This window comes from Ochotona curzoniae, unplaced genomic scaffold (genome assembly GCF_017591425.1).
Source record: "Ochotona curzoniae isolate NIBS_2020 unplaced genomic scaffold, NIBS_Ocur_1.0 scaffold_2476, whole genome shotgun sequence".
NCBI classification, from domain to species: domain Eukaryota; kingdom Metazoa; phylum Chordata; class Mammalia; order Lagomorpha; family Ochotonidae; genus Ochotona; species Ochotona curzoniae.
In genome coordinates this window covers 21,062,307-21,350,664 of record NW_024467095.1, presented here as the reverse complement: position 1 = coordinate 21,350,664, position 288,358 = coordinate 21,062,307, and the positions used below count along the sequence as shown (strand labels likewise).

The following is a 288,358-nucleotide window of genomic DNA, read 5'->3' as shown; positions in this document are numbered from 1 at the left end:
TGGCAGTGCAGCCCAGTACCAACAGTGTCCCAAAGGCCCGGGGAACAGATCCCGTGACTGCAGCAGCAGCGGCGGCAACACATCCAACTTGCCAAGCAGACTGGCATCCAAATGGGCCCATGGGCCTCCTGCCCCCGCGGCTCCTCACTGCAGCTTGGTCAACACTGACACCCTGAAAACCTTGGGAAGGCACGTGTCCCAGCAGGCTTCCGGGACTGTGGCTTTGCTCAACCACACCACATGGAAGCCAGGATCCGTCTCTGGATGCCTTGAAGCATGGCGAGCAATGTCGCATCACCAGCTCTCTCTCCCCAGCACTGAAACCCTTTGCTGTAAAGTCAGATGGCGCTCAGGTGCTCCAAAGCGCTTTGCGACCCCAGACCCCCAGGCTCCGTGCTCTTCCAGAGCCCTTCCCCCACCGTGGCAGGAGACCCGTCCACACAAGGGAAATGGAGACCACCAAACATCTCCAAGGTGGATGTCAGATCCAAAATCAAGTGCAGTTTCCCATCCGTGTTTATCTGAGCGCAGCTCATCCACATCAGAGTGGAAGCTGCTGGAACATTTGTGGGTCCCTCAATCCCATACTGGACATGACACGCTTGTTAGTGAACCCAGCACAATTGGCCAATGGGCCGAAGCAACGTGGCTGCCGGTGGTGTGGGAAGACCTTTCCATCATTGCATTTCCAGATGCAAATGAACACTGGGAGGGGCCTGCTGTGTGCACCACCCATAGCCCAAAGGCAGCCTGAAGCTCCAGCCGCACAGGATGTCCCAGGCAGGCAGCCACTGAGCCAGACTGCTGAGGAAGCGGGCTGGCCCTCCGGAACACCAGAGCTCAGGTGAGGAAAGAGGCTCAGTCCCATCCGCCTTGTTCCTCAAGGCCTCCTCCATGGTGAATAACACTCCTGTCTCCAAGACAGACTGTTCATCAGACATCAGCATCCCTGTGGACAAACCCAGCGCCACGGACACGCCTCCCAAACACCAGTTCCCTGGAAGAAAACAGGACTGCAGGCAGCTAAGACAGAACTTGCGTGAAAGACGACACACAGATCAGGGAACTCTCTAGAATCTGTATGTCCTTTTGGCTTTTGTACTCTTTTTAAAAAATATAAATAAATGTATTTATTCATTTAAAGATGATACTCTGCTCAACAATGCATAAGTTTCACACAATTTTTTATTCGAAGCTTTTGTTTTCTTAAAGAGCCAACACCTCCTCCTGTAATTTTTTGGTTGCTATTTGCTATTGATGTCTACAATTGTGATCACAGCCTCAGGCTGGCCTGCAATCACTATTTGCTGAGCTGCCTTGGAGAGAGGAGAGAGGAAAGAGGAGGGGAAGGCAGGGGAGGGGAGAGGAGTGGAGGGGAGAGGAGTGGAGAGGAGAGAAGAGGAGGGACAGGAGGGGAGAAGGAAGGAGAGGGGACTCCCAAAAAAGTTTCACCAAGTTGTGTCTTTCCTTCTGGGATTGTAGGCAAACACAATTGTCTATGGGAAAACTCCTGTACTTGTAAGCAGCTGATGACTCTGTGTTAGAAAACACATTTTTAATATCTCCCTCTTCCCCAAAAGAAAGAAAAAGAAATGGAGAGGGCAGGAGGGAGGGAGGGAAAGAGAAAAGCGAGTGAAGAAACAAAGCCATGGGCAAGTGCAAGGGCCTCCGTGATCATGCTGAAGGTGTCAGATTTTGTGTAAATGTTTGCTGAAAACGACTGGAGAATTCTGAGCAAAGGAAACAAAATATATTTACACATGATCACATATTTTTACAAACAAAGCATAGTTACAAGTGGAACAGAAGCAGATGAAATGACACTCACTAGAGGACTATTCGAGAAGGTGAAGGGGAAGATGATGGTGGCTTTTACTAAAACGCTAGTATCCGTAGAAGCGGCCAGATCTAAGAACTACTTTGTAGCTAAAGACAACTGGTTGGCTGTGGTGATATAGGTGTGAAGACAAGGGGACGAACCTGAGTTAATGCTGGATTTTGTATTCGCTGTCATTGATTAAGATGGGAACCTAAGGCCTGGTAGGATGCCAGTCATCCCAGTAGAGGAGGTATCCAGTGGGCAACTGGGATGCCAGTTAGTGAAACTTAGGAAAAAAAATCTTACAAACAAACAAAGGTATGCTTGGTTGCAAGAAACATATAATTCACGGAAAAGGTGAAGCCAATTCAAATTGCAGGCCAAGTTTTCTCTTCCCCTAAGGCCCGTCTCCAGCGTGGCGAAGGTGGAGCAGCCACCTCACACTGGCCCAGCTGACTTTTCCACACGTCTGAGGCTCATTCTGCCCTTCAGACACCTGCCCGTTAGGATGCTCAGTGCTGCTTGTGGCTCTTCCCAGGGCTGTCCCTGCAGGCGACTGGGCCCACCCCCTTCCTATACCCAAGTGGTTAACAGGAGCCTTACTCTAAAAGGACAGAATCTCCAGGAACTCAGAAATCTATGCTTCCAGGAACCAGGCTGAAACTCTCTTGGAACGGAACCAAGTCCCATTCAAAGTCTCTCAGAGCCACACAGGACACACGGGCAGACCCGTGGCAGAGCCCCAAGTCTCCGCAACTCCACCCAGAGCCTGACGCTCAAGACTGCCATTCCTCTAAACATTTGGTGCAATTAAAACAAAGCTTCAATTTCTCCTTCCCTGAAGATTTATTTTACTTATTTGAAAGTCAGGTGACAAAGGGGGGGGGGGGGAGGGGGAGGGGGAGAGGGAGAGAGAGAGAGAGAGAGAGATCTTCCATTTACCAGTTCACTGGAATGCCACCCTGGGTCTCTCACATTGGATACAGGGGCTCAAGCACTTGGGCCCTCTTCCGCCACCTTCCCAGGCACATTAGCAGGGAGCTAGATGTGAAATGGAGCAGCTGAGATTTGAACCAGGGTTCAAACCGGATGCGGACTGTGTCAGTCCTCAGCCATGACTTTGTCACCGTCTTTCTAAGAAGGGTTCTTTCGTCCTTCCAAAGCATGACCCTGGAGCTGGCTCTCCCGAGCAGATCTCTCCTAAGATGCTTGGAGAGGCTTTCTCCTGCAAAGTGACAGGTCCAGGGCATGCATCGAAGCCGCCATCAGAACAGGAGTTCACAAAGAGCTGTTGTTTGAGATTTTGACCTTCAAAAACCTTTATTATTTAAGCTCACCTTGCCCTGGACCCATATCTTCTTTGTCAAGATCCATATTCCTACTCAACATTCTGTAGACATATATCACCCAGTACAATTTTCTTTTAGTTAAAAATTCTGGGCCCAGTGTGTTAGCTCATTGGCTGAAGTCCTTGCCTTGTTACAGAGCACCAGGATTCCATATGGGCATCGGTTCTTATCCAGCCTGCTCCACTTCCCTTCCAGCTTGTTGCCTGTGGCCTGGGAAAGCAGTCGAGGATGGCCCAAGGCCCTGGGACCCTGCACCTGCATGGGAGACCCAGAAGAGGCCCCTGGCTCCTGGCTTCTGATCGGCTCAGCTCCAGCCATTGCAGCCAGTTATGGAATGAACCAGCAGAAGGAAGATTTTTCTCTTTGTGTCTCCTCTCTGTAAATCTGCCTTTCCAAAAAATAATAATTAAAAAAAAAAATCTTAAAAAAAAAACTTAAAAATTCTTTCTAAAATGCATATGGTTACAAATTTTAGTCACCTCCTGTTTAAATGGCTATTGGTCCCAGAATTTTCTTTGAAACTTATTTGCAGTCCTACTTTTCTTCTTTTGCACAAACCCTTTTCCATTAGAAGCCGCAGAGCACTGACAGTTAAACCACTGTTCAGTAGATGAGCGTGCTGGTATTTTCTGAGCCTCCAATCCTAGTGAATTTTGTATAGAAACAGCTGCCAGCCTCTTTCCAGCTTTGCCACCCAACAGAAGAGGCTCTGCGTTCAGAGACCCTCTGTCCAGGCAGCTTCAGTGACACCCACATTTCTAGTTCCCGGCGTGTGCAACGCTGCTACAAAGTCAGAGCAAGCAGGTCAGCATGGTGGGAACACATCATCCCGGGGGCTGAAACTCAAAAAGGCCCCCATCTGGGACTCCAGACACTGACTCAGAGATCACGTCCACCTGCCAACAACTTCTCTCACTCAATTAGAGAACCAGCATTCCAGCACTCGGCAAGTTTCCCACAGAAGGGATTCCTGAACAGCAGGGGGCTCAGTATTTATGGCATCCGGATACTGTCTGAGGTGCAGAGCTGCCTTCCAGCTGCCCTCCAGGGCCATAAAACCTGGCTTCCCAGAGTTGCAGCTAAAGGAAAGAGGTCTCCTGTGAAAAGGGGGAAGACAGAACATCAGAGGCCACAGCACAGGGTGACCAGTTGTCTTCATCCCTGTTGATGGAAAGGCACAGAGATGTAGCAGCCAGGGCTGTCTGCTTGGGGGATAAATCATTAGAACATTCACCCAAATGCTGAGTGCCTGCTGGGTTAAGATGGGGCTATGAGTCACAAGTGAATGGGCACCTCCAGGACCTCTACATGCTGGGTACCCTTGGTCAGTTGCATGGCCTGGGATTCTCACTCAACCTCCCGGGTCTATTTTAAACTCATCAATATATGCAAAGTGAATTTCAAAAGCAGCGACAATCCAGTAAGTATCAGTATTCACATTAAAAATAAATATCTCGAGTCTCGTAAGAGAGGTACAGGAGTTCAAAGACAAGATTCTCTTTAGAGTATTCCATAATAGTTTCATAGAAAAGGGTTGTTTTTGATTTTTACAAAAAGAAGGATTTGCAGAAGTTCACCAGGAAAATATGAGGAAGGGGAGTTAGTGATGACCCAAGGTTAGGGAACAGGGCTGGACAGGCAAGGCAGGAAACTGCCCAGCCAACGTGGATCAATTCTCAGAATGATCGTTGAATGCGTGACGCTCGTTGCAGCAGCTGTTAACTGCATGGTACCAGGTTTCAGGCTGTGTGCTGTGGCCTTGGCCCTCACTGCTGCCCGTTCACAGATGAGGACAGGGAAGCTGAATTTCCCAAGGTCACCCTTCTACCCAGAGCACACACATCTAAGTCAAGTCCACAAGAAGGCTACTCACAGTGTTACAGGCTGACCCGCTCACACACACTGCCAACTGTCCATGTAGTTAAGCCCTAACCTCCACGCTTCCGGTATGACTGTATTTGGAAATAATTTGGGTAAAATGAGGCCATATGATTGGATTTCCGCCCAATAGAACTGATGTCCTTATTAGAGAAAATCAGAGCATGACATGTGCAGGTGAGCGCACGCCAGCAGCCAGCAGCATGCCACATGAAACCAGCTGTGCTGAAAGTCAAGTTCTCTTACTCACACCAGCCAGTCTGCATGGCTGGTTAGGGCAGCCCGAGAAAACCGAGAACCAGCCATGGATCAATCACACCTAACCTACACAGAGGAGGGTGAGCCCCAGAGCGCTCCAACCCTGACTCCTGCACAGCACGGAGCCCTGCAAGGTCAAGCGCACGTCAGGAAGAGCGGCAGGAAGAAGTGTTGCAGGAGAGAAGCAGCCACACGGGGGAAGACACTGGGCTCTCGTTAGCTGCAGCCCCCCACTCCGGAAGACACAGTGTACACCTTCTGCACATTTGGGGCTCGTAGGGGACAGGAGGGGCAGGTAGACTCTCTCGTAGAGGTTCTGTTAGCGGCAGGTATTCATCCTGGTGTTTCAAACACTCCCACCCCACTTTGAAGTACCTGAGTTCACTACTTGGCTCAAGCTCCTGATTATTCTACTAGGAATTAGATCAAACTATTGGCCTCCAGGGTTCTGACAACCATCTGGACAGTGGTCTGTCCCCGAAGGGTATGTGGCATCAACAAAGAGGATGAACTGATACGGTAGCACTCGGAATGCCAAATCACCCTGAGGTTGTCTTCCCGGAAAAGGTCAACACCCGTCATGCTGAGTACCCCACTTTATACATCCTATGTAAGCATTGTTGCCGCTCCCATCCTCAGCACCTAAGATGCACAAAAACCCAGGACTTTAGACCCTGGAGGCCATTGTCTTCCTGCAGTCACCCACTCCCCCACCACCAAGGACCAGCTCCTTGAGGCAGCCGTCTGCCAGACTCTCTGCCCTGATGATGACTAAAGCCCTTCGCTAGGGGCACAAGCACATCTGAGCATCCCCAGAGCCAACACTGTGAAGCCCTCCCTGGAAGAGGGGATCCCCCAACTGCAGTCGGTGGCACCTGGGACACAAAGTTGAGATGCTTTCACCTTCCTATCAAGAAGCCGGGGCACAGATGAGCCCAGAGAGGCACTCCTGTCTTCGTGGCAACCAGATTAAACCAGGCAGTTCAACTCCGGCTTTCCAGATACGGCAGCCGATCAGAGATTTTTCCAGCCACACGACATGACAAAGGCCCCATTTCCAGCTCTTCCTACCAAGCACATCATTCCATTTTTCTGTGGCTTTTGTCTGTCTAAAACCAAGCTGGGATGGCGGATGGGGTCTGGCACCGGAGAGACGCAGGGCTGTCTGTCCTATCCACATCCCGCAGGCACGCCTGTATTGCAGACACTTGTAATTCCTCGGCCTCCTCCCACCCAGCCCTAGGGCTTGCTCCAACCTGTAACAAACACAGAACCATCTGGAAAGTAGAAGCCCTCCTTCCTACAGCCAAAGAAGATGCCTTGCAGCCCAGTCACTGTGAGCTGTGTGAGCAGATGACACCACTGGCGCTCAGGGTCTGATGGGATTCAAGATGACAGATGGAGTCCCCATGACCTGTGACAGATACAGCCTTGGAAAAATGTCAGTGTTAATATTTAATAGTATCAGAATAACTGTCCTGTTGTCTCACTTAGCATGGCAGGCGCCAGTGGGATGGCAGCATGTCTCCCTGGGTGCTCAGTGGGAACGGAGCTCGCAGGAAGCACTCAGTCAGCTAGATGCTCAATAATTTAGACATGAGATGCAGATTTGCTGAGACAAATTTTATGAAACCTGTTCAACATGACTTAGAGAGACCCCCAAATTGCTGGGTACATAGGATGTACTCCGTGTGTGAGAGAAGTTGCAAGTGCTACAAAATGTAGCTGGGGGCCCAGAAGACTCAGTGGCTGCTAACAGCTAAGGTACAGCACTTACAGATAGCATAAACAAGGCTTGGGTTCATCTGTCTTTCACTACTGCACAGAACAATCAGAGGCAAGCAACCTTCCGGAGGAAGAGAAGGTTTATTTTCGCAGCTAGTTTTTCACGCTCTGGAGGCTTCTCTAAGTAGTGGCCTTTCTAGCAGACTCCTGAAGGAACAGAGAGCACGCCACGGCAAGAGCCAGGAGCACGCATGTCTGTGCACCCCACCCTGCCTCTCTCCTCTTCTCAGTGAGCAGCGAAGGGGAAACCTTCTTTTGTCAAGGGCTATATCTGCATGTTTGCAGCATCATTCATGCTCCATGCAGGATGACCAAATTTAATAGTAGTCTGCTCTAGATTTCTTGAAGTTCAAGTCCCACCTGCAAATACCGTGGCAGCACAAAAGCAAACTTACTTTCTGTTCCCAGCCCTGTAAAAGGCTCCAGGAGCCAATCATGAAGTTCTGCCCTAGTGCTCTAAGCTAACCTCATCACTTCACAAAGGCCCCAGCTCTAAGCATCAAAGTCGGATAAAGTTTCCACCCTCTGACTACCTCAGACAGGGATTACATTTCAATACATGAAGCCTTGGAGGTCGCTCAAATCCAATCCAAATCATAGGAACATCTTCAATGAAAATGTGGCAATCTGGATTTAGCCTAGTGGCTAAATTCTCACTTTGTGTGCACCAGGACCCCATGTGGGCGCCTGTTCATGTCCCAGCTGCTCCACTTCCCACCCAGCTCCCTGCTTGCAGCCTGGGAAAGCAGTGGAGGGTGGCCCAAAGCCTCAAGACCCTGCACCCATGTGGGAGATCCAGAAGAAGCTCATGGCTTCAGATGGACTCAGCTCTGGCTTTTCGGCCACTTGGGGAATGAACCAGTGGATGGAAGGGGTCCCTCTCTCCATCTCTCTGTATATCTGGCCTTTCCAATATAAATAAATAAATCTTTGTTCTCAGCCAGGTGTCAAGGGCAGGAGTGGGAAGCATCTTTCCACTCCTTATTCCACACCGATCCTCTTCTCTCCTTCTCTTATCGCCTCCTCCGTGGGGAACCCAAGGCTGAGATAGAAGTTCAAAAAATATTTTGAATGCTGCTCAACACTTCAGTCCTGTAGTACACACATTCTTCTTCAGATCCTTTCCAACAGTCACTGGCAGCTACACTCCAAGGGTTCAGCATTTAATTGTTCTTTAAAAACATTGGAACTAATTGTAACAGCCCCAAAACCACGTGCCAGGACCGTGCTTGGCCCTGTGATGGGGAAATAGGACACATGGAGGGAACATGGAGCCAGGTCCTCACCCCTGCTGGGGGCTGCAGTGGGGCTGCCCTGAACACCACCCAGAGACACAAGATCAGGGAGAAGCTGTGGCAAGAGCATCTGTAGAAGTGAGCCCCAGGCCTTCAAAAGGAGACTTTGCTATGCTTCTCCATTTTCCTCAGCCCATCCCTGTGCCACTCTAGGGACGGCCAGAACTGGGCCTAGGATGTGGACATGGGAGGGGCCCAACCCAAGGCAGCCCTGGTGCTGAGGAGTGTGTGAGTGGAGAAGCAACACCTCCCTGGGTTCCTTGCTTTCCACATCCTGGTGTTGGCTCTGGTCCTGGCTCTGGCATAGCCATCCTCTTCCTCCATTCCTCTTTATTCACTAGGATAATGTTATTTTAGGATCTTCTACCAGGCAAAGCTCTAAGAAAATCCAGAACAGGCCCTAGGACAAACTGTAATATCTTGACTATACACAGACTGCAAGTTGAGTTACTTCAACTCTATTCAAGCATAATTTTTTTTTAATATTTCCTCATTTTAATGCTTGTTTCCACCCTGCTGGAGGATTCTCCTTGGTGGAGACTCCTGCTCCCCCTGGGGCATGGAGGTGGCCAGAGGTGAGTGAGGCTTGGTCAGAATGTATAAGAGGAACTCCATGCATCACCCAGTATCCATCACCTGGGCCTCCTGCTCTCTGCCCAGTGCAGCTGTGAGCATGCCAGGCACAATCAAGCACCACTCCCTCGTGGATAAAGCAAAAAGGACGCTGCCTTAATGACTGTGTGTTATTTAGTTTAAGTTCTCCACAGAAACAGAATCAATGATATCTACATATAACATATATAGATATATATAGATGTACCAGGAGATTTCTTTTTTTTTTAGGAAGGCCAGGAAGTTCCACAACTTGCCATGTGCAGGCTGGAAGTCCTAGGAAAGCTGATGGTGAGGGCCTGGGAACCAAGCAAGCCAATGGGCTCAGTCCTAGTCCAAGGCCAAAGGCCCAAGGACTAGGCCCATCAATGGCAGAGGGGATGGGTGGCCCAGCTCCAGACACACTGCTTTCCCTCTCTCTGTCTCTGGACTCCATTCAGACCCTTGGCCCTAGGATGATGCCCACCTGTCTTGGCAAGCATGGACCTACCTTTGTCCTTTCATTGATCCATCCACCATGAATACCTTATAGTCATGCTTTCAACATTGTTATCATCTATCCAAGCTGACAGTTAACCATTGTCTTTTCTTAACTGTAGGACAAGACATACTCACTGAAGCTCAGATTTAGCTATTGAATCTTGTTGTTTTTAATCCATTAGTATGGTGATGTTTTCCCAAACATCGCATAACTTCCAAGGTGTTCTGTCACTGAGGGAAGCATGAACATTGCCAGAAAGGGGGCACTTTCCTTCACGGGTTATGACCAACCTCAGCAGAGGAGTGGGCTGGGCTCTGGCAGGCTCTCACCCATCCTGTCTCAAGGAGACACAGCACAGTACACCAGTGCTCAAAGCCACTGACCACACTGGTTGCCATCAAAGCCAGGGTCGCATTCACCCCTGGAGGCTGCAGCTAAAACATCCTGAGTTCTACCAGATTCAACACCAGATGAGCGAGTCTCTGGGTGGCTTTGCAAGTCCTTAGATGTAGTCTTTTTAGTCTTTTGGGGAAAGGACACCTGCTTTTCCTGAGCAGAGCTTACAAGGCCACTCAGGCTGAATTGATTCTTCAGCTCATATTCTGAAAACAATCAATGTGCAATAAAAACTCATGGTTAAATCAACTCTGATGAAGACTTGGCCTAAGTGAGGTGATAGACAAGAGAATTGAAAAGTTTAGCAAAATGAATTTGCTTAAATTCTTTTCTGATCTCTTTTTTAAACTTCAGTTTATTAAAGATGGAACACCTTAAAGGTAAGAACCACTGAGCCATCACCAGTCCGCTTTTGGAACGTCTTAGAATAAATTACACACCTTCATGATGGACATTTCTGTGACTGCGGAGTGTCCCTGCTAGGTATTTTTCACTTTAACGAATCTAGGGACACACATCTTTTCTGTATGTGATGAAGTGCCTCTGTGAATAGAAATAAAATTACAGTGCCATCTTCAGGAAACTACAAGTCTTTAGAAAGCACCAAATCCATAGCTCGGAGTCACCTAAAAATGTTCCTGGGTTTGAAGACAAATCTCCTCTTTCTGCTGTAAAAAGAGGAGGTGAGCCAAAGGAGAAGCCAGGAGCAGTTCTTGTAGTGGAAAGTAATAAAATCCGTCAGATAACCACACCGCCACTAAGGATTTAGTGCTCCTGGAAGCCCGCGGGTGTGACTCCCTTGTCTCAGAGAGATATTTTAGCACAGATGGCTAGGGGAGAGGAAATAACATAAAAGGGGGAACTGAAGCTGCCTGTGTTACAAGTGAGCTGCCTCCCTTTTCTTTGGCTCTTCTGAGACTGTGGGAGCAGCCGCCACACCTGCACAGCGCAGGGTGCTGCTACTGGTGTGCAAGGGGTTATCCAACTTAGCCTCGGTCGGCGTGAGGACAGGAGTATCTTTGGATAAAGCACTATTATAGGCCCAGGGAGGTTTACACATTTTAGCCACGAATGGTTAAGATCCAAGGCCTGATTTCAAGAATGATAGAAGGCCAGAGCTTGAAAGTTCACTTTATAGATGACAGTGCCAAGCCCTGGAGAACACATTGACTTTGCTCAAGGTCACACAGCCAGCAGGGTCTCCTGAAGCCTGGTCTTGCATCCTTCAATAAATGGGCATACACACTAGCACCATCCTTCCAAAAGGCACCTTGGAAGTTGATCAAGAGTTATGATCTGGGCAATAAATATATCTGTTTCCTTTAATCCAGGTTTTGCCTCCCACAAAGACATTCTAAGCAGTGGCTTGGATCATGACCATGACAGAAGGAAACCAAGTTTATATGGTTTATATGTAAACCAAGTTTATATGGAGAAATAAAAAATGCACTCACGTGCAAGTGTGGGCCACCCCACACACAGAAATACCTAACATGAGGGGGCCAAAGAGTTGCCCCTGAACTAGAAAGGAAAGAAAAACCAATAGTGGTACGTATATTTGAGCAGTTCTATTCATCAAAGAGTGGGCAAGTTGGGAGAGCGGGAGAGTGGGGGGGACCTCTTTGAGTTCCACAGCAAAACACATGTAAGAGTGGCAGCTCTGAGAGCATACCTCAAAGATGGAAGAGCTCTGTCCCACCTCCCACCACATTTTATAAAGAAGGAAGCGGTACCTCATTGACTACGCAAATGGAACAGAGTCTTAGCCTGTGATCCAGGCCCAAATGCAACAGATGTATCGGGAAGGGTACATTGCAAGTCCACAGTTACAGACACAGGGTTACATTGCCGGTGTAGAGAATCCCAGCTGGCCTGAACCGACTTCTGGCCTTCTTACCACACGTGACTAGGACCAGGCCTTCCTGTCCATCTGTCCTGAGCACCGCCAGAGCAAAGCCTGAGCCGAAGCCTCTGCCTGTCCCCTCTTCAGTCCTTGCCTCTCCCCACTAGGCATCCAGAGCATTAAGGGCCATGTTCAAGGCCCACGACTCCCATCTAGATCTCAAATTTCTTTCCCCCAAAGTCCTAAGCCGGCTTCTAGCCCCTGGGCAGGCCACAAAGGAGTAGCTGTGAGGTGCATGTCTGCTGGCAGGGAGGATGACTGATGCTAGACGTGTGTGTGTGTGTAGGTTGGGGTGTCAAATACCCGCGCCACAAGCCTGTCCCAGCAGGAATTAGTTAGGCGTGGGAAGAGAACGCGGTTGGGCCAGGGGTCAGTCCCTGGGGGAGTATTTCCCCAATAAGTGTATTCCAGAAAACCAAGAAAATTAAGAACTCTAAATCTGAACTAACATTTCAGATCATTATGAAAGTAAACAAGAGGAACTTCTAATAATTCACGAAAATGCAAATTATGAAAAAGCTATACACGTTTTTCAGAATGTTTTTCACCAACTTTTCATTTTGTCATAAAACTTGAAGCTGTCTCATATTCGCCAATGTGGAAAGCCTCAACATAGCACAACCAGGCTTCTATTCGCTTGCTTGGGTCCGCAAAAGCAGGAGGTCTGAGTCTTCTGGGTATTTATTCAGAAGAATCAGAAATGAAAAATAAAACCTTATGTACAGGATGATATCTAAAGTATTTTTATAAAAGCAAAAAAAGAAAGAAAAAAAATCCTCAGGGTTCCAATAAAGACATCAGAACCCTTTTGAAAGGCACATCTTCAGTGGACCTAAAGCTCTCCTGCTAGGCCCCACTTCCCAATGATCCACTCCATCACGCAGCAGCGCCAGTCTGGGAACCAAGCCTCCCACACCTCCAGGGGATGCTCGGGCGACACGCAAACCACACCAGTTCCATTTGCCCATACGGTGTCTGAGAACACAGGCTGCAGATACAATTTGGGATCCACATAAGTAGAGTTCTAATCAAACTGATGCGATGCTGTATAAAATCATTGCCATCCTATGCGATCACATGGATGGTAGTTCATATCCAGGTGACGAAGTCTAGGGTGTGGCTGTGACTGTGGCAGAGAAGGGGGGTCAGAAACGGACCTGAACCTCGAGACAAAGTAAAGGCGCTATGCGGTAAGCGAGAAAGAAAACTCTGAGTCTGAAAATCCACCAAAGCCAAGAGACAAGGCAGTTTATGAAAGAAGCGCAGCTGACCGTGTCACATGACATTGTAGAGGCAGGGAGAAAGTCCTCACCTGTTGAACATGTCAGGATCCCATATGGGTGCCGGTTCTAATCCCAGCAGCCCCACTTCCCATCCAGCTCCCTGCTTGTGGCCCGGGAAAGCACTCGAGGACGGCCCAAAGCCTTGGGACCCTGCACCCACGAGGGAGACCAGGAAGAGGCTCCTGGTTTCAGATCGGCATAGCACCGGCCATTGTGGCTGCTTGGAAAGTGAATCATCGGATGCAGGATTTCCTTTCTGTCTTGCCTCCTCTCTGTATACCTGCCTCTCCAATGAAAACAAATAAATCTTAAAACAACAACAACAAAAAGCAGAGGCCTTCCATCCGCTGGTTCACTCCCCCACTCCCCGCCACACTCAGACCTAAGTCAGGCTGAAGCCAGGAACCTCGAACTCAATCTAAGATGCCCACGAAAATGCCAGGGATTCAACACCTGAGCCGCCCCCGGCCGCTCCCTAAGGTGTGTGTTCTCAGGGAGCTACGCCCACGTTGAGTTAGGGTCTCTGAAAGTCCATTTCTACATCCCAAGCAACAACTTGACCACTTCTTTCCATCTCTGTCTTGAACTAGGAACGCCTATTTAACAAGTCTGATGAACGAACCATCTTTCCTTTTGAAAAGAAAAAAAAAACCTTATATTTCCATGATGAAACATGCCTTCGATTCAAATGAAATTAGAAGCTATCCATAAAGAGAAGTCTGACCTAACTAATTCAAAGAAACAACAGAAAACAAGGCGCTGAGTGCCATGGAAACCACCGCGTCCTTTGTAGTTAATCCTTCATGAACCCAGGCAGGTTGTGGGGGAGAGGAGACAGCTTATAAAGCTCTCCTTGTTTCTGAAGGAGCTTTTCAAGTTCCCTGGTTTTTCATTTTGAGTTCCACAGGTTTTGTGTGTGTGTGTGTGTGTGTGGTATATTTCATTTGTGCAGAAATTGGCCATCCCATGCAGGCTTGCACAAGCACAAGGCTTTAACAACATTTCAAGCCCAAAGGACTTGGCATTGGCCAGCTCCCAGCTTGCCTGGCAGAAGTTTGGCCTTTCCAAGCAGCTAGTCAGAGGGCTTGAATTCATTTCCATATGCCTGAAGCTATTCCTTCAAAAGTGCCAGCCCCGACCCACCCTCATCAAAATTTAGATCCCCTTCCCCACGGGGTTGCTGGTTGCAGCTTTACATACCCCAACAGCCAAGCACCTGCTGGTTAGGACAGCTCTAATGGGCAAGTGCCAGGGCCAAGGGCCTGGCGGGCAGACGGGGGTGGGGGTGGGAGGAGGTCTCTTTTGAACACTTGCTGCCTTTTGAACACATCCGGCCTTGTTCCATTAAGGTACCTTCTTCTGTCTCCTTCCCTCTTACTGTAGGCTTGAGTGTGTGGGGTCTATTGATCCACCACAGCATTCAGTGCGGGCTTTGGAAAGGAGCCAGTAATGGATTAACCCTTTTCACAGCTGCAACTCAAAGTGCTCCTTTGAGACAGACACCCTGAAGAGGGAAACGGGCATGGCTCAGCAGCCCTGTCTCCCCAGGCATTCACTGAGCTCCCGAGAGAGAGCGTGCGTGTGGCAGGCAGGGGTGCATTGCAGCTGGAGATCCTGCCCCTTTGTCCTTGGATCCTCCGGGCAGACAAAGCAGCACACGGAGCATTGTCCTGCCATGGTCCATTTTACCCTGTGCAAATCCACAGCGATACTACAACCAGCAGCAAATACCGGCCGGTGGAGTAGGGGAAGGGAGCTTCAGAAAGCTTGTGAAAACCCCATGTCCTGAAAATTGTGTTCCAAAATTTGGGGCACCACAGGAAATGTACCTTTTTATTCCATTATTCCACAATCATTTTTTTCCTAGCACCTTGGACCGGGCTATGGCTGAAGAATTCAGTTTTACATCAGAAGAGAGTTCAGAAAGATATTTTGCTCATGACATTGTTTCTCTTTTCTTGAAACGTGATCCTAACAATTATGTGACAGTGCGGTGAATGAATTTGCAGCTCCCCTTTTCCTAGAGGGAAATTCAGGTACAGAGAAAGTCAGGTGGAACATGCGCTTTAGAGTTTTGTTTGTTTTTTTCTCTTGTGTCCAGGGGAAGGAGTAGAGCAGTTTGCTTCTTGCTGTCAAACTACATCAGCACCCAGGTATGGGGGGACAGTCATTTGATGACATCTTAGAGACCCCAATGTGAAGATGTTACTTTAGTAATTTTGAGAGTTCTAAGAAGTTGTTGGTTTCTTTGCTCCAGGGTTGAGAAAAATCTTTCCACGGTCCATTGGGTGACAAAGTCCACCTTAGTGCATCCACAGAACCAGGAACATGCTGCAAAGCGTGGCCAGGAGAGTGGTCCAACCTGCTCTGCTCTCCATCCTCTGACAAGGCAGTTAACCTAGACGAGCGGGCTGTCATGTCCCCTGTGTGCTTCTGGACAGGCTGTCCACTGCACAGGCACCAGCAACTGAGGAGGCCCTGTCCTGATACATGCACTCCAAGGTCAGATCACATATCCTGTATTTTTTTCCCTGTGTTCAGAGTCGGAGTCCAGTGGTCAATCAGGGAGTCCCCCAAGAAACCTTGCCTGGATTGGCCTCAAACTTGACTCCTGTGTGTGCCCACCAGCACAGGGTCAGGTTCAATGTGTCACCTGCACCAGCCATGCACATACCAGTGGATGCAGCTGCCAGGTCAGTTCCACCTCAGATCCGTATCTCAGCACCAAGGCGTGCTACTACCCAGACCAACAGCCCAACACAGACCCAGCCTTCGCACATACCTGCAGGCACCGTGGCTTAGTGGGGCAATCCCCAATAACTCCCACCAGACCAGGTGCCAGACCTGGTTTTTGCACATACCAAGCTCTGCTTAGGCCTGGAAGGTGACAAATCGTTAGCCCAGAGAAGGTAGAGACAGAGAAACAAACTTTAGGTGGAAAGTTAAAGTCTTTATCTACCCTCTTCTCATGACATCTCACAGTCCCCCAGGGACACTGTCCTTTGCCACTGAGCCATCTTCCATCCGCCTTAGGCGGTCACTACCTGTGACCCACCTCCATCCTGTGCAGTCCGCTCCATCGCCCACCTTCTCCGCTGGATGCCAAACGCCCCCTGTTCCTCATCTTGTTCCTGCCAGCCATTCCCTCTGAAATTTAGAATATCACTATTTCTTCATCCAGTACATTGCATAATACACCGAATCTGTACATCCGTTTTGCCATCTGGAAAATGGAATTATTATCTCCGACCTTAGCTCTCCCTTTGATAGTGCCAGTACTTGGTAATTTTGTAATAAATGCTGTTGAGACTTTTATGATGGATCTCCAGGCTGATTTTTAAATTGAATACCAACAAATGCCTTTTATCTTAGTGCAGCTATGCAAGTATTATCACTCCAAAATCAAATAAGGTGCTGTGGCCATTTACTTAGTCCTACACCACACCAAGAAAGAGGCACCCACTCCAAGTCCAAATGTGTTCTGCTTTAGGGTTTTCTGGGGCTCGATTCTGGTTTTTTTTTTTTTTGCACCAGAAACATCTGAGCCAAGAGTGCCAACAGCTTTGAGACACATTAACAGAAATCATTAGAATCTAAGGGTGGCGTCTCCCTCCAGGGCAGAGCACAGATGTGCTTGTAAAACCAGTGACTCCCACCTTTGGATTTAAAGCGATCTCTCCCCAGGGAAACCTCAAGGGAATGAAGCTCCTCTCCCCGCCCTGCTCGAGAAACCCGGGGAAAATCAAGCGAACATCTCTACCTGAAAAAAAGAAAGGGCATGACCCCCAAATCTGCTGTTTCTTCACTGTGCACACGCCCATTGTGCATGGCATGCAGCTGCCCCCTGAGCCTGCTCCTTGTTATCCCCATGGCCCTCAGGGGCAAAGGGAACCACGCCAACATGGAGCTCTGGCGGCTGGCACTGCCCTAACAAACTGCCCACCTCCCCTTGAGTTTACCGCCTGTTACAGCTCGGTGGTGGTCGCAGCAACTGCCGCTGCTTCCGCTGTGCTTAGCGGCAGGTCGGCAGTTTACTCAACTGAGCAAAAGTCTCAGGTTACAATTTGGTTTTTCCTTCTATTTGATGCATGCATCTCTCACATAATTTCTTTGTCGTTGCCTTTTTTCTTCATTCTGACCTATTCTTGGACTTTTCCGAGCTACTGATCATACACAGATTTTTTTTTTTTAGCAAATTGTCTGATCTTTTTTTTCTTTAAGACTGTCCCCGGGTGGTCTCTATGCTTCCCTTCTGATCTCATTACATTTTGGTCCTATATTATGAGTCTATTTCCTATGAATGCAAGCATCTCAAAATGCCACACTCACCAAAGCTACTGGAGAAAAATTAATCAAGAAACCATTTGCAGACGTACAATCAGCGTTAAGGATCCAACAGGAAGGGGTGGCTGTTTAGCTTAGTGGTTAGGATGCCTGTGTCCAAGGGCCCAGCATGATGGCTCAATTGAGTAAATCTTCACTTGGCAAGCACCAGGATTCCCTACAAGTGCTAGTTTGTGTCCAGGTTGCTCCACTTCCCATCCAGTTCCCTGCTTATGGCCTAAGAAGGCAGTCAAGGATGGCCCAAAGCCTTGAGACCCTGCACTTGCATGGGAGACCGGAATGGGTCAGCTCTGGACATTGTGGTCATTGAGGGGAATGAACCAACAGATGGAAGAACTTTCTCTCTGTCTCTCCTCTCCATAAACTTGACCTGTCTTTCCAATAATAATAAATAGACCTTAAGAAAAAAACAGAAAGGAAAAAATTCCCATCAATATCAAAGTGCCCGTGTTTGATACCTACCCGAGGCTCCAGATTCCTGCTAACGCAAACCCCAGGCAAGCAGCAGAGATGTTCCATATCCCTGGGTCCCCAACACCCATAGGGGTGACCTGGCTTCAGTTCCCAGCTCCTGCACAGCGCAGTCCCAGCCATCAAGGGTATTTGGAGAGTGGATTAGCAGAAAAAAAAGCTTGCACTCTCTCTCAAGACAAGAAAAAAGAGGAGGAATAAACCAGTAAGGATGGATGGAAGCTCCTGGAAGCCAGCAGCAGAGCCACTCTGAAAGTGTCAGAGGAGGAGGTCAAGGTCCCGGAATCTGATGAGTGAAAGCCACAGAGAAGGACCTCGAACGCGCAAGCAAAATGCAACCAGTACCCAAAGCGTAGCTCTGTGGCATAAGGCGATGCTCGCTATTCACAGTGATTGTGGTCAGGAAATTCACAACCCTGAAGGGTGAATACTGAACCACTGTTCACATTTTTACCCAGGTACAGACACATAAGCTTGTTGTTTCTGTCCAAAGATACGCAACTGAATAAGTGGTATCGACTCATCAACATCGAATCCACAGGCAACAGCCAATCCAAAGCCAGGAGCCAGGAGCTTCTTTCAGGTCTCCCACATGGACATAGGGTCCCAAGGCTTTGGGCTGTCTTCAACTGCTTCCCCAGGCCACAAGCAGGGAACTGGATGCGAAGTGGAGCAGCCAGAATACGAACCAGAGCCCATAAGAGATTCCAGTACATGTAAGGCAAGGATTTTAGCCCCTTGGCTATTGCACTGGGCCCCTTTCCCATAATATTTTTAAGTTATCTTTCTTGTACATATGTGTATGTTCTTTTCTATAATAAACATTAATCTTTTTAGTCCATCACTTTCTCATACCTATTAGAAGAAAAAATAAGATACATTTTATTCTTTGGTCACTATCATAAACACTGTTGTTAGTAGGAATTAGTCTCTCTGTGATGCTCTACATTAAGACAGGTCCACTTCTCTCACTGTATCACTTTTCATTAAAATCTTTCACATGCAGAAAAAAAAACTCCAAACCTGCTATCAGGCGAAGTAGCAGAGAGGGCAAAGAGCTCCTTTTGGCATCTGCTGTTTATCATTTATCTTTAGCTCAAAAGAATTCTTACGCCAACATGGCATATGTTGGGCTGGCCTGTCCCGATGTCCTGCAGTATGACTGTCCCAGCTCTGTCCCCTCCAGCTGAGCTTCCCAGCCTAAGGAAACAGCGCACACACTGCAGCCCGACCCCTTCACACGGCCGCAGGACGGAGAGACGGGGGAGGAGAGAGCGCACGAAAATCTTTCCAGTTAATTTCCCTTTTCGATCCAACAGGGACAGCCATATCTGTTCATCCAGGGACCGCGAACGTCAGAGGTAACGTTTATTAGCAGACCACTTTGCACGGCTTGGAGAAAATCATAGCTATTTTAGCACCTCATTGCTTCAACCCTTCAATACTTTTCTTAAAATACAGTGGCCGAGTGTCTGCCGGGGGGATGCCGAATGTGGGATCTGGGCTCCCCACTTCTATTTCTGCTGGTTCCAGGCAGGGCTGCGGCAGGGCCGTCCCAGCTGCTGAATCGGAGCCCATGCCAGGCCAGCCACAAGTCAACTTGCTTTTTCCCTCTGTTTAGTAACATTAACACAATGAAGTGTGAAGCTATCTCTGCTGAATCCCAGGCTGTGGGTTTCAGTTCAGCATTAAACATGAACATGAGGCCCCTTTCATTGCTAAGAGCGTGCAGTCGCGCAGACTGTCCGCTGGCCGTCAGCTCATTCCTTCTATATGAGTTGACCCAGTCACCAGAAGGAATGTTAAGACAAAGGCAGAACTATATAACGCTCACTGAAAACGTGCCAGTTGGTAAAAGGCAGCCCCTTTTTTTTTTTAATTCACAGCGTTGCAACATTCCAACTGTCAGATGCAAAGAAGGTAGAAAAATTACAGGCTTATCATTAGAAAGAAAAAATTGCCTGAAAAGGAATATCTGATTTTGCTTTTTTTTTTCAATATCAGTAGATCATTACAATATCTTCTAGCTGGGGAATACTTAAGGGTCAACATCATCAGTAATCTACATGAATTCAAAGTAAAAATAATAACATTATTTTAAAAAAAATACAATACATAGGAATGCTGAAATGAGTCTTGCCCTAGATGGTTCTCCTCAGCTTACTTGCTAATGAGCTTTTTCGAAATGGTATGGATAGTTTTCTTGGTTTTGTTTGGTTTGGTTGGTTGGTTGGTTTTTTTGCTTCTGCTATATTTGTGCCCCAAGCATGGGACTAGTTGGCGTCATTGTCCAATAACCATTCCTGAATACAATTATTAAGAAAGACAAGGACAGTGGAAATGGCTATAATTTGAGAATTTATACAAATACTGAGCTGGGGCAGAGCTGGTGAGGACACAGCTTGGGACAGGAGCATCCTATACTGGAGTGTCAGCCCAAGTGCCCAGCTTCTCATCCAACTTCCTGCCAGCATGTCCCCGGAAGCAGCAGATTAAGGGACAAGTGCTTGAACTGCGGTCCTCCAAAGAGGAGACCTGGCAGCTGGGGAATGCACAGCGACTGCAAGATCTCTCTCCCACTGTGCTTTCAGGTAATTAAAAGAAACATAAAACACACAGGAAAGAACAACACTTAGCTAATCCTATCCTTGCATCTTCGCATTCACGGAAAAGATATGACCATGACTTCTGTCCACCAGCCAGCGCCCCATCACTTCGCCCTCCGCCCACTCAAAGTCTACACCGCGGACAGTGTCCACGGTCTCTGCGTCCCAAGGGCTGAGTGTGCATCGGTAAATCCCTTCTGGAAAATTTCCTCCAGCCTGAGACAAGCACACGCACAGGAGAACAATGGAGAAGGCCGCGGCAGGATGTCAAGCGACTCCCAGAAGGAATCTCTCTTACGGGAAATGCCTCAGTTCTTGCTGAGCAGTTAGGGTCACTTAACAAGAACCAATCATAACCCATCTAGGTGGGCCTTGGGGTTTCCTTAACCATCCCTTCACAGGCTCAGCTGGCCTGCCCGAGGGCGTCGTCTCAAGGCCACAGCTTTGTAGTCTTCTCTCAAATACGCAGGCAGATGCTTAGCAGGTTGTCTGCCGTGTGGACTCGGGGAAGGATGCCCTTCAGGACCCCGAGCGTCCTGGCTCATGAAGCCTGTTGCTCCTCCGCCCAGGGCGGTCGGTTCCTCCCGGGAGTCCACCCCCAGGGAGCCGCTGACTGGTTAAAGCCAGGAGACAGGTCACTCCTAGAACTTGGACTGCGACTCAGTTCCTCTGCTGTGGAAAGGGCAACCATGCAGGTAATTCATGAGCTCTTGTGCTTTGCCACCTCCTGGGTCTGAACTGAGACGCTCCCAGGATTCAACCCAGCCCGGAGCTCCGTGACCTTCTCATGGTGCAGAACATCCCGGGAGAGGGCAGCCGTGGGCACGTGTGGTCCCCCCAGCCAGGGGATGGACGCTCCCATGTCAGGTGTGTGCAGAGCGCCTGCTTCCCCGTGTCCCGTCATCCTGGGGGACAGCCTGGATCATTTATTTAAAACTAAAAAATAAATAAATAAATAAACAGAAAGACCTTCCCTAACGGCAGAAATTCCTACCAAGACACAGAGTCAGGAATTGACAGCAGCCCCTTTCATCCTCCCAGTGACTCTGCCACGACGAGGACATCGAGGCATCAAGCTCTCCAGGGTTCCGCCCAGACAGCGGAGCTCTGCGCGTACTGCCATGCCACACGAGGGCCTGTGACCACAACGACAGGTGAGACCACCTCTTACCGACCCCCGCCCTAGGTGGGGTGAGGCAGGGACTCTTGGCGGAGCTGAAGTTTCACCAAGAAGGATGGGAGATGAGTGAAACAAAAAATGCCTTTTCAAAAGAAAATGTATCAGTGAGGGGGGTCAGTATTGTGGCGTAACAGGCTAAACCTCCAGAGGCAATGCCAACATCCCAGCTTCACACCCGTTCAAGCCCCAGTCGCTCCGCTGCGAATCCAGATTCCTGTCGAGCACCCGGGAAAGGAATGGAAGGTGAGCCCAAAGGACCTGGACCCTGCAACCCCCGGGGCAGACTGGGACCGACACGGACCAATCCTACTGCTGCCTGGAGAGTGAACCAGCAGGTGGAAGCAGGCTTTCTCGCTCTTACTCTCACTCCTGCTCTCTCCATAGCTTCATCTTTCAAAATAAACAAGCAAATCTTTTAAAAAATGAAATAAATAAAACATGCACGAAGACCGATTTTACCCTGTACTACCTGAGAAACACCATCCATGCTTTAAAGGAATGCAAAACTAAGAGTTGCATAAGTAGGTCTGCCAGTGGTTGGAGCAAATCACACATTCTGTGCCTCTGCATTCAATCCTATAGTTATTTAAAGGTTTTGAGAAAAGCATGAACCATTTCATCATTGGAGGCTCAAATGATACCTGGGAATCTGCTCTTAAATTGTTAATTCATCTAGAACCTAATTATATGCACATAGAATTTCTGCTCAAAATTGCGTTTCAATAGAAAACATTGCTTTTTCAAATGACAGATCATTTTCTGTTCCTGAATAGGTAACATTCTGAAATTCACTAACAAACGTGGAATTACAAGGAAAAATCATTTCAGCATGCCACCACTAGATGGCAGGCTCCCACAGTTTGAGGCACACGCACCAACCCAACAAAATCAAAAGCTAGCATTGTATGTAATCGACACGGTATTTGTCATGAGGACTGATTACTTAGGGGAGAAGGTGATGAGATATAAACGGAGGCCCCACCTACTCCCAAACTTTACCCAGCAGTTTACATAGAAAAGCAAACTCATGATGGCAAGCTTCCTGCTGAGCTCGGCATTGGGGAGCCAGTTCCAAATGACATTTCCCAACAGAATTCCACAGCGTGGGCACCTGTGGCTTCCAGGAGCTCGTCCTGGGGTCAGCCGCTCCTGGCTGGCATTGACTCCTGATAGTAGAAAGGTCAGGTGCCCAACACCTGCATTTTACCCTGACCCCACCCTAATCAGGTGCCTGGCCTGGGGAGATCACTTCCCCATTTTCTAAGTGGATTGCATGTTTGTTGTGAAGTTCTGAGAGTTCTTCGTACATTTGAAATATATTCTAGACATTTACGTTTGGCTTCAACGTGTTGCCTAAAAATATCTTGACTCCCACCTTGCTTTTTAAATTTTTTTTTCTAAAAATCTATTTATTTTTTATCAGAAACAAAGAGAAATATCTTTCGTCTGCTGGTTCACTCCCCAGGTGGCTGCAACAGTGAGAACTGAGCTGTTCCGAAGCCAGGAGCCAGGGGTTTATTCCAGATGTCCCACAAGGGTGCAGGGTCCCAAGGCTTTGGCTATCCTTTACTGCTTTCCTGGGCCACAAGCAGGAAGCTGGAAGGGAAGTGGAGCAACCAGAATGTCTGCTGGCTGTGCTGGCCCCTTCCTACCTTCTTCTTCTTTTTTAAGTTTTATTTATTCTTATTGGAAAGTCAGATACACAGAGAGGAGGAGAGACAGAGAGGAAGATCTTCTATGTTTATTCACCCCCAAGTGGCCACAATGGCTGGAGCTGTGCTGATCTGAAGCCAGGAGCCAGGAGCCTCTTCCTGGTCTCCCACATGAGTGCAGGGTCCCAAGGCTTTGGGCCATCCTCCACTGCTTTCCCAGGCCACAAGCAGGGAGCTAGATGGGAAGTGAGGCTCCTGAGATTAGAACCAGTGCCCATATGGATCCCAGCACATGCAAGGCAAGGACTTTAGCCACTAGGCCACCATGCCGGACCCACAGGGTCTTTTGCACAACAAAGTTCTAAATTTTATCAGATGCAATATTTTCATTTTTTCCTTTCCTAAACTAAATTTTCAGTAACAAGTTTAAGAATTCTTTGCCTAGCTTTGCTTTCCAAAGATTTTAAGCTAGGTTTTTTTTTCCTAACAATTGAAATCTTGCATTTAAATAATGCATTTAAATAAATTTGCATAAAACAAGACCTCTTCAGCTCTGAGGGTCCCACTTCCCATCCAGCTCCCTGCCTGTAGCCTGGGAAAGCAGTTGAGGACCACCCAAAGCCTTGGGACCCTGCACTCATGTGGGAGCCCAGGTCAGCTAGCATCACCGCCCCCTCCAGTCTCCATTTTCAACCTTGGACACAATGTTGCCGTTCCATGATACAAAAATCCTGGTATTTTGAGAGAAACTGCATTAAATCTACAGATTAATTTGGGGAGAATTTAACAGCTATTTATATAAACATTTACTTATGCCAAATAAATGCTGAGTTTTATCAAATATTTAAAATATTGTTGATACGATTATGCCATCTTTTTTTAATATACACATGAGATGTTTCTGTGGCCAAAGAGTCAATCAATCACACATTAGTGGGAAATGTTTTTTCATGTGCGTTGTGTGTTTGTGTACACACAGATCTACATGTAATGGTGACTGTGTTAGATTCGGTGTGCGAAAAGTCTTCTTTAAAGTCCTAACTCGGCGCCTGATTTTCCTCTCCCGTGCAGTCTCCTGCCTGTGTGGGAATCAAAGTGAAATTGTCCTTGCTGATAAGGGCTGCTCGGGTTTGCTTCTTTCATTTTCTAACAGAGTTGCCATCAAAGTAAAACAATCTTTTTCATTGAGTGTTTGTAAAATTCCTCTGTCGAACAGTCTTGGTTTGGCGTCTCCTTTGTGAGAACACTGGTAAACACGGACTGAAGTTCTTTCTTCTCAGGCTCATCGGGTACAGGGTTTTCTAAAGGTTTGTCCATCCGTTTGAGTGTTCTAGTGTATTGTCAAAAGTTCTTCAGGAAACTCATTGATCTTTGCCACCAGCTGCACCTGCAGTCATCTTAATTGATCATACAGCTGCTCTTCCTGTCTTCTCTGATCTTCCCTCAATTAACACTGATAGAAGTTTGTCAATTTTATTAATCTTAAAAAGTTGTCAACTTGTGGCTTTACACCACTTTTATTATATGCCATGTATGTCTTCAATTTCTGCTCTTTTATCTCTATTTTTAATTCTTCTTTCATCATTTGTGAACACACTGGAGTGTTGGCATGCCTACCCCCAGAGGTGGAGCCCTAGATTACTGCCTTCTAAGCTTTCTGCTGCCTGTTTTGAAGAGAACTAATGATCGGTTATAGAAAATTCGGGTGCTCGTGTTGTGGCAGAGCAGGTTAAGAAGTCATTTGTTAATGTCAGAATCCCGTATCAAGATCCCAAAACACCAGTTTGAGTTTTGGCTGCTCCAATGTTGCTCCAGCTTCCTGCTAATGCTGCTTGGGGGGATAGTAGAGGATGGCCATGGACTTGGGTCATCCCACCCATGCGGGCACCCCAGGATGCGGGCTTTGTCCTAGTCCATCCCTGCAGCTATTTGGGATATAGGCAAGCAGAGGGAAGATGTGTGTGTGTGTGTGTGTGTGTGTGTGTGTGTGTGTGTGTGTGTGTGTGTGTGCACTCATGCGCACACACACGTGTGACACTGTCATTCTACTTTTCATATAAATAATCTCTAAGTAAAAACGAGAAGGTTATTACATAAGCAAACAATCAAAATATAGTGTTATTTATGCTCTAATACAGCTAAACTGAGGCTCTCATTTATTAACTCACTGCTTGTTACGTGAAATCTTGAACCTATATAAAAGCAAAATGCCATGGCAAACTAGAGCACCTGCTGGCCCAGCGGCAGCAATGATGACGATCGCACATCACACGGAAGTGCTCACCGCACTCCCGGCCCTCAGGACCGTGAGCAGAAGCTCAGCTCATCTACAACCAGATCCACACTGATCTATAACAGATACGGACTTTTAAAAAAATGGAATCTTTCTCTCCATCTCTCTGTATATCTGACTTTGACATAAAAATAAATAAATCTTGAAAAAATTCTTTTTTCATCTACAGATCACATTGAATCTGTTAAAAGCTAATTAATAATGAAATATTAAACAAAAAACATTAACCAGATCCAATGTGGTATTGGTCTTGTTTGGAGTTTGATTGAAGCAAAAGCAAAAAATAAAACTTTCCCTAAGACAATTGAGGAAGTTTGAACACGGTATTTGATGTTAAGTAGTTATTACTTTTTTTTTTTTTTTAAAGATTTATTTTTATTATTTTTCATTGGAAAGGCGGATATACAGAGAGGAGGAGAGACAGAGAAGAAGATCTTCCGTCCGATGATTCACTCCCCAAGTGAGCGCAACAGGCCGATACTATGCCGATCCGAAGCCAGGAGCCTCTTCCGGGTCTCCCACGCGGGTGCAGGGTCCCAAAGCTTTGGGCCGTCCTCGACTGCCTTCCCAGGCCACAGGCAGGGAGCTGGAAGGGAAGCAGGGCTGCCGGGATTAGAACCGGCGCCCATATGGGATCCCGGGCGTGCAAGGCGAGGACCTTTAACCACTTGCGCCACCGCGCCGGGCCCAGTTATTACTTTTTAAAGGTATAATACTGCATTTCATTTTTTTTAATATTTACTTATTTTTACTGCCAAGTCAGATATACAGAAAGGAGGAGAGAGAAAGGAAGATCTTCCATCCAATGATTCACTCCCCAAGCAACCGTAACGGCCAGTGCTGCGCCGGCCTGAAGCCAGGAGCCCAGATCCTCTTCTGGGTCTCCAGAAGGAATATTTGCTAAATCTAGAACCACACAAAGATATCCAATTTCACTGCTCTTATTCGATATGCAATTGGAAGAGGAAATAAGAGGCATATAAAGCGGAAAGGACGGGTCAAATTACCCCTGCTGCGGGTGACATGATCCTGTTAGAAAGAGTCCCAAAGGCTCCAGCTAGAGCCCATTAGAACGAACAAGCATTTCAGAAAGGTAACATCAACACAAAGGCGCAGTGGCATTTATATACCCCAGTAATGACCTCACTGAGAAATAAATCATACAAGCAATTCCATGAACAATAGCAGTGAAAAACAACCTTGGAACCAATTGAGCCAAGGCAGAGAAACACCTCTAAGATGAAAATGACAAAACACTCATCAAAGATACTGAAGAATTCAAACACAAAACACAATGATCACCCGCACGCGTGTATTGGAAGGATGCCGTTAAAATACTTGTATCACCCAAAGCACTTAGAGGCTCAGTGCAATCCCCATCATAAAACCAATGGCATTTTTCACAGAACTAGAAAAAAAAAAATAATTCAAAAATTCATGTTGAAACACAAAAGGCCCCAGATCACCAAGGCAATCGTGAGCAAAAGGAACAACGCTGGAGGCACTGCAGTACCTCCGAGAGTCCAAGACGCACCGCCTGGCCACTGCAATCAAAACAGAAGCTTCCCAAGATGGACATGGATTGATGGCAACTGCAACACTGGTTCATGTTAAAACAGACTATTACAAAGCTAAACAAACAAACAAAAACAGCCCCAAGGGCCTGGTGCCATGGCCTAGCGGCTAAAGTCCTTGCCTTGAACGCCTCGGGATCCCATATGGGCGCCGGTTCTAATCCCGGCAGCCCCATTTCCCATTCAGCTCCCTGCTTGTGGCCTGGGAAAGCAGTGGAGGACGACCCAAAGCCTTGGGATCCTGGACCCACGTGGGTGACCTGGAGGAAATTCCTGGCTCCTGGCTCCTGGCGTTGGATTGGTGTAGCACCGGCCATTGCCGTGACTTGGGGAGTGAATCATCGGATGGAAGATTTTCCTCTCTCTATCTCCTCCTCTCTATATATCTGACTTGGACAGAAGTAAATCAGTCTTAAAAAAAAAAAAACAGCAAGAAGCTGGCATCAAACAGACAATGTAGGTCAATGGAACATAATAGAGATGTCAGAAATTAATTTATACATACAGCCGATCACTTCCTGGCCAAAATGCTAAAATCATAAGCTGGACAAGAAAGCCTATTTCTTCTGTAGATGGTGTTGGGAACACTGGATTTTCACATGTTAAAGTTTTGGACCTTGATGAAACCTCTCAAAGGTCAAGTCAAAATGAATGAAAACGCAGATGTAAGATCCGAAACTGTCATATTACTGGAAGCAAATGGGGAAAGCGCTTGAGAGCATCGGCATGGATGTCAAGTGCTTCGCCGAAGACCCAGGGGCAAAGGCAGCAAGACCAAGACACCTGTGTGCAGCCCAAGGGGTGATCAGCTGATACAGAGACGACTGACAACAGCAGAAAAGGCCTGCGAGCTAGTCCTCCAACAAAGGGTCAACACTGGTCGAAAAGGAACTCAAAGAAACACCACCTCCACAAAGGCCCACCCGGTGACGTAACGGGCCAGGGCTCCGAGCACACGTTTCTCAGAAGACAGTAACTTAACACAGGCAGAACAATGCAGCACTGCTCACCACCAGGGGACAGCAAATCAAGACCCATAAGGAGGTGCTCGCGTCACTCTAGCTAGACCGGCGGTGAGCAGAATGATAAGCCCCACAAATGTTGGCAACACTGCGCAGAAAAAGGGACCTCTGCACACTACGAATGGGAATAAAAATTAGTATACCCTGAATAATCGTAAAGAGATTTCTCCCCCCAAAAAAATGAAAAGTGGCTCTCCCATATGGCCCTGTTATTGGACTTGAGGATATATGTTCAGAGGAGATTAGATCATTATATGAAGGTCAAACCTGCATTCCCACATTCACGTGGAATCAACTTAGACGTCCATTGTTGGATGAATAGATAAAGGAATACCCCCCCTCTCTCTCTCTCTCTCTCACACACACACACAACATCTTACCATAAGAAAAAGTCAAATTCTGATGTTTGCAGCAAAAATGGATGCATCTGGAGATCATGACGTTACAGTGAAATAAACCAGACGCAGACAAATGTTTGCATGTTCTCATTCACATGTGGAAGCCATAAATTATGGCGGATATGAAGTTATAACAGTGACTACAGAGGTCCAGAAGGGGAGAGGGGGAGGGGTGGAGGATCCTGGTCAAACACAAGGAGTTGAACACAGCAAGTCCGAGTGTTCTAGAACACAGCCGAGGCAGCAAGAGTTCAGCGCCTTCTCTCCTGTGTGAAGAACCAGAGGAGCCAGTCAGCTCTAAAATCAAGCGAAAGAGAAGGAAATGGCAAAGCCAGCTGCTTGATTTGATGTCCAAAATATCATCTTGTCTCCTATTAAAATGTGCCGGCGTTACGTGTTGATAAAACATGCTAAACACAAAATAATTTAAGGAAGGAATGGGTTAACAAGTCCAAGAACTAAAATAGAAACTTGAATATAATTAAGAATAACTGTGCGTGTCTCAGTAGCGAGCGTGTGGAAGGTCTCCAAGGCCCAGGGAAAATGAACGTGTGAGATGCTTCTCAAATTAGCCCAGATAGAGAATCACGGCTAGGGACTACACTGAGAAATCTCCCATCGTATTATCCCATTGGTGACCTGTCTGCCATTTTTCTTTCAAAGAGCTTCTCAAGCAGTGATGCAGCTATTAATTGGTTCATACTACTTTCCTTTTTTAAAAATCAATTTATTTTTTTAATGCGAAGTCAGATATACAAAGAGGAGAAGAGACAGAGAGGAAGATCTTCCGTCCGATGATCCACTCCGCAAGTGAGCGCAACAGCTGGTGTTGTGCCGATCCAAAGCCAGGAGCCTGGAACTTCTTCCAGGTCACCCATGCAGGTGCAGGGTCCCAAGGCTTTGGGCCATCCTCAACTGCTTTTCCAGGCCACAAGAAGGGAGCTGGATGGAAAGTGGGGCTGTCAGGATTAGAACCAGCACCCATATGGGATCCTGGAACATGCCCAAAATGAACAAATTTTTACTCCCTTGATATAATGTGTCTTCTTCCAAAATCGGAATTTGCCTACTTCCATGTTGTTGTGACTTATCTGGCTTTTAACAAGGTAATTTTGACATTATTATTGTGACCAGAAAGCAGTGACGGAACACCTCTAATCTGAATCCTTAAAATCTTAGACATTCTCAAACTTTGAACAGTTCAGATTTTGAATTTTTGAATTAGGGATGCTCAATTGTAATCTCAATGTAAATATCCCCAAATGTTACAAACTCCAAAATCTGAAACGCTTGAGGTCCCAGGCTCCTTGGATAAAGGATTCTCAACTTTTACAATAGCCAGTACCATGTCATCTCTCCGGACTCGCACCCTCCAGAGTAAAATATTCTTTATACCTTACTGTCACCCCATAGACAGAACAGAGTTCAGCTGTTCTGCTCTAGCCCTAGGCCTGTTTGTATAAGCCACAGCATCAGTGTGGCTCCAACAGGACCGAGGAAGCGTGCACCTGCATCATACAGTCCTAGCATCCCAGCAGTTGGTGCCATTCACCCCTGCATCACTCAGGCTTGCCCGCAGGACAAGGGAAACAACCACTCTGGTCCCTTACAACACGAGAACAAGGCCACGGCTGTTACATGTACCCAGGCGACTGACACTCAACTCTCTGCGAACCAAAGTTACACGCCCAAGGAAGCCCTTACTCATCTCAAAGCCGTACTTCTATCCCTATAAAATGTAGCCAGCGAGAGCGCTGTAGCACAGACACAGGTGATGCTCATCAAGACAAAAGAAGTCACTCAGACTACACTGCTGGACTCTCCTAGAGTCAAAGTCAAGGCGACAAGCCCAGTAATACCCTGCATTCCAGCTAAACCATTAGTCCTTGTACAGTACAAGCTGCTCCATCAAGAAGGGGCAGGTCCACTGATGGGCAGGTGTCACTATAGGAACACGGGACTCATAAAGAAGAAAGGCAGCATGACACCTCCAAAAGAACACAATAATCCTTCAGAATCAGAACCTACACTGAAGGGAATCTATGACGTGACAGATGAAGAAGTCAAAATACGGCTGTAGAAAACTTACGATGCAAGAAAATAAGGACTGATGAAAGAAACGGAGAAGTCAATGAAGACATGAATAAAAACATTACCAGAGGCACAGAGCTCATTAAAAAGTGCTAAACAGAACACCCAGGACAATGGCTCAATGGCTAAATCCTCGCCTTGCACATGATGGCATCCCATATGGACGCTGGTTCATGTCCCAGTTGCTCCACTTTCCATCCAGCTCCCTGCTTGTGGCCTGAGAAAGCAGTCGAGGACGGCCCAAGGCCTTAGGACCCTGCACCCACATGGGGCACATGGAATAAGCTCCCGGCTCCTGGCTCTGGATTGGTTCAGCTCAGGCCGTTGTGGCCACTTGGGGAGTGAACCAGTAGATGGAAGATCTTTCTATCTTTCCTCTCCATAAATCTGATCTGCTTTTCCAATAAAAATAAATACATCTTTTCCTAAAAATGATTTAAAGAAATTATTATGAATAACTGCATTCTACTAAGTTGGAAAACCTTGAAGAAATGGATAAATTCCCAAATCCACATAACCCAGCAAAATTACACAAGAAGATGCAACCTTAGTAGACCCATAACAAGCAATGAGACTGAAGCAATTATCAAAAGTCTTTCATCTAGGAAAAGCTTGGAACAAGATGACTTTGCTACTGAATTCTACTAAATATTCAAAAAGTGAGTAACTCCAACATTCTTCAAATTATTCCAAAATATTAAACAGGATAGAATTCCTCCAAACTCCTTCTGAGAGGTCAGTGTGATCTGGATACCAAAACCAAAGATATGACAAAAAAAAAAAAGAAAACCACAGACCTATATACTTAATGAACACAGACACAAAAGATGCCCAACAAAATCCTAGCACGTTAAACTCACACCCACATCACAATGGTGACCAAGTGGCATTTATCCCAGAAGTGAAAGCTTGGTTATACATCCCCAAGTCAGCACACATCATTAGTCAAACCAACAGAACCAACAATAAAAACCATATGGTCATCTCAGCAGACCCAGAGAAACTGATGAGATTAAATACCCCTTCATGATTTAAAAAAAATTTCCATAAATTACATACAGAAGGAGTATTTCTGTAAAAGCAGGTATGACAAACTAACATCAATACTATACGGAATGGGGAAAAACTGTAAATATTTTTGTTTAGATCTGGAACAATACAAGGATGTCCACTTTCATTTTGCCACTATCATTTAATATAGTACTAGAAATTTTAGCAAGAGCAGTCAGGGAGGAGAAAAAAAGGGGGGGGGCATCAAAATTAGAAAACAATGAGGTTGAATTATCCAGTTTTGCAGATGTCATGATGTTTTACACGGAAAAGCTGACACGCTACCAAAAAGCTGTGAAACTGATAAACCAGTTCAGTAAAGTTCCAGGTTACAAAATATGCCCAAAAAATGAGGGTTTTTTTTTTGCAGTATAATGCTAAACTCATATAAATAGAAACCCAGAAATCCAATTCACAATAGCCACAAAAGAAAAATCAAATATTTAAGAACAAATTTAACCAATAAATGCAATATCTCTATAATGAAAATGATCAAATATTAATTAAACAAATGACCAAGGACAAAAAAATAGAAATATGGCGGTTGATGTCTTTCTTTTGCCTCTAAATGTAGGACTGACTTCCTTAAGCAGTGTTTGGAAGGACTATGTGGTAGTAATAAAATCCCTCTGCTTTTCCTTATCTTCCCAAGTTTTCGTTTCTCCTTCAATTATGAAAGATAACTTTTCTGTGTAGCATATGCTTGGCCTATTTTCTTTCAGAACATCTATCACTCCGTATTCTCCTGCCCCATAACATTTCTTTGGAAAAGCCTGCTTTTTGTTTCCTGAGGCTGCTTCAAAGAAGACCTGGTACTTTTCTCTTGCCAGTTTCAGAATTCCATCTTTGTGTCCAACTTACGAGGATTTGACCACAACGTGTCATGATGAGGCAGGCTCTTTTCTGGTCATGTCTATGTGGGGTCCTATAGACTTTCTATATTTAGATGTCCCTATTTTTCTTCAGATTGGAAAATTTTTCCAGCTATTATTTCATACAGTACATTTTTCTAAGTCTTGTACTCCTCTCTTTGCTCTTGGCAATCCCCCAAATTCAAAAATTTATTCATTTAATGGTGCCCCAAAGGTTTCAGAGGCTGTCTTCATTTTCGAAAGAATGTTTATGTGAAAGGGAGAGACAGACGGAGCTTCTGCTGGGTGATTCACTCTCCTAATGCCTGCAGGAGCCAGACCTGGGGAGGGAACCAGGAACTGAATAGGATCCTGGCTAGCAGGATCCCAAGCACTGGAGCCATCGTCTTCTGCTTCCCAGCTCGAGCAATGGAGAAAAGCTGGACCACAGAGTAGAACGGCACACAAACATACTCCAAAACAGTATGCAACTGTCCCAAGTGCAAGTCCAACAAACACACCAAACGCCTGCCCGTTTTCATTCTCGTTTTATCTATTTTGGTATTTTGTCTAAGGGAGACGTATTTTTAAAAACCTGTGTAAATTTAGGTATTATTTCTTCTACCTGAGCTGATCTTTTGTAAGGACTTTCTATATTTTTCTATCTATATTATATATTTTCTATATTTTTATTTGATGCATTAGATCCTTCGTTTCCAAGATTTCTTTTTGATTCTTTATCAAGATCTTGACCCCCTTTGCTGAATTTCTCATTCTTAGCATGTGTTGTTTCCCTGCTTTCATGTAACTGTCCGTCTTCTATTCTAACTCTTGGAGCATCTTTCTAATCATTCTTTAAAATTCCTTATCAGGCAATTGTCTTTTCCCAAACAGACAACTGCTCTCCATCGTATGCTGCCTGATTCTGGGGGAGCAGGCTTGAGGTCGTGTGCACCACCATGGGAGAGCCCACCCAGAACCCACCGACTGTCAAGACCAGCACAGCATGAACGAGCCAAGGTTCATTTTGCTATGGACTGCCTACTGCTGAGGCTTCTGTAACCAACCGTGGGTGATGCTGCCAGGGACACGCAACAGATCTCTTCCTGGAACTGGGGAAGATGCAGCATCTCTGTCCACAGCAATTTTTGTGTATGAAGAATATGACATAGCAATTTCAAGAATGCAAATTTCATAAGCGTTGAAGTGTAAGTTGCAGGAATACATCAGACACCAGCTGCCACTGTTGAGTAACACTGAGCAGCAGGAGCCATCAACAGACCACGTGCTCCACAGGCTGGCTGTCAGAGTAGCTTCTCTCTGATGAGACATGGGTGTTGTGAGGGTTACAGGAGCTGTGTCACAGCAGGTAAAACTGCCACCTGTCTCATCAGCATCCCACGTGGGTACCAGTTTAAGTCCCAGCTGCTCCACTTCCAATCCAGCTCTCTGCTAAATGGCCTGGGGAAAGAAAGTAGAAGACAGCCAAGTATTTTGGACCTTGCCACCCACAAGGGAGACTCAGATGAAGCTCCTGGCTCCTGGCCCTCACTGGCTACTGCAGCCACCTGGACAGTGAACCAGTGTATGGAAGATCTCACTATCTGTCCCCCTGTGTGTGTATGCGTCCATCCCTCTCTATTTTGTTAATCTGACATTCAAATAAATAAATAAATCTTTAAGAACGATAGGAGAGGAGGGGAGAGAAGAGGAGGGGACAGGAGGAAGAGGAGCAGGGGAGGGAAAAGGAAGAGAGAGGAGGGGAGGAGAAGAGAGGAGAAAAATGGCCCTTAGGAACTAAAATAGCCAGATGTTCCTTATTGAATTCTCAGACATCAGGAACGGTGAGAACATGTGAGCAAAGCCCTTGTTCCCACGGCAAAGAGCCCTTGCGGGCCTCGGGCAGAATCCTCAGACGCTGCTGAGTGTCCTTCACTGTAAGTGACCACTGCAATCAAACAGAAAGTGCTCATAAATTCCTGGGAAAGAGGCCAGCACGTGTTGCAGTAGTCCTCTCTAAGCCACAAGGTGTATGTTGCAGTACTGAACCCTACATGTATTCTGTGTGTTCCTATACAATCCTAACTTACATTTGTAAATTAGGGGTCCAGCACCATAGTCTAGCGGCTAATGTCCTCGCCTTGCATGCACTGGCATCTCACATGGGTGCCAGTTCATGTCCCGGTTGCTCTACTTTCCTTCCAGCTCCCTGCTTGTGACCTGGGAGCTGCACCCACATGGGAGAGGAAGCTCCTGGCTCCTGGCTTTGGATCGGCTCAGCTCTGGCCGTTGCAGCCACTTGGGGAGTGAACCAACGGACAGAAGATCTTCCTCTCCACCTCTCCTTCTCTCTGTAAATCTGACATTCCAATAAAAATAATTAATTTCTTAAAAATCTATAAATTAGGCACAGTAGGATATTAACAACTAGCAATAAAATTAGAACAATCATAATACACGGTAGCAAATGTTAATTGAAATTTATGAATTATCTGTTTCTAGGATATTCCATTTAATATTTTCGGACATGGCTGACCATGCATAGCTAAAACCACGATAAACTACTGCATAGGGAATTCAACCCAATGAAGCGAATTCACAGTATATACACAAAAAATAACTCCGAGAAGCTTCCAAGGGGAAAGAGGGATCAGAAATTCCAGGAACTTGATTGGATAAGGTACAATTTCTTACAACGTACTATCGTTACACTTCTTTGCGCCTGAGCCACAGCTAGAGGGGATTTTTAACTACCACCTCTGACAACCTTTAGTCATTGTGACTTCCCCAAACTAACAAACAGTCTGGAAACTCCCACTTAGGAACAATTGTTCGTGAGCTTTTCCAACAGTCCAGGCCAGCCAATTATATCATAATGCATTGCTATAATTAAGCATTGTGACAGCCAAAAGACTTGTTTATGCTCCTACCCAACCTGCTCCACTAGCTCGCACACCCAGCGCTGAGAAAGAAACGGAATTGACAAGCATGACAAAAGCAGAACAGAACAGTTGATGGAAATATTGAGTTAAAATACACTTCATTTGGTGCAAAATAACTTAAAAGCCATGCGTGCTTTTTGACATTAGATTTTCTATGAACTTGTCAGACACTCGTATTTTAAAATGTTCGCAGTGAAATAAACTCATCTTTTGTCTAAAAAATATTTATTTGAAAGGAAGTTACAGAAAGAATGAGAGAGAAAGAAGACAACAGATTGAGCATCCACTGGTTCACTCCCCAGACAGCCACAGTAGCCAAGCCAGGCCAATGCCAAGAGCGTGGAAGGCCACCTGGCTCTCCCATGAGCGTGGCAGGTGACAAGCACTTGGGCCAGTTCTGATGCTTTCCCAGATGCATTCCCGGAGTGCTGGATCGGAAGAGGAGCAGCAAGGATTCAAAGCAACACTCCAACGGGGTACTGACATCACAGGCAAACCTTACCCACTTGTGCAACGATGACGGCCTCTGAAATGAACTTATTTTTTTAATGCATTTCCCACAAGCTCTGACAACACCCTGGTATAAGCCTTAAGTCTCGGTTCCAAATGCAGAGCCTAGAGTTCCAGTGTTTTCCTGGCTTACACTCATTGTGATGTCAGCTCCGTGGACCCAGGAAGCAACGGGACAAACGCTGTTATTTCCCATTTTAAAAGGCATCTGTGTCCGGAAGCACGTTGCAGCACCACAATGGAGTTCTTAATTCCTACCTCGCTCATGGTTCAGCTCTGCCTGTTGCAGCCATTTGGGGAGTAAACCAGCTGATGGAAAACTGATTCTCTCTCACCCTCTTTTTTCCCCTCTCTCTTCCCCCCCCCCTCCCTCTCTCTCTCTTTCTCTTCCCTTGCACTCTCTCCCACTCAATCTCTTCTCTCCCTGTCTCTCTCCCTCTTTTTCCCCCCTCCTTCTTCTCTGTAATTCTTGTTGTTGAACTAAATAAGTAAATCATTTTTTAAGATGCTGGGGGCCTTCATTTTACCTGGGCTTTTTTTCCTTTATTTAATTTAGATCACTCTGCTTTGCCTGAATCTAATTCCCTTGGAATAACCCTTTAATCTTCTGCCTGAGTTAATTTTCTAAATCCCAGATTATCCAATGATCCTACGTTTTCTAAAATATCCCCTTGATTCTAATTGCTGGCACCATTATTTTCCAAAATGAGATCTGGGGAACATTCCAACTACAGAATTTCAGTAAATATTACTTGAAGTAAGAATTTTGTATGGTCAATTCATTTGGAGAATGCCACATTTAAAAAAAAATGTGTTTACTACTCTGTATGGTAAAACTTCTCAGAGACTTTAAAGCTCAATTGGGCATGATGTGGCTCTAAGAAGTAGGGCAGAACACATGGAATTTCCCAAACATCAATTCTAGAACTTTCTAAATAAAGGATGTTGTAGCAGCAGGGATCAGTGGAACCTACTTCAGAAGACAATAACTCAACGGATCAAGATCTCCAAGATCTGGCCCCAAACTCCCTGCTCAGTCATAAAGACATGGAACTGGATAGAATACAACCAGTGACACTTTACACTCCCCAGCCCATCTCAGACATAGCCTTGGGAGGAATCCTTTCTCCTAAAGTGACAGATTAGCTTGAGTGGCCCCCATACATGGCTGTGCATGCCACTGCTGCTTTGTGAATGACACCCCCCTTACACCAGCAATCCTGTCAGAGTGGTCAGGGGACGTCCCCAGCTCTGGCACTGGGGGACCGATTTATCACATCTCACTTGGTAACACAGGAAGAGCCAGCGCCTGTCAGCCAGTGGGGCTGATAACGTGACAGCACAGAGTACCTCTGACTCCGCTTAGGAAAACAACAGTGGCCAGGTATCAATCCCCTGCTGTTTGATAGGACTCCCCCAGCCTTGATGTTACCCCCCCAAGTTCTTAGTTCCCAATTGTTCCTTCCCATGTGCAACTAGGATTTTCAACTTTAACATCTATCCCTCGCCTCTGCTCAGGATCAAGAGAGCTGGTGGTCAGAACATGCTCTTGGCTGCCGGCAAATAAAGCACTCACCCCAGATGCTCGGCGTACGGTGCTGCTCAGTGACACTGAGTACAACACTCCTAGGCTCCTATTTTGTCTGTGGCAGAGCAAGTGACTGTCCCCTGCTGAAGCAAAAAGCGGTGCCAGCCTTCCTCGAAGAAGTGTTTGGGAATTCTTACAAGATGGAATTGCCATATGATTCAGCAATGGGAAACAGACGGGGATGGCTCCAGGACTAGGGCTCCGGCCTCTCAGGAAGCAGACATGCTAGAGATCCAGGCTCCTGGCTTCAGCCTGACTCAGCCTCAGTGCTGCAGGCCTTCGAGCAAACAAAACAGGAAGATACATATCCACTCGCCCATCGCTGTTTTCCTGTCACTGAATAACAATAAACAATTTTTTCAAAATGAATAGAGGCAGATTCAGATTCAAGCCCTGATCCATTGCCAATCCAGCTCCCTGTGAGCATGCCTTGGAAAGCAACAGAGCATGGCCCAAGTGCTTGGGCCCCTGCAACCATGCGGGAGACCCAAAACATGCTCCTGGCTCCAGACCTACCAATTTCTGGCCGGTGCAGTCACTGGGCAGTGAGTCAGCATATGGAACAACTCCCTCCTTTTCACCTTGTCTCTCCTTTTAACTCTGCCTTTCAAATAATTTTTTAAAATCCCTCATTTTGATACATAGAACCTAACTTTTTTCATTTCCATACCATACAGTATCCTGCTATATACTAAAATGTTTTTGTTCAATCTCTATTGATTCATATACTGGGTCGCTTGGAATGTACGCTATTATAAATAATGATGCTATACATATGCAGCAATTAGACTTTTTGTGGCATAATAGCTGAGTTGCAGAATCAACTTTGTTAATTAATGCAGAATTGTTTTGGATGCAATTATGCTGATTCAATGTCCTCCTAACAGCCTTGTAGGGGGATTTGTTCTGCCTCAGAGCCTCAGCAGTATCTTCCACAGGTTCACTTTAGTTTCTGAAAATTCACAGAGCTGCTTGCTAACGAGAACAAACATTTTTGTCATAAGATGATTGGCCACCTACGTTTTCTCCTTGGTGAAGTGTTCATTCACAACTTCTGTGCGTGTTCTCAATGACTGGTTTTCTTTTGTGGACTTTTCAGTATCTGTTTCTTACAGATGAACAGATTCCGGGCCCTATTCTTCTGTCTGTGATATATGACAAGGATGACTTCTCTGGAACTCTTACAGAGTCCCTGTTTGGGGAGCCCATTCCAGAGATTCCTGCCCCAAGAACCCTGGCTGATGGCTCTTGTTAGAGCATTCGAATCCTGGGAAGCAAAGGTCTACCAATGAAGGCCAACCCACTTTCCTGCTGTGCCATCATCCACGCGTGGAAGGTCTGTGACAGTTCCATCCATGACACTGGCCATCAGCCACCCCCAGAGTCCAGAACATGCTGGCTTAACTGGGGCATCTTCATTGTTTGGTGTGTCCCTCCTTAGGCAATAGTTCCTAGCAGGATTCCAGCAGCCCTCAACTCCCACAAGCTGCCTTTTCCTAGCTCTGTGCCAAGAGGCTAGCCCGGGGTAGGGGAGGAGCCCGATGGCCAGTGGCAGGCAGAGCTCTCTCAGGCAAATAGCCTTTGGCCACTCATGTGTGGTCTGTCCCCGGCAAGGCTGCTGCTGCTGAGCCTGTTAGCAGCTGGCCAGCCTCTAGCAAGACCCAGCCTGTTGTGAAACAGCTGGGAATCCGCTTGCTTCAACAAAGCCAGCCTGCGCCCCACCATCCACACTGCATCCCTGCAGCTCCCCTGAGCTCTCGTGGCGTGGACAGCAAAGCAGGACTCCACCAGCTCCCTGGAGACACCTCGTTGGAATGCAGCACAGCAGAGCCCCCCAACAGGCCCGTGCAGAGGGTGGAGACAGAGACCCTGGGAACAGCCCCTTTGTCAAGCTGCTGCTGCAAAGAGAAAAACATGCAAATGCAATCCCAAACTGTATCATCCAGAATGTAAATCTACAGAATATGTACATTTCAATCGCTGACACTTTGACTTTCTGTTTTGCCAGATTTGACAAATTTCCCCGAGTTAAAAGTTCACAATCGATTCTGCTATCATGTTGGGAAATCATGCTTTCAGCCCAGGGGAGGACAACAACGCGGTCCTGCATCTCCTAGTAGCAGCTTCAGAGGGAACTTCATTGTGGAGTCGCACTGGCTGCCTTTCTCTCCTACAACTCACTCCAGTTATCTGTGTTAACTCACGCAGGACAGACTAAAGCACATTTTAGCTATTCATTTAGACTTCCTTAACTGGGAAAAGAAAAAAAAATCACAACTAAAGCCTTTGCTTAAACTACCTAAACAGAAGTGTATTTTTTTGCCAATACAACAACACAGTGTTTAATCGTGAAGACAGTGCCTGGAAATGTACCTAACTCCTCCGGAGTGGCTGAAACAAGACTTTCTCAATTACAAAAAAAAAAAATGTTCTTTTGATCATGCTAACACAGAAGAGTACAGGAACAAATAAACCCTGCGAAATAGGCATAAGAACTTTTGCATCATTCTCATTTCCTACTTATTTGTACCAAACACTCAACGCTTTTGACATCTTAGAAAAGTCATCCAAGTTTCAAGTTCTAAAGCAACAAACAGGAGGCTCTCAGCGGATGCCAGCCAGGTTACCTTGAGGTTTCATTAGATCACACAGGAGTTGAAATGGGTCTAAATCAACTGGAGTTTGAAAGGCTACACACAACGAAGCATGGCAGGTGTGGTGGCCAGGTACGGAATTCCGGCTTACCTAACTATTGGTAGCAGGGTAACTGAAGAAAGGAAAGAAAGAAAGGAGAGGAAAAGGAAGTAAGAGAGGGAGGGAAGAATGGAAACAAGGGAATAAGAAAAGAGGGCAGGAAGCCGGGAGGGAGAGGGCAGGGAACAGGTGTCAGCTGGATTACAGAGCAATGTGCAAACGACCTGTCTCCAAACCCTTTTGACTCTGCCTGGTCTTAAACACCTTTGGTTTGCCTCTTTTCTCTGCCATCCAAATCTTGTCCCCTGTCATCTTTGTCCTTGAAGTTACAAAAACCTCTCCAACATACTGGCTGCCTCCATCTCTCCCACATCAATCAATCCCCCATAGCTCCACCAAGCCCTAAACAACCAGGACTGCTCCTCCATGCCGACCGCAGCAAATCCAGAGTGCCTAGCCTGCATCCAAGGCCCTTTCTGGTCTGACCTTGACTTTCTCCCAGCCCTGCATTTCCGGAAGGCAATCTACAAAATACCAATGCTATAGGATGCCAAGAGCGCAGCCCCACAAAACAGTTCCTTAGTTAAATAGATGGAGAAAATGCTGGATCAGACAAAGTTAAATACAGAATTTCTCAGTGCCTTTTAAATGCTAATGAACACTGTGATTTTCCAGGGGGCCTTAATAAATACAGTGAGACTGCTGTCAAAACCTCTTTCAGCAGTGGCTGAAGCTATTTGCTTCTGGGAATAACGGCCCCAGCCACACACAGCTATGCTCAGAGCTCTGCCTCGCCCTGGCCACTACCTTCAGTCCATTGCACTGCCTTGCCCCCCCCCCCCAGGTCTCTTCCCCAGGGACAGACCACAGCTAATGGACAGGCGACACAAGGGCCCGGCTTCATGTCTCGGTTTGAGACAACCCTGAGAGGCCATCACGGCCTTTATGTGGTACTTACACCAAATAGTTACCATAGGCCTCGGTGAGCTCAAAAGCTCAGAATACATCCAAATGCAGTAAAATGCTTAGAAACTCGTGAGTTTTAATGTAATTTAGTCAACTGCGAGTTTATTTGTTTTTTTTTTTTTAATAATGCCTATGTTTAGCAACTGGTTTACAAAATTCTAAAAAAATTTAGCAACCAGCTTCTATGAGCTAACACAGCCAGCTCCAACACGCTGGTGATTTTTCTCAGTGCTAGCCTTGCGTTGCAATCCAACAGTGTTCCCATCATCTTTGCCCATCAACATCTCCACTGACAAAATCAAGGCATGTTTATGACCCATCTTGGATCTTGCGTCCCAGAGCCTCTGGTTAACACAAGTATGACCAGTAGGGGTCCAAAACAGTTCAGATGGAACCTGGAGCTGGCTTACCTTCGTTAGCAGGTGAAGGAAACAGAAAGCAGATTCCTTTCCCTATAAAGCAGCAAGGCATCCCCTCCTCCACAAGAACACTCTCAACTTTCTAGGCTGCCAAGCTGATAGATAATTGGTGTTAAGCCCTCTGGGGGTGTGCTGGACACGATAAGGGAGGAAAGAAATCAACTTCTAAAGAATCAGAAGCGCCAGCTGGCAAGGACACCAGCCCTGCCTACCATGGCTAGGCAGCTGGAGGGGATGCAAGGAGCGAGCAGGCTGCTGCCCGTGCCACTGGTGAAACTGCCCACCGGACAATCTTGCAGACCCCACTGTGAGTACAGCCTGAAGCCCCTAGCTGGAGGCGAGCGAAGACAAGCACATTTCTTTTCCCCCTTCCCCCAAAAGGACACCCAGTAACCAGCAGGAAGAACGCTCACCCTCAGCCCTCCAGCAGACTGCAGCTCACACTACTGCACCGCCAAGCGATTTCATCAGCGGAATAAACCTGCATTTCCCACTGACTTTGAGTGTGGCCTCAAGGGTTGGCAGGAGGGGACTGGGGACCCACTGGGACTGTGAGGCGCTCTCCTCCCCTTACCCTGCCACAGGCTTTGTGGTTCAAACTGCCAAGGCAGAACACAGCACAGGCAGCTGACTCTGGGAATGACTTCCCTCTCTCCGTGGGCAGCTCGGTGGGGCTGAGAGTGAATCCTCTGCACCCCATGACTGCGGGGTCTTTGTGAACTATGTGGGAAATCAAGCTGTGCAACAAGGTAGGGGGCGTGGCTGAGTCTCTGGGCAGGCACGGGTCTGGCTTCAGAGGCTGGGAGCTCATTGCCTGGGGTGCGTGGGTCATTACAGAGGATGACGTGTTCACACTGAGGACTGCTCAGATCTGGCTCAAGCACCTGGGACCAACGACTGGGCTCAGTGCCTGGGCATGGACCACCCGGGAGGTATGTGCAGGTGAGGCTGTGACTTTGCCAACAGGCATGGCCATACCCTACCACACCTGACTTGGGAGTCACCCTGGAGTCCCACCCTACCCTGGGGTTCCCTGGCCCTACCCAGCACATACCTCTGGATAATGACTGAAAAAGCAGAAATGCAACCAGGCCAAAGAGGCCGAGCTCAAAGATCAAAGACAGAGTGTGGCGGGGTGGGATATCAAAAAGGTTTCCACAAATGCCTAAAACTAAATACAGAAATACAAAATCATCAAGAACAACAGTACTTCAGTGTTGGAATGTGAAGATGAAGACATTGACAATAAATTTAAAAGAATGACCCTAAGAGTCTTCACAACTCTAGAGAAAGGAATTCATGAGATAAAGCAAATCTGTACATGACACGGTGAATAGTTTTGCTCAGAGATTGAGAGATTAAAGAGGAATCAAATTGAAATACTAGAAATGAAGAATTCAATACGGCAGATAGGAAACATAGCTGAAAGTCTCCACAACACACTTGGTGTGGCAGAAGAAAGAATATCTAACTTAGAAGACAAATACATGGAAATATCTCAGACAAAAAAAGAAAAGCAGGAAAACTGAAAATAGTGTTTGAGATGGTTGGGATCTTTTTTTTTTTAAGATTTATTTTATTTTTATTGGAAAGGCGGATAAACAGAGAGGAGAGACAGAGAGGAAGATCTTCCCTCCAATGATTCACTCCCCAAGTGGCCGCAACAGCTGGAGCTGAGCCAATCCGAAGCCAGGAGCCTCTTACGGGCCTCCGAAGCAGGTGCAGGGTCCCAAAGCTTTGGGCTGTCCCAGGCTGCTTTCCCGGGCCACAGGCAGGGAGCTGGATGGGAAGCAGGGCTGCCGGGATTAGAACCGGCGCCCATATGGGATACCGGGCATGCAAGGCGAGGACCTTAACCACTGCACCATCGTGCCAGGCCCAATGTATGGGATCTTATCAAGCAATGATGTGTCTTAGGAGTTCCTGAAGGTATGGAGAGAAAAATGGATTAGAAAGTCCACTTGGCAAAGCAATAAAAGAAAACCTGCTGAATTTGGAGGAAAAAAGGGACATCCAAGAACAAGGAGCACACAGAAATCCCAACAAGCAAGATCAGAAATAATCTTCACAATGATTCATTAGTCAAGCTTTCACCAGTAAAACACAAAGAAAAGATTCTAAAATGTACACAGGAGAAATGCCAAATTGCCTACAGAGGCTTCCCAATGAAGCTAACAGCTGGATTTCGCCTCGGAAACCATGCAGGCTAAAAGATAAATGGAGTCATAGTCCAAATCCCCAAAGCAAGAACCTATCAGTTCAGAATACTGTATACAGCAAAGCTCTTGTTCATCAACGAAGAGGAAATAAAGGCCTTCCAAAATAAATGGATAAAGAAGCTGTGGTACATCTACTCCACAGAAACGTATTCATCCATTAAAACAAATGAAATTCTACCATTTGCAACGACTTGCTCCCAACTGAGTAAGATTTAGGAAAATGAATTCCAGCTTCTCCTCCATCTACAACCATCCACAAACGGGCCTGCAGTTCCCACAATCTCTCGGTGTTTTCACAGGCCACAGTACCTTTGTGCGTGCTGTTCCCTCTGCCTGGAATTCCAACCCTCGAGCTCTCAGCCTCTGGGTCTCTCTAGGAAACTGGCTCCTCCCTGAGTACACAGACCAAGAGGCTTGCCCCGTCAAGCCTTTCTGACCCTGCCCAGTCCTGCTGTCGGCTCTCTGGTTTCCACTCTGCTGTAGCTACTCCTCTCTTTAAGCACTAACCTTAGTAAACTGAATTAGCAGTCTGCATTTCTGTCTCCTTTCCTTCGCTGCTTGAGACCAGAATGTGCATCTCAATGTCTTTGCTGCATCCATGGCAGTGGATAGTCAACAGCCACTGAAAGAAGGAATAAATGAGTGAATGGAATGAGCGGACTCGTCTTCTCGCTGATCTTAAAAAAAAAAGGAACAAAATAAAGCAGTGAGAGTTACGGATACTGATCAACTCTGCCAAACTCGTGAATGATTAAGAGGCTGACATAAACAAGGGGAACTCAGGCCTTGTATATGAACTGAAAACATACTGTCAACGACTACTACTTAAGGTATGGATTTCATACTAATAGGTTCAATTTTCTCCTTTTTATTCTTTTGAAGGCCTTTTAAAAATTATCCATTTATGCATTTGAAAGGCACAGTTACAGAGAGAGAGAGGGAGAGAGATTGCACCAGCTGGTTCACTCCTCAGGTGACCTGCAGACTGAAGCCAGGAGCCCGGGGCTGATTCCTGGTCTCCCTTGTGGATGACAGGCGCTTCGGCACTTGAGTCAACCACTGCTGCTTTCCCAGACACGTTAGTAAGGAGCAGGATCGGCAGCTGATCAGCAAGGACTCAAACCACTGCCAAACGGCATGCTGGTGCCTCCGGTAGCGACTTAACATGCTATGCCATCCCTCTGGGCCCCTTTCTGAAGATTTTGTTATTGCAAGAAATCTTATCACAGTAAGAGTTGAAAGACTAAGAAAAGCAGAGACTCGGTGCAACCTCCAACAAACAGGGACTTCAGGAAACAAACTCTGCTTAAGGTTGTAGCTAAAGATTTTTAACAAGTGGAGCAAAGACGCCACCTATAACACCAGCCTTCGACCTGTAACACCAGTTCACATCCCAGCTGTTCCACTTCGGATCCAGCTCCCTGCCTAAGGGCCTGGGAAAGGCAGCAGTGGCAGCAAGGAGCTCCTGGCTCCTGGCTCCCGGCTCCTGGCTCCTGGCTTTGGACTGACTCAGTCCTGGCTGTTGTGGCCATCTGGGGAATGAACCAGCCAGTGGATGATGATCTCAATCTCTCGATCTCTCTCTCTCTCTCTCCTCCCCACCTCTGTAACTGTCAAATAGCTAATAAATCTATTAAACATATTCTTCACAGTCTCTTTGGGTCAGGGTTTTGAATCAGGTTTCGTGGGAACTCAGGCTGTCTGCATTTTCCTGGAAGTTTCACTTCAGAAGGTAGCAAAAGAGACACTTTTCCCCTGGTTCTTAGAAGGCTGATCACAGGAAAGACACTTCTTAGATTCAAAGGTGTCACCAGGCTCTTTATTTACATGCAGAATGTGTATTGTTGTTTTTTTTTTCCCCACAGAAAATCAAAGATTTTCTTTCAAAAGAAGAAAACAAAAGGACAGAAAAACAAGCTATCAAAAACAAAAAGTGTTAAACACTCAGGGGCTTTCAAGAATTCACGGATAATGCCTATTAAGAAAAAAAATTTTTTTATACAATTTGAAAAAAAATGTATACCAAAATAAATGTATCTCTGAGTCCATTTTCCACGGGCATTTAAAAAGTAACAGATTGAGAAAGATAGCTTTCCCATCTCCTGGTTCACCTCCTCCCCAAAAAAACCATCTATGAGCTCCAAACCCCAAGCACCTTCTTAACCACTTAGCCAAACACCTGTCCAACCACAAACTTTCTTTTTTTAATTGAAAAGTCAGATTTTTACAAAGACAAGGAAAGACAGAGAGGAACTGACCAACTCAAAGCCAGGAGCTTCCTCCCAGTCTCCCACACAGATGCAGGGTCCCAAGACCCTAAGCCCTCCTCCACTGTCTTTCCAAGCCACAAGCAGGGAGCTGGATGGGAAGTGGAGCGGCAGGGACACGAACTGGCGTCCATATGGGATCCCTGTGCACGGAAGTCAAGGATTTCAGCCACTAGGCTATTGGGCTGAGGCTCCGCCAATCATAAACTTTAAAATGCCCTTGTACGTTGCCTGGCTAGCTACCCTTGTGAAAGGCTTTCAGTCTAATTCTGTTCAGGATAGATGTGCAAGTATTCATAATTAGAAGCCACCCACAGTACTGCCTGTCGGAGAGGATAGAGGCAACGAATACAACGGGGGAGGCACAGAACCTGCGGCCAGGACTGCCATCCCAGCTCTCACCCGTGTGACCTTGATGGACTCATTGCTGTATCCGAGTGTCAGATTCCTCGTTCACACACCATGGGTGACGCTTCACCTTAAGGACTTGGGTAACAGTCACACAATTCTCACCACAGTGTGCATGCTATCATTGCCATTAACATGCTCAGAAGCCAAATTAAACCAGGAATGAGGAAGATGTGGAATCCCCTTCCTGTGGCTTCCTGACCAGATCTTTTTAGTCCCATATCACACTAACAATGACCACCGGCTGAATTCCCATCCCGAGCTCGGCCAGGGCTGTGTGTGTCAGCTGACACGCTGGTGGGAACACAGCTGGGATGTGTCTACAGGTTTGTACCCAGAAAGGTATTTTTAGAAAATTACTTATATTTCCAATATAATGATGACTGTTCCTGCTCCGCTGTCTCCTTGTAAAATAATCAAAACCAGCTCAAAGTATAGCCATAAAAGATTTCTGAGTGCTGTGCCATTTTCATAGGGGCTGACAGATTAAAATTCTTAACAAATACACCCACCGTGGAACGCTAAAGTACACTCTCGGGCAATTTTTCAGAGCAATGGATTCAATTTATTCTTGTCACCATAGCAACCCGAGGACTCACTCTATTATTTTCATTATAACATTTCCAATTACTTTCTCTCTCAGTTTAGGTCACAGACAAAACTAGGAAGAATGGTGCTGACCACAAAAACGAACCAAAAAAGCTGTCATTTTCCTCTTGGGTTAAAGGTTGCTCCCGGGGTAACTAATTTCCTTTGGTCATTCATGAATCCCACAATAAAATGTATAGATTTACATTAAAAAAAAAAAAAGATTTATTTAAAAATGTGTCACTCTGGGGCCTGCAGTGTTGGTGTAGCAGGTAAAGCCGCTGCTCACAGCTCTAGCATCCCATTAATGCAGCAGCTTGAGTCCGAGCTGTTCCACTTCCAACCCAGCTCCCTATTTATGGCTCAAGAAAGCAGTGGGAGGCAGCCTCCGTACTTAAGGCCCTGTACCCAAGTGGCAGACCTGAAGACGCTCCTGGCTCCTGGCTTCAGACCCGACCAGCTCTGGCCATTTTAACCATTTGGGGGATAAACCAGCAGGTGGAAGATGTTCTTTCTCTTTCTCTCTTTCTCTCTCTCTCTCTCGCTCTCGCTCTCCTTCCTGCCCTCCTCCCACCATCTCCCTCTGCAACTCTGACTTTCAAATAAGTAATCTTTTTTAAACGTGTCACTTTGTTTCTTCTGAGTTGGAGAGAGCAGGAAATGAAACATTTTACCAGTTATGCACACAAAGAAAAGCAGAAACTGCTTACTTACCAGAAAGTTTTTCTTTTGGGAGATAAAAGTGCTTAGGTATTTCTAAAAGTGGATGGAAACTAGAATTAAAAAATATACTTTATTTCGTACCAAAAATGCTTTAACTCTATGCACAGCTTTTTCGTAGTACACACTTCTACTCACTTGGAGTGTTTGGATTTGGCATTTTTTGGCACCTGAACAAATACCTTTCAATTACACTTCTCATAAATGTTAAGTACCCTTAGATATAATTAAATTTAAGCTTCAATGATTATAGATTCTTGATGATGCAGAATTCGGATCTGGCATATTGGGGTTAAAATAACATGTCCATGGGGGTGAGTGCTGTGGTGCAACAGGTTAAACTGCTACTGCAGTTTGTAAAAATAAAAATAATAATAATAAGTAACAGCATGACCTGATAAGGAAAAGCTGGGCAGACTGTGCCTGGAATCTCAAGTTCAGGCAGCTGGTGCTACAGACTAAGATCAAACCCTGCAGACAGCTGTCCCCAAGTGGGTAAAACTCCAAGACCAAGGTCAAAGCTGCAGTGGTCCAAGACCACACAACTGTGGACTTTCAGATATCCCTGAGCCCACCGTGCGCTGGCCTCCGTACTCGGGTCGTGCCGATACTTCCTAACCACAAAGCACTGGCTGGTTCACGTGCATAGGGGGCACGGCCACCAAAGTTTGTGCCGTATCAATTCCTGTCATCTGACTCCCCAAGCAGTTCCAAAGGTTGAGACAGCCAGCCCGTTGGAGGGGCCTCTTTTCTTAGAGAAGGGGCTTTTATACTCCCTATCCTGAGTCTGTCTCATTCTTATTTCCCCATCGGCACCTGGCAGTCCTCTCCAACCCTCATGTCCCATACCCGAAGGACTGTTCAAGTCCTGGCTGCCACACCTCTATCCAGCTTCCTGCTAGCAGTCCTGTCAAGGCAGTGAGTGATGGCCCAAGAAGTCGGGCCCTTGGCTCTCACGTGGAGGAGTGCCTGGCTGCTGGCTTCATGCTGGCCCATGCCTGGCTCTTTCAGCAGTTTTAGGAATGAACCAGCAGACGGAAGATCTTTCTCTGCCTCTACCTCTCTCTGAGTCATTGTCTCTTTAAATCTTTTTTTTTTAATGACAAGATGGCAGTGGCATATCTCTGAAATTGGAGTTTCAAACACATTGAATGACTCTCTCCTACAGAAAGGAAGACAAATGACCTTTCCAGGCAAGGCAACCAGCAGGCTCAGGCCTTACTACTTCCGGATACAAAATAATGGCACAGATGAATTCCCAAACATCGGCTTCATAGGAACGGAGTGTCACACTCTGGGTATCCTTCCCACTTTCCTCACATCTCACCCGAGCCATCTCAAGACAGTCTCCAGTGACTGTGAAACCTAACCTCCCCCTCCAGCTCGTCTGCCTCCTCCGCAGGCCTCCTTGCCCTCCCATGGTTCCCATGCTGCAGGTTCAAGGCCCAGGCCACCACCAAGGAAGGGGCTGCTGCCCTTCCAGGAGTGTTCCACCCTAGGCTCAGTAGGGTCCCATCTCCTGGTGCCTTGTAGAACCACTGATCAAGATTCTATAGGAAGACCCAAGGGTGCGAGTGGAGCTGAGGCAGCCACTCTCAGAGGCCTAGGTTTCATTCCGGTCAACCAGACTTTCAGCAGTGATGCAAATGCTTTGTGTCTGCACTGCTACAGACAGTAACCACCAGCCAGCCAGCCACGCGTGGCTCCTGCGCACCCAGCATGTGCCCACCCAGCAGGGGACTGGATTCTAGTGGTAACTTCAGGAAGCTTACGTGGTTAGAGGTTGCTATATCAGCACTGTCCCAGATATGTCCCTGGCGGTCACAAACGTCGTTTGCCTCTCTTCCAACTTACCACTTGGAGGCTCAGAACCCACTCTTTCCCTTCCTGGCACCCCACAGTTTACCTCTTCTAAGATCACACACCCTACTACAGGGGGCGTGACCCTCCTCTGTTCACCCTTGAAGGCACCAAGCAAATCCAAACACGGGAATTAAATTATGGGTACTTTTGTCTTAGCAAGCCTTACCAGGGAGGGACCAGCCAACCTAGCCAGTCTGTCTCTTCTGCTTTGAATTTCCCCAGGTAATATAAAAACTTAATCTTCTTGTAGGACCCATAATACCACAAGGAAAGCTAAAGTCTCTTTTGATAACCACTTCTACTAGCTCCATTCTCCCCACAGCCCCCCACCCCAAGCCTTGGCTACACTGGAGCCCCAATCTGTCAAGCCTCATGTCCTCCCAGTTCTCAGTCTGCTCCCCTCCAGAGCTTTCTCTATGCATATACATGGAGGCCTGTACACACCAAAGTAATACGGACGACACTGCTGAGCACGCTTTCTTTTCACACGTGTTATTCTTGGATGTATTATTGTGCACCTCGCTTTTTGTCACTGACCAGCATGTTTCATGAAACAGAGCTCCAATTTCTTTGTGCTTAGCTGTGACAACTGTACTCACTCAGGCTTTCTTCACAGCCCACTCAGCTGCTAGCCACTTTCTCTCCCACCGTTCCAGCCAGTGGAGAGTGGCTGTCTTCATTCACTTTCGTGGAACCCTCTAGATCATTCTCTCTCCCTCTTTTTGAGACAAATGGCTTTGAATCTCATGCCAGCAGACCGTGCCTTCCAGCACCACCTCACTTCACTGCCGCTTTCATCACCCTATTTCAAGATCATGCCCTTCACCTTACCCCTTGCCCACTGTCACTCTATTGAATACTATCCTGGTCTCATTGCTAGAGGATCCATTCTCTCTGGCCTCTGTTTCTGGACTTCTCTTTTTCCAGTGAACTCTCCTGTTAGAATCTGCTACCCAGTGCAGGTGCTTGCCTTGCTGGCTTATAACCCAGAGCTTGTCATTACTGAGAACTGCAACACTGGACAGAAACCATCTTGCTCCAGACAACTACCTTGTACTTCTGCCTCTCCACCTCTGACCTTCACCCCCTTCATGACCTCTCACCTTCTGGTCTTCTCCACTCTTCCACCACTATTTACTCAAAAGGTAAAGTGAGACACAGAAAGAGAAATGTGGTCTCAAGGTCAGTTCTGCTTCACCGCTTGTTAGGAAACCATGACTCTGTCCCAGTGAGATTAATATATTGTGGAACAAGCAGAGCATTAAGCAAGCTTTACGTTTGCTTTTATATGAGTTAATCCGTAAAGTATGAACAGCCAAAAATATTCACCCAGCCTAACTACATGATAATTTTAAAAGGTCCATTTACCCAGCCTCACTGCAAAAGGCAAGTGCATCTGTGTGCACACGTGTATACTTCAAATGCCAACCAAGCACTTTCACTTACCATGTGTATGACAACCAATACTCACCCACAACTGGCACTACCACTTCTCATCCCATTTCAGATAGCACTGTTCCATTAGTCATGACCTCCAACATATACTTCCATAAGAAGACTTCAGATCTTTTTCCAGGCAGTATGTCAAGTCCCAGCTACTCTACTTGTGATCCCGCGCCCTTTTTTATGCCCTGGGAGGGCAGCAGAGGACCGCTCAAATCCTTGAGCCCTGCACCCACATGAGGGACCCAGAGGAAGCTCCAGGACCTTGGCTTTGGATTAGCTCAACTGTGGCCATTGTGGCCATTTGGGAAGTGGACTGGAGGGTGAAAGATGTTTTTTCTGTCTCTCCTCTATTTAATTCTTTCAAATAAAAACAAATCATTATTAAAAAGAAGTACAACTATAAAATAAGCGACATCTTTCATCTATATATGGACCATGGACTCTAGACAAATACAATAAGATACGTAAGGATGTCATGGACTTGCACCACCTCCTCGCACAATCCCGAGGCACCTGCCACACTGCAGTCCAGGTGCCGCACAGTACGTTAACTCTATCTCTGCGACTATTCCTGATATGAAACAAGAAATAAAAGGAATCACTAGAAATGTTATGTATAAAAGTAATAGATTAAGTAATGAAAACAATAGGTATGGCAAATAACTGGATGGCTACTACTAAAGGTCAGTTCATTAGCTGGAAGGTCAGATTAAGAAATTTCCCAGAAATCTGGAGAGAAAATGAAACTCAATCACGCAGGAAGAATAAAATGCAGAGAAGACAGAAACCGTGACTCTATAGTCAGGAAAGAGCCAAAAGGACAGAAATGCATCAGATGAAATACGGACGCAGATGAAGCCACCACGCCTGGCTATGATACCCCATGTCGGAGTGCAGACATGAGCTCTTGCTGCTCCACTCTGCTCCCCTTGCTTGCTTCAGAAGGTAGCAGAACATGGTTCAAGGACCACGGTTCACTCCCGTGGCAAACCCAGGCGCAGTTCTGGGCTCCTGGCTTCCACCAGGCCCGCCATGGCTCACTGCAGACACCTGCACAGTGAACCAGCAGATGAAAGATCTCTGTTTCTGTATTCCGCTGTGTGGGGGGAGGGGGGGCACTTTGCCCTTAAATTCAACCTTTCAAAATAATGATTGAAGGAGAAATATTTTAAGAAATAGTATAGAAATCACCTTCCCTAAATGCTCCTATCACAAATCAACAGCCAGGTCTCACTAAAAATAAGTATTTGAGTTATTTAGGAAATTGGATGCATCTCGCTTAGCTACTTAGTTCGAATTCTAGATCTGCTAAACACCTGTTGCTTGGGAGCCAAAACTCTGGGATCCCGTCCTGAGGAGAGGGCATCTCTTTCTAAATTTGACTCCTGGGAGGTCCAGCAGGTTGTCATAATTGTGGAAGGTTCTATCATGGCATTTGGTGGCATTCCCTAGGATACAGGGTATGTAAGCTCCCCATATCCACCAAGATACACACATTATCCATCTAAGAAAACCTCATACATCATTAAAAGAAAAACCTAACCCTGAGAAAATATGACAGTTGTAAGTACGTTCATAAGGTTGTAGTCCATATATTCATGGTCAGCCCATGGCTTTCCCACCCGCGGCTCCCTTGCACTCATGTAGCAATTATGGTCTATGCGGCAACAACAGTACATCCATTAACAGACCTGCTCATTTGCTGCTTCCTTGTCCTGCGTTCAATAAATCTAGCTCTTTCCTCTATGTGCGCAGGTGAATCTTTTCATTGCCCATAACCAATCTCAGTTACCTCCTGTAACGTTTTGGGGGACCAGGTGGGGACTTCTGTAATCATGAGGCAGACCAACCTCTGACATGTAGGGTAACAGACAGCAACAGCTTGCCAAGGAAGCAAGCGCGCGCACACGCGCGCGCGCACACACACACACACACACACACACACACACACACACACACACACACACACACACACACACACACACACACACACACACACACACACACACACACACACACACACACACACACACACACACACACACACACACACCCACCCACCCCCCCCCCCCCCCCCACCACCACCACCACCGGACAACTCTTAGCATTTCCTGCTTTTCTGCCACTGGTCCTTAGGGAACAGTTTGCCAGTGCGGGAGCATCCCAAAAGTTACTGATTAGGGCCACTTAAGCAAAATCAGAGAAGCCAACAGCTGGACAGAAGGAGTTCTTGCATCGGATTGCCTCTTAGTGTAGTAGTTGATACAAGACTTTGCTACAACTACACCCTGTAGAGAAATGCTAACTAGACAGGACAGCTTGCTATTCTCAACCTTCGTGCGAGAACGTTGTCGCCCAAGGCTGGCTGAGGGTAAGAGCCACTTGGGAAACACTGCAGGAGGCAGAGCAGTTCACTTTTAGGCAGCTGAGCACGGTGCAATCAGGCCAGCACGTGTTGCCGCTTCTGGGCAGAGGACTGTCCTGGTTGCATCCTGAGGTTTCCATTCTAAGGATAGCAGTTCTCCCAACCAGAATATTTCCAGATGCCCTCACAGGTCCCCACGGGGGATACCGTGACCTTATTAAAAGAGAACGTTGTGCATGCCTGCCCAGTACCTCAATGTACATCTGTGCCTCTGACTGCTGACCAGAAAATATCACACATAAGAACAAACAATGCCAACTGCAAAATGTAAATTCAATTTTCTCTCGTCTCTAGTAACTGCTCTAATACTGTTCCTCCTCCTTCTAGATGAACTAAATTAGCTGATCTCCTCCAGAAGAGCCAATCCACTTGCAACTGTAGGGCTACAAAGATAGCAACTCCTTCAGCATCAAATTCCTCCGGACGAGGTTATCTCCAGTCCTCTGGATAACACGGGCACACATTTCTGGAACAATCGTCACTGTTCCCTGAAGTTCCACCAGCTGTTGGAACTCTGCAGTCAGGAGCCCAGGACATCCCAAACACCTGTGGCTGGGCAGGCCAAGGCAGGGTCAACACAGCCCCCTGTGCCCAGCAGGGGGCAGCCGCAGCAGACAGGGCCTTCAGCCAAACTTTTGGCATTGCCAGTCCGTCAGGGGAGAATGGGAAGGGTAACATTGCACATTTGGTGGAGACCCCTTCAAAAAGAAGACGGAAAATCTCTCTCTCTCTCTCCCTCTCTCCTTCTCTCTCTGTCTCACTCTCTCTTTGTAACTCGACCTTCTAAATAATAATAAGCAACTGGAGGGAAATACAAATAGACAAATACTAGGAATAGTCAACCACTCTCTAACAAGTCTTTTCGCAACTGTTACCAATCACATGCAAAATCATCACCACCTGTTCCAAAGACAAGTCTGCAGCTCGACCCTGTTAATCACTGGTGCTTCGTGCTTTGAAAATCTGAGCCTCAGAAATCACCCCGGAAGGCTTTCGTGACCTATAAGAAGTTTTTATTCAGAGGTGTTTTTTTTTTTTTCATAATCACAGTAGATACGACGTGTATGAAAATATCTCTTTTCTTAAGGTTCTTGACTCTTCTAGAGGTGGAAATACTAAACCGGGTCTGGCGCCAGGTGCAAACAGGAACAGAGTTCATTTGACAGTGCGGGAATCCCAAAGAACCGTTCATAAATGAGAAAGGAAGACAGTACCTCTCACCGGGAGTGTGTGTCCCAGCGCCGGGCAGAAGCAGCACCCGCAGCGTGCGCAGCCGAGAGGAGACCCGCGGTGCCTCCGGGTGGGATCCGCGCTGGAGGAAAGCTCTCTCCGCCTTCCTCTTCTTTCCTCCAGGAAGGGGTGGGACCCAATTGTATATGCAAATAGGGTAGAGTTAGAGCGCACAACCAGGAAGGTGGGAGCGCAGTTAAACAGACGGCAGCATTTTTTCTGGGATCCGGAGTCGCAGCTCTTCACACCTTCCTGCCTAGTTATCCCGCCATCAGATGGCAGCCGTAATAATTTATAAAACTTGAAAGTCGAGGAAAGACACTGGGGTTGACGTCCCCAACCAGATGTTTCCACTCGGTTATGTGTGCTTTTCTTTCTTTCTTTCTTTTTTAAAGATTTGATTTTTTTGGTTGGATTTACATAGAGAAGATACAAAGAGAAAGATCTTCCGTCCGCTGGTTCACTCCCCAAGTAACCGCAACGGCCTGAGCTGAGTTGATCCAAAGCCAGGAGCCAGGAGCTTCTTCCAGGTTTCCCACACACGGATAGGGTCCCAAGGCTTTGGGCCCCCCTCTGCTGCTTTCACAGGCAACAAGCACAGAGCTAGATAGGAAGTGGAGCTGCCAGGACACAAACTGGCGTCCGTATGGGATCCTAATCCAACGTGCTCAAGGCGAGGTTTTAGCCGCGAGGCCATCGCACTGGGCCCATGTATTTGGTCTTTGACTACCCCTGGCTCAGCTGCATTTTCCTGCCAGAGAAAGGATTTCGGCCCCCCAAATCTGACTGTTTTCTCTGCGAAAAAAAATAAAAAAAGATTCATAGAAAATTCAAGAATGAATGTAATCCAGGTTTATTCTGCTCATCAATGAGAGAATCAGCATGATGACAAAGTTGGTTCAAGGAACATTTGCAGAAATGGGAATTTAGAGGTACTTGAAGAAATATTAGTGACCACATTAGCAAATCTGGAGAAAGGGTGGAATTTCATCAATACAAGTACATCCATCTTAATGAGCAGTGACAAACAAACCAATGCATGAGAACCTGGCAGATCTATGTGAACTGTGTTACTTCTGCAGTAACCCGGATACCTAAAACTGAAATTTTTTTTTAATGATTTTTTTTTAAGATTTATTTTTACTGGAAAGTCAGATTTTACAGAGAAAGCGAGATCTTCCATGTGCTGCTTCACTTCTCAAATGACCACAACAGCCAGAGCTGGTGCTGAGCCACAGCCAGGAGCCAGGAGCTTCTTCTGGGTCTCCCACATGGGTGCAGGGTCCCAAGGCTTTGGGCCATCCTCTACTGCTTTCCCAGACCTCAGGCAAGGAGGTGGACGGGAAGTGGAGCAGCCAGGACACAAACCGGTGCCCATATGGGATCCAGGCACTTGAATGGGGGGAAAACTGGTTAGTTGAGCCATCGCTCAGGGCTAATCTGATTTTTTTTTTTAATGACAAAAGAATGTTAGGATAGGAGTCCTAGGTTAACTAAAATGGGTTAATCCCCTACGAAACAATAAAGGAATAATAAGCTTCATTTGCATCTCTTCCAGACAAGTAGCTCAAGATAACATGTAACTGCCCAGATTCGGTCCCTTTAATCATTAATGGGTAACAAGACAACCAGGTACAGTGTCCAAAATATTTAAATAATTTTGAGCCGAGCTGTTAAACATTGCTGCAAGGTGACATTAAAGGAACAATCCCTCTGCTTTGGCCTCAGTTCCAAGTTTAGAGTTCAAAATCAGCTTTCAAAAAATCTTCCCACAGTTTCTCTTCCTGGATATATTTAAACATGACAGTAACCTAAGCTAAGCCTTTCTACACAGCTAAGATTCCACCGGTGCTTGGGTTAAATGCTTTTTAGTAGCATCTCCAGCTGTAATGAAAAAAACAAAACAAACAAACACAAAAAAACCAAATGCCTAGCTGTGAACTTCAGATTAAAACACAAATCAACAGAAACACATTAAGCATAGAGACGGCAAACTTTTTAGCATTAGCAGGTAAAGCTGTTCCATGCTGTTTCTCGCCAATCCTAATAGTCTATGAAAACATTCCTTTAGCAACAAATCAGGAATATATTAGCAGACACAGGCTTTTCGCGAGGCATCATGAATCTGTATTTCCAGCCCGATTTCATGTGAATACCATCCTTTCCTGTGCCCTGAGCACCAGTTGGATGGCACAGGACGACAAAGAGGCAACTTTGTAACTTTCTAACACCTGAGGGGGACTCCCACTGAGACAAACAGACCACAAATACCCTTTATGTTCTGACCCTCCTGGGGCAGGAGCTTGAATGGCCCCCTATTGTTTATATTGACCTAATTCTACGTTCTCCGCAGCTTACCTTGTACTTACCTCCTGACAGCTCACCTCCAACTGCTATTTGCTTTCCAGTCTTTGACCTCTTGATCCTACACAGCAGTGCAAAGATTTATTGATCATTCTTGTATAAAGTTAACTTCAATTACTTTTCAGAGGTAACTGGAAATCTAATACAGTTCACCCTTTGCCTTTTAAATAAGAGTGATAAAAAAAAAAAACGGTATCAAATCTTTACAGGTACTGAAGATGGAAATTCAATGTCCACTCCATTCTGCAAAAGAAAAGCAGATCGCAGAAATGGCCGGCACAAAGTCCCACCTCTTCCTTCTTCTTGAGTGAGTCGGTGAGAAAACAAGCCGAGCTGCAGTGACTGGCCGAGCTGCATATAGAGGCAAGCCTGAATCCTCACCCAGACTCTCCCGCTATCCCGGGCAAGCATAAGCTACAAATGTAGGCCGTTGTTTCAGCTTTGGCTGGAGAGATAAATAGCGCATCATTCAGAACTTGGGGCCCTTCCTCTGTTTCCGTATCTGGTGAGTACATCCTGATTTGCCCAACTATCAAGCTTTGCCTTTCTACAGACTTTACCAAGTGAATTATTAACTAAAGGATGGGATGTGCCCGTCTTTGAGAAGTCGAGCCCACATTCCTAATTCTTCGGTGTAGATTTCATCCAGTCTCAATCTCTCTTCCTCAGGTTGCACTTCCCCTGTTAACATGAACATGTGAAGCTAGCACAGTGCCACAAGGCTCGGGAACACTGAATCAAAGACTCAATGGCCCTATTGCTAACAGCTCCACGCTACCCTCTATCCTGCAAGTCACAAGCTACATCAAAGAAACGGATACCCAATCCGCCGCCAAACCCAAAAAGACAGGGGCCCACCTTTACCATTCCAAAGGAAACACACTGGCTGCCATCAAAGGAAGACGACCCACACCGGGCCACCCATGGGTCCACACGTGAGTTGATCCTATCCTGCTCAGCACATCTCTGAACTGTAAGAGTCGCTGCATTTGCCCCTCAGTGAGTCAGAGAATTGAGCATTAGCTGCCCTTGCTCTGGCAATACGGCAATACACATCTTTCCCCCCCCCCCCGCCCCCTTTTTTTTTAACACCTCAGTGTCAGTAACTGACTTCCTGCCTGTTAGGTAAACAAACCCAATTTGGGGTACTACATCATCTCCTCCAATGAGTTTTTTGGGGGAGTTTGGCAGCAATCAAATAAATGGAAAATGAAAATGGGATATACATATACCAACGCCTCTAAAAAAAATAAGTCAGCCTTGTCATTGGGATAAGATGGATGAATCACGGTACTGTCCTAAGTAAAATAAGCCAGGTCTAGAGAGAACAGAGCCTGACATCACTTAATGTAGACTCTACAAGTTGAACCCAGAGAGGCAGAACTGAGATATAATACATGGGTAACAAGCCTGGGGTGAGCACTAACAATGTCACAACCATCTCTAAGGATGGAAACAGACGCCAACCAATAGGGACCAGGCAGAGCCTAGCTACTTCGTTGTACCAGACAGGTAAGGGGAAAGCTGGTTTATATCAGACTGAACAGCTATCTCATCCTTTGACCAGCTTTCAGTTCCTTGAAATAGCAACATGCACCCCTGGGAGAAGATGCTACGGACACGTGCTAAGACACTTTGCCCCAACTACACCTGCACAAAGGCCTACACAAAACATAGTACAGGACCTACCTGGCAATACAGGATGCCACTCCAAGCTGGCAAAACCTGATAAGGAAAAATTCTATACCAGCCCCTGTGTTCACAGCTCACACTGAAGTGCACCTGTGCTCGGTCCTCAAGCGAGAAGTTTGCTTTATCAGTTAAGTCCCATCTCCCTGCTAGCCTTTGTTTGTGTCTTGTCCTCAGTTCCTTGCTAGGTCGCTACAGAAACCTGAACCTTTCTCCTCCAGAAGAATGGTGGTTATCAGAGGCCAGCTGGTAGCTGACCCAAGAGTACACAGGATGAATGACTTCCAGGATGAGCAAGTCTCAACACATTTTAGAGACTAAGGCTGATGCCCATCACTCTGTGACCATCATTTAATTGTACTAAAGGATCAAAACACCAAAGAGCACCAGGAAACGTCTCCACGTTGAGACCTACTGATCTCCATCGTGCCTGAAGGAGGAAAGCACCTTGGGAGCTCAACGTAGTTTGAATCATCCAATAATGAAAACATTACCCATCCAAGCATGAAGCAATACTTGAATCTTCATATAACCTTAATCACAAATACTAAAAAAAAAAAGGCTAAAAATTAATACATGACATGTCCAACTCAACACATCAGAAAACAAATAGGAACATAGACTCAAGAAAGCAGAAGGGGGAAAAAAAGAAGAAATTAATGAAAAAGAACTTTTAAGAAAGACTGTATCAGTAAGGTCAACACTTTATTCTTCTTTAAGATTAATAAAACTAACAGAGGAAGACAGCAAATGGGCTTGTTTTTTAAAGATTTATTTTTATTACAAAGTCAGATATACAGAGAAGAGGAGAGACAGAGAGGAAGATCTTCTGTCTGATGATTCACTCCCCAAGTGAGTGCAACTAATAAACTTTCCAGAAAGAATATTTGTGCCAAATTCTCTAAGACATTCATGTAGGTGGAATACAGGCCCCCAACTCTTTGAGTCTATGATATTAGCATGACCTTGACCTAAAACTCAAAAGAGATCATGGGAAAGGAAAAGTTAGATGTCAACCATATTCCTGAACATAGATGTGAAAATATTCACAGACTGTATCTAGTATCAGATTAAAATGCATGGACAGCCATTCGGTGCAGAGCAGTTAAGACACTGCTTGGGATGACCGTGTCCATTTAAGAGTTCAAGACCGGACTCCACTTCTAATGTGACTACCTGCTAAGCACTTCCTGGAAAACAGCAGTGATGGGTCACTGTCACCCAGAGGGAAGACCTCCATTGACTTCCAGCTCCTGGCTGCAGCCCGGCCCAGCCCTAGTTGTTGCAGTAATCTGAGGAATGAACTTGCAACACTGTCTCTTTTTTTCTCTCTCTCCCCTCTCCCATTTCTCAGTGCCTTTCAAATAAATAAACACACAAATAAGTGTGGATTAAATTGTGTCTATGTAGGAAGTGTAGCTAAATCTAGCATTGCAAAAGTGATTAATGTAGGGCCCGGAGCGGTGGCGCAAGTGGTCAAAAGTCCTCGCCTTGCATGCCCCGGGATCCCATATGGGTGCCGGTTCTAATCCCAGCAGCCTCGCTTCCCTTCCAGCTCCCTGCCTGTGGCCTGGGAAAGCAGTCGAGGACAGCCCAAAGCTTTGGGAACCTGCACCCACGTGGGAGACCCGGAAGAGGCTCCTGGCTTCGGATCAGCATAGTATCGGCCCGTTGCGCTCACTTGAGGAGTGAATCATCGGACGGAAGATCTTCCTCTCTGTCTCTCCTCTCTGTATATCCGCCTTTCCAATGAAAAAATAATAAAAATAAATCTTTTTAAAAAAAAAGTGATTAATGTAAATACCAACATATTAAAAAATAAAAATGTCAACAAATGGAGGAAATATGTTTTGATAAAAACTTAATCTCTATCCGTGGTTAGAAAGCCTGGCAGATGAGGAATAGAGGAACCCTTAATTTGAGAAAGGACAGTTACAGGACAGTGTACCATCAACACCATTCTTAGTGTGGAAACCTTGGAAGTCCTACGTGTGGGACTGACACTCAACAAGACTGCTTCTATGAACACATCTGATCAGCACTCTACTTACTGGGAGTAAAAGTTAAAGAAAACAAAATTGAAAAGCAAAACATCTCAGATATGCATGAAGGTTTTATACTTTTAAAAAGTCAAATTTGTCCACACATTTTTTTTAAACTAATAAGACAATTTAGCTACATGACTGTGCATAAAATCAATACACCAAAATGAACTGTAATCCAGGTTGTACGCAGCAATTAGATCTTAGAGGTATCACTTAACAAGAATATCATTGCTATGTTCCAGATTCAAAAATGTGCATAATTTCTACAGGTAATATTAAAATTATGTGTTAAGAAGCAGTAAATAAGCCTTCTTACTACAAAAAGGCACAAAGGAACTGTTAAGATTCAGTGTTCTGAAGTTCAGTCCCTAAATGGATTCAATGTCAATCTAAGCAGAATGACTACAGTTTTCCTGGTTTTAAAAAAATTGACAAGCCCATCCTAAAATGTTGTCTACATGAAGATGCCCAACAATAGCGTATATCCATGTGAAGATAAAGGAAAACATGAAATAATTTGCTTTTCTGGGATATCAATGACTATTATAAATCTTCAAAAATTAAACCAGTGTGGTCTTGGCTCGGAAATAACAAATCAACAGAGAAAACTGATCCTCCAGGGAGACTCCATGTTTATTGAACTGGATCAATGTCAGATACAGACAACAGAGAAACAGACGCGTCTAGTGCTTCCCAAAGGTCAAGACCAATGGGCATAAGGACCTAAAAAGGATGAGCAAAACTAGACAGCTTTAACATATAGAATATCTACAGGAAGACGTTGTGGGATTAAGTAAAAACACAAAATCAAGTAAATGCCTTCACAGCACACAAGTGTCTCAGTCAAGGAGGACAGCGGGGCTGCGGAACGATGACTCAGCTAGGATCCCAGAGCCTGCAGAGGGGCACAAAGACAGTCCCAAAAGTGAGTTTGTGGGATATATAGGGTCTTCGGGAAGTTCATGGGAAATTTCTATTAGTAAAGGATAGTTATACACGGATTTCAAAACTTTTTTGTACTAAAATAAACTTACCTTGCACTTCCAATTTCCCACAGATATATGAAGTACTTGCGTATCCATACTATTTCTTTTCTATTTTAGCAACGTCTGCTAAACAGATTTGAAAACTTTTCTTGGATACCTTTCATGGAAATTTTTTTCTTCTCTTGGTCGAACAGTACTTCTTCACACTTGGTTTTTAGCTCTTTTTTTCATTCCAGCCCACTCATTAACTCGTTATACCCTTTTAAACTTCTTCCTATAGGAAATATGCAAAATAAACTTCCTTAAAGTAGTGTTTGTTTATTCCATTCCAGAGCATGGGATAGGCTCACAGAAGAGGTTTTTTTTAAGCTGAAAGAATCTGTTTCTGAAATGTTTCAAATTTGGTATAATATTTGTGGTCACACAAATTATAACTTACAAAATTATATATCCTAATCTTTGGTTTTCTAATATTCCTAAATGACTACATAAGAAAAAAACTAACAGGTGCTACATAGATGGGTCTGTGTGAAAAACCTATACACTGTGCTTCAAAACTGATGTCTTGAGAAACAAATTTGCATAACCACATTTTTTTGTAGGCTTTTTCCATTACTCGATCATGTAATTTTAAGATTTATTTATTTATTGGAAAGTCAGATATACAGGGAGGAGGAGAGACAGAGAGGAAGATCTTCTGTCCAGTGATTCACTCCCCAAGTGAGCGCAACAGCCGACACTATGCCGATCCGAAGCCAGGATCCAGGAACCTCCTCCAGGTATCCCACACGGGTGCAAGGTCCCAAAGCTTTGGGCCGTCCTCGACTGCTTTCCCAGGCCCCAAACAGGGAGCAGGAGGGGAAGTGGAGCTGCCGGGATTAGAACCAGCGCCCATATGGGATCCCGGGGCGTTCAAGGCGAGGAGTTTAGCCACTAGACCACGCCGCCGGGCCCAGTGATATTTATTCTTTCAGCATCTCTTGCTCCTCATGCCTCTTTCACCTCCTCGGAGATTTGAATGGCCACACAGGAATGCGGCATCCACCCCCACTTTGGTGGAAAGGCAGAAAAAGAAGTGCAGAAGGAGCAATTCTGCCTTCAGTGACTCCGACAAGCAAGTCAGCAGCTGCAGGTAATCATTTAAGCTTTACATCTTTATCAACTTCCTGCGTGTTTTCTAAAACACAAGTGCTTTATGGTTAAGGAAATGTAGATACCATTTCTGCCACCTGCTATTATAACATGTAGGTATTCCTCTCATTTCCTGCATGTTTTCCTCCTTTTCTTTGGTGGGACCAAATACTACGCTTGGAGAAACAGACATGGCTGGAAAACCAGGCTCCTGTATCAGCCCCACCACGGAGGCTCAAGGTGAAACTTCAGCTCTTAAAATGATAGTTACCTCAGATGATTACCAGAGAGAGGTATAATGATATCTTGCATTTATGATTATTGATGTACCTTTTTATAGATACATTTTTATGTTGAACTACATATTCTATATGCATTGATGAGCATAATTGTAATTAGTTGTCTAGTTTGGTAGATGAGTATCTGGGCTAATTTATGAGTGCTTCTCACTTTCAGTTCAGACTTGACATTTTGATATTGACTTGCATATTTTACCTATCTCTCTGGCTGTATTTGATAATTCACATTGACAATGAAGAGTTTGGCTATGGATATTCATAATGATAAGCTTTGGATTCACTCGTTCAATATTTATTATCGTCCAAATGTAGTGAGTTTCAGCTTCGTAAGAGGGACTCTTCAAGCCTGGGAAGAATTCTTAAAAATACTTGTTTTTCTCAAGTCAAATGTATGTAAGTTATAAACTACAAACCTATTTTTTTAACACTAACATCAACATACAATCTTATTTTATTTATAAGTCTGTACATGTTTACAATAAAGAGAACGGATTTTGCCCTTTGTTAATATTTCTATGAACTCTTACTTGACCAAACCATCCTTAAACATATAATACTACTTGGAAAATGAATTAAATTATCCTAGATACTTAAGCTCTAATGATACATTTAACATAGCTGATGCTTTTATTCTAAACAACTAAGAAATTGTCTTAGTTTGGGTTCACCAGAATACCCTGAGACAAGAATTTGAGGACAGGTGGTGTGCTGGCAATAAATCGGGAGCAGAATGGAGAATCAGGAATAGGGCAAGGAGGCAGCCAGATCGGGGGACAACATCGAGCAAAGCCCCTCAAAGGAACTATGCAGACAATGCAGGTCACACTCCAGAGTGGTCCTAGATGAAAGAAAACAAGAAGGAAAGAAAAAGGGAGGAAGCAAGGAAAGAGGGGGGGCGGGGAATTGAAATCTGGATAATTTACACTCCACTGCCCATCAGTGACCAAGAATTGCCACTAGCAGAATAAAAAAAAAAATTCTCAGACACTTCAAGCTGTGGCTTCCTGGGAGGCAACCCTCCAACAAAGACATGTGATCCTCCCTGTCTGGAAAGAAAACTCGCCAGGAGCCAGTTGGCCGGAGAATGGTGCAGGAGCCCACCCGGTTGACGCAGCGCACCCCTTGCACCACTCAGACACCTGCACCTCTCGCAGACTCACTCCTTCAGCGTGGAGGCGGCCACGACATCTGGAAAATGCTCAGGAGAAAGGTTCCGTGGAGCACAGTCCACAGTCCCGTCTCCCTCATCCCAGGCCAGTGCTTACCTAACGGGGTAAGTAACCAAGGTGGGCTTCTCCCAGAAGCCTGTACCTCTGGTGACCATGCCCTCGTCACAGCATACTTGTCTGTCATTGCCTATTCACAATTAAAAATGCAGAAAGCTTAGAGAGGCGGACTTCTAGAAACATCCCTGTCTGCCTCCATCACGCAGGGCCAGAGCACCTGATCGCAGTGACCTGTCAGTGTACCAACCACTTCTTTGCCCACTGGCTCACTCCCAGGGGCCAGAGAGGGTAAGGCAGGGGGTGGTGTGGTGGCAGACTAAAATGACCCGACCAGGTAGCACTCACAGCTACAGATACCACAGAAACTGCATGGTATTCCTCGAGAAAAATGTCTTCCTGCAAATCCTGCCCATCCAACTCATAATGGTATAGGCAATAAGTGGGTCAGTGGGAATGATGGCTCCCAGAGTTATTCAGAAGGACACTGATTTAACTCCACAGGATATCCCTTGCAAACGGATGATGAGCTATGCTTTTACAAGCTCGCTCTAATGCTCTTGCAGGTCGGGAGCTGAAACTGCTTCATGGTTGGATTGGCTCAAGATGGACTGCCCTTGCTCCATACCCCAACCCAGGAGTGACCTTGAACCGAGGTGGGTAGGGAGAATCCTGTTGGGCAGAGTGTCCACTGAACATAACAGTTAGATTCGCCACTCGCCAAAATGTTAGGTTCGCCGACCACCTGGGAAAGAATAACTCAGCCGAATATATAAAACGAATTTATATGGCCTTTAGTTCAGGGAACCACGGTCACGGGCTTCCCTTCCCCATGCAGCAGAAACGACAGACGTGAAGGAGTGGGCTGCAGAGGAAGAAGACCGTGGAAGGGGCTTGTCAAGCTCTCCTGGACACAGAAGCAGAAACGGGGGTCACCTCGGCCTTTATTTGGTGGTGGGGGATAGGGGTTTATGCCCCTCATTGGCGCAATGCTGGTTTCACAGCCTGAGGGTTCCCGCCAGAATTCCGCCATCCGTTCCGGGTTTGATTGGAGGTAAACTCCGCCCTCCTCCGGTTACCGGGGTAGCCATCAATAACTAGAAAACCGCCCAGTGAAAGGATGAGAATATCCATGGATGTGACTGCGTGGGAGGAACCATGGAAGGACAAAAGCTGAAGGACTCGGGGAAAGAGGTCTGAAAGGGAGTGTTTTTGAATTTTTCTCCAAGCGAGCTTTTTCCAATGCGTCCTTGCCGTTGGTATATCTGGTGTCTTTATCGACCGCAGATATCGCTTGGTGTGTGCTGACCACAGGGCTCCAGGAGCAGGGCTGCTGGGGCCGCAGCCTGGACCTGCTGCACAGCCCTCTGGGATGCGCTCAGCAGGGCCTTCCTTCCACCGGCAGGTGCTCACCAGCCATCAAGCTGAGAAGCCCGAAAATGTGGCAGGGCCCACCGAGGGCATCTCCAAGGACAGCACCGACAGTGCCTGCTACGGAAGGCAATGCTCTCCCGCGCTCTCAGTGTGTGCATCTAGTAAACTGTAATTTTTAGTTCTGAATCAGGATTGAAAATCAGAACAGCCTCAATAAATGCAAGATGACAAAAATTGTTACCACACCTATAGAAACACATCATCACCATCTCTAATTAAAAAAAAAAAAAAATCCTAGGAGAATGGTGCTTTAGAGCACCTATGGTTAATCGGTTGAAAACTCAATACCAGGGGTGGGCACGGAGGCACAGCAGGTTAAGCCACCATTTGGGATGGTCACATTCCATACTGGGGTACCAGTTAAAATTCTGGCTCATCCATGTCTAAGTCTTAGTTACTCCGCTTCTCAACTGACTTCCTGCTAATGCGCCTGGGAGGTAGCCAACGATGGCTCAAGGGTTGAGGTCCCTGTTGCTGATGTCAGAGAACTGGGTGAAGTTCCTGACTTGTGGCTGCAGCCTGGTTACAGCAGCCCTTTGGAAGAGAATTAGGAGATGGAAGATCTCTGCCCAACCTCCCCGTGTGTGTGTGTGTGTATGTGTGTGTGTGTGAGAGAGAGAGAGAGAGAGAGAGAGAGAGACAGAGAGAGAGATTATGCCTATCAGATAAATACGTAAGCGTTTTTATATACTCGCTGCCGTATAAAACCCCAGCCCTTATGGAGTATAGCTCCCGAGCGTGCCTAACGAGACATCCCAAACCCTTTGAGATGGAAGCCACTGAAACGTGGTCATTTCTTTTTCAGGCTAACAGAGTTCTCCTCATTCACGCCCATCAGTGAGGTTTTAGGCCATCAGTAAGTTTCAGTTTCTTGAAACTCAATTCCCAAATGACCCACTTGTTAAAATGAAACCGGGCCTTCTCAAGTCCCTCAGTGTTAATTAATCTTGTTGATGTAACTTTTTGTGCAGCCTCCTGAATTAAGGCCTGCTGGGGTCTAGCAGAAACCCAGCAGCTGACTCTGTGCGGAATCTGCTCCTTTTCTCTGTCATTCGGCATCTCACTGACTCCCAGTCTTTAGGCGCTGCCCCAGTACAAAGTGGCTAAAAAGAAAGTTCTGCCATGAGGCCTCCCACTGTGTGTAAGTGCAGACATGTTACACAGACAAGGAAACAGGGAGTATTTCATCAGACAATTCAAATTGGAGAATGCTACAAAACCCGATTTTGACTGTTTTTTTTTTTTCTAGGAATTCTTCCAGTACCTAAAACCCTGCCCTTCTGCGGCACCTGGAGTGCCTCCCTCAACGTCTCCGTCATTTCTCTTTTCCCCTCCTCCTCTCCACAGTGATGGATCCATGCGCTGGAGGCCAGGGAACACTGGCCACAGCTCGTAAGAAAGACTTCTTCACCGGAGCTTCTGACCTGTGGGCCTTTCAAGGCCAGCAAAGATCACGCACTTTAATCTCCTGTACTTCACAAGGAATCATTATAAAACTCCTTTCAGGACCCGGCACAACGGCTCCATTGGATAATCCTCCCCTTGCACGTGGCAGGATCCCATATGGAAGCCAGTTCATGTCCCAGCTGCTCCACTTCCCATCCAGCTCCCTGCTTGTGGTCTGGGAAAGCAGTAGGGTGTGGCCCAAAGCCTTGGGACCCTGCAACCCATGTGGAAGACTCAGAAGAAACTCCTGGCTCCTGGCTTTAGATCAGCTCACCTCCAACCACTAAGGCCATTTGGAGAGTGAGCCAGCACATGGAAGATCTTTCTGCTTCTCTTTCTCTCTGTAAATCTACCTTTCCAATAAAAGTAAATTTAAAATCTTAAATGTCTCAATTTTCATGCAAAGGAGAGGGGTTGCCTACAAAAGAGAGAAAGGGAGACCAAGAAACCTCCATAATATTCCCAGACCTCTCCCTATAGGCACAATCTTGCTCCCCGAGCATCCTCACCTAACCATGATGCAGGGGTTCAGCAGGGCCTTTGGCACCAGAATCACTGGGTGGTGACCTAAGCTGACAGCACAAACGCTTGAAGCACAAAGCAAGACCTGGAGCTCCGGCCCTGCTCAATATCATCCTGAAAGATTTATTTATTCGACAGGAAAGGAACAGACATGTGGACAGGGGGAAAGAGTTCCTCTCAAATGCTCACCATAATTGGGGTTGGGCCAGGCCAAAGTGTGGAGCCAGGAACTCAGTTCAGACCTGATCCATGAGTGGCAGGGATCCAATTATGTCAATGATGCTCAATACCCCCCAGGACTCACATTGCATTGATAGTTGAAAGTATGTTAGTCTCCAAGATGGGCAGAAAGTACTTCTAGCCCTCCTAGGTGCCGACGCTGAGTTTATGGACAGCTCTCAGAACACTTCTGCATGGACCCAGGGACCTTTCTCCAAACTGAAACTCCTTAAAAAGACTTGGATGCTTTATATAGCTTCCTCTCTCCAGTCTACTCTTCTGTTCCCCTGGCACCTGAGGGTTTTTTTTTCCCTAAAGATTTATTTTATTTTTATTGGAAAGTCAGTTATACAGAGAGGAAGAGAGACAGAGAGAAAGATCTTTCATCTGTTGATTTATCCCCCAAGCAGCTGCAATGGCCAGAGCTGCGCTGATCTGAAGCCAGGAGCCTGGAGCCTCTTCCTGATCTCCCACGTGAGTGCAGAATCCCAAGGCTTTGGGCCATCCTCAACTGCTTTCCTAGGCCACAGGCAGGGAGCCGGATGGGAAGCGGGGCTGCTGGGATTAGAGCCAGTGTCCGTATGGGATCCCAGCATGTGCAAGGTGAGGACTTTAGTCACTAGGCTACTGCTGTCCTTATCTTTTACGTGTGTGTGTGTGTGTGTGTGTGTGTGTGTGTATATATATACTTGTTTTCGCCATTTGGCCGTTATGAATAATACTGACAGGTGTGTAAATATTAGCTATTAGTTGTTCACAGCATCACGATTACTGAAGTCTTTCCCTAGCTGCCTTTCCCAGGTATTACTGATAACCCACCATGACTAACGATCCCACCCACTCGTCTGAAAGCTGCTGTTTCTGCCGAAGAGCTGGCTTTCGACTGCTGATTTCCACTTCCTTCCCTGAAAATCACATCTTACAGAATCAGGACCAGCTCCTTCACCACCGCTGTTCTCCCACAGTCTACTTTGTGCTAAACACGGGTAAAGCTCTTATTTGAATTCTGCACAGTGACACAAGGGGCCTGGCTTATGCTTTGAGGTCTATTTCTCTAGGCACAAATATCATAAACCAAAAACAAAACAGACTTAGCCTGAAAAGCCCTAAGACTGGCTTTGATTGGCCCGGCCTGAGTCCTACACTCAGCCGTAAGCCAGTCACTGTGGCCAGAGGCGCAGAGCACTCCCATCAGCCAGAGCTATGTCCTGTGCACCGGCCCCATTCTGAAACCCATGGGATGGATGAGCAACGTCATCACTGAGGAAAACAAAAGGCATTACAATCAGAAAAGCGCAATATCACAACAGCAAAAACAATAGACAACCGTTACCTTCTGGGAGAAAAGAAAAATCATAATACAGTAAGCCTTTAAAGCCAAATTCAAGATACGGTTGCCTTCAGGTTTCACAAGGCACAGATGCTGAGCTCAGCTCTACTCAAGCACGAGGTCCGGGGCAAACAACGGCACTCCCTCTGTTAGGCCAAGGGCCACTCCCCCAGTATTCCAGCCCTGTCCTAGGAACACTGACTGTCCCAGGAATCCTTCATGGGGGAAGGATATAGTCCCTGCAGGAGTATGAGCTGGCCACTGCATCTCCCAACAAAACGTGGTCTTCAAAACAATTAGACCGGGGTCCCAATGCTGCAGCCCATTGGGGCTTAGCCAAATGCAGTTACTTTTCTCCAGACAGGAAGGTACCTGTACATTTTTTCCTGCAGCCCTGAGGTTGTTGCAGATCCTTCATTCACAGCTATGTGAAAAAGAAGCCATCTTACCCCGGGATCAAACCATAATTTATTGATCTGGAATTGTCCAAAGTGGTTCAGAGGGGATAATTCATTTGAAGCACTTAGCACTGGAGAACTCCAGACACACGAGGTACCCGTTTTGTGTTTTTTTGTTGTTTTTTTTTTTTCTTCCAGCTGTAATAAAAATACTTCAGGAAGGGATTATGACCGTTCTGTCGGAGACTGGCCGGCGCGATACCGAGAGTGGAAGTCTGCAGTCAGGAGGGAGGGCTCCCCAAGGACAGCAAGAGAAGGATGGAGCAGAGCGGCTCCTCAGCTGCCCTCGGGGCCTCATGGCAGCTGTTGTCCACCCCCACAAGGCCTGCCTGGCCAGGGCCCAGAATAGCAACCAGGCAGTCTACAGTTCCTCTGAGGACTCGACCGTGAGCGCTGCAGGCCCCATGTATTTCCACAATGTCCCCCCTACCATCCAAGAAGGTAGGAAAGGGTCCCCAAAGACCTCTTGCAGCTTGCATTCTCACTGGAGAGTTGCTAAGTCGGGTATCAACATCCTGGAAACAGCCGAATGCTTCTTCTGAAGCCATTTCCCAGACCTCCTAAATCAAGCTCTTTAAACATAGTGATAATAAGCATTTTTACGGTGGACTTTCATGCAGGACAAAGATCAAAGGCATGTGTCATCCACGACAAAGGGCAATGTTTCTAGGGCTAGAAAATGAGAATTGCTCTTAAGCAAGTCTAGGTTTTGTTTTCTTTTTAATGAATAATTTAATAGCTCGGCTATGATCTTCCCCTGTGTATTTACTTAGAATTGACCCACTTGGAAAGTACCAGCCAGTTCACAGAGGCACGTCTTCATGGCCAAATCACTCGGTCATGACAGGATCTTCCTTCTCTTGTCCCATGCCTTTCACAAGGGTTTAGGTGTGCCAGTTGTGCCAATTTGTGCCAATTTGGAACAGCACCTGCACTCCGCAACCTGAACAGGGCTGCAGTACAAACAGCCACATTTCCCCTTTCGTTGCAGACAATATCAGATCATGAAGGTGTCATTATTAAACTCAAAAGGTAGCAACATTAACAGCTGCTGATGGAAACAAAATGAAGCATTTTCAAGTCAGGGTGAGGCAGGCACACGGCCCCGGGCCCCATTGTTCTCTGCTGACAGACAATGCGGACTGTATCCCGGCCTTCCTCCCTCTGAAAGGAAACCTCCAACTCCTCCTTTCATAAACCACACGTTGTCATGTGAACCAATGCCACTCCGAGTGTGACTGCGGCTGTTGCATTTATTTAAGTCAGAAGCTGCCAGAGCGGCCTGAGGGAAAGCATGCGTTTATTTCCATTTTGGCTCCTCGCGTGGCCAGCCTTGGTGCCTGCCCCTCGGAACCTTCTTTCTGCGTGCCGCTCACTTGGGACACTGTGCTGTGTTACAAGAGCTGCGTCTACCGCGCCCTCACCCGCATCTCTCTTCCCCGCGTGCGCAAAGCTCAAGCCCGGAGACCCAGCCATCAATAAGGCGGTTGAGCGCCCTCACTCCCCCAGAGTGACAAGGATCTGATGAACTCAGGAGCTCTGGGGGGCTCACTAGCACCCTCAGGCATTGTTCAGATATTTAAATTTCCCAGGCAGAATCAGTGGCCTGAGGAGGATATTGTACCTTACATGAAGAGAGAGCCATCTGTCACAGCTCAGGACAGGGTTATAGGACCTCCTCCTTTGTTCATGGGTTTTAGGATCAAATCTTCCGGGGGGTGGGGGGGCTCCGTGGCTGCCCCAGGTTGGAGAGTGCTACTGTCTGCACAGGAAGCCCTTGCTGTGGCAAGCCCATCCCACGGCAATGAGAAGATCCACAGAGCGGAAGCCGCGTGGAGAGCGAGCAGTCAAGCGTTCCTGCAGAGATTCCACAGCAGAAAAGAAGGCTGGGTTTCTGCTCTACCCACACTCTGCCACTTTCCCTACGGGGCCATCCTCTCTGCAGCCCGCCCTCCGTGATGACAAAAGGAAATCTCAGTGTCCACGGGCTAGTTACAGAAATTAATGTCAGATGGTTCCTACCCCCGACATGAGCCATTATAACATCTCAACTTAGGCAGAAGGCTCGGCTTGTCCCCAGGATGATAAAGTTCCCTCCGTGTCACGGAGAATTCACTGGCTGACTCTTACCCATGGGTGGGTAAGAGCGCCCATGGGTGTCAAGGAGCTTCGGGGAACTCAAGGTTGGAGCCTTGGCGGAGGTCAATGAGGCCATAGGACCGTGAGGCGTCTCCATTTCACTGGGGCCCAAGACAGAGAAGCAAAAGGGCAAAGTTCGGGTCAGGGTCATCCCTGTAGGTTCAAGTTCTCAGAGCCCTGCCAGTTCTGCTACAGGCATTCAGTAACCCTGCCATCCACAGAGGCTGTGTGATGGGAAATATCCCCCCCGCCAAGATGATGCTCAGAGCACGGAACTCTTTTTCTGGCGTCATACAAAGCAAGCTAAGGGATCCTGCAGGAGGCGAGATCCTAAATTCTGCTTCTTAATGCTTCTCTAGACCGCTGTGAGACACAAGGCATCCCAGCCCAGGGGAGCCCAGCATTCCCTCAAATGCACCTACACAGTAACTTTAGTAGCAACCCCGTCTTCCGAATGGGTCTGCATCTTTCTCACCATCCTTTGCGATGCGCACCCATTTGGCGTCACTCAGAAATTCTCACGTTTCCACCTAAGGCACTACATCACACCGCAGGATCTTCCTGTCAACAGCATCTCAACCAGGAAGAAAGGGTTTTGATCAATGAGCTAAAATCTTTGGTGATTTATGAATCTGCCAGTGTAAGGGGAGACTCTTCCATTAATTCCTCATAATTGCTAAGAGAAACAATAAAAAGGAAATAATGCCATTAAATGACAATCCCAATACGTAAATCTTATACTTTTTTTTTTTTAACCTCCCTGATAGGTTGCACACTAAAAACATAACTTTAGCTGGTCCAAGTGAAACTTTTCAGGATGTCTCCCCCAGTATTTTCGTTTTTGTACCTCTTTCTTAATTTATCAAACTCCCAATGACTTTTTCTTTCCGTCTTACAAAAATGTTTCTCATTATGATCTGAGACATTAATTCTGATTTTAGAGGTTTTAGCTCATTTCTCCTAGGTGTTAATCAGTTCTGGCCATATGGTGAGGGTGAGGTAATTCATTATGACTTTACAATGAATGCCCTTAATTACATTTGCACGAGTAATATTAGTCCTTCTGTTTATTTGAGTTTGTATGAGCTGCTGCAGGCAACGTGATCTGAATTATATGCAAGATAGGCTCCAGCTGACTTTGTGTAAACTCGCATTAGGACAGGAGACTGGCAAGACACGAGCAGGTGGGGACAATGACCGCCTGCAGGGGCTGCCCACTACTCTACCCAGCTGGCCCTTCTTATGCCTCCAGTTGGCTCCAGGCACTTCACACTTAGCTGTGCCCTCACTCGCAGTCGTGCCAATCTGGTGGTCAGCACCAAGGCTCCCACCCTGTGTCTGAATCCTCCCCCTGGCTCTGGGCAACATAGGACCCGACTGGACTTACTGGTGGTAAGCTGTGGCTTCCCTTGACAGCATCCAGGAAGGGTGATTCTCTTCCCAAAAGACAGGTAAGTGTCCCAGAGAACGCCCAGGGCGTGGTGCTGAGTGAAAGGCCTCCTGCCACGAGGGAACAAGCCCCAGTGATCTTTGGCTGGGTGAGATGCTGCTTGGGTCCCTTTTAGTGGCAGTCAAGATGAATTTACCATGCTGGATGCCACAGGAAGACCTCAGAAAATTCATAATTTTAAGCCATCAGTCTAGTTACCCAGTGACTGCTGAGACTCCATATTTTCATTCATTCAACAAAACATTTTTCTAGGATTCCCAATGCCCTTTCACTTCCAAGGTTCGTTTTAGACGTGCCAGTTTTACTAGGGAATCATTTAGGCATACAGTCATGAAGCCATAGCTGAAGGTGTGAGACCAAAAAATTACAGCGATTGCATACCAACAAGGAAACATCATGACTCCTATTGCATTTAAAACACTGATGAATTGGCAAGTGAACAGACTACTGGAACCAGAAGGACTGAAGAAAACGATGACAAAAAGTTAGAGTTTTGCCAGTCATTTCTAATCTCAAATATTTTCTCCACAAAGGCTCTCTGGCATACACCTTTGGCCAAATATTTCTGGCCAATTTTGTAATTAATAAATCATATGTTCACATTCATATGGGTTATTTCAAAAAATTCATAGAAAATGGAACTATAAGGTAGGCAGCTTTGGGCAAAAAAAAGTTCTTGAAGTTTAATTGCATGAATAACAAGGGTCTTTAAAAAGCTCATAAAACAGGGTCTGGCCCGATAGCATAGCGGTTAAAGTCCCCGCCTTTAAAGTGCCAGGATCCCATATGGCCACTGGTTCTAATCCCAGCAGCCCCATTTCCAATCCAGCTCCCTGCTTGTGGCCTGGGAGAGCAGCCGAGGACAGCCAAAAGTCTTGGGACCCTGCACCCGCATGGGAGACCTGGAAGAGCTCCTGGCTCCTGGCTTTAGATTGACTCAGCTCTTGCCGTTGCGCTCACTTGGGGACTGAATCAGCAGATGCAAGATCTTCCTCTCTGTCTCTCCTTCTCTCTGTATATCTGCCTTTCCAATAAAAAAATAAATCTTCAAACAATATTTTAAAAGAATAGGAAGAGCCACTATGCGTTTAATTATATATGTAATACTGATTGTAGCTTTTTTAAAATGATTTCAATGAATAATCTTTTTTAAAAAAAGCTCATAAAACAGATATTATGAGAAAACTATGCATTAACATCAAAATGGTTTTGCAGTAAATTTACTTGTTTAATTCCAAATTCAATGAACTCTTTGAAAGCCCTCGTGCAGTCATCACATAGCTCGATTTTTGTCTTTGACAGTCATTGATAAAGGTGAATGCTTTACGCTTTTTAGTAATCCCTTTGATTAAGAAAAAATATTTTAGCAAACCAGAAATCAAATATTACGCAGCCGTATGCTCACTACCTGCACACAAAATTTGCTACATTTTTGCTGTGTAATTCCTCTGCGTGTTTTTGTGTAAATATGCTAACTCCAACTTCAGTCAAACATTTCAGGATTAAGTATTTTATCTGATAGCTCAAAAAAAATCAAGGATATTGTCAATATTAACCAAAATACCACCAACACGCCAGCAGAATCACTAGTCATTCCCTAGGACTTTCCATGTTGCCTCAGCTATTTAAAAATGTGCTTTACAGCTATGTTTGCTTATTATTCAAAAGTTCATTGAAATCATTTTTAAAAAGCTACAATCAGTATTACATATATAATTAAACACATAGTGGCTCCTCCTATTCTTTTAAAATATTCTTTAAAGATTTATTTATTTTTATTGGAAAGGCAGATATACAGAGAGGAGGAGAGACAGAGAGGAAGATCTTGCATCTGCTGATTCAATCCCCAAGTAGCCGCAACAACTGGAGCTGAACCAATCTGAAACCAGGAGCCCAGAGCCTCTTCTGGGTCTCTCATGTGGGTGCAGAGTCCCAGGGCTTTGGGTCATCCTCGACTGCTCTCCCAGGCCACAAGCAGGGAGCTGGATGGGAAATGGGGCTGCTGGGATTAGAACCAGTGGCCATATGGGATCCCGGTGTATGCAAGGTGAGGACTTTAGCCGCTAGGCCCAGGCCCAGCTCCTCCTATTCTGTCCCTTCAAAGCTGGTCGAGTAACTCAAACATCTTGTGACTGACACCCAACACAGAAGAGCAGTGAACGTCTCAGCCACCTTCCTAAACTGACCAAACTCTCTCGCCATGTGCCTTTCTTCCTTACCTTTCCCTCACCTGCCCTTTCATCTTCTCTATCTATCTGCTTTTTGTTGCCCACCACCATTTCTCCCCAGGACAGCTTTTACACGCTGCCTCTGGATCTCCTTCTCTTTGCTGGTCTGTCGTAATTGACTTATCTAAGCCAACACTGGAGACCGCATGCCTGGCAGGTCTTCTAGGCCCTGAGTGAGGCGACGGGACATTTTGCACAGTGAGTAGGGCAGTGGAGGACTTCAGATTTGCTGCAGTTCAGTCATGCTGCATTGCCCTGGCATGCTCTGGCTGACTACCCTTCCATTCCTTCGTTCCTGGCTCCTGCGTCTCCGCCGGGCATCTTCAAATGGACGCTTCGCCGAACTGTTGGACTGTGCCACTCGGGCCTCAGTTACGTACAGGATTTTTCTGCATCCCAGTGGCACTTGGGTACAACCATCCTTCTTAAGTAGGGAAGAGCTAGAGCAAGACAGGGAAAAATCAAGACATTTCAGGGAAGGAAATGATCGGATGGCGTCTGCCACTTTGAGGTCCGCCAACAAGTTAACAAGCACATGATAGCCGCAGAACTCCCCCGAGAGAGCTCTCTGAATAATTAAACACAAGTAATTAGCCTTCTTATTTTCATGAGTGCTAATCAAAGCCATGCTCCTTGCATAACCCAGGGGCATCTAAAAAACGAGTTCAATCCTGTACACTACAAATACGGAGGTCTTCCCCGATGTAGTATTATCCTTGTGCAGGCACCGTGCTGCGTCTCTGCATACGTCTGATTTTAATAGCTGTGCGAGCACAGAAGCACGTCACACATGTCTGTGACCGTTCACTCCGGGTCAGGACACTGGGCTGAAAGCCATTTCATAGAAGAGAGAGACGGTCGGAATCTCGCAGGGAAGGTACATCTTCACAAAGCAGCCCTTCCACAAAGCTCTGGGTTGACCCAGTGTCTTATTGACTTGGGATTTTCCAGCACAGCAAGCGCCATTTTTACTCGCTTTGGCCCCCCCCCTTCTGTGACGTCCTCTGCTCAGAAGCCTGGGCTTGATTCCAAGACTAGGTCTCACCCTGCAGGTGAGTCCAGAGAAGATATCTCCATGGTTGTCCTTCTTAACATGGCTCCCGCACCTGTTCCAATCTCCTTGCCTGGGTTCCTCTGTCTTCTTTTAAAGTTCCAACTCTCTAACTCCCTGCCTCTCCCTGACCTCTGACACTTACTGACCCCTCACCTGTCCAGTCCTCTCCTTCCACACCTTTTCTGGGAAAATTATGAGCCCCCCCTTTGAATCTGTGTCTGGTATCAGCTTCCACAGCAGTCCTCAGTCACTAATTTGCCTTCTTCCCATTTTGCATTTGCAGGTTCCTTCGATTTGCCTATGCCCTGATTGTGGCACTATGCCCCAAACTGACCTGTGCCACAGGTTCAGTGTCATGGCTGGTCATTTGAATGCAGAAGATGATTTCATGGCCTTTCACACAGTCAGCAGGCAGTACTTTTGCTGGGCAAAACTACATTTGTGGGCCAGTGTGTTGGCTTAACTGACGGATCCTCCACTTGCACATCCGTGTGGGTGCCAGTTCATGTCCCAGCTGCTCCATTTCCCATCCAGCTCCCTGCTTTTGGCCTGGGAAGGCCACATGGGAAACACTGAAGAAGCTCCTTGGCTCCTGGCTTCAGATCAGCTCAGCTCCAATCATTGCAGCCATTCAGGGAGTGAACTAACAGACAGAGGATCCTTCCGTCTCTCCTTCTCTCTGAAGGTCTGCCTTTCCAATTCAAAATAAATGGATCTTGAAAAACAAGCCCGTATATCTGCTTGGCAAGAAGTGAGGAATCTGTAGGAGACATACTTCTAACCAGCCACATGAGGAAGGGGCAGTGTGGTGGAATTTGAAGTGTTGGTTGTGTCTGCAGGGATGGAGGTTTCGCTCAACACTCCTGTGGATCTGTGCCTCCTATTCAACAGAAAGAAGCTGTGGGAATGCTGTGATTGGGGAACATACAGGGTCTGTGCTCACCGCCATTCTCCTCCGTGGGAGGTGACAGTGGCAGGGCCAGGGCACTTCTCCATGCCAACACTGCTTGGCTCTGGGAAGCGAGGAGTGCGCTGAGAAGCAGAAGTGAGACCACATAACAAGCACCGGTGTCCTCCAGGACTGAGTCATTCTTGTTTCTTTCCTTTTTTTTTTTTAAACCTACGCCATTTTTGACTATTTCATTTAAACCTTAAAGCTGATTTGATTATACAGGCTATGTTGATTTGCCCAGGTCATAATGATCAGAATTTTGTCTTACAGATTCCTGGGAATATTAGCTAGGAAAATGAGACACTTCAAGGTTGTAAAGTCATGTGCAATTCAAATTTTTTTCCTAAACAGATTTTATTCAACATTAAATATTCCAGTTATAACTTCTATTTACTTTTGGTACATTTGAATCTGAAAAAAAAAAGGATGAACTGTGATCATTTGAAAATAAATTTTGAATGAACAAAATTTACTACTTAAAGTTATTTTAGGTTCACAGCAGAAGTGCCCAAGTTCAGTAGAGAGCCTCCCTTACTCCCAGCATCCTGCCCAGACTGATCCACCTGTTACCATCGATGACCTGACATTGGTATCTCATTATCACCCAAAGTCCACGGTCTGCATCGGAGTTCACGTCTGACGCCGTATATTCTGTGAGTTTCGACAAACGCGTCACAACATCTATCCATCATTATAGTATCACACAGAGTATTAATTTCGCTGCCCTAAAAATGCTCTGAGCTGCACCTACACACCCCTTCCTCCACGCCCCGCACCCCTCATCTTTGTACTATCTTCACAGCCTGCCTCTTCCAGAATGTCCTGTAGTTGACATCGTACAGTATATAGCTTCTTCACACTTTAAAAAGATGTATTTGTTTTTATTGCAAAGTCAGATACATAGAGAGAGAAACATCTTCTGTGTGATGATTCACTCCTCAGGTGACTGCAATGGCTGGAGCTGAGCCAGTCCGAAGCCAGGAGCCTCTTCTGGGTCTCCCACACGGGTGCAGGGTCCCAAGGCTTTGGGCTGTCCTCAACTGCTCTCCCAGGCCACAAACAAGGAGCTGGATGAGAAGTGGGGCTGCTGGGATTAGAACCAGCGACCATATGGGATCCTGGCGCATTCAAGGCAAGAACTTTAGCCACTAGGCCACTGTGCCAGGCTCCCCCTCTTTGTTTTTTTAACTGGGTAATAGGCATTTAGGCTTTTCTCCAGGTCTTGTTATATCTTATTTGCTCATTTCTATTTTTAAAATTTTATTTATTTTGATTATTACAAAGGCAGAGAGAGACACAGAGAAATCTCCCAACCAGTGACTCACTTCAAAAATGCCACAGAAACTCCAGAACGGGCAGAACCAAAGCCAGGATCTAGGAACCGAATCCAAGTCTTTCATGTGGATGGCACAGACTCAGCTTTCTGAGTCATCACTCACTGCCTCCCGCAGTGCACAGGCGCGGGGATCAGCAGCAAAGCTCATACTGAACCCCGACGCTTCCGTGTGGGGGTGCCGACATCCCAGGCACCATGGGAACGGCCATGCCAAATGCTCATCTCCAGACTTGGCGGTTTCTTTTCAGCACTGAATGATGCAGCCTTGCCTGGATGTGTCCATTTACTTACTCACTCACCTATTGAAGGACTTCTTGGATGCTTCCCGTTTGGGTCAATTATGAGTCAAGTCACCAGCAAACATTCATGTGCAGATCTTTAAATAAAAAGGTCTAGAACTAATCTTTGTAAGCTAGGTAGGATTTGGAAAGCCAGAGGGAAGAGAAAAAAGCTTATTTTCCAAATAAGTCTAGGTGGATCTGCAAAAGGTGAGATCTGCAAAGGGTGAGGGACCTAGGCGCGGGTTTCATACATCAGCAAGCTGTTGTACTTTGAAATGTATGTGAAATGAAATGCTGTGTGCTCAGAAGCAAACCACTGGGGTGTGCTGGTTAGACTGCCTGGAGAGGACAACGCCAGACAGAGAACCCCCAGAGAAAGCAAGTGGAAAGGCAGGGAAGAAGAAGCCCACAGGGAGAGAGCCACTAGGGCCCTGAGGCTGTGAGAGAGCAGCCTGGTGGGAGCAGGTGCTGCTGAGCAGGCGTGGGGTAGGTGACCACTGTGACCAGGCCTTCCCAGCGCGTCGAGGGACACTGGGAGAATGAGGACCTAGGAATGCTGGGTGGGCCTTCCGGAGGAGGTGGAGCTCTCTACATCTTCAAGAGCCTTTAGCAGTGCTAGAAGTTGAATGATGCTCTTTTGAACTTATGTTGGAGCCCGGCACAATAGCTTAGTGGAGAAATCCTTACCTTGCATGCACTGGGATCCCATTTGGGTACCAGTTCATGTCCCAGCTATTCCACTTCCCTTCCAGCTCCAGCCTGGGAAAGCAGTCGAGGATGGCCCAAAGCCTTGGGACCCTGCACCGCATGGAAAACCTGGAGGAGGCTCCTGGTTCCTGGCTTCAAATCAGCTCAGCTCCAACCACTGCAGTCACTAGGGGAGTGAACCAGAGGGTAGAAGATCTTTTTCTGTCTCTCCTTCTCTCTGACTTTGCAGTAAAAATAAACAAAATCTTAAAAAAAAAAAAAAACCAAAACACCACTTAGTTGAAGTCTTCTCCCTCTGAGCCTATGAAAGCAACCTTATTGAGAAACAAGGCCTTTACATACATAAGTGAATGCAACTGAAATAACGTGGGTGGACTCCTAACTTGATATGACTGGTATCTCCATAAGAAGGGGGACATGAGATGAGCACTAAGAAAACACAGCTCCCTGCAACAAAGGCAGAAACTGCATCATGCAGCTACAAGCCAGGGACGTTAAGGACTGCTGGCCACCCTAGCCACCAAAGGCAGGCACGAGGACCTCCTCCTGGAGATCGCAGAGGCAGTACGACCTGCAGACCCCCAGATCTTCTGGCCTCTAGAACAGCTGACGCTCGGAAGTGCAAGCAGAGCCCCAGGATTGGCCAAGTAGGGCAACAGCATCATGGGTATGCAGCGGGGTAGTCCTTCTCTAGGGTTGAACATAACAACGGGTATCAGGGCACAACGGCGTGGCCTAGCAGCTAAAGTCCTCGCCTTGAACTCGCCAGGATCCCATATGGGTGCCGGTTCTAATCTCGCAGCTCCACTTCCCATCCAGCTCCCTGCTTGTGGCCTGGGAGGGCAGTCAAGGACCACCCAAAGCTTTGGGACACTGCACCCGCTTGGGAGACCCGGAGGAGGTTCCTGGTTCCTGGCTTCGGATCGGCGCAGCACTGGCCGTTGCGGTCACTTGGGAGTGAATCATCGGACAGATCTTCCTGTCTCTCTCTCCTCTCTGTATATCTGACTTTGTAATAAAAATAAATAAATCTTTAAAAAAAAAAAAAAAAACAAGATGGGTATCAGAAAAGCCCAGCTCCTGGGAAGCTGATCCCCAAACGAGTGCTGAATGCTGAGTTCGAGAAGGAAGGACCCCCATGTCTTGCAGTTTCAGGGTTCAGATTTTCCCACGATGTGTAGGAGACACTCGGGGTTAATTCTGACAGCGGTAGAGAGCCCATGGATGGCTTTGAGCCTGTGAGGTCGATGGGAATTTCAGCTTTAATAATGGATTACACTAGAGTGAAGCAAAACCAAAGCAAAAAGAGACATTTCTAGAAAACAGTTCATAATGAAAATAAAAGGACGTATGACATGACATTAGCAATGGTAGGGAGAGAGACAAGTTCAAGGACCTAAAAGATGTCTGACAGATGGGACTATCGAATAAGGAGGCAAGAGCAGAAGAAATTGAGGGTGTCTGAACCATCCCTGGTCCCTCAAATGGCAAGGATGTAGACACGAGTCAAGGAACATGACTGGTTTTAGGACCGAGGAAAGCCTCCAGTTAACCAAATAATTTGCTAATACATTTTGTTCTATTCTCTGCCCACGTCACAATCATCACAATATGTGACATTTGCCACTCCTGTAGACAAAGAACGTCCTGACGCGGAGCCGGGGGGCCTTGAGCTTTGACCCTCAGCATTTTACAATTAAGTTATTCTGCTTTGTTCATCAAGATTCGATTATGTAAACCTTTACTCACATTTAGATCTAAAATTTAATAATGCTTCTGGGAAGTGTTTTGTTTTCAGAATAAACATCATTTCAGGATAATAAACATCAGTCAAATGATGTATGCTGATCAACAGTCGCCCAAAGGTCCTGTTTTTGGAGACAGGGAGGTCACACATGTGACCAAAACATGGTCCTGCCCAGGCAGAGTTCACAGATCAACAGCTGGGCTAGAGAACTCCTTGGGATTCCCCGGGAAAGGTAGCTTTCTCACCATAAACAACCTCTCTCAAGTTTACTTAATAAATCTTCAACTACCAAGTGTGCCAACCCGACACAGCGTGTTTAGTGAGCTCTAAACGAGCGTGGTGGTTGTTGGACCCTGGCATTCCACGGCAGAATGTGCCAGAGCCTGTAGCCTCACACCCAGAGGGCAGGGTGGAGTGCCAGCAGAGCTGAAGTGCAGAGCCAGCCGTCTTCAGATTTAGACTAAAGTCAGATGAAAAGACAGGAGGGAAAGAACCCACCCAACTCCAGCAGGAAGGCATCCCCGCCATCCACGTCAGCTAGCTGGAGAACACCCAACACCCAGACGAAACTGTGCCTAAAGGGAGAGGAGGCTGCACGGCGAACACTGGGATGCAGACTCAGCGCAAAGCAGGGAGGGGAGAGATGCGTTTATACACACACAGAATATGAGCAGACGGAAGCTGCTGGCCTCAGGGCTCCGAGGTAACGTCTGAGAAGAGAGGCTGAGTTGAAGAGAGAGACTTCCTTTCCCCTTTCATTCGCTTTGATTTCTTCACACGAGGATGCATTACTTCTTCCAAGAAAAGTGTATATATTAGGTTAATCAGGGATTACAATAATCATTTCCCAATGGATACCTACAACAGAATACCACATCGTACACCACACATATCTATATTTTTTGTCAGTTGTGCTCATTAAAAAAGAAGACAGTGAATAAGAACGAGTAAGCACTCATGAGTAGTAGAAGTACTATGATACACAGACTCAACAAGACCCAGCAATCCCACTCCTAGCCATACACCCCAAAGAACTGAAAGCAGAGACTCGATGCTCTAACACTGCAACAGTACCCACCATCTCCAAAAGCTGAAAACCCCGCAAGCGTTCATTGCAAGATGAATGACAGATTCTGGTAAGTGCACATCATGAGATACTTAATCACTTAGCCATTAAAAGGAATGAGGTACTGACACGTGCTTTAGCACGAATGAACCTTGAAAACATGCTAAGTGAAAGAAGCCAGCCATGAACGCTCACCTATTGCAGGATCCCACTTGTAGGACATTCCTGGAGGAGGTTACTCCACGCAGACAGAATGCCCATGGAAGGTTCCAGTAGGCTGGGAATCAGAAGGAATGGAGTGCAAGCACTCCAAGGCTACGGGGTGTGCTCGTGAGATGCAGGAAATGCGTCAGAACTAGGCAGGTCCGGACAGGTGTTTGGCCTAGCAGTGAAGCAGCTGCTTGGGAAGCCACATCCCATATCGGGCTGGCTGAGCTGGAGTCTCAGATCTGCCCCCAGTTCCAGGTTCCTGCTATGGGCTCCATGAGAAACAATAGGTGCTGGCTCGGAAACTAACCACCACGTGGGGGACTCAGATAAAGTTCCTGGGGCCTGGCTTCAGTCCTCACAGTCTAGGCTGTTGGAACCATTTAGGCAGTAAATCAGCAGTTGAAGGCGATCTTTCTCTCTCTCTCTCTCTCTCCCTCACCTTCCCTCCTCCCTTTCAAATAACCACCACAAAGATTTTTTTTAAGAACTAGATACAGATTGTGTTTGCATACCATTTTAAATGTGCTAAATGCCGTTGGATTGTTCACTTAGAATGGTTTGTATTATTTCATAATATTATCCCATACAAATTTTCAAGTAAATGGAAGTGAGAGAGATACAAAGATAGCAGAGGAAGACAGAGATCACCCTGGCAACAGCAAGCTGAATGTCAGAGGAAACAGGATAAGAGCCCCCCAAAACCAGCTTGCCATTCGTCAGCCCAGCCTGCTCTCCAAAGACATTTCATCCAAACACAGAGTGATTAGATCAAAATGCAAAGTAACGATCCTGAAGCTTACCCATAATTCCATCCCACTAGGAACTATCTTCACCTTTGCTCCAGTGTGGTTTTAACAACACGTTGCTTGGAAAACACTGAATTAATGGTCCCTTTCCTCATCCTCCTTCCACTCTTTGATGCAAGAGTAAACTCATTAAGTTTCTTCTTGTTGAACTGGGCACACGTCCAGCTCGGAAGGAGCACTGCTCCACTCAAGGGGAACTGGCAGAGACCTGCCCTGGTGAGATCCTTCTGCCACCAGGTGAGGGGGGCATCTGTGCACAAGTGCCAAGCATGGGCTGTGGCCTGCACTGTCCCTTCCCTAAATTGGCACTGCCCATCAGGCTGCCTAGACCTGCTCCTCCGGCCTGGACTACTCTGCCAGGTCCTAGCTGGACCTGCTGCGCCCACTGTCTGCTCCCTCACTCGGCTGGTGTGCTTTCTGATTCAGAGCTAGGGAAGTCACCTGAGGCAGGAGAGAGCTCTTCCTGGATGCAGCCTGAGGTTTTTTCTCCACCCTTGGCTTTGGTCTCAGCTAACTCAGGTGTCACAGTTTGTTTTCCACGGTCACCTAAAAACCACTTAAAATCCATCATATGTAGTTAAATAATAATGAGGGGGATGTTTATTGGTTTGAAAATGGAGCAGTGTGGTTGCTGCCTTCCTCTGCAATCATGCTGCTGAATGAGGGTACTGCAAAAAGTTCGTAGAATATTGAATTAAAACGCAAGTTTGTGGATCCTGTGTGATAACTCACTGGCTAAATCCTTCCCTTGTATGCACCAGGATCCCGTATTGACTCTGGTGTCTGTCCTAGCTGCTCCACTTCCCATCCGGCTCCCTGCTTATGGCCTGGAAAAGCAGTAGAAGATGGCCCAAAGCCTTGGAACCCTGCACCCACGTGGGAGACCCAGAACAAACTTTTGGCTCCTGGCTTCAGACTGGCTCAGCTCCGCCACTGTAGCCACTTGGGGAAATGAAGCAGTGGACAGATCTTTCTCTCTGTCAATCTGCCTTTCCAATAAGAATAAATTAATCTTTTTAAGCTTGTTTGGTAAAATAAATAAAAACTTGTGAAGTATATGTTTTTTTTTTTCACATTCTATAGTTTCCATGTTTTTTTTTTTAATTCCCTCATGAGAGCTTGCCAGGCCAACCACAGTAAAGTAACAAAGACTTCATAGAAACATATTTCCTCCCGGCTCTGGAGGCTACAAGTCCAAGATCAAAATGAATTCGTTTCAGCAGAGGCCTCTCCTCGGCTGGCACAAGTCTGCCTTCTCCGTGTCCTCACAGGCCTTCCCTCTGTTCATCTCTATGTCCTAACCTCTCCCTTCAATAGGAACACACTTATATGTGATGAGAACCCAACCCAGCAGCCCTGCTTTGAGTTCATTGCATCTTAAAATAAAGAGTCATGGGCCTTGTGCAATAGCCTAGGGGTTAAACCCTTGCTTCGCATCCACCAGGATCCCATATGGGCACCGGTTCATGTCCCAAATGCTCCACTTCCCGCCCAGCTCCCTGCTTGTGGCCTGAAAAAGTAGCCGAGGATGGCCCAAAGCTTTGGGACCCTGCACCCACATGGGAGACCCAGCAGAAGCTCCTGGCTTCCAGCTAGCTCAGCTCCGGCTGTTGTGGCCCCTTGGGGAGTGAACCAGCAGATGGAAGATCTTGCTCTCTGTCTCTCCTTTCTGTAAATCTGACTTTGCAAATAAAAATACACCTTTTAAAACTATGACAACAGTCACCAATCCAAAACGTCATTTAGACAGAGAGACCGTGGGCAGATATTTGCTTCCTAGAAAAATGAGAGCGAAGTGTTTCCTGACCGGCGTTTCGTTTGTTTCCACGCGGCTCCTTTGAAACACACTGCTTTAGGCTCTGAGTGCATCACTTCTCACGACCCACCTTCCTGTCTCCCAGAGATGGAACTACCAAGTGCGACGTACGTCCAGCCGAGCGGGAACAAATGTGCACCCCACTCTGAGAAACGCCCAACGTAAACCACCCGGACAGTCGGCCATGAACTCGCGAGAAAAACAAAATGAACAAAGAACCTGAGAACAGTACCCGAGATGGTAAAGGCCGGACGAGAGCTGGGCAGCAGGACAGTTCCTCGGAGCTCCGCCGAGGAGGAGCGCAGATCTATGGGATATCCATGGCGGAAAGATCTGTCTTCGGCCTTCCGCCTTTTTTTTTTTTTTAAATAAAGAAAGCCTTTTGCCAAAAGGGCATATGCAGATAGAGTAGGATCGAGGCAGGCACCCAGTTCCTGGTTACAACAACTGCATCCTGGGAAGGTGGGTGTATCAAGCCACCGTTAAAGAGACAGCGTTCCAGGTCACCTGAACTCTCAAACCTGCAATAGCATAGCGGTCACTCGGCTGCAGTGTCTGCCCTTGCGTGGGGGCACCGATTTTTATTTAACCAATCCGCATCACTTCAACAAGCACTGGTTTATCCCAGATCTTCCATGGATCCAGAATGGTTCATCTTTTCCATAAGATGAATCCCACCATGCAGACTTTTGGCATGTCTGAGAATGCGAATGTCTAATGTTTTTACTGCTGTTGAAGCTCCTACCTGCCGTGTATGCTTGACAGAAGTTTTCTTTAGGATGGAAGGTGGAAGCATATGTAACCTCTCAAGCCAGTAGAGTAGAGAGGCAGAGATGAAAGATACAGGAGAGAAATGAGATCAGATATGGCGCAGGTCACCTGATACAACGTGATGGGGGCTTCAGCTAGAGCTTCGTAGAGATAAGGGGGGGACTCCTCCCGTCTGAGCTGTGGGTCAATGCGGATTGGTTTAGAGGCTTCTGTGAGCATCTTAATACCAAAGTCATCTCTGAACCTGAGGGATCACAGGCTTCCGCGTGCCATCTCCAAGATGTCCCAGGGAGGCCAGGGCCAGCCACTCCCACCTGGGCTTTGTGCATTCTGGATGCACAGTCGGAGTTCCTCCATGGGGCTAAGCATCAATTCAGTTGCCCCTAGCCAGCCTCCTCCTCCTTCAGGTTCTCGCCTGTCTTGCCCAGGCCAGGGCTGTTCATTCATCTTCCTGTAGACTTTCTTTTCATCTTAGTGGACATCCGGTCCACTGCTGGGAGGTGTGGGGGGCGGGGGGATGGGAGATCCTGTCTTCCAGCTGTCAATGACCTTTGACCTGCTGCCGTTATGTGTGCTGGCTACACAACACGACACTTCTCAACAACTTCCAGCATTCCCAGAGTCAGCTCTAAGTCATTCTTCTCGATGTTGATCTTTAAAAAAAAAAAAAAAAAAAAGGTTGATTTTATTTTTATAGGAAAGGAAAATCAGATTTACAGAGAGAAAGATCTTCCCACCCATTTGGGAGACCCGGAAAAAGCTTCTGGCTCCTGGCTTTGGATTGACTCAGCTTCAGCTGTTGTGGTCATTTGGGGAGCGAACCAGTAGATGGAAAAGCTTCCTCTCTGACTCTCCATCTCTCTGTAAATCTGCCTTTCCAATAAAGATAAATAGATCTTTTTTTTAAAATTTCAATATTCTATCACACAAGATATTTAAATGAAAGTTAATGGGCAAAAATAATAATAAAGCTGTCAATTACATGGTTTTAAAAGTTAAGAATGCAAAAGCTTACTACCCAGCAGTGTAACTGCAGGCAAGGTCACGTATCACATATTTCAAAAAAACTACAAAGATTTTTAATGTCCCTAACATAAAAAAATGACAAATATTTGAGAAGATATATGTGCTTATACTGATTTGAACATTATACATATTTACAGATATCAAAAATCACATGGTACCATATAACTTTTAATCTGTACAATAAAAAGAATAAACTTTCGAAGTATTTCAACTTTAAAAATTAGCAAATCAGGCTTGGCATGGTAGCCCAATAGCTAAAGTCCTTGCCTTGTACACACTGGGATCCCATACAGCCATCAGTTCATGTCTTGGCAGCCCACTTCCCATCCAGCTCCCTGCTGATGGCCTGGGAAAGCAGTAGACAATGACCCAATGCCTTGGAACCCTGCACCTGCTTGCGAGACCCGGAAGAAGCTCCTGGCTCCTGGCTTCGGATTAGCTCAGCTGTGACTGTTGTAGCAACTTCAGGAGTGAATCATTGGACAGAAGATCTTCTTCTCTGTCTCTCCTCCTCTCTGTATATCTAACTTTCCAATAAACATAAATAAATCTTTTTAAAAATCTTGCTAATTTCGTTGCTCTGACGACTGGATCTGCAACTGGATCTAACAACCGACAGACTGGATCTGTAGTCTGTACATGCATCCCTCACTCAGCCTGAGGGCGAGTGGAGGCGCCTACATCCTCCAGCACCCCCTCTCCTAACAGACCCAGGCTCAGGGACTCCCTGGTTTCTTGGTACTCACAGGGAGCCGTGGCTAAGCGGACAGATGGTGCAGCCAGGCAAACACAACCACATGGGACAGAAACCAAGGCAGCGGGAAGCAAGACCAAGACATTCTCTCCAGACTCCTTAGCCAAGCAAACGACAGGCAAGATTTTCCTAATAAAAATCCTATCAAGCAAACTATTTGCAGCAGGTGTGGCATGCATGAACTGATTTAGGAAAATACCACAAGTGGCCAAGAACAGAATGAAAACCATTTTGCAGGCTGCTTTCTTGTAAAAGCTGCTCATCTCGGTCTTTATAGCAATTAGAAGAAGAAAAAAAAAAAAACAACCACACAGCCCGTTTTTGAACAGCCTTTTAAATAGCTTATTTTCCAGCATGCACTTAATCCGAAAGCTTTATTTAAGTGTAAATTGAGCAAATCGGTGTGGAAAGGTAAATCAATACTGGACAGATGAAAGATAAGTGAAAGAAACAAGTGCCCTATATATTCAGAACCTTTGAAGAATGATCGTTTTGTCTGGTTCCCTCAATGCTAGAGAAAGAAGTGGCTGGAAATTGGCACGGCAACAAGTGGGAGCCGTAAAACCGCCCTTCTGAAATCTGCTCTTTTTTTTGTGGTGATGTGGGCCAGGCTGCTGTCTCCTTGCCAGCGCTGTCACACACAGCAGTGTGTTCACCCCAGCTAGCCACGTCTTGTCTCATGCCTGTGACGTCACGTGCATGCCCCAGGCTGGCCTTCTTCACCCCGTCTGAATCGTAAGGGATTCCAGCAGCCGACGATTTACTGTGACAGCTCCTATCATTTTGTTTTAAAACCTAAGAACCACACATTGAAAATGGTTGAAAAGAGCCGCTTTGAAAAGTCGCACACAGCTTTCCCGTGTGTTAGCTGATCATAGTTTGCAAAAAAACGCACTCTCTGGAGTCTAAGAAACAACTTGGCTTAAACACCATGTGAATAAGGTAGAAATTAGTTCCAACTGTTTAAAACAGCCATTTTCCATTTTTTTTAAGCCACAATGGCTGTAACTTACGATAAGACTTTTATAAAGTATGTGTTAAAATATTGTGAAATATATTCACATATATACAGACGTGTGTATGTGCACATACAGGAAGGGAGAGAGATGACATATAGTTAAGCCCGGCGGTGCTAACTCAACAGGGTAGGTGGCAGTTTTTTTCCAAAATGTTGGTTTACCCCTGTTTGTACAGGAAGTTAGAAAAGAAACTAAAAATAAAGCCCTAGTTACCAACAGTCAACCCGTTTTTTTTTCTTGCTTCTGGAAGATTCCATTCGGTATCGGGAAAACATATATCTTATAATAAAAGCAGAAACAAAAGTATCATATAAAAAAAATGCCCCTTCAATAAAGGCCATGAGCATGTGCGTTCACTCCCACCATGCAAGCTTTACTTCAGCCAAGGCACGCAGCCAGCCCATGTCACTCCTCGCAGAAAGGCAGGTTCCTTCCAGCTGCGTGTGTGTTGGGCAGGAGATGCAAAGCCAAAAGCAGGTTGAGCTGAGGTCAGGGACTTGGAGATGCCAAAGCTGGTCAAAAAATAATAATAATAAAAATAATGAGGATTAAAAAAAAAATCTGAGGATGGGTGGAGTTCCGAAAATCAGCCAAGGACCAGCTACACCAAGTTGGAAACAGGACAAGCCTCAACCCAGAGTCTCTGGGGGCAGAGCCAAGAACAAGCCAGTTAAAGGAGAAGAGGGGTGCACACAGCAGGTGTGGAGAAACCAATACCGATTTGGTTTGTTCTCAGGACCTTTTCCCCTAGATGCAGGCTCCTACTTGCAGGAGCAGTACTCCAAAAAAGCTTAGGAAAGAAACCAAAAGTAAAACTGGTGTCTGATGCAGACTTGTTCATGCACAAACACACATCAACAGCAAAATCCTCAAAAGGGAGACTGATACACAAACACAAGATAGGGCCCGGCACGGGAGCCTATTAGCTAAGGTCCTCGCCTTGCACGCTCTGGGATCCCATATGGGCACGGGTTCTAATCCTGGCAGCCCCACTTCCCATCCAGCTCCCTGCTTGTAACCTGGGAAAGCAGTCAAGGACTGCCCAAAGCCTTGGGACCCCACACCCGTGTGGGAGACCCAGAAGAGGCTCCAGTCTGCAGGCTCCTGACTTTGTATCATCACAGCTCCAGTCCTTGTGACTGCTTGGGAAGTGAATCAATGGATGAAAGCCCTTCCTCTCTTCCTCTCTGCCTTCCTCTTCTCTGTATATCTGACTTTGCAATAAAACAATAAAATAAAATAAATCTTGTTTTTAAAACAAGCTAAGGTTACAATTGCTATAATTAGAGCAACAAATTATGTCCCTGTAACCGTAGCATCCTTAAAATAAGAAGCAAGACTGATGTGTGAGTCATCCCAAAATTCATTCATTCAAAATATCTCATGAGTCACTACTTCCAGCCTGGCACTGTGCTGCACACGGGGGATGAACAGGCAAATAAAACACAGTCAGGGCTCCCAAGGAATTCACAGAGAAAGAAACACCAGGCAGGGTGGCATGGTAAATATTACAAAAGGAATGATGGAATCTAAGCTGATGAGAACTGCAGTCATGGGGCAGGAGGCTCAGGAAAGACCCTCTTTCCTTTCTTGGCCATTGGGTTTGATTGTTCTCCAGTCACAGAGAATTTTGAGAGAACTCAAAAGAAGACAATGAAATGAATAAAAGTCCCAAACCATGATCCAGCTGTGTTTTATTTTGTGTGTTTTTGATGTATTTATTTCAGATAAGTTCTACAGTTTCTGGGATTTCCCCTCCCATCCCCCCCAATTCCCCTCCCCTGACTGATTTCCCCTATATTATTACAATTGTACAGGCCTTCCAAGTAGCACAATCCATCTTTGAAGAGTAAAGAAAGTGGCGTGCATTGATCTTGAATACTGTCAAGATTTTATTTTCAAAAGGATTTTTAAAAAATGAGTCTATGTTGAAGTTGATTTTTAGTTCATCCAGGAGGGAGCCAACAAAATGACCAATGGAGTCAATGTGAAATGCAAGAGAAGGATGTACAGGTAATCAACAGAAGAAAATAAGGCTAGGATAAACTTATTAAATAAGCTACAAAGCTCTTTAATTCCTTGCAGAATAAGGAATTAATTTCTGTCTGTTGTTTTCTCCAACAGACAGAAACCATCAGCATTGCTATTGGGCAGTGTTTAACTTTTTTTGTGAAAGTTTGGGTCCCATTCATTGAGCTAAAGAGTTACATCAGATGATCAGTGGAGAAGCTTCTCCAGAAAAGTCTTAGCATAACAACAAAAATAACATCATCATGTTTCTGAAGTTCTTTTATGTTCAGATACATTTTTAGCAATTCCTCAAAAAAAAAATCTTAGCCTCGGAACTTCATCAAATACGAAAACATGGCACAATGGGAGCGCTGATTGCCCTCATTCTCCACCAGCAACTGGAAGACAAGTTCCAGCAACAGAGCTCTTCCCTCAGACTCTCAGGCATAAACAGTATGAGCAGAGCTCACCTCCAAGTACTGCTGTTGCTTTCTTTTACCCTTTAATCACAACAATTCCATGTGATAGACTCTATTAATGAAGATTCTACAGTTGAGGAAACAATAGATCACATAAATATGTAGCTATAAATTAGTAAAGCCTATTTGGACCGAACAACTGGGTAATATCAATTCAAAGTTAAAGCATGCCTGAATCTAGGCCACTGTACAGGTAGGTGAGGAATGAATCCTGTGTGACTCCCAGTGACAGGGTCACTAAACTGGCAGGTAAGCAAGGGGACTGAGACCTGGTGGTTTGGAGGGGAAGAGTCTGGAAGATCTGTATGGCTCAGACTGATTCACCAGCCCACATGGGAACCAGAGTAGGGCTTGTTAGCATGGAACACTGCTGATGGCCACACGCCAGCCCACATGAAAGCTATGGCTGGGGGCGTGTCTGGCAGGGCTAGATCCCAGGACCCGACTGAATGTCATGACAGGGGACAGGTCACATTAGGCAAGGTCATGACACTAATGAGCATGCAAGAGAACCAGGTCCTGTGGGTAGATTCTGTGAAGGAAATGTGGGCCCAAATCTGTGGAAATACAAGTCCCACGGGTTAGCTCAAGAGTTGGGGTGGTGATGGGCTGAACCTAGTGTGAGCATGGAACCTACCAACACACACGGGGACAGGGACTGAGAATAGTCTAGGCAGGTCCAGGCTGCAGCACCTGCATGTGCATCCTAAAACTGGGTGTGAGGTGGGAGGGGCCACAACATTCACCAGCCCTTTTAAGGCCTAGCTGGAGAGAGCAGACTATGCCAGGCAAGGGCCTAGCACCCACTGGCATGCATAAGATCTGGGTCTGGGAGTGGGCCAAGTGGGGGAAACTCCCCTATGGGGTCATTGCTCCTCCTGGTGAGCATATGGTCCAGTTCTGGGTGTTGGGCAGCCTGGGCAAGGTAGCTCCAACTGTAGGCTAATGTGTGGGTTGTTTTTGGAAGGGGGTGGACCAGGCATGGCCAAGCAAACCTTAGCTCACCAGCAAGTGCAGAAACCAGGCTGGAGTGTAGGTTCATGCTGGGCTAGGCTGTCACACCTACCAGTTTGCATGAGCCAGGGATGGAAACAAACTGAGCAGTTCTAGTACTGGTGCTCGTGAGGACCATGGCTTGGCTAGGTAACTGCCCTCAACTGAGTCATATGTGAGCTGTGTCTGGGGTTAGACCAGGCTTAGCTGGGCTGTAACACTCAACAGTAATAACCAGAATGGGTTAAAGGCCAGTTAGGAAATGCCACTGTTCCTTCCAGGACAGGATGTAGACTAAGTAGGGCTGGTCCGTAGACCCACTGATGGGCCCAAGATCTGACATTGAGAGAGGTTCTGAAGGAGGAGCTTGGGCAACTCCTCTGTCAGGACACAGTGCAAGAATCACAGTAGGAGGCAGTCCAGACCAGGCCTGGGAATATACAGGACTCCACTCACCACGGCTTCTCTAACTACTGAGCATCCAAACCACCAGCCAGGGGCCAGCATGGCAGCACCAAATATTACATTATTACCTGTGATGGAAACATCCTATGTTAGAATGTGCTCCTCCACTTCTGATCAAGCCTCCTGCTAGTGTGCCTAGGAAAGCAACAGGAAATGACCCAAGTACTTGGGCCTCTGAAACCCACATGGGAGACAAAGATGATGCTTTTGGCTCCCAGTTTTAGCCTGTCATGACCATTGGACAGTGGACCAGCGGATGGAAGATTTCTCTCTTTCTCTCCCTCCCTTGCTCTCATTTTGCCTTTCAAATTAGTTAATGAATTTGTTTACCAAATCCCAGCCACAGTGTAGCATTATCTTTTAAGGATATTGACCCCTTTGTAGCAGTTTAATCACACTGTACCCCTTCTATCCTGATAAAAACAAATTTCTCTTCTCTGGGGTAACAAGTTTGAGAGGTGAATTTTCCTTTCCAGCCCTCAATGACTTGGGGCAATTCTACCGTTTATGATTTCAAATGTTTTATACACAGAAGTAGAATCTCCCATAACAAAGTGTAACCAAAGGACCCACTTTTCACAAAAAAAAGCTGTGGCGAATGCCCATGATCATGACATCCGTTGGTCCTTTCACAGGCCACACCACCAAGAAGCCACTGGCCTAAAGATGTGGCTGGCCACTAGCTTGAAGATGATGCTCTCCCCACAAGAGCAGGACATCCTACTCCTTAGGTAACCTAGCCTAAATCAACAAACATTATATATTGCTATGTTCTCAAGAGGCGGGGTACACGGATCTGGGCACCAATAGGGTGCAAATAAGAGGAACTCGACTTATCATTGCCCCCACTAGCCCCTTAAGGCATTTCTGCTTCTGCCCTACACCGTTAAGCATTGTTAATCCAGCGATTCTTATTCCCAGAGGGTGAAGTGCGTCCCACTTCAATCTGGGGATACAATAAGAACACTATGGAACTTGAATCCATGATTGCTGCACAGTCCTTTTGGAATACTTATGTCAAAAGAACAGCAGACTAGGAAAGAAGTCACCTGGTTGGCGGGGAACATTATCATTCCCAAGCAGCAGAAGACAGGCCAGTAAATGCACTGCCACACAGTTGTGGCATAGGTCTGGCACTCAGGTGGCCCTCTAGCTCACCTCTTGGTGCTCCCATGCCATAGATTAAAGGCGAATGGGCATATGTAACAGACACAGCCTGAGAATATCAAGGAAGCTAGGGGCTGGCAACACTTAAGAAATGAGAGTAAATCAGTACATTGGGCAAGCCACACAAACCAGCAGAAATGCCAGCCAGAAAAAAAGAGAGATCTAGAATAAAGGGGAAGGGAGAGGGCAGATGAATAGCAGCTCAACCCTGAGATCAAGTGGGTCATCCCAGTTACTCTTCCCTTATCAATTCCCCAGGAAACAGGCCCTGTTGGAATCCTAGTAAAACTTTCTCAGATAGGCTAGACTTACTCTAAGAAGTAAATGGAGCTGAGCAGTTCGAGGAGCGGACTGTAACGGATAGGCAGGTGCTCACCCAGGCTCCCTGTTCAAGACCGATGCTTCTGTCCTCCAGCTAGGCTCCTCGTGGTGCACCTGTCGCAGTCCCAGGAACATCCTTGCTCGAAGATGCTCTCTTCCAAGACAGCGGCCCATGGCAGAAGTGTGACTAGCATGTAGCTGTCCATCTTTCAATAAATAATAACCTCTCCCCCTTTCGATGAATCAAAAGAGCCCTTTTTGGGGTAGTGTTGGGGTTTTAGGGAATGGGCTATTTATGCTGGGGATCAACAGGGCAGTAGCTAGCTGGAGTTGAAAGCCCACAGGGCCTTGTGAAATTTCCGTTGATACACCTGTGCAGCTGCACGCCCTGTACCCCAGGGTTCTCAAAACAAGGTCTTCTGTCCCCTGTCCCTTTCCTCTGCTCGGACCCAAGCCCTGGCTCTGAGGGCTTTGAACCTGACCTCGTTTCTTTGATGTTCCTTATCTAAAACTGCCTAATTTCTGCAGTTTGCAAAGGCAGAGGTTCTGCTGGGTTGGTCTGTGTTCCATATCCTTTCTTCTTAGGGGTTAAACAGCAAGTGGTTCTGAAGCAAGCCCAGAGTTTAGAGTCCTCCCTCCCCTGTGGGAGAGGGTTTAGATGACAATGATAAGCAGTCTAGCCTAGCTCTCCGCTGCGGGCTAGGCCTCTTCAAGCTGGTGTGTGGTCCAGTTCCCACAGGTGCCTGCCCTTGAGTCTTAAAGTCACAGTGCCCATACCTGCGTCTCACAGAGAGCCTTAGAACTGTCTAGATATCTTTTTTCCTTTTCCCTGTAAATAAGTCTGGAGATTTAGCGTCCTGGCATAAAATAGGAAATGGAAGAACCCAAGTCTCAGAGAGATAATTATTTAAGAGCTAAGGCGCATTCCATGTTTACTGGAAGGTATGATTCCCTTATCTTTGAGTGAAGTAACTTAATTAGCTGGAATCCAATGAGCTTAATTGGTAATTAGAAACAGAAAAATAATCACTAATATGATTGCTTAGAATTTGAATTGAAAGCCTACCTCAGCTCCTTTTGAACTATAATTAATTTGTGTTTGTTGTGAAATCTGAGCACATTTTGAGTACATCAAAATACATTAGAGATCTAAAGATTTGTTATATGGCTACAATTATATATGCCAGGGGGCACTACGGTTAAAATTTAGGCTTCATGTATTAGGTTTTGGACAAAAAAAATATGTATTTGTTTAAATGATGGGGAGGGAGGGAGGAAAGGAAAAGAGGTGGGGGTGAGACAAAGAGACCCCCATCTTACCGGCTCACCCCTAAATGCTCAGCACAGAAGTCTCAGGAGTCAGAAACTCGATCCAGACCTCTGGTTGAGTGTCAGGAACCCAATTTCATGGGTTTCCACCACTGCCGCGCAGAGCCTGTGTTAGCAGGCACCCAGCATCCGAAACAGAGCCAGGTATTAGAGCCAGGCAGTCTGCTATGGCGTACAGTGTCTTGATCATGAGGCAAAATGCCCACCCTTAGAGACAGAAATTTGAAAGGGGTTAGACAAGACTCTTTGTTTTTCCTTGGCATCATTCTCAGCCTCTTCATCTTCCGTTCGCCATCACCTTATTGCCCCTCTTCCCTTTCTTTCTGCACCACCTCTTCTCTTTTTTATGTCTCCACCCCACCTTCCTTTAGTATGCTGTTCTTCTGTTTTGCCTCTCTCAAAACCAAACAAAAACTCCTCCTTTTTTAACATGACATACCTGCACATCATTATTGGGTAGGATATCTCCAAGGTACCAAGAGACACCTACAATACTATTGGCAAACATGCCCAGGGCCAAATCTTTTCATCCAAAAACTGGGGTGTGTGTTCTCATGTGTGTACAGGATGAAACTTGGGGCCCTGTGTACTGAAAGGCAGCTGCTCGCATGGCCTGACCGTGCTGTTTCTTCACTTGTTGGACTGCAGCCTCCTAACATCAGGCGTCCTCCCTCTAGATTATGCAATAAAAGCAAGTGCAGTACAACAGCTAAGTCGTAAATAAAGGACATATATTTATCTGGCCAAGAATGGGCCACTTCTGGTTTCCTCCATAGTTCACTGGCATCAATTGTTTACAAGGCTGTCTTAAGAGGTGCAATGAACCTCTCGGAAGCATAGCATTCATTTCCATTGATTAGGGTGAGAGAGAAGATGGAGTTTGCCAGCCCCAGTGGTTAAGGCCAGGTCACGGGAGGGGGCCTACACAGCACCAGGAGTGAGAGAGAACCTGACAGCGAGATGGGACACGCTGTTAACTCCACGGAGCTCTTCACACAGCAGGAAGACTACTTTGTTTTGTCTTGTCCTGATCTTGGGTCCTGGTTGCCTCTCGGCTTTCTGCCAGATTGGTGTCTTGGAAGAGGCAGTCACAGACTCAGAGCTGGGAAAGGGTCTGCAGAGTCGGCCCTTCCACACTCTTCAAGGAACCGGGGGTTCTTGAGTGGGGAGCCCGGAGTCGTGCTGCTGCGGAGGCACCTCTGGAACACAATCCAAGAATCAAGGGTATGGTTTGACTATGGAGTGCATGTGTCAAAGCTGAGCTTCCTCAGAGGCTCAGACGGAGCAGTGGACAGCATATCCAGGTGCACATGGAGGATATGGCAGTCCATCAGAACCTGCAGAGGACACCTGGCACCACAACAGAGGACAGAACAAATCAATCAACTACTCCAATCATGTGTCAGCAGTGAAAATCTGGGCAAACGGAGACTCTAAGGTGGTCTATGTCAGCCAGTGGATTCTGGAGAGATTTCATCGAGCTTGGAGTGGCGAGATGAGCAGCAATTCAGAACTGTTGAACTCTCAAAACCACTTGAGTGGTACCCTCAGAGCATGCCCCACGTTGGGGACCTGGGATGGGTGGGAGGTTGGATGGGGCTTCTCCCTTTATCGCCCCTCTTACCCCAGATACAGAAAGAGAGAGAGAAAGAGAATGTGGAAACAAGGGTCTTACCCACTTTCCTGTAGCCCTTGACCCTTTGTGCCCTAATCAACTATGTGAAGATTATCAAAATAAAAGTAAAAAAAAATTAAGTTAAAAAAAAAGAATCAAGGATGTTGGTGTTTGTCCACACCATGCTGCCTCTTTCTAGAGAAAAAAAAAATAGGATAGCGAGAAAATAGTATGAAATCCGAGTATCCAGCTGGGAGAGAAAAGAGAGAATAAGGAACTTTGTTAGGGAGGGAAAAGGAGAAAGAAGGAAATAAGAAGAGGAAAAAAATAGAGGAAAGACAAGCTGGCTAGAAAGGTAGAAATGTGAGATACTGTGAGCTGTAGTAATACTAGTAACTCGTGAACTTCTGCCTCCAAAAGCATTAAAAACAATGCAATGGAGCAGGTGTCGGTGCCATGGTTAGGATGCCGCTTGGGATACCTGCATCCCATTGCAGAGTGCCTGCTTTCACATTCCCACTCCACTTTGGATTCCAGCTTCCCGCTAGCACACATTCTAGGACACAGCAGCTGATGGCTCGAGCGCCAGGGGCCCTGCCACCCCACTGGGAAACCTGAATTAAGTCCCCAGCTCCTGATGAGTCTAAGTCCTGGCTGTTGACGGTGACCAGTGGGTGATCTCTGTGCCTTTTAAAATAAATAAAAAAAGAAAAATATTTTTAAAGAAACTATCACTTAAAATAAAGAAACAAATAATGCCGCAGAATCCACATTTGGGTGTTTACCCCTAGAGATGTGTTCACAAAAAGACCTTTACAATCATTCTAGAAAAACTTCATAGAGTATTAACAACCAGGAACACATCAGGTAGCCACTAAAAGAAGAATAAATAAATGGCATATATTCATATGATTAAATATGTATTATTGATAGACCCACAATCATGAGTGAATCTCCCAGAGACTGCACAAAAGAGGGAGTTACACAAAAGTTCTGGACAGATGCAACGATCTGCCGAGAAAGCATGGAGGATGGTAATGGAGTCAATGGTAGGTAGTTGGCGTGGGAACAGGAGCCGGCCAAACTCATGGGAAAATACACTGGAGACTTGAGCTTTTCACGGTGTGATACTGCAAAAGAAACAAGAGCCGCAGAAAGCACTAAGCGCTGGTTACTGATATGCACGCTCAAATGTTTCTTAAACTGACTTTGAAATGCTTTGAAGAGCTATGTTGCAGGAGCTGGCATTGTGGCATGTGGGTGAAGCCACCGTGCGATTCTAGCATCCCGTGTGGGCATAGGCTGTGTCTGGCTGCTTCCTGCTTAGGGCCTGGGAAAGCAGCAAAGGATGACTCAGTCCTCACCCACACGGGAGACCAAGAGAAGTTCCTTGCTCGCTACAGGTCTCCGTTAAGAGAGGAAACGCACCACATTCTTTTATTCATTCTTTCTTTAACAGATTTATTCATTTTCATTTGGAAGACAAAGTTACAGATAGAGAAAGAAAGACAAAGAGAGATCTTTCATCCACTGGTTCATTCCCCAGATGGTCGCAGCAGCAAGAATGGGGCTCATCCAAGGCCAGGTGCCTGCAGCTCCTCCCTAGTGACCCCCCCCACCCTGTCCCAGCCCCCCAAATGTTTGAGTCATCCTCTGCTGCTTTCTCAAGCCCCTAATAGGGCACTGGATTGGATTCAAAGCAGTGCAAGTTTGGGATGCTGGTACCATATGGTGGAGGTTTAGCTTGCTATACCACCACAATTGTCCCACACCTGATATTAAAAATAGTATTTTTCTTTTCTACTATAAATTAAGATATGGATACTGACCTCCATAACTCAAATGGGGAAAGTGTTCTTTTTTATTTACAATAAAACTTACCTAGCTATTTACATGTATACTCAAGAGCTAATCAGCAGCCACACGGATGGCAGAATTTAATATAAGCAGATGATGGGTCCGAGTGAGGAATTCTTTTTCTGCCAGGAATCATGTTAATATATATAATTTCACTCATGGGGCATAGAATACTACCAGCCAATTTTGAGTCTTGCCTGTGATTGCTTGCCAGACCAAATGATTTTGCATTCTAGGGCCCTGGGACCAGAACATTCCCCAGCCCTGCTCTGCCATTGAGATGCACACATGCTGAGCCTTCTGATTTAGAGTCTGCCTACCTCTCCTCTTTAAAAACCCCAGTCGTTCTTAAAGATTTATTTTAAATGGCATCCCTCTACAAGACCTCCTTGGTTGGTACAGGCCATCAGAAGGGAGCTGGGTTGGAAGTGGAGTAGCCTGGACATGAACCAGTGCCCAGATTTATTCCTTTTGTATACCCATCTCTTAACAATGCCTATACAAACCCTGAGCACCCTTCAAAGTCCTTCATAAAGGCCCTCTCTCCTAAGCTTCTCTGTTTGCTTTGATTTGACTTACTCCGTCCTTCCTCTTGAGTAGGCTGATTCATTGCTTTGTCTTATTCTGTCTGTCTTGCATCCCTACGTTCCTATGCTCCCTGTGCTCCCCAGCCTTAGGAATCCTGCTTTGCTTCCATTCTATATGGGCATGGTGGAGTTCCAGAGAACTCTTGGCTCTGTGTGTGTGTGTGTGTGTGTGTGTGTGTGTGTGTGTGTGTGTGTGTAGCCATTTGACCCGAGTTGGCCAATCAAGTTTTACCTTTTGGGATTTGCTACTGAGTGGAACCACACCAAACACAATGTGACTGCGACTGAGTCACTGGCCTCTAACACTTGGACTGCTCTGAAGTTTCTCCTGCCACAGTCACCATTGCTACTCTAGCTTCTGTCATTCGCACAGCATCTATTAGCTCTGGTTTACTATTCAGTGTGCTACACAGGATCCTTCCAATAAGCCTATTATTTTTTTCCTGACCTAACTAGTGTTCAGTTCTTTCATGTGCAATCAAAGGTTGCTACGCCTTTCATCCAAGAATATAATGCTTGTTAATCCCCTAGCACACCTTACCACTACCTTGAATGACACAGCTTCCGCCATTTTCCCACATTTGTTTTTTCCCTTCTTGCTCCTCCTCTTTGTTCACATCACGCTCATTGTCCTACAAGTATGTGATGGTACAAAAAAAGAGAAAGAAAGCAATTCCCAGGAGCAGAAAATGGCTCACAACATAGACGAAAGATCTTGAAGCAAACCTTACTCATACTAGTAGGATCGCCCACCTGACTTGGACGAGCATCTCAAACCAGAGAACTCGCCAGATCAGAAACAAGCGGGAAAGACGGAAGCAAATGCATTGAGCCAAAATACCAATTCATCATGCAGGCAGAGGTGTTTTGCCCTGTGTCCCAGAGAGCACTGTAGGAGCCAGCAAGACTCCTTAGAGAACACCAGTAAGTGGCATGTTTAAGCATCCTGAGCAAAGCTATGATTACCACACCCCCAGAGAGGCCTAAAAGGAGCAGTAAGAACAGGAAGCTGGAGGGAGGGACGGGCGTGCTGGTGGCTGCCTGCGGGATCTGACAGCACACAGCCTCAAGGACAGGGATATTTCAGCAAACAGTGCTGATGGATGACATTGAAGATCAGAAAAGCACCCCCTCCTGATGCTTTTATGTTACGTAAGCCCTTGGAATTAGTCATGACCCCCCAAAAAATGGTGAGGATCCCAACTGAGTCTATTCCAATCTGGTAAAAACTGCAACTCAAAACAGATATTTAGTTGCTAATGGAAAAATAGAGAAAGAAAATTGTTCTTTCTTACCTGAGTTGAATGGTAACATTTATAGTCTGTACATACTTATTTCTGTACCAATCTTATCCTTCCTGTTACCAAAGGAACGACTGTTGCCATCCTGTCCTTGTGTCTGTTGCAACTGCCATCACGCAACGTATGCAAGGTAGACTGTCAGTGACTGTCCTTAAATTGAGTTGATTGATTCAAGTCCACGTTGGGAAGTGAACAGTGGAGTTGTACTACCAATGGCAACCAAACCATCTATTCTTTTAATTTCTGGGAAGTTTCCTACACATTTTGCACATATTTTAGACAAAAGGGAAGAACTGTAACAAGGTCCTTTGCTTCTCTAGCATAGCAAGGTTGGTTGGACACGAATGATTTTAGAAGGAGTTGATGGCATCTCTCATCCGAGTTCAGAAAGTGCTTAGGCTTTTGCAAAGCTTAATCTCAGAATGTAAGACCTAGAAGGAATTTTCACCATCATCTAACAGCCTTGTTTTTAAGTAAGGAGGGAGGAAAAAAAAAACAAACTAAAGCTCAGGGACAGGTAGTGACTGAGCCAAAACAACAGCACCCATGGGTGAGGCAGTCGGAGAGTTCAGCCCCGTCTCCCCTTTCATGGCTGAGGTCTACCGCCTCTCCACTTTCTTGCCCACTCAACTTCTTTGCTTTTTGCCCACTCTGTCCAACGACCTGGAAAAACTCAGAGCAAGTCAGGGCTTCTCATCTCTGGAGGTGTGTATCAGACAACCTCAGAGTTTTGCCCCCATATCTGGATCCCAGACACTGGCAACAATCCAAGAATCCTTCCCGCTCCATTCTCTCTCTCATAGTCTTAATCCCAATTTACTGAAAACCTTGTTTACACTCCTCCAACTTCTAGTTTCTCTACTTCTCCCCTTTTCACTCAACCCTAGCAAAAAAAAGTCCTGTGGTAGACCCACCTCCACTCCTACACAGAATCCACTTTCATTCGCAATGAACTCATCTCCCCCTGCACTGTGAGGTCCTGCTGCTGCTCTCAAAAGAATGCAGCCCCTCTGCCTGCTCCGACTTCCCCTCCTGAAGCACCTGTCATCAGTGGCATGTGAGTGGGCGCACACAGACCCTCAGGTTAAAAACAATCAAACTTGCTCAGCCCCGTGTCTTCCATGCTGTCTTTCCACAACCACCTTCCTTTTGCTTTCCTCTTGAACCCTGGGTGCTCATCATGTCCATTTCCCATCACAAGCTGGCTGTTACTCTTGTCATCCACAGTGGTTCTCCCAAGAAAACTTACTGTGTTATGCCTACTGGTAGTGCCTTGGTCTCCACCTGTCTGGACAGCACCTGACCCTGTTCACTAAGCCTTGATTGCTGTGATGCCACAAGGGTGGCTTCTTGTTATTCTCAAAACAAATTTCAAATCTCTGGTTGTAGCTTTCAAGATGCAGGGCAACCAGGCATCTATGCAACTCACCAGGCTGACATGCCACCCCTCTCTCCCAAATTCTTCCTCCAGCCTCACTCTTCACGCCATGTGGGGTCCTAAAACACAACCACCTCTCTCACCAGGGTTCCTGTCCTCAGAACCTTGCTGGTGTGGGTTCCTGTGCAGGGAACCTCAAAGCCTCACCCACAGGGACTCTGCCAGGTCCTCCTTACCCAGTGTGTCTCAGCTAACCGCCACCTGCTCGAGGAACACAAACTCCACACTTGCAAGCTGGAAATTGTCCCCATCCTCTCCCAACCCCTAAACCTCCACACTGGGCTGTCTATGCAAGGTCGTCTGTTTTCTGCTGCAGATTAAAACATATTTCTATCTATTGTAGGTTTTTTTTAAATGTTTACTTCTTTGCTTTGGTTTTTTTTTTCTTTCTTTTTCTTTTTTCGTTGCCTGCCTCCACCCTACAGTCTGAACTCTCTGGAAGTAGGAACTTGATTTGATTCCTTGTTGCATCCTAAGAAACTAGTAGAGTGTCTGAAGTATAGAAAGTGCTCATTAAATATATGTGGAGTAAACTCCTTGGTGCTTAGGCCATTATTTTCTCAACACAAGTGTTAGGATTTTCAATAACAAAAAAAATAATGTCATCATTTACTCTGGAAATTCAACACCCGGCAAATAGCAACTCTAAAGAGACCACAGTCTGATCTTACTCAGTTACCCCTGGCCTTAAAGAACCTTGTCCACTCTTCTGAGGCGACTTCTCCCCAGCGGATCACCTTCATCACATTATATTTCAAAGGCTGGGCACCAGAGATCTTCACCTTGAAGAATCCTTACTTCTTCTTTCTATGAAAAGTTTAGTATATCAGAAAAGTCCGTCAGCTGCTTTAACCTGAAGCAATGACCTTAATCACATTTGACAGCCCTTTCTACTCAAAATTATTTATGAGACCCAAATGAGTAGTTAGTAAATTAATGACAGATTTAACTTTAAATGGCCCATCCCTGCTAATGCTTCTGCTGTAATGACTTCCAATATGGGGTAGATTTTTATTGGTTTTAGGAAGTAAGAAAAAGAGAATTTCCTTCATTTTAAAATGTGCTGTTTCAATTTTTGTCCTTAGGCTAAGGCATATGAGCTTCTAAAAGGGCATGTGTCACTAATTATTATGATGAAGCATTTATTCTTCTCATCTTTAATGTTTGAGCAACTTGGTTGCCCAAGCGTGCTCTCTTCTCCTTTCTCTGCACTCCCACACTTCTTGAGGACAAAGCAAAGGGAAGAATATGAAAGAGAGAAGTGTAGGATGTCTAGAAATACATGTATGTGAAGGAGAGCGATCTCGCATGTATGTATGTGTGTTTTATGTGTGCATATGTGCACATCAGTATACATAAATTCTTAGTATAGCCCAGCACATTTATTAATTGATTTCCAGGGTCATCTTTATAAATAAATAACATTTCCATGACGAATATGCATATATAGGACTGTCTATGCATATATTACTTCAGATACACACATATATGTATATTATTCTACAAATATACACGTATATTATCAGGTGTACATATTTAACTTAAACACGCATGGTTATATTTATAAATAATACACACACACTAATACTCAAGTGCTCTGTGTGCATGTGCATCCACAATCCAAAGTGTAAATGTATGCACATTATTCATATTATATCCTAGTAACTATTGTGTATGTATATATGACATGTGTCTGCTATCCAAACATAAGGTGGCTATACATGCACACACATATATCTATATATTTTATACACCTATGAAAATATCATCCATTTATGAGGATGGCCCTGGGAATTACTAAATATGTTACAATATATGAAAGATTTATGTTCCTTACAAACTCTACCACCACACACATTTGCATCAATTTTTAATTAGTAATCGCCAGCTTTCTGTAAGATGCCAGCAATCTTTCTGCGTGATCTCAATTTGACATGTTTCCTTTTCCCAAAAACCTAGCCTATGAAACCAAAGTGAATTATGTGCACCATAAATTTGGACATAATTGCTTGACATCACCTGAAAATCCAGGAGTCACTCCAGAAGGCTGTGGAGATGGGCACAGTCAGTCTGCTGCGCCCACCTTGTGTTTCTTGGATTGTATGCCACAGGTCTCCAGGCAGCCACCGCGCTGGGTTCTCGGCCCGGAAGACACTAGCCTTTCCAGAACCAGCAAGGCCCCTCCTTGTACACAACTGCCGCCAGGAGAAATGGAGAAGCAGACAGCTGGATTTCTTATGCCTTCTGGCAGTCCAAAGAGTCCCCGTGACCAAGGCTTCCTGTAAGGGCTGCTCTCCAGCCGAGCCCAGCCGATCAAGAGGAGAGCGGGCTTTCCGGAGCTGCTGTGAACCGGAAGTCCTGGGCATTATCATTCATGAGCTATGCACATCACTTCTCTCTCGTGAACTCCGGTTCCTGTCTGTCTACTAAGCGATTTGGACTGAATCCTCCCTGAGCTGCCTTCGGCCCTAACATTGCTTCCCGACTTGCTCGGGTCCCTTTCATACACGGGGAAATAGACAACTATAATTATTCTAGTCTCCACTCCACGTGGTGAAGACAAAACTCAGAGTTCAAGACACGCCAAACGTAAACCGGGCGATAGTTAGTCCTATGAAAAGGGAAGACCTTGCAAGTTAGTGTGTCTTCTACTAACAAGATCTTCAGTGGAGAAAAAGGAAAGAGGAGGGCAGCTCATGGAATAGCAGGTCTCACCTTAAGGGTTCTGGAAGCAACAGAAATGGTTCTGGTAATCCCTCTTTAGCTCAGAGCTGAGTCTGAGTGCTGGGACAGACACCTGCACAAGCCTGGGAGAGCCGAGGGGAGGTGGCCATCCAGACTCTCAATTTTGTATTCACGTATTTATAGTAGGTTTGTTGAATCATGTGTTATCTTTGCGTTCTGGAAAAGATGGGGAATAAAAATTAATGTCAAGTGAAATTCCGACAATGATTCTTAATCAGGCTCCAGTAGGGTTTGTTAGCTGTCTGAGTTTAATCCAGTGTCTCCTCTCTGTCCACCAAGAAAGGAAGGATCTTAAACTGGGATATAATTAACTGAAAGATCACAGCCCTGTCCCACTTGGCCAAACAGAGGGGAGACCCGTAATTACTTTCCAGGGTCCAATTCCCAGGGCTCCTCTACACTCATTCACGCAAGATCGAAGCTCACGCTAATGAACCTTGAAGTCAGCCCTGGCTATAACTTCATCTTGACCTGCAAGATAGGTTTGAGGACAAGAGGCCACGCTCAGTAGAGCAGCGTGGAATAGCCTGGTCCCTAGCCCACAGAGGATTAAGCAAGACTTGAACATTCAGCCATGATTTCTAGATGAGTGGCAAATAAGACCTTATTTGGGATTTTAAAGCTCAGAATTAAATATCATGTCCATTTCAGCATTAAATGTAGCTAAAGCTTCAGATGTTTGAAGATTTAGCTGCCTCAGACAAAAACACAATGTACTCGCAGGTAGTTCCGAGAGGCTCCTGTCCCCAGTCCATTCAGGATGGGTATTCCACGTTTGTATTTAAGAGCTTGATTTTTATAGACTGTAATTTCATAGCTCATCATCCTTGTCTTAATTGGGTAAGGACAGGATGTTATTTCTTGTAATTATAACAACTATCAAACAAAGTTGTCCCACCCTAAATAATTGAGAATGGCAAAGTCACAATGTGCGCTTTCCGGACGTGTCATCACAAACAATCAGGCTTGCAGGTGGAGGAGGGTGGTAGTGTGGGGGCGGGGGGATGAGGGTTAGGGTGCAGAAACACAGGGCTGCAATTCCCCTTCCCTCTCCGGCTGGTATTTTCTTGCTGCCTTCATTGCTGAGCACTGAAATTGTTCCATCACAACAGGCAAAAAAAAAAAAAAAATCTGTGCCTGGTGACACAGCAGGTGTAGGGCACATGTCTTAACAAAACACATTTTTATTAATTTAATTAGCACCTGTGATCACAGGCTGCTGTTGCAAGAGCTAGAAGCCGAAGCTGGAGCTATGCAAAATCTTCCTTCCCCCACAACGAAGCCCTCCTGGGTCTCATTCATCTCTGTCTGCTTGCACAGTGAAATCCTTTTAATGGTTCTTCCTGTTGCCATCGACTCCCTCAGCCCCAAAAGGTGGAAATGGGAGCCTTTCTAGAAACATGGCAGTTTATCCAAATACCTTTTTTGTGAGACAATAAGAAATTAAGAATGAATACTCAGTCACAAAAATGTGTACAGTTAGGATTACAGAAATGAAGAGAGTGGAAAAGACCCTTGAGACACTTAGAACCCACATGGGGGGGGGAGAGAAAGAAGAGGAGTGAGGATTTTATCCAAAGTCATGCAAACAATTTGGATTAGAAAACATTCTGTGATGTTGTAATTTTGGGATCTGTCCACGAATGGGACACGTTTTTTTAGCCTCAAGCCATCTGGCGTTTTGAGGAGAGGTGCTGCACGCCAGGCCAGGTCTCTGTGCTGGGTTTTGCGCCCCCAGAAATGCTTCCCAGAAAACACGCACTTCTCTTCCCAGCACGTTGACAGCGCTACGACGATCACAAGGGAAGAATGGTTGTCAATAAGCAAAATTTGTCTCAGGTTCATGTATTTATTTGAAAATCAGCATTAAACACAGAGAGGGGGAGACTGAGAGTTCTTCCATTCACTGGATCACTACCCAGATGGCCGCAACGGTCAGGGCTGGACCAAACCAAAGGCAAAAGCCAGGAGCTTCTTCCCCACGCACCGCACGGGTTGCAGGGGCTGAAACACTTGACCCATCTTTTGCTGCTTTGTCCTGGTCCTTGGCAGGTATTAACGCTGTATCAGAAGTGGAACAGCAAGGACAGAATCTTGCACCCATGAGAGTTACTGGCGTCACAGGCAGCACCTTTACCCACTACGACCACATCAATAAACAAATGTAATGTTTCAAGATGGAGCCACCTAAAGAGAATCCAGCAGTTTTGCTAACACATACAATTGAATGCACCAGGAAAATCTCTTTACGATTACAAACAGCCCGGGCCCGGCATGGTGGAGCAAGTGGTTAAGTCCTCGCCTTGCACGCCCGGGATCTCATATGGGCGCCGGTTCTATCCCGGCACCCCCGCTTCCCTTCCAGCTCCCTGCTTGTGGCCCGGGAAGGCAGTCGATGGACGCCCCAAGGCTTTGGGACCCTGCACCCGCGTGGGAGACCCGGAAGAGGCTCCTGGCTTCGGATCGGCATAGCATCGGCCGTTGCGCTCACTTGGGGAGTGAGTCATCGGATGGAAGATCTTCCTCTCTGTCTCTCCTCTCTGTATATCCACCTTTCCAATAAAAAAATAATAAAAATAAATCTTAAAAAAAAAAAAAAAGATTACAAACAGCCCAAACACCAGCTCACATTCCAACATGGTTTTGTTAGTCTCCTATTGTTGTGGAGGACTTGGTAACTACTCAATAGTGATTTTTTAAAAATTGTTTTTAATGTAGGAAAAAAAATTTAATTTGCAAGCGATAGGAAGTCCATTCAAACTGATTCAGAGGAAAACCAGGAGGCAAATGAGTGATTCATGCCACTGAAAGGCTGAATCAGGCCCGTCAGGCTCATTCACCTGCAGACAAGGCTGGACACGGATGCTGAAGGATGTCGTTAGGGCTCTGTTTCCGTCTCTCCATGCTGCCTCCATCTCGGAGACTCCCTACTCTGTCAGCGTCTCTGCTTAGGATGACACAAAGGGTGTCACCTGCTGCACACTGGGGGCCAGTTTTCCACCCGTGGTGGGACTACTTAAACCGCCAGGACTGAGATGGGTACTGTGGGGAGCGCCCGATGCTGTGCCAGTTTCTGCTGAATGAGCAGTTCTGGGAGGGAGATGAGGTTCTCCTTTGTAATGCTGGCCAATTTCTACTGTGTGAATATTCTCATCTTTTTAAAAGATTTATTTATGGGCCCAGAGTGGTGGCCTAGCTGCTAAAGTCCTCGCCTTGACCATGCCAGGATCCTATATGGGCACTGATTCTAATACTGGCACTTTTCCATCCAGTTCCCTGCTTGTGATCTGGGAAAGCAGTCGAGGATGACCCAAAGCCTTGGGACCCTGCACCTGCATGGGAGACCCGGAAGAGCTCCTGGCTTAGGATTGGCTCAGTTCCAGTTGTTGTGGCAGCTTGGGGAGTGAACCATCGGATGGAAGATCTTCCTCTCTGTTTCTCCTCCTCTCTGTATATCTGCCTTTCCAATATAAATAAATAAATCTTTAAAAAGAAAAAAAGAAAATTTAAAAAAAGGAAACTAACTTTGGAACCCAGGACTAGGTGAAGCGTTCTCAGACATGACAGCAAGAGCATGATCCATAAAGGAAAAACTGATGAGCTTTCAGTCAGAACTGAAAGCTCTCGCCCGCCTATGACGAGGATGGAAGGCAAGGAACCTGGATTCCAGCACAGGAGACCAAGAAGCAACAAGATGGCCGTCACAAGGCCCAAGTTCAAAACCGTGAGAACACGCAAGGGGAGACTGGTCCCAGCCCAGGGCCTCCGGGAAGTCGGTAGGAATTTCATCAAGAGGTGCCGGATTGCCATCGACCTGAACCCGAAAGAAGAGCAGCGAAGGCGTGACGAGCGGACGCGGTGATGAGGGACAGAGTCGGGGCTGTTGGCGCGGTCCGCACACTGCCCAGTGCAGGCCGAGGAGGACGGGAACGACGGGATGCAAAGTGACAGCTGGGGGAGGTGGGAAACAAATTATGTAGCTGTGCAGTGTGGACATGACCCTGCTTCCAAATAACTCACATCTAGAAGACGGGAGCTCTGTAAAAGGTACGTGTGACCTTAGTCCCCGTGAACGGGATTCCGGAGAACGGGATTGCTTAGCTAGGGGCCATCCTGAGAGATGCTCACCAGCCCCGGGAAGCAGAGCCTGGAGGGAGGAGGCTTTCTCTCCGCCGCCTGACCTGTTGCAGTGTGGGCGTTTTAGCTACAGGGGAGGAAAACAAAGCAGATCAGGCAGCAAGTCACTTACGGAACGCTTTTCTCACGAAATGCTTTACTCTGTTTTTCAAACCAGTGGATACCGTGGGATAAAAAAAAAAAAGTCACTTGAAAATTTTGATCTATTTGTTTCAAAGAGTTACAGAGAAGGAGACATACAGAGAAAGAATCTTCCATCTACTGGTTCACCCTCCAGATGACCTCAAGGTCACGGCTAGACCGGGCAGAAGCCAGGATCCAGCGTTCCATCCAGGACAACTAGAATTTCATCTTCACTTTTTATATCTCTCTACCTACTGTTATCAGAAAAATGTAAGCGTCTGTGGCTTAAAGTCAATTCTGTCTCATTGCCAGTATTTTCCAGGTGGTCTTGTCAGTACCTTCAAAATAAAAGACCTTTTGAGCTGTTCAGGAAACGTTTCCTGTGGCAGGTGGCTGGTCCAGCTGTTGAGACACTTCCCACACTGGGGCAACTGCACTCCCTCCTGAACTCGGGTTCCTGGCTCCAGCTCCTGACCCACTCAGATCTCGGGAGGTGCGAGGGATGGCTCGAGAAGCTGAGCCCCGACCCTCCACGTGGGTGACCTGGAATGACTCCCTCACTCCTGGCTTTTGCCCAGGTGACCTTTGCTCACATCTGGGAAGTGAGTCAGCCTGCAGGAACGCCTTTTACCTGTCTGCCATCCTAGTTCTATGCCCTGGAAGCAGGAATCCTTTAACAGGTAGGAACTCACACTGATGTGTATTTTCCTGGTTCAAACAGCTTAGCAAAAAAGAGCTGTTAGAAGAAATCAGAAAGGAGAAAACATTGTTTAAGGGTGAGATAGTTTTCCAACTCAGAGGAAAATCCGAATGTCTCTTCTGGCTATTTAGTTACACATTGCCCACCTGTCCCCCATCTCGTGTTCCTTTACCAAATCATTAAATGGGGAATATTTGTCATTCATGTTCTTATCCTAGTATCTGCAGCTTGCTGAACCATTCAAGCTGTCAGAAGCAGGCCTAGAGGCTGACAGCATCCGTAGAGCAGCCAAACACCTGCTGGTGGCTTTGTTGCTGCTGAGATGAACGGTAGGTTATGACCTTGAAAAAGTTCCTAAGACATCCTCTGTAAAAAAAAAAAAATACTGTACAGAGAGTTTGGCTTCTGCTCTTACTCTGTCGGCAACACCGACCAGGGAGTACCAGTGCAGGTTTCAACTCAAAATTAAACACACAATTTAAAAAAATTATTGGTGACGTTATGCAAATTCTCTTCATTGGCCATTCCACAGAAAAATTAATTAAAGGAAAGGCAATATTCCCCCATAAAATAAGAGTATAATATCTTTCTTGGTATTCCCTGTTCGTTGGTGAATGCAGCCTGCAGGCTCGCTCTGGCCTCATCTCGCTCACTCTAAAGTGAATATTCAGTCAAAAGCAACTGGCCTCGCAGACCAAGAAAACCAAGCACTAAGATTACTGAAATTTCTTCTCTGTGCATGCTCTACTGTAGCAGTTCCTTCAACATATATCTTATAAACACGTGGTGTGGATGGGTTTTAAAGTTTTTCCTGGCACAAATAACACTATGACCTGGAAGACACACACTGCATCATTCACGGCTGGAATGTTCTCTCCAATTTGTGCCAACGAAGACTTGGGATCATCCAAGACACACGTTACATGTATTACTTGAGTGCATGTCTTCAAGAAGAGTGGCTCAAAAAATGTCAGCCTCGCTTCTGGCTGCTGAGAAAGAAAGGGAAGCGCAAGCGGGGAGTCCTCCAAGTGCTTGTGAAGGAAGTCCTGGGGACGCAGTGAGGAAGTAGACAAGGAGCTGGGGAAACTTCAGAGAGCGCGGGTGCTGTCAGATCTAGGACCTGCGGAAGGATTAAGATCCACGTGCAGGGAGAGCAGTGAAGGAGGACATCGCGATAAAGGAAGCTGCCGGCCTAGTCACGTGAGTGCAGCCGAAGGTCCCGGAAGAGGTGTGGACAGGGGCACAATCCCGCTCCGGTCATGATTATGGAACGTCTCATGCTTGTAGGTGGCTGGAACACCTGACAGTTTTTCATAGGAGAGCTATGTAATCACTATATAGCATACGCATGCTTCCTGAGTATCAGACAGCCGGCACTGTGAGATGCTTTTATTTTTCAAAAACCATCCTTAAAGTACGTACCTTCCCCATTTTAAAGGTGAAACAATTGAGGCACAGACAGGGGAAACGGCTTCCCTGAGCACCAACAACTAGCCAGCAGGGACAGACAAGATTTCCCCTGGATTGTAGCTTCCAAGCCCATGCAGCCTTGAGGGAAACATTACCATATTACAGAAAGAAATCATTACCATATTATAGAAAGCTATCTATCACCATGGCTGTGTGGAGGGTGAATTAAAGGAGGGGCCAGAAGCAGAGAGCGCATCTGGAGGGCATGGCTGACCTGAGCTGGACAGATGTATTCCTCCATTTTGTGTTACTACAGCCGAAACACCTGAAGTTGGACAACACATGAAGAGATGTTTACGCAGCTCACAGTGGGAGCTGAAGGTCAGACAACATGAGGCAGGCTCTGGGAGTGTCCCCTAGGCTCCGGCACTTCATGGCAGGTGCATGTGAGAGACAGGTCACATGGCAAGACAAGGCACCAGAGACAGCATGGAGGGGCTCCCCTAGGACAACCTTCCTGCATGGGACTGTCTCAGGGACCCAGGAGGACAACTTTGATTCTTCCTGAGGGCAGTGTCTCCAGGGACCTCCCACTAGGTCCCACCTCTTGGGGTTGCCGGTTCCTTTCAACTGCCAAACTGAGCACCGAGCTCCAACTCACAAACCTTCCCAGAACAAAGAACATCTCAACTGGTGCCATCGTCCAGAGACAGAAAACAGAGGAAAAGGTGTGGGAGAAGTCAGGAGAGGAAAAAAGAGTGGCGACATTTGGAGGCAAATAGTTTAAAATATGAGGGGCTATAAAGTAGCGGGCTCAGACTAGCCACTCAAAATTCCCCGACTGGAGTGTGGGAGTGGTCAGGCTGAAGACAAAGGAAAGGATTCTCTTGGAGTTAGTGAGGCTTGAGCTTTGGTGCGCCTCCCCTGCTTGAGCTTGTCCAGGGCCCCGGCAGGAGCCTTTGCAATCTGTGCATGTAGTCCTAGTTTTTCAGTAAACTGTCAGAAGCAAGCTACTTCGCCTTGACTTGATTAGGAAAAGAATTCCTACTTCTTTCCACCTTAAGATCCTCTCCATTGCTCTTGCCCTCAGGTCAGGTGGCACTGGACTGCACCAGGTAAGGGACCTGCTCAGGGCAGAGCAGAATTAGAAACAAAATTGAATTAGTATCCAGGGATACATCAATAAGGTTTTCTTGCATAATTAAGTTACTGTTAGTGTCAGTCTAACATTGAAAGTTTTGGGGGGGCCAGTTTGTGGCACTGTGGATTCAGCTTCCTCCTGCAACCCCAACAGCCCCATATGGGTGCCAGTTAGAACCCTGGCTGCTCCACTCTCCATCCAGCTCACTGTTTGTGGCCTGGGAAAGCAGTTGAGGATGGACCAGGGCCTTAGGACCCTGCACCTGCGTGGGACACCCAGAGGAAGTTCCTGGCTTCAGATCAGCTCAGCTCTGACCACTAGGGCACTTGGGGAGTGAACCAGCGGATGGAAGTTCTTCCTCTCTGTCTCTCCCTCCTCTCTGTTTATCAGACTTTCCAATAAAAATAAATAACTAAATACATTTGCTTAGAGTATCTCCCCCACACAAACATACTTGTATAAACTTCAAGTAAGACAAAACCTAAATGTATCTGAAGAGGTGATAATTTGATATGGATGACAACTGGAACTGACAAAATGACACGAGAGCAAAATGTTGCAGGAAAACCAAAGCTTCCGGAACCATACCTAAGCAGTAGACGGAAGAGAGTCAGACGAAGGATGAACAAGGAGTCAAAGGATGAACAGTTTGATGATGGAAAGGTACGTGGTAGTGGGATTAAATGCTGTTGAAATTAACAGTTGGTAGAAATGGGCTGAAAAGTTACCAGGATGTAACTGAGGCAACATGTCTAACTACTTCTTTAAAAAATATATAACATGGGGCCCTGTGTGGTAGCCTAGCAGCTAAAGTCCTCGCCTTGCATGCACAGGGATCCCATATGGGCTCCCGTTGTAGTCCCGGTGGTCTTGCTTCCTAGCCAGCTCCCTGCTTGTAGCCTGGGAAAGCAGAGGTGGATGACCCAAAGCCTTGGAACCCTGCACCCACATGGGAGTCTTGGAAGAGGCTCCAGGCTCCTGGCTTTGTATCGGTACAACTCTGGCCATTGCAGCTGCTTGGGGAGTGAACCAGTAGACAAAAAGATCTTCCGCTCTGTATATTTGCCCTTCCAATAAAAATTTAAGAACTTTAAATATATAAAATTCCCTTTGCTATGTGCCACTATTCCACGCAGTTCTTAGGGTGGTTAACTGTAATGATTGGTTGGGCCACTGTGCCTGGACATTTGGTCACACAGTACTCCAGATGTCTTTTTGAGTTTCTCTTTTTTATGTTAGTGTTTGGTAGACCTCAACTAAAGCACACTGATATCCATAATGTGTTGGGGTGAGGGTAGGATGGGCTCACCTAATCAGCTGAGTACCTTAAGAAACAAAACACTTGGGCCTGGCAGCATGGCCTAGCGGCTAAAGTCCTCGCCTTGAACACGCCAGGATCCCATATGGGTGCCGGTTCTAATCCCAGCAGCTCCAATTCCCATCCATGCTTTCTGCTTGTGGCCTGGGAGGGTGGTCGAGGACAGCCCAAAGCTTTGGGACCCTGCACCCATGTGGGAGACCTGGAAGAAGTTCCTGGATACTGGCTTTGGATCGGCATAGCATCAGCCATTGCGCTCACTTGGGGAGTGGATCATCGGACGGAAGATCTTCCTCTTTGTCTCTCCTCCTCTCTGTATATCTGACTTTCCAATAAATAAATAAATCTTAAAAAAAAAAAAAAGAAACAAACAAACAAAACACTGACCTTTCCCAAGCCAGAAGTCTACAGACCTCCAGACTTGAATTGTGAGCATGGCTCTTCCCTGGGTCCAGTCTGCCAACCCACCCTGGAGATTCTGGACTCGAAAGCCTACACAGTCAGGAATCAAGTTCTCAAGACATTTATTCCTTCCTTTCTTCTTTGCATTTTTCTTTTTCTCTTTTTCCTCCCTTCCTTCTTTCCACTCCCTTTCTACACACACACACACACTCTTCACAAACTTCTTGGAAAAATACATATTATGAAAACTTGTTTTCATTTAAATATTTTAAACAAATGTTTAGCTGTTGTCTCTCTGCAGGCAATTTATCTAACACAGTCATGTGGGGGATAAGAACTTGCTAAAGAACATCTCCAATGAGCCTGGCGTAGTAGCCTAGCAGGTGAAGTTCTTGCCTTGAACGCGCCAGGACTACATATGGGCACCAGTTCTAATCCAGGCAGCCCTGCTTCCCATCCAGCTCCCTGCCTGTGGCCTGGGGAGGCAATCTAGCACGGCCCAAGGCCTTGGCACCCTGCACCTGTGTGGGAGACCCAAAAGAGGTTCCAGGCTCCTGTCTTTTGATTGGCTCAGCTCTAGTTGTTATGGTCACTTGGGGAGTGAATCATCGGACGGAAGATCTTCCTCTCTGTCTCTCCTCCTCTCTATATATCTGACTTGGCAATAAAAATAAGTAAATCTTAAAAAAAAAAAACAAAACTCCAAGAAGATACCCAGCAAAAGGGAAGGAGGAGCAGGAAGTTTTTATTACTGAGGTTTCTTTTGAGGCAGGCCTAGAAGGGCAGATTATATTAGAGTATGCAGTGCCTGGGAAGAATGGTTCATACAGAATATGTAGCTAGATGAGGAAGTTCCAGGAGGATAATAGGATATTAACAGGAGTCTAGTTCGGATCTAGTATGAGATGTATAGGAAACCAGAGTGCATTTAGCCTAGCAGTTAAACACCCATTGCCCCACATCAGTGCTTGGACTTGCTTCTGCTCTCTGGCTCCTAATTCCAGCTTCCTACCAGTGCAGAACCTGAGAGGCCGGGGTGGGTTCCCAATAAGTGGGTTCCTGCTACCCACCTAGGGGACCCGGAGTGCATTCCTGGTTCCTGGCTCCCACCCAGACCAGCTCACGACTTTGCAGGCGTTTGGGGAGGAAAATAGCAGGTAACAGTTCTTTCTGTATCTGTTCTTCCATCTCTCTACTTCTCAAAAGAGAAAAGCAAAAGCAGAGGGAGACAAATCAGATGAACTGATCCATTGGGGCCAAAGGGTAGCTACTTTAGATGATGTTTTACTATTAGGAAAGAGGTGTTGTGATGCTTTGCGCAGAAAACAAAATTATCAAAGTTGTTGAGCAAGGAAGTAGAATGACCAGTTCCAACAATTTTTTAAAGACTTATTTTGTTTTTTATGTGAAAGGCAGATTTATAGAAAGAAGGAGTGACGAGAGAGAGAGATCTTCCATCTGCAGGTTCACTCCCCAGATGGCTACAACTGGAGCTGAGCTGATATAAATCCAGAAGCTAGGAGCTTCTTTCAGATCTCACATGTGGATGCAGGGGCCCAAGGCCCTAAGCTGAGAGCTGGATCAAAAGTGGGAGCAGCTGGGGCATGAACTGCTGTCCATATGGGAAAGTAGCAGCATAGGTGGAAAATAAACCTGTGGTGCCACCTCTCTGGTCCCCCAACCATTCCTTCAGTATATTACTCGCCAGGAAGCGTGCTAAATGCTGTAGACAGTAATGCAAGACAGTCTTTGAGCTGAAGGAGCTTACTATCTGTTGAGACCTTGAGACAGAGAGGGGGGCGAAAGCAAGAGGCACTGAGGCACCCGAATCAGAGTAAATACATGTCGCAAAAGAATCGTGAAAGGAATCCCTCTCTGGTACATACCAGGGGGCTTAAGGTGTGCAGCTCGCAGCTTACGAGAAGTGTTTGTAGGACAGTTTTCTGGAATTCAGAATAATTTGTCACAGAGAGGTGGTTGAATCACCTAAAACTGAATTTCAATTTCCTGTGATCCAACCTGATGGAATGTTATGACGGTTTTAAGCCCACAGGGCAGATCTTAAAAAACTTTATTCTTTCCCTTTTTTTACAGCAACATTTACCGGGACCCACAACAAGAGGGGTAGGCCTACTAACGGGCAAAACCTGAAACTGGACACACAAACGTTTGAAACCTGTCACCACTTCCTGCTCTCCCTAGTTTTGCTTAAGGTTGTCCTTCTAGCCTTCCCCGGAGGTACTTAATATTTCTTTCCAAATAGGTTTGTCCCAAACTGTCCAGTCGTAACTGCAAGGCCTCTATGTCAGGAGGACAGCAAGCTGACTGAAACAGCAAATGCTGATGTGTGACTGACAAGCCATCCTGCTCTTCCAGAGCTACCTGACTCTTTAAAGAGATTGAGGCTCGGGGCAGCTTAATCTTCCGCCTATAATGTCATCATCCCATATGGGTACCAGTTCATGTCATGCATGCTCCACTTCTGATCCAACTCCCTGCTTCTGACTTGGGAATGCAGCAGAGGATGGACAAAAGCCCTGGGACACTGGACCCACGTGGGAGATCCAGAAAAATCTCCTGGTTTCAGATTGGCTCAGCTCTGGTCTTTGGGACCATTTGGGTAGTGAACCAGTGGATGGAAGATCTCTCTCTCTCTCTTTCTCATCTCTGCAAATCTGCCTTTCAAATCAAAAGAAATAAATAAACGTTTAAAAACAAGAAGTGATGCTCACGAATCTTTGGAATTTTAAGCAATGAAATTAAATCCTTCCTATAGTCATTTGGGGAGATTCAGAGGTTAAGAGCTGAGAAGGTGAGATTTTCAAATGCTCCTTAATGGGACAATCTGAGACTTTAGTCAGTAAGTTTCTGCTTCATATTTTATAAATATTTTGATTCTTTGAGATTCGATGGGCTAAAATGAAATATAAAAATTTTTCTAATAAATTAGAGGATTTCAAAAACCTGTTTCTTCCAGAAGAGTTGATGGCTCTGTGAAGTAGAAGAAATCATGTGGTTATTTCAGCTCTTTCCTGCTTCCTTTGAATAGTAACCTGATTGAATTACTCCATTATGTATGTAGTGATTTTCCTAAAAGGAATTAGTTTTTCAAAGAAATCATGAATAATGTATATTCCATGCTTTGGGTTAAATAAGTATAATTGAAAACCCGATTTACTTGGCTCCTCTTCCTTAAAATAATAACGCTATTTCAAAACAAATAAGGTTTATTAGAATGTATCATAATGCTTAATACTGGAAGTTTTAAGGTCATAATATTTGACACTTTCATAGGGGAGGGACTGCAGGTGATCCCCAAGTTCAGCTCATTGCAGAGCCATCAGCACTATCATAGGCAGTGTTATGATCTATTTAATTTATAAAAATGCATATGAGACACTATTATTATCATCTCCAGTTCATAGATTAATAAACTGTGGCCCAGAGAGGCTCAGTAACTTGCTCAAAGCTACCCTACTAATGAGTAACGACGCCAGGATGTGCACTGTGGTGGTTTCTAACTTCCTCTCTGCTCTCTCCCACCCAGTGTGGATTCAGTAGATCTGGTTGGGGGCTCTTGGAACGAGCAGTTCAGTCTCCAGCTGATTGAAGAAACTAAGTTGGGTTTGGAAACTCTCCCACCAAGTCAGTATATTTTGCACTGGATGGCTAGCCAGCTCCTTATCAGTGTCTTAGAAATAACAGTTCACAGTGAGGTGACTCAGTGCCTTTGAATTTGAGTAGTAAGCAAACATGCTTTGGCACAGTGCTAAGGGAGCTGGTTAACTTTCAGAAACAGTCACAGCTTCCAAGGGCCAGACTGTCCAGTTGGAGAATGTGAGAAGTTGGCCGTGGGGGGCAAGCCTCAGGAGAAGGTGGAAAGCAGGCTTCTTGAGAGGACACTGTGCTGGAGTGTTGCAGAGGGAACACGATTTGCAAATAAAGAAAGGGAACTGTGAGAGTCCTTGGAAAAGTTGTAGAAAAATGCAACTAAAAGATACATTTCCTTTGATGCAAATCAATCTAGAAACCACACCCAATTTTTAAATAATACCCATTTTTCATTAAATTTTCGGTAGACTCCCTTATATGTGTGAATTGACATATTTTTTAAAGGCTTTAAAAAAATTTTTTTAACATGTAACACCTCTACACTTTATGGAGAACAGTGGAATATTTGCAGCATTTCAGCACAGGTATATAGCATGAACTGATCCTGTCCCGTACTTCGGATTTCCACCTGCTACTGCTCAGGTTCAGAGCCTGCACGCTTTCCTCTTCCAGTCCTTCACGCAGTGTAGAATGTATGATTATGAACCAGGGTCACCCTACTGTGTCATGGAATGCCAGACTTACTTCTAACTCCACTTTGGTATCCATCAATCAGCATCTTTCTTCCCTCTCCTTCCCAAACTCAGGGAATCACTAAGTTCAAACAGATTTTTTAAAACTTTCTTGGACCCTGCACGGCATGGCCTAGTGGTTAAAGTCCTCGTCTTCAACACATCAAGATCCCATATGGGTGCCTGTTCTAATCCCGAAAGTCCCATTTCCCATCCGGCTCCCTGCTTGTGGCCTGGGAAGGCAGTCGAGGACGGCCCAAAGCCTTGGGACCCTGCACCCGTATGAGAGACCTGGAGGACGTTCCTGGCTCCTGGCTTCAGATCAGCACAGCACCGGCCATTGAGGTTACTTGGGGAGTGAATCAGTGGACAGATCTTCCTCTTTGTCTTTCCTCATCTCTGTATTTCTGACTTTGCAATAAAAATAAATAAAAATCTTTTTTTAAAAAAAAACCCTTTCTTATGTGAGAGGATTTAAAATATTTTTGGAATCAAAATAAACATTTTTTTTTAATTTACAGGGAAACTGATCTTCCATCTACTGAATCACTTCCCAGAGGGCCACAACATCTGAGGCTGGGCTGGGCCAAAGCCAGAAGCCAGGAGCTTCTTTCGGGTCTTCCACGTGAGTGAAAGGGTCCCAAGCACAGGTGCATGTTCTGCTGTCCCAGGCCAACCTGGGTCTCCACATGGATTGCAGGGACCCAAGCCTCTGTGCCATCTTCTGTTGCCTTCTAGGATGTGGGTCCCTGCAATCCATGTGGGAGGCCCAAGTTGAATCCCTGGTTGCTATTTGTGGCTTAGAAGAAAAACAGCAGGTGGAAGATTGGCATCTCTGCTTCTCCTTTTCTGTCTCTCTATGTTTCACAATGCATCTTCACAAAAGGTCCTACAAGGTTACTTCAACAAGATCAAGGCGACTGAAATTAGATGATATTTTAGGGGACTGGCATGGTGGTATAGCATGTGAAGCTGCTGTCTGTGACGCTAGCATCGCACATGGATACCCCACACATGCACAGGTTCATGTCTCCCTGCTCCAAGAAGCTGGATTGGCTAGCAGAGGTGAGACTCAATCCAGGTACTCCTTTATGAGATGCAATTATTCCAAGTGGCAGCTCAACCCAGTGTGCTACAACATCTTCTCATCTGAAAAGATATATCTATTAAGGGACAAATGAAGCCAATTGGACAGAGCTCAGAGTTGCTTCTAAATAATTTGGAAAACTAACTTAGAATGGGGTGGGGTGTAGTAAGACAGATGGCTAGTTCAGGGTCATGAGCTTGGAAGCCCCTCCCCCACCAGCTAGGTGTTCCCTCCTGCCCACCTGTGATGCTCACCTCTCATCACCTGGAACCTCAGCGGGAACGACATTGCATTGTAGCGAACCACTCCTCTCACAAGTTCCTCTAAAGACTCATGATAAGGAAAGGCTCACTTTTTTAGCCGTGTGCCTCTGTCACTCTGGCACTCTGACTCTTGGCCTCCCCAGTGCCTGCTTGCTCTCTGGCTTCCCAAGCACAGTCTGAGGATGGGTATCCGCTGAGCACGGCCCCTGCGTGTCTGTATCCCTCACTCTCTGTTCACTGCTTGGGTGGGACAGTGAAGATAGCAATGCTAAGATGCTTTGTTTTTCTTATTTATCAGGAGTTCCAGGAGAGTGAGGCCTAGCAGTAGTAGAATATGAGCAGAGAAGCCAGGGAAAGGTCTGCAGCTTTGTCAGTGTGCCCAGGTTGTTCACTGTATGTCTCTTAGGATAATCTATGTTGCTGGAGAAGCTGGGACATAGGTGTTCAGTTTAACAGATGGACTTCGGGGCAGTGACCATTTGTTCTAACTGGGGTTTCAATTGACTAGATTGCTATGTGGACTTGTGATTTACTATTTCCAATGGGTCTTGTTATCACCAAGCTTGGTTAATAAAGACTCCTTAATAAACCTTAGGCTTATTTGGCGTGATCTCACTTGCACCCTGCAACAGTGGTAAGCCTTGGGTGCCAGGTTGGTTTTTTGACTGAATGCTGTATATAATGGGGACTCATTGAAAATGGCAAAGGCATGATAATGAAGATGTCAGTTCAGAAGATACAACCTCAGTCATTCACTATGCAGGCAGACAGATCAGGAAGACACTGGATGCAGGAAACGATTGAGAAGGATAAAGGAGCGACTTGACGGTAGAGATGTCTTGGTAAAGCAGTCGTTGCTGGCACTGGATCAGGTTGGACTACTGACCAGGCTGAGTGGTTCAGAGCAGACTGTCTTATTATTATTACTCTCGGCCTTGGGTTTTTTTGCATTAGGAAGTGGATGTGAACAGGTCAGTTCTTGTTCCCCCTGGTCTGAGCGCAAGCAGACGATAGAATTCTCTAGGAAGGTAAAGCTCTGGGATGCCCAGTCAATGTGGCAGCATTTTCAAGTTTGCTTCTAGACCTTTACGACTTAGAAAAACATCTGAGTGTTATAGATACTAACAGGGAAGTCAGCAGGCCTCTGCTTGGCGGAAGAGGAGAACAGGAAGGAACTAATACTTCCAGAGTGTTCTAGGAATTACATTGGGATTACAAAGGATTAATTCTCACCACGCCCTTACGAGGCAGGTGATTTTTTTTTTTACCTCCAATTAACAGGTGACTTAACTAGAGTAAAAGTTAGTCATCAAGATTGGGTACAAGCCAAGTTCTACGTAAACCTAAAATATTTCTTTTTCCACCCATGTCCTATTGTAAAGTTGTATTTAATATATTTGTATGAATTATGGAGAGAAGGACACACACACACACACACAGAAAGAGATCTTTCATCTGCTGGTTCACTTCCCAAATGGCCACAATGGCCAGAGATGTGCTGGTCCAAAGCTAGTAGTCTGGAGCTTTTCCAGACTTCCTACATGAGTGCAGTAGCCCAAGGACTTGGGCCATCCTTCGCTGTTTTCCATCAGCAGGGAGCAGAAATAGGGCAGCCAGCACCCATAGGAGATGCTGGCACTGCAGCTGGAGGCCTAACCTTCACATCACAGTGCCAACCCCAATCAAGTTGTATTTTACTTCGTTGGTTCACCTAATTGTCTTTTGAAGCTATTTTAAATTTTGATTCTGACACCTACCACATTAATTATCCCTCAAACCTCTGAGTCATTTGTAGGGCCATTTATTTGGGGGGCACAAGGTCGGAAGAAGGATATTTTGAAGTGGAAACGGTAGGCCGTCTTGACCTGCGGTGTGGGAAGCTAGGTTATTCACCCAGAGTTGATGCAGTCTGCTCATCAAGTGGAGACCAGCCTTGGCGGAACCCCAGCTGCCAAGCACAGCAGTGCAGACAGGTGGGGAGTCAAGGCTGGCAGTGAGTGAAGAATGAGCGAGCCGTGAGACATCTCTGGGTACACCCTTCTCCTGGATGGGAGCACCAGGGCTCTGTTCTGACACCCAGCTTCCTGCTAATGCACATTTGGGAGGTACGGACTGATGTGCCACACACGAGAGGCCCCCGAGTTCCTGACTCCTGGCTTCCATTGGCCTCAGCCCCGCTGCTGCTCACAGTTTGTAGAGTAAACCAGGGCAACAAAGGTGGGTCCCCCCACCCCAACTCCTCCTCTCTGTCATTCCGGCTCTAAAGCCCACAAGACAGAAGGTTTCCTGGCAAACACTAAAGCAGAAGCTGACCCATTCGGTCATTCTGTTCAGCTGCGCGAAGTCAGGCAAGGGAAATCATATTGAATGATAAGATTGGAGAAGGCAGGTGAGGGAATTTGACGACTGAGGTTTCCAAGGAGCACATGTGCCAATTAGCGGAGCCAAGGATACTAAAGAAAGCCATGAAAAGGGGTTACCTATATCTTAATTTTGACTAGGTTATTCAGAAGTGCAGAAACCAACAATTTTCAAACCCATGTAGATTAAGGAGTCCATCTTTTGGTGATGGAAGCACTCACAAACTAAAGAGGCTTAACGGACATCAATAAAAAAAAAATCCCCATTTCAGTAGAAGGAACCATGTATAGCTCTGGGTTTTTCATCTAAGAAACCTCTGGTACTAGGCAGACTGTGAAGTCTGGTAGTGGCCTGTGCTCCGGCTGACCATTTCTGCCCTAAAGTGGTTCTAGAATCTCTCCAGCACCTCGGTTTGGAGAAAACTGGAAGCTACTTCCACCCTACCTTTGGCGCGCGCGTGCTAGGACCTCCGGAAATCCTTCCTTGCTCCTCCGTGGAACCAGGCACCCCTCAGCTGAAAGTGAAGGCCAGGCAATAAGGATCTTCCACTTTGTGTGAGGCAAGTCCACCCTTCCTGTTGTCACCGGTCCTGCCAAAATAGGCTTCATCTGAATATTCCAAATTCCCAGTTAGGAGCTTATTCCAAGTGAGTGAGATTAACTACCATTGACTGCGCGTAGAAACGATACTATCTTATGGTCACATCTCATGCCATGCATTTATGTCATCAAAGACCCCAATTCTGTTCTTGAGGTCTAAGGTAAGGCGAAATCTTTTGTTAACATTTGCCAAAGCCGCGTTGGCTAAAGGGTCAGAGGAGAGAAGCCGAGTATCGTGTATTTGAGAAAGCGACTTTTTGTACAAGACGCTCACTCCGAAGGACTGAGCAGGTGGATTGAGGGGAGCGAAGGGAGTCCACGTTTCCTCTCGCGCTGATTTGGGGGTGGGGGGTGGGGATCACCGGCCCGCACAGACTTTACCTGCTGCTTGGGGATACTGCGTTTTGGATTTGCCCTCCCAGTCCGTCGGAGGCACGTGGTTGGGTGTAATCGTGTTCCATGTCAGCTCAGGGGAGAGTGCGCGCACAGAGGAGGGGAAGGGGGAGGCCCCTGTCCTCCGGTGTGCTCCGGGCAGTTTCTCCCGCAGGCTGCAGCTGCCCCCAGCCTCCCTCCGGTCAGCCCTTGCTCGTGGGGGTCCCAAGTGGCGGGAAGCCGGGGCTTCTTCGGAGGCGACCCCAAGGCAAGCGAGGCTGTGAAACCTGGTGGAGGAGCCGGTGCGCCCCTTGGGGACGGCTCGGGGGTTTGGGGTGGAGGGGTGGAGGGGTGGAGTGGTGGTGGTGGTGGTGGTGGTGGGGCAGTTGGTGAGGGCAGGGACCTTGGGCCTGCAAGGTAGAAAGAGCCCAGGAAAGCGGGGTGCTGGGGTGGTTGCAGGGGTGACCCCCTCCCCGCGAGGAGGGCCCCTCCCGCGCCGCGGGCTTGTGGGGCGATGGCGGCGACGGTTTCCCGGCTCCCCCGCCCCGGACGCCGATGGCGGTGCGTTCCGGCCCTCCCCCAACAGCTTCTCCCCCGCGGTCGCCGGAGCCGGTGAGGCCGGGAGGGCGGGGAGCCGCGGAGGGAAGGCGAGAGGGCGGAGGTTGCGTGGTGCAGGCGGCGGCGGCGGGAGGAGGGCCAAGGCAGGCGGGCGGGCGGGCTGGAGAGGAGGAGGAGGAGGAGGAGGAGGAGGAGGAGGAGGCGGGCGCCGTGTCGCACGCAGCTCCAGGCGGGGCAGCCCCGGTGCCGGAGGGACGCAGCCAGACCTTGGCGGGACGGGGTTTTCACCGCGGTCCGGGGCCAGCGACTAGGCCGAGACGTCGCGGGAGCTTTTCGGGTATTTAGAAATGCGGGTGAGTGTCGGCGGCCCAGAGGCGGCGGCGGCGGCCGTGATGGTGGTGGTGGTGCAGGCCCGGCCTCGAGCCTCGGTGTCGCAGTGACTGGGGCCGCGGCGGCCGAGCCCAGGCGGCCGGCGAGGCCTCAGCTGCCGATTCGCGGCCAGGCAGAATGGCGGCCGGGCCGTGGGGACTCGTGGGCGGGGAGAGGAGCGAGCAGGAGCCGGACCCTGAGTCACCCGGGCCGGCCCGGGGCCTGGCCTGACCGAGCCTGGCCGTAGCTTCGGACGCAGGTTCGGGGCGGCCAGGCCCGGACTACGCACCGGGAAAATGCCCGATTCATCGCGCCGGGAGGTGGCGGCCTGGTGGCGCCGGGCGCTTTCCCAGCCGCGTCGGGGCTGGGCTCTCGCAGCCCGGGCCCGGCGTCTATCTCCGGGCGGCGCGGGCATCCTCCTCCGCTCCTGCCGGCGACCCTCGCGGGACAGAAGCACTTTTTTTTTTTTTTTTGCCCTTTCTCCTTCGCTCCCTTCCGGCACAGGCGTCGCTTGCATGCTCTCCTGCGCGCCTGGGGAGCCGCCGAGCCGGTCTCTCTGGCTTTCCGGTTCCCCCTGCCTGTAGCTCTTCGGGTTCCTCGCTTGCATTGTTGCGGCTGTGCAGGGTGGCATTATTGGGTAATAGTCTCCCTTTTGCCCAGTTTTCTCGGGAGAGGCGCGGAGGGATGCAAGTGCGGTCGCCGCCGAGCACTCGCCAGTCGGCCGGGGCCTTAGCACCGTGGCCTGCGCGCGCCCTGACCCTGGAGGGAACCGGGGGCGCCCACCTAGACTGCAGGGACTTGGGGGCCTGCAAAGGCATGTGCCTCGATTCCCAAGGCCCATGGAGCCCCAAGACTCCCTCTGTCAACTGTGTAATGATGTGTGATTAAGAAATGCTTACATGCCTTGAGATTAAGCCCCAAAGTTAAGGGTGTCTCCAGGCAGCTTTGCCAAAAAGACCACTCTCTTTTCCGATTGGGTCACTGTAGTTTTTGCATTTAGTTAGGGGTTAGTGGTAAGTGTGCAAATATTGAGTTTTCAGCTTCAGTATTTATTCACTCGGTGTAATTGCGCTTTCCTGTAGCAGCGTTGAAACAGTTCAGAGTTTGGAGTGGAGTAAAGGGTTGCACTGTATTTTTAAATGCACTTAGCAGATTCGACAATAGGAACTACATTTGAAGCCACGAGCTCCTGGGACCTAAACATGTTTTATCGCCCTGTGTGTGGAGTTTTTTAAGTTCTGCACTTCTTTGGGGGGCCTCACTGAAAATGAACTGGATTTTCTGGAGTCCCTGGAGTGTTTATGTGTTGTCAGCATTAATAAGTGACACGTTTAAAAAGTAGAGCCAGTCGTCTTACTGTTTGCTTTTTTTTTTTAAGTTTGGTGGCTGTTAAGTTTTTCTTTGAATTGTTATGTTAAAAAAAAAATGTTGCTTGGAAGTTCTGTGTGTTGCTTTCCATGGTAAGTCAAAATAGTTGCATCGCATTTCAGATTCCACAGCATGCAAACACGAGACTGGCTTGCTTTAACTCTATTATGCCCATTTTTGGAGGTTTCAGTAGAGTGCCAGTTAAACTAAAGAGAGTTGGTTGAATGGTTTGCTTTTAAAAAAACAAAAACGATTTTGCGTAAAAACAAACCAGCTTGTAGACAAGCCTTATGCCTTCCCCCGCTCCCATCAGCCACAACCCCGGAGTCCATGGGAAAGCTTGCCTGAGCCGACCTGCAGGTGTGTCCCTAGGTGTCATAGCCCCCGTGGACTCCCTTCCACGGGTGCAGTGTTACTTCCTAACAGTGCCTTGAACTCAGCCTTCACTCATCCATACAGCCTTGTTTCCCACACATTTCACGAGATCTTGAAGGCAGGAATGACCCTTGCAGTAACACGGAAGTTAGTCATGGTGATACCTCAGTTATTACCGCTTGGAATGAACAGCTGAATTTTCTGGAAAACCTTGAATGTCAAGCCAGCGTTTGGGCACTTGAGCTGATGTGGGGTGTGGGTAGTACAGTTGCCTCACCCTGTGGGTTAATGATGCAGTGACGCTTCGTTCTGCCATGTCTGCTGGATACTTCTCGGGAGTAGCACTTGTCATCTTTGTCCTCTTCCGTGTCCACAGCCTGTCTCACAGCACCACCCAGGCACCCAGGACTGGTGCCACAGCGGAAAGATGCACAAACTTTCTGTAGCTGTAGAAACCCAGGCAAGGGCCAGGAAAATGGGCTGTAATCTAATTTTGGCTTTCTTCCCTGCAAAACTTGCCGGGTCTTTAAAGCATATACAGTTGTTGAAACAAGAGTCGCCCCAGTGCCAAGTCACATCACGCTGCCTTATCTTTGCAATGAGGCAGGCCGCCGGTGTGCAGGAGTGGGGGAAGAAGCCTTTCCTGGACCCATGGGCTCCAGCCCCTGGCAGTTTTGGTCAGAAGCTCGCTGGCCCTAAGTGTACCCAGGACCAACCACAGCGTGCCTTTCTGGCGGTGTGGAATATCAAGGTGAACAAATGTTGTAAGTACTGTTACTTACAAATCCTCAGACATAACCCCCAAAATTGAATTATGTGTGTTGGTATTCCTGGCTCTCTCGGGGCCAGGGCCCTCGGCAGTCTGGGATCAGACTGGCTTCAAATTGCTAATTGGTCAGATGAGTTCCTTCAGTTTTGCTTGAACACGTGATCACCAACTGAATAATAAATCAAATTTAGATAGACCTCTGAGCTTATTCATGGAGCCTTAGAAGTCCCTGTTTGTAATATGGATATTTAATAATTGTACTATAACCAAATTTTTAGTTAGAGATATTTCCTAGTTTCTGAAAAAGCTGTCCGTGTGTGTGAGAGAGCGGGAGAGAGAGATTAATTTCTGCTTGTTGTGGAATATTTTGCTTGGAGAAAATGACAAGGGGTCTGGTTTGAATCTAACTTTGTTAGGGCTTATATCGTTATTTGTGCAACAAATTGTTTTTCATTGGCACTGTTTAAGATTTGTTTAGGTCCTCAAAGTGTGTGTGAGAATGCAATGCCATTTAGCGATAATTTTGTAAAAATTGTCTTACAGAACATGGTTCATCTGTGCTATTCACGTGTGCAAAGCAGAGTTGGAAAGCCTAAGTTTGCTACTTAACTTTCCTCTGGGAAACTTGGAGCAAGTGAGTGTGATCAGCTGACAGGTGCATTCCCAGAATCCCCTGGTGTGGGCTGCTCCAGTGTCCTGCCTGCCCGTGTGCCCTCTCCAGTGGGTGACCTCCTGGGTGTGGATGCCCTGGTGTGCACCTGCCCCCAAGGGCTCCACCCTGCCCTCACCTGACACCTGCAGAGCCAGATGAAGTGTAGGCACCGTGTGTAAGCCACTGTAGGACATGAGGTAGAAGCTGAGGCTTTCAGGGGGTTCAAGTTCAGGCTGGTAAGATAGCGAAGGCCAAGTTAAATAGTTAACTCCAGAGCTTGAGCTTTTAACTAGATGTTCACTGAATGTTTGATTTAAGAAGACTAGAGGAGATGAAAATGAAAATGTAAGGATTGACATGTGATAATGGATAATGAAAAAATAATTCATTATGCGGAAGTATGGCTCACCCCCAGGAAGGCCCTTGTTCCTGGTCTTCTAGTAACACGGAGGGGAATAATTGGGTGCTGATGGCCTAGAAATGAGCAGCTTTGGAACTTAGAGGCTATTGTTAATTGGTTGTGATGTTATGATTCATTGGCCTTGCAAATATTTGTAAAGCCATTTAAGATTGTTCAAATGTAACCAGCTTTAATTTTTCAAAGGCGCATGTCAGGAGAGATTTTTGAAAGGGATTTATGCAATGAGTGCAACCATTGAAAATGTGCATTGAGTGTGTATGCACGAGTGAAAATATATAACTAGTAGTTAAAATGTTTATAATTTTAGGGTGGTGACCTTGTTCTCGTGCTTTTAAAATATTTTTCCAAAACAATAGTGTTTCAGGGCCGAAAGCTAGTAGGCAGGATGGCACTTGGAGGAGGCGGAATACCCCTGCGTGCAGCCGGCAGGCGTTCCGGTGGTTTCTCTAGAGTTATCAGATTTTCGTATGTGAAGATGCCAGAGAGAGTTAAAGTAAATGGCAAACTAAGAAAAGTTACATTTAAGCAATTGCAGTTTCTTTTAAAAGAAAAAAAAAAGGGGGAGGGTTCCAATTCATAGGGAAAAATAGGCTATTCTTAGAAGAAACATGAAAAAGGGATTTTAATGTTATCAGGATTCCCAGAAATATAAGTCAGTGTGATACTGTTTCTGTTTTTATAGATTTTTGGCATAGTTTAAAAAGAAGCCATTTCTAGAAAAGGGGTGAGAAACAGGGTCACTCATGTATCGCTACAAAAGGTGTAACTCAGTATACTTTTTCTAGAAGAGCAAAATATTGAATCTACAAATAAGGGTATAACCAAGAAAATACAAAAAGTGGTGACCAGATTAATATTCTGTCCTGGGTGTCACGTTATTTAACTAATGCTCTATTATTATGCATTTGTTTTCAGGGTTTTCTTCTTTTGCCCTTAAAAAAATTTCATTGGTTAAATGATTTCATTATGGCTGAGATAAATCTTTGCATTTCTATAATGTAGGAAGTTGTGCATATTAAATTGTAAAACCAACATGTATGGGGGCGGTATGTGTTTGCATAAAAACGATTATAAGCCGGAGTGTTAATAGTGACCTGTCTGATAGAGTAGTGGGATTAGGGCTCATTTTTAGCTTATTCTTTGCTTGATGTTCTACAGTGTTCATTATGGGTAAACTTCAAATGTTTGGGGGATAGGAAATTAAAAGATGAGTGACTTTGGATAAGAACATTCTGAAATCCCTACATACAGAAATTTTCAAGGTTTTGCCCTCAAGGTATCCTTAGAAGATGCACAGAAATACCTTTCATGAAAAAAAGGAGTGAATTTCAAAATGTTTTATACCAAAATAAACTTTGAATTCCATTTTTCATGAACTTTTTTGTGCTGCCCTTGCGTTTATACGCTATGTTAATCCCAAAACAGTGGAGGCAGGCAGGTGTCTCTGTTTAGTCCAATGCCGACATCGCTCGCCACCCCTTTGGCGTACTGGTGGAGTGTCTGATGTGGACATGGGGCCGGCTTCCCAGCGCTGGGCTCTTTGAAGGCCTAATGCTCAGGTTGACTCCCTGTGGCCCTTCAGTCCTTCACATATGTCAGGAAACCTCCATGAACCTGCCTAAATCTATCCCAGGGAAAGTTCCTCTGCTTAGTTGTGAATTTTGTGTTTTTGCTTACTTCACAACTCCTAGTGATAGTAGACACATTTATAAATTGAAGGTATAAACTCCATGTTCTTATGGGTAAGAATATAAAGTTGCTAAAAAATGAAAAATGGAATGTCTTGAGAAGCTGGCATTGTTATGCAGTGGGTTAAGCCATTGCCTGTGGTACCACATCCCATATCTGAGTGCTGATGCACCTGGGAGAGCAGCAGGGGGTGTCCCAAGTCCTCCCCCACCCACTGCCACCTGTGTAGGACACCAAGATGGACTTTGTGGTGCCTGGCATGCATAGCCGTTGGGGCTACTGGCGAGTGAACCAGCCACTCTCTGATAGCTTGGGAAATTGAAAGATGACGATTGAGTATTCGAAGGCTGTAACCTGAGTTGGGAATGCTATGGAATGTTGAGAGAATAGGTGCACAGAAATACGTTGCTGCATGCTGTGGGGAGGAATGTCTACCACGCGAGAGTTACTTACATGCTAGCTGAAATAGTTTGATGTGCCTGGTTGGAATCCAAAGGTGAGAACGAGAGAAAAAGGCAAGGAGAGGTCAGGTCACCATTCCTGCAGGATGGCAGGAGGCTCGCTCTAATCAGACTGGAAGGAGTGACTGGGAGCCTGGGCCAGACTGTATTTCCAAATGCAAGCCCAGGAATAGATGGAGGGGCCAAGCCTTTTGCCCTTCACCAAATCCCATATTTACCTTTGGGAACCAAGAGGCTTTGGCTGGAGAGGACATGGAGAAGGAAAAAAGTCTGGAGTAATTTCTTCTGACTTCTCCCAGTTTAAGGATTTAAAAGATTTAAAACATGCATTTGCAAGCTAATCTCACATGTAATAGCAATGCTTAGTATACAGCCCCAAGTCTGTGGCAAAGGCTGTGCTGCACACGGTCTGTGTCCTAGTCTCGCTCAGTCTCAGCTATCTGCTCTTTGCAAGTGCCTTGCATTGGAGAGAAATCTGTCTTAATGCTGTGCTGTCCTGGCCATAGACTTTGAAAAGCAGCCCAGGAATGTATTGTGTCAAAGAGCAGGTAGGGACTGCTGAAATGAGTCTCCTGTCTGATATGGTGATAAAAGGTTAACTGGGTGATGGATTTAGAGTAGGTCCTGGCCAACTGGAGACTCAAAAGACACTGCAGATTCAGGTAGACTTAGGGATGCCGAGTACACTCTTGAGTAGTTGAACAGTTTGGTCTGAAGTTGCTCATCTAGGAAGATAAGGAAGTAGGAGGAGGATTTGTGAGTGAACACAGGCTAGGGCACAGTGCATTGCTGGTCTTACAGGTATTGGAATGGTGTATTCATATTTCAGAAAGTTCATAGAAATAGAATTAAATTAATTTTTGGTGCAAAAAAATGAGCCTCATACATACAAGGGACCATCAAAAATTCATGGAAAGTGTGTCATAAAAAAATTAGGCGTGAATTTCAAAGTAATTTTGCACTAAAAAACCCTAATCTTTCCATTTTTTTTCCAATGAGTATTTTGAAATAACTGTGTGTGAAGGGGCACCCTTAGTAATAGCCTTCGAAGGAAGAAAATCTGTGACCATATTAAACAACAGCGTGGATTTAAAACCATGGAGATTGCAGAATTATGGACCTCCCTGTCCAGATCTGGTGTGTGTTGTCATTGGCAGAGTAGCGACTGGCACTTAGAAACACTGCTGTCCTCTGGAGTACGGTGGGGGCAGTGCTGCCGCCTCACAGCCAAGATTCTGCGGCACACAGCTACACAGTCAATTGCCTAAAAGTGACCTGTTTCAGTTGAGCTTTTGATCTAAATCCTAAATTGTCAGTTATTGCAGAAAGTGGTAGTGTGAAAGCATATGGGTCAGCATTATTCCATAGCTGGCATCAGGGAACAGCAGTTTCACATCTCAATCACGTTTCTCCTATTATTAGTGATGTCCTATTGAGAGCACTTTTTGTTTGTTTATTTATTTAAAGATTTGTTGCATAAGGAGAACTTCCGTCCACTACTTCACACCCCAAATGACCGCAACTGCTGGGACTGGGTCTGGCTGAAGCTAGAAGCCTGGAACTCCTCAATCTAGCTCTCCCACATGAGTGCAGGGGTCCAAGCACTTAGGTCATCTTCTGTTGCCCACTCCCAGGTGTGTTAGCAGGGAGCTGGATTGAAAGTGGGGCAGCCAGGTCTTGAGCTGGTGCTCACATGGGATGCCAGCCTTGCAGGTGGCAGCTTAACCTGACCGCCACAGCACTGGCTGGGAGGGAGGGGTCACTTCTGAAACTGGAAAGATGACATCACCTACAAAGACACTTGGTGTTCTTTGAGCGTTGAAAGTAACTGCTTCTGTACTTTTCGTTGTTCTGCATTGTTGGATGGATTGTCCGAGATCTCCAGGGTGTAAACACTGTTACCTTCACTTGTTAGATCTGGCACACTACACCCCAAACAAATGTGACCTGTTTTCTAGAACAGTCAGGCTCCTCTTAGGACAAGCTGTGGCCCATTTTCTAGATCATGGGCCAAATCTTCCCCCTCCACCCCCTTTTCAGAATGATTTTTGGGCACTAGAGTTCTGTGGGTAATGCTTGAGGTTCTAGTCCTGTCTTCCTGCCTTTTGTGGGTGCTTGGCAGAGGTCTGACTTGTTCGTGGGTTCCAGTTTGTTTTGCTGTGGAGTTTTTTCAGTTTAATTTAGTCTAAGATTTCCCAAGCAAGTTAGAACTGAGCTCCTAACCTCAGGTGTCAAGGCTTCTCTGGTTGGCTTGTTGCAAGTTGACCAAATCATCCCCAAAAGTGAGTTGCAGGCAGACTCTTCACCGGCCGGAGTCTTTGTGAGCTGTTCCCATAACACTGCAACCGGAGGAGAGCAGCCCTGACCAGCCGTGTTCAGGGGTTCTTGAGCAGTGATCGTCCAGTCAGCTGGGAGAGCACTGGCACGTGATGGGAATCATCCAATCAGCCGAGCTCACACTCAATAGAAATTATCCAGTCAAGAAACAGACCATCAGTTGGAGCATCATGCACTCTAAGCTATCCAGTCAGTAAGTGCTGCATCGTGTCTGCAACTGAACCAGGCAGCCAGGTCCTTCCAATTCTGTGTGTTCCATGTGCAGAAACCAATCTGGGGCAGTCCGCTTACTGCATGAGCTGTCAAAGCAAGATCTCACCCAGAGTGAGGTCGTTTCTTTGGATAAACACGCTTACTCCCATTCAGGGCTTTCCAAGAACTCCAGGTTAGGGACACGACCTGGAAACATCTCAGGAGATCTAGCCTTCTTGCTGCCATTTTTATTGTCCTGGCTGTCCTGGCTGTTGCAGGCTAGCCTGCCTTTGCTTCGCTCATACCCCAGACTCATTCTTGTTCTCTAAACCCAGCTACTTCCAGCATATCTGAGAGAGAGGTTTAACACTCTATACCTGTCTTCAGTGAACTAGGTCCTAGTATCTCTTCCTTCAAAATACTTTTTTTTTTTTAATACTTCCCTCTTTGGTCCTGATTCACCAGCTTAAGTAGGCCCTGATTCTCTCATAGCTAGTTGCAGGGACCCAGACACCTGGGCTGTCTTCTGCTGCCTTCCCAGGTGCTTTGGCAGGAAGGTGGAGCAGCTGGGACTTGAACCAGGGTGAGATAGCTCTCTCTCTCTCTCTCTCTCTCTCTCTCTCTCACAAACACACACACACATCTCATTTAAAAGCAGTTCGTTACACACACACAGCCTCTGCTCATGTGGGAGACCAGGGTGAGATCGCACACACACAGAGGTGCAGACATTCAGAAGACGAGCCGACAGGAGGAAGGCTGACTGATCCCGATTTCTCTCCTCTTCCCTCTGCTCTTCTTCCTCCCCCCATTCCTCTTCTCCCCCTCGCGTTACTCTGCCTTTCAGATAAGCTTTAAAAAGTACACGTGAAGGTGCAAAATTCTAGAGACATGCCTCTTAAAAATAAATTTTAGACATGCCTCTTAAAATTTGGAGGCATGTTGTAAAGAATGTTGGTATTACAGATGAAGCTTCTCCTTTTTACAGATATGGCCATTTTAAGTCAGAAAGGGAAGCAAGATTAATGCAATGGAAAAGCTCCTCACCTCCCCACAAAGTGCTGTATCTTGATCAGAGTTCTGGAGACTTCCTCAAATAATTGAATGAGAAACTTCATTTAACCTAATTGGCCTTGATTTGAAGCCCAGGCTTACATGGACACTTGTGTGTATGCGTATTTCTTCCTTAGTATGTATCATGTCTGAGAATACTAAATGTCAGGAGCTTGGCGGGCAGGTTCTTCACGGGGTGCTGTGCAGCAGACGCAGCAGTGTGTGCAGGTCGGGCAGGTGGCGGTGCAGGTGCAGGTGCGGTCATTGACCCCAGGTGCTTCCCGGAGCGTTTACTGTGTCCTGGGAACGTGGCACCTGGAGGAGGGCGCCCTTTCACTTCTCTCCACTTCTTCTGTTGGATGAAATGTTGAATTGTCTTAAACTGAAAACCTAAAAGCTCCGCAGCGGACAGAGTGATGTAATGCTGTTACCCAGTTTGTAGTAGATGTGAGAGTTGACAGCCAGGGAAAGCTGCCCATCAGAATTTTTCAATTTTGGGGTTAAGTTATTTATCTTAGTGGGAAGAAAGATGATGGAAAGAAGTTTTCTTATTGAAAACCTGATAAGATGATGAACAGTGTCTTGTTCGCTTAATGGCCTGTTGGGGTCCAGAGCCTACTTACTGAATCGATGGTTTTGCAAGGCCTGCTGCTTACCAGCTCTGGGGCAGAATGCTCCCTGACTGTACGGACATTTGGAAGCTAACTGAATGGGATTGTGAGAGCCAGGAGCTCAAGTGGAATTCATTTAAGTGAGAGTTAGAACATCTGCACATCTTTCTCGGACACAGCCATCAGCAGGGGACACTTGCCAGTTACAATCAGCCCATGATAGTGCCTCTGCTGGGAGGGGCACGTGTGGGTGTATGCCCTCAGCAGCTGGCACCACCAGCGTCCTGGCCATCTTTGAGCAGTGCAGAAATGCCCACAGATGCATTTTTGTGTTTCTTGGGACTCTGAAAATACCATGTGACACCAAACCAGAGATGTCTGAGATGCTGTGGCAGCTCTCAGCGAGTTCCGCCCTACAGTGGCTTGCCCGCTCGGAGTCAGGTAGGAAAATGGCCTGCAAGACAAACCTGTATCGCGTGGTAGAATGAGGGCTTGACGTGGATTTTAAAGTAGAATGGTGTTTCAGAGAAAACCCAAACTCTGTCGCTTAGTGCTAAGGTGGACTCCTTGGCCCCCCGAGGCTGCCGAGAACCGGCTTGTGCTGGTAAGAACATTTAGGTCAGAAGTTTAGGGAGCACTGCTCTGCTGTCCTCAGTTGGCATGACTGTCTTGGAGTTTTTCAGGCAATGTAAATTTTCTTCGTTTCAGCCTAATTGATGGTGGTGGTGTCCCCACTGCAGATCACGAGGTAACAGCTGTGCTGTCTTTCGTGACTGCTGAGTTTGGAGCCAGAAGTTTAACATCTTACATCTGTAAAATATTAACTATTTGAAATAGTCTCGTTACTGTGAAGTTGATGAGTATCCCTGAGTTGTCATTAGTGTGGTAAATGCATTTTGTAAGATAACCCAGCAAAGTTCCACTTGCCATTTACTAAACTGATTCTATGAACTTGAAAATAATAGGCTGTAGTCTTTCATCTGAAAAATACATGTGTGTGTGATCATGGTCAGATACAGTGCTGTCTGTGCTTGCTTTAAAGTGAATGGAAATGCTTGGAACTGAGATCCATGCAGGTCCCCATCCAGACCATTAAATAAATGAGTCCCTCTGTATGTGCCAAGACTGGGAGCTGAAATCCAGTTGTTAGGGTTTGAAAGTACTTCATTGACATAAACTGCTCCGTGATACAGCACTGTTGTTTTGTTTTGTTTTGTTTTTAAGATTTTATTTATTTGAGTTAGAGGGGCAGAGATGAAGAAGTCTTCCATCTGCTCTTTCACACCCCAAGTGTTGCAGTAGTTAGGCCGGGCCCGCCTGAAGCCAGGAGCCATCTCCCACGTGGGTGCAGGGACCCAAGCATTCGGGCCACATTCCTTCTCAGGTGCATTGGCTGGGAGCTGTGTTGGAACTGGAGCAGCTGGGACTGAAACTGGTGCCCATGTGGGTTGCAGATGCTACAAGTGGCACCCACTATTCCACAACGGTGCCACAAGCCCCCAGCTTCCGTTCATTGTAATGTAGTTATAGCTTTCTCGAGTAATTTATACCAGTGATACTTACAGCACCTCATCCAAAAGTCGTACAGTAATTGAAATATGAACACTGTGCGGGTTGACTCACTTAAGCATTAAGCTTTAAGATTTTGTGTGTGGACTTCCAAGATTTAAGACCCCTTTCTTCTGCTTGTTAAAATAGCAATTCTTTTTGTTTTCTTTTTTTTTTTTTTTAAGATTTATTTATTTATTGGAAAGTCAGATATACAGAGAGGAAGATCTTCCATCCGATGATTCACTCTCCAAGTGAGCGCAATGGCCGGTGCTATGCCGATCCGAAGCCAGGAGCCAGGAACTTCTTCCGGGTATCCCACATGGGTGTAGGGTCCCAAAGCTTTGGGCTGTCCTCGACTGCTTTCCCAGGCCACAAGCAGGGAGCTGGATGGGAAGTGGAGCTGCTGGGATTAGAACTGGCGCCCATATGGGATCCCGGTGCATTCCAGGCGAGGACTTTAGCAGCTAGGCCATGCCGCCGGGCCCTAAAATACCAATTCTGAAAGAAGAAAAATTGCTCCCTAACTGCAAATTTTTTACTTAATGACATCTGGGATTTCTTATGAAAGTGTTGGTCTGTATGACTTAGATTAACATGGGCTACTCATGCTAATATATATATATAATATATGTGTGTGTATGTTGTGTATCTGTTGATCATGAGAATCCTGGTGCATTTAGTAAATGATCTACTCCTTCCTGCCCTCATGTAACTGGTTAGTGGGCGAGGGCCTCGAGGTAACTAACCCACGAGCTTGAATCGCGTGCATTTTCTCCTGTCCCGCTCTAGAATGCTGAGTCTTGGCTTTGCTTCCTAGTTTATAAAACCATCAATTTTGCAATTTTTATGGCTTGTGTGAATAATTACATTTATGTGTAATATAATTATTGTGTACGGTACTGATAGCAGGCCAGTAGAAAATACTGTGTAATTCACCACAATTCAGTCTACTTAACACTCTTAGTTCCGTGCTGGGGGCCGAGTGGGGCGTTGGGGCGTTATGTGTGATGCGTTACCAGCGACTTCGGCTGTTTGGACTAGTTGAGTCCGCAGGGTTTCTGGAGGCTTGTGGTGTGCGCTGCGAGTCAGGCGCCTGAGCTGCAGCCGCGAGCTGCCGGTGCGTGTCTGCCTGCAGCAGCTGCGTGCCGCTTGGTGGGATGCATTGCTGGTAAACTACTTTCTTAACTCATGCACGTAGACTCGCCTCCGGTGAGTCAAAGAATTAGATTATTTGCAAAGAATAAGCTTTAACTATTGGCACGTTTCCATTTTATAGTAACAGATATAAATATGAAACCTACTTGTCAAACATTGTTCAATAGCAGTAATTAGTAAAAATAAACAAAAAAAACACTTAGGATTCAGGAAAATGAGCAAATATAGTATTAAATGTTACCTACTAGGTTTTTGTTTATTCCTGTTTTCTGCACTCTAAAATACATTGTGAATGAAATATAAGCATTTTATGATTTTTAAAAAGATTTATTTGTTTTTATTGGAAAGTCAAATTTACACAGAGAAGGAGAGCAGAGAGGAAGATCTTCCATCAGCTCAGTTACTCTCCAAATGACTGCAACTGAGCTGATCCGGAGCCAGGAGCCAGGAGCTTCTAGGTGTCTCGTGTAGGTGCAAGGTCCCCAGGCTTTGGGTCATCTTCCACTGCTTTCCACAAACAGGGAGCTGGATGGGAAATGGAGCATCTGGGATATGAACCTGTCCCCAGATGGGATCCTTGTGAGGATTTTAGCCACTAGGCTATCATGCCAGGCCCACATTTTTTTTTAAATAAAATTTTAAAGAAAAATTAAAAATTTTTTTTTAATATTTATAAGTAATGTTTAACATTAAAAATGGCTCTGTGAAAAGATTTTACTCATCCTCTCAATCTCTCTCTAACTCTACCTTCTAAGGAGAGGCTGGTACTGTGTACTAGTGGGTGAAAGCCAGCACGTGGGCAGTGGTACCCCCATATCCCAGACCAATTCAAGTTCTGGCTCCTCCACCTCCCTGCTTACCTGCAGGTGCTTCTGGGAAAGCAGCACAGGATAGCTTCAGTGTTTGGGCCCCCGCACGCACATGGGGGACCCGGAAGAAGCTCCTAACCTCCTGGCTTTGGGCCAGCGCAGCTCTGGCTCTTGTGGACATTGGGAAGTGACCCATTAGCTGGAAGACCTGTCTGTCCTTCTCTAGCCTGTCCATAGCTCTGCCTTTGAGACAAAAATACATCTTTTTTAAAAAAGGTTTTACTCGGGCCCGGCGCGGTGGCGCAAGTGGTTAAGTCCTCGCCTTGCACGCCCGGGATCCCATATGGGCGCCGGTTCTAATCCCGGCAGCCCCGCTTCCCTTCCAGCTCCCTGCTTGTGGCCTGGGAAAGCAGTCGAGGACGGCCCAAAGCTTTGGGACCCTGCACCCGTGCGGGAGACCCGGAAGAGGCTCCTGGCTTCGGATCGGCATAGTATCGGCCCGTTGCGCTCACTTGGGGAGTGAATCATCGGACGGAAGATCTTCCTCTCTGTCTCTCCTCTCTGTATATCCGCCTTTCCAATGAAAAAAAAATAATAAAAATAAATCTTTAAAAAAAAAAAAAGGTTTTACTCATTTTCTGATTAAATAATATATTTTAAAATAATATAAAGTAATATAGTAATAAAGTAATATATAAAGTATTGTTAAGGACAGCTCGCACTGCTCTTCTCCTTTCAGAAGCAATCAGACCCTTCTGGGAAATCCCTGTGATGTGCCAGGCATACAAGATGGCATTTTTACATATGATGTCTCATTTGACCTTATGTCCATTCTGAGAATTTGGTACTTCTGTGATTGATGCCCCACATTCCACCTCATTCCCACCCTCAGTTTTATCAAGTGAAATTCGTGTGTATTTACAGTGTACAGTGTGGTGCTTTCACACATTTATGCACCGTGGCAAGGGATTAAATCAGGCAGGTTGGCATCTTCGTCGCCTCAGGTGCCACTTTAAAGTGCTTCGCTAGTACACAGGTGCGTGATTGTGAATTGCAGCCCATGCTGTACCAAGGTCAGCCGGACTGAAAATGGTTGTTCTTTGAGCAGTGTCTCCCCCTCCATCCACCTGGGTGTTTATTTAAAATTTTTACTATTGGCCTGTTTGGTAGGCAGAGGGAGAGAGAATCTCCCATCCACTGGTTCACTCCCCAGTTGTCTGTGATGGCCAGGTCTGGGCCAGGCGAAGGCAGCGGCCAACAGTGCAGTCCTGGTCTTCCGCCTGAAGAAAGGCCCAAGTGCTTGAGCTGGCCCCCGCTGCCTGCCAGGGTGCCTGCTACTAGGAAGCTAGATTTGAGGGTGGAATCGGAACTTGAACCCTGGTGCTTTGTAACTGCTGTATCAAACACCTACCCTGGTGCTTAATTTTTTTTTAAAAGATTTATTTTTTATTATTTTTTTTTATTGGAAAGGCGAATATACAGAGAGGAGAGACAGAGAGGAAGATCTTCCGTCTGATAACTCACTCCCCAAGTGAGCGCAACAGCCAATGCTATGCCGATCCAAAGCCAGGAGCCTCTTCCGGGTCTCCCACGCGGGCGCAGGGTCCCAAAGCTTTGGGCCGTCCTCGACTGCTTTCCCGGGCCACAGGCAGGGAGCTGGAAGGGAAGCGGGGCTGCTGGGATAGAACTGGCGCCCATATGGGATCCCGGGCGTGCAAGGCGAGGACCTTAACCACTGTGCCACGGCACCAGGCCTGTGGTGCTTAATTTTTAAGGAGACTTAAAAACAGTGAACAGAATTGTGAAAGAACCAAAGGTCACCTGGGTAAATCTGACTAGACTACTCTTGTGGCACCGCAGCTGAGCTGCCACTTGCAACAGCAGCATTCAGTTGAAGTCCTGACTGCTCTGCTTCTGATCTAGCTTCCCGCGGATGTGCCTGGGAAGGCAGTGGGAGATGGCCTGTCACTGCCCTAAGTAAATCATGTTTTAAGGTTTATGATTTGAAAAACAGAGTTACATGTAGAAAAGAAAGAGAGACAGGTCTTCTGTTCACTGGTTCACTCCTCCAGTGACCCCAGTGACCTGAGCTTGAGTCAGTCAGGAGCCAGAAGCTTCATCCCATTTCCCATGTGGGTGCAGGGAACCAAGCATTTGGACCATTCTCCACTGCCTGCCCAGGCGCGTTAGCAGGGACATGCATCAGAAATGGAGCAGCCGGGACTTGAACCATGTGGGGTGTTGGCACTGCAGACTTAAATAATCTTTTCAGAATGAATGGGGTCAGATTTGTGGCTCCGTCTGGGGGTTAGGCAGCTGCCCGCCATGCCATATGGATGGCAGTCCTTGTCCCAGCTATTCCACTTCGATGCAGGTGATGGTCCAAGTACCCTCGTGGGACAACTGGATGAAATCGTTGGCTCTGGTCTGTCCCGGAAATGGCTCTGAGGTCATCTGCGGAGTGAACCAGCAGATCAAAAGTTCTCTTCTCTCTTGACTTTCACAAGCAGCTGTCTTAGGTTCTCTCTGGCGATTGCTGTTTTGTTTTCTCGGTGCCCTCTGCTGGTCATCTTGGTGAGACCGGAAAGAGATCTGACGTCAGGGGTCAGTCAGCAGGAAGCCTGAGCACTCTTGGACATATGTGATCCACTTAATACCACATTTTGGTCTGGTTGTATGTGTTCCACTGTAGTACTGTGAGGTTGCGGTTGTGAATAATCATCATTGCTTGTGCATTATTTTTGAGAAAGATACGGAGTTTGTTTTGGACGGTGATGTGTGTTGTCATGCCTGTTCTTGAATGCATTTGTAATGTAAGTTTCCATGTTAGCTTTGTGACTTCAAAGGAGAACCATGGCTTTTAGTGTCATTCTGAGATGGTGGGAAGGGTACTGGTTCCCCTGGGCTTTGAGCTGGTCACGGTGTAGCGACTGACACCAGCTCTCGTGAGTCGCCAGGCCGGTGGTCAGCTCCACGTGACGCAGCAGTTGTTTTTCTCTTAAGATTTATTTGAAAGCTCTCCATGCACTGGTTCGCTCCCCGGATGAGCACAAAGGCTGGACCTGGGCCGGCCCGAAGCAGGAGCTTCTTCCGGGTCTCCCACTTGGGTAACAGAAGCCCAGGTGCTTCTGCTGGTTTTCCCAGATGAATTACAAAGAAACTGGATTAGAAGTAAAGCTGACAGGACTTGAACCAGTACCCATATGGGATATGCCACAAGCTGACAGGCTGCAGCTTAACCCGAGTTGCCACAGTGCCTACTGCGGGGTTGTTGCTGTCAAGCTGCCTTTACCCGAGGATTTTACCAACATGAGTTTTAAATTGAATGTTCAGTTGAGTGGCAGAAAGAATTTCTTATAAGCATAATTTGTCAGTGTCTGGATAGTCATCATTTAGCCTTAATTTGCCATCAAGTTTTGTACTGTGAGTTCATATTTATTTACCTTTGTTTTTAAGCAGAGAGCATGATTAATTGAGATCTTGCAGGCCAGATACAGTCATACGATGTTTTATAGCTTTTCCATATGACTTTTATCATTTAAGATGTCGAAGCACAGCAGATCTGTCTGTATGTAAGAATTACGCATGTCAGCCTGTATGCTTCCTAGTTAGGATCTAGTAAGTAGGATTTTTACTTTACAATTTCAGAATTGATAAACGTAGATCACACTGGCCTGTCACCTGTCGTGGAATAATGGACAGTCTTTACAGTGACTGATGCTGAGTTGTGACTCCCTGCAGTTTTCGGTTGGTCTCTCTGGAGCTCTGTTCTCAGCAGTGGATGCGGGGTCCGGGGCTGGTTGACCTGCGATGTTACTAGATACAGCCAGGTCCCTGTTTGTGACACTGAGCAGTCCCACCAATAAGAGCTAAGCTGTTCTATATTTTTAGTAAAATTCTGGAATCCAGAAACTGTTGGTGGTTTGAATGTATAAATTTGAAAGCCAGTCTTGGTCGTTCTTCTTTCTTTACCTATGTCATGCTGCCCTGTTATGGTGAGCTCAGTCACCTTAATTCTTACTTTGTGTGGTGTGGTGTGTGTGATTTTAGACATTTTGCTTTTCCTGTTGCTGTTGGTGAGTGGAGCTGTTACCCAGTCCGATGGCATCCCAGGCACTTGAACTGCCTGCGTTCTCTCTCATGGAAACTCCACGGAGCTATCAGAGTGTTGCTTGAATCACATCAGTCACAGCTGTCTTCCTTCTCTGAAACCTCCTGTGAATCTTAAAGGCTTTGTGTGCTCTTGGTGCGGGCTCCCCCTGCCTCGCATAGCTTGTGTAGAATCTCCACTCAGCCTTGGGGCTGTTCTCTGCTTCATACTCTTCTGTTTGTTCCTCTACTTGTGTTCGAATCTTACCCATGCGCTGCAGAGTGGTTCATCACTTGTTTGTTTGTTTTGTTGAAGGTCTCTTGATCTTACGTCCCAGAATGGTTTGTTTGCCCCTCTGAACTTCCATTGCTATATTTGTCTGTTATCGTCAATGCGTGCCTGTGGCACTGGCGTAGAGGGTTAGAGGCGCATACTCTGCACTGTATGTTCACCTTTGTACACTGCTGCCGGAGAACATAAAGCCGCTCTCCTGATAATGTCTTACATAGTGCTTCTTGAAATTTGATTTTTGGTTGTGCACTGACTAATAATGCCTTAGGTGCTATGCTGAGGTCATGTGGACATGGAAGCCTTGGGTGCTATGCTGAGGTCATGTGGACATGGAAGCCTTGGGTGCTATGCTGAGGTCCTGTGGGCGTGGAAGCCTTGGGTGCTATGCTGAGGTCATGTGGACATGGAAGCCTTGGGTGCTATGCTGAGGTCCTGTGGGCGTGGAAGCCTTGGGTGCTATGCTGAGGTCGTGTGGACATGGAAGCCTTGGGTGCTATGCTAAGGTCGTGTGGACATGGAAGCCTTGGGTGCTATGCTAAGGTCGTGTGGACATGGAAGCCTTGGGTGCTATGCTGAGGTCCTGTGGACATGCAAGCTGGTCACCTTGTGGACACTGATTTCTTCTGGGAATGAACTGAACTGAACTTCCCCCTTAAAGACTTGCTGTGTTTAAGAAGATGCTTAAGGGTGCCGTGCTTTATGCCTGCTGGTCTTTTTTCCCTGAACAGCCGTATTTAGAAAGGCACAGCCACAGAGTGCGTACACACGCATTAGAGGGTGAGTGCTCCTATCTGCTGATTCCTTCCACAGATGCCCATCCTGGCTGGAACCTGGGGCCAGAACTGGGATGCACTGCAGGTGTCCATGTTGGTAACAGGAACCCAGTGAGTAGAGCGGAGCCATTGCTTCTACCGTGCAGCGCCTGTACCGGCGGGAAGCTGGGGTCAGGAATCGCAGTGGGAACTGTGCTTGGGCGCTCTGACGGTGCCTTCTGGCATCCTAGGCTGAATGCTTGCTCCTCACTACCTGGCTTTTGCAGACATTGTATTCATTTAAAACTTAATTTAAGAGTTTCTCAGCTAGAGAGCTCTCCAGTTGTTAACTCTAACTGATACTGGGTGTACACGTTGACCTAGAGTTCTCCTGTGGTGGAAGAAACTGTGAGACCTCGCTGGGTTTCACCTGTGAGTTAAGCAGCAAGGGCGCTCTGACCACCGACGGCCTCCCTCCTCCGCCCTTGTCTGCGTGAGCCCCAACAGGATCTGGAATGGCCTTTAACCCTCTCCTCAGGTTCTTTTGCTTTTCTTTCAGCTTTTAATTCCTATATATACAGAGAGGAGAAGAGACTGAGAGGAAAATCTTCCATCCGCTGATTCACTCCCCAGTAGCCACAATGGCCAGTGCTGTGCCGATCTGCAGCCAGGAGCCAGGAGTCTCCTCCAGGTCTCCCACATGGGTGCAGGGTCCCAAGGCTTTGGGCCTGTCCTTGACTGCTTTCCCAGGCCGCAAGCAGGGAGCTGGATGGGAAGTGGGGTGGCGGGGAGTAGAACTGGCATCCATATGTGGTCTTGGCGCATTCAAGGCGAGGACTTTAGCTGCTAGTCTACCACGCTGGACCCAGGCTTTTTTTTTTTTTTTAACCTACAACATCTTGAAGTAAATTGCACCCATCATATAATTTTGCCCATAAAAGTATATGAATCTGGGTCCAGTGCAATAGCTTGATTGGCTAATCCTCCACCTCCAAGCACTGGGATCCCATGTGGGCACTGCTTTGTGTCTTGGCAGCCCTACTTCCCATCCAGCTCCCTGCTTGGGGCCTGGGAGAGCAGCCGAGGACGGCCCAAAGCCCTGGGACCCTGCGCCCACTTCAGATCTGGAGGAGCCTCCTGGCTCCTGTCTTAGGATCAGCTCAGCTCCAGCCATTGTGGCCACTTAGAGAATGAAACACAAATGGAAGCATTTATCTTTCCATCCTCTGTAAACCTGCCTTTCCAATCTAGTAAAGTAAGTAAATCTTTTTAAAAGGCAAACAAAAGGGTGTATCAAAGGGTGTGCACGTGAGCCTAAGGGAGAGAAAATGATGGAACACCATCAGCTGTGGTGACCAGCACCCCACCACACATGCAGTGTAGCTTTTCATTCTTATCGTTGCTATATCAGTCTTCCTTTAGAGAGATACTCTTTGAATTATTGTTTTTAAACTTGTTTTAGCTCCTTTTTTTGTTTTGTTTTGAGAGGCAGAGCTAGAGAGAAATGTTCCACCTGCTCGTTCACTCCTCAAATGGCTGCAGCAGCTGACGCCAGCACAGGCTGACGCCAGCACAGGCTGGGCCAGGAGGCCGGCACTTCTTCCAGGTCTCCGTGTGCATTCAGAGGCCTTTCTAGGCGAACCGGCAGTGAGCTGGATTGGAAACTGAACAGCCGGCACTGCGGGCAGGTGTCCAGCCTGGGATGCCACAACAGCAGCCTCTTGAATGGATCTGTGTGTCTTGTACTGGACGTATTCCTCCATCTCTACGTAGTCTTCGTGACACTCGTCCCTACGTTGAGCGTGTGGCTGAAGCCAGCTCAATTTTGTGTGTGATCTCTTGTGACTGTCCCGTTTGTGTTATGTTAGTAGGCGTGTGGATTGTTTCCGGGTTGTGTTTCTTTTGCTTTTATGAACAACGCAGCAGACGTGTCCAAGTGCGCTGCCTGGTACGCAGTGCGGGTTCTGCGGGTCAGGGTCGCCTCGTGCCTCCCTGCTGCAGGCCCAAGCCGGAGTGCCAGGGCTGCCTCTCCCCGCAGCTTCCAGACGCGGTGTGTGTGCGGCACAGCACTCAGGTCGTTGACTGCAGTCCGATTGGAAAACTGTTAAACTAGAAAAGGCTGAATTTGGTTTTATTTGATTTATACAGTGAATTTTACCTACATTTTTGTTAACTAGAGACTTTCTCAGCAATGCTGTAACTGCTGTATTGTGTTACTGCTTTGGTTTGAATTGTGTTTATACTCTGCAACAGTGGGGTTTGCAACAGGGTGAATGTGTTTGGTCTTAATTTATTGGAATGAAGGCAACTATCAGGATTGCGTTGATCCCCCCCCCCCAAAAAAAAAGGGTAATTAAATGTTTGCAGCGTTTGAGTTAAAATTGAGGAGGGCACAGAATTTTCTTAAAATCCGTAGATTTCCCCCTGAGAGTAGGCACAGTTGTGCTCATTATTTGTGTACTTCTCTGCTGTTGTGTTTAAGAATTGTCAGGGGTGGGATCCGGTGCCTGGGGCTGGGCCGCAGTCCCAGGCCACAGCCCAGCCCTGGCAGGCAGAGGCCGCCCTGCTTCCCAGCCATGCAGCGGGCAGTGCCTGGGGCTCAGCCACAGTCCTAGGCCACAGCCCAGCAGTCCCAGGCCACAGCCCAGCCCCGGCAGGCAGAGGCCGCCCTGCTTGCTCAGCACAGGTTAAGCTCCGTTGGGTCTCCCGCTGTCACTGGTTGCTACAGGCTCTCGGGTCAGCTGCGCGTGCTTAAAACTGGGTCTAGGACACCTTGCACGTGTGGCTGCCTCCCCACCCTGCCCCTCCCTCCCCCACCTCATTCCTCAGGTGCTTCTGGAGTCTCCTCTGTAGGAAGCGCCTCTTGGGTCATATCACTAGGTGTTTATCTTATGCTCACTTAAGTAAAAAATAATTACAAGACTGCTTGTTCACTGGTGTACTTGGTAAAAAGCGAATACCTGAACACTTTGTAGCAGGGACTAGTTGGAGGAATAGTAGGCTATTATATACCTCAGGAAGACAGTGACGTGTATTTCATCAAGTGAAGTGTATCTCATTCTTAAGTGAAAAAAGACCAATGAATCTGTGGGTTAGCACAGAAAAGTTTATTTTTTATTGTAAGCCACGTTCCTTGAACTACTAGTGTTTTCTGGAATGACTTCTGGCTAAGTCCTTTGAGTGCAAGATGCTTAACTTGAGGGAAATTCATAGAGCATGTCGTCTTGGCAAGGTCTCTGAAGTGCTGTCACCAGGAGTTTCATTCACTGGAGGCCGTATCGCTGAAGTCTGCCGGTGTTGTCAAGTCAAGTGTAGAGGAAGGCTGTTGTCAGTGTGCTTTTTAAAAAGATACTTGGAATGCTCAGATGAAACTTGGCATGAGTAATGTCAGAGGGGATGTGTTTTCATGGTTCTTGATTATTTTGTGAGTTTGTAGTTCTTAAGCCATATGCCTCGTTAATCTTGAGAAATGGGCTGTTTGATTAGTTTATAGTTTGCCTGCGAGGGGCTGGATTTAAAATTGATTCTGTGGGCTTTTATCTCCTTTCTAAGTGAGCCGGTCAGATCCTTAAGTACACAGCCCTCCTTCTGTTGGGCCTGTGGAGTTTGGTCCTTGTGTCCCATCATGTTGCGTTGCCTAGAGTGAGATGAAGGTCGCGTGTAATCCTGGGGCATGGAGGGGATCGTTTGCACTGGTTGTGGAGGGATGGTTGGTTCTGCCATGGTTCCTGTCCTTGATACTTTGCATTTTCTGCCTTTGTTTTTTCCTTCTGAAGGAAATGAAGTTTGGCCCTCTCTAGGCCTTGGCGAGAGCTGCTGAGCATGGCGTGTCTTCCAGCGAGCTCTGCAGCTGTGAGAGCCGGGGCTGGCTGGGCCTCAGCGCTGCGCTCTGCTCACGGCCTGGACTGAGGATCTGCATCCTTGTTTTGTGTGGGTGCTCAACATGCTTGATTGCATCATCCTGGGCTCCATGGACATTGGACAAGAAGTGACCAAACAGGGTTTCCCTCTAGATTTGCTCGACAAGCTGATGGTGACTACTGTGCTCCTGGACAGTTGACGTTCAGCATTAGGGTGAAGGAATTTCAGACTAACTACTGTGTCGGGGCTGGGATATGACAGAAACCCCTAAAGGGTACCACTGGAGTCCGATTTGAGATTACGCCAACAGGGGTCGGAGTGAGGGAGCCATGGTATTGCTAACAGTGGGAATGGAGAAGAGGCAGCGTTTGAAATCATCTCGACAGCTTGAATGTGGAAGATGAGGTCTGTGAATCGAGAGGGTTGTGACGTGTGTTGTCACCAACATGGACAACACACGTAGAGAATGGAGTTTGGAGAGCAGAGTAGAACATTGTCTCAGCTGCTGGGAGAAACTAAGAAGGTAGAAAGAAGGAGTGAAAGAACATGTAGATGGTATGAAAGAGAGCTTATCCAAGATAAAATTAGCTGAACTGTGAGTTAGGGAGCTTAATTGATCATTTTCCCTTGAGGTGGGGGTGATTAAAGAAGCGGTGGGCAAGGCAGGGTGGCTGTCAGTGGTTGATGCTGGCGGTTGGGGTGATGGAGGTGGAGAGCAGCCTGAAGCTGCAGAGGACCTGCTGGGTGCTTAGCTTCTTCAGACTGGAGGCATTGATATCTCGTATGTCTGTCTGAATGGTATTGTGGTTTCATAAAAACACCAAGTTCTGTAGCGCAGTTAGAAGTGATTTAGACTGCAGTGGTTCAGAAAGTGTGGCCTTCGTAGTCCCTATGTGTGCCTTAGATTACGAGAGCTCCATAACGCCATTGAGGATACAGGATGCATTGAATCACTCGATGAGGCAACAGACTTGAATTTGCAGTCCTCAACAACGTGGGCTTATTGTTTACTTTTCAAATTTGTTTTATAAAACCAAATGATTCTGTGTGTTGTAGTTCATTGTTAATTAATCATTTTTGATTTTATGAAGCGAAAATGTTTAGGTATTTGTTGATTTGGAATAAAATACAAGTTCACTGTCTTTAGCCTCCACATTTTGAGGTGTTGTACATGGACGACCCTTACAGTGTGTGTGTAACATCGTACACCTAGAGGTCCTGCTTGAATCCCCACGGTCCTTTATGTGTTGGTCCAGGATCCTGAAGCATTATGCATGGTATCTCAGCTTCATGCCCTTAGAAATGATAGCCACTATCATCTTTTTTTTTTTTTAAATAATTATTACATGGTTGATCGGAGTGGGAAGGATCAAGGTTTAGGGAAAATTGGATGAATTCGTTACTTCCAAATTTGCCATTTGTTGTTGTTTCTGGGGGAAGGGGAGAGACGAAGAGGGAAGCCACTCAGCACTTTCCACACGTCCCAGTACTCAGGGATGAGGAACCGCCACCTCATGTCAACCCAGAGTCTCCACGTGCGCAGATTCCGAAGGTCTGCCCAAGAGGTTTGGACAGTTCTGGAATGCTGCCCTTTGCACCAATCCAAGGATGACGTCATCCTCCCAGTGTCCATTGGCTCCATCCACCGAAATTATTTGCCGTCTTCGTTTGCTTGGGGTTGTTGTCGAGTTAGTTCTGCTGCTGCAGCACTAAATGTGCTGCCTTAGTCTCCTTTTACAACAGGGGCTGTGTCCACTGCTCCACCTTTTTCATTAAGTCGGGCATGTTCTTGCAGGCGAGTCCAAGCCACCAACATCTTTTAAGCATGCACTGTGTCCTAAAGATTTTACGTGCATTTCCATAAACTTTGTGACAATCATTTAATGAAAGTGATTTGTCCCCATTTTGCACAGTGGAAAGTTGAGGCTTAGAGAAGTGATTTGTCCAAGGCCCACACAGCCACCTCCCAAGTGTGGAGCTTCACTTCGCAGGCGGGTCCCTGAATTCAGGATACATTTCTAATGTTAATTCTTACCAGTGCACTCCTAAACAGGAGCACCCTTTTCCTTTCACCCCAGTCTCACCAGCGTTTGTATTCTTGTCAAGTATTACATGAAAAATTGCTAAAATTCACAGAAAGCTAGTGAGATGGAGTGGGTTTTCCTATTTATTCGTGGTTTGTGCTTGTCCTTCTGGCAGTAACCTTAGCATGTCATTTTGGTGGTGGGGGGAAGATGTTCTAATTTTTCATAGCTCAAAAGGTACTTGTCTTGATCATTTAGAAGGTGGAAAAGGCAGCAGGGCTGTGTTGTGCCGAGTTTGACTCAGCATTTCTTGTGCATGCTGAGCATCATGTTTCTGAATGAGATACCTAAGTAGTCCACCTAATATGAGTGGGTTTCCACGTAGAAGGAGGATCTCTGGATACAGTGGTACCTGGTGAGGCCTCACAGATTGGATATTTCTGTCAGCGGGTGTCATCTTATCACCTACCCCTGGGTGTTAGAATTCATTCATTCTCTTTATCTCTTCTTTAGGTTTTCCTGCAATGAGATTTCATTTTCTACATTTCAAGGACATCCTTTCTGAGCTGCTGTGAATAAGTTTGGAATGCTCCTGTGTATTTTCAACTAATGGAGAATTAGCTGTATCTTGGACAAGGATTGCTGCGCTGGACGACCTCGGAATACTGCTCACCATGTCCTCCAACAGGAGTCAGAATCCCCACGGACTGAAGCAGATCGGCCTCGATCAGATCTGGGACGACCTCAGAGCTGGGATCCAGCAGGTGTATACCAGACAAAGTATGGCTAAGTCCAGATACATGGAACTCTATACGTATCCTCACGTTAGAGCGGAGATAAAGCTGTCAGAATTGTGGTTTTTTACTGCTATAGTCTATGAATTATAATCTAAGAAATGTCCCGCTGTGTTTTTCCAGTTCATCCTGTGCTATAATCACAGAGTTCATTTTTAGCTTTCGGTTATTTGAACACAAGTAAAATGGGCTGGTTAGTAGTCTAATGGGTTGCTGGTCTACTGACAAATGGGCTGGTTAGTAGTCTAATGGGTTAGTATGAATGCTTGTCAGATATTAGAACAGTTCTATCACTACAGGAAGTTCTTTAGACAGCATGGACTTCATGGAGGGTGTCATGTCTTTGTGTCCATGTGTTTGGATGTTATCTATGTCTGCCTTCCCATTGGAGGGTCAGAGCTGAGTAGTTCTATCAGAAATAATCTGGTCTATCAAGCTTACAGTATGTATGATATGGGCCTTGGTAGGAAAGGTTTGCTGACCTCCTCTACGTGGATAGCACATAGAACAAGCTTCTTATTACGGTCCCTATTACTGACATGGAATCAAAAAGGTGTTTAGTATTTGGTTCCTAATATATAAAAGGAACTATATTTGACTAAGGTCATGAGAGTGTAGAAGGTAGAGTTACTAGGAGTATATCCTCAGAAATACACTGTTTAACTTGTAGAGTTACCTAATTTCATACAAATATAAAATTGAAATTAAAGCTAACCCAGTTCAGACTACAGGTTGCTGCCGACTCTAGGACTTCAGTGGAAGGTTAAGTCTAACATGACTATATCCGTGATTAGCACACTAGGTTATGTGATGGTTTGGTATACCTTTCAATGTGCTGATATTTTAGAATCCTAAAATAACATTAAATTTAAACAGATATTAAACTTTTTATCTCATAATGAACTTAAATTGTATTGTATGTACACATAGCCCTGTGTCTATATTTACATTACGGGGCACTTTAAAAAAAAAAAGATTTATTTTTTTTATTAGAAAGTCATATTTACAGAGAGAAGGAGAGACAGAAAGAAAGATCTTCCATCTGCTGGCTAACTCCCCAAGTAGCTGCAGTGGCTGGAGCTGAGTTGAGCTGGTCCGAAGCCAGGAGCCAGGAACCTCTTCTGGGTCTCCCATGTGTGCGCAGGGTGCCAAGGCTTTGGGCCATCCTCAGCTGCTTTCCCAGGCCACAAGCAGGGAGCTGGAAGGGAAGTGGGGCATCCAGCATATGAACTAGCTCCTATGTGGGATCCTGGCGCATGCAAGGCGAGGATTTTGGCCAGTAGACTACTGCACTGGGCCCTGCTGGTTTTGTTTTGTTTTGTTGTGTTTGTTTTTGTTTTTTTTTTTAAGTTCCTTCAGATGTGTGGTTAAGCTGTTCACCTGGTACCTTTCATGTTTCTTGACACAACATTGTTTGAAATGAACTCTTTACTCTTTAATGCTGCTTTGACTGTGTCCCATAAGTTTCGATACATTGTTGATGCCTTCATTGGTATCAAGCATTTTTTTTTATTATTCATTGATTTAATCTGTAAACCATTGTTGATTTAGCAACATATTTGTTCAGTTTGTAAGCGTTTACATATCTTCTGGGGTGTTTGACTTGTTGGTCTTCAGCTTTACTCCATGATGGTTTGATAGAATCAATTTTTGTAAATTTGCTGAGGCTCGGTCTGTGGCCTGTGCTGTCATCAGTCCTGGAGAAGGTTTCGTGTACTGAGGAGAGAGAAGTGTATGCTGTGTGGCAGTTACCTGTTTGTCCTGTTGTTCAGTCGAGCTCTGTTTCCTTGTGTAATTTATGACTTGTCAGCCTGTCCGTTGAAGTTGGTGAAGTGTTAATGTCTCCCACTGTTACTGTAGTGGAATCTGTTTCTTCATTTAAATCCGTTAATACTTATTTCACATAGCTGGGTGCCCTGGCATTTGGATTGTATACATTTGTTAGGATGATTTTTTCTCCTTAAGGGATCCGTTAATCATTATTTGGTGGTATTGTTCTTCATGTCTCTTAATGCTTTTCAGTCAAAGTCTATATTATCTGATATTAGAATGGTTATACCAGCTTGTTTTTCCTTTCCATTAGCCTGAAATATCCTTTTCCATCCTCTCACTTTCAACATCCAAGTATCTTTGTTGCTAAGATGTGTCTCCTATAGGCGAAAGATGGATGGGCCCTGTGTTTTGGTCCAGTCTGCTGATCTGTGTCTTCTGACTGATAAGTTTAAGCCATTTACAATCAGGGTTAATATTGACAGGTGGTGATCTGGTCCTGTCATTTTAGCATTGGGTTTCTCAGTGTTGAATTTAGGTTGCTTTTGTGACTTTATTGAGATGTTCTCTATATTTGCTGTTGAGTTTGAAAGGCGTTATTTTTTTTTTCTGTTTGTATTTTATCTTTAACATTTGTAGGGCAGGTTTGCTAGAGGCGAAGCCTTTCAGTTTTTGCTGTGAAATACAAAGGAAAGCTTAACTGGATATATTATTCTGGGCTGACAGTTCATTTTGTTTCAGCATCTGGATTATACCACTTCATTCTCTTCTGGCCTGCAGAGTTGCCTTTGAGAGGTCAGCTAGGAGTCTGATTGAGGGTCCTTTGGAAGATAGTTGACTTTTCTCACGTGCATATTTCAGTATCTTTTCTTTTTTTTTTTTTAAGATTTATTTTTATCATTTTTTATTTGAAAGGCGGATATACAGAGAGAGGAGAGACAGAGAGGAAGATCTTCCGTCCGATGATTCACTCCCCAAGTGAGCGCAACGGCTGATGCTATGCTGATCCGAAGCCAGGAGCCTCTTCTGGGTCTCCCACACGGGTGCAGGGTCCCAAAGCTTTGGGCCGTCCTCAACTGCCTTCCCAGGCCACAGGCAGGGAGCTGGAAGGGAAGCGGGGCTGCCGGGATAGAACCGGTGCCCATATGGGATCCTGGGCATGCAAGGCGAGGACCTTAACCACTGCGCCACCGCGCTGGGCCCAAGATTTTTTTTTTTTTAAGTTAGATTTACAGAGAGAAGGAGAGATAGAAAGATTTTCCATCCTGCACATGGGTGCAGGGTCCCAAGGCTTTGGCCTGTTTTCAACTGCCTTCCCAGGCCACATGGAAGCTGGATGGAAAGTGCAGCAACCAGCACACGAACTGGTGCCCACATGGGATCTTGGTACATGAAAAGCAATGATTCCATACGCTAGGCTACTGTGTTGGGCCCCTGAATCCATCTTTTAGCTCAGTTTCTCTTTCCATGCTTTCTGAAACTCCCATAACTTTTATGTATGGCATTTTGATGGTGTCCCTTAATTCTTGGATATTTTTGTTAGTTTACTCAGTTCCTCTTCCAATGTTTGGTTTCATTGTTATTGCAGGAGGTATCTTCCAGTTCTGAGATTCTTTCTTCTACCTCATTCATTCTATTATTGAGGATTTCCATTGAATTTTTAATTTGCTGTAGACTTCATTTCTAATAATCTAACTTGATTTGGTTTCAGTGTTTTATTTCCTATGTAGTGTATTCCTTAGATTACTTGAACAACTCCTGAATGTGCTCCTTGTTTTTAAGGAGCTTTATACAATTTTTAAAAACTTTATCTGACGCTTGCTCGATGCCTTCTTCAGTTAATTCTGAGATTGTAATAAACTTTTGCCCCTTGTTGGGGGAGGCATCAGTAACTTCACTCACTGTGTCTGTGCCTCTTCTTTTGCCCTTACCATTGAAGCTAAGGTTAGTGGATTTTTCTCCTTGGGACAAGTCTTTAAGCTGCATCTTGCACAGGTCTGCAAGGCGACCTTACTGATCCTGTTCAGTGCCCAGTTCTCCGTTTGCCATCACTTGTACCATTCCCTCTAGCAGGTTTTCAGTCCTGCCCCTGATTCTGCAGCCGAAGCTCCTGGGTCACCTCTGCACCCTGTGATCCCAGGCTTTGGTCGCACCACTGCCCACTCAGCCTTTCCCCTGATCCGGTTCCTGCAGTACTCGGGGATAAAGAGACACAAGCTGTGACTTTAAACTAGATCAGCATGGCTGTCAGCTTGCCCATTGCAGAGTTTTGATTTTTTCCTTTCATCTTCTTGACGGAAGTTGCTGGCAATTAGGTCTAGGGACAACCCGAACCTATTTTTGAGGCAGCCCATGGGCTGTCAATTGGCATATCTCCCCAGTGGGACCAGTACAGTGAGCTGGAAGTGAGTGCTCCCCTGGGTTAATGCATCCTCAGGTTGCTATTGTCTGTCCCCTAGAGCCTTTGCCATTGAACTAAAAAAATAGCATCCGGGCCTGGCGAGACAGCATAATGGTTAAGGTCCTCGCTTTGCACGTGCCTGGATCCCATATGGGTGCCCATTCTAATCCTGGCATCCCCGCTTCCCATCCAGCTCCCTGCTTGTGGCCTGGGAAGACAGCAGCCCAAATCCTTGGGACGCTGCACCCGTGTGGGAGACCCAGAAGAGGCTACAGGCTCCTGGCTTCAGATTGGCTCAGCTCCAGCCATTGCGGCCACTTGGGGAGTGAACCATCGAACAGAAGATCTTCCTCTCTGTCCCTCCTCCTCTCTGTATATCTAACTTTCCAATAAAAATAAATAAATCTTTAAAAAAAAAAAAGCATCTGTTGTGGCACTGGTGACAGCTGCATTGTGAGATCAGCCACGTTCTCCTACCCGACTGCTGGGGCTCTGCCACTCTGCTTCTGCCTGTGATAGGTTCAGAATTTCAGTGGAGCCTGCACTTCTATGGCTTTGCCTCCTGGGTTCCCCTTCCCCCTGGCCCTGGTGGAGCTCCAGTCGCCGCTGGGGTATCTGTTCAGCACCACTGCGCTGTCTGCTCCTTTCCCACGTCCAGGGACTCCAGATGCCCGTCGGCTGTCAGCCTGTCCTCCGTTTCCCAGGATCACAGCTGTCTGCTTATTGGTCATTCCTTCTCCATGCGTTCTGACATGTCCTCACCCTGTTCTGCTATCTTGTTCTTGGATGGGATTCTTGTGAATATCGTTGGACTGGAATGATAGACTCACGCAATCCACAGTGCTTCCAGCGTAGTGGGAGAATTTTCTTCTACCCTTCAGGGTTCTGGTGTGATAGCCATGGCATTTATTTTTTTTAACTCTTCCTGGTAAAACTGCTAAGGGTGTTGATTCCAACTGGGAGGTGAAACACTTGGTTGGATTTCCAGTAAGGAAAGAGAAATGAGAGAGCATTACTCTGAGGCCAAGGAAATCTCACTGCTGATCTGTCTCTGGGAAGAAAATTCTTTAAAAAAGTATTTTTGACTCACTACATTTTTCCCTTGTCTGATGGTGGTTTTGCTTTTAGAACTGTGAGAACATAGAGACTTTGGACTTACAGAGATGACTGTTTTTTATGTTATCAAGAGTAGAAACTTATAGTGGCCTTGGATATGTCTGTGTAACTTGTTGTTGTTGAGATTTACTTGTTTATTTGAAAGGTAGTATTGGAAAGATCTTTCATCTGCTGGCTCAATCCCCAAACGGTGGCAGTAATCAAGCCTACGCCATGCCGAAGCCAAGAGCCTGGAGCTTCTTCCAGGGCTCCCATGGGGCTGCGGAGGCCTAAGCAGAGTCTGCTGCTTTCCCTGGTGCAATAGCAGGGAGCTGGACTGGAACTGGAGCAGCTGGACTGGAACTGGTGCCCATGTGGGCTGTTCCCTATGCTACAGTGCCAGCCCCAAACTTGATATTCTTGTCCTTGAATTTTTCAGATGTGTATTTGCTGAAATTTAGAGAATCCAAAGTCTTTGAGATGTTGAGGAAAGTTAGAGAATCTAAGCTTTGAGGTGTTGAGGAAATAGCAGCTTCGGTCGAGCCCTGCGTGTCCTCTGCTGTGCTGGGACTTGCTTTCAGCCCCACACGCCCCGGGGTGTCGTGGGGGTGACCCTTCTCCCTTGACGTTGGGTGCCAGTTGTGGGGTAGCTTTGTCCTGGGGGTGTGTGTGTGAGAGTCTTCTCAAGCTGCATATAGAACAGATATTCCTTGCGCCTTTAAAGAGCCAATTGTGATTGCTGTAACTGAAAGGTAGGTTAATATAGACAAGCACTTTTCTCGATTTTTCAACTCAGTATGGCAAAGGAGAAAGAAATTTTGTGAAAGAGGAAAAAAAGCTCAAACATTCTGCCAACAAAAAGATTTAGTTCAGTCCACTTTGTTTCTAGTTCCTTTGTAAAGGTTTTGCTTTCTTCCAAATCATTGACTTAAGCGCCTGCTTTCGGTGAATCTCCAGCCCCTTTAGGTCTCTGCTGCCTTCTCTCACATGTACATAGAGCTACCATGCAGGGGAAAGAGATCATTCCTTCCATCTGCCCAAGTACTTGCTGTAGCTACAGCTGGACCAGTCCATAGCCAGGAAGCCAAAACTCAATCCAGGTCTCCATTTTGGATGGCAGGGAATGAAACACTGGATTCCTCTCCTGGTGCCTCGCTGGCTGTGTGCTGTGAGGAGCTTGGAATCGGAGCCCAGATCCCAGCCCAGGCACACTTATGGGACGCAGACTCAGCCAGCAGCGTTGTGATTGCTGTGACAGATCCATCTGTTGCTGTTTCTGCAAAAAACATAGGCATTATTCTAGTTTGTTTGGTTTTTAGGTTTGTTTATTTATTTTACTTGAAAATCAGATTAGAGGGAGTAACAGAGGCCTTTCATAGGCTGGTTCCCTGCTCAGACAACCACTATAACCAGAGCTGGGCTGGCCTGAAGCTGGGAGCCAGGAGCTCCTTCTTGTGTGCGTGCAGGGTCCCAAGGCTTTGGGCCGTCCTCCACTGCTTTCCCAGGCCACAGGCAGGGAGCTGGATGGGAAGTAGGGCGGGTGGGACTCAAGCCAGCATCAGTGTGGGATGCTGGCTCCCCAGGCCAAGGCTTGTCTTGCCACATAACTAGTGCTGGGCCCCTGGGGGTATATTCTATTTAGACGGACAAATACTCAAGTCCCCTCATTTTGAACTTAATACAGAAGCATTTTTTCTTCAGTTTATTGATACCATTAAATCTCAGGTGTCATGTTTGACCTAGAAAATGGGCATTCATCCTACCCGATGCATTTAAGAGGACACAGTGTAGGACGGTGGTCTCACCTGCCCATTCCATGCCTGGGTCCTCTGTTTCATGTTTTAAAACTCAGTATTACATACATTTTTGTTTTGAACTGTTCTTTGTATTTAAACAAACATTTCAGGAGACTCTCTGGTGTGCCCAGATCTCTGCGACGCTCTCCCTCTCCTCCGGAGGATGTGGGCGTCCACCTGCTGCCCGACTCCTTTAGCCTGAAGTGCAGCTCGGGCTGTGGGAATCCCCTGACTTGTATTTTATCTGAAAGTATCTTCATTTTGCCTTAGTTTTTTTTTTTTTTAAAGATTTATTTTTATTATTTTTTCATTGGAAAGGTGGATATACAGAGAGGAGAGACAGAGAGGAAGATCTTCCGTCCGATGATTCACTCCCCAAGTGAGCGCAACGGGCCGATACTATGCCGATCCAAAGCCAGGAGCCTCTTCCGGGTCTCCCACGTGGGTGCAGGGTCCCAAAGCTTTGGGCCGTCCTCAACTGCTTTCCCGGGCCACAGGCAGTGAGCTGGAAGGGAAGCTGGGCTGCCGGGATTAGAACCGGCGCCCATATGGGATCCCAGGCGTGCAAGGCGAGGACCTTTAACCACTTGCGCCACCGCGCCGGGCCCTTGCCTTAGTTTTTAAAGGGTATTTTTACTGGATACAGAATCGTGGATTTATACAGTGGTTGTTTTTTTTCTTTCAGCATTTAAAGCTGTTCTGCTGCTGTCATCTGACCTTTGTTGTTTTGGCTGAGTGGTTTAATGACCATTTGAAGTCTTTCTCGGCATTTTTCATGTAACTCCGTCCTGTCTGCAAAAGGCTTATAGTCTCTTTGGTTTCCAGTGTGTCTTTTCTCTCTCCTGGTCCAGAATTGACATCTTTGCGCGTTGGCTATGCATTGCAGCACAGCACAGCAGGTTACTGGTTCCCGGCTTCTGATCAGCATAGCATTGGCCGTTGCGCTCACTTGGGGAGTGAATCATCGGACGGAAGATCTTCCTCTCTGTCTCTCCTCCTCTCTGTATATCTGACTTTCCAATAAATAAATAAATCTTAAAACAATCTGAAAGAGATGCTCTTTCAGTAAAATTCCACCTGATAGGAATGTATGTTATTTTAACTGGCAACATTTTTTCTTTTTGCTCCTTAAATGCAAATATTGATATGTTGGAGCTTAGTAAATACAGGTCAGTCTTTTTAACTGCATATTCTATGTCATGAAAAAGCTATAAACTGTATCAAAATGATTCCAGTGGATTTGACTATTTCCCTGTGTTAGACAATTAGATTGTTGGAAGTTTTTTTTGCTATTATGTACGATACTAAAAACGTATTTCCATAGTGGTTTCTCTATGATAAACGCTTAGAAATGACTTACTATACTAAAAGGAATATAGGTGAGATGTGCGTATTTCCAGACAGTCCTCCAGAAACATGTAAGCATGTTTGCTGGCTGGCCTCAGCTTCCTGCATTTAGCTACCATCGGGTTTAATTTTTGTTGTTTAAGAACATTTTTAACTTAATAGTTGGAAAGCAATATGATACCAGGAAACAGCCCTGGGACCAAGTGGCTGGGACTGGCTGCTGGCAGAGTTATATAGCGAATCCTAAGTGTATTGCTGGCTTGATGGAATGAAGGTACACAGTGAGGAGCCCTGGGTGGCAGCAGCTCCCAGGGTCCTTGGGGGGGGGGGGTGCTGCAAACAAAGCCTTGTGCCTGGCAGGCAGGAAGGGGCTGGAAGCATGTTGCCATGGACATAGAAGTCCTGGGAAGCCCAGATACCCGTTAGTGGAAAGGTGAAGTAAAAATAATACTAATCATGACCTGCTGTCCCAGGGACAGGTAGGTGAGTGTTCAAGCTGAACTCAGGCTGCGGGAAGGGTAGGGACGGGCGGGGTGGTCAGCTCCTGAGGCGACGGGCTGGTGTTTGTGATACCAGCTGATTGGAGGATTTCCCCAAATTATTAGTGTGAACAATCCCACCAAATGTGAGTTAAAGTTGGAAGCACAGGAGAGTCCGCTGTAGGGGAAGCGAACACGGAAGTCCCGGAGCCGGGTCAACGTCAGGACGTCAGGACGTCAGGACGTGGGGACGTGGGGACGTGGCTCGGGGTCGTCGGACTGTCCAGTGCTTCTGTCTGGAGAAGGAAGCGACAGGGCCAGTGGGGCAGAAGTTAGTGTCTACATTTGCAGAGTCAAAAAGTTCATGCAAAGGGAGTGTCATTTTTAATTTCATTTTTTCCATGAGCTCTTTGAAATCTCATTATTATGTAGACTTTTTTATGGAAAATATCTTATTTCTTGTAGTTGTCAAATTTCTAGAATCTGGAATCTTGACAGAGTGTAATATGCTGATTTTAGCATGACAATTAAATATAGCCTGATTGAAATTGAAAGTTTAGTATATGCGCCAAACATAATTAGACCTTCAGGAACTTAAAAGGACCCATAGAGAGCCATGAGTGTGAAATAATAGCAAAGGATTGAAAAAACGGGAGGAATGAAACACCATGGAAGATGTTTTTCAAAGATGCTATGAATATAAAATTAAGTCATTAAAATTAACTACAATTTAGCACAGCTGAAAGAAACTTACTTAACCAGATGGTAGATCAAGAAAAACTAGGAAGTTTGAATGAAGATGAAGTGATAAAAAAATGTTTGACTTGAATCTAGGTACGAGAATATGAAAGTCGGAAGCGTTTGCTGTAGAAGCGCTGGTACATGGAGAGTCGGTGACCAGGAATGTGCAAGCACTGACTCGGGGCACAGTGCGCACCCCAGAGTGTGGCGTGCCCTTGCGGGAGCAGGGAGCATCTGGCCTCAGTGTCTGCAAGAAGTGCGGTGCGCTGGCTTCCATCTCCGTAAGGGGACAGGGTGACTCCAGGAGGCACTCAGGAACCAACCCACGGAGCAGTGTAAAGCCAAACTCTCCAGCTGTCAGACTCTCCCCGGCAACTGAATAAATTTGCTGTGGTAGCTTCCCATAGGCACACCAAAACAGAAACATAAAGGTTGAAAACTAAACATTGGGGCACAGCAATTGGGGGACAATTTATTTTTTTAAGATTTATTTGTTTTTATTGGAAAGGCAGATTTACAGAGAGGAAGATCTTTTGTCCACTGATTCACCCCCCAAGTGACCACAATGGCTGGAGCTGAGCTGATCCCAAGCCAGGAGCCTGGAGCTTATAATGTGCACTTATTGGGAACATTATTCGTAACTAAACATGAGAACAGTTCAGTTCCCCTTGTTTTCCTCAGTACTGTAGTTGCTTTTCCCTTTGCATCTGCAAGCCCATGTTTGACCTCCCTTGCCAGTTCTTTCCGTGCAGTCTGACACACTCAGCACTTTCTCCACAAGGTCAGTCGTGGTAGATCATCTAAAAGGTCTCGAGGATGATGATGATGATTTTGTGGCAGTATTCTGGAACATTCCACTGTTCTTCCCCCCTCGGCCTTGTGCAGCTTTGCAAGTGGGGTATTTGCCTGTCAGTTTACTGATCATTTGAGTGGGCTCTTTTTCCACTCGTTTCTCAGTAGGCTTCGGCTGATATTTTGGGCGTGTAGATACTGTAAGCAGATGTGTTCACAGTCGTTGCTGTCAATATCTACGATGCAGTTTCCTTGACTTTCCTCCAAGTCATGTTTATAACTACTGCACTAGCGTACACCAGTCCAACCAAGCCCGGGGGGCTGGGGTCCCGCCTTCCAAGTCCAAAAAGGGGCAGACGCCTGGTGGAGCTCAGTTTGTTGGCTTGGAATTATACAAACGACTTAAGGAATTTTTGAAGAACTACTTGACAAATCTTCTTAAGGTAAGATATTTTACATCTGATTGAGCAAGTAGCATGCAAAAAAAAAATGGAAATGGTTTTAACCTAAATGCTAACCCTTTCACTGGTTGTTAATTTGGTTTAGGTGGTAACATGTCTTGCCTAGCCTTTTTACTGAAATGAAGATGGAACCTTCATAACCATATTCTGTTTTAATTTGTTGCATTAGGAGGTTTTGATAAGTCTTAATACCATTGTAGTACTGTCCTTAAACGATTTAGCGGTTTTGTATTTGTTAGAGGTTGATGAGCTTTTTCACTAAAAGCACATAATTGTATATTCAAAATTACTTGTGCTTTATTTTGACCCAAATAATGATATTCTCTAGCAAATGACATAAATAATTAAAAGGTTATTTATACTTTGGGAATACATTTTTCAAAACTGCTATGAATTGTCCAGTGGCCAGATTGGGTCTCACTGCGGCCACCCACATCCCTCGGAGCAGCGCTCCGTGCGTCGAGCGATGCTTGGGCAGTAGTGGGGCCTTTCCCCGTCGTCTGCCCTTTCCTTGCTCAGTCTTCATGCTGTCGCAGAGGTACTGTGCTGCTCACGTCCAGCCACAAGGCGGACTAGCGGCTCTGTCGTTTGCAAGAAGTTGTGCTGTATTCTTGTGAGAATGGGTATTAGTGTGTTTTGTGCAGAATAATTTAGCAGCATGCATCAATGTTTTTTAAAGCTATCAGTGTATTTTCACTTTCATCTTTGTTACATGTCCACTTAGTTGTCTTAAAGTTTGAGTTCACTTGTTTCTAGGACGGAGAAGATTTGATGGATGAGAGTGTCCTGAAATTCTATACTCAGCAGTGGGAAGATTATCGATTTTCAAGCAAAGTGTTGAATGGAATTTGTGCCTACCTCAATAGACATTGGGTTCGCCGCGAATGTGATGAAGGACGAAAAGGAATATATGAAATCTATTCAGTAAGGTTTTCTTTAACCTTTGCTTGTATATTTCCTTAAGCTACTTCTCCTTTCAATAAGGGGATGGAGGCAAATACTAAGCTGTTTTTGGAGTAGTAGAGGAACTTACCTCTGTATTCAAGAATGTTGGCACAACAGCAATATTTCATTGCTCAACTCTTGACAAATGTAATTAGAAGGAATACGATGCAGCTCAGAATTATGACTAATTTTTATTGTTAAAAAGCCCGAGGTCTGTGACAGACCTGCACTGCTTCCTACTGGCATTTTGCTATATACTTGTGAAGGGTTTTTTTTAGGGTGTGTTTATTTGGAGTTACAGTGGATTGGGCAGGGAGGAACGGAACGGATCTTCTGTATGCTGGTTCACCCCTCAGATGGCTGCAGCCAGTGGCTAGGGCTAGGCCAGGTGGACGCAAGGGGACTAGACTTACATATTCAGGTCTCCCCCAGGAGTGACAGGCCCCAGTACTTGGGCCATTTGCTAGCTGGGAACTGGGTCAGAAGCAGAGGCCCAGTGCCAGCCCATAAAGGTTTTGAAAACTTACTTTCATTTTACGTGAAAGGCAGCGGGCAGAGAACAAGATCTTCCATCCACTGATTGACTCCCAGAAGTGCACACTAGGCAGGGCTGGGCCAAGCCACCGCCCAGCGCCTGGCAGTCAGTCAGATCTCCCACATGGATAGCAGGGAGCGGAGGGCTTGGCTGTCACCTGCTGCCTCTGGAGTGAGCTGCCAGGATGCCAGGATCGAAGCAGGCACCGAGACTGGCAGCTGATGAACCAAAAGCCCCCTTAATCGTTATACCATTTTAAACTTCCTAGAGTTCTCTTTTTTCATGAGGTTTTTGTACTTCCCTCATTGATATTTTAATTTTTTAATTGGCAAAATTGTGCGTGTGTATGTTTATCATATGCAAGTGTTGCTTCGATACGTGCACCCATGGTGGACTGGCTTCTTGCCACATACAGAGTCTTTCTTGAGCCTCACCATTTTCAGCATAGGAGCTCTGCAGTTTTGGTTGATTGCTTTTGGAAACCTCTTTACCTACAGAGCCATGGGCACCCAGCAGTATTACCCAGACTCTTGAAAAATCACTAGTTTTCAACTTTTCCCATACTGTGTTTAACAATAGTTGAAGAAAATGTACAGGAAAAAGTAGAGGCACTTTCTAGAGTGTATAGTCATCTTTCTTAAGTTTCTTTAGTTCACTTTAAAGAGCCGTGCATCCTAACCCTGTTATTAGCACTGAGTGTGTGTTCTCACACTGTTACTGCATTGTTTTCTTAATATTGCTTTCAGATTATTTTTTCTTTTTTTTAAACTTTCATATTCCTATAATTTTTAGCCAAATTACTACTCTGAAGTTTTTTAATGATTAAATTTGCATATAATCTTTTCAATAAATACAATATAAATATAAACCTCAAAAAATTGAGCTGTGTATCAGTTTGAATTTGGCAAAAAAATAAGGCTGATATGTTTAAAGAGCTAGTCAGCACTATATTTTTATGTAAACAAAGTTGAATTTAACTGAATGATCTCAACAGAGTACTCATCTGTACATTCTAATATTCCTCTTTTCAGAAACCATTTTATATTAATTTGCTAACGTGACTCCTGTGGGAAGTTTAGAAAAAACACATAGAATAAACCGTATCATCTTTATATATTCTCATTACAAATGAGTCTCCTGCGTGCAGCACGTGGTAGATGTAAGTGCAGGGAAGGTGGGGCTCTCAGTTCGTGCACATGACCTGCGTCCAGAGGAAGCATCTAGAGTTTAAAGGGTGTGCTTGTAGGTTTACCTGTGTATCATCACCACAGTCAGGATAGAGCTTAGTAGGTTTTTAGTGTATAATTTATTTTAGAGAGTATTAGGAAGCCATGATGATAAATGGAATTATCTTCATTCTGTTAGGTCAAATGTTAAAATTATCTGACCCAGAAAGCATATTTGTAGGTTGAATCCACTGTTATTTAAGCTGATATGAATGTTCTCCCTAAATGCCAAATTCCCTTTAAACTGTTAAGTGTCCATTCTTAGAGTGGTCTGGTTTCATTATGGTAAATAAATGTTTGCCAAGTTATCATTTGAATATTTTGGTAAAATCTTATATCCATGTATATATTTGCTGTGACTTCAGAAGTCTTGTGGAAATGTGACACAAGTATAGACATTTTACACTTTTCTTTTCTCCCCATCCAGCTTGCGTTGGTGACTTGGAGAGATTGTCTTTTCAGGCCATTGAATAAACAGGTACCTGCTGGGGGGCTGTGTGTTTCCTGGTGGGACCCCTTGCTGTGGGCGCTTCCGTGAGCGTTGCTGGGCCTTCATCCCCTGGAGGGTACATCTCATCTCAGACTGTTTAATCACTGAGTGTTGAAGCAGATATGCCATACCAGATATTAAATTCTGTAACTCATATGTCTAATAGTTTCCCTATATTCTTTCTACAGGTAACAAATGCTGTCTTAAAATTAATTGAAAAGGAAAGAAATGGTGAAACCATCAACACCAGACTGATCAGTGGAGTTGTACAGTCCTACGGTAAATCCAGTTCATTGGGGTTTTTGTATCAAATGACAGACACAGCCGTGCTGGGCCGGATTTTGAAGTACTTAGCATTATCAAGAGAAGTGTTAGCATCAGCAGAGGTGCTCATAATTCCTAGTCAGTGATATTTGATTTGATTTTACCCTCTTAAAAACTGTTTGATCCTTTTGTCTTAGAGAAAGTCTAATGAGATAGATGCTTGAATTTTTCTTTTCTGGTTTCATCACAAACTCCTGGCTGTTTAATGTGGCACAGTGTTATCGAATTACATGATAAACCTGTCAGCTTGAAAAATGAGAGGGAAAAAGGGAATACGGTGTTTAAAAATCTTGGCTAGCATGGTATTTCTTTGGAAATTTAAGTTAGAAATTTTTGTTGCCTTTGGAAATACAAATTTTTCCAAGTGGAACATGCATGACTATGGGTCAGAATTAATTTTTTATGTCCTGGATATAATATGAGATAATGTGCTTTAGTATTAGTAAATAATAATTACTTTGTGCCCTGTCATTTCACATTTATATTTAAGTCTTAACTTTAACTTAGTATTATATATAGGTATATTCTGTTAAATATATTTTAAAAATAGAATAATTGAAATATAGTTCATATTTAATTCTAGTGGAATTGGGGCTAAATGAAGATGACGCATTTGCCAAGGGTCCTACGTTAACGGTGTATAAAGAATCCTTTGAATCTCAATTTTTGGCTGACACAGAGAGATTTTATACCAGAGAGAGTACAGAATTCTTGCAACAGAACCCAGTTACTGAGTATATGAAAAAGGTAAGCTTACGTGTAGTACTTACAATCGACTTAAATTAAGACTGCCCTTGTCATTCGAGTAAGTTACTGCTTTTAGCACTTTGCTTCACCCAAGTCATCTGTTGGACATTGTGCTGGCATGTCTTCAGCGGCTGTAACTACTGCTTCGGACTCTCCAGGAAACTTTAGAAATTCCTTTGGTAGCTGTGCCCGGGAGTTGTTGCTGTTTGTTGTAAGAACCACGTGACTTGCATTTTTGAACTATTTTTCCTAGAATGTGAATCTACTGTGTAATGATTGTCTGGTTCTCATCATCTTTATGAGAATGTTTTAAAAAATAAGTACCTTTGGGCCCGGCACAATGGCACAGTGGTTAAGGTCCTCGCCTTGCATGCCCGGGATCCCATATGGACGCCGGTTCTAATCCCAGCAGCTCCACTTCCCATCCAGCTCCCTGCTTGTGGCTTGGGAAAGCAGTCAAGGACGGCCCAAAGCCTTGGGATTCTGCACCCATATGGGTGCAGAAGTTCCTGGCTCCTGGCTTCAGATAGGCCGTTGTGCTTACTTGGGGAATGCATCATCTGACAGATCTTTCTCACTGTCTCTCCTCTGTTCTGACTTTCCAATAAAAATTAAGATCTAAATAAATAAATACCTGATTTGCAAATTCTTCAGTTTTGGTTTGCTTCTAAATGCCTCGCTAAGAATCTGTAAAGTCAGGTCCTTCTGATGCAGCAGGACCGGACTCATCCTGGGGGAGAACCATGGGGAATCCTTTTCTGTATCAAGTGGTGTTACCAAGTTTTGGTGGATATATTCTGCATTTTCTTAGAAATACAGGAATCTTGGGCTTGGGCTCTGAGGAAGGATTCGCATCAGGAGTCAGCAACTTTTGTGCCAAATGCTGGGTAATAATATTTCAGTGTCTGGCCCAGCAGTCTCTCTTTCCACCATGGAGCAAAAGCAGACCTAGCATTGTGAGAATGAGGGCGTGTGGTCAGGTGCCAGTACAGCTTTGTGTGCATGTAAGAGGGAAGAAAGAAGGTAGCAGGCGTGCTTTGGCCTCCGTGCTGTGGCCTGTGGAGCCTCGCGTAGATGTGCTGGGTTTCTGGTGAGTTCTGGATCTTGCCCTTTAATCCCTGTGCACTCGGCGAGTGAGCGGGCTGCACAGTCACACCTGTATAATGAGAGAGGAAGTGAGGGGAACAGCAGCTGTGCCTCTGCCAGACAAAGCCCTGCGCAGCTTGTTTGTAGAATTCTGCATGTGTGGAAAAGGGGAGGGCAGATAGAATTGTTGCAGTTGAAAGTCTTCAACAACAACAACAAATTTACTATCAAAAGCTAAGAAACTAATGGAGTGCCTCGGAAGTATTATACCTGAAATACTCATAGTTCTTTGTGTATATGTGTATTTTGGAGTTCAACTAATTTATGCTGATCTGGATTTCAAAGAGCTGCCTGATAGATGAGCTTTTGAAATATAATGTGTTTTGAATGTTAGCATTGCTGTTACTTGCTTTCACAGTCAGGCAGTGAGTCCGTCTCTTGTTCATGGCTGCTATGTGGTGATCCCTTTGAACCACCTGCTTTTAAAGCAGAACCTGTTGTCAGGAGTAGTGGAGCAGACCTGTTCCTCTGGGACTCGTGTGTGAATTGTGGTCGAGTTAGTGATTCATCCTGGTGAAGGGCGTAGCACTGTGGTGCAAGGAGACCAGTTGGACGGGACACAACATCAGCACACAAATTGGTGTTTAAAGTCGGGCCTGAAAGCAGAGGCAGCTGGAGAAGCCGCGTTCCCGTCCCGTCCGTCCTGAGCACTGATTTCCCACAAAGGTATTTTTTTTCTAGAAGTTAAAAGTTAGATTCAGCTCTGCTTGGATCATAGCAGACATGCCTTCCATCGCATTCTGAAAGTCTATAAACATAAGTGAGAATTCGATCATGCGATTCTGTACTATTCACTTTTGTCTCCAAATGGGACATGAATCTGAATTTTAAATCCATACTCCACCGTTTCCTAAGGGGAAATGATCTAAGCCTTTCTCTTCTATAATTTTCTAGTGTAAATAACAATAAGGAAATAATAATGGAAATTAAGTAAGCTTTAATTTTAAAATTATTTTAAATGAGATTTTAAATTCTGTGTGTATAAAAGTACACAGAATAGCATCTAGTAAGGCATATTTGGGGTATAATCCTCTCACTGAAGCTCCAGTGGGTGACTGACTAGACACAAAACTGCATGGCCCAGGGAGGAAGCGTTAAGGAAGAAGTAACACCTACGTTGAAACAAGCATTCCAGCAGGAAGTAGAGTTAAACATCTCATGAACGATATGGAACTGTTGATTTGCAAGAAGTATTCCGCTTTGAGCTGTCAGTTCGGGCTAGACACGTGGATTGCCTGGCGGCCTCAGGACGCTCTCCTCTGAGCTCAGGAGCATTTGACTGGAAATGGCTTGTATTTGAAAGAATGTCTTTGATTAGCAAATAAACCTAAGCCATGGTAGTATTTTTGTAATATCTAACTGCCTGGCATGATTGAAACCAAGCCAAACTATTAAAACCTTGTGTGATTGTTTAAGGATTCTACTCTTTAAAATTTTTAATTTTTTAAATTTTATTTATCTGGGAGGCAAAGAGCCGAAACAAGCTCCCAGCTGTGGGTTCACTCCCCAGACAGGTCCAGGTGCAGCTGTTGTGGGCATCTGGGCAATGAACCAGCAGATGCAAGATTGGCTGTGGTCGCTGTTATTCTTTTATTCAAATAAATACAAATATGTTAAAAAAAAAATTTATGTGTACAACGACTTTGTGTGGCTTGAAAGCCACCAAGAATGAAAATGACTGTGCTTCAACAACCTAGTGACACTTAGTTCCTAAACTGTGGCTCCCTTAGCAGTAAGACACGCTGCTGCGCCTCGACCTGAACATGTCTGGAATCCCCTGGATGCGTTTGCCCAGCTGCTGTTTGTTGCGTAAGAGGTGGGAAGCTGGTGCAGAAGGAATCAGCAGGGAAAGCAAACACCAGCCTTGAGCTGGAGAGGGCTGCGGTGTGCTGTGCTAGCCAGAGTGCTTGTGCTCTTCCAGGAAACAGGTGGTGCTGTTTGATCTCCATGTTCTGGGTTTCATTCTTCATGAAACAGCAGAATGGGGCAGCACATTTCTAATAATCTAGGACTTCCAAGTTAAAACTATAGAGTCTCTCTTTTTTTTATTACAAGATTTTATTTATTTTGATTGGGAAGCAGGATCTACAGAGACACAGGAAGATCTTCCAAATAGTTGCAGTAGCCGGAGCTGAGCTGAGCTGGAGCCACGAGCTGCTGACACGTCTCCCACGCAGGTGCAGGGTCCCAAGGCTTTGGGCCGTCCTCGACTGCTTTCCCAGGCCACAGGCAGGGAGCTGGATGGGAAGTGGAGCTGCCAGGCACAAGCCAGCACCCATATGCGATACTGGCACTTGCAGTTGAGCTGTTACACCTACCCTTACAGTCTTCTGTTGTTTTAAAATAACTTTGTAATCAGAAAAGGAAAATTATGTATTAGTTATAGGCTTTTTGGAAAATGCAAGCAATGTGTTCACAACCCTGGGACACCTTTACTGAATACGTGTGCAACTTGGATTGGAATAATGCTGTAGGTTTTTTGCAGCCTGCTCCCTGGTGATCTGTTGTATTGATACAATGTGTATATTTTAGAGGAAGTGGTATTTCATTAACAAAATTATTATCTTGAAAATTTAATAACTTTAAACTTTTTATTTGCAAATTGTCTATTCCTTTGACCTGTTTTTATTTGGGTAGATTTCCTGATGTGTTGGAGATCACCATGTATAAAGTGTATTGATTTTTTAATATATACTATCAATATTTTTCAAGTGTGTTTTTCACAATTTAGGCCATGTAATATGATGCTAATGTCTGTGATTTAAATAATTGGCTATTGTTAATAATACCTCCTGCATTTCAAGATTTCTGCAAATTATACCAAATATGAAAATCACTTTGGGAAATGCTAAAGTCTTTTATAATTAAAAGACTTTATAATTTAGATCATTAGAATAGCTTGAGGTAATCAATGAAATTTCTTCCTTTGGTAATTTAGTGGTGCTTTGGTAATATTGTGTATGACACATATTTCTGGTGCTAGATTCTATAAAAAAAATAACACTGCTCTTTTCAGTTGCCTAATACTTTTTCCTTTCTTCCTGGAAGAAGTTTAGAAGTTCGGCACATTGGTAACTGGCAGATTCCAGGGGGGCCATGCACAGTCAGTAATTAGAGAAGCTGAGGTCTAGTTGGTCATGATTGTTTGTGGGTGGCCATTCAGAGAGTGTGCTCGTGTGGCTCTTAAAGTAGCTTTTATACAGTGCAGAGCTGCTGAGTGTGTGCCTGTGCCCGGGTTTCTCCAACTGTCAGAGGTGAACTGTCACTTACCTGAAGGGAGAAGTTGATGTAAAAACATGTGGCCTTAAACAGAAGTACATTTTGTAGGACACATCGGTGGTTGTTTAAATATGATTGACTTTTACCCTAAGACCAAAGGGCGTTCTCCTCTTCTTCTGAATCTTATCAGAGCAGGCCTGTGAATTGAGTTTGCCATCTCTCACAGCTGAAGCGCTCACTCAGGTTCCCTGTCCGCAGGCGGAGGCGCGTCTGCTGGAGGAGCAGCGCAGGGTCCAGGTCTACCTGCATGAGAGCACGCAGGATGAGTTAGCCCGGAAATGTGAACAGGTCCTCATCGAGAAACACCTGGAGATCTTCCACACAGAATTTCAGAATTTACTGGATGCCGACAAAAATGAAGGTGAGCCGTTACGAGTTGTGAAGGGAGGCAGTCTTACCTGCAGCTTTGAGATTCTGCCCCGAGATGACAGTATTACAAAGGGCAGTATTGATACAGCGCATTACAAAGCTGCTGTGCTTAGGCATGTCCGGGTGCACTTTTCCTGTGTCACACTTCTGGGGAGGACTTCCGGGATGCCTCTGCAGCTTGTCCCACACACTTGAACGTTAGGAAATTCTACCTCTTACTTTGACCTTGGGTGGTCTCCCTTTGAAAGTTCTCTGAGGTTATTTTGTGCCTTCCTTAGCAGCATGTTTTACTGGGACACATCCAGAGCTCGTTTAAACGATGCAAGTTCAGATTTGGGAATTTTTTTGTCTATGGTCCTCAGAAATTGAACATAGGCTATACATATGTTTAATGAGGAATTTAGAGGACTTTTTAGTGTACCCATGTAAATCATGTTTATACAGATATTTGAATGCCTTCTGTGGGTCAAATACAAATGATACCTTGAGCTTGAATTTTACAAAGTATTATTACTATGGTTTCATACAGAAAACTTCTCTACTATGTTAATGGCATCTTATCCTAAGGAAAAAGTAGACTTGGCAACAACATGACTTCATTGAGCATGTGTATACCAAATAGAAAACATTGTGTTAAAATTGTATGGAGTCGTAAGTGCTAAACTACTGGTTATTTTGTATAAGAGTGTCTCCTGAATAGAGCACACAATGAGTGGAGTGTGTCTCAGTGCTGCGCAGTGTGTGTCAGTGCTGCGCAGTGTGTGTCAGCAGTGTGTCTCAGTGCTGTGCAGTGTGTGTCAGCAGTGTGTCTCAGTGCTGTGCAGTGTGTCTCAGTGCTGCGCAGTGTGTGTCAGTGCTGTGCAGTGTGTCTCAGTGCTGTGCAGTGTGTGTCAGTACAGTGCTGTGTGTGTCAGTGCTGCGCAGTGTGTGTCAGCAGTGTGTCTCAGTGCTGCGCAGTGTGTCTCAGTGCTGCGCAGTGTGTGTCAGTGCTGCACAGTGCAGTGTGTGTCAGTGCTGTGCAGTGTGTGTCAGCAGTGTGTGTCAGTGCTGCGCAGTGTGTGTCAGTGCTGCGCAGTGTGTGTCAGTGCTGCGCAGTGTGTGTCAGTGCTGCACAGTGCAGTGTGTCTCAGTGCTGTGCAGTGTGTGTCAGCAGTGTGTGTCAGTGCTGCGCAGTGTGTGTCAGTGCTGCGCAGTGTGTGTCAGTGCTGCGCAGTGTGTGTCAGTGCTGCGCAGTGTGTGTCAGTGCTGCACAGTGCAGTGTGTGTCAGTGCTGTGCAGTGTGTGTCAGCAGTGTGTCTCAGTGCTGCGCAGTGTGTGTCAGTGCTGCGCAGTGTGTGTCAGTGCTGTGCAGTGTGTCTCAGTGCTGCGCAGTGTGCCTCAGTGCTACCTTCTTCTTCCAGATCTGGGGCGCATGTACAACCTTGTCTCAAGAATCCAGGATGGCCTAGGAGAACTGAAAAAGCTGTTGGAGACACACATCCATAATCAGGGTCTTGCAGCAATTGAAAAGTGTGGAGAAGCAGCTCTGAATGTAAGTAGCCCTTCGTTGGAAGTCTGCCAATCTGAATTTCCACCCCAAGTCTCACATACCTTGGTTGAGACTGGACTCAGAGTTCTCAGACATCTTTAGCAAATGCTTCCATGAATTATTTCAGGTGCTGTTTAAAATCATTTCATAATTACTATGTTCTTACACGGGAAGAGAGAAGATTTTGATTATTTCCATGAACAGGTTTTATACTGAACTCATAAAAATATTTCTGATTAAGAAAAGTGGTTTTTCTACATCAGATGCTCTTCATGTTTCGCTGGGCCGCTTGCCGCAAGCTTTCGGAGGGCAGTTTGCGCTGCCGCCTTAGCGCTCTGTGCTTCTGCACAGCCCTTCCTGTGCGCTGCCTGCTCACTGTCTCCATTCCCAATGATGGGGATGCCAAGAACTTGAAGAAGCTCAAGGAGGAACAGGTGTACCCAGTATGTAACTGGCATACGATAGAAACTAAAATATTTGCTGTAAGAAGGAATAAAAATTGAACAAGTGCAGCTACACAATAATTAGGAAATACTTGTTAATCGTATATGCTAAATACAAAAGATACATTATAATGTCATCCTTTCTAGAGACCACTGGCTCAAAATAAGGTCTTGCATTAGCACAAGAAGGATAATAATAATTTTATGATTATAATTATATATTACTTTGACAACCTAATTTTTAATGTTTGTAAATTTTTGCCTGATCGAGTTGAATCCTTATATCTGAGATATGTACAATTAGCATCTTAATGCCATAGATGACAGTACAATTTTTTTTTTAGATTTATCGCTTTATTTGAAAGGCAGAGTACATAGAAAGAAATCTTCTATCCACTGGTTCACTCCCAAAATAGTCACAGTGGCCAGAGGTGAACCAGTTGGAAGCCAGCAGCTTCTTCAAGGTCTCCCACATGAGTGCAGGCCTCCACTGCCTCCCCAGGTATACCAACAGGGAGCTAGATCATAAGTGGAGCGTTCAGGTCTTGAACCGGCAGCCATAGGGGATGCCGCACTGCTCCAGCACCAGGTCCTTAGCGTTCTATGTCACTCGTGTGTTTGCTGTGGACTGAAGTGCTTCATGGTGCCCTGACGGTGTCCTCTGCTAAGATCGATCCCTGGAGGGGGCCTCCCCCAAGGTTTTCATTCATCTAGTCCTTCCATAATTGTAATCACACCATTAATCCAGTTGAAAACTAGCTTTACTGCCAAGTGGCTTAGATGGAAATTTCTAGAGATTGTGTATTCATGGTATGATTCCAGTAGTATCTTCATGCTGTGTACTTTAGAAACTTTGATTTTTGTCCTTAGGATTTTGTTTTCATACTTAAATGCTGATGTGAGCAGTAAAGGCTGTGCCTGAGTAACTGGCTGCAGGGGAATTCCCCTTGTGATGGCCTTTCTGTACTGAATCAAAAGTGGCCGTCCTTCTTGGTGAAGCCCTCCACACATGCACTGCTCCGCGTGCCCTTCGTGCCCTGCAGACACCCTTGCCAGCCACCGCACTGGGAATGCAGGTCCTGGCTCCCCATGGAGAACTTGGAGAACAGGGGTTTGCAGGCTGCTCGATGTTGGCATTGCACCCTGCTCCGCAGGCCTCAGTGTATTTGGAGTTCTGGCAACCTTGGTTGAGGTTCACAGCGCTGACCCCCAGTGCTGTGACCAAGGACGCGTGAGAGTGTTGCTGATGCGGCAACTTGGGAAACTGGTACCCAGCTAAGCCAGCGTGGGATTTAAACCTGGCTCAGAACTGGACAGCAACAGGATCAGTAATTGTTTACTAGCAAGTTACCCCATGTTTCATTTTGGACTGAAAAAACAAGCAGGGCATGGTGGTAAAATTGCACATTTTACATAGCATTAGAAAATTTCAGGAAGTGAAAAAGAATTTTTGAGAGGTCTTCCGTGCTGATGGGAGTAGGGGAAAACACAGGTGTGTTCAGTAGTGGCAATACAGAAAGCGTTTGTAGAAAATAGTTAAAGTGGGGGAGGTCGGGGCGCTGGGGCTGCTGCACCTGCTGGGATCCTCTGTATACCTCAGTCGACCTGTGGACTTGACGGACACCACGCCTTGTCGCGTCCGAAGCCTGGCTCCTGCTTAAATCTCCTAGTCGGCTTGCGTTCTGTCTCTCCTCTTCGTACATCTATCTGTCTTTGTAATAAAATTTTTTTTAAAAAAAGAAAATAGTTAAAATGCAGGAGGAGAGAAAGGGTGTGGCCGTGGCCTCCAGCCGCGTCCAGCCTTGCCCTGTGGTCTGAGAGTTCCTTCCTTTCTTAAACCCATTGAGCCACCCACCTGTCTGGTGTTGGTGTTATAGCTCAGAAGGCTAATACATGCTGTAGATAAGATTGTATTTTCTTTTTTGCACAGGCATTTATGGTGTTCCTTTAAATATTTCAAACTGAAATGCCTAGCCTTTATCCCTACATCCAATTTCCATGAGCTCATGTGCCTAGTTCAGTGACTACATTGTAAGTCCAATTTTTTTTTTTAAAGAAAAAAATGTACTTATTTGTAAAGGCAAAGGAACTAAAAGAGAAGGGGGAAAAAGATGTGTTCGCTCACTCCCCAAACGGCTGCTGCAGCTGGAGCCAGGTCAGGCTGACGCCGGGAACCGGCAGCTCCCTGGGCTCTGCCCTGTGGGCCCGGGCACCCCAGCACTTGAGGCAGGTACATTTGCAGAAAGCTCGAATGACAGGGCTGGGTAGCTAGATCCGCTAAGGGTTCTGGTGTCCCGGTCACAGCGGAGCCTGCTGGCGGGTAACGCCGGCCCCTACTCAGGTTCATTGTAGCACCGACCTCTGACTGCTGTGTAAGGCCAGCAGCTTGTGGTAGGCCTTATTTAGTTATCTGAAAGGTAGAATAAAAGAGAATTTCCACTCTGTTCACTCCCCCCAAATGGCTGCAGCAGCCAGGATTTTGCTCTGGGTTTCCCGTGGATCGGATGTACGTGCCCAAGCCACTTGAGCCGTCTGCTGCTGCAGCTTTCCCGGGGGTGGGGAGCTAGGTTGGAAGTGGAGTGGCTGCCACCTGAACTGCTGCCCGTGTAAGATGCTGGTGTATCAGCCAGTAGCCTTACCCACTACACCACAATGCTGGCCCCAGAATTTTAATCATTTGAAAATACCTCTTAATGTGTTAATAGTTTTGCTAGGTATTCTTCATCTTTTTTTTTTTTTTAAAGTAACACTCTGTTGTAATACATTGAATTAAATCCCAGTATTGGTCACTCTTCCTCTGATCTGTCCCGTTTTCCTGAGCCGTGTTGAGCAGTGACACAGCTGTCAGCATCTGTCCTTCACAGCTGCCGTACGCCGACTTGTTTGTACTCACACAGATGTCTGTGTCGCTAAGTCATCCCTGCTTTCTGCATGCCTTAGTCCTGCATACAACGCAGCTGGAGTCCTTCCTTCCGAGCAGAACTCCGCCCCATTCTAAGCCCCTAGCAAGGGGAGCGAACTTTCTGCCTGTGGATCATTTGGTCTGGCCCTGCGCAGGCAACCACAGGGGGGACTTGATGTTCAGTGTGTCTGTAGCTGACTAATCTTAGGCTGGTGATGTTGTCTGGCCGGCAGATGTTACGAATGTTCTAAAGACTCCTGGCAGGAAGACGGCTCCCCACCTCTGCCCTGTGGCATTTGTACACTTCTCAGTCTCTTGACTTGCTGTAACTTGCTGTGATTCCATCAGGCTGCCCCTAAAGTGTAACACTCAGAACCTCTCTGTTTGTTTGGAGGTAATGTTACTTTAAAGACCGAGGGTATAGAAGGAAAGATTCCATTGCCCCCATAGGACTGACTCATGCGTTTTGTTGTTTCATGACGCTTCATTTCTCTCCTCCTTTTGCAAGAAAAACAATGAAGAGGTAAGAACCAGAACCGTGGCTGCGTCAGACCAGGTCCCTTGCGTCTTTGGTGGAGCTGTTACGGAGGCTGGCGGCCCCCAGCCTTAGCTTTCTCATGGGCTGGTGTGTGGTGGTCAGCATTGTTTGGTGATTACAAGTCCTGCACAGGGCTCTCAAGTGGGCTGGTGTATCAGTCTGTCCCATACAGATCGTTGGGTCTCTCTCCTCCAAGCACCCAGGTCTCAGTACCCTTGCTTACCTTCAAGAAAAAGTCACCCTGTTGTTGGGAGTCCCTCTGGATTGATGCCTCACCCACACACACAGTGGCCTCAACATGGATGTACCTAGGCAGCAACTTAACATCCCCAAGACCCCAGAGCTCACTGCCGGATGGCCAGCAGGCGGAACCTGGCACCAAATGGCGCACTGGGTGCCCTGGCCCAGCTCACTGTGTGGTCGCAGTGGCTGGAACCTGGGCCCCAAGCATGGAATCCAAGCCAGTGGCTGCTGGAGGTTCTGTCTCCCACACCCCAAGGTCACACTCCTGGAACCTCCTACCATCAAAGATAAATCTTGAAAAAAAATTACAGTGGGTAAAACCACCACCTACGGTGGCTGTTCCGCTTCTGATCCAGCTCCCTGCTAGCAGCCTAGGAAAGCAGCAGAAGATGACCCTAGCCTGGGTCCTGTTGTCCACGTGGGATGCCCAGTGTTGGGGCCGTTTGAGGAAGGAGCAACAATGCAAGATCTCAAATGTGTCTTCTCTAACACCAATTTTGAGATAAATGTTTAAAAAGAAAAACACGTTTATTTATTTGAAAGGCAAAGAAATGTTGAAGCACTGTTCAAATAGCATCCCGGACTGTGCCAGATGGAAACCCAGAACTCCATCTGGGTCTCCCATCTCCACAAGGTGGCAGGAAGCTGAACGGGAGCGTGGGGTGCAGCTCGTCCAGCACTGCCATCCGAGGCGCAGGTGTCCCCAGTCCCCCATGGAGCTGAAACCCCCAGGCTTCGTTCTCACCCGCTCTCTGTTGTCTTTCATCAAGTATTTATGCAAGTAGGGAGCATAATTCTATTTTATTGAAATTATGGTTTTGTTTTATCTGTGAGGCTGGCACAATTCTTAATTGACTAATCCTTGGTATGCAAATGCTGACATCCCATATGGGCGCTGGCTCGTGTCCTGGCTGCTCCACTTCTCATCCAGATCCCTGCTTATGGCCTCTGAAAGCAGTAGAGGAGTCCAAAGCCTTGCAACTCTGCACCCACCCACCCACATTGAGGACCTGGAAGAAGCTCCTGGCTTTGGATTGATGTAACTCCAGCCATTGCAGCATTCGGGGAGCGAACCAGCAGATGAAAAATCTTTCTCTCCAATAAATATAAATAAATCTTTTAGGAAAGATTTACCTATTTGAGGAAGTGACAGAAGAGACGGAGACCTCTTTTGTTTTTTCAGTGTGCTGGTTCAGTTCCCCCAGGGGTTGCAGTGGCCATGTCTGAGCTGGATCGAAGCCGGGAGGCAGGTGTCGTGGGCAGCCTGGACCCACGTGCTTCAGAAACAGAGCAACAGGTGCTGGAACTGCTGCTGTGGTACGGGATGCTGGAGCTGCAGGCTGCACTTTAATGTGCGGTACCACGGTTCTAGCCCCTGAAATTGTAGTCTTATTCCCTATTTCTTTATAACATTAAAGCTACGGTTATCTTTTATTTTTTTTTTAATCAAAATGATATATTTTCCCATTTCCAATCGCTGCGCTGTGGCCGTGTCATCCGTTGGAGCTCTCGCAGCTGGACTGTCATGCCCACCTGCCAGGCTTCCAGCTTCCCTGGCTCCCACCTGACTTGGACGTGGGCTTTGTCCTTCTTCCTAGATGTTGAGGAAATGCTGATGCTCTTACTGTCAGGCAGGATGCTCAGCTGTGACTTAGTTTCTCTGCCTGTAAAATGGGGTTCAGAGCAGCAGCCTCCATGTGATTGGGATAGGCTTGTCCAGGGCTGTCTGCGGTGTGACTGATGAATCCTCACACTCTGTGTGGTGTGGATTTCGTCTTTATTACTCTTTCTCAGCTTTGTGTCCTTTGTCATGTTGCGGTCTGCTTTTGCACTGATTCAGAGCCTCTCTGCTGGCTGACTGTTCCAGTTCACTGCTGTTAACGGTGTCCTGTGGTCTGCAGTGCCCAGTGGTCTTCTGTCTCCCCTCCTGCTGTGGGCTGGGGCGGCCCCCATCCCTCTCCCCTTGCCGGTACGAGGGGCAGGAGGTTCTTGCGGTTTGCTCTGACCTCACAGCCTGTGTTCGGAGCTCCCTTCTTCGTGGCCTTGGGCCTCTGGCCAAGCCCACACGATGCTTGTATCCTGGCTGAGTTCTGTCTTGTCACCTGGCTGTCAGTTGGCCGAAGTCCAAAACAGTTGAGTCCAAAATGTAGGCTGATCAAAGCTGTCATTTTGAAAATGACATTTTCGTGAGTCTGCTGAGATTTCACCATTTTTAGTGTAAGCTTGAAATCTACTTAATTTTGGGTGTGGAAAAGTTATTTTCTTGTATTATGCCTAAAGATAAAATGTCCCGTGTGTTTCAGTGATACAGCCAAAGGTGGTTATTACTATTTTATTGTTAGTTTATCTTACTGGTTAACCTCTTGCAGAAATATCTAAAGCTCCTAGAATGTTGTGTATTAGTGCAGTGTTTTGTAATGTGACCCTAGTAATCAACTTCTGTTTGTTTCTCTCCTGCCAAGGACCCCAAAATGTACGTGCAGACCGTGCTGGATGTCCACAGGAAGTACAACGCCCTGGTCATGTCGGCGTTCAACAACGACGCCGGCTTCGTGGCTGCACTTGATAAGGTGAGGCGCAGGCTGGGGCCTCGGCCTCTGCGCCCCCCGTGCCCCCGCGCTCCCCACGCGGGCGAGCACGGGTCGCCGGGCCTCACGCTGCCTTGTGTTCTGCAGGCCTGCGGTCGCTTCATCAACAACAATGCAGTAACCAAAATGGCTCAGTCGTCCAGTAAGTCCCCTGAGCTGCTGGCTCGATACTGTGACTCCTTGTTGAAGAAAAGGTATTTAGATGACTTTGTTTTTTTCTGAGTGAGCTTATTTGAAATACCAGCTTGTATTTAGGGAATAAAATTTACATTACATTTTATAACTATTTCATGCCATTTTAGAAAATGCTTTAAAATGTAGTACCGTCCTCTTTGCAATAGGGAACCTGCATTAGCTCGCACGACTTGTCCTTTAAACGGACGGCGGTCATGCACGAGGTTCTCCTGCTGTTTGCTCTACTCCCAAACTGCCTCCATCCACTGAGCCTTTGTCACTGCTAGTGCAGTCTGCAGTTTTTGATCATGTCTCTCAACTGATTAGTGTATGTGAATGAAGAGCTAGAGGCAACAGGTCTAGTGCAGTTCTCACCTCTGTGTTAGATTTCTGAAGTTCTCATTTGATTTGTCCTTTCCGTGTGTATTCTGATTTTCCTGAGCTGCTTCTTCACTTTGACAGTTTTGTTCAGAAGTATTCGGGCTGTATTTTACTATTCCCAACAGTAACTGACCAAAGTAACACTTCCATGCAAGAGGACGGGTCCTCTGTCATGTTTGAGGCAGCTCGCTAAGGCTATCTAAGCCCATTCCAAACAACACGACAGGAGAACCGTGCATGCTGGGGCCCTGCAGCCCGAGCTCACGTTCCTGCAAGTGGAAATCTTCACTAAAGTGTTGACAAACCAAATGGAAGCAGTGAGCTGAAATGTATTTCTTCATTTTTAGGAATGTAAGGAAGGCTCAGTAGCAATAAATTCAATGTGATTTACTGTATTAACTATATTTACTAAGTGCAAACTGTGTGGTCGTCTTGGTAGACGGCAAGAAGCATTTGGAAGCGATCAGTGGGTGTGTGTCTTTGCCCAGAGCCTGTGGGAAGCCGAGGGCTGGGTCTGGTCCTGCTTCCTGCAGTGATGGGCTGGTATGTTCTGATCAGATCCTGGGATGGAATGTTTCCAGGAAGGAAGAAGGGCTTCACTTTGGAATGCTGCAGTGCCTTGGTTTTCATTTCAGTTTTGTAAAGTAACGAGTTCAAGCATGGAGCTTACCATGTTTAGTTCTTCCGCTGTGAGACACACTGAACGTGTATGCTTGGCTTTTCATTGGTGGCCTCGTGAAGTCCACCGAGTCACCTGGGCGGAGATGTTCTGGAGGGTTCCATGATGAGCAGGTATTAGTGTCATTCAGTAGTCGCTGGCTTCGGCTTCTCCCGGGAAAGAGCCACAGCTGGCCTCCAGGTGTGAAGATTAGGGCTGGATCAAAGGTCGCTTTTGGAGACCGGGAATATCTTCTGTTGGTTGTCGCGTATTCTAAATGACTGTTTCGTCATCCCTGCACTGGCGATGGGGTTACAGTATGGAATTTCCAAGTAGCTGTAGGCAAGGGAAATTAGCTTCCCTCTTCGCGCGTGCACGGTTCGTTTGCACACCGACTCGGCTCGGTGCTGGGCCGGCTGGCTAAGTGATGCTTGGTAAAGTGCTTGCCGGGCTGGCTCACGACACAGTGCCTTCTTAAAACTTGCAGTTCCAAGAACCCAGAGGAGGCTGAGCTTGAAGACACGCTCAATCAAGTGGTAAGGTGCTTCATAATCACATTTGCTTTCCCTATTTATTTCATGAATTGTTTGTTAGGTTATTCACATATCTGAATGAGAAAATGTTTCAAATCTATGATTTTACTCCCTAAATTGAGTTACAAATTTAGCATTTTATTTTGTTCATTATTACCAAGTCTAGTCCTACTTAATGTGGTTTTAAGGGGTTGATGGAAATACCTGAAGCCTCTGGTGTAGTTTTAGTGCTTGTTTTTAACTATATAAGTGCTGGCAGCCAGGCCCAGCCACAGCCAAGCATGCCTGCTGCCGCGGTGTGCGGCTCGGCCAGGCGGCCTGGGAGCAGGCCTTGCTAAGTGTGTTCTCTGGGGGGCTTTGCCAGATGGTTGTCTTCAAGTACATCGAGGACAAGGACGTGTTTCAGAAGTTCTACGCGAAGATGCTGGCCAAGCGGCTGGTGCATCAGAACAGCGCGAGCGACGACGCCGAAGCAAGCATGATCTCCAAGTTAAAGGTGAGCTTCCTCTTGACCTTTAACCTTCCGCTTGCCCCACTAAGTAGTTGTTGGTGCCTGCAGGCTGCCCAGAGTGCAGTGTGAGCTCTGCTGCTCCCTGCAGAGAGTCCCCCAGAGCTGTGGGGCCAGTGCAGGCCTCCCTGCACACGCCTCCAGGACTGGCCGCCCCCTTCGGGGTCCTCTCTCCCTCCCAGACTTCCTGGCTCCTGCCTGGTTGGCTTTGAGCCAGTGGCCCATCCTGGTTTGCTGTGGATTTGGCGAACACTCCTCACCAGGTGTCTGCAGGAAGGCGGCAGCCACCAGAGCCTTGGCTGGCCAGGAGTTCTTCCTCTGGCTTATTTGCAGTCCAGCCTGTGCGTGTTTTGGCGCTTGCCTGCCTGTCGAGTGACTGCATGTCTCGCAGCATGCTTCACTTTGATCTGAAATTAGAGCTGTGTGGCTGGCTGGCTGCTGAGACTGCCAGCACAAAACACCAGAGACAGTGTGGCTCGCGCGACAGCGATGCAGTCTGCCCAACTCTGGAGGCCACAAAGTCCAAGGTTGGGGTGCCGGCTGGTGGGCCCCCAAAGAGGGCTGATCATCTCCCCGGCTCCTCCCGTGACTGGGAGCCCTGAGGAAGCCCTCTGTGTCTTAGACAAGCACACAGGCCGAGGTTTAGACCTCGGCCTGTGTGTCCCACAGTGCCATCTCTAAGTAGCATCACAGTGGAGGCAGGGCAGCGCGGCTGCCAGCCTGAGTAGGGTGAGGAGCAGAGGTTCCTTCGGCCTTGTTCTCCCACAGTGACACAAGAGCGTACTCCTAGGAACGCCAGTAATGGCCGAACTCTCCAGCTCCTACCTGAACTATCTAACGGTGTATTAACTGTAGATATTTATACCTCTGCCAGAAGGTTCATACAGTTAGGTAACAATACGTACTCTGCCTTCTCTTGCGTGCGTACGTCCCTGTACACATGAATGACACGGCGGCCTGGATTCACTTCAGCAAGCCTGTGGTTTTGAGTATACATCTAAGCTTCAGCGAATGTTTCAAGACATTGGTGTAAGCAAAGATTTGAACGAGCAGTTCAAAAAGCACCTGACGAATTCGGAACCCCTGGACTGTGAGTATGTGTGACAAAGCTGCCTGCACGCGAGCGAGCGGGATTCCTGAGCTGCACTGTCCCCTCTGGCCGCGCTGTGCCTGCCGAGGTGGCCACGGGAGCTCTCGGTGCTGGCCCAGGGACCTGCCGTGGGGCCCAGGCCCAAGGACTGGCAGACCGCACTGCGTGAGGGACTCACCAGCTGGTTGATTGTTGCTCTCAAACTTGGTTCAGATCCCTCCTGGCCGTTGATTTTTTTGTCTTTTTTTGGAGGGGGAGGGGAGATGTTTTGTAAATTTAAAGAAACTTGCTTGGCCTGTGTACCAGCTAAGCCTGGCTCCTGGTGACTGCAGGTGGGATTAGGGATCAGGGCTCCGAGTTGCAGGCATCCATTGCCCTGGGAGAGGCAGCCGTGTGCCTTGTTCAGGGCTTGGGGCCAGCGTACTTACATTTAGCTCATCATGTGAGCATTTTTGTCCTTTTAAATGAAAAAATTGAGAATTTTGTTGTTCCCATACCAAAACTTTATTCCATTATCAATCTTAAGAGTTTTACAAATGTCTGCTAAGGTGAAGTTGCTGAGTGCGTGTTTCCGGTCGTGAATGGCTGTGGGAAAGAAAGCAATTTGCTCTCACCGCTTTGGAGGTCCCAAGTCCAGCGCTGTGGGCCCTGTCAGGTCCCGAGTCCGGCGCCGTGGGCCCTGTCGGGTCCCGAGTTCATGGCAGCACCAGCTGAGCCAGCGCACGCATGCAGAAAAAGGTTACTCCTCAGAAAGGAAGAATTTTTGTCTCCAACTTCTGCTAACACCCTAATAGGCTCAGTTCTGGATTTTATATTCAAGCAGAGTGTGCCATTTAATGCCTTTTCTGATGGTATGTCTTTCTGAACCCTCCCCTGCCCCTCCCCACAGTGGACTTCAGCATTCAGGTGCTGAGCTCTGGATCCTGGCCCTTCCAGCAGTCCTGCACGTTCGCCTTGCCGTCCGAGGTGAGGGTGGGTGAAGGTAGCAGGCTCTGCACCCTCGGGGCTGAGCGGGGGTGGGAGCAGGCACTGTTGGTGGGAGCCCTGGGGAGTGCTGGTGGCACGGGCCATCCGTGTGACAGCTCAGCACAGCAGACTGGTCCACTTGTGTAGAGTGGCACCAGTATGGTCTGTAATAGTCTTGCTAGTGCCTAGTAAAAGCTTGCTGGGTTGTATCTTCTGATGGTTCAAGTGCTCACCGGTCACATGCCCTCCTCTGGAAGCCCCAGTCTTGTCCTGTAACCGCCAGCAGTGTGCCTTATTTAGCCATGCTGAGCCTAGCCCCCAGGGGTGCACACACGTGCCACTGACCTGTCCTTGCCCGCAGCTGGAGCGGAGCTATCAGCGCTTCACGGCCTTCTACGCCAGCCGGCACAGCGGGAGGAAGCTGACGTGGCTCTACCAGCTGTCCAAAGGAGAGCTGGTGACTAACTGCTTCAAAAACAGATACACTTTGCAGGTAAGGTCACTGCTTCATTCTGGACACATGGCAGAATCAGATGACTCACAGAGCTTCTGGGGAAGGAGGCCAAGGTCAGAGGTCAGGTTGTAAGGCAGCCAAGCTGGACTCCTCACGTCATTACGGTGACAGCTGTTTGCCTCTGGCAGAGCAGTTTCAGGTCAGTATTAACCCTCAGTCCCTGCAACAGTACTGAGTGCTAACTGGGCAGCTAGTACCATTTCCCTCTTGTGGATCAGACAGATGGGGCTTTGGGAAACGTGAGTGTCTGAATCCTTGCTTCTGCGTGCCAGAGCCAAGTTCCGAGTAAGGTCTTGGGAGCTGGGTCTTGGCCGTCGGTCTCGGGAGCTCTCAGTGCTGAGCAGTGACAATGCTTCCAACTGTTCAGAACTTTGAGAATTGAGAACTTCAGTGACTCTGTTGCCATAAAATCCTTACAGTGTCTGAGTCCCACCCCGTTCAGAGGTCACCTCGAGTGTCCTTCCTAGCCAGATGGAACAGACGTGTACCCCTAGGCACACCCCAGCACAGAGCCCCTCCCTCCGCTCACCTGCCGCTCACCCCCTCGGCTCTGCCAGCGTAGCCTCTCAGAACCCCGCACCTACTGCCCGTTCTGGGCCTGCTGCCCAGGGGTCCTGAGACAGACACATAGCATCCCTGCCACTTTCCGTGGACCAGCGCCTTGCCTGCTTGTTGCCGTGGGTCAGGTACGAGGGGCAGGTGGGGTGACTGTTCACTGCCCCCACGCTCCAGCTCAGAACCAGTGGGTCTGTCACAGCTGGGCTTTGACAGATGTGCTCACTCAGTACGCAGGTGCTGGTCCATAGCGCACCAGAGATGATTTTCCTTGGCGCAGGTGCCACTGTGGCTTGGCAGGCTGGTGCCAGACGGGGCTGTGTGGCAGGTGAGCAGGCGGGTGTGCTGTATCTTTACGTGGACAGCACACTTCAGGTGAAAGGTCAAAGTCCCTGTAACGTTTGGGGAAGCGGGGATGCCTTTTCAGCCACGCGTCGCCTTGCAGTGTGTGTGATTTTACTGTCTTCCTTTACTCGGTTTATATCCTGTTCCTTTATCAGTGCAGGATTGATCCCATTGATGGATTCCTCAGTTAAGCTGCAGTTTGGGTTGTTGATTCTACGCATTTAGGTTTCTCTTCTCTTTGTTTTACATGTGGGGCCCCCAAGGCCTCTACGTTCCAGATGGCAATCCTGCTGCAGTACAACTCGGAGGACGCGTACACCGTGCAGCAGCTGACCGACAGCACGCAGATCAAAATGGTACCTGCACGTCCCCCAGCTTCTCGTGTGTGTGTGGCCGGGAACGGGAGAAAGTATGGCTGTCTTTGATTTGAAATGGACGTGTGCTTCATGAATGTAATTTGCTCTTGTCCCAGGATTTTAACATATCTCACAAAGGGCTGAGTTTTTTCTTTCCATGTTAACACTCACACCCCATGGCATGCTTTTCTCTCACTCAAGTAACTGGCTCTCTTTTCTGAAAAGATTTGTTCATCTTTATTGGAAAGCCATCTTGCTGGTCCCCTCAAATAATCAGTTATTAATGTTTTTTTCCAGTTAGACTTTTGCTACTAAGCATTAATCTTTACTTAATTTTACCATTATTCTTACTATTGTTTGTTTCTTAATTGAGAATTCAGATAATACAATTTTGCATATTAAAATTCACCATATTAAATGCAGTCATCACGTGTGGCCTTTGAGTGTGCCACTTTCCTTGGCACCCTGTCCTCAAGGCCACCTGCTGCGTGTTGTCAGCCCCTCTCTCTCGTACTTGACCCATGCTGTCTGTGGGTGGACCGTATTTTGGCATCCATCAGTTGGTGGACATTTGAACCTTTTCCGCATTCTGGTGTGGGTGCATACCCAGGTGTGGAGTTCTTGGCTCATGTCCGCGGTTCACGTTGGCAGGTTCGAGCGGTGCACGCTGGGCCACGGCGGTTTGTACCCTCACCAGCAGCCCCGAGGGCTCCACGCGCTCACCGCCGGTCGCTTTCCATTCCTTCCTTGTTGTATTGTCGCTGTCATCCCAGTGGGCTTGAAGCAATCCCATCGTCATGTTGGTTTGCGTTGTCCTAGCGGTAGATGCTGTTTGTAATCTTTTCGTTTGTTTATTAGCTATTTGTGTGTCTTCAGTGAAATGTCTTTTCAATTCTTGCCCATTTTTCAGTTTGCCTATTGACCTTATCAATGCTGAATTGTAAGACATCTTCCTACCGTCTCCTAAATGCATCCCATGGTAGATCCGTGACGTGAGAACACTTCTCTCCCGCTCAGTAGATGTATTCACTTTCTCACATATACAAGTTTTAAATTCTGGTGAGGCCCACGTTGTTCCTTCTTCGGCTGAGTGTGATTTTCGGTATAGTGACTAAGGAATTACTGCTTGTTAGAACCCACAGGCTGCAGTTTGCTGCCTGGTGCCAGCAGCTCTATTGTAAGGCAGTTGCCGAGGATGTTTGCGTTGAGTTACGGCTTCTCGGTGCTTTTCCAGTGACTTGAATGTTCCCCCTTTGCCTTTGGAGCGTTGATCGCTGCTGTTTTGCAGTGAAGTGTGGAAGTGGGGGCTTCCAACTTGGTGCTGCTTCGGAAACATCTCAGTGCTGTTCTGAATCCCTTCCTTCGCTCATGGAATTACTTGCCCATTTCTGGAGGAAGGCTAGTGGAGATCTTGATAAGGGCCCGCACTGCACCTGTGGAGTGCCTTGGGCCGTGTCAGCATTGTAGCAGTGTGGTTTCCAACCCATGAATGTGGTGTGTCTGTCCACGGAGGTCTCTTTTCCTCGAGTGTGTTCTGCAGTTTTCAGTGTGTGTTTCTTGCACTTGGGTTAAATTTCTGAGTGTTTTTGATGCTGTTGTCAATGAAACAACTTTCCTACCCCGACTGATGATTGCTAGCAGAAGGAATTGGCTGGATTCCACACCAAGTCACTCACAGCTTTCACAGAGTCATTTACCAGCCCTGGTAGTTTTGGGAAGGGAGTAAGTTCTTTAGGGGTTTTGAAAATATAATCATGCCATTTGCAAATACAGTTTTATTTCCTCCTTTCTCCATTTGGATGCTTTCATTTTGCCCCATTCTAACGTGAAAGTCTGCTGGAATGCCGACGGGTGTGGTTAGACTAAGTCTCCTTGCCTTGTTCCTGCTCTCAGGGACAAAACTGCCCCTTGGACATAGCTGTGGCTTCTTCCGGAGGCCCCCTTGTCGCAGTTTCATAGTTCACGGAGCAGTGTTGGGTTTCCTCCTGCTCGTCTTGCTCTGTTGGGATGACTCTGTGCTGTTCGTCCGTGGAGTGCTTCGTCCTGGTTGAGCCAGCACTGTGTTCTGGGGTACAATCTAGCCACTCCCTCCCTGGGCTGCTGCAGGCGGAGCAAACCGAACCCCAAGTCCAAACTGGCTCAAAGCCAGAGGCTGCTGGGCGCCGTCGTGGTGCGCAGAAAGTTTCAGGTTTGGACACTGTGGATTATTCGATTAGAGATTATTCAAGTTAGTCCCAAATGTTCCCGCAGCATCCAATAACAGTGAGCTCGCTCCTCTCCTGGGGTTCTTTGCTCATCCTCCCTGCTCCCATCAGGACCAGGAGACAGGCTGCTGGACAGGCTGGCAGCTGGCCTGGCCACCTTTGCTTGGCCTGCTAATCCGAACGCTGTCCTAGTCTCAGCTCCTTGCCACGGCAGCATTCCCTTGTTGAGGCCATAGCTGCCGTCTCCCTCCCCACAGGACACATTGTCCAGGCAAGTCGGGTTCAGTTCACAAAGTGACCCTTGGTGGCCCCAGTGCTGGGACTTTAGAACAATGGCAAGGCCAGCAGCCCATCGCCCTGGCAGCCTGGGCATTAGAAGCAGTGCCCTGTCTGGGGGCAGGCAGGGGGTGACCACGGAGGGTGATGGTGTGTTCTCACAGGGTGAGAGCTCTCAGGGCCTCTACCCCACACCCACATATAACAAGTGTCAGCTTTCATTATTGATCAAGGCCGGGAAGGGATTGGTTTTTAGAGGGGCGGGGAAGTCATAAATTCAGAGACCCTCTAAGAAGCGCATTTCCTCCCTCTGGACGTGATCTGATTGGGTGATGACTGTTGTCATTAAATGGTTGGTTCTTTCCGCCACCCCACCCCGCCCCCCGAAAGTGGACGATGGGGGCGTCTGGGGCTGTTAATGTAAAGAGAAGTACATCTTCCTTTTACCTCACCGTGTTTTTCTTCAATTGCAGGACATTTTGGCCCAGGTCCTACAGATTCTGTTGAAGTCGAAGTTGCTGGTATGTGCTGTTCTTTTTGTGCAGTTGCCAGGAAGCCGCCCCTGGAGGCTGTGTAGTTAACAGCCGGTTTTTTCTTACAGGTCTTGGAAGATGAAAATGCGAATGTTGATGAAGTGGAACTGAAGCCAGATACTTTAATAAAATTATATCTTGGTTATAAAAAGTAAGAAAACTCTAATAAATAGGTGGTCCTATGCCATAGATGTACCCCAGCCCTGCGAGTGCATTTCTATGAAACCTAAGGCAGATGACAAACTCGGCCTACCGGGTCCCAAGTCGGATACAGCCTGCCTCTAGGCCACGTAGTGGGGGTCCTGGGCGTCCTCCCATTTGCCTTGGAGTTTAGGGTTTTTGTTGGACAAGTAAGCCTAGGAAGTTTAGACTCCTGCGTCCAGGCGTCTTGATTCTGTTTCGTCTGACAAGTCCTGGGGAAGCGGCCGAAGGAGCTGGCTTGCCTGCAGCACAGATGGCATGGCTGGCAGCAGAGAAGGAAGCCTCCCCGCTTGGGGACGCGGGGAGCTGGGGGCAGGACGTTCCCCGCGGGGGCCGGGACTTGCGTGGGAGGAGCTATGTCAAGGTAGAAAACTAGAAGCTTGAGTCAGCCTCCTGCTCAGTCGTGATTGGTCCCCCCGACTCTGTTGACAGTAAGAAGTTAAGGGTTAACATCAATGTGCCAATGAAGACTGAGCAGAAGCAGGAACAAGAAACCACACACAAGAACATAGAGGAAGACCGCAAACTGCTAATCCAGGTGAGCGGCGGCCGTGGGCACGGGCGTGGCACTGCTGGTCCCCGTTGGGTGGGACTGGGGGTGGTGGCAGGGGTCCCGGGGGCAGGGGTCCCGGGGGCTGTGGTGCCAGGGCGAGTTGTTCGACGAGAGGATGAGCAGCTCCCATGGGCCTGAAGATGCAGGGGTTTTTTTGTTTTGTTTTTGGCTTTTTTTTTTCTTTAAAAATGCTTTGTGATTGTTGGTAAAAGTGCTCACAAGCTCAGAGTCCACTAAAGCTGTGGCCGCATCGGGACGGAAGCCTGTGTGATGGAGGGGCTCCCCGGCCCCCCAGCAGCCCGGGGACCGGCGGCAGCAGGCACGGGGGGCTGTGGGCAGCAGCCGGAGTGCGTGTCTTTGCGTGCGCAGGCGGCCATTGTGCGGATCATGAAGATGAGGAAGGTCCTGAAGCACCAGCAGTTGCTCGGCGAGGTTCTCACGCAGCTCTCCTCCAGGTTCAAGCCTCGGGTCCCTGTCATCAAGGTACGGAGCCGGCGGGGGCCTTCCCCGCGTGGCGGAGGCAGGTGGCTTCTTCAGTGATTATTCCACACAAGAAAATCTACTTCATTGCAATTTGTAACTGGAATACTTTCATACAGAGCACACCATTTGGTCGTTTGTACAAAGTGAACCTGTGTGTGGGTCACTGCAGCAAGGACGAAGCCCGGCCAGTGTGCGCAGGCTCGGGCAGTCACACTGGTGGTCTCAGAGGGCAGCAGGGAAACCCGCCTCCCTGCAACAGAGTGGGGAGGCCCCGGGTGACCCCCAAGTTACACTGCATGCGGGTACAGGGTGTGACCGGCCCTGCTCTGGAGGAAGGCTGAGTGGGGCCCGAGCGCCGCCGGCCAGCTCTGCAGGGGCTCGGCACCCCAGCAAAGGAGATGCCCCAGCTCTGTTCTCCAGGAGTGTCTGCTGCCTGGGGACAGACCTTGTGTGTGGGGTCAGTTTCCTGCCCACTGAACTCCCAAGAGGGGCGGACCCCGAGGCGAGGCTGGCCTATTCCCGTGGCTCATAGTAATCGTCTTTCTCTTCCCATTTCGTTGCCTCTTCGTTTTTAAACCCCCAGAAATGCATCGACATTCTGATCGAGAAGGAGTACCTGGAGCGAGTGGATGGTGAGAAGGACACCTACAGCTACCTGGCTTAGCCCTTCCAGGAGGGTCTGACTGCGTGACCCGCGGCAAACAGCTCGTGACGGAAAGAATGAAAACACCTCGAGTTCGTAGCAGCCAGCCTGCCACCACTGGACCTCCCTTTTTACAACTGAGACTGGACTCCACCAGCCGGTCTCAGCCCACACCAGAACTGCTCAGGACTGTCCCATTTCAAGTCTGTAAATATGGACACCGATGCCATTTAACCTAATTTAAGAACAGAGGGGAATTGAACCTTTCATGCTGAGGGCTGCATGCGACTGCATTTAAATCAACACATTGGCCACCTGAGTGCCAGCCGCCGGCTGGACCAGCACTTGGAGAGCGAGTCTGAACGGGCCCACGTGTACTCTGCTATGAAGAACCATTTGTATAGTGTGTTTCATTTTCTAATGTGTGAAATAAAGAAAATTAAAGGATTTCTGTACAAGTTGCATTTGGTTTTGTTTTAAGTTTTACTAATTTCTATATGTAAATAAAGATACAATGATTGTGCAGATTTTTATTCCCAGTGTCTTCCTGTAGTGTAAAAAGAGCCACATCCTTCCGACTGAAGATGGTTTTCAATGTTGTGATCTGGCTTGCTGGTTTCTCAGCACTCCCCTAGTGACCGGAACATGGCATGGGAGACTGTGGCCACGGAGGACTCTGTTGGACGCTTAGGAGAATGGAAAGGGTTAATCACAACTCCCTTGGAACAGAAAGGCTGGAAGCCGCAGGTGGGCCTTTAGGCCCTGCATCCCTCAGGAGTCGCGTGGAGGACACTGGTGGAGGATGCTGGCAGCTGGAGGCGCAGCGGAGCCTCCTCCCGGGCTTGCTCTGGCCCCAGCTAGTTAGCCTAACGGGAGCGCGGATGGAAACCTCCGCTCTCCCTGGGGTGGGTCACTGGCTTAGAGGCGAGCTGCACTAGCTCTGTCCTGGACACCTGCAAAAGGTGCTGAGCCATCCCACTGTGGCTCTGCTCACATCCTGGAGAGCCCCTTCCCAGTGCCTGCGCGGCTCCAGTTGGTGGTCTGTACAGTGTGGTCCGGCCACAGAGCAGCAGCCTGGGAGATTAGCAGTGAGGCTCAGGGTCACAGCTTCTCCGCTGGGAGCCGTCTTCCTCCGCAGTCCTAGCAGTCTCCGGTGCCCGAGGCCAGCTCTGCAAGCCAGTCACAGGATCGCTCAGGTGAGTATTGGTTGGCAACCCGGTGCGTAACAGCATGGGTCACGCAGCAAGGTGCACGGGCCCAGCACTTCAATGGTTTCCCTACTCGGCCATGCTCCCTCAGGTCCTTCCCTGGAACCCTGTGTCCTTGCAGCGCAGGAGCCCCGCACTCGGGTTCTGCTGGAAACTGCCGCCAGCACCTGGACTGTGAGTCACAACACTGGCTTCTCGGGATGCACTCCTCCGCTGTGAAGCAGCCACGGCCCCACTCTGCACCTGCGCGAGTCCCACCCAGAACGGGAATGCCGGAAGGAGACTCTGCTGGGATCTCCAGGGCCTGCAGAAGCTGGCACCTCTTGGGTGAGTGTCTCGGGACACTGGAAATTGTCACGGGGAAACAAAGCGAGGCTCAGGTGGAGTCTGAGTCAAACCTCCCTGTGTCCTTCCTGAGATGAATGCGAGGTTGATGGATTGTGCAGGAAAGGCCAAAGCCGGTTCCTGGAAGGCCCACGTGGTTGGACATCCCCGAGTTGGCCATCCCAGAAGCGCAGCCCCTGGCCCTCTGGCCCCTCGTCCCTCGGCTAGAGTGCACCACACGGTGCCACAGTGTCGCAGGTGCACTTGGCCTTCTGGTTAACTCCTGCCTCTACTTGTGAATATTTTTCCCATCCAGGTCAGCGGGGCCACCTAGAACTAGAGAAGCTGGCAGCCTCCATGCACCAAATGCCAGTGCCCGAATGGATCTGCTCACACTGTGTCACGTGAGCACAGAGCACTCTGCAGACGTGAGGTGGGACAGGTCCAAACCCCGTGTCAGTAACCTACACGTGTTCACCTTGACTTGAAGGTTGAGGCAGATGCTTCATGCACTGCACGCACTGCTTCCCCCTCCCCCCCACTTGGCCTTGGGCCCTCGTCTGCCAGGCGTGGGGTCGGGGGACCTGGCCAGCTGAATGAACACGCTGCCTTAGGCTGTGCCCCATTAGGCAGGGCTGGTACTCAATCCCAGGCATCTGAGACGGTGAGCGGATGCCTCAAGCAGGATGTTTTTGATGGACATGCCGACCTCCAGCCTTGCTTGCTGCCACACGGGAGCTGTTTCAGAAAGCCACCAAAACCAAGGGAAATGGCACTTGCTACTGAATCCACAGTCGGAGCGGGCACAGCGCCTGCCCACCCGCACCCGGAAGCGGAGGTTCACCTTCTAATCCAGCACGACACTGGAACCCCTCCTTTGACGACTCGGAATAAAAACCCACTGCAGCCTCGGCAGGGCAGAGGAGCAGGGTGTGTCCGGCTGGATCCTGGGTCCCAAGCAAACTCCTCTTGCCCGGTGGGGAGACCAGGCAAGGGGGACTTTGTCTCCACACCGTGAGGGCAGCAGCCCCTTCGGTGGGGCTGGTGTCACATGTGTGCAAAGAAGGGACCGTGCCCTTGTCACTGCCTGCGACAAAGCAGCTGAACTATGGGGCCCCAAGAATGAAATGTTTTGATTTAAACATTTTGAAGTGTTTGCTAATTATTGAACATTGGTATAGTTTTCCTCTGAAATTGATTTCCCCATACCCACGTGAAAACGCAAGCGTGCTGACTCACACCTGCTTTATTTGCTCCTTTGCTGCAGCAGGTGGTAGAGGTTAGCAGAAGTCACAGCACTCCGCCTGCCCGAGGACTTTCTTGGACCCGAGCGTCCTGTGGCAGACGACATGACTGTCCCAACAGGTGAGTGTGTGTGTCGCTACTTCTAATCCTCCTTGGCCACAGGCAGCCTCACTGGAATCCTTATAACAGTAAAAGGAATAAGTATGTATTTCTTTTCGCAAAAACATTAGTTTTTCCAAAATGCTCAACCTCAGGGCCTGGCACAATGGCTCGATGGTCCAATCCTTACATTGCAAGCACCGGGATCCCAGCGTGCCAGTTTGTGTCCCTACTGCCCCCCTTCCCATCCTGGCCTGGAAAAGCAGCAAAGGACGGCCCAAAGCCCTGGGACCCTGCATTCACGTGGGAGACCCGGAAGAAGCTCCTGGCTTCTGGCTCCTGGCTTTGGATCGGTGCAGCTCTGGCCACTGTGTCCACTTGGGGAGTGAAGCAGCAGATGGAAGATATTTGCCTCTCCTCTCCATAAAATCTGATCTGCCTTTCCTATAAAAATTAATCTTCTAAAGTGCTTATTCACGTTGTTTTAATGGCCTACTTGCCACTCTCCCTCACTCATATCTGTTGGTTTATGTCTGACATTTGACAAGAGTCCCCGGCACCTTGGACAGAGGCGGAAATACACAGAAGGCTGGGAGGGCGCGAGCCAGCAAGCGCTGAAAAACGAACGGCAGCTTCCGGGTGAGTGGTTTTAACTCACTTTGATAAGGATATTTCAGAATCTGTAGCAAGTGTAATCTAAAACCTGCCCCCTCCCAAAAAAAAAATCCAAGGTTTTTTAAATATACATTTTAACTATTTTCCAAATTTTTTAAGCACTCTCATAGAAGATAACCTAGAAAAGGATTTAGACAAGCAAAGCAGTGCTGCTCTGCGGTGCCTGACTGCAGCTGGGGGGGGCCACCAGCATCTGTCAAATGGGTATATGTCAAGTATCTCTGGTCAGAAAAAACTTCATGGTCATAGAAGCTACTCAGTATGTTTGGGGAAGTGCCTTTTATTTTTTAAGATTTATTTTTATTGGAAAGGCAGATTTAGAGAGGAAGATATTCCGTCCACTGGTTCACTCCCTAAGTAGCTACAATATCTGAAGCTCAGGAGTCAGGAACTTCCTCCAGGTCTCCCACGCGGGTACAGGGTGCCAAGGCTTTGGGCCGTCCTCGATTGCCTTTCCAGGCCTCAAGCAGGGAGCTGGATGGGAAGTGGGGCTGCCGGGATTAGAACCAGTATCCATATGGGATCCCAGCACATGGAAGGTGAAGATTTAGCCACTAGGCTATGGCACCAAGCCCAAGAAGTGCCATTTCTTTTTTTTTTTTTTAAGATTTATATTATTTTTATCGGAAAGGCGGATATACAGAGAGGAGAGACAGAGAGGAAGATCTTCTGTCCGATGATTCACTCCCCAAGTGAGCACAACGACTGATGCTATGCTGATCTGAAGCCAGGAGCCTCTTCCAGGTCTCCCACGCGGGTGCAGGGTCCCAAAGCTTTGGGCCATCCTCCACTGCTTTCCTGGGCCACAGGCAGGGAGCTGGAAGGGAAGCGGGGCCGCTGGGATTAGAACCGGCACCCATATGGGATCCCAGGGCATGCAAGGCAAGGACCTTAACCACTGCACCATCGTGCCGGGCCCAAGAAGTGCCATTTCTAAACCCAGTATAAAACGCTTGCTGTTCGTGGACACCAGGCCGCAGCCCGGGAGACACCCACATTGCATCTCAGTCCCAGCACCCCCGCTTCTGCTCCAGCTCCTGCTAAAGCATCCGGGGAGGCGGCAGCCGGCTCCTGAGCTCATGACCCTGGTACTACAAAGGCGACCTGGATGGAGGTCTGGGCTCCTGGCTTCAGGCTGGGCCAACCTTGGGGGTCCAGGCATTGGACGAGGAAAATAAAGCAAAAACAATGACACTGGACAGTGCTCAAAAATCACTGCGCCCCACCAAGGCTACACTGGGGACCGAGGAGCTACTGCACAGCACCTGGCTGGACTTGCTCCCCCTGCCGGTTACCGACTCTGCACAGAGAGCCGTGGATGCAGTGAGCTCTCAGCAGTGACTATTAGAGCCCAGCCACCTCTGAACTGGCCTTCAGGTGGTAGTGAGGAGTGACATCATTGAGGCTTCAAAAAGAAATGACCAACCAACGTAATAAAATAACCTGTTTCAGGACTGACCTGCTGTGTGCCAAGAGCAAACCCTGGGAATTTCTATTCTGAATCCGCAGCTGACCATGAGTGAGAACAGAGACAACATTCCTTAGCGCTAGCTTTAGGCGACCGGCACCAAGGCAAAGCACGGTGAGCCTCCTTCCGTGGCACCAGCATCCCACATGGGCACCGGTTCAAATCCTGGTAGCTCTACTCCAGGTCCAAGTCCCTGGCTAATGGCCTGGGAAGGCAGCAGAGGATGGTCTAAGTCCTTGGACCCTGTACATCCACATGGGAGACCCAGAACAAGTGCCTGGCTCCTGAATTTGAGCCAGCCTAGTTCCAGCAAGAGCAGCCATTCGGGGAGTGGCCCTCTTTCTCTTGTAACTGCCTTTCAAACAAAAAGTAATTTTAAAAAAGAACAAACAACTGGGAGAGACCTTAGGATTAACACGTAAGAGATTGGAGTCATGGGCAAGCAACAGCGACGTAAATTCTTATTTATATATATTAATCTGCAAAGAAGTCCCCAGCTGTAGGCAACCGCACAGGTTGCCCTATACCTAGGCAAGTGTTGCACTGCTGGGAGAAAGCAGCCAGGAGCTGGCAGGTACTATGAGCCAGATTTTTGCCAAATTTGTGTTAACTATACCAGTATGACAGTATGTATTCTTACCCTTTTTTTTTTTTTTCAAAAGGTAAGTGCGGAATGCAGGAAACACTGGGCCAGACACACGCCCTGGCGGGGAGGGGCAAGGTGCTGCTGACTGCCTGGGGAACAGGGTCCGGGGACATACTGGAGGACTGGTTACAGGAACGGAATGACTTCTGGAGTCTTCCACGGGCTGGGCCACTGCACTTGCAGGCAGGTGAGGGAGCTGGGATGGACTGGTTCAGAGGGGGTAATAGGAGGGTATGTCTGGGTCAGGCCAAGGCACCCACCCATGTGGGAGACCTGGGCTGGGTAAATAGCATCACCCACCACCAACTAGTACACATAAAAGCTGGGACTGGGGGACACGCCTGACTGAGACAGGCCACAGCACCCATCAGATCACGTGAAAGATGGGCCTGGTGGCAGAACTGACCAGGCAATGGCATCCAGCAGAATGTGCGCTGGCTGGTGCAGGTGGCCTGAACCCGACCCTGCACTGGTCATGTCTGAGGTCACTCCAGGGCATGTTTCTTGGGGGTCTCTCCAAGCAGACCACTGGACTCAGACCCCCGTCACAGGAAAAATCACAGGATGTATGGCCCAACCTCGGAGTGTATGTATCGGGACCGGACCTGCTCAGTTGCTGATAGCTGTGCGGTGAGCAGTGTGTCCAGAGGCACACAGGGACAGGACAGCCAGCTCGTCTAGAGGACGGAGAGAACAAGCGGCAGCCCCCTCCTGGCCGAGCTTTGCAGCAAGTTCCCGGGCCTGTGGATGCACTGGGTGGGCCTTGGACTTTCTCAACCCTGGAGCAACGAAGCGGACATCTCAGAACCATCACAACCACTCAAGTAACACCCTCAGAACATGCTTCTCGCATCGGGGACTAAGGCTTCATCAAACGACCGTCCCCACCGTCCCTGGGTGCCGACGCGGTCTGAAGGAGGAGCCCCCTCTCCTGTGGACAAAGGAGGAAAAGCTACCGACCCTAATCAGACCCACACGTTTGCATCCCTCTCAACTATGTAAGTAATATTTAAAACAAAATGAAACAAAAGAACTAAAAAAACCTTTACAGATGTCTTCTACATACTAACAGGCAATATTACCATTTGCTGCCTTAGTAAATTCTGTTATCTGTTACTATGCAACGCATTGTCATGCAAATCAACATGCTGCTCACCAATAGCAGTGGTGTCCAAAGTCACAGGAAGGAGTAGTTTGGAGGTGTTCTCGGTAAAGAGTCCTTTTCTACAGCCGGCTGATGAAGCTTAATGTTAGTTGACTCAACAAACACGCAGAAGTTCAAGTATTCTTTATTCAAAATTGAAAAATGTACCATACTGCATTATTGCAAAAATTCACTGGTACAAAACACTTTTGCAGCTGGTGAAAAGGCAATAAAAACTTGATTTTAAAACTCATTACTATAAATTATTCTTACAGTACTTTGCAAATTCAGAAATTCAGACTGCATTTTCCTTTTCTAAATTGCCCACAGTACTCGAGGTTCTGAAGCTAAGGCAGCTGTTCCAGAGGCAGGGGAGGAGGAGGTAGCAGGTGTCACGGGATTTCCATTTCTCTCTCGATGCCCACGTACTTCAGGGCGTCAGCCTGGCTGTATCTGAAACCATATGGAGAAGAGTGACCACCTTCCCAACACCCACGCCTGCTAACCAGGGTGCACAAAACCAAGAGGCAGACACCCAACGCAGAGCTGCGTGTCCTCGCTGTGTCACCGCGAAGCAGCAGGAGAGCAGCCAGCAGGTTCTCAACTTGGAGATCTGGTCCAACCCAAGCATTCCCCTCAAGTCACTAGAGAAATAATCCTGACTTAGCAACAATGACTGCAGCCGCCAGGACAAAGGGCCAAGGAGCAACGGAAGCCAGGTGAAAGCTGGAGGACAAGAGATGCCGGGCAGCACCGGGCGGAGCCCCCGCCCCCTCTGACACCAGACACACCTCCCCTCCCGGCTCAGGCCTGGCCTGCGGCATCCGCCCAAAGACCTGCCTCAGACCTGCTATCAGATCCTACTTCGCCACAACAGCTTCTAAAAACAACTTCTATGTGGAATTTATATTCAGCTACAGGATTTATTTAGACATTCACCTGATTGCATTTAAATGAACATTACACGTGCAGCTTGTTAAATTGGGCTCACAGAGCTTGAGGACAAAGTGTAAACTACTGGCCTAACAGGTACCTCGTAATCGCTGTTGGCGGCCCCCACCCCGGGACTCTCCCTGCAGAGATAACCCACGGGTATTTGCCTGAAAAGCTGAAGTCGCTCTACCCGTGCTAACTGCAAGGTTGCATGCAGTACACCATGTAACTGTGGTACACCATGTAACTGTATGCAGGACACTGTGTGACTGTATGCAGGACACCCTGTAACTGTGGTACACCCTGTAACTGTGGTACACCGTGTAACTGTATGCAGGACACCCTGTAACTGTGGTACACCCTGTAACTGTGGTACACCGTGTAACTGTATGCAGGACACCCTGTAACTGTGGTACACCGTGTAACTGTGTGCAGGACACCACCAAGCACTCAAGGTCAGGACAAGGACCAGCAGGTGCACGCGGCTCTGAGAAGCAGCGCTCTCTGCATAGGCTGCTGCACGTCTTAAAACCAAGCTCCGCCGTGCAGGAGCTGCGCTGCTGGGGAAGCCTGACGCAACGCCTTCCCAACGCCAACATCACCTGTGACTGACTGGTCGAGAAGTCCCCCTCCAGCGACAGCAGTTCTCACCAGGCACCGACAGTCAGTGTCCAGGGCTCACGATGCGCGTAGGAAATGAGAAACGTGCTTTTAACTAACCTGTAATCGAAAAACAACTCCTCACCCGTCTGGATGGCTCTTTTAGCAAAAATGCCTATCCTGTGGTCTCCGTTCACCATCATAACTGGGAAGAGAGAGACACTGGGGTCAGCAGCGTGAACCGGCTTGCCCACGGGACCCAGCTGCCCTGGAGGTTCTCCGCCCTCGTTGGCAGCCAGGCACGTCACGCCACAATGTGCGTGACATCTCAGGTTACCCACCTTTTGCATAGCAGTTGGGATTCACTGAATGATTTGCAAAACGAATCTTATTACCCTTGCGGGTCGCATCCACTACAAAATCTAAAGAAGGGGAAAAAAATATGGTGGAAAATTTGCTATGGATTAATAAACACATTCTGGAAATGCAACTGGGTCTAGTTCTTCAGAGTCTGAATTCAAAAGCGTAAAGATCCCGCAGCGAACTTCATCCCATTCTAAATGCCATCTGGGAGCAGGTGGCTGGTCTGAGTTACAATCAAACACTGGCAACTCAAGGTGGTTTCTTCACACCATTATTTACTATGTATTATTAAGCGGAACAACTTTTTCAAAGGGATCTAAATCCCACACAACATAAAAATAGTCATTTTCACGAGTAAGGTTATATTATTTTCATTATATTGTCTACATAATGTATTTACATATGAAAAACCACTTGTTCAAGCAGCCTCTCTCCACGCCGAGCACACCCTACACCATCACATCACCGCTCCCCTCCGAACAGCAAGAGAAAAAGCAGCAGCCTTTGGTTCTCCGTCTTTGGAAGATAACTTTCAATATGATGTTCCATGTCTTTCCCATGCCAGAAGTACTGATGTGAAGATGGCTGGCAAGCTTACTCACACCCAAGTGCTCAGGAACCAAGAAGGCCAGCACAGGGGAGGGCCTGCAGACTGCGTTCCCAGGGGCGGGCTGGGGCGTGGCCAGCACCCTGCTCCCGGAGTTCACCCTGCTCCTGGAGAGTCGGGCCCGCCAGCTCAGCCCTCCCTCTCTGCCAGGGGGTGGAAGGCACCACGCTGCTCAAGAGCTCCTGCAGGCCACTGCATGATCGCCCTTTCCAAACACGCAGCCCAGGACCCCAACTGCAGCTCAGAGGAACAAAGCACTTGTATGTGGCTCAGAAACATACCATTGTTCAAGTTGAACAAAAAGCTGCACATGTATTTATCATACACTTTCCCTCTTCTGTCTGCTTCATCTTGAGATATTATCTGAAAGACACAAGAAGACAGTTTTTGGGCCAGGCAACACAGCCTGCTGGTACCCACAAAAGCTCGAGGACCTTCCATCTTCCTAAGAACACTGAACAAAGATCACCAGCAACCCATCACTTTTTCATTTGCTCTGTACACTGATAAGAACAGCAACAGTTTTAAGGATTCCAACTCAAATATTCTTATAATACAGCTCAACAATTATGCTTAGGACTTGGCACAGTAGCCTAGTGGCTAAAGTCCTTGCCTTGCACACACTGGAATCCCACATAAGCTTTGGTTCGTGTCCCAGCTGCTCCGCTTCCCATTCAGCTCCCTGCCTGTGGTCTGAGAAAGCAGTGGAGGACGACTCAAAACCTTGGGACCCTGTATCCATGTGGGAGACCCAGAGGAACCTCCTGGCTCCTGGCTTCCTGCGCGCCAGCCCTAAGGCACCGAGGACAGGATCACGGCCAGGCCCTTCCCACTCCCACTGCGAGCTGAAGCATGACAAACCCGACACGGCAAAGCGCTTGTTCTCCTCGTTCCCGCCAAGTGAGAAAAGCCACATGCGGCTAAAACTGAAGCACCCCAGTTACTGAGCACCCCAAATCCACAAGGCCAGGCTCATGTCAGAAGGTGATTTTTCTATTCACTGCTAATCAAACGCAGCGGACTTACCCAGTGAGCATGAGAACACACGCCGAGTCCACCTTACCTCTCCACAGTATTCAGAGATGAATTCGTTTTTTTGCACAGGGTCTTTGATAAAAATTCCCCAGCCTGCCACATCAGATGGCGCCAGCAATAAATGCTAGAGAATAAAACACAATCATGTTCTCATAGAGGAAAGCAGAGACAGACCTATTCCAACACAGCGATTCAAAACACTGAATCTTCAGTCACATGAGAGCTGCTGGGGACACTGGCGACCTGCAGAAACAAAGCTTTGGCCTTGATGACATGCGGGAGGGGGTGTTGTGGCACAGCACTCTGTGCCCTGGACCTGGGATCCTGGCCCTCCTCGATTACTGACCGAGCTTCCTGCTGAGGCACCTGGAAGGCAGCAGAGGATGGCCCGCGTCCTTGGGTCCCTGGCCCCTCCTGGGAAACCCAGATCGAATTCTGAGTACTGGCTCTAGGCTGACTCAACCCCGCTAGTGCAACCATTTGGTCCTTTCAAAAAGAAAAAGAGACGGGAGAGTTACTCTTGGTCTCAGAAAACACCTCTGCTTTGCACTAGCTCTTGGCGGCCTTAAGTGACTGCCTTTCAGTTTGGATTTAACCAAGGAACACCAGTCACCCCCCCTCCCCCAATGGTTTCTACTATTACCAGCCCCTCCACTTTCAGTTCTCCATGAAGCCCTGCCACCTACACCTCTTCCCCCAGTCTAGCATCCTATTTTTAGCTGAAATGCCAAGATAATCACTGTGAACGTTACAGTTAAGGATTCATTCCCAAACATATGCTCATTAGTATTTTTACACAAAATCCTTGAATTGTCAAAAGGCTGTCTGGCCACCCAGGCTTGCAGTCCAGCCCTGTTCTGGTCCATCCTGACTTCACTTGGCAAGTAAGTCTCCCAAATCCCAAATCCCCTCCTCATTAGAAAACAGCTAAATGTTATCAGGAAAATAAAATCCAGCAGGTAAAAGGCAGCCACATAGGCTTCTGTCTTGAGAATTAAGAAATGTTTACAACAATGACATGTTAATACTGATAGTGTTACCCATGTTCTGAACAAACTAATGGAAAAGTGTATCATTCAATGGTGAATATGGGATGAGGCAAAGAAATTGGAAGATTTTTAGGTCTGAAGATGCTTTGGGAAACGATCATTGGTGTGATTAAAGCACATCCAGTAAAAAATCACCCACCCTGACCCAGATGCCGGACATGCCACAGGCTTCAGTGGGCCTCGGTTCAGACACAGCAGACAAAATCAGGAGGACTTAGGTGGCATGCCGGAAGAGAACCAACTGCAATGGCATCTAACAGAACAGAGTTCAACAAACTAAGATGCCTGCCCACGAAACACATCTGAACACAAGACGATGGCACGGGAGCAACACCACAGCGAGGCTAGGGCTAAAATGCCCAGACTTGATTTCTTACTAATTTATTTTAAGAAATCTGCCACTTGGGCTTCCTTATCTACAAAGGGAATTAATGGATATTCCTAATCCAGAGTTATCGGATTAATGGGTTCATACACAAAGCACTTGGAACAGTACTACATGGTTAAAAAGTGTCAGTGCTGTGGCTTAACAAATTAATCCTCCACCTGCAAGTAATAGCATCCTATATGAGCTCCAGTTTATCCTGGCTCCTTCACTTCCCGTTCAACTCCCTGCTTACGGCCTGGGAAAAGCAACTGAGAAAGATGACCTAGGCCCTTGGGCTCCTCCACATTGGAGACCCAGATGAAGCTGCAGGCTTCGGACTGGCTCAGCTCCAGACACTGCAACCATTTGCAGAAATGAGCCAGCAAATGCAAGATATTTCTGTCTGTTCTTCTCCCTGTAAAATCTGCCTGTAAGTAAATAAATCTTTTTAAAAAGTCAGTTATTATTACTGAAAAAACAACCAAAGGGAAAAAAATCATCATCTATCCTAAAAAGACAGAATTTTCCCAGTACTGCACAATATTTGCTCAATATTTACTTTGCTATGATTAGAATTACCCATGTGCAATTCAAAGGCTTCAAATATTTAAAATACTACTTTTTTAAAATGTTACTTATTTGTTTGAAACAGTTAGAAAAGGGAAGCGGGGGAGAAGGAGCCTTCACCCACTGCTTCACTCCCCAGATGGCCGTCGAGAGCCAGGGCTGAGCCAGGCCAAGCCCAGGATCCACACGCTCCTTCAGGGTCTCCCACGCGGGGCCTAAACACCCGAGCCACCTTTCGCTACACTCCCCAGGCCATGAGCAGGGAGCTGGGCTGGAAGTGGCCACCGACTTGGGACGCCAGCACAGCTGCAGGTGGCTCAGCCTTCCTTGGTGCCAGCCCCCAGAAGCCTATTTGGTAAGAATGAGTTCTCGAGCTTGAAAGAAATCACCCAGGCCTTATTTTCACTAAGGAGACTAACAACCACTTGGCTGTTTGGCCCCTCGCTCCGCGGCCGAGGACCATGCCGACGTGCAGCGGTTCACCAGGAAGACCCCACAGAGTGAACGCTAGTTACCTTTTTGGAACCCCGCTGAATGCTACAGTTCTTGCAGGACACATTTTTACTGTCCCAGTGGTCAGCAGCTCCACAGGTAAGACAGAGGTCAGGGTCACACTCTCGGACGGCCAGATAGCACGGGCATTGCTTGGTATTGCACTGTGCTTTGCAACGGCATCCAGGAAAGCGGTTTTGACCTTCAGAGAGATGTTCATCATCATCATCATCATCATCATCACATGCAAAAATGTGCAGCAAGGCAGGTAAGCGCACTGGGCTGGGCACCCAACTCACATTGAACCCTCACAACACCTGATTATCCATCCCATTGCACAGCTGAGGAAACTGAAGTTAACAGCAAAGAAAAAGCAGTCCGGACTGAAAATGAACACCACCGAGTTCTCGTGTTTGTTTTTTATTTGTTAGATGGTTTATTTATTTAAGGGTCTATGATTTATAAAATAGGTATGAAATAAGGGTTTAGACTACTACAAGACATCCATGGTCCATAACCATTCCAATCGTTTTCTTAATAGGCAAGGTTTGTGTGCAGCTTCATTGAATAAATATAAACATTATCACCCTATTCTTTTATTCTGAAGACTAAATCCTAGCTGACCATCTCTGCTGCCTCACAATTATCCTGTAGCTAACAGATTCATGCCCCTTACATCCTGTGCCAAGTGTAGGATGGCTTGACATCAGTGATCAGAAACAAAGCATTCAGTTCCTTTCATGCAGTTTTGCTTGTCCTGTGCACACACACGCACACACACACACTCACACACACACTCATGCTACCCAGCAGAATGACTGGGTACCAGGAGAAGGCCAGTTACGACACTCACACCCGCTCCTAAGGCAACAGGGGAGCACTCCCCGGCTCTGCAGTTTGATTTAAATGCTGGCCAAAGATCGCCTTAGTTCTCATGCAGTTGCACCCAAGCCACAAATACTTACACTCTGAACTACACTGACAAAACTTTTCACAAAAATTTTGTGCTATCACACAAGGGCACGAGCTGTCACAAGGCTGCCGTGGATGGTCACATGGTTGATAGTTGTAAACATGGTTAGAGGAGCCATCTGAGTAAAGATAACAGCAGGCAGGCCCATTAATCCAGGGAGAGGCAAAAGGATCACACACAATTCACAAGAGTACACTGTTCCCTACCACCTGTGGATGGTACACAAAGTCCTGTTAACAAAATGAAGATAAAAATCACCCCCCACCCCTGCGGACTCATCATCTTTGCCACTAAGTCTCAAAGTGCATCTTTTCCAAACTGCTTTTTCCTTTTTCCAATCAAGAGACTCTCTCCATCCAATCGGTGTCTCTGCAAAACAGCATTTACTGGCCATTCATAAAAGAGACACCTTCCATTGATACAGGTTCAACATACATAAATCAATTATATCAGAATAACCCAAACTCTAATGCAGTCACTATTCTAAACCAAATGCACAAAGACAGTTTAAAGCTACAAATGAATTTGAATGGAAAGATGCTAACCCTTTTTCAGTTGTATCTTTCTGCAGTGTGCGGCCCACAACCTGCAAAAGAAAGAAAGAAAGAAAAAGAAACAACATACATACAAAGAGAAAAAATAACAAACTCGTCATAAGGCCAGGAAGTACGGTCACAGCTAAAAATCTGAGAAAGGTCGGGCTCCACTGGCTCGGCCTGTGCCCTCCACAGAGCAGGGCCCTGACGCCAAGCAGCTAGCAGTCAGGTGCGCCCCAGCTTCCACTGGCCATCAACGTAGAGCGACTCCCAAACAGCCGATGGCTCCAGCTGCCTGGCGTGTACTGGGCCACTGGCTCCACTATGCTCAGAACTTACAAGCAGACACACCTTGTATCTCATTTACTCTGAGCAGAATTACACTGTCTAATTTCAAGCCATGTTATTAATCCATCTGGGATACAGGAACAGAAATAATTCAACCAAAAGTTTGGAAGATTCTACTAAGACCAAACTTTACAGAGAAAACTTTCTAAGTTCTGAATGAAACTGACTATCTTTAAAGAAACGTACCAAGAGCCTGTCCACAATTTTGGAACACATCTGGGTATTCCTTTACTCACTCAACTATACTTCTCTTTAAAAAAAAAAAAAAGAGGCAGACATGCAGGCCAGTGGTTAAGATCGTTCCTGCCACCGTGGTGTGCCTGGCTGGTCACAGCTCCCCACCACGGCAGCACGTGCTGAAGTGCTGGTTCAAGCAGTACGGTCTCGGCCACCCGCAAGGGAGACCCACATGATTTCCCAGCTTCTGGCTTTGGTCTGGCCCGCTCTCTGCTGTTGTAACCACTTGGAAGCGCATTCTCTTTCTCTTCAAACAAAATGAATCTTTAAAAAGAGAGACATGCCTAAAAACTACCTCCCAGCAGCACATTTCACAATGCTTCCTAACAAAATGCTGAAATAATTAGATGGTCTTTACGGCAAAAGCCACTAAACCATATTATGATTTTGCTAACCAGTATACAGCACGGTAACCATAACTTATATAACACATAATATTCCACATTTTCAGAATACTGCTATACTCTTACAGAAAAATAACGGCCACTACCAGTGGAAAGGAGATTGCAGGGAATGTTTCTGAGAGCAGTTTTAAGTTTTTGTCTAACGGACCAGCAGGAAGTGAGCGGCACCCCGCAGGAAGCGCCCAGCCCGCAGCCTCGGCTCTGGCCCCGCTCAGGAAGCGCCCGGCCCGCAGCCTCGGCTCTGGCCCCGCTCAGCAAGCGCCCGGCCCGCGTTCTCGGCTCTGGCCCCGCTCTCAGCAGACCTACCGGTGTTTCCTCTTCTTCTTCCTCGGAGGGGTGTCCACGTCCTCGGCGGGAACTGGAGCAATCACACTCGACTCCTTGACTCGAAACTCATACACCTGACGGCAGGGATTCACACAAACATGACAATATTTTCTAAAGCAAATTCGTCTTACATCCATCTTTACTAAAACGGTTTCTGTCTCCTAGAACAGCAGAAATCACCAGTCCTGCCTTTAGGAAGGAGAGTAGCTGCAGTCATACTCTGGCCAAAAGTAGTGACGCTGAGGTCAACGGTCGTGCAGCAAATTAGACTGCCCCCTGGGACGGCCTCAGCCCCTACCAGAGCATCATCTGAGTCCAGCTAACCCCGGCTAAGACCCCGGGGAAGGTACCAGATGATGGAAGGTACCAGAAACGTGGGACTCTGACACCCACAGAGGATCCAGATGGAGTCCCAGCTCCTGGCTCCAGCTTGGCTCAGCCTCAGGGGTGCCAGCACTTGGGGTGTGAACCAGAGAAAGGAAGAGCACCGTGAATGTTTCTCCTTCTGCTATTAAGCCTTTCCGATAAATAAATAAATCTTTAAAAAAAAAAAAAAGGGCCAACACAGTGGTATAGTGAGTTCAGCCACTGCCTGCAACACTGCCATCCCACATGGGCATGAGCTTGAGTCCCAGCTGCTCCACTTCTGCTCCAGCTCCCTGCTCAGGGCCTGGGAGGGCAGCAGAGAGCGACTCGAAGACCAGGTCCACCCTGCACCCACACAGGAGACCTGGGGCAAGCTATGGCTCCCAGCTCTGAATCAATCTGGCTTTGGGCATAGCGGCCATTTGGGGAGTGAACCAGAAGATGCAAGATCTGTCTCTCCTTCTTGCTCTCTAAATCTGCCTTTCAAATCAAGATAAAATAAAAAGAACAGTAAACTGCTATGTGTGTACTTGACTTGGCCGCATATATACAAAGCCCACTGCCACCCAGCTGATGGATAATCTCCACTCAACTCTCTCAGGTTAAAAAAGACAAAATTTAACTCTGTTCAAGACAAGTACAGGTGTTTAATAACCATCAAGAATATCCTTGTATTTGGACAATCGGTACATATTTATATCTATATTTCAAGCTCTTATAATAAAATTTATCAGATATGCTTACCTGTCTACATGTTTTGGTCCCAATCAACCTAGCAATGGCACAGAAATTATCATAATAAGTGCCAATGAGGACTCTAAACATTGAGGCCTCAGCACCACTCCACTCCACATTCTCAGGAGGTTCAATATTTGGCTTCATCTTTATTGGTGTCTGACATCGAGAATTCGCTTCTGTAACAGCAGATGTAAATAATGGTCAAAAATGGTGATTTAGAAACAGTATGAAGTAGTCAAATCAGGATGTATTCAAGGACAAAGCAGAAAGGAAGTAATATTTTCAAATGAACTGAAGCAAGAAATAATATTGACACTAATTCTACCATCCTGCCATTGTGCCTTCAGGTGGGCCAGAGGTCTGAGGGGTTCCTTGCACTCGAGTGCCAACGTCATTTCCACTGAGCACTCCTTCCCATCTAGCTCCCTGGTACACCTGGAAGGCAGAAGATGGCCAGAGAAGGTGGGTCTCTGGCACCCGCAGGAGGACACGATGGCACTCCTGTGGTGCCAAGTCTTGGGGACACAGCAGAGATCATTGTCCTACCTCAGGCAGGAGACACCTGCTGTAATTGTATTCTAAGCAGGAATAGTGATAACCGTGTCACGAGAGCTAAAATCCAATCAGCAAAATACAATCTCATCCGTTTTCTTTAACCAAAAGAAATCACAGAACATCAAGATCATTAAGTCACATGACCTGAATTTCATTTTGTCTTAAGAAAAGCAGAGAAAACACACGGCACCAAGAGTGAAAATAAGCCGAGCTACCGATCCCTCGCCAGGGGAGGGTGAGGGCAGAACAGTAGCAACTGGGCACGAGTTAATGAAAACTACCCAGGCACGACACTGCCCAATACATTACACATCTTTACCCTTCCCAATACGAAGCTCTGAAAGCAATGGTAAAATCCAGTTATCAGATGTTGCCTCACCAGAGGAACTGGACGTTTCGTCTTTCTTCTCTTCTTCTTCTTTATCGTTGTTCTCGCCCCCAGTCTCGGTCCCCGCTTCCCTGTCACTGTCCGTGTCCTTGGACTCCAGCACGTTGATGGTGGGCGTGCTGGGCCTGCTACTGTTATTAGGAAGTCGTCCCCGTCTGCGACCCCCTGGGCGCTTTGGAGGAGTCTTTATCCGCTCAGCGGTGAGGGCAGCAGCAAACTCCTTTGCTCCCTCCTACAAAATGAAAAGGCCGGGCATTAGGGTGAAGTTCTACAATGGTTTTGGCGGAAAAGCAAAAAAATAAAGATTACATGAGACAAGTTAGTCAAGATATCTATCACAAGATCCACTCATCACAAATACATATATATTTAAACATACTGTTTTAATTTGCATTTAGCTTTAAGATTTTAGAAAGGTAGATGTTTGTTCACTATATTGTCAGGCAATAGTTTTAAATGTAAACTACAACTAAGCTACAACGTGAATTTCTCATGTGCAAAGGTAGCTATTTCTATATTTTTGCGTACACACATATATACAAAGGAGCATCTCTTACAGAAAGAATGCTGTGCTTCAACTCAGACCTCCTACCTTAGCAGTAAAGATAAAGCAGTAACCTTTTATAGTAGTATTTAGAGAAGACAAAATACACATGCTTCAATTCCTCATCTCCTGGTCTTACTATTAACACACCCTGTTTTTCGTTTCCTGTGAGGGATAAGCAATCACAGGAAGACATGAAAGGAACTTGCGGAAAAGGACTCTCTGAGGGTTACAGTTTGCACTGAGGTACAACTATCAATTCTCAGAAAGTTCAAACAGCAGTAAGAGCCTGGCTTACAGAGACCACAGCGAAGTACTAGCTGAGCCAAATGGAATTCTGCCTTACACAGAATATTACAAAACAGTGCTCAAGAATGTGGTTGTTTTAGTGAAAACAGCAGGGAGAGGTTTGAGAGCAGCCAACAGTTTTACACTTCATTCTACACAAACCAAATTGCTTAAAAATAGGATACCTTCTGCAGGTGCCATTCAATGAATCTTCTGTCCAAAATCCAACAGGCAATATATACCCATTTAGTTCCTAGGTAGGAGTGGCTTGGTTCAAAGAGGGGAAATGGTAAAAATAAGATAGTACCCGTAAAAAACAACTTTCCTACCTCATATTTTCCTAACCCCTTACCTTGTCTCCATCACTTAAAGAAAAAGGAAAAGGAAAAACAAAAACAAAAACAAAAGAAACAACAACCAAACCTGGGATCTCTAATTCAGCTTAACTACAGTGCTACTGACAGAGAGGCGCATGGCCGCAGGAGCCACAGCACGCGCTTCCTGCCTGCCTGCCTCTACCTGGGCCACCTCGGCTCCACATTCTCACAAACTCGGTCAAAGTCCTTGACCCTAAAGACCTTGAAACGTCACTGAAGAGGTAACAGATAAACAAAAAATAATAAAACATTAATGAAGGACTGAAAGTGCAGTATATGGACTATAAAAGAAATGACATGGGTAAGAACATTCTACCTAACCCATGGCCAGTCAAAGCGACAGACCACGCTGGCACTCACTTCACCACCTCCACCACAGTCCAAGGTCAAGGCCTCTCCAACACCCTCGGGAACTGTGCAGCAGTAAAGCTTACCAAATGCTGGTAACACTGTGGTCCACAAGGCTTATTGTCCAGGGCTGTTTCTGTGTTCTTCCGTTTGTAAGTGTTGGGTGTTGCATGAAAAGCTGCAAAGCAAATTAAACATCTACTGCAACTGCGAAATATTTGACTTTGCAGATCTTTAACTACTCTGTGAAAACTCAATTATACTAGACTGTAACCTTCCTAAAACGTTTCTTACATTACTTATTATGACTTTCCTTGAAGTTGAGTTGTCAAATGTGCTTTTTGCTCAGCTTCCTCTAAGAAAACACAGCAACCTCTAGAATCATTAGTAATTTCTTATTTTCTCCTTGCGAATAGAACTGATGCACAGAATAAGCATATCTTTCCAATAGGTCTTTAACGTTCCCCATATAAACAGCTGATATTTTCTTAAAACACCACTAGTTTTATCAAAAGGATTCTGACAGCTACAATTTCTTGATCTCAAAAGAAAAAATCAACAATCAATTGTCAGCTGGAACGTAGAATAAGATATTGATCACTAAGACACATTTGAAAAAGAACAGGGGCTGGCACTGTTCCCTCACACAGCACCCATGTGGGTGACAGCTCATGTCCTGCTGCCCCACTGCTGCCCCAGCTCCCTGCTGCCGGTCAGCAGAGGACGGCCCCTCCCACCCACGTGGGACACCTGGACCAAGCTCCTGGCTCCCGGCCTGGGCTGGCTCGGCCTGCACACCACTGCATTCGGAAAGACAAGGTTTCCAGTAGATGGAGGATTTCTCTCCGATTCTGATTTTCTAATAAATAAGTATATCTTTGAAAAAAGGTACATAGCACTAATTCATACTGTTGAAAACTAATGTTTGAAACTCAAACTCAATTCAGAACCTAATGAGAGCTGGCTTCTTTCTAAGGAAACGCAGGGTCAGATAAAATAGGTTTCAGAAAGATAAAAGTCGTTGAAACATGACATTAAAGTAACGTTTAACAGCCACGTGAGGAGTCACCAATAGATGGAAGACCTCGCTCTACCTTTCAGTAAAAATGTGCCTTTCAAATAAAAATAAATATTAAAAATATAAAAAACCTTCCCTTTACAAAATCAATTAGACATCAAAACTACTTTGCTAACACATTTTACTGGCAGGACTCTGAGGAGACAATCATTTATTCTGTTGGTAGTTTTTTAAATAGGCACATTCCTACTGGGATTCTTAGCTTTAGCTTTGGCCTAACTCGGGTGTCAGTAAGGCATGATTTTAGACCAGACCATAGTCTGTGTGACAGGTGATTCCACTTTGTTGACCAAAAATGGCGTTCCTTTCTTCTTGTGACTATTTAAGGTGGTAGCATGCCTCACTGTGGCCGGGCCCCTGCTGCCAGAGGGCAGGGATGGATGTATGCAATGCCTATGGCTAGGCCCAGTTGCCAAGGAGACATGGAGTCAATAAGCCATGGTTCACTTTTGACTGTGGACCCAGACTGCCTAGCACCTAAGAGGACAGCAAATCAAACAACGAATCACTCGATGTACTTGCTAATCGTTGTAACCCACAAATAAGCACAGACCCCAGATTCACACAATGTTTGATTCTTTCACGTACAATAAAAACAGGCTCCGGAGTTGTTCGTGGTTTTTGAGCACTGAAGGACAAAGAGAATCCTAGTCCTGATATTTCTGGATCTTTTCTTATTTTTATTCAGTGCCTGCCTCAAGCTTTGTTTTCTTGTAGGTTTGTTGAATGCTGGTGTACAGCATCTATCCATATAACTGTGTTTATCATTTAAACTTGAACTTGTGGAAAATGGGTACAGGTACATGTAATGTTATTCACTATTACAGTAAAACAATAATCCAAAATAATCATGTTAAGAGGCCAATTTGGTAATTCTGAAAGCCTCCCATGGTATCATACTATCATACAGACAGGCCTAACCATTCATAATCTAAAGTCAGGAAAGACAAAAATTAGAACATTATGGCACCATCTGAATAAGATGACACTTTAACAACTCCCAATGAACTGTGAAAGAACACATTAAAAAAAACGGAGTGACCAACAGAAGGGAGCTGGAGCCTCAGCAGGCAGCTGTGCTGAGGAGACCTCACTGCGCACTCTAGTTCTCTGCTGACGTGTAAACAACATCAAAGATGACCTGTTTAAAAGACAACAGCAGCTAGTGAAAGCTGGTTATGTCAAGTATTTCACACTTCGTAATTCATTTAATCCTCACTACACTTTTAAGAGAAGGCACTACAGTATCTCCAATATGGGAGGGTGGGGGGACAACCTGAGTCACAAAGTGTTATATTTGACATTTATTTTAATGTTTTAACAACTTACTTACTTTGCAAAAGAAAAACACATACTATGTAGATGTCAAGTTCATATAAAGCAACAAAGCATCTACAGAATTTACTGAGGCTTGATTATGAAGAAACTCATTCTAGTCCAACAGAAAGGTGGGCCTGGGGCCACCACAAGTGGGCAACCTATGATACCATGAAAGTCATCTCTATTACAGTAAAATATTTCTCTTCTCTCCAACTTGAATGAGATCATTAGCATGTTCAAGGTTCATCAAATTACTCATATCTGAGGAACACAATAAGCTAACTCTTGCAATAACACGTAAAAGTGGTTATCCTACTTTGTAGGGTCATACCTATCAAAAGATCCATGAAATACAACAGCTACAAACAAACTGGAAAGACCCTATCAATAACTCAAAAACAGAGATGCCTCCAATTCTTACAACGACATTCAAATGCAATTTACAATATTCTTAGCACAAAAAAGACATTTTTAATTAAGTGGTATGTAAACTAAAATGTAATTTGAGGCAATCATTTCAAGAGCTGTGTGAAGTAACACAGCTCAGATCAAACATCGCTAACTCTCCAATACCTCAAGCAACAAGCTGAAGACTACTGAGTCATCCCTGAAGTTACTGTGAGTACAGAGTACTCTGTGAGTACAGAGCAATTTACCCAGAGGACGAAAAATCATAAAGTAACAAAAAACAAAACCCACTAAGTAAACAAGAATTAATATCACACTTGCTTTAGCTGATTTCTTTAAATAAACAAACATTAACAGACATACAGCTGTAGTTACAGCTATAGTTATTTGAAAGGCAGAATGATAAGAGAGGGAAAGACAGAGAGCTCTTCCATCCACTGGCTCACTGAGCCAAGGCTCCACCAGGCTGAGGTGATCAGAACTCCACTGGGTGTCTCCCATGTGGCTGGCAGGCATCTTCCCCATCTTCCCATTGTGTCAGCAGGGAGCTAGATGGAAGCAGCACTTGGAAAAGGGACAAGCAAACCCAGGCAGTGGCACTGAGACAAGCTCCCATCCTGCTCAAGTCATGGCACAGATCCTGTCAGTATCAGTGATGCTGCTCTGGGCCATCAGCAGCTTCATACAACAACTGTTTAACGTTTACACTGTGCATACCTGTGGTCCAAGCCAGTGGAAAACAGACCAAACTAAATGTGCACAAAACAGTCCTTAAGCAACAATGTAAGGATAACAATCCTGAGATCATCACGTATCTTTCAATCGTAACTATTAAGAGTCAATAAAAACTCTAATTGCATTAAATGACATCAGTTTTCAAGTTGCTTTAAGAGATAAATCCACAAAGATGGAAAATGCAAACGTACAATAATTGCACTTACGATGTAGGAAGCAGTCATATTTAAAACATCGCCTACAGAAGAGTGTGTGAAATGAATGCAAGCTCTGCTCCCTCTGAACAGATTTGGCATGTGGCCCATCTATGTTGGGAGTACATTCAGGAGGAAGTGCGCCTGGAAGCTGCTGCTCAGTGAGTTCCTTGTATCTGACATTAACCAAGAAAAATATAAGCAAATATGAAAGAAAAAAAAAATCGCTTTCTGAAAATAATGCTTATCTTGCCTACAACAAGAACAAGTATATCTGACCAAAATCAACTTCTACAGACAATTACACAGTATACAGTATATCAAGCTAAGATTCTCTGCAGCGATTACGGTATATCATGAAAAAGGGCATTAGTTTTAGTTAAGCGACAACTGTATTAAACATTCTACGAATATCCAGAGAAATTTTCCTCTAACTATACTACTATAAATTATAGATATGTAGAGTATGTGCATTAATATAAATGTCCTTATTCCATGTATAATAAGCTTTATAGCATAAAATGTCACAGGGAAAAATACTGCTTCAAATATCTTGATAACATCATACACAAAAAGTGGCTGTATCTGTTCCATTTGCAAAGCAACAAGAAGGGGAGTCCAAGTAAACTCAGCTGGGACTGCCTCACAGGAGCAAGTCTTACTTCTCTTTCAGCTCTTCCGCGGTGCCCTTATCTGGAAACATCGAGGAGATGGCTTCAAAAATCTTATCAGATGGAAATTTCCGAGGTGGATGGCTTTCTTTATCTAAGTGGGGAAATAGGAAAGAGGAAAAAAAAAACCAGTTTTCAATCTTTTACTGTCCCCACATAACTGAATTTCTACAAAGCTGTCTATGAAATCAACTTTTTATTTCACTTGTAGCATATTTTATGTTTTTATGAGATGTCGACAGATTAAACACAAGATTCAGATATAAATGCAAAAAAGTTTAAGAGTTCTGGGAGGCAAAAACCTAAGTTTTAATCCCAAATCTGCTACCATTTCTCGTGTCTGGGCCTCATTAACTTAACCATCTAAAATTTATATCTAAAATTAAAAGCTGAACTAGTCACCACCGAGGTTATTATTTTATTACACACACACAAAGAAACCTACACATCTTTAAAATTCAAATTTTCCCCGAATTATTCTATCGTCCTTTAACAAAAGCAATGCCAAGCAGATAACAGCACTACAGACTGCAGACAGTAAGTGACTCAGGCAGTAACAGCGTAACCAGAGTTACACACAGACCAGAGTCAGACAGGTTCTCACCTGAGCTCAGGAGGCCAGCTCTCTCCCAACAGCACAATTTCATATAAAAACTTAATCCCTCTATATCAACTTCCTTGAATACCAAATGGATGTTATAACAATATCTACCTTATGCAGTCTTTATGAGGATTAAGTCCATGTATATTAATTGATGAACACAATTTACATGCTTATGGCAAATGCATATAAAGTTTTTTATTTCTATTTTACACACACATATAGAATGTCATATTATAGTGATGCTTAAGGGGACTGTTCAGATGCCCCACAAAAAAATTAGGTTCCTCTGCTAACACCAAGAAAAACACAAAAATGTTCAAAGGCAGAATAAAATGTCGCAAATAATGTTCTAATTTGGTTGATACTACTGTAAATTTGATTTACACAAAGCTAAGGGGAGAAAGGAATCACTTTCAATATTCACTCTATAACGCCCACCAAAAAGCACCGATAACCAGACGTACCGTCTCGGTGGTCCTCCAGATCCTTCTGCTTTTCTTCGCTTTCATCAGGATCATCTCCATCATCATCATCGTCGTCGTCATTGTACTGACCAAGAGCATTCACCAACTCCACAAAAATCTCATCATTTATAAACCCACATTCTGAAATTCATTAAAGATGTTCAGAAATGCACATAGGAATGGGGCAGTGACAAATGTTTACATATTCCTTTTCTCATTTATAAGAAAAGACCACAGCTTGCCGATATTATAATACCTGGTGCTCAAACTCGGCTTTAGAGGACAGATAATCTTCAGGATTGTTCTTACTCAAAGTTTGAAAGAAAAACTTACTTTCAGTACTTATCACCTTCTCTTGCACCCAAGGCCTAGCACCGACCCAGCCTCTGCAGTTCATCACGGTGTTCGCCTCCTCCCCAGTAACATACCTGGCCTTTAACTGGTCACATCAGACTTGGTTTACACTAACAGTGACCATGGACGACAGTAAGGGTACCACCCTCCTAGACACTTTGAACAGAACCTCCACACACATTCCCAAAGTCAGAAAGATGTTAACGACTGTGTTTCGGGCATTACAGTAGTCTAGAAAAGGTTATTTTTAGTAGCAGGGCTGTCTCACTTACATGCCACTCAGAGAATGAAATCTAATTGTCCTGATTGCTAAACAATCTTAAAAATCCACATATCCAAGCAATTTCTATTTCACTTCCCTGTTACTGCATTATACTATATGCTACAACCAACCACGAATAATTAAGTGGCAAACGTGGCGTGCAGTGCAAGAACAGGGAAGGAGCAGGCCCTGGGCCACACCAGCAGCAGGCAGCCTTGGCTGCTGTCCTGGCCGTGCGTCCCAGAGGCAGCGGGCGACAGCTCAGGCACTTGGCTGTCTGCCACACACATGGAGTCCTGCCTCCTGGCTCCAGCTGGACCAGTCCCTGCTGTTGGGGACATCTGGGGAGTGAAACAGCAAACGGAACACACTATTTCTCTGCTTCTCAAATACAAATTTCAAACTTTACTTTATAAAAAAAAGAGAAAATATAGAAAATATAGGGCTTCTGACTAGATGTCTACCCTTTGCAGTTTAAATTTTATTATTAAAAATTAGTTCATGTCCTATGCTTAACAAAACCAGAGTGTGAGACTTCTCTAGCCATTTTTCCAAAGGAATAATCATGGCTCACCTCTATCTCCATGTACTTTTCCATCGTAATTTTTTATTAGTTCTTCAATGAAAGTGCCATCCTGGTCTAGAACTTCATCCCCCATATAAGGAATGTTATGTAAAACGGTTTCATCTTCCACCTAAAAGTTTAAAAAAACAATTTAAAACAGACATCCCAGTGTCAACACGGGTCTTGTTTATTTATTTATTTATTTATTTAAACACTCACTTATTAAGAAAGCAGATATACAGAAAGAGAAGGTGAGACACAGAAAAGGATCTTCCATTTGCTAGGATCACTCCCCAAATGGTCACAATATTCAGAGCTGAGCCGACCCAAAGCCAGCAGAGCTAAGGGCTTCGTATGGGTTTCCAAACGGGTGCAAGGTTTCAAGGCTTTGGGCAATCCTCTACTGCTTTCCCAGGTTATAAGCAGGAAGCTGGATGGGAAGTAGAATAGCCAGGACATGGACAGGCATCCATATGGGATCCCGAAGGAAGAATTAGCCAATCGAGCTATTGTGCTGGGTCCCAAAATATGTTTTAAATGGCAATACAAGATAACTAAAGGACTTGGCGCAATAGCCAAGGGGCTAAATCCTTGCCTTGCATATGCCAGTATCCACATGGATACCAGTTCATATCCTGGCTGCTCTACTTCCCACCCAGCTCCCTACTTGTGGCCTGGGAAAGTAACAGAGGATGGCCGAAAGCCTTGGGACGCTGCACCCTTGGAGACCTGGGGAAAGCTCCTGGCTTCCGATCAGCTCAGCTCCAGCTGTTGCGGCTACTTGAGGAGTAGACCAGTGGATGGAAGATCTTCTCTGTTTCTCCTTCTCACTGTAAATCTGACTTTCCAATAAAAATAAATAAATCTTAAAAAAAAAATCAGTATCCATGGGAGATGCCTATGCCGTAGACAGCAGCTTAACTAAAGTAAAAAGATTATCAAAACAGACTATCAGAATAGGAGTGGAGATTTCTAAACCTCACTTGATATCTAGCTAATGGATACACTCAATGTGGTAAGAGTGCAGGGATATATAGTACAACATCAATAGTATAATAAGGTTTATCCCAAAGAATCCATGCTTCTGTGCAAAAGAATACTGTACAATTACAGAGTACTTTAATTCTGATATGAACAAGATATATCAAAGTAGACTGAACTAGTAAAGATAATAATAAATGAGTTTATATCTAGGCTAAGAAGACCACAACAAAGAAAAAGGTTCTACCTTTGCAGGAAATAATCCAGAAAATTTCAGAAGGAATGGAACAGACAAGTATACAAGGAACAAAAGGCTTTCCTTCACGACATTCTTTTCAATTAAAAATAAAAAGGACAGGAATTATAGATGAAAACTGGATTATTGTAAAGTGCACATTTAAAGAGTAAATCAAAGTAAGGATTAGTCAATCTCAAAGTAGTGATTATAAACAGAATTTAAAAAAAAAAAAAAACCCTCTCTCCTACAGAAGAGATTGGCTGAGACTGAAGAGACGAGTGTGCGGCAGCACAAGCTGGGGCCAGGAACGTGACCACGGTTAATATGAAAATGACACAGGGCATGCCTCGAAACACACGTGACAGGCAGGAAGGAGGAAAAGAAGAACCTTCCAGTAATGCACAGATAAACTCAAGCCAACTGGAACATTCCTAGAGACAACAGGTCTTTACACAAATAAGGGAAACGTGAAATATAAAATGAAAAATTCAGATTTTAATATAATCCTTAGCCAAGTATGATATCTCCCTGCCAAAGGCCATCTGTATCAAAGGCCATTCGTATATTTGGTTTTTTGTTTGTTGGAAAGTAGTCAGATTTACACAGAGAAACAGAGAAAGCTCTTCCATCTGCAGTTCACTCGGCAAGTGGCCACAATGGACAATGTGGAGATGATCCAAAGCCAGGAGCCTCTTCTGGGTCTCCCACGCGGGTGCAGGGTCCCAACTTTGGGCCATCCTCCACTGCTTTTCCAGGCCTCACACAGGGAGCTGGAAGGGGAGTGGGGCAGCTGGGACACAAACCAGCACCCATGAGATCCCAAGGCAAGGACCTCAGCCACTAAGCTATCGTGCCAGGCCCCATTTGTATATCTGTAACACCATTCACAGGCCAAGCCAAATTACCAACTTAAAAACTGTCCTGGTAGTGCAGTTCAACAAATTAAACTGTTGTCTGCCACGTCAGCCTCCTATACGAACACTGATTCCACTCCTGCCTGCTCCACTTCCAATCATGCTTCCTGTTCATGTTCCTGGAAAAGTAGTAAAACAGAGTGCTTAACCCACCAGCACAGGAGACTGAGATGAAGCTCCTGGCTCAGCCTGCCTTGCCCCAGCCAGAGGGCCGGAACGCCGGACCCCCTGGAGGAGCGTGCCCGCAGATGGAAGGTCTTTATCCCTGTCCCACATCTCGCTCTAACCTGGCCTTTCAAATCAACCAATACTTAATATTCATCTTTCAAAATTGCTCCAAGAGCCATCATTTTGATAACTGTTATTTCAGTTATCTTGATGAAAAAAAAAATGTATTTAAACTAAGTTACTACCAAATAAGATGACACACGATTTCCATACCATAAAATTCTGCTGCAGAGGAGACCATGAATACATGATGGGTACAGAGGCCACGGCATTCAGAGTCTTCAGCGGGATCACCTGGGTCGGGAAATCCAAGTCGCTGCTCACCGAGCACTAAGACGGAGAACACAGAGCGGCTCTGAAGGAGGAACGCACATCCGGCAGCAATCCTGCACACCTCACCTCCAGAGAGAACACCGCTAGCTAGGACATGAGGGCTCACAGAACCAACTCGGGCAAGTGCAAACGGCCACAGCCCTCGCCCATCTTCTCATACTTACCAAGAACCACAGCCAAAGGCTACATGCGTTAACTTCAACAATCTGCTTAACTGCTCCACATTTTTATCAGGCATTTCCTAGATCCTGCTTAATTTGTCTTTTGCCTCAATCACAAAGGATAGTAAGATGTATGCCAAAGTCAACTGAATCTTTAAGTAAGGAAACGTTTTTAGGTTTACCTTTCTTTGTGTAATTTTAAAATACCAACTGCAATTTCCTGATGTTTTCAGATGATATACAAATCTTAACAGATCTGAGTTTCAATCACAACAAAATGATTCAAATCAATTCTGTAAATCTCCAATAGACAATATTATTAAGTATTTTCTGTGTACAAGACACTATTTTAGCCATCTTACATGTCTAACAGTTCTCCTGATCATATTATTAAGATGGGAACTATTCTTAGCACTCATTTTGTTGAGAACTTTACAGTTTAAAGAAAGATAAATTTGCCCAAGGCAATGTATTAGGTAAGGCTAGAATTTAAACCCCGAGAGCCTAACACTGGGGCCCGGCTCCCAACCACTGCACACCCTGCCATGACACATGATTTCTATACTTCAGGCATCTAATTCCTTCAAACAGCATACTTCACACAATCCACAAAGTTACTAATTCCAAGGCAAAATCATTTGCCAATCAAATTATGACAAACTTTCTTAGCACAGTGATTCTAATTTGTGTATGCTGCATGTTAAAAATGTTTCCTTTTCCTATGAAATATGGCAGAAATCTGTACCCCACCACTTTCCATCCTACCTAGCCCACACCTTTTCTTAAAGGAGCATTACTACTTACTGTCAAAGGTCCCCAGAGCCTTCACAAAAAATTTGACGTTTTACTCATAATTAATAAAACATTGCAAAAATAATTGAGGCAAAAAGATTTGAAGCTATACGATAAAACAAAAATTTACATGTCTATATATACAAAAACATGAAATGTTTAATTTTTATTTAGATGCAAAAATAGCAGAACTAGATTTAGCGAAATGGTAGTAGAAATCTTTGGCATACAGGTCACAGCTGTCCCGTGCGGTGAGTGGGGTAACCACCCGATCATCATGGTTACTACAGCTTAACAGTAACTCCTTCCTTAGTGGAAGCAAAGGTTAAATGACAGAGTACTTAGGAAGGACTGTGACAAGGGTTCATCCATTAACCTTCACTCTCCAAAGGCAAAGATAAAACACTAGAAAGCCGATGTCTACATCGGATGCTGCGCACGCTGGCTCACACTTTGCAATCTTGCCCTTTCCTGCTCTCTGGCCTCAGATAACCCTCTCCTCCATCTGCCCAAGAGGAGCAGGTAACATTTGTTGAGCACCTACTGTGGGGTAGGCACTGTGCTAAGTCCTTCAGCAAATAATCCTTATTCTTCATTATAACCCCAGGATATTGAAGTTTTAGTATCAGAACTTTTCCATCAGCAGACTGAGGTGCAGAGATTTTCAACAGTTTCCCTAATCACAGAGGTAGCAAACCACAAACCCAGAATTAAAGCCTAAATCTGACTGTATCACCCAAGAGTTTATTATTGGGCTGTTAGTTCTTGCCTCTGAAATGCTCATAGGGAAATGTAACAGACAGTCATGTAAGATCTGTATGAAACAGACATATGGCATTGCTACAGGATTAACTCCCGTACTAACCTCCTCTTATTATTTCTATAACCATCAAGTCTCCCTTCATTATTTTTAACTGAGTAAATTTGGGGGTAAGGCTTGGTCATAATTAGTGAATGAAGTGTCTTCAGCATTATCAAACACAAAATCATTTTCAATTTTTTAAAAAATGCAGTGTTTGCTCTACATGTGAAGAAGGGGATAAATTAATTCTGTGGTTTTAATTCTGTGAAAGAGCTGCCTTTAAAGTTTGGGGTCAGAGCTGCCTTCCCAACTCGGGCTGACTTACTTAACATCTAACCCAATGTCACGTGTAAGGTTCAACAGTTAAATATTCAACTAGACAAAAGGACCACAATTTGCTTCATCTATTTACTCTGGCAATCCAGGAAATGCTCCACCGTATACTGAATAGTCAGCTGGTTTCCCTAGGAACAGAAAGAACCCAAGAAAGCACAGAAATCCAGAAGGCATAGGCTGAAGCAGGCGAGAACCACTGCCTACCAACTACCTCTCTGCTGCTCCCCACCCCTTCCATCTCCACTCTCCGTCACCCGTGAGTCGTTGAGGGACAGGAAGTAAGCTCTCTGAGGGCAAGAGCCGCTGACTCGGAGTAAAAGTGCACAATACTCAGCACAGTGTCTCAAAGAAGCAAAAAGTAGGCACTCAAAAAATGTTTCTGGACTGAATGGACTGCATTTGTTGATTTTCAACTTCAGTTTCTGTTTAAAGCTAAGAGCACCTATTCAGAAAACTAATGCTCTCCCCACCTCCTATCTCTACAGTATCTCTAGAGTATTCCATGCTTCAACTGTTAATCTTAGCTAATAACCATATTCCTTTCATTCATAAAATCATATCCAAATGCAAAAGCATTTGTTGTTAAAAAAAGAAAAAAATAACAAGTTAGGGAATTCTTATTTGACTTAAAGGAAAATAAATCAAAATTCCCAATTACTTAACAGCAACTTTTTTTTCTTTGAGAATGTACCATCCTTGACAGTTTACAGGGTTAAGTCTCGTATCATTCAAAGCAGTGAAAAGGATTTTGACCTCACAGGTACTCACAAAATTTTACCTGACCATAGTCATGTGTCCTGGACTGAGGAACTGTAAGGTCTATATCAACAAATTGATTTCTCTAACTCTAGTTCCAACTTCAGGATCACACAGAAAACTTATGAAAAAATCATTTTTCATCAATGATAGAGAGAGGAAGTAGCTGGCCTATCAAGGACGCTACATTTTCAGAGAAAGGGAGCTTCCTGGTAAGTAGCCAGGTTCCTCTGAGGATGCATAGACTTACATCAACCAGCTGGTACAATAGGCGACTGTGTGACTGGACCATTGGGAGCTGGAGAGGGAAGTCAAGCCAAAAAGAGTAGTTGTAGGAGTACACAACCCAACTGAGATTCTTGGCAGGCTGGTTCCAAGGAAAAACTGTGTTATGGAAAATCGTGGAGGGAAGAGCAGGTGAATGGCCTGCAGGGAAGGGAAAGAAATTAACACACCCTACTATGTGCCAGCACTGTGCTAGAGGTTACCAAAGTTCACTTTTTTAAAATTCGCAACTACACTGTGAGGAGGTATCACTGCCCGTTTTCTACAGCATACCGTCCTAGGGGAGACCCTCTAGGGCCATCCTGCCTTTCAACAGTCTTTACCATGAGCAGGGGCAAGTCCAACCTCCACAGAGTAAGAGGAAATACACAGTAAGCCAAGTCCAAAGTATTCTCGGATACTAGTTGGTTGGTTTTAGTTCAAGTCAGAGAACAATGAACTGTCCACATTGTCACTTCTCTGTTAGCCTTTCCACCTGAGAACACAGAGGAAGGTAAAGTTGTCACCCCAGCAGTCAGTCACCAGCAGCCACAGGGAAAAGTTAGAGAGGACTTCTCAAAGGACCCTAAATTTTTCAGAATTTGAGGGAAAAAAAAAAAAAAGAAAATGCATACAAGTATTGAGTGAGCCTATCTGGTGAAGACAGCACTTTATACAACTTAAACCCACAACTTGCAAAAGAGGGCGGGCCAGCATGTGGCGTAACAGGTTAAACTACCACCGTGCAACACCAGCATCCAAGGGGACACAGGCCGTCTGCTAATGTGCCTGGGGAAACTGAGGAAGATGGCCCAGGTGTTTTGGCCCCTGCACCAAGTGAGAGGCCTGAATGAAGTTCCTGCCTCTGGCCTGGTCCAGCCCTGGCCTTGGTGGCCATTTGGGGAGTGAACCAGTGGATGAAAGCTCTTGCTTCTCTCTGTGTAACTCCAACATAAAATAAAATAAAACAAAATAAACGCTTGGGGGGGGGGAAAACCCGAGGAGAAAAGTGATCAAAGGACTCATGATCTCAAATAGGAAGAAAAGAAATAAAAACACAGAGGAAAACTTTAAGATCTTGACCCAGATGTATTTGATAAAAGCAACTAATCAGGCTAAAGAATGAAAAAGAGGAACAGATTATAAATTATTTTAGCTTGTTGCTAAGTATTTAGGTTGCCGGGCCACCCCAGAATGAGTAGACGCCCCATCCACAGCGTTCGGCTTCGGAGCTCATTCTACCCCTTGCCAGTTGTTATACTTGCTCCAAGGGCTTGGGATTTGGGAGGGGATACACGTATAACATTTAACAGAAACGCGTAACAAGCTTAGTATGCTTAGACCCTTAAAGCTAGTCCTTGCACCAAAGCTTCAGAAGTCTGGCCCTGAATTAGAGATCACAAATTACAAAGCAATTACAGGCTAGAACCCAAGGTTATCCTGCTCAGAAGGGTGCTTGCTGACAGCCTTAGTCATCTGCTTATTACCTGCAACCTCACTAAAAACTCCAGCTTTGGTAAAAAAAAAAAAACTAACTGGTGACTGGAAATCATTCTATTTCTGATCATTAAACTGTAAAAATAAAAAACTCAAAAAGGAACATGAAGCAGGTAACTGGTCATATGCATCCAATACATTCAAACCCAAGTACCTCCTTCCAAAATAGTCCTATGAGGAAAATAAACAAAAAGGAAATGAAGAAAGAAAACAAAAACTTACAAAATGGAATCAAAGTATTGTGGCTTCCCCTGCAGTGGCAACAAAATCATTTTCAAGTCTTGCATAAATGAACAGATTTACTATAGAGCCGTAAAGGAACCAGAGAAAAACAGGCAAGACTATTACAAATGTGGTTTTTAAAGGGCAATGTTCCAATCCTGGCACAGGTTACCAACCAGGTGGGCTGTTCTGCTCATCTTAGCAAACAGATTCACAACTACTCCAATTGGTCACTGACAATTCAATAGTGTTCAAAGCACCAGTAAAGCTAAACAGAAAAAATTCAAAACTGAACACCTCCCAATCTCTCTCTATAAAAAAGGAAGTTCTTGATTGGTTAAATGATAATATAAACATGAAAACATGGAGCCAGGCACTGCCTGCAAAAATAGCGTGCTTTATTGGTGCAGGTTCAAGGCACAGCAGCTCCATTTCCTATTCACCTCCCTGCTAACGCAGCTGAGAAAGCAGCAGCAGATGGCCCAGGTCCTGGGATCCTGCCACCCACATAGAAGACACTGATAAAGCTCCCGGCTCAGCCTGGTCAACCCCGACCATGACAGCCACATGGGGGATGAACCAGTGCACGGGACATCAATGTCTCCACAATGTCCCACTCCCATAACTCACTTTCAAATAAATGGAACAAATTCTTAAAAAGAAAAGAAAGAAATTAGAATATTTTTACTACAGAGGGCCAGGCCTGGGTTCAGGACCCAGGTTCCTGACTCCAGCCTGCTGTGGAGGGGGATGACTCGAGAGCCTGCAGTGTGTGGGCAATGCGCCTGGGACTCCTGGCTGCCCGTTCCTGCAGGGCCAGCCAAGCCCTGGGGAGTACCCAGAGGACTGGGACACGCCTGCAACTGCATGCTTGCTCACTTCCTCTATCTCTTTCTCACAAATAAACATTTCTCATAAAACAATCAAAAAAGCACAAGTAAAAATAACAGTACTGGGAACAGTTAAAATAGAAAAAGGTATGTGTAAAACATGACAAGTAAAATTTATACATAATAGTCTTTATAAGGAAAAAGCCCAATACCATAACTGTGTACTTACAAAATGGAGATAGCATATATACAATAACTGACATTCAGCTTCAGTAAATGATTGAAATTGTAACAAATTTTAATTTTTTTTACCTGACTGATAAAGATTAAAGACATAATGTTTTTGCTGGGACTTTGAGCAAACTGACATACCCACAAGCAGCTGGTGGGTACATAATACAAAGTTCCTACGGAGTATTTTGTAATTTCAGAATTTTAAATACACAAATTTTGAATATAGTAGCGATTATACTTCCGGGAACTTTTCTTACAGAAATATTCAAAGATTCAAAGAAGTATATAGAAAGGATGTTCAACTACAGTACTGTGGGCAACTAAAAGACAAAAACTAGATGTACACACATGTATATACAGAGCAATAGATTGAGTACCAAATATAGACATTTTTTTAAACAAGAAAATCTTGACATAACTTAAGTGGCAAGCCAAAACGGCAAACGTTGAATCTGTCCAGTAATTCCTAAAAACATGCATTATCTACTCATATATTTCACAAAAAACAAAAAGCAAGAGGGCTTGGACTGCAAGGACTTGCCTTCTGTTCTAGGGGTTTCTGTACTGTGACTTCCTCAGTGACCTCTGAATTGGGTAAGATAAAACTCTTAGGCAAGTTTTACTAACCCAATATGCACGAGCCATTGCAAAACTGCCTCATCAGTTGCCAGAGCAGACTGTGAAGTTTGCCTAATCTTCCAAAAATGTTATATTTAGACACTGTTTAAACATTCATTTTTTAGACTTACAGTATCTAATCTTAAATTTATAATCATAATCCTAAGTACATGAAATACATACTTAATATGTAACACATAGGTTTAAACCAAACATTCTAAGTGACCTTTTTTCCTTTTTGTAAAGATTTTTTTTTTTTATTGGAAAGGCAGATTTACAGAAAGAAGGATATACAGAAAGTTCCTACATCCGCTGGGTCACTCTCCAAGTGGCCATAAAGGCCGGAGCTGAGCCAATCCAAAGCCAGGAACCAGGAACTTCTGGGTCTCCCATTGGATGCAGGGTCCCAAAGCCTTGGCCGTCCTCTGCTGCTTTCCCAGGCCACAGGCAGGGAGCTGGACGGGAAGTAGAACAACTGGGACACGAATCAGTGCCCACATGCAAGGCACCCACATGCAAGGCGAGGACTTTAGCCACTAAGCTACCGTGCTGGCCAGAGCTTTCTTTTTTTAATCTGACCATTTAGAAAAGCAAAACTCCTTTATAGTCATTTAAGAAACGGCATGTCTTTTCAGCCTAAGCAAAGCAAGCATGCAAAGGTCCTACAGGTGGGAAGGGTTCCGAGTGAATACCAGACTCAACTCCAAGTAGATACCAACAAACGGTTAAGAAAGGAAAGCAGTTAAATAGCTGCCTGGAACTACCACATCCCTTGTCAGGGTGCGGTTCAAGTCCAAGCTTGACTCCTGATTCGTGTTTGCCCAGGGGGAGCAGGAGAGGCCTCAACGAAGCTCTCGGCTCCTAGCCGCAGCCTCAAGCACCCCAGGTAATGTGCCAGCAGGTGGAAGATGTCTCTGTTCCTCTGTCTCTCCAAGTGTGTCAATTAAATACAGGACAGATATCCTAAAGGAGTCACAGAAAGCCAGGTCCTTGAGGAACCAAGGGAGGATGGACATGTTCAGACCGAAAACAAAACACACATGAAAACAATGCCCTAATTCTATGCCATATCTGCTGAACACTCATCAAGATGTAAACCTAGAGATCTTTTAATTCTTAAATTTACAAAGTTAATATTAAAGAGCACTAAATTTTCACCGGATACGCAAAATTTTCTTTCTTTGTAAATAGCAACTGGATTCATAATTACAATTAACTGAGGAAATTGTATTACCGGGCCAATAAATAATGCAATCGAGAGGTGACATGTAAGCCAGGCACGCTTTTCTAACAACAATGGCATGTTCACGATGCCAATATATGAAAGAACTTCTATTTTGGTAGAACCCTCTCGAACAAAGAAATCATTTGCAAACAGCAAATGATACGCAGTGAACTTAAACTCATTTAAAATATTACTAGGAAGAACAAGAGAAGCTGTGCTAAGTTTCTCTTGCCCAATTGTAAAACAACCACATTTTATGGCAAAAGGGTTTATCTTATGTATTTGCTGAATGATAGTTTAAAGTTGGTACTCTTACCTGGATTAACCAGAAAGCAAAAGTAAATCAGTTACTATCAGAGGCACTTTTTTTTAAATAAAAACTAGGAACTCACGCTATACTAAAACTTTAGGGCAAGAGAGGCAACGTTCTGTAATCTAACCAAAAATATATACTCAAAAGAATGTGTTAATAATACATGAAGAAAACAATCCACTCAAGGGCTGTGGGGTGGTGGGCAGAGCCACCAGCTACAGTGCCAGCATGCCCTAGGGGCATGAATTCAAGTCCTGACTGCTCCACCTGTGACTCAGCTCCCTACTGCTGTCCGGGAAAGCAGCAGAGGATGGCCAGACCACTTAGGCCACCGAGTCCTGGTGGAAAACCCAGGGGAAGCTCCTGGCTCCGGGTCAGCATGGCTCCACCCCTTTAGGACATTCGAAGAATGGACTGGCAGATGGAAGATCTCTTTGTGCCTTTCCCTTCTTTTAATTCTGCTTTTCAGATAGTTAAATAAATCTTCAGAAAGAAGAAAGAAAGAAGATGCACTAAACATGCAGTCCCTAAGTTAACCTGTGGAGCTTTTTGACCTGTAGTTACTTCATTGTACACTGTCACATTCCTTACTGAAATTAACCACACAGGCTCACACAGCAGAACTACCGAAGTGGTGTCTAAGACTTGACTGAAGACCTCAAATTTGTCACTGATGCAGCACACCGCAGGGAACTCATGAAAATGTCACCATTTACAATACAATTAGCTACAAAAAGCTAATGAAAACAATGCTATATGGCACTTCAGTGTTGAATGCTATTGACTTTCTAGGCCTCATCAACACTGCAGTCTGAAATGCTGCCAGCAAAACCACTAGGAAGTCTTGGTAAAACGTGCTCACTTTTTTCCTTCCTGCTTGACCTACCTCAGACTCCCAAGTTTCAAAATAAATGAGGGAAATTTTAGATGGAAATGCTCAAACCAGAGAGACAATAAACAGGTGTTTATTCTCATCTGAGAAGTTAGATTATAAGAGCACTAAAGTTCTTTCCAGTCTTAAAACTTGGGATTTATTGAAATAATTAGCAAAAACATGATCCCAGACCTTATAAAGCCTGTTTCCAAAAGGTGGTGGTGGTGGTGATTTTTAAAAAGAAACGTAAATAAAAGATGAATCATTTCAAGTAGAATTTGCTATCAACAACGATGCAAACATCTAAAGATCTTGATCCCAAACTTGTATTTCAATGAAGTTCAATTACTAAGGTGGAGGACAACTCTCCCTGCCCACCCTTCCCCGGAATTCTGAGAAACTCCTTCTCCTAAACCATGTCAGGCACCACGGAAACCCAAAGCACAGGAAACAATTGTATTAAGTATGCTGAGTTGCTCTCCATTCCTCATACAAACCCCCCCCCCCCCGCTAAAAAAATGGGTATCTATGTTCAACTCTGCCAAAATTAAAATTCAATGAGTAAACAGCCAAACTATCCTCGCAAATTTAATGAAAAATTATGAGAAATTTCAGTTGTACAAAAACAGTATGCTCCACTCTCTAGCTTGAGCAAAGCGCATTCTACCCAGACCACACCTGACCATGGGAGCAAGCTGCCCAAACCAATGCCCAGGACCTTTGCCTGGGGAAAAAGACATCTTGAAGACTAAATGCCAGAAATTTGCGATTAATTTTTATATGAATCTAACTTGGGCTTTTGGTAGCACTGTAACATTTGCAAAGGGAATTTACTTCTTCAAACTACCAAGATTTATTCCTCGGGATAGAAAAACAAGGCTCCTTTTTGCTTTACCTTGAAACTCCAAAAGCTTACCAGACAATATTTCAAAGCCTTGTTCCTACCGCCCTTAACAGATGTTTGGATAAGCAGAACAAGTTCCTTTCGCATTCAGTGTTGTATTAATAAAAACTAGTTTGCCTCTAACAGCTAGGCTCTCTGTGCACCAGAAAATGAGGAAGGTGCAAGCATGTAATACACTAGAAGTCAAAACCTTAATGAGTTGTCATCTGACAAAATGCACAAATGACGAAGAATCATTCCAATCACGTGTCACCACCAAGGCTCCTGAAATCAGAGGATCAAGTTGTAGCCCCAACGATATCATGAAGTTTTTGGAGCTAGTGTGTCATACCATCTTGACATGCCTCATAAGAGCAGATATTATTGTAAAAACGCTATATAAAATTTTAGAAAAAAGCTCCAGTGTTTAGATCGTTCCCAAATTTAGGACCCATTTACAAGGTGTAATCAGCACAGTTTAATTTTAACTCTAAATCCCTTTTCCCCTTTTTGCTTCAGCTCCTATTTGAAGATTCTACAGCATGATTTTCCAGATAACACAGGCACTCCACAGAAATGCCTAAACTAGAACTCTGTTGGCAACTTAAAGACAGTTTAGGCTTTTGTCATTGTCACAGAGTAGGAATCCTAGGTGAGTCTCCAGGCTTCAGAGGGAATCGGCTCTGGCCATTGCGGCCAACTGGGGAGCTGGGGTTGGGGCGGGGAGAGCTTTCCCTCTTCCCGTTTCTCCTTCTCTCTGTAAATCTTTCAAACAAGAATAAATAAACCTTTTCAAGAAAAAAAAAAAGTACATGACAAATCAACATTTAGAAAATCTAGAAAGTTACCTAGGAATCCTAAGCACTTAAAACTCTTCAGAAATAGTTAGGAATACGATCTAAGACAAGCATGAACAGTTACACATTAACAAGAAACAGCAATAAAAACATGAGCATCCTGAAGTCGATGACTTCCAACAACAAAGACCAGTATGTCTCATAACCACAACAACATGTCATGTTGACCAACCTCCCTAGTCCCGCGCAATGAGCTCACGGAAGTCATGATGTGCACAGGTTGTATCCTTCGCTGCTTCCATTCTTGGTTTAAGATTTCTGTTCTTTCCAAAATTTTCTGACGATTGGAACTAAACATACTCTTTAAGAAAATGAAGGACAGGAAAACAAAATAAATTGCTCATTATTAGAAAACCTGTAACATTTCTAAAGCAGGTTATAATCTAGTCATTTCTCACAAACATCAACATTTCTTCAAATGCTGATTTAATACTACACTGCAGCTTCCCAGTCAACACGTGCACACACACATACACACGTGCACACACACCATACCTATCATTTGACTGTGAAAAGATTATTTCCATTCTTTGTTAGCTTTGTACAAAAAACAAAAAATACTTTAGAAATCTAAAATCATGAGCAATTCATTTGCATATGCATCCACTTCTATATATGTGATATGAAAGCACACTGCAAAGACAAAGTTCCCAGCAGGCTGATGGGCATGAGATTAAAACCTCCTATCACTAATGCGCATGCTACATGCTAACTGAGGCACACTGATGACCTCGGCGTCCAAGTTCTCACTGATCTTACTACAAATATAACCTTGACTGAAAATACATCATTTCAAAATAAAAAGTGTTTACCTTTACTGAAACCCCTCCCCAAGTTTTAGTTGCATGTGCATTCTGACAAAGCACAGAACAATACCTTGACCTCATCGGCTCGGCGGAATCTCTTGAGCTGTCTCAGTCGCATGTACTCGGATTTCACACGCTTCCGCCAACACACTGGCCCCTTGTCACATTTCTTTCCAGTCTGGCCCATGGTTATTCTAAAAGCAATAGATCCACATCAAAATCACTAATATAATCAACCCAAGAAGCTGAAAGAAATCAAAGAAATTACATTTTTACACTTGAAATTACATTTCACAGTTTGCGAAAGGTGCTTATTTGTTCTGTGTGATTAAATTCTTGAAGCATTTAATTGAAAATGTTTTTTTTTTCCCACACAATCTTTAGGAAATATTTATTTAGACAGCCTCTACATTTCTAAATAACTCCTATCTAATGGATATGCGATCTCACAGCAGGGACAGAAACTGTACCACCAATTAGCATTTGCATGAGATAAAATTTATACAGGAAAACAAATGTACAAACAGTGCTTTTATCATTAAACTAACTGTAATGGAAGCAATATATAGATAACATTGGTATTCCACATCCCCAAATTTTAGTCCAATCACAGATTGAAAACATTCAGAAAACAAAATGACAAAATTAGAATGTGCTGTATGTGGAGCACTGCGAGCACACGGGCAGTCACGTGCACACACCCTGCTGGGGCCTCCTGCACGTCACACTGCCTCGCTGCAGCACTAGTGCTTGGGCGCTGTTCGCCTTGCACACAGATGAACATCAGCACTTCTTGTCCCACTTCCTAAGCAACTGGTTATATAGCATTTACACTGCCAAATATTACATGTAATCTAAAGACCATTTAAAGTGGGTCCAGCACAGCAGCCTACCAGCTGAAGTCCTCGCCATACACACACTGGGATCCCATATGGGTACCAGTTCTAATCCCGGCAGCCCCGCATCCCATCCAGCTCCCTGCCTGTGGCCTGGGACTCTGCACCTGTGTGGGAAACCCAAAAGAAACTTCCTGGTTCCCGGCTTCAGATCAGCTCAGCTTCAGCCATTGTGGCCATATGGGGAGTGAGCCAGAGAATGGATGATCTTTGTCACTCCTTCTCTGTAAATCCACCCATACAATTAAAAAAAAAAAAGAGGGGGAAAAGAAGAAAGAAAGAGAGAGAGGGAGGAAAGGAGGGATGGAGAGAAAAAAGTGAAAGAAAAAAACCACTCAGAGCCATGAAGAAACAAGAGCAGAGGTGGGGTAGCCCGGAAGTAACTGGGCTGCACCAGGTGAGCCAGGGGTAGCCTGGCAGTAACTGGGCTGCACCAGGTGAGCCAGGGTAGCCTGGCAGTAACTGCACTGAACCAGGTTGAGATGCCCTGAAGTGTCCTCTCAGCCAGAGATGACAGCGGCTGCTGAGACTGCTCTGGTGTGGAAAAGGAAAATGAATTCAGGAGCTCCTTCGCAAGTCCCTTAGCCAAATAAAGCTTAAATATGGCAAATGGAGACAGATGTTTGCTGCAGCTATATTCACAACAGAGTGCCTCGGTTCTAGTCCCAGCTCTGCCTCCGATTCAAGCTTGCCATGAACGGACCTTGGAAGAAAGCAAGGATTACTCACTAGGATAATAAGATGCTGGACTTTGTGCTTGGTAAATACTTCCAATGAAAGAACCTCAACTGAATTTGATCTGTGGTAGTGCAGCAAGGTAGAGAAATCCACCATGGGGAGAGGGTTCGGGGAGGGGTGGGGGGACTCCCAGTGCCTATAACACTGTGTCACATAATGCAATGCAATTAATAAAAAAAAAAAAAGAGAGAGAGAGAGAGAAGAAAAGAAAGCAAGGATTGATAGTGCAAGCATTTGAGTCCATGTCATTCAGAGACCGGATTAAACTGCTGTGGGCATGTGGGAAAGGAACCAAGAGGCACAAGACCTCTATTTCACCGTCTCTGTGTTTCAAATAAATAAAAAAATTTTAAATATATAGGAAGTGATGGTAAAGTCAACTTTCTGGGTTAAATAACCCAACCTAGTGAGTACCTTTCTACACAATACTCAATCACCAACCAGCAACACAGAAACCCTGATATCATCACTGATTCAGAGCCGAAAAGGGGGCAAAGCAATTTATGCAGCAAATATTATGTACCAGGAAGTGAGTAGTTGTATAAAATTATCCCCAGCTGTAGGCAACGCCTAGGTTGCCCTGTACCTCGGCAAGTGCTACACTGCTGGGGGAAAAGCAACTAACAGCTTCAGGGCATCCTGGGTCTGGTTAATGCCAAATGTATGTTAACTACACCGGTGTGTCAGCAGTCACCTGTTCTGTATTTTTACAAAACGTATGTGAGGGACAGATGCTGACACACCAATAATCAGAGTGTGGGGACCTGCCCAAGAGTGTGTGTGGACCCCAGGCAGGCAGGCAGGAGCCCCAGACTGGCATGGCACACCGCCAGAGGACTGGGTCTGGGAGACTATGGATTGCTCATGGAAGCAGGTCTGGAGATGTGTGGGAGGGAGGACTGCTTAGGGAGAGCACGACAAGTGAGGAGTAATTTCTGGGGGACTTCCACCAACCTGGCTACTGCACTTACAGGAGGGGACCGAGACCAGGTGGTTTAGAGAGGGAAATCAGAAAACCTTTTTGAGACAAACCAATATATTCCCCCCACCCCACGTGAGAAAACTGAGCTGGGACTGGTGGGATCAACCACTGCCTACCAGTGCCATGTATGAGCCATGGCTGGGGGATCTGCCCGGTAGGGCTCAACCACAATACCCACCAGTGCGTGTTGGGGTAGGAGGCAGAATAGGTTAGGCTGGGACATGACACTAGTCACTCACAAGAGTACTGGGTCTGGGAGCACATTCTGTGGGGGTACATGGGCTCACCCCTTTGGGACTGCCATACCAGCTGGTTTGTCGAAGGCTGAGGGTGGTGACAGGTGAGAGCTAGGTATGACCATGGAACTCAACAATACTCCTGGGTACTGGGGTTGAGAACAGGTCAGACTAGGTTGGTCCAGGCTGTAGCACCTGCAGGCACACCCAAGAATTGGGAGAGGGGTGGGTTGGGCCAAAACATCCACTAGCACACACAAATGACGAGAGTGTACAGCAGACTGTCAGGTAAGGGCCTAGCATCTGCCGAAGTATGTGAGACGTGGGTCTGGGAGTGGGCGTGGCAAGGGAACTCAGGGAAAAGCCCTGGTGGGCCACAGCTTCCACTGGTGAGCACGTGAGTCAGGCCTGGGTGTTGGTCAGGCCGGGATGACAATGGTGGCCTTCCTCCATTCCTGAGTGCTGATGTGGTTGGGCTGCTGGGAGTGGCTTCCTTTCCTTCTGTCTCCACTTTCCCCAGATATAGGAAGAAAAAGGGAGATTCGAGTCAGTTGGCTCATCTACTTTTCCCCATTCCTTGACCCTCCCCATCCTGACTGGTGGTAGACATGGACATGCATCCCTCAACTATGTAAACATCATCTACAACAAAGTCATTTTTTAAAAAATATCATGTTCCACATTAAAAAATATCCTAAGACCTATACAAAACGATGTGAGGAGATATGGGCATGGTAAAGAAAGACATGTGGACTACTGAAAGAAAGAGCCAAAAGCTAAATTCAGCCGTCACAGCTTAGCTGGAACCCAAAAGGCAAAGGATGGACAGGACAGAAGGGACTCTAAGGTCTGAGCAGGAGTGGGAAAGGGCCCCAAGAGGCACAGACCCTGGTGGCAGGCCCTGGTAACAAGGACGGGCCCCACATGAAGCCATACATTCAAGCACAGATTACATGTCAAAGTGAAGATATATGCCAGAATTTCAGAACTGAACAGCTGAACGAAACACATTATTCCAAGCAGAAAGCTTTCCAGCGGGACCTTGCCCAGGGGCTGCTGAAGTGGAGCAAAGCTGACAGACCTGAGATTTGCAAAGATTAAATACAGGAGGGCCCAAGACCATCGAAACGCAGGAAACATACTAGGAAGACTGTGAGGGGAGGTCAAAGAGTATCAAAGTCGGGAAGAAATTAAAGCATTATTCTCTCTCTTTTTAAATTGGAAAGTCAGATATACAAAGAGAAGGAGAGACATCCCATCCGATGACTCACTCCCCAGGTGGCTCCAATAGCCAGAGCTGAGCCGATCCGAAGCCAGGAGCCAGGAACCTCTTCTGGATCTCCCACATGGGTGTAGGATCCCAAGGCTTTGGGTCGTCCTCAACTGCTTCCCAAGGCCACAGGCAGGGAGCTGGATGGGAAGCAGGGCCACTGGGATTAGAACAGGTGCCCATATGGGATCCTGACGTACACAAGGCAAGAATTTTAGCTGCTAGGCTACCGTGCCAGGCATTATTCTTAAAAAATAATCTGATGCCCAATGTTTGCTCTCTTATCCGCTAGTCACTTGATTGATGAAATCCAGTATTTCATGCAAATTATTTTCAGGCCACTTAGCACTTCAAAGGCTACAAACTAGAAAAAAAAAGAGATTATCTATAGCCTCATTAGCTCTTAGGCTAATCAAACCAGTTCATCCGCAGCCTTGACAAATTTTTGGTCCTGGGAGGCAACGCCCCTCTGCAAGAAGGGCTGGGATAGAAACAAGCATCACATTTTGATTTCTGTGCAATATGGTTATATTACAATTCATTTTCTTATTTTTCATGATAAAGTTGCTTAGGCTCAGGGCTTCCACTTTCTCCATCCCCCTGACCCTACAATTCAGTTTCTAAAATACATACTTTATGTCTTGGTAAAGAGATAGTACATTAATTAGCATTTCACGTCTTAGAACTAGAACCCTTCATGGCTAGTGTTCTAGAATGCCTGCCAAGTATTAAAATATTGCTCCAAACATTCATACCTTGCATTAGAAGGAATCCTTTGGGACCCAGCACAATAGCTCAACTGGCTACTCCTCCACTTTCAAGCACCAGGATCCCATATAAGCACTGGTGCATGTAGGAGACCTGGAAGAAGGTCCTGGCTACTGGCTTCAGATTGGCTGCAGTCAATTAATTGGGGAGTGACCCAGTGGATGGAAGATCTGTCTCTCTCTCCTCTCTGTAAATCTGCCTTTCCAATAAAAATAAATAAATTTTTTAAAAAAAGGTTTGTTTAACGTGGGCCCAGGATCCCACAAGGATGCTAGTTCCCAGCCAGTTCCCTGCTTGTGGCCTGAGAGAGCAGTGGAGGATGGGCCAGGTCCCTGGGCTCCTGCACCATGTGGGAGACCTACAAGAACCTCCTAGCTTCTGGCTTCAGATGGGCTTAACTCTGTTTCAGCCACTTGGGGAACGAACTAGTGAATGGAAAAATCTCTCCTTCGAACTCTATCTTAATATTAGTAAGTCGGGCCCGGCGTGATGGCGCAGTGGTTAAGGTCCTCGCCTTGCACGCCCGGGATCCCATATGGGCACCAGTTCTAATCCCGGCAGCTCCGCTTCCCATCCAGCTCCCTGCCTGTGGCCGGGAAAGCAGTCGAGGACGACCCAGGGCTTTGGGACCCTGCACCCGCGTGGGAGACCCAGAAGAGGCTCCTGGCTTCAGATCAGCATAGTATCGGCCGTTGCGCTCACTTGGGGAGTGAATCATCGGACAGAAGATCTTCCTCTCTGTTTCTCCTCTCTGTATATCCGCCTTTCCAATAAAAAAAATAATAATAAATCTTAAAAAAAAAAAGACTATCGGCTTACAAATAAATGTCTTAGAAATGATGACATAATTTTCAACCAATTGAAGAAAGGAAGTATGATAAAAGAATTAGCTTAAACAGGGAAAACAGATCCACTAGCTAAACTGCCATCCATTTAAAGTTTTCCTGGGAAACTAGACTTTTTCTCATTTGGTTGCAGATGTACTCAGTTCACCAAGATACTGTAAAAGAAATGGAACAAAAACATATATATATATGTATCAGAAGTTAAAGTATGAAATACAATTCCTTATCAAAGGCACAATGAGAGATACCTGCTAACTCAGTAGTCCATCTAACACCACAATGGAAAAGTTGGTTAAGTCTGATGTCAGATATTCTACTGAGATATCTATTTTAAATCTTAAACCTCATAACCCAACATTTAATTTAACTTCCACAAACCTAACACATACGGAGCCAACTTTCAGAGAAAATTCACTTTTGGTACACACGAAGACCTACTCACCAATCCAGCCAAACGTAGACTTAAATGGAGGGGGGACAGACGGGATGAGAATGTCCCGCTGCGTCCCACCTCTCTGCGTGCCTCCTCCAGTACAGGCCCGGCAAGCAGCGATTCTAGCATTTAGACACACATTTCATACAGCACTGCTCACCAAGTGCAAACCAACACCACACTGTCCAACACCACACTGACCTCTGCATTCTAGAGAGAAACGGGCTCGTGTTGGACTTTAACAGAGTATGTTTGGCGTAAGCCACCTGTGACAAGATTTCCCTAGGAACTAGTCATGCATACTACGATACGGAGATCACGGATTGTTGCTGGTATCTAGTTTTTGTTCTAGCTCCCTCCAACAGGGTCTCGGTAGCCTGTGCACATCAACTGTACTTACCTACTATCTTCACATTGTACACAGACCCTATATTCTAATTCCCAAAACAAGAGGAAACGGATTCTATATTTTGAAGACACAGTCCTAAAAAAGACTAGATGGTCCAAACCAATAATTCCAAAACACTGAAAGAACCTATCAGAATTTCTGAATATCCTACAACCAAGTAACCATTATCTGGTCCTTTCAGTATTTAAATTTCGTGCATACCAGTATCAGAGATGTAAAAGATGTAGAAAGATGTACAAGCACAACCAACATTTCTTTAGTCTGGATACAAAAAAAAAAAAGAAAGAAAGAAAGAAGAGAAAAACCTTCACTAAAGCAGAAATCTTTCAGAAACTTTTGACTCGAGATCTTACTAACAGTACCAGCTCAGCAACAAAACAGGAGGTAACGTAAACCGGAGCAGTGAGGAGCTACGAGCCTTGGCGGGATTTTGCTATCGCTAAGAGTTACAACATAAAATGTACTGGTGAGGTACTAGAAAACCTCCAATGCGTCAACTACCGTTCACATAATCAATGACATGCCACTTTCTTGCTATAGTTCCAACATGTCCCCTTCCAAATTCAGGTGCTGCCAATGTGACAGTACGACTGAGCAGGGCCTCTTTCCTGAGTGAGATGAGCACCTTCCATCCTCACTTGACCTTCTGTGGCTGCCACCGCACAGGAGCAGAGCAAACAATAGTCACCTAACCTCAGCTATGTCAGAGCAGCACCAACTGAGACAACAATTATTTTATTATATAATACTATAATATTATATTACGCATAGCATATTACTATAATATTATTTATCAAAAATAGTTAAGGCCAGAGAAAATAGGGTTTTTTCTCCAACTACCTATATAGGTGCTTTCAGACTATCAACAGGAGCACTAGTTCGATAACCCCTTCCATTTCCTCCCTGTATTTTCCAGACAAACACTGAGAATTCCAAGAAGCAAGACTTCAATCCCAGCTCAGCCATACGGGAAAAGTGGCCGAGGACCAGGATGAGTGATCACACAAATGGTAAAAACAAACAAATGCAGTAGCCTAGTGGCTACGTCCTTGCCTTACACACGCAAGGACTGTGTATGGGCACCAGTTCGTGTCCTGGCTGTTCCACTCCCATCCTGCTCCCCGCTTACGGCACACTCCACCAGCAGGTGGAAGATCTCTCAATCTCTTCTATCACTCTAACAAGTAATTTGTAAAGGAAAAGGAAAAGCACAGAGCAGTTCAAAGCATGATCTCACCAACACCCATTCCAGTCTATTCAAAATGGCCATGAGGAAGAAGCAATCCAAACGTCTACCAACCGATGGAATTTGCAAATGTGGTATATACATACAATGGAATAAACAGCATTTCTAAAAAAAGGAAATCCTAGGCCCAGCATGATGGCCCAACTAGATCCCATATGGGTGCCGGTTCTAATCCCGGAAGCTCCACTTCCCATCCAGCTCTCTGCTTGTGGCCTGGGAAAGCAGCAGAGAACAGCCCAAAGCCTTGGGACCCTGCACCTGTGTGAGAGACCCAGAAGAGGCTCCAGGCTCCAGGCTCCGGATCGGCTCAGCTCCCGCCACTGCAGCCACTTAGGGAATGAACCAGCAGATAGAAGATCCTTCTGTCTCTCCTCCTCTATGTATGACTTTTCAGGAAAAATAAATAAATCTTTTTTAAAAAACAAAAGAGCAAGAAAATAGGTAATTACTTGCCAAGGGTTGTGGGAGAAGTGGCAATTGGTGACTAATGAGCATAAAACTGCACTTTTTCAAGACGGAAGAGATCTGTTACACAGTAACGCGAACTAACACTACAGAAGTGTATCTTTAAAAACCAGTGATGATGGCAATCTTAATGCTGCATATTGTTAACACAAAAAAAGGAAAATATTTGATTATGGAACTCTACAAATATTAAGCACAGGGAGAGTTTTCAATAAAAGTAATTAATTCTTTTATTTGTCAATGTTCATACACCTATAAATACAATGAAATTTTACAATAGATTATAACATCAGAACACACAAAGGTTTGCTTGAATGACTAGAATTCCTCCACTGTTTAAAGAAAGCCATTAGCTAATTTATTAGATTTCTGGGCTACTAACAAGTGGTCTTTAGCATCAAAAACCAAGGCACTGGGGTGAGCAGTCAGCTTAGCAGTGAGAAGGCCAGCTGCTATTCCTGAGTCCCAAACCAACAGCACCTGGGTTGAGAAAGCGGCACCAGCGCCTGACTCCAGCTCTGGTTAACGCAGACCTCGAAGGCAGCAGAAACGGCCCAGGACTCAGGTCCTTGCCACCCACACAGGAGACTAGATTGAATACCCGGCCCCCATTTTCAGCCGAGCCATGTTCTAACTATCCCAAGCATATGAGTAAACAAGCCGGTGGTTGTTTCCTCATTCTATCACACAGATAAATAGGCGGTAAAATGGATAAAACATCCTATCAGGACATCTTTTTGACATTCTTTTCAGTTTACTAGAGACATTTTTATACACTGCCAAAAAACTTACTCCTAAGAATACTCCTAAGTGAGGATCCTAGTGGCTAAAGTTCTCATCTTGTCCGTGCCGGGATCCCATATGCCAGTTTGCATCTCAGCAGTCCCATTTCCCACCCAGCTCCCTGCTTGTGGCCTGGGAAAGCAGTCGAGGAGGGCCCACAGCCTTGGGACCCTGCACCCGCGTGGGAGACCTGGAAGACGCTCCTGGCCGTTGTGGTCACTTAGGGAGTGAGTCATCAGTGGGCGGAAGATCTTCCTCTCTGTCTCTCCTCCTCTCTGTGTATCTGACTTTCCAATAAAATAAATCTTAAAAAAAAAAAATACACCTAAGTGATGAAAAGCATGCTGATATAAATTCGTAAATTATTTCAAGCTCCTTAAAGTTTTTACATGAGTTTCTCCCGCCTTCTGACTTGAATCAAGTCTACTAAGGATACAAATCAAATCTTTATCATATCAGTATCGTAACGGTGGCTAGCAAAGTTGACTGATGGGGACAGTCACACACAGCCAATCTGGTACGTCGCTGCAAACGGATTAGGAGAGATACTCAAGTATTTACCGAGTTGCTGCCAAATGCTCTCCCAAATTTTCAGAATTCTGACCCAAAACTATGTCATCAATATTTTATTAGTACCTAGGATACACAGGACCTATTTCTAAGGTCTGTCGTACACGTGAGTAAAAGAACTTCAAATGAAGGGGAGGGGCCTGCACTGTGCAGCAGCGGACTAAACCAACTCCTGCAATGCCAGCAGCCCATATGGATGCAGGTTCAAGTGCCACCCAGCGCCCTGCTAGGAGAGCAGTGGAGTGGCCCTAGACTTTGGAGCCCTATGCCCAGGTGGGAGGCCTGGAGGAAGCTCTGGGCTCCTGGCCTTGCCAGGGAGTGAACCAGCAGATGGAAGCTCTCCAATTCCTGCCTTTTCAGTAAATGAATATGTAAATAAAGTTTTTCTTTTAAAAAGAAATGGTAAGAAGAAAAACAAACAAGCAACCCATGCCTTCTGCTACCTTCTAAGCAGGAGGGAAGCATGACTGGGGAGGGACACCAGGCGTGTTCTGAGCCACCAGCTGAACAGCATCGGAGAAGCTAAAGCCACAGCTGAGTGTGTATTCACGGAAGCACCCGGGAAGGCCGCCAGCCCAGCAGAGCGAGCTGAAGACCTCAGGCTGCCCTGCGGACTGCCTGGGATGAGCTCCAGGGGCTTCGTTCACACAGCCAGGGACGGCAGGGTGAGCCACAGCAGGCAGGGTCACCTGGAGAACGCGACAGAAACTGCAGAGAAACCCACAGGTTTGCTCGCCTTGTTCCTTCACACTGACATACGCTTTATTCAGGCTGTCTGTATGAAGGAAAGTTATGTGTACTGCTATCACATATGTGTAAAAAGAGGAAGTATAAAAGGTTACCTGTATAATAAAGAAAAACTAAAAATTATTTTGGGTTCAAACCAAGCATAGTGAAAAAAAAAATGGTATTTTACAGAAATAAAATACGCAAAATCAAGTATATAAAGTATATATACCTGACTACATACTGAAAAATCACTAGTGTCTATAAAAAATTTTAGTTATCAGAATATAGACCATGCTTGGCAATCACACCATGGGGGGGAGGGCTTTGGGGACCCATTTATAGATGTGACAATTTTGTGGCTCTCTAGTCACAATTGGCCCAGCTTTGGGAAACAGGGGTCCGTCACCACCAGACATATGAGGGTCTGTGATCCCATCAAGGGGGCTAATGGCCTGCAAAGGGACTGGCCAGCCACTGGAAGTCCCCCCCACCCCCGAGTCCTGAGCGGACTCTGACCGATGCTGGCCCCACGGGACCAAGGGGTCAGAGGTGGGCCACACACTCCCAGAAGGGTGCAGTTTGGGGAGGCAAGGGCCGGGCTTATGAGCTGTTGGGGCGTTCTCTGCAGGGCGGACAGCAGGGCTCTGTGAGGGTCTCTAGGCTGCGGGTGAGGTGGGGGCGGGGGGCGGCACTATCACACCATTTCTATATCACATTCAACATCAAGGTTATTTGTAACTTAACACAAATAGTCTCACCTAATTTTTGTTTTAAAAAAATCAAGGCTTAACTCACTGAAAAATGAAAAGGTCTGAAATATGCAAACTGAAAAGTTAAAGAACTGCTAACCCTAGGGGCACACATTTAGGCTAGGAGTTACACCTGCGCCCTTTATCGGAGAAGCCAGGTCCACCTGCCGCCCCGGAGTCCAGCTTCCCGCTGACACTCCAGCAGGAAGCAGCGAGGGCCCAGGTAACTGGACCCACACACATTCCTGGCTCCCGGGCCCTCCTCTCAGGCCACTGCAGGCCTCCGGGCAGCCAACCCAGGGACAGGTGCTCGCTCTCACAGTACCTCTTAAAAAAAAAGAATTACTATCATTTTTTTTTCCAGTTTAAACAACAATTTATTTCACAAAACAGTTTTTGATCAAGACATCTGATCAACAACAGAGGAAATAATGGAACATGCAAACTTGCCGATGATGGCAGTACCGTGTGTCTTGGTGGAGAGCGCGCTGAAGATGCGTTCAAGTGGGAGAATCCGGCCAACTGACAAGGTGTACAGAAAAAGTGCATCTCAAGACACTGCTCCAACAACACCGCCACCCGTAGACCTTTCCAGACACCCTGTGTCTGTCCACAGACACCCTGTCCTCACGGAACAATCCCCACCTCACTGCCCGCTCTCGGCCTGGGAGCCGCTCTCCTGCCTCTGTCTGTTACAGCTATTGCTTATAGAGCCATTCGACCATCACATGAGCGTCCCACAAAAGGCTGCATTTGGCACTGCGTGATGTCTTCGAAGTCCACGCGTGTTACACGTCATAAATCAGCTCTCTGTTCCCTTTACGTCTAACATTCTACTGCACTTATATTCCATATTATTGTTCATTCATCTGCTGATAGGAGCAGAGTGAATTGTGTGTGTGTGTGTGCGCGTGCAAAATTCAGATATACAAAGAGGAGGAGAAACAGAGAGAAGATCTTACATCCACTGGCTCACTCCCCAAGTGGCCACAACTGCTGGAGCTGAGCCAATCCAAAGCCAGGAGCCAGTTCCAGGTCTCCCACATGGGTACAGAATCCCAAGGCATTGGGTCATCCTCGACTGCTTTCCCAGGACACAAGCAGGGAGCTGGATGGGAAGTGGGGTCACCAGGATACAAACTGGCACCCACAAGGGATCCCAGAGTGTGCAAGGGAAGGACTTAAGCCACTAGGCTACCGCGCCAGAACCCCCAGTTACCTTTTTTTAAAGTTTATTTATTTAATTATTTTATTGGAAAGTCAGATATACAGGGAAGAGGAGAGACAGAAAGGAAGACCTTCCGTCCGATGATTCACTCCCCAAGCTGCCGCAATGGCCGAAGCTGAGCTGATCTGAAGCCAGGAGTTTCCTTCTCCCGGTCTCCCACATGGGTGCAGGGTCCCAAGGCTTTGGACTATCCTTGACTGCTCTCCCAGGCCACAGGCAGAGAGCTGGATGGGAAATGGGGCAGCTGGGACATGAACCAGTGCCCATATGGGATCCCGGGCAGAGTGATTTTCTTGAAAACTAGAACATCTGACATGAATGCTACCTCAGCAAAAACATGCCTGGCAAATAGTGGGCACTTTAATTCCTCTTCATTTTACTTTTGTCATATTTTTGCACCAAGTAGTGGTGTAGCATTGATGCAGGGGGATGCATCTTCCAGCCACTGGTCATTCTGCTGATGGCCACAATGGCCAGGGCTGGGCCAGGCCGAAGCTACAGGCGGTCAGGCACTGGGGTCACTGCCGCAGCTTTTCCAGCTGTTCTCAGCAAGGAGCTGAATCAAAAGTGGAGTAGCAGGGGCTTACAATGATGCCTGTGTAAGATGCTAGCATCCTAAGCAGTGGTTTAACCCACTCTGCCACAATACGGGCACCTTCATATGCACATCATTAAAGAGTGTCCCAACAAATGATTCACAATTCATGTCACCATTGCCTCCTGTTTCAGCTCCACAATCTATCCCCGGGGTAGGCACTGCTCAGTAGGAGGCACAGGTGATGGCTCTAACAGGGGAGTCCCACAGGGGAGACTCATGAAAGCTCTAAGTCCCAGCTTCCCCCTGGTCCAGCCCTCGTTGCTGCAGGCATTTCAGAAACAAAATGGAAGCTCACCCTCGCTCTTTCAAATTGACAATTAAAAAAACTACCTCAAGTCATCTAAATAAAGAACTCGTTAATTCTAACCTTCTCGCCAGACATCTCTGAATTAAAAGATGCGCTACCCTCTTTTACCTCTCCCTTGCTTATATTTTTGAACAAGGATCGTCAATATCAACATAAATCAAACTCAGCAGCTACTATATGCTAAGCATCCAGATGACTTGCCAAGCTTCTCTCTGGTTCCCTGAAACACGGAACAGGAATACTAATAATAGCACCTAAAGGACCTCCAATTCTCAATGTCACAGATTATACCTAGAAAGAACCTTGAGGCTAATTTACGTTGACAATCATTTTCTTTGTAATCACTGTTTCTCAGAAATGGAGGAAAAAGCTCTTCCATCTTCCAAAGTTTTGTTACACAAATATATCCTGTTTACTTTCCAAGTTCCTCTATCAAATAACTGCCCTCTTTTTCATATTCTCTCCATTCATTCAGCTATTGAAAACTCCTGTTTTCTGGCAACTGCCAACATAGGAGTTAGGTATATACCTAAATGGAAGAACCCAGAGCCGCTGGCTCCTGGCAGTCAGAACAGGGGAGCCAGGCAGAAGCAAGTCGCCACAGAACCGCTGGGTTCAGAGCCCCCCACAAGGAACACCTGCAAGTTGAGGGAAAGGCCTGGAAGGTGGAAAACATTATCCGACCAGGAACTTTTCTCTCAATTTAACCAGCTGCTCCTCTCCACTTGGGGTTCTCATTTAAAGTCTTCGTCAACTCCCACAGAATCCTTTCTCATTGACAAAACCTGGAACCCCAACCATTACAAGCACAAGGACCCCAAAACTCAATACATTAACAACGTAGTTGCTGATTTTGTAAAAGCAGCAGGCCTAAGTTGCATTTTCACGGCTTATTTAAAGGATAATAATAAAATAGATTCAATTTTCTTGAGGATGTCACCTCAAAGAATGAGACACCCTGAAACTCCAGTGTGACCTGGAGAAATGTGCCTCAAATCTACAAATGGCCGAAACAGACTTCTAATCTACATGCCCACTTGTGAACAGAGACAACATTATCTATTTGTTCTAACAAGAGCTTTTGCTACTGCTATTTAAATAATCCTAAATTAAACGGATTCTCCACTTGTTCAAAAAGCAATTTAAAACATTTCGATCACTGAGACTTAGGAAAAAAAAATCCATAGTAAGGACATAGTTATTATCAAACACAGAATATACAAAGGCAAAAATCAAAATTTGTTAGCCTCAAATAACAAAAATTTCCGTCAAAAATCTGCACAGCCAGTCCATCTTATGCCAACGCACAATGTTAGCACTATCTTTAAACACCAAATTATCAACAGCTAACACAGATGGAAAAGTGACATTACCACAGCGCAGCACTGACGTGCTCATGATGGGGCCGCGAGGGGAGCACTGCCCACCTGACGCTGCTGAAGCCACACACCTGAGTGGCCGCCTCTCTGCTCGTCATCCCAGCCCCGCGGGATCACAGGGCAAATTACGCTTTTCTAGCTTTTCTTCTTGGGAGAGACTCACTTTCCACAAAAGTTAGAATTTAAAACAGCAATTGTGCTGAAACACGACACTTCCTAACACATCTCCAGAAAGGCAGAATTACTTAAAGCTTTTAATTTTAACTTTACAGATTACACACAGAAAATTAGAACACCGTAAATATTTTTATTTTCTTACAAACGAGATTAAGCAAATCAAGATAAACATTATATACTTGCACCGCATTTTACTCTAAATATTAAGTTAGTAATACACTAGTAGAATCCTAAATAAACGCTAATGCTCTGGAACAAAGAGTAACAGAAAACAAACTCTAAAATTCATCTAAGAATTAACTATACTCAACTAGAGCAGAGCTATGCTTTTTCAAAGGGTTATTTTCTAAGTTGCCTTATGCGACATTAAAATGTCGTAAAATTAAAACTTCCTGAAATCCAGAAAATAAACCTCACGGTAACACATTTTAAAAATCTCAAAGACAATCCTCACTTCCAAAGCAGTTTGGATTGCACAGGTTCACCGTGATAATTAAGTTTCACTTATCTATAGGGCAGAACACATTCAATGTCTGAAGCAGAAAACCTTGCCGCATTCAGTCTTTGTGATTCACCAAGCTATTGTTCACGCAAAGTAACATCAATTAATGGACTGCTCACCCTGGAGCCTAAATACAGATTTGGGATGGGTCTGGGCTCACCTCTGTCTACTATCCAATCTTCATTCGACGCCCCCCACCCCCCGGGACTGGGAAATAATCGCTGGCTACTTGACAGCTGACTTCGTTAGCACCTGTCGCCTGGTCCCAGCTGTACCACACAAGTTAGTCAAAACAGCTTGCAATTTCTCTAAAAAAAAAAAAAAAAAGCAAAATTCTTGAAAAACCGGGAACTCACTAAGCATTCACCAAGTTTTCCGAAAGACCGTGCTTCTTGATTGCTCCCATTCCCAAAAAGTAACCCCGTGGCAGGGTTTCTTTTTTTGTTGTTGTTTTTGGCGGGTGGAGGGGGACACACAATGGAGCTGGAACTGAACAGAACGCCCTCCAAACGAACAAAACCCAGACGGCGGACGACGAGCTCCGCTCTGCCTTCAAACTTAAGGCAAAGCCCGGGCGCGACACGGGGGTCTCGGGGCGCTTTCCGGGGGGCGAGGGCGATGTCAGATGCAAAGCTCCTCCGGAGTTCCCACGTCGCGCACGCCCGTCCGGGAGTCGGCGCGCCCGGGGAGCCGGGGCCGTGCGTGGGGCGGGACCGAGCCCAGCCCACCCGCCCGTGGCCGGAGCCGGGGTGGGGGGAGGACCCCGAGTGTCCTGCCCTGCCCTCACGCCGCGAGCCCTCTGGGGAGACACAGTCCGCCCTTTGTCTGAGTGCGGACTCGCCGCTCGGTCCCCACCAACTTGTGTCCGTCCCGTCCCACCCGGGCGCTCCCGCGGCCCCGCCACACAAAGGAGACTTGGCAGCTCGAGGTGGGGGGGACGGCTCTGCCATCCGGACCGGGCACCGGAACGCCCCTCCAAAGCCGGCGGGCAGGCAGAGGGACCCCGGCGGCCCCCCGGCCCCACGCGCGCCGCGGCTCTCGCCCCGCGTCTCTGGGAGAGGGGTCCGCGCTGCCCCACTCGCGGGGTCGCGCGAGCCGGCCCGCCCCCCTCACAGGAGAAGGGGGTGTCCCTCGTGGAGAGGTGGGCGAGAGGGGCAGGGGGTCCTCCCCGCACCCTTCCCCCCTCCCCAACCCCCCGCGCGCGCGCGCGCGCCCAGGAGCCAAGACCGGGAAAGCTCCGGCTCCGGCGGTCACCGCGCACCGGCAGGGCAGCGGCGGGGAGGTCCCGGCGTCGCCGCCGCCGCCACCCTGGCTCGCACTCCCGGAGCCCGGCCGGCCGAACTGCACAGCTCGACAGCGCGCGTTACCTTCGTCCCGCGCGCCAACCCGCACCGCTCCCGCGCGCCGCCCCCGCGGGCCGCCACAGCCACCGCAGCCGCCGCCGCCGCCGCCGCCGGGGCTCCACTGCCTTGTGTGTCCCACTGGGTGTCGGACGCGACCGGACCGAGCGCCAAACGCTGCAGCCCAATCGCCATCGCTTTTATTTGGCCCCCCCTGTCCAATCAAGCGCCGCCCCGATTGGCGGGATGCGAGACGGGCGCTCGTCCAATCCCAGGGCCCGCCGGGCTCGGAGGCGACGAGCGAGCCCCAACGCCGAGTCGGCGGGCGCGCGGGCGGCGCGTGCGCGCGAGCTGGCGCCGGGGCCCGCGCCGAGGGACGCGGCTCACCGTGTGGAAGCTCGGCCGGCGCCCGCCGTCTCTTTGTTCTTTTCGCTGAAGGCTCGGCGCCTCTCGGGAAGGCGGTGGGCAGCGGGGCGGGGACCGGGGAGTTGAGGGGTGTGGGGTGGCGGGGACGGGCCTCCGGAGCCCGCCACCACAGGCCGGGAAGGCGGGAAGGGTGGGGTGGCGGGAACCGACTGGAGGGCGGGACGACGCGCTCGCGGCTCTTGGCGGGAACCGGCGCGGCGGAGTTGCCGGGCGGGGGAGGGGCGCGGAGGGCAGGAGAGCCGAGTTTGAACCAGTTCAAAACTCCGGGGGCGGGAAGGGCTTGTAACCGCCGCGCCGATTTTTTTTTTTTTTTCCCCGCGCGCCGAGCCCAGCCCCGGCTTGGCTCGGCGCGCGGCCTCGGTGCTGGGCGCTCGGCTCTCCCGGCGCGGCTCCACCCTAGGAAGCCGCCGTCACTTGGACCTTGATCTCTCCGGCGGCCGCTTTCCCGCAGCCGGCTGCACTGGAGCCGCCCGAGGACGCTGTCCCCACCCCTCCCCAGAAACCTGCCAAGTGGCCTTTGTCGTGAAAAGGCGCCCCTTTCGGTCCCCGGTGATGTGTGTCGTTCCAAGCACGTGTCAGCCTTAAAATGAGTTGGACAAGGGGGCATGGCGTTGGCTGCGGCCTCCGCGCAGTGATAAAATGATCACAAGCTTTTATGATGATTATAAAATGTCCTAAGGTGAGGGGGTGGGAGGACTCCACCTGCCTCAAGTCGGAGCTAAGCTAGGCCTGTCGTGCTTAAGGTACCAGCTCTTCTTCCGTTCCTTCATCTGGCGATGAAGGTGAGTATTTGCAGTTTTATTTTGTGTAATAGGATGCCTCTGTGGGGCCACATGCTCTTGCAGACTGGGGTTCCACGTGGGGAGCTCCGACTGGAAAGTTAGCAAAAGTCAGCTATCAACTTAGGTAAGAAGTCTTCATGTTTTAGGAATTGATTCGATGAATTAGCCCATGAGTTTTCCCATCTTTCTTTAAAAAAACTAATGCTTCATATATTCTGAATAAATTCAGTTATTGGAAAATGCGTGTGACAGGAAGCTGGAAAAAAAAAAGTTGTGCCCCCATAAAAACCAAGTAATGCACAAAGAAACGTGGGGAAGAGTGAAAGCTAGGTGAAATGTGACTATATTGTTAAGTCATCAGTACATTTCATTTTCCGGGGTAAAATGCTCCCTTCTAGACCAGCTATTTAAATCTCCAAAACTTAACTACTTTTACCTAGACTGTTTATCAAATTACTGGCTTTATCTCTATATGATTACATAGTAAAACAGCAGAAGCCTTTGTAACAAATTGATCCATTTAATTGAAAGCTAAAATGACAAAGATCTTCCATCTACTGCTTCTCTCCCTAAATGGCTGCAACAGCCAGGTCTGGGCCAGATGGAAGACAAGAACTCCCTGCTGGGCCCCCCTGCGGATGGCAGGTGCCCACCACTCAGCCATCCTCTGCCACCTGCCATGTCACTCCAGAAGGAAGTTAGATCTGAAGTGGAACAGGCAGGACTGGAATCAGCCCCCCAGCATTGGAAGCAGGCATCCCAAAACTGGCTTAACCTGCCACACCGTAACCCCTGCCTTACACTACATTAATTATACTATCAGTAAATCAAAAGATTATGTAAATGAATGCAATATGTATATGTGTTGACACATTTAGAATCAAGGAATGATGCTGAATATGCACTGGAATTACATATCCAACCAGAGCTGACCATACATCTTGGGAAAACGAACAGAGGGAGCTAGCAGGCACTGCATTAAAAAAAAAAAAAGTTGGGTGCTACACAGTAGCCTGGTAGCTAAAGTCCTTGCCTTACAACCACCAAGATCCAATACGGATGCCAGTTGGTATCCTGGCAGCTCCACTTCCCATCCAGCTCCCTGTTTGTGGCCTGGGAAAGCAGTTGAGGATCCCAAAGCCTTGGGACCCTGCACACACGTGGGATAAATCTCCTGGCTTCAGATCACCTTGGCTCCAGCCACTGTGGCCACTTGGGGAGTGAACCACTGGATAGATCTTTCTTTTTTTTTTTTTTTTTTTAAGATTTATTTTTATTATTTTTTATTGGAAAGGCAGATATACAGAGAGGAGAGACAGAGAGGAAGATCTTCCGTCCGATGATTCACTCCCCAAGTGAGCCGCAACGGGCCGGTACTATGCCGATCCGAAGCCAGGAGCCTCCTCCAGGTCTCCCACGCGGGTGCAGTGTCCCAAAGCTTTGGGCCGTCCTCGACTGTTTTCCCAGGCCACAGGCAGGGAGCTGGAAGGGAAGCGGGGCTGCCGGGATTAGAACCGGAGCCCATATGGGATCCCGGGCGTGCAAGGCGAGGACTTAACCACTTGCGCCACCGCGCCGGGCCCGATAGATCTTTCTGTAAATCTGACTTTCCAATAAAAGTAAATAAATCTTTTTAAGTTGTATTAAGTGTAGGGGAGCTTCAAAATTGATGGAAAATGAAATTAAAAATTGTTCAAGAGATTTTGAAATGTGTGCATAGTTTTTTCATATTGTATACTTTACGTGAAACTTTTGAAAATCTCCCTCATGTGATACAAAGGCTGAGTTGGAACAGCAAAGAGCTAAACCAGTGAATCGTGATATTGCCTAAGTTCAGTGATAACATTATCCAATTAAGCAACGTTATTTTAGGTCACACTGGTAACAGAAGAAAGATCATTTCAAACATTGCAAAAGGACTTCATTCTGTTTTGAAGAATGTGATATTTTGCAGCCTTTTTTTTTTTTTTCTTTTTTTATTAGAAAGTCAGATTTTACAGAGAAGAGACAAGGATCTTCCATCCACTACTGGTTCACTCTCCAAGTGGCAGTGACAGCTGGACCTGAGCCAGTCTGAAGCCAGGAGCCTCACACAGGTGCAGGGTCCCAAGGCCTTGGGATCCTCTACTGCTTTCCCAGGCCACAGGCAGGGAGCTGAATGGGAAGTAGAGCAGCTGGGACCCAAACCGGCGGCCATATGGGATCCCAGTGCATGCAGGACAGGGACTTTAGCTACTAGGCTACCACACCAGGCACAGCTACTTTTAATATTTTGACAAATACTGGAAGACTAGACATGAGAAGAAATATTTTTTTTCTTATGAAGATTTACCTAAGGATGTTTAGCCTAGGAGGGCAAGAAAATGAATAGGCCTTTGGTACAAATTAACAATGCATAAAGGCATACAGACCATGTGTGAGTGTGAATGCTAGCTGCTAAAGAGAATTGCACAAGGCAGAAAGGCAAGCTAAACAACGGTTGATAACAAGTGTGAGCGCCATGTCTGTCTAAAGTTACTCAGGTTACAGTAAGTCATTTTGTTCTTTGTTATATTCACTAGAGTGAAGCCAGAAGTGGCGCCTTAAGTCCTGAAGTCTGGAGGTGTTGTGTTGGGCACTGCTGACGCCCAATGCCCCTTCGGGACTTACCTGGGTGAGCAAGAGAAGGCAGCATGCAAAGTGGCGAATTTCCCTTTCCTTCCTTAGCTTTATAAAATTCCCTTTACATCCCATGAATGGGATTTCCTTCCCAGACATTGATTGACTCTCTCAGCATTCAACAATGATTGGCAGGGTGCTGCCTCTAAACTACACTGTTCCAGGTGCTAGGGTTAGAGTGGAAGCGAAACACAAACTCCTGGCCTCGTGGACTTCGTTCTGATGTGGAAAAGCAGAGTATGCTGCACAGGAACTGCATTAGAGAAAAGGAGGGAGGGAAGGCAGGGCTCCGTGCAAGTTCTGTAATCGTCGCATAGGGCATGCCTCAGTGTAAAGGTGGCATTTGAAGGAGGTGAGGTCGCATTTCCAGAGAGAAGAATGTTAAGTGTTCACAGAGTGGGTAGTGCCTGGGCCTAAAATGGCCGGTAAGCCGTAGGACAGGAGAGGGAACAGTGGGAAAGGATGACCCAGAGGTAAGCGGCCGAGGCAGACCTTTTCAGGGGCGTGGGGACCATGGTTAGGGCCTAGGGGGATTTTGAGCAGAAAAAGTGATCACCAAGATGGTTGTAGCTGCTGGACTGAGAGCCCTGGAGGGGAACAGGGGCCAGATGAGAAGAGCAGAGAGCTGAGCATGTTGTACTGATCCACCCAGAACACTTGGGACTGGCCCAGTGTGGAAGGCAGAAGCTGGTTGGAAACCTCAAGGTCTGGGCAGTAGGGTTTGCTGGCAGACTGGCTACGAGTGAATGTACGCAGCAGAAGCAAGAGACGGCATGGAGGTTTGGAGGCCAGTTTCGTTTGAAACACAATGTTTGGGATGCATGCTTCCAACCAAGCATAATTGCCAAAGATATGGCTGTTGGTGAATATTCCTGTCAGTTAAGTCAGTGTGTTTGTGGGAGCCCTCTTGAAAGGACACCTCCCCAAACAGGAGTACACGTATATACCAGCTCAGTAAAGGAGGGGTCTCAGTACTCTGCAACTTGCTCACATCATTTCCGGGCAGGCGGGGTGGGGGAGGAAGGGGAGTGACTGTCCCTCTGCCCAAGGCCAGCTGAGGCTTCCCCTAGAGATGAGAGGCACTTGTGATAACTCACTGTCCTAAAGATGTGCTTGAGTCACAAAGGAAGTTCAGATAAGATTTCTACATGCTTTTACTTTGTAGCAGTTTTAGGTATTTTACAAGCCTGGACTTGTGGAGAGCTGTGACTGGAAACATCCCTTTGATACCATCTGTCTGCGGATAAAAAAGTTCCATCTAAAACCAAGGGAAAATCTGGTGTCAGTGAGGAAAAGCCAGGGAGACGGTGAAATGCGAGGCAGTCGCGAAATGTGGCTTCCTGGAAGCCAAAGAAATTCAGAGAGAGCACCCAACACCATAGCATGCCGCTGACAGGTGGAGTGGCCGTCTGAGACTTGACGTGCTCAGCTTGGACAACGTGGAAGCCTTCGATGCCCTTGATAAGACTGGCCCAAGTAGACTGGTTGGTGAAAAAGCCAGGTTACCCTGGATTCCAAAGTTAGTAAGAGGAGAAAATTGCAGACAGCAGTTGTAGACTGTTTTCTCAAGACTTTACCAAAGCAAAAGGAAAATAGGGCAGGAGGAGTAAGTGGGGTCCAGAGAAAGCTCTTTGTAAAATAGCCGTGTTAGTATTTAGTGAGAGATCCAAAGCAAGTGGGAAAACTAGTGGTTCAGGGAAGACCTTCCTGGAGCCGCCTCCTTGAGTAAGAGGCGCAGTGCAGAGCGTGAGCAGGGGCCAGGGAGCTGGGTGCCAGGGCCTGGGGGAAGGATGCCGCCTTTGCTGGCAGAGGAGGGGGTAGCATGTGTGAACACAGCTGCAGAAAACTACAGATTTAGCAGGTCATTTCTGATTGCAGCAGACACGCCGGCACCACATGACCAATGTCGGTGGTAGCATTGGGACGAATTTGCAAAGTTAAGGCAGATATCTGTTTAGACCATTATATTGTGACAACACACTTAATATCAATTCTCCTACTTTGACCTTAAAATAATTTTTGTCTCCCTTTCTATAACTCTGCCTTTCAAAAAAATAAATAAAATAAAATTAGTGTCCCAGCTACTCTGCTTCTGATCCAGCTTCCTGCTTATGGCCTGGGAAAGCAACAGAGGACGGCCCCAGGCCTCCCACCCTATGCTGACGTGGGAGATCCGAAGGAAGCCCTCAACTTCTAGCTTTGAATGGGCCCAACTGTAGCAGTTACAGCCGTTTGGGGAGTGAACCAGCAGATGGAAGATTCTCTCATCTCTCTGAAACTCTTTTAAATTAAAAATAATAATTTTCTGTCCAAACAGAAAAATGGATTTAACTATAGACGCATAGAACACATTACAAAAGTAGAAAATCTAAAGGGTCTTTGGGGAACAAATGAAGAGCCATGCGATGTGCTGTTCTTGAGGTCTGAGCTGATCCCATGGAGCTCTGAGAAGCGATGACTCACTCACCCGTTGGATCATAGGGGGAAAACGCCCAGAGTTGGGCCGGGGGTGGCTATATGCAGAAGAAATTTAATACAAAAATTTTTGTTTTAGAAAAAAAAAACTTTGATCATGATTTTTTATTTCTATGAATTTATTCATTTGAAAGGCTGAGTTCTCCCATCCACAGGTTCATCCCCAACCTCAAACATGCAAGACTTGGCCAGACAAAGCCAGGAACAAGGGACTTAATCCAGGTCTCCCAGATGGATGCAGGGACCAGATACTTGAGCCGTCATGTGCTAACCCCCAGAGCACATGCGCAGGACTCCAGCTAGGCACTGGAGTCCGGGACGTGGGTGTCCCATGCAGACTCCTAACCAGGTGGGGTGGAGAATCCTCTGGAGAGTCAAAGGGAGATGTAAACTTCCCTTGAAGTTCTCCCAAACAGGACCACTTCCTGGTACTCACACTGGTGTGTGATCCTGCCTTGTTAGTGCGAGCTGGACTCGACCAGCATCTCATTGGCCACAGACAGGTCAGCACTGCTGCACAGCAGGTTAAGCAATCCGCAGTGCTGACCTCTGTGGGTGTGAGATCGAGTTCTGGGTGCTTCTTACCCAGCTCCCTGCAGATGTGCCTACAAAAGCAGCGGAGGAGGGGCCGGGTGCTTGGACCCCCGCCCCCGCATGGGAGAGCCACCCCCCCCACTTTTGGGGCCATTTGGGAGTGAGCCAGCAGATGGAAGGGCTACAGATCTCTGTCTCCCTCTCTTTATAACTCTGCCTTTCAAATGAAAAAGAATAGGGTGTAACTTTGAAATGAAAACTGGGTTGCAAAAAGACTAACTTTTCCCCCACCCCTTTCCCTGCCTCATTCTTTGTTATGGAATAAGAGCAACAAGCTCTTAATGCTGGGTTATCTGTTACACTTCCACCACCACAATGTATTACTCACTTTCCCAAAACTTCAGCTAAACTGATCAATATAATCAGCATTTTTTAAAAATAACGAAGACTAATTTTTTTAGACAATCTAGAAATTACCTAATAGTTTAAAAAAATTCCAGTATGAAACTGTAGAGTACTTAACCAGAATGAAGAGTGCTTGCCGGGCCTGACACAGTAGCCTAGTGGCTAAAGTCCTCACCTTGTACATGCCAAGATCTCATATGGGCACTGGTTCTAATCCCGGCAGCTCCACTTCCCATCCAGCTCCCTACTTGTGGCCTGGGAAAGCAGTCAAGGACGGCCCAAAGCTTTGGGATCCTGCACCCACGTGGGAGACCTGGAAGAGGCTCCTGGCTTTAAATCAGCTCAGTTGCAGCTGTGCCGCCACTTGTGGGATGGGTCAGCAGACAGAAGATCTTCCTCTCTGGATATCTGACTCTCCAATAAAAGTAAAATAAATTTTTTAAAAAAGAGTGCTTTCCAGTTCAACACCTGCTTTACCAGGGACTATTGAGGATTTGGAGAAGCTGAGTATTGTAAATCTTATTCTAGCCTGTGACAATGAAGAGGATAGAAAAATATTGTATACGTGAGAGTATGGGTATAGTAAGAGAAATATGAGTTGTAAACCAAACATATATATGTATATAATCACACATAATCCCTAATTAATCTTCAGTCAGTACATTGGAAGTAATGACTAAGGTTAGCAAGGTCACCAGATCCAAGACTTGTTTACAAATGAATTTCCATATACTAGCAATAAAAAAGAACATTAAACTGTTAAGACGGTGCTGCAGAGTGCGGCTGTGCCATAGCGCCGACCTCTGAGATTTTTGAGAGCAGCTCCTGAGGTACTGGATGGGGTGGATGAGCTTGGAGATCTTTCCACAAGCAAGGTCAGGAACTTCATCTCTTCACTGTTCTAAGCTCCCCCCTCCTCACCTAATTTGAAAGGCAGAGGAGATCTTCCATCTGTGGTGCACTTCCGCCTCAATAGCTAGGCCAGGCCAAAGCCCAAACCTTGACCTCGGTTCCTCCCCAGGCGCCCCACGGAGGATGAGCGCATCCCGGCGGCTTGACCGGCTCATCCACTGCCGCCATCACAAGGTTCTTGCACATCCAGCGGGAATGCCAGCCGCAAGGCTTTCTCCCCTTTGCCCTCCCAGCCTTGGGGGCGAGCGGGCAGAGCGCGCTGTTGTAAGCTCTGACCTTTGCGGGCCACCTGGCGCGGGATGCTGGTGAGCGCTGATGGCAGACGCCCCTTCTGGTACAGGAAGATCCTGTTCTGCCTCAGTGGCTCACATGTAAGAAACGCTTCCAATTGCAGAACTGCATCCCTAACTTGAGGAGAAAATATTTTCCTGCTGATGAGACTTATCAAAATGGTGTATAATCTTCAGGGGAAAACAGCAGCAGTGATAAAACTTCAGCTGGGAACCATATGCTTTAAGAAACAGCCATTTTAAAGGCACTGTGTCACTTGACAGAACGTACTCGTTTGCAGCGCTGTCATGCGTGCTTGGATCACCTGTGACATTGTGGGGGGGAATTACCTGAGCTTAGTGCAGCGGGAAGTGACCTAAACTGTCTTTGGAATACTCTCAGACTATTCTAGCATAATCTTAGGAATATTATCAGTTGCTCAATAGTCTGTATCATAATTACAAGAAAATATTTTGGGGACCAACATGAGCAGTGGATAGAGCCACTGGTGATGCCTGCGCCCCACTGCAGCCATCTGGGAGTGAGCCAGCAAAGGAAAGATTTCTCTGTAACTCTTTCAAATAAATAAATGTTTAAAAAATAATAATGCGTAATAAACACTAGCAAAGCCTCACTATAGGGACTTACTTTCACAATATTTTTATATAACATATACTTGACATACATATTCATATTTATTTGAAAGGCGGAGTGACAGAGATAGAAACCACCTTCCATCCACAGGTTCGTTCCCTAGGGATGGACTGGCCGAAGCCTGGAACCAGGAGCTCCAGCCAGCTCTCCTGCTCGGTGACAGAGGCCCAGGCGCGGGAGCAGGAGCTGGGGACGAAGCAGAGGAGCCAGGGCTGCACCCAGCACCCCGAGATGGGATTCTGGCCCGCTATGTGGCAGCTTCACTCACCGTGCAGCAAAGAAAGCCCCAGATTTCTTCATTTTTGTCCCTAATGATGTTTCAAAATGGCATCTCCTGTATTATTTTACAAGCCAGGGTCTTTCTAAAGTAGTATGAATTAGAAAATTGCATTTTTGCTAACATATTAAAGCATGTCTACTTTCCGATCATATTGATTGTATATGTTTTAATAGCATTTTAAAGCACGCTGGTGTCTGTTCTGGGACCGTGTTTTGGAGCATGCAAGCCCGGGCCTGCCCTGTTTCACAGTGTAGACAGACTGGTTCTCCAGTGCTTCCCTGCCCAGTGTCTCTCCAGAGAGAGGTAGAGGTGGCTGCTCCTGCTCGGTCCCTCTCGCTCTGTGATAACTATTTTTTTTTCTGCAACATTTACCTTTGAATGTTGACATTCTTGTTTGTAATAAACTATTTTTTTTTTCAAATTATAAAGAAAATGTAAGTTGTCCATGGCCCATCTCCCAATGACACCAACTGTTATCGTTTTGGTATATCTGCTTTTCTTTTTTTCTTTAAAGATTTGTTTTTATTTTAACTGAAAGCTAGAATAACAGACAATGAGAAAGATCTTCCATCCACTGGTTCACTACCCAGAATTTAACCAGTCGAAAACCAGTAGTGAGGTGCATCTTCTGAGTCTCACGCCTGTGCAGGCCGCCAAGGCACTGGGCCGTCCTCTGCTGCTTTTCCAAGCCGTTAACAGGGAGCTGGACAGAAAGTGGAACAGTCGAACTCAAATCAGTGCCTTTATAGAATGCCGGCTTAGCTCGCTTTGCCACCACGCCAGCCTTTGGGGTAACTCTTCTGGGCCACCCACTCTTCTGGGTTAAAAAGTTAAGTGAGAGACCCTGAGTGTGGCAGGGGAGCTCATATTTGGGTGGCTGTGGCCTTTAGTTCACATGCTCAATGACCAGAAACTACATTCTGACCCTTCAGTTAAGCATGACCTCCTGCCTTTCTGAAGCATGCTCAACAGACCTTCAGCACTGTTCGTGGGCCGCTGGTCCTTTGGGCAGCCTCACTTTCCAGCCCGGGCACACCTGTGAATGCCAGCATGATGACCATAGAACATGGCACACGAGCTTCTCTATGGCGACGGCTTTCAGATACTCGGTGGTTTATTGGATGCACATCCGCTTGAGGATATGTGCAGCTTCGCAGCTTTTTTTTTTTAAGATTTATTTATGTTGAATGTTTGTTGCCAAGGTGAGGGGATTGCCAGCCCATATGGGGCACTGAGCAGGCTAGATGGAGAGGGACTAGGAGGGGAGGGGAGAAGCAAAAACCCCTGCCTCCTGTGACCACGGGGTGAGGGTCAGGGAGATGTTGCTCATTAGCAGATCACATCAGCGTCGGCTCCAGGAGACAGATGGTCGCCCGTGGCCTCCCAGGGACCCCTGATCCAGGAAAGAAAGTCCTGAGGGTGTTGCTTGCATGGATTTGATTGTTTTGAGATGTTGGCTCCATTGTACCAGAACTTACTTCTGGTACAATTCCTTACAGTTCCCCCTAATGCCTGCGGGCAGTCCATGTCCGTGTCAGCATGTCCACACCTTGGGTGTTTCCTGGAGAGCTTGGCCTGTAGCATTATCCACCTGCTTTGCTGTCCCCCTCTTAATGGGATACTTGAGGTCTTCTGTTGAACTAGAGGAGCTGCTGCTGCGTTGTACTTTTACGTGTAGCTGGGTGTGTTGTTTATCCTTGCACAGAAGTCAGCAGTGAGACGGCCCTGGCTTGCCATGTGTGCCCAGGCTGGACCACGCATTCCTGTGATGTTCGCAGAGGTTGGGTTTGGGTACTGGGAATCCTCCTAGGCTGATCCTCAGAGCAGTGTGGCATGCCAGAGGGTGCTGCAGCCTGGCCCGTCCTGCCCACAGCCCTGACTCTTGCATATGTCACATATTCTAGCAATGAACAAAGATTTGACCCTCCTCATCTGTGTGATTTTGTGGGATTTTCTGTGTCAAATGAATACCAAACCATTTTCACAAGTAACCTGAGGTCACTTAAAGAATATGCTGGGTTTTTTTAAGTTGTTGAATACAACAGTAGGAGATAAACTGATATGTGCTGATATTAAGAGATTGCAGGGATGTATTATAAAATAAGAAGGGAAGCTATAAAGCAGTGTGTGGTGCTTGTGTTCATGTGTCAGGGGTAACTGCGTGTGTGCACAGAGTGAGAAGGGGTTGGAAAGTGCACACCAACGGGGTCGTCGGGGCCTGGGGAAGGAGGCTTGGCGACAGGGGTACCTGTGTGTTGCTGCAGTGCTGAGAAGGCAAAGCTGTACACTGTGCTTTTTCATTAAGTTATATGCACCACAGTATTTTAAGGCACCACTTTTTCAATTATAACAGACATGTTTCATTCTCAAACATTGATGATACAGAAAAGTATAATTAAGAAATAAAAATCACTGGAGACTATCTCTCTCCACCAGGTGGAATTATTCTATTACAGTCACAAACCCCAGAGCCAACCTAACACGTAACAGGTCCTCTACTGGGCTGGGTCTTGAGAGAACTTGTACCGTGCAGATTCACGATTTTGAAAATATGCTATGGCACTGAGAACGCAAGACACGGCGAGCTGTAGCTGAGTGCTTGCAGCTCTACCGAGACTCCTGTCGCAGTCCCCACAGACTCCATCCATCTTGTAGCCTACACTCCGGAAGCACACAGCACAGGTGTCCCCTCAGTGCTGCTTCACGGACTGGGCTCTCTGGTGGCTCTGTGCACATCCCAGTCAGGCTCCCTGATGACGTGATTCTTCACCCACCGCCCTAAATAACAAAAACCTCTTTTTCAGGCCCAGCACAGTAGCCTAGTGGCTAAAGTCCTCCCCTTGCACACACCAGGATCCCGTATGGGCACCACAAGCTCTCTGCTCGTGGCCTAGCAGTCGAGGATGTCCCAAAGCCTTGGGTCTCTGCACCCACATGGGAGATCTGGAAGAAGCTTCTGGCTCCTGGCTTCGGATCAGCTCAGCTCCAGTTGTTATGGCCACTCCTTAGGGAGTGAGCCAGCGGATGGAAGATCTTTCTGTCTCTCCTTATCTCTGTAAATCTGCCTTTGCAATAAAAATAAATCTTAAAAAAAAAAAAAAACCCTCCTTTAAGGTTAAGGTTCTCCTGCTAAGTCTGACCACCACCTGCTGAAATTCACTAACATGACCGTCACTTCTTGGAAGACACCTGTGACTGCCAGTCACTGGGAACTGTGGCAGAGTCGCAGTGCTCTGAATAGATAACGCCGGAAGTGACACACCTCCAGCAGCACACTCCGGAAGACGTTCTGCGCCCTAGCACTCAAAAACCTCTGAAAACCTCCTGTTGAAATTGCTCTGAGACACTGCATCTTCTAAATGGTGACATCATCATCATCATCATTATTTTGCTTATGAAAAAACAGTTATTGGAAGCCAGAGCTGGAGTGGTGAAGCAGGGGCCCAGTGCTGGCAGCAAAGGGGAGCTCGTCCCGTGCTGTTGAGGTGACAAACGTGGCCGAGCAGGCTGTGTGTGACCCGGGGCCATTCTGAGCGACTGTGCCCATTTCAGTTGATCAGTGCTTGGGCCAACTCAGTTTTAAATCCTCATTTCCATTACTGTTCCCAGACACACCCCGAAGTAGCCCACTCTTGTTACAGAGACAGACACAAGGAAAGGGAAAAAAGGAAGGAGGGGAAAAGAAGGGCGAGGAAAGAAAAAAAGGAAGGAAAAAGGAGGAAATAGGAAGAAAAAGGAAAGACCCCACTTGCAATTAACTATTCACTTGTGATTCACATAAAGGCTGTCTTGGTTTTGTTTTTCTCTTTTGTTTTTTAGGATTTATTTATTTGTTTGAAAGGCAGAGGTACAAATAGAGAAGCAATTTTTCCCCTCTACTGATTGACTCCCCAAGTGGCCACAATGGCCAGGGCTGGGCCAGCCGAAAGCTAGAGGCCAAGAGTGTCATCCAGGTCTCCCACATGAAGGCAGGGGACCAGCTACTTGAGCTGTCTTCTGCCGCTTTCCTTGGCACATCAGCAGGGTACTGGATCAGAGGTGAAGCAGCCAGGCTTGAACTCTCACTGACATCACAAACCAGCATTACGGGCAGCAGCCTTACCTGCTCTGCTTCCACACCAGCCCCTCTTCCTACCCTCAATCTGAGGTTTAAAGGATCTGCTGCAGTGTTTCCAGTTCATGCCCACAAAACCATTCTTAAGATTCTGGGCCTGGGGCCATGGCCTAGCAGCTAAAGTCTTCGCCTTGAACACACTGGGATCCCATATGGGCGCCATTTCTAATCCTGGCAGCTGCACTTCCCATCCAGTTCCCTGCCTGTGGCCTGAGAACGCAGTCCAGGTCGGCCCAGATCCTGCACCAGTGTAGGAGACCTGGAAAGAAGTTCCTGGCTCCTGGCTTCGGATCGGCATAGCATCGGCTGCTGCGCTCACTTGGGGAATGAATCATCGGACGGAAGATCTTCCTCTCTGTCTCTCCTCCTCTCTGTATATCTGACTTTGCAATAAAAATAAATAAACCTTAAAAAAAATCCTCCTGAGGAGTCAGCACGGTGGCATAGCTTGATGATTCTCCATCTGCTAATGCCAGGGATCCCATATGGGCTCCAGTTCATGTCCCGACTGTGCCACTTCCCATCTTGCTCCCTGTTTGTACCTTGGAAAGCAGTTGAGGATGGCCCAAAGCCTTGAGACCCTGCACCCACATGGGAGACCCAGAAGAGTCTCCTGGCTCCTGGTTTCAGATCAGTTCAGCTCTGGCCATTGCAGGCAGTTGAGTGAACCAACAGATAGAGGATCTCTCTGTTTCTCCTCTCTCTCTGTAAAATCATTCAAATAAAAGGTTTTTTAAAAAAAGAATACCCTTTGAAAGGAATGGATTTTAATAGCTCTAGTCAAATGAAAAGGACAGTCTTCAGAACAGATGTTAGAAACGTGACAGCTCAGGGGTGACTTTGATTCAGCTCAGCGAGGGAAAGCTGAGACTGAAGGCGGAAAGGCTAACCTGGGGTCTGGAAGGGGAGTCCTGCTGGGGTTGAGCTCTGTAAAGTTTCTCAAAAAATATATATATATTACTTCATGTGCAGTTAACAGCAGATTTCAGAAAAGTGAACATGTAGAACATGGAGGGAGGGAGGGATAGGGGTTTCGGGGGACAGGAGAGTTCCCAGTGTGCTCCTGAGCTGTCCTGAGCACAGAGAGGCACCTGAGGGTTTGAACCTGCCAAACAGGGTGCCAGGAGACCCTTGGGACGAGAGTTCAGGCGGCCAGGCCCCAGTGGGAATGCCTTCTCCAGGGCCAGGAGCTTTGGGGGGCCCACAAGACCAATGGTGTGAATGGCTCCTGAAAACCAGCCCAGGGCCCGGTGCGGTGGCGCAGTGGTTAAGGTCCTCGCCTTGCACGCCCCGGGATCCCATATGGGCGCCGGTTCTAATCCCGGCAGCTCCACTTCCCTTCCAGCTCCCTGCTTGTGGTCTAGGAAAGCAGTCAAGGACGGCCCAAAGCCTTGGGACCCTGCACCCACGTGAAAAATCTGGAGGAAGTTCCTGGGTCTTGGTTTCGGATCAGCACAGCACCGGCCATTGTGGTCACTTGGGGAGTGAATCATTGGACGAAAGATCTTCCTCTCTGTCTCTCCTCCTCTCTGGATATCTGACTTTGCAATACAAATTTAAAAATAAATAAGTAATTTTTAAAGATTCATTTGTTTATTTATTTTGGAAAGTCAGATTTACAGAGAAAAGCAGAGACAGATCTTCCATCCACTGGTTTACTTCCCAAGTAGCTGTAGTAGTTGGAGCTGAGCTGAGCTAATCCAAAGCTGAGAGCCTGGATCTTCTTCTGAGTCTGCCACGTGGGTGCAGGGTCCCAAGGCTTTCCCAGGCCACAGGCAGGGAGCTGGATGGGAGCTGGAGCAGCTAGGACACATGCACGAGGACAATTTAGCCGCTGAGCCATTGCACCAGGGCTCCGTGTGAATTATTATTAAGTAGCTGTAAGGTAAAACCTATTCTCTGCGAAGAAGAACAGCACTTAAATGCATATAATCAGCCTTGAGCATGAATTGTTCCCACACATGTCCTACAGGCAGATGCCAAAGGCTAACCAAACAACTGGGCAAACGTCATGCATCCAAAGCGTCATCTAAACTGTGTTCCGCGTTGAACTAACAGTTAATTGATTACCTTTAAGCTCGAAGTGATTATTCCCTGCACCCATGCAGGTAGGTACCTTTGCCCGCACATGGCAGAAACCCTCCAGTGTTTACTCTTCTAGGAACTCAGAGATAACCCAGGTCAGGATTGATCTGCCTGCTGCATAATGTCAGGAAGGTCTCGGATATTGGCTTGTTTCGCCTTGCACATTGGCTTCTAACCCAAGCGAGTCACTTCATGGTCACAAGACAGGTGCTGTAGCTCCATGTGTCACATGCAAGTTCAAGGCTGAAAAGGGGGGCAAGGGGCTGAGTCAGCTACCACTCTCTCACCAAGAGCTGTGCAGAAGTCTCCCTGCGGACTTCGTCTCGTGTCTCCCAGGCAAAAAATGCAGCCCATGTCCACACGAGCATGCAAGACGCTTGCTGTTGGAACAGAAACCTTTAATACCCTGAGCAAAACCAAGGTACTTTTTTTTTTCTAAGATTTTTTTGGGGGAGGGGAGAAAGATGTTTACCGAGAGAAGGAGATACAGAAAGACCTTCTGTCTGCTGGTTCACACTCCACGTGGCTGCATCAGCCAGAGCTGAGCTGATCCAAAGCCAGACCAGGAGCCAGGAGCCAGGAGCTTCTTCCAGATCTCCCACATGAGTGCAGAGACCCAAGGCCTTGGGCCATCCTCCACTGCTTTTCCAGACCACAAGCAGGGAGCTGGATGGGAAGTGGAACAGCCAGGACACAAACTGGTGGCCGTAAGGGAACCCATTGCATGCAAGGTAAGGATTTAGCCACTGGCCCATCACGCCTGGCCCATCAGGGTTTTAGCAGAGACAATGACTCAGGCCAGGGGGCAGGGCTAGCCTGATGTCATCTTCCTGGGGTTCTGGATACCCTTAAATACTTGATCTACTCAGCCTAGTGGGAACAGGAAAACAAAATATGGGATAATGGAGGTATGGCAGGAGCAAGGATACGAAACTTTTTAAACAGCTAAGTAAGCCACAGATACCATCCTTCTCCTACAGTATCCATCCACACAGGGAATTGTGGGGAGTACCCAGAGTGCCTGAAGCTCATCACTGGGTGACTGCATTAAGAAGGCGTGTCCAGGCCCAAGTGTTGCACAGGAGAGTGCTGCTTGGGACGTACACATGCCGTATCTGAATGCTTGGGTTTGAGTCCCAGCTCCAGTCTACCCTTCAGCTGCCTGCTCCTCCACACCTGGGGGTGGTGGGTGATGTCTCAGCTCTGTGGACTCTGCCCCATGTGGGAGGAGTGAGCTAGTGCATGGAAAGACGACTCCTCCTGTGTTTCAAATAGATACATGTTCGAAGAAGTCCTACCTGGAATCAACTCAGCTTTTTACCTGATCAAAGTGTGCAGTTTCTGGGCTCGGCTCTGGCGGTTCCAACTAGGCATGTTGAGGGTCTGTTGGTTGCTGATTGTTTCAAGCCAGGTATGTTGTAGGTCTGTTGGTTGGTGATTCTTCTCCTGGGAGTGTCTGTCCTGCTGTCTGTAACTGAGTTTGCAGTCAACGAAGCTTGACAAAGTTTAACAAGTGGAGTTATCACTGTTTTCATATGCCATCGTGTTGAAAATGAAAACACCAGCAGTTAGAAACTGAGTTTCTATCTCAAATTATTATCAATGTCAAGCAGCTGATTGCAAAATATTATACACAGGGAATTACATAGAACCAGCACCTGCTGAGTAAGAATTTGTAATCTGGAATGATCCAGTGATAATCTCATTTGAATCATCAAATGGGCATGGGGGAATTGAATAATGTTATTAAATGAATATATGAAATCAGTGAATCCAAAACTCCTCATTCAGCTAATAACAGGAGAGATTGCCAATAATGTCTGAGACTACATCTGCTGAACAGAATATTACATGTGCTTTGATTGCAAAATAACAACATTGGTTTTCATTTCACGAGTTGTAGAAATCAGGATCCTCACTTTGTAACCACACCTGGTAATGATGTGAAACAAATCCTAGTAACAGTATGATGACTTAAAATTCATTCTTAGGATCTTGCGTAGTGGCACAGGTGGTTAAGCTGCCACTTGGCATGGCAGCATCACATGTCTGGCCAGGTCCCAGACCCACTTCCAACTCTACTCCCTGCCAACGTGCCTGCGAAGGAGGTGGAGAGTGGCCCATGTCCCCCACATGGGAGCCTGGTGGGTTCTTGGCTCCTGGCTTCGTCCTGGCGCAGCTCTGACTGCAGCAGCCATGTGTGGAGGGAGCCAGCCAGGGGACCATCTCTCTGCCTCTGTCACTCTGTCTTTCAAACAAATAAGTACAATTCCTTCTTAGGCAGAGAAAAAGCATATAAAAAGAATTGTGCTGAATACTATTTTTTCTTTTTAGTGGAGTGGGAGAATTTGCTTTTCAATTTTACTTCCTCCTTTGCCAGTCTAGTAAAGTAGTATTTTGTGCCACTATTTATGCTAGTATTTTTAAGATTTATTTATTTGGGTAGACAGGGAGAAAGAGCTCCCAAGCACTGGTTGACTCCTTGTAGAGTTCCAGAAGCTGGGGCTGAGCCAGGCTGGAGTGTAGAGAGCTTCATCCAGGTCTTCCAGGCAGGTGGCACAGTCCAAGCAGGTGGAGCTTCAGCTGCTCTCCCAGGCACACTAGCAGGATGTGGAGACCCAGGACTTCAGCCGACGTTGCTGTAGAACGGCAGGGTCGCAGGTGGCAGCTCGACCTGTTGTGCCACAAAGATTCGGCCCAACTCCATGTTCCGTGCTTGTAGTTCCGCTGATCGTATCTCTTTTCTCTAACAGCAAACACTGTCCACCACTCCTTCTCTTGGTTTCTGCAGGATTCTGTACTTGACACTAGTTCTGTCTTGGTGAAGAGCAGAGTTATTCTGGAAGCAGTCTTGACACACATCCCATCAGGCCATGGCCTAGGGCAGATTCAGGAGTTAACTCACAGGAGTCCAGGGCACCCTGAAGCAGTCTTTTTCTCAGGCAACAGCTGTGGAGCTGATTCGCCGGTCAGCCAGTCGGCAGGGCCCGGTGGCAGGCAGGGCCCGGTGGCAAGCAGAGCTGAGTTCCCCCGTGCCAGGGTCGGGCTGAGCGTCCAGGCCAGCAGTCGCAGGACCCTCCTTGCTCGCACAGCTTGGCTCCCTAAGTCATATGCTTGTTGCAGGCTGCCCGCCGCAGCAACCATGACTCTGTGGCCTCATTTTCTTCTGGGTCTGACTGCTGCCTGGCTCCCACTGTCCCAAGTTGAGCACCAGCAGAAAAAATAAATAAACTTGAACATTCCAGGTGTAGGTCCCAGAGGCAAGGCACCAAAAGAGGATTGTACCCATTCAAAAGTGATTGGAGGGCCAGCACGGTGGCCTAGCAGCTAAAGTCCTCGCCTTGAACGCCCCAGGATCCCATATGGGCGCCGGTTCTAATCCTGGCAGCCCCATTTCCCATCCAGCTCCCCGCTTGTGGCCTGGGAAAGCAGTTGAGGATGGCCCAAAGCTTTGGGACCCTGCACCCACGTGGGAGACCCAGGAGAGGTTCCTGGCTCCTGGCTTTGGATCGGCATAGCACCGACCGTTGCGGCTCACTTGGGGGGTGAATCATCGGATGGAAGACCTTCCTCTCTGTGCCAAAATAGTTAATTCTATTTTCCACAAACCTCTGTGAGAGAGGTGGGTTTCCCTGATTACAGACAGAGAAACTGAGTCTTGTGGGGAACCTGGGTCAGATGTCTCTAGCTTGTCTGTTGTGGGTGAAACCAGAGCTATTTCTACGAGTCTCCTTCCTCTTCATTATTCTGTACCGAGCCTCCTCTGTGGAAGACAAGTAGATTTGCTGCTCCGACAGCCCTGTGCTGCCTGGCCGTCCTGCTGAGGCCCGCTATAGCAGGTGGTGCTTGACGGTTCCGGAAGGTGTTTCCTGGGAGGCAGGGGGTCAGCCCCGAGGTTCCAGTTCACTGATGCAGACCAGGGCCACATGGGCTGGCCACGCCAGTCTCAGTCCTTGCATTCCTGTCAAGAAGAGGCCCCTGGGCTCGGGTTCCCCATTCGGCAGGCCCAGCCCTGCAGCTGCGGTCTCTATCTGCCTGCAACAGCTCTGCAGGCAGGGCCAACGCATGACACGCACGCAATGCGCTTCCTCCACGTGCCTTCCTGCCCTCCCCGCTGCAGTGCTCAACAGTGATAGCATGTCCTCCGTCCCCACGGACATTGATAAGAGCCTTCGGACCAGATGCAGATCACCCAGGAATTCGAGTCCTGTCCATTTGGACATCTCCATCCACGTTAGCAAAAGTAATTCCTCCTGGGCGGGGATTGTTGCGTTCAGTGAAAAAGGGAGTTATTCCATTTTTCTGTGCTAATATAGGCAGCCATACCTCTTCGCAGCTAAAAAGGCCAAAGGATTTTCAGAACACGTGGGAAGCCATGTAACCGTGTACGGTTGGGATGTGTTGCTGCCAGTCTCCTCGGAGCTAAGACAACAGGCTTGTTTGCTCCCAGCTCCCGTCTAACACGGGCTCTGCACACACACACACACACACACACACACACACACACACACACGCCACCATCCAGCCTCATCCCTTTGTGCACTAGGGAACATGTATTCAACTGATACGTATTTTTTTGCTATCCAATTTTGAAAATAATTGTAGGCTGAGGAGAATGCTCCCCAAGTAGGACAAAGAATTCCCATCACTACGCCACCCAGTCTCCTCAGGTGTTACCGTTTTACTATACTGCCTTGTCATTTTCTCTTTGTATAGATGTATTTGCACTTTTTCCTGAAGTATTTGAAAATAAACATTTGCTGGCAAATGTTTGCAGACTTCATGATGTTTAAAAATGATCCAGTATGCTTTGCCTTTAATAAGGCTGATTCCTTTATGTAACTGTGGTACAATCCCCCAAATCAGGAAAGCGTCATTGATATAATTAACAAAACACCGGCAATCACTCTACAGAATTCGTATCACAGCGAACTTGTCTTCCTTTTCGGGACTGTGGCAAAATACTCAACGAAACAGCATGTCCAAAGGCATCTTCCACTCTTTTTTGTGATTTTTATGAGGTCATGGGGCTTTTGACAATGTTTGGACTCGGGAATTTTTCAGTTCATTTTATTCATTGGAAAGACCAATAGAGATATGGAAAAAGATTTCCATCCACTGACTGATGCCCACACACCTGCGCCAGCTGGGACTGGGTCTCGGTGTAGACATCAGCCAGCCAGCCACCTGAGCCAGTTCTAATCGAGGCAGCCCTATTTCCCATATTCCCTGCTTGTGGCCTGAGAAAGGAGCCAAGGATGGCTCAGGGCTTTGGGACCCTGCACCAGCGTGGGAGAGCTGGAAGAAGCACCTGGCTCCTGGCTTCAGATCAGCTCAGTTCCAGCCATTGTGTCCAATCGGGGAGTGAATCAGTGGACAGAAGATCTTCCTCTCTGTCCTCTGCTGTGTCTCCTCTCTGTATAACTGACTTCCCAATAAAAATAAATCTTTAAAAAATTTTTAAGTGCCTTCATACATGTTCATGTACAATATCAAAACATAAATAATTTCAAAAACAAGAAGCTGATATTTGGCATTTCCGCAATAAAGTGTCACATTAAATGCCAGTCCTTGGAATGACAGGGCAGGGTATGAGAGTAACTTGGAGAAAGACGAAACAGGTGCCCCTCCAGGAGGCTGGTGAAGTGAGGTGGGTGAGTCAAAACAATCCTCCCACTCAGGACCCATTCCTAGCGGCCAGATGTCCACCAGATGTCCACCAGATGTCCACCCCTTCAGGTCCCACTGGGCTGCACGCTTAGGGCGGCACTGACAACCATAAACCTGCATGGCCTCCAACATCCTCCACTCCACCTGCTGTCACTCCCACATCCCTGGGACTCGACACTCATCCTCTGGTTTCCTTCCATCTCCAGCTTCTACTCAGTCACCAAGCCCTGCCCATCTCACACCTGGACATCTCTCCAACCCTAGAGGGGAGGCTGCAAGGCCACTCAAGAGGTAGACAGAGTCATCCAGGAGACAGACACAAGGACGGCTTGGAAGCTAGAGTCACATTTAGAATCGCCCAGGTAGATATTTGAAGAGACATCAGCCAGGAAGCTGCCCAGCTAAAGTCTCATGGGTGGCAGTGGCTGGGGTTGTCTGCTGTGGCAGTAGTACTGATAGAAGCTCTAAGTAGCTGGCACCTAGGCAGCATGGGAAGAGGGACTCTAAATGGATGCCTGAGAATATATCAAAACTTGCAGAGGAAAGCAATGGCTCAGAATCTCAAAGAAACACCCCCAGCTCATCAGTTTATGGCTCTCAAGCAAATTGCCTTGCTGTTCGCCTATGCCCATCGCTTGCCCCTAAATTGGTCGTTCTTAAAGGCAATGCTGCGCATTGAGAATTCCATAACACACAGAGATCACATGCTGGTCCACACCCAGCCCAACCAATGACAGACTCTGCTGTAATCGGGTGAGTGGGCCATCTTGGATACCCAGCCCCAGCCATGGACCCTTCTTCCCACATCAGCAGCCACAGCCAAGCCCAGTCAGGTCAGAAGCATGCGAGGTGGTTGCTTTCCTGAGGCTGCTCTAGCAAGGTCCCACAGAGTGTGTGCCAAGAAACAAAATTCCATTCCCTCACAGCTCTGGGGGCCAGAAGTCCAAAGTCAAGGTGTGTGTAGATGGGACCATGCTTTCTCTGATCCACCCAGGCTCCACCGGCTTCCGAGAGCTCCCAGTGCAGTTCAGCCGGTGGAGCTGGGTTCCAGGCCCTGCCCCAGGCCTCATGTGGCCCGCCGTCTGTGTCTCTGTGTTCCAATCGCCCTGGTCTCCTGTGCACACCATTGGACCGGGGCCTGTCCCAACAACCTGCTTCAGCCCGATTACATCTACAAAATGCTAACTAGTCAGGGCGTCCACCTGTTGTTTTGGAGGAATTGGAATCCCAACTATGTGAGTGATAAACGGTGCTGCCACTCAGCATGGGAGAAGCTTGCTCTGTGGCAGTAGAAACCGTGTCACTGGTGCTCATCCCTGCAGTGTAGACCTCATTACATCAGGGCATCAGCTGGAAGTCCAAGATTGAACAAATCATTAAAATGTGCTGCTTGGAAATTTGTCTGATTTACTTTTAGTACAGAGGTCGCCTGTCCGCCCACCTCAGTCTGTTTCATTATTACTTTTTCTTTAATTCAAGATCTTTATTCTTAGACTGTTTTTTTTTTTTTTAAGGTGTATTCTTTTGATTGGTGAGGCCGAATTACAGAGAGAAGGAGAGACAGAAAGATCCTCCATCCACTGGTTCACTCCCCAAGTGGCCACAATGGCTGGAGCTGAGCCCATCCAAAGTCAGGAGCCAGGAGCTTCTTCTGGGTGGGTGTAGGGTCCCAAGGCTTTGGGCCATCCTGTACTGTTTACCCAGGCCACAGCGGGAAGCTGAAAGGGAAATGGAGCAGCTGGGACGTGAATTTGGCATCCATATGGGATGCTAGCACCTGCAAGCAGAGTATTAGCCGGATGACGCGCCATACAGGATCCGTCTTAGCTTATCCTAGTAGGACTCAATGGCAAGAAGCTAAAGAACTCGGTCTGTTGCTAACTGTATAACCTCAGGGAAATCAAACAGCCTGTCTGGACGTTAGCTTCATGAACTCAACAACCACTTATTTAAATCTTAAGGTATTTTTTTTTAAGGTGGATCCAAGGTTCCTACGGCTCAGCCCATTGAGTCACAGATCAGGAGGCTTGGCTGCGGAGGGTGAGGGGGTTCCCCAGCTGCGCGCACGCTGTATTCTGGTAGCATTCAGCCAGACAGGGACAGGTTTTCTCAAAGGCTCTTTCCAGTTGATGAACTGACTCTGTTTCTAGGAAACCCTGAATCTTTTTACCCATTTTGAAAACTAAAAGAATATGTTGGATTCAGCTGAATGCCTCTCTGGGTGACCACCATAAAACCTTGACTCTGAGGGTCACGAGTTAGGAAGCCGGTGAACACCAGGTGCCTTCATCAGAAGCCAGAAGGGGTGGCTGGCACCCCGCATCTGGACTTGGACTGTCTTGTTTTTGACTCTTCTCAGTAATGTCCCCACAGTCCTAGACGCCCCAGGACACCTGCCCACGTTTGCAAAGAGCTCACCCCTGAAAACCACTGAACTCCTTGCCTGATTTAGCAGAATAATAAGGAGAAACTAGCGGGCATTGACCAAAACAGCTTCATTGATCATTTTCTTTGAAAGTAAGAAATCCCAGAAATAAGAAACGCGGGGATTGTTGGAAATATGAGCTGGCTTCATCCTCCAAGTGTGTGAGAGTGAGGCTTGCGAGTGAGCTGCGTTTAGAAAGGAAAGGCACTTTGCCTAGGCTGTGTCAGGAGTGGCAGGGAGCGTGGGCTGGGTACGTATTTTAGTATACATCCTGAGCAGATTCAGCTAACAGAGATTAACAGGCAGTTAAAAGGCAATGTTCGACTACAGCAGGAAAGGTGGGGACACAGCAGTTAGAGCGAACAGGTCGCAGGATGAGGACAAGGCTGCTGCCAGCTCCAAGAGTCGCACCTGTGGCAAGAGCCCACCAGGAGACACACAGGACACACCTTTGTTCCCCCGTGGCAGGGGAGTTGTCTCGGTGCCCATCACGCAGCCAGGCCCTGGGGTGCTCTGTGTCGGGGAGGTGAACAAGAAGCAGCCCTGCCCCTGCCCCTGGACTGGCAGCATGCAGGGTGAACAGGGTAGCCTACAGCATCGCATGGGGACCTCCCCGCTTCCCCCGCTCGCAGCAGAAATCTCTCAGGCAGCAGCAGCGAGTTAACGAGCGTGTTATTTATCCACGCCTTTCGCCACCCACTCTTCCAGCATCTTCCAGCATCGGTGCTGCACGGTGGTTACTGGCACCACCCTGCCCTTGACCCCCCACACCCCCACTCCCCATCCCCCTCCACCCCACCTCGCGCACACCTGGCCAGCTCGCCAAGGCCAGTCTCAGAGAAGGACGCGCACCCGCCAAGCAGGGAACACAGCGCAACAAAGAGAGTTCGGGAAGCGGAGACCCTGCAGGCACAGAGACCCTGCAGGCCCGTCAGTGCCCCCTAACCAGGGGCGGGGGCCCCTCTCCCCTAACAGAGGAAAAGGGATGGTTGCCCCAGGCAGCTCGGCTCACCCGCAGGAGCTGCAGTCTTTGCAGCTTTGTTCCCAAGCAGATTTCCCAGGCAGACCCACAGTAGCCCTTTCCAACTTTCTAAAACAGGAACACGAGGAGAGGGTCCCCTGTAGGAGCAGTCCCTGGAACAAGGGCAGCCATATCAAGTCCAGGGCCATGCGCCCTGCTGCCCCAGGTCGGCAGCAGGGCCAGGTGTGTTTCAAAGCGCAGGGTCACTTGGGTGAGTTCCCTTGCAAGGGTTCCTGCCACAGCCCAAGACGGTTGCACAGTGGCTGCCTTCCAAGCTGTGCCAGCAGCGTTCTTCCTCCCTAACCCTGCCTTTCCAACAGCCGAGATTCACAGAACACATGGCTGGCTCCCAGGTAGCAACTGCCACCCGTCCAGGGTTACAAGGCCACTTTTTTTTTTAAGTTTCCTTTCCGATTACTTTAGGTCAAGGGCATCTAGCAGGAGCCTGATGAATCGCCACTGAAGGAACACTGGGTAATTCCTACACTGGCAGTTTTCTTTCTGTACTCTACCCAGCAGTCTCCCAGGGACATCTGGGTAGAATCCGGACTCCCTAACAGCCATGGTCTTTTTTATTTTTTTTAAAGAAATTGGAAAATCAGATATACAGAGAGGAGGACAGACAGAGAGGAAGATCCTCCTCCGATGCTTCACTCCCCAAGTAGCCGTAACAGCTGGAGCTGAGTAGATCCAAAGCCAGGAGCCCAGAGCCTCTTCCGGGTTTCCCACGCCAGTGCAGGGTCCCTAGGCTTTGGGCTGTCCTCGACTGCTTTCCCAGGCCACAAGCAGGGAGCTGGATGGGAAGCAGGTCGGCCAGGATTAGAACCAGAACCCATATGGGATCCCAGCGCATTCAAGGAGAGGACCTTAACCACTATGCTATCTGGCCGGGCCCAATAGTCATGGATTTCAACAACAACAACAACAACAACAACAACAACATCCTTTGCATCAAAATTAACTTTAAAAATTATTTTTTCTTGGAAAGCTAGATTTTACAGAGAGGAGACAGAGTAAGAACTTCCATCCACTGGTACACTTCCCAGCCATCCTTGATTAATTTCCCAGGCCACAAGCAGGGATCCATATGGGAAGTGGAACAACTGGGACACAAACTGGTTCCTGTATGAAATCCCAGCACTTGCAAGGGGAGGATTAGCCAATTGAGCCATCACACCAGTCCCAAAATTAACCTCTTTTAAATTCCACTTTTGGGCCCAGCAGCATGGCCTAGCAGCTAAAGTCCTCGCCTTGAACGCACTGGGATCCCATATAGGCACCAGTAGTAATCCCGTTAGCCGTATTTCCCATCCAGCTCCTTGCTTGTGGCCTAGGAAAGCAGTCGAGGACAACCCAAAGCCTTGGGACCCTGCAACCACATGGGAAACCCAGAAGAGGATCTGGGCTCCTGGCTTCAGATCAGCACAGCACCAGCCATTGTGGTCACTTAGGGAATGAATCATTGGAGGGAAGATATTTCTGTCTCTCCTCCTCTCTATCTGACTTTGCAATAAAAAATAAACAAATCCTTAAAAAGTCCACTTTCCTTGAATTTTTTTTTAAAGAACTACTATTTGTTAAGATATTTTTATTTGAAAGGCAGATTTACAGAGAGGAGAGACAAAGCTTCCATCTGCGGTTCACTCTCCAAATGTCTGCAACAGCCAGAACTGAGATTGTCCGAAGCCAGGAGCCAGGAGTCTCTTCTGAGTCTTCCACGCGGGTGCAGGGGCTGAGGGACTGAACCATTCTCCACTGCTTTCCAGGTCATGAGCAGGGAGCTGGGGGAAGTGAAACAGCCGAGATACGAACCTGCACCCATATGGGATGCCGACCCCTTCCAGAAACATTTTGATGTTTTGTCATGCCTGTGCCTCTTGGCTTTAGGCACTTCTGTGCCAATTTTTTTCACCTTTGATCATCACAGCAGCCTAGGGAAGTAGGTTTTAACCCTGTCCCAAAGGTGGGAACATGGTAGCCAAAGACAACATTCCTAAACACCCAAAGCTCCAAAGGATCAGGCCAGGGTCTCCGTCTGCAGAGAACACCACTTGCTGACGTCCCATCTGACTCATTGTGAAGCTCCAGGGCCCCTCTAGTTTGCTCTTTACGTGTAAGCTCAGGAAACTGAAGAACTTGGTTGTGTTTCTCTGGCAACCTGACTGGGTTAGAGTTCAGGCAGGCATGTGAAGGCAGTCTCCTTAATGAGTCATCTGTGAACCGGGGATGCAAACCTGTTACCACTCCAACCAAGAGGTAAACGCGAAACTCAGTTACTTTTCCAGCATCTTTAAGGCGGGATTTTTCCACTTCAGTGCCACTAACATTCAGAGCCTGCTAGTTCTTTCGAGGTGGGAATGGGAGGGCTGTCCTCTTTCTCCTGGGAGCAGCATCCCTCATCTCTCTACACACTGGTGCTGCAGCAACCCCGTCCCCTACTGTGACAGCCAGAGCGAGGAGGGCAGCAGGTTCAGGGCCCTCTCTGACCCCTCCCAGTGGAGGACCACTGTTTTAAAAGCAATTTGACAGAAGAATTGTATATCTGCTTCATCTAATAATATGAAAAATCTGATCCAGAATTTTGTATGTCTTTGTTGCTTTTTGATTTCATTTTTTCAGTAATTCATTTTTATTGATTTTATTGTAAGTATTAGTCTGTGAGGCATTGGGGAAATTAAAAAAAAAAAAAAAGCAAAGCAAAACTGATCTTTCACCATGGATGGTTCCAGAAGCCCTGCGGGGGGTGGGGGTGATTAAAACAAACACCCAAGTGAGAGAAGAGCCGGCTTCCAGGGGGCGAACGTACCCCATTAGGTTCGTTTCCTGTCTGGACCAGCAGTGATGGTTTGTAAGCCTAAATACAACCTTGCAGCATTTTAATTTCCTTTTTTTTTTTTTTTCACCAGTGGTCCAAGCACATGGTATGAAATTTGAAAAGGCACAGCCCCAGCCATGCGATCCTCCCAAGCGACCAGCATCCCCTCGTGAGCCCTTCCTCACGGTACAGGTGCACACGCCTTCATGCGCCCTTCTCCCCACAGGTGGCGGGCTTGAAGGGCAGCAGAGCCGCTGTTGCTGGCCACGCTGTCACCCAGCACACCCGTGCACGCCGGCCACACCGACTTGGACCAGAAGGCTCTGCAGCCAGCTTACCTTCAGCTTCTTTGCAGCACCGTTTTCATTGTCAATGCCATCAGATTCTGCCCTGCTTCTTACTCTCCCTCTCCTTCTGCTTACAAAAGCAATAGAGCTTATCATAAACACTCACATATCACAGAAATATGGAACTCTGCGAGTGAAAACACCCTGTAATTTCATCCTGACCTCCCTACCCTAACCAACGTGAAATCGGATCTTTCGTTCTGCACTTATTCCTGTGTGTGTGTGGGTTTCAAAGAAACAAATGGGTCCAGATGTGTATTCTATCCCACAGCTGTCATTTTTGGGTATGAAAGGTTATATACAAAATACCAAAGCTTTGATAGCAAAACCAGGGTATGTCAAAAGAATCTATTTGTAAAACATAGAGTTACTGTGAAAATGTCTTTCCACATTGTAGAAATGTGAAAATCCACCAACGTGCAGCCATTGGGCAGCATGTATATTTCCTTGACGTCCAACCAGAAGAATTGTTCTCATGCAGTATTTATTAAAATGTATGTTTTCTGTCCAACATTATTGAAGAAAACAAATATTTCCCCGGTCCAGCCTAACCATCTTATTAACTGTAAATTGCATTATCTGAAATGAAATCAATATTCCTCTGGTATACAGTGCTCCTAACATATCATTGCAAACCGCATTAGCAGAGGAGCCTGCATACGATTTAGCAGGCTTTGTCCTGTCTCGCTATTGTGCAGACGCCTTCATCCAAACCCCGCAGTCGGAACAGAGCATTCATTATCACCGAGGGCAGGGGGAAAAACGTCACTTTCAAAAAGCAAGCCTCTTGTGGGAGGTGGGGGGAAATCCAAGCACCTATAAAACTGTATCACATAATAAAATGTTATTAACAATCAAAAAATAAAGATATTTTTTTAAAAAAGCAAGCCTCATTGTAGGTAAGTGAGTGACACTTCCAGCTTTGGATACCCCAAATCCAACGTCGCTGTTGAGAATATTTGTAGCACGTTTTATACTTGCAGCTCTGAGCTCCATCCCGTGCGTGACACAAAGACAATTAAAATACATGGGCTCTGCTGTGCGAGGATTTCTTAGGAGGTAGTTTTTTTTTTTCTCCTTTCTGGAAAAAAAAAAAATGCACCTTAAACACTCTACAATTTGCTGATTCAAGTCCATGTACTGCATGGCAAGGCTAATTATTTGTTTTCAAGCAAGCATTTTTGCTTCTCGGGGGTGTCTATTCATATCCGCAGACATCCCTCCTATACCAAAATATTTTTTTTCGGTTTCCTGAAAATGAAACTGAAGAAAACACTAAAGGAACCCTTCCATTATAAAATTAGATAAGCTGTAAGAGAAAAGGATCTCTATTTTTGCATGTAAGAAAATTGGCATTTAAAGAACAAGTGTCTAAAAACTGCAAGTACTAAAAACACACGCTCAACAGGGTGGCACAGTTAGCAAGGAATCAACATTTTCATTGTTGACTCGGCATTATTAACGATCATATTGGCCATATTGGCTTCCATCCATTAAGGGCACATCCACTTAGTAAAAGATGACTCTGAAAATGCCAACAGGAACACCACTGCAAAAGGAAGCCAATCTAAATGTACCCTAAGGAGCAGGCATTGCGCCTGGCAGTTAAGACACACCTATTTCAGAGCAGAGTGCCTGGTCTCCATCCTGGCTCTGGCTCTTGAAGCCAGCTTCTTGCCAGTGTAGACCTTGGAGGGGAGCTAGAGTGACTCCAGGGGTGGGGTTCCTGCCACCTGTGTGCCAGAGCTGACCTTCATTCCTGGCTTCAGCCCCCATCATCACGGGCATTTGGGGAGTGAACCAGTGGATGCAAGCTCTTTCTCTGTCTCTTTGCCAGTTGCCTCTCAAAAAAAAACTAATTTTGGGGACCAGCACAGTGGCTCAATACACTAATCCTCCACCTCGCAGTGTTGGCATCCCATATGGGCATCAGTTTTAGTCCCAGCTGTTCCATTTCCTTTCCAGTTCCATGTTTGTACCCAGAGAAGAAAGAAGTAGGGTGGCCCAGATGCTTGGACCTCTGCACCCAGTGGGAGACCCAAAGGATGCTCCTGGCTCCTGGCTCTGGAGCAGTCCAGCTCTGGCCATTGCAGCCATTTGGGGAATGAATCAATGGAAGGAAGATCTCTTAGGCTTTACTTCTCTCTGTAAATCTGCCTTTGAAATAGAGAAAAAAAATTTTGAATAAGTTTTCAAATTTACCCTGAATCCATGACAGTATGATTGTGTCTTCACATCATAGCTCCACTTCAGCTAATCACGCAGCTCGTGTCTTCCCATGAAGCCAGGAGCCAGATGCTTCATCTGGGTCTCCAACAATTGGGTCATCTTCCGCTGTTTTCCCCAGGCCATCACGTATGGGGTGCTGGTGTCTCAAGTAGCTTTACTTGCTATATCACAAAGTCAGTCCCTCCTTTATTTTTGAGAAAGTGTTTATTTACTTTTTTTAAAAAAATGTATTTGATAGAGAAAGACTGACGCAGAGCAAAGCCCCAAATGATTGCAAGAGCCGAGGCAGGACCAGGCTGCAGCCAGGAACCCAGAATCCAGCTAGCTCTCCCCACATGGGTGGCAGGGTCCCATGCACTTGAGCCATCGCCTGCTACCAGCAGTAGGAAGCTGGAACCAACTCCAGCAGGATTTGAACCCAAGCATTCGATACGGCGGGCATCCACACCACAGAGTCTGAGGTCCGCTCATTTCAACATCCCTCCTATGGGACCCGGAGCGGTAGCCTAGTGGCTAAATTCTTGCCTTGCATGCACCACGATCTGATATCAGGCTCAAAGCCCAGCTGTTCCACTTCCATCCAGCTCCTTGCTTGTGCATTTGGAGTCTCCCCCAAAGCCTCAGGGGAGACCCAGAAAATATCCCGACTCCTGGCTTCGGATCAGCTACAGCTCTGGTCATTGCAGCCATGTGGGGAGTGAGTCAGCCAACAGAGGATTTGTCTCTTCTCTCTGTAAGTCTGACTTTCCAATAAAAATAAATATTACGGTAAAATCCCTGAATGAGCATTCCCTTGATGCCCTGCTTGGCAGTGTACACTTCCTCCCAACACTTAGGACCACCTGACATGCAACGTCATGTGCTTCATTTCTGGATTCACTGCATCCCCTTGGACCAATACTGTATTCTCTCATTTAGCAGAACCCTCTACATCACTCCATCTCAAACCGAGCTTCCACATCTGAATTAATTAAGATTTATTGATCCTGTTTCCAGCTGCCTCACATCACTCCTTTCATTGTTTGGGACACCATTGCCACCATCATTCTCCCCAGTAACCCACTGCTTTATTCTCTTATTTAAAAAAAAAAAATGTTTTGTAAGGGCCTGATGTGGTAGCCTAGCAGCTAAAGTCCTCTCCTTGCACACCTGGGATCCCATATGGGGCCTGGTTCTAATCCCAGAGGCCCCATTTCCCATCCCCACATAGTCTATTTGTGGCCTGGAAAAGCAGTTGAGGACGGCCCAAAGCCTTAGGATCCTGCACCGGTGTGGGAGACCCGGAAGAAGCTCCAGGCTCCTGGTTTCAGATTGGCGCAGCTCCAGCCTTTGCAGTCGCTTGGGGAGTGAATCAACAGATGGAATATTTTCCTCTCTGTGTCTCCTTCTCTGTGTATATATGCCTAACAGAGAAAAAGAAGATTTCCAAACTCTGGTTTGCTTCTCATTTGGCTGGCATCCCTTGTCAAAGCAAGGAGCCTGGTCTCCCCTGTGAGTGCAGCGGCCAAAGCACTGAGGCTATCCTGACTTCCCAGGTTCATTGGCAGGGAGCTGGCTTGGGAGTGGGGCAGCCACGAGTCAAGCCAGTGTGCCACTACGGAATGTCATAGGTGGCAGCTGTCAGTGTCTGGTTCCTCCTCACTATGCCCTAAATTGTCACTACTGTGCTGCTGTCCTGAGGACCCCAGCCCACTGTCTGTCCCTAACCAAACAGGAAAGGAAGCCCTAGTCGGCTGTGAGAGAGGGGCAGATGGGAGAAGTTCAGCTGCCCCTTCAATTGACTCATTTCTTACAACTGTTGTACATTACAGTCATACTCATTGCCATTAAAAAAAAAAAAAAAAAACCACTAGAAAGAGCATTCCAGAAGGAATCTCTCGTTGCCTCCCAACCACCTGCCTAGGGACACAGGTGAGGGGCTGTCCCAGCTGGACCCCCACTAGCTGCCACGTCCTCTTTTCCTCCTTGAACAATCTGCCCCCTGTTCTATGCAGATGCGTAAGTGAACTCTGACCCCTTCAGGACCAGGAAGGCACACCAGACGGCCGGGGGCTGTTCCAGGCATCAGCAGACGGAAGAGATGTTAACATCACAAACCTGCCAGCGTCAAAATCCCCATGCAAAAACCCTTCAAGTTTCAGTTCCACAACGCACTTGCTCAGGCTGTTTCTGCTCAGTCTGTTATACTTAATTTGCCCCTGGAATGGTGCACGGAATGTCTCCTGTTGCTTACTTTTTAAACGCTAGCATGATGGTGGGGCTTTACTCTTCTGTAAGCCCTAAGAAATCTACAAACGCAAGCCCTCCTCGGGTTAGAGATGAAATTGATTTTGTTAAAGCCATTTGGATTCACCAGCAACAACTGCCTTTTAACACATGTCTGAACTTCTACCTAATTATTTTTAGGGCTTTGGGCTGGAAAGCAAATTGCATTATGTTCTTGTAAAAGTCTATACTTACAGAACCATCTGTAATCCCTTCCAAGCAATCTTTGCCAAGTCACTACTGGAATAGCTAATGTTATCATCCATCAGACCATGGCGCTGTGCCCCGGCTGGAAGGGAGTTAGAGAACTGGCAGGTTGGAGGCTCTCCGACTCTCTTCCCAGTCTCATCTTGAGAGTCCAGGGAGCCAAGGGGCAAGCCTGTCCCTTCCCAAAGCCGTCCCTGCTTCCACTGTCCAACACTTTAAACTAGTTCCCCAAATTCTAAAATGTAAGAAGGAAAGAACTTCCTGGAGCCAGAGCCCCTGACCACGTTCCGTCCTCTTCTCCCCTTGGTGCTGGGTTATCAGGGAAGCCACCAGGAACCTCCCCACCCTTGTCCTCACCTCGTTCTTACCCCTTCCGATGCTGAGAGCTAGCAGAAGGGGCAGGCTTTGTGTCATATAAAAATAATTGCTTCTTACCGCTAAAGCCAGACTCGTCCCAGCATGGGCCAAAGCTAAAAAGCGCCTTTTTTTTTTTTTTTTCTAAATATGGTCCATAGTAAGGCAAGCCATATCTCAAACCAGAAGTCCAAGTTTCCCTTCTGTGGCCACCCCTGCCTTGTCCTTCCTCGTTCAGTCCTCGTAGAACTTGCCAGCTCCCCGCACTTCTGCACCACGTGGCTCTCGGGGATTTGCGGGGAGATATTGCGGTGGAACTCTCACTGCCGGTAAGGCGAGGGAAGCCCGGACAAGCTAAGCCCTCTGCCCAGAGTCCTCCAGCTGGTAGGTGGTAGAGGGAGCGGAGATGGGAAATCAAGGCCGCTAGCTTCAGCAGCGGGCACGGGGGTCCTCTCGGAGAGTCTTGCAGAGCTGGTGGCACCAAGCCAAGAAGGCAGCCTAGAGCTGGGAGCACAGGCACAGAGGGCTCGAGCCAGCACGGCGGAGGAAACAGCTTCTCTGGACCAGACATTTCATCCGGAGCCAGGCAGAGCAGTCACCAAAGAGACAGCAGCAGAGCAAGGCATCAGCCCAGGAAACGGATTCCTTCGTTCTTGCTTCAACCACAAACTGCCCACCGATCCCGTTTCTGAAGGGACTTGTGCGTCTACAGCCCATTCCCACAGGGTTCTAAATGGCCCTCACTCTTCCTTAGCCTGTGCCGGGAGATAGGCCCTTTCCTTCCTTCCTAAAACCTTTACCTGATGACGCCGCAACAGGTGAGCCCCGTCGGGAAGGACCTGTGCTTGCCTTCCTGGCAGAGCAGAAGCGGGCGCACCTGACCTGGGCGCTCTTCACCGAGCCCCGCTCAAGCTGCAGAAACCTGGATATCGCTCAGCCGTGCAGCCTCTTTAGCTTCCCAGGGGTCACCTGGGGACGGTGTCTGAGTTCCAGATTCAAGCTCCAGGTGTTCCGGGAGGCTTCTAATCACGCATTCAGGGTTGCTGTCGGTCAGGGTCACATAGCTGTGCTCACTATAAGCTGGGCATCTTCCATGAAAAAGTTGAAAATGAGAACACGAGGCAGGGCCGTTCACTTCCCGATGATGAGCAGGACAGGGAGAGAGAGCATTTGAGCTGGGAAGAACCTCTGGAAGCAGCCAGCCCAGCCTTGACCGAGATGTGTTCCAGGAACCCCGGCCCCTGGAGATGGTCTGCGGAAAGCAGCGGTGCCGGGCTGACTTCCCTTGACAGAGCTGGGAATGCTGAGTCTCAGCCAGCCACCCTGGCTCCAAGGCAAGGTGCATCGGTCTGTACACGTTTCCCCCACACCTTCACCATCTCCGTGTCAGTGTCACATGGTCCACATGTCCGCCATGGCACACCAGGACCCCACTAGAGACACAGGTCTACGACTTGTTTCAGGTAGCACAGCCCAGGTCCCCTGTGTCATCGGCAGGGTCCCAGCCGCTTGAGCCATTAGCAGGAAGTTGGAAATCAGCTGGGACTTTGAAATGGGATAGGGCGCCCCACGAGATGTCTTAACCACCCCCACCAATGCCCTGGGAGCTGCTTCGGGTTCCAGACTTTCCCTTACTTCTTGCCGTTGTAGCTCCAAAACGTTCTATGTTGGCCCCACTTGCCCCAGCCATCACCTGGCACCCCCAGCCTCCCTGGCATCTCCTCCCAGGGCTGCCTCCTTCAGCGTTCCTCTTACAGGGCAGCGGGAAGGACGTCACTTCCTTCCTTAGAATCCCGGGGAGCTTCTCTCCTTTAGTATAAAGCCCCAAGTCCCTAAAAAGGCCAAGCAGTCTGGCTTCCTCCTGAATTTGCTTGTTTCTGGTTACTCCTCCGGGACCGGGGTAGCCACCTGTTATCCAGCCGGCTCAGCACTTCCCTGGGGGCCCCCCCAGCTGTGGCTCCCCACTTCCCCTTTCCTAACACCCTGGGCTTGATGCAGGCTCTACTACCTCTAGTGACCTCTGGCTTAGGAGGCATCCAATGTTTTGAATACGTAATAGTAATAAAAATGTAGACTAAGGCTGAGAGATCCCTCTGTTAAGGTGAAGAACCTAGGCTTTCTGCTTTTGTGATTCTGTCTTATTGGCTTGGCTGGGGGCTGTGTGAACTCCGGGCCTGAGCGTCTACGTGACACCTGTGACACCTGGCAGGACACCTGGCAGGTCACGTAGGCACCTTCAGGAAGGAGGAACCTGGTGTTTAATAAGATGCACCGCCCTGTAGCTCATCAATTTGTGCTTTTTGAAAGTAGCTTGCTTCAAATCCACCAATAGAAGCCTGCCGAATCATGACTGAATAATTAATAGCCTAAAATGTACCAGAACCCTGTACTGCTCAACCGGGGGCTCTCTCGTTCTCTTTTGCCCTCCCTGCTGATCCTGCAGCAGACTCAGCTGCGGCTGCCCCTCCCCCAGCCCAGCTGCCCCTCCCCCAGCCCAACCCTGCTGGGCTGGGGGAGGTGGCTGGGAGATCTAGGCTAACCTGAATAAACCACCTTTACACCTTAGCACCAACTTCAGACTTGATGATCTTCTGGGGGATTCCAAAATCCGGCACAACAAAGGATTTCCAAAATTCAAAATTACTTATTTGACAGCATGTGCTCCCACCTGCTGATTCATTCATCAGACGCCCACAACTGCTAGCGTCAGACTGGAACTAGGAGCCAGGAAGTTGACCGAGATCTCCTGCATGGGCAGCAAGGAGCCCCGTGGGTTGAGTCTTCGCCGCTGCCTGCCAGGGTCGGAGGCTGGAGTCAAGACAGCCGGACGTTAACCCGGACGTTCCATTGTGCGTGGACACATCTTAGCCCGTAGGATAAACACTCACTCTCTCCCATCAACCTTTTGAAAACCCCCTTGCATACATGAATTCCACATTTTTGTACCAAAATAAATGTATCTTTTAGTTCCATTTCTAGGAGCTTTTTGAAATGTTCTCATATTACTAAAGCTCTTAGCGGAATGGTTGCCATGAAAGTAAGCCTCAACAAGACATTAAAAAGAAGTAACTGAATTTCAATCATTTCCAGGGTCCAGCACGGTAGCCTAGCAGCTAAAGTCCTTGCCCTGAACATGCCGGTATCAATCCCAGTTTTAATCTTGGCGGCCCCACTTCCTATCTTGCTCCCTTTTTGTGGTCTGGGAAAGCAGTCCAGGATGGCCCAAGCCTTGAGACCCTGCACCCACATGGGAGACCTAGAAGAAGCTCCTGGGTCCTGGCTTCAGATCGGCACAGCTCCAGCAGTTGCGATCACTTGGGGAGTGAATCATCAGATGGAAGATCTTCCTCTCTGTCTCTCCTCCTCTCTGTATTATCTGCCTTCCCAATAAAAATAAAATAAACCTTTAAAAAATAATTTCCACAAAATCTAGGGCTGTCTAAGTATTATTCCTGTTAAAGAACCATTTGAGGGTCTGGCATGATAGCCTATTCTCTAAATCCTCGCTTTGCATCCACCAGGATCCCCTATGGTGCCAGTTCATGTCCCAGCTGCTCCGCTTCCTATCCAGCTCCCTGCTTATGGTCTGAGAAAGCAGTCGGACGGCCCAAAGCCTTGGGACCCTGCACCCGCGTGCGAGACTCGGAAGCAGCTCATGGATCCTGGCTTTAAATCAGTTCAACTCCAGCTATTGCAACTGCTTGAGGAACGAAGCAGTGGATGCAAGATTTTCTCCGTGTCTCCTTCTCTCTGTAAATCTGACTTTCTAATAAAAAATAAATCTTACAGAAAAAAAAAGAGCTGACAGTTTTATTTTCACATTTCCTAATACGAATGAAAACTTCACGTTTAAAGATCCCACTTCTTTCCTCCAAAACCACTCTCTTTCTTACAGAAACGAGGCACAAATCTTTCCGGTCATGCTGTTTAAAAATGTCCAGAGTCAGGGGTTGCTGTGGTGGCATGGCACACTCATCCTCTGACTGCCCGTCAGCATCCCATGCGGGCACTGGTTCATGCTGCTGCTGCTCCACTTCCCAAATGGACTAGCAAAAGCGGAAGCGTGTATTCCCGCATGCAGTGGGTATGTAATGCTGGTATGCACGGGATGAGATACTCCAGGGGGTGCCTGTCATCTGGGGCTTACCCACTTCTCTGTGTAGGCGAAAGAGAGAAGGAACAAATGTGGACTTCTGGAGAACAAATGTGAAATAAGCAAGTTGGCGGGAACATTTATCTGCACAGGTGTGAGGTCCTTCTGTCTCCTTTAGGACCATGCCATTCCTCAGGGGAAGGCCCTTCGGCGGAGACCGCCCTAACCAACAGCATTGACAGCGAGCTGCCTCGCTTCCAGAAGTGCCTGCTTCCTGGCCAGGGCTCTGGGAGCCGGCTGGGAGCTCCACTGTCCGCGTCACCCAGGGGGCGGGCAGCGGGGCAGGGCTAGCTGGGGTTAGCTCAGGCTCAGTAAATATTACCCAGATGCAGGGAGCCAGTGTATTCTACCAGTTTCTAAAGATACCAGCATGAATGAACTAAACATGAGACACTACAGAGAAAAGTATGTCATTATAGAACTACAGTAATTGGTATTCTATAAATGCCCACCTTAGGTGACAGTAACCCCCAAATCGGGATCTTTCAAGTGCCTCACTTAACATTCCTGATATCTTTGTCCATGGTCTTCACCAGATTCCATGAATTTTAAAACAGAAAATGTCATTGAGTCACTCAGCTTAACCTTTGGAAATCTAAGCTTTTCTGGAACACCATTTTCTCTAGGACAGATTTTTAAAACATCTTTATGTCTGAAACTTGAGGTGTTGTTTCCTTTTCCAAAATGTTCTACTCAATCCCAATATCCCCAGTTTCAAAAGTTTCTTTTTTTTTTTTTTGATTAATCACAAGAGATAATTCAAAGTCACTTGGGACTTTTCTGAACAACTTCCTGATTGTGTCATCACTGTAACTTACCAGGAAAACCCAATGAAATAGTTTCCAATAAAGTTTAATTTTGAGTAAGCCCAGGAAATCTGTTTGCTCAAAATGAAATTTAGCAAACAGAAAAGGCAAAAACACCCTTAGAGGAAAAAAAAAAAAAATCCAAAGGATGCTAATATCCCCAATATGAGCTAATCTACTTCCTAGATTAGTTTTGTGTTCTCATTCCTGTTCTAACATCCAACACCCACACCCTCCGCTAGCATCTTCTCTAAGGAACAGCACTGCCCTTGAAAGGACACCTCAGTCCCCACATTCTCTTCCCGAGGTTTTCATTGTTAACGTTTAGAGCTTCCCGGGGTCAACAAAGGTCACCACTTTCCCAGCCAGCGCCTGAAATATCCCCAGGTCCCTGCGGGGCGCTGACACAGGATGAGTAACTTCGGGGTGACTCCCGAAATAGAACTCTCAGCACACGTGGGGTTTCCTTTGGAGCACGCGCGGACTTTCCTGGACCGCGTCGACTGTGACTGGGAGGATGAGGTGGGTGGGGACGGGGGAGGGCGAGAACAGATTGGTACTGGGGTCAAGGGCTTCCTGCAGTTCATCGACCGAGAGCCTGTGTGAGACGATCAAAATCCCTGGGGAAGGGGATCCTAAGGGCGAGAGGCCGGCAGGTGGCACCTGCAGGACTAGCAGCCTCCCTCAGCCCGAGTGCCTGGTGCGGGACTAGCAGCCTCCCTCAGCCCGGGTGCTGGTGCGGGACTAGCAGCCTCCCTCAGCCCGGGTGGGGTGCGGGACTAGCAGCCTCCTCAGCCCGAGTGCTGGTGCGGGACTAGCAGCCTCCCTCCTCCCTCAGCCCGAGTGGGGTGCGGGACTACAGCCTCCCTTAGCCCGAGTGCCTGGTGCGGGACTAGCAGCCTCCTCAGCCCGAGTGGGGCGGGACTAGCAGCCTCCCTTAGCCCGGGTGGGGCGGGACTAGCAGCCTCCTCAGCCCGAGTGCTGGTGCGGGACTAGCAGCCTCCCTCAGCCCGAGTGGGGCGCGGGACTAGCATCCTCCTCAGCCCGGGTGCTGGTGCGGGACTAGCAGCCTCCTCAGCCCGGGTGCTGGTGCGGGACTAGCAGTCTCTCTCAGCTCGAGTGCTTGGTGCGGGACTAGCAGCCTCCCTCAGCCCGAGTGGGGCGCGGGACTAGCATCCTCCTCAGCCCGGGTGCTGGTGCGGGACTAGCAGCCTCCTCAGCCCTTCCCGACACCGCCACCACAGCCAGCGCCGAGCCGGGCTTCCTGGGCTGTTGGGCCCTGACCAGATCCCGGGGGGCAGCGCGGGGACCCCGGCGCCCAGGCGAGGCTGTGCCCCCTTGCCCCCGCGCCCGGGCTGAGCCGCCGCTCGCCCGAGCCCAGCCTCGTGGCTGCGAACCCCCGCTGGCTTTACTTTCATATTTAGGGAGGCACTACCCACAATGCATTTGTGAAAAATCAAAAATATGCAAAGAAGCTGGGTGATTAACATTACTCTTACCCGCAGACTTAGGCTGGAGTATTTTTGTTTTGTTTCCGTCGTGTTTAATCTGGGAGTTTTCCGTATCTTATTTTTCAGGGTCGTGGCCTAGGCCATGGAAAGTCTCCTTACTTAGAAAAGAAGCCAGATGCGGAGTATAAATGAGGAGAGCCGAACCTCTGCCTTCAGGTTGGTCCGCGAGCTTTGGGTTGTTGTTAAGCTGCTTAACATTGTCTCCCCCCACAACCACATTTGACTAGCTTTGCCTTTTGCACTCTGGATGCTCATCGGTCATATTTATATAAACTCCTCAAAATGCTCAACATGGTAACTTTTAGTTCATAATTTCGACGTAAAACGCTCTTCCACTCGCCCACCTGTTTATGAGTTGTTTTATTAGAATTTAACTTTCCAACACCTTTTATTCATTAACCCTCAAACTGGAGGAGGAAAAGAGTTAGTTATACAAAAGAAGTGATTTTGTTATAACTAGCTTTTAGCTTATTAAACAATATATTCAGTTCTTAAATTTTTTTTTTAAATTTTTATTGGAAAGGCAGGTTTACAAAGAGAAGGACAGAGGCAAACGTCTTCCATCTGTCTCATTTTTACCAAAATGGCCACAATGGCCAGAACTGAGCTCAGCTGAAGCCAGGAGCTTCTTCTAGGTCTCTCCTGCAGGTGCAGGGGCCCAAGGCTTTGGGTTACCCTTCACTGCTCTCACACCACAAGGAGGGAGCTGGAAGGCAAGCGGAGCAGCGGGGACACACACCCATGCCTGAGTGGGGTTGCTGGCGCTTGAAGGTGGACAATTAGCTTATTGAGTCACAGCGCCAGTCCTCGCATATTCAGCTTATTAGAAAAAAAAATCTTGGCGTTAAAAGTGTTGATTTGCAGCTAAAGAACAGAGGAGTTTTCACTATCAATCAGGAGGAAAGAAGCTGCTGTTCCAGGGTGGGTAGAGCACAGCCTGCTGTAGCCATGTGTTAACGTAGAGCAACGCCCGTGTGGCATTTCAGAAAAGACAAAAACAGCAAAAGGAAATCTTAGAATACTAATTAAAAAAAAAAAAAACATGCAACAAACCTTTGGTGTTCTAAAGTTAACAATGTGCAGGAGTCTGTGATTGAGTAGATAATGTACCTTTGTTTGTTTGTTTGCATAAGCTTGTTTGTCTTTGATGTGTAAATAGCTCCACAGACCAGGATTAACGGGCGGTCCATCCCAGGGTGGGGAGAGAGGCGGCCCTCCACGTCCAGTCTGCAGTGAGGCTTCTGGCTCCTCACCTGCCCCTCCCAGGCCCCTTGGATGTCTTCAGTTCTGTTCCCACGGGTCAGAGCTCACACTGCAACCCCCGGCCCAGGACCCCAACACTCCGGCTTTCCTCTTTAGCAAATGAACTTGGCTGCCTTGTGGAGAGATAAGCACCCTCTTGTAATTTACTAACTCCCACCCGCCAAAAAAGCCCTGGAAATGATTGGCCGCAGGGTCCCCAGTTTGACTGAAGCTGGTAAGTCGCAGAGGAAGCCTCTCTCCCCTCCACTCCGGAGGGAGCTGACTGCCATGGAACAAGCAGCCCTCCGGAGCAGCCAGAAGCAGTGTGTGCAGCCAGCAGCCGTGTGAGCGAGCCTGGCAGCCCATCTCTGCCAGCGGCAGCCTTCAGAGGACCACAGCCCCTGCCAACACCTTCACACCAGCCACGTGGAAGGTCTGCAGCCTGGAACCCCCAGCCAACCAGGTCCAGATTCCTGACCCACAGCTCTTGCGAGAAAGGCAAAGTTGCTTGTCTTTGGCTGCGGGGCGCTGGGTTAGGCAAGCAGCAGTAAGCAACACATGGTCTTCTCCAAGGAGGGCTGGGATGCTTCCATTCAGAGCCGCTCTGTTTGGAAAGCCTCTGCTAGCACTAATGTATAGTCTATACAAGAAAGTGGACTGCGTTTCTTTAACGACCTCATCTTTGCCAAGAACCCGTGCTCCCTAACCATATGTCGTGTTCCCCATGCGGGACCTCGACTGACTTTGGGCTGTTTTGAAAAGCAAATCTAGCTTCAACACAGGAAGATTCATTGCCACAAGATACACTGTGCAAGATAATACAGGCCACAGTATGTATTCTGTGGCTTTCCGAAGACAACCTCATGTGGTTTTGAATATATTTCGATGACTGACCACATTACCGGAGTAAATCTTCAAAGATTTGCAAGGGACAAAACTGCATTTGATATTTAATGCACCTGTTACTCAATGAATGCGTTGTGTTTGTTTCAGGTCTACCAAACATATGACACTTCTTGCTGGTGGTGACCGTCCAGGGCAGGCAGATGAGCACGTCGGGGCAGAGAGATCTGCCTCAGGACACAGGAGGTGACAGAGCAGGATTCTAAGCAGGCAGTCGGCCTTGAGGCATCCTGTGTTTCACTACACAACTGTCTTGTTTCTGTCCTGTTTGCTTTGTTTCCTACTTTTATTTCATGTGAATGTACTTCAAAAGGTTCATACAATCAAAAGAGATTTAGGGGCCCAGTGCCGTGGCCTAGCAGCTAAAGTCCTTACATTGAATGCGCTGGTTCTAATCCTGTAGTTTCTCTTCCAGCTCCCTGCTTGTGGCCTGGGAAAGCAGTGGAGGACAGCCCAAAGCCTTAGGACCCAGCACCTGTGTAGGAGACCTGGAAAGAGTTTCCTGGCTCCTGGCTTCGGATTGGCTCAGCACGAGCCATTGCGGTCACTTGGGGAGTGCATCGTCCTCTCTGTCTCTCCTCCTCTCTGGGTATCTGACTTTCCGATAAAAACAAAGAAATCTTTTAAAAACAAACAAAAAAGTGGCAGGTTTAGAACATGTGCTAATATATCAGATTGATATTGCTCTCCAGTACGAAAAGGGAAAGTTAGCGAGAACAGCTGTTTTTCGTCAAGTCAGGAAAAGCACAAGTTCAAAGGACCAAATTAAGACTTCAGATCAGCAATGTCTCAGCTTTGACTAGCACG

At 46.8% G+C, this 288,358-nt stretch overlaps 2 protein-coding genes across 3 annotated transcripts; one reads left to right on the top strand and one right to left on the bottom strand.

The window, feature by feature from the left end:
• Positions 1-124,732: 124,732 nt before the first annotated feature.
• Positions 124,733-189,813, top strand: CUL1 (cullin 1). Of its 2 annotated transcripts, none has more exons than XM_041002558.1 (22): positions 124,733-124,859; positions 149,850-150,150; positions 159,372-159,378; positions 161,820-161,936; positions 164,146-164,196; positions 164,397-164,487; positions 165,116-165,279; positions 169,903-170,065; positions 171,474-171,604; positions 178,190-178,297; positions 178,403-178,509; positions 180,016-180,064; positions 180,426-180,557; positions 181,542-181,659; positions 182,549-182,625; positions 182,987-183,118; positions 184,303-184,395; positions 187,349-187,396; positions 187,477-187,559; positions 188,042-188,147; positions 188,532-188,645; positions 189,229-189,813. In XM_041002558.1, the coding sequence occupies exons 2-22, from the start codon at positions 150,011-150,013 to the stop codon at positions 189,307-189,309; spliced, it is 2,112 nt and encodes a 703-aa protein (XP_040858492.1). In that variant the 5' UTR covers positions 124,733-124,859; positions 149,850-150,010; the 3' UTR covers positions 189,310-189,813. The 2 variants fall into 2 exon arrangements, with proteins under 2 accessions (XP_040858492.1, XP_040858491.1); XM_041002557.1 differs by lacking the exon at positions 159,372-159,378 and adding an exon at positions 160,820-160,994 and having other exon boundaries at positions 124,740-124,859; positions 161,769-161,936.
• A 6,338-nt stretch (positions 189,814-196,151) lies between these two features.
• Positions 196,152-246,086, bottom strand: EZH2 (enhancer of zeste 2 polycomb repressive complex 2 subunit). Its single transcript, XM_041002149.1, has 20 exons — positions 246,036-246,086; positions 229,429-229,552; positions 228,752-228,853; positions 217,769-217,885; positions 215,204-215,324; positions 214,014-214,154; positions 212,937-213,039; positions 212,287-212,450; positions 208,626-208,717; positions 206,974-207,214; positions 206,046-206,215; positions 204,915-205,009; positions 203,629-203,669; positions 203,076-203,201; positions 202,134-202,312; positions 199,664-199,759; positions 198,882-198,963; positions 197,972-198,052; positions 197,751-197,835; positions 196,152-196,550 (listed from the first exon to the last, which is right to left on the bottom strand). The coding sequence occupies exons 2-20, from the start codon at positions 229,543-229,545 to the stop codon at positions 196,490-196,492; spliced, it is 2,214 nt and encodes a 737-aa protein (XP_040858083.1). The 5' UTR covers positions 229,546-229,552; positions 246,036-246,086; the 3' UTR covers positions 196,152-196,489.
• Between the last annotated feature and the right edge of the window lie 42,272 nt (positions 246,087-288,358).

Bases quoted from the DNA above. Each gene is read 5' to 3' on its own strand.
- CUL1 (XM_041002557.1), top strand. From the start codon at position 150,011: ATGTCCTCCAACAGGAGTCAGAATCCCCACGGACTGAAGCAGATCGGC. The intron at 165,280-169,902 runs GTAAGCTTACGT...CCCTGTCCGCAG, and splicing joins TTACTGAGTATATGAAAAAG to GCGGAGGCGCGTCTGCTGGA. The intron at 178,298-178,402 runs GTGAGGCGCAGG...TGTGTTCTGCAG, and splicing joins TCGTGGCTGCACTTGATAAG to GCCTGCGGTCGCTTCATCAA.
- EZH2 (XM_041002149.1), bottom strand. From the start codon at position 229,545: ATGGGCCAGACTGGAAAGAAATGTGACAAGGGGCCAGTGTGTTGGCGG. The intron at 215,325-217,768 runs GTATGGAAATCG...TTAAACTTTTAG, and splicing joins CTCTGCAGCAGAATTTTATG to GTGGAAGATGAAACCGTTTT. The intron at 197,836-197,971 runs GTGGGTAACCTG...CTCTCTTCCCAG, and splicing joins TCCCAACTGCTATGCAAAAG to TTATGATGGTGAACGGAGAC.